Raw genomic sequence first — 288,358 nt, forward strand, 5'->3', positions numbered from 1 at the left:
AAACCCAGCAGAGGATTAACCCATGCCCATGGTATTTGAAACTATAAAGAATAAAGTTTTCTCCTGTATTTGTTAGGAATTGCTCTTGGCTGCAAGTAACAGAGAACTGAAATAACAGTCATTTAACACAAGACACAAATTTCTTTCTGTCTCATGTAAAAGAAACCCAAGCAGCAGTCCTGGGCCCCCAAGTATCATCAGTGACTGTGGCTCCTTCTTTCTTTCTGATCTGCCATCCTCCAAGTGGGGTTTCCACCCTCACAGTCACCTCAAGATGCAAGAACACTGCTGGTGCTCCAGCCATTGCGTCTGCATCCGCAGCAGAAAACTGGAGGAAGCGCCATTTGTCTCTCCCCCAAACTTCCCCTTACATTTCCCTAATTGCAAGGGAGGCTGGGATATATGGTCTTTGAGCTGTGCATGTAGATTCCCAGGATAAGTCAGGATTCTCTTAGGAAGGAAGGGGAATCTGGGTATTAGGTTGTTAGTGAGCAGTTGCTCCCACAGTTCCCACATTCAGACAGACCCGGGTTTGAATCCGAGCCTGCCACCCAGCAGCTTCCTGCACATGCAGTGTGGTGCCCCGTGAGGGTGCAACCTGGCCTGGTTTGGCTGTGCCTGTCAGGTCCACACTCGGCAAATTTGCGTCAAGGGGGTGAAGGAGAAGAATGGTTCTAGAACTCCTAGGACTTTTGCTACCTGCTGGGGAGCGGGCGTGGCTTTCCTGCACCCCTCAAGCTCCTGGGCAGTGGGGTATGAACCCCCCAGAGGGCTGTACCTCACGTGCTTGCTCCTGACCTGCAGGAGGAAGCGGGGCTGCCCTTTAGGGACATTGAATGTGGGGCAGGGGCAGTTATGTGCAGAGAAGAGCTGAGTGACGGGGGCCCGGCCTCAGGGCTGGAGTTACGGGGCAGGCCAGACACAGACTGCAAGGGCTCCCCAGGGTCAGTGAGAGGATGGGCCCTTCTCAGGGTGACAAGATAATTTATTGATCTTCCAAATCAGGATGCATTTGAGTCCATAGGGTGCGATTAGCAAGTATTACCCTAAGCCCAGGGGTAAATCAGGCCTGTCCTGGGACCCTGGGGTGTGTGGTCACCCCACCTTCACCCTACCCAGGAACATGGGGCCTGAGTCCCCAGCTAAGCTCACTGGGCACGGTTTTCAGGTTAGGAAGGCGGCAAGGGCTCAAGGCCTGGCAAGCTGTTCACAAACAAAGGGTCGAAACAAAGAAATAATACTACCTTTTAATGCAAGAGAAATCATAGCCTGGTACACACCCCTTCCCCGATCTGTCCTGCCTGGGGATGTGTTTATGGTGAGTGTGTCCCCAGGACTGGTAGTCACCTGGCTGTCCGGGTCCCCGCCCTACTGGCAGCAGCACGTCTGTCCCCAGCATTACATTCAACTGCTGCTCTGGCTCTCGAGAGGCCGGCTGGCCTCGGGCCTCCAGCTTGGCGTCCTTTGCTCCCCTGTCTCCCTGCTAAGGCCAGCAGGGCCAAACTGCTAGGCCAGGTCAGCCAGGGCTGGGGGAATGGGCTGTACCCTGCTCCTCCCCAGGCACGACTGTCCCCCCGGGGCTCCATCACCGGGTGGGGCAGAGCGTCTGCTGGGGCAGCTCTGTGGGCCACAGGATCCCCCCGCACCCACTGCATCTCTCTGCCCAGGGTGCCTGTCTCATAGGATGCCCCTTGCCACAGCGTCTCTCTGCCCGGGGTGCCCGCCTCACAGCTGGTCCTCGTCCACCCAGATGGTCTTGCGCTGCTCCTCGCCGATCTTGTCCTTGACAACGCGGAGCAGCTCCTCTACGCTGCCCCACATGTCAGGTTCCACCGTGGCGTACAGGCACGGCAGGGCCTCCAGCTCCTTCTCCTTCAGCCGGCACACGCGCAGGAACTCCTCCTCCGTCTCAGGCCGGGGCAGCAGCTTTCTGGGAGGAGACACGCAGGGGCTGTGTGGAGGCTGCAAGGCCGTGGCGCTGGTGTGGCACCAAACTGTCCGGCCACCCCTGACTGCCGTGGTCCCCACCCCTTCCCTGCCTTGCTTCTCCCTATAGCGTCCGTGCCTCTTAACGCTAGGGACCGTGCCCCTTCATGCTGTTCATCGGAAATTCCAAATACATCCTTATTGATTGATTGATTGATTGAGATGGAGTCTTGCTCTGTTGCCCAGGCTTGAGTGCAGTGGCACTTTCTCGGCTCACTGCAACCTCCACCTCCCGGGTTCAAGTGATTCTCCTGCCTCAGCCTCCTGAGTAGCTGGGACTACAGGCATATGCTATCATGCCCGGCTAATTTTTATATTTTTAGTAGAGATGGGGTTTCACCCTGTTGGCCAGGCTGGTCTTGAACTCTCGACCTCAAATGACCTGCCTGCCTTGGCCTCCCAAGGTGCTGGGATTATAGGCGTGAGCCACCGCTCCCGGCCACATCCTTTTTATTTTTAATTGTGCTAAGGTACGCATAAAATAAAATCAACCATGTTACCTATTCTTTAAGTGAGTAGTTCAGTAGCATGAGGTATATTCACACCGCTGTGCAACCAATCTCCAGAACTTTCTCAACTTCCCAAACTGCAACTCTGGGCCCATTAAATACTCACTCCCCATCTTCCCTCCTGCAGCCCCTGAGAACCACCCTTCTACTTGCTGTCTCTAGGAATCTGACTGCTCTAGAGACCTCACAGAAGCGGAATCACATACAGCATGTGTGTTTTTGTAACTGGCTTATTTAACTGAGAATGACACCCTCAAGGTTCATCCATGTTGGAGTGGGTGTGAGAATCTCCTTCCTTTTCAAGGCTGAATAATACTCCACTGTATGGGCCGGGTGCGGTGGCTCAGGCCTGTAATCCCCGCACTCTGGGAGGCCGAGGCAGGAGGATCACTTGAAGTCAGGAGTTCGAGACCAGCTGGCCAACATGGTGAAACCCAATCTCTAGTAAAAATACACAAATTAGCCAGGCATGGTGGTGGGTAATCCCAGCTACTCGGGAGGCTGAGGAAGGAGAATCTCTTGAACCTGGGAGGTGGAGGCTGCAGTGAGCCGAGATCGTGCCACTGCACTTCAGCCTGGGTGACAGAGTGAGACTCCATCTCAAAAAAAAAAAAAAAAAAAAAATACTCCATACAGTATTTTTGTTGTGATACACACTGCACCATAAACACATTCCCAGGCAGGACAGATCAGGGAAGGGGGTGTGTACCATGCTAGTATTTCTCATGCATTAAATGTATTATTGTTTCTTTGTTTCAACTCTTTTTTTGTTAACAGTTTGCAAGGTTTTCAGCTCTTGCCACCTTCCTAGCCTGTATGGATGGGCCCTATTGTGTGTATTCACTCCCCACAGACTGACCCTTAGGTGACGTCTACGTTTTGGCTATTGGGAGTAACGCTGCTGTGAACACGGGCGTGTATATGTCTCTTACAGACCCTGCTCTCAATTCTCTTGGGGATATGCCCGCAGGTGGGGTTGCTGGATTATATAGTATTCTATTTTTAATTTTTGGGGGCATCGCCATGCTGTCCTCCACAGTGGCCGCTCTCTTTTGCATTTCCAGCAGCTGTGCACCAGGTTCTGACGTCTACCCTCCTCGTCAACACTTGTCAGTTTCTGTCCTTTTGGTCCTGGCCAGCCTAACGGGTGTGAGGTATCGAGGGGGATGCCCGTCTCTTTTGCTCACTGCTGGGTTCCCCAGAGCCTAACCCTTCACAATGGCTCAGTGAGTATCTGGTGAAAAGGAATGAATGGGCCTAAACTCTCAGTCTGTGATTCCCTCTGCAAAATGGCGGCAGGACATTTATTTTGCAGGTGCGTGCGAGGAGGGGCGGGGATCCGAGATGAAGCCACTTAAGGGCCAGTCTGTCCTCATCACCCAGGCCCCAAACCTCAGCGCCGTCCTTTCGTTTTTTTTTTTGTTTTTTTTTTTTTTTCTGAGACGGAGTCTCACTCTGTCGCCCAGGCTGGAGTGCAGTGGCTCGATCTCAGCTCACTGCAACCTGCCCCTCCCACGTTCAAGCGATTCTCCTGCTTCTGCCTCCCGAGTAGCTGGGACTACAGGTGCCCGCCACCACGCCCAGCTAATTTTTTTGTATTTTTAGTAGAGATGGGGTTTCACCATGTTGGCCAAGCTGGTCTCAAACTACCAACTTCAGCTGATGTGCCCACCTTGGCCTCCCAAAGTGTGGGGATTATAGGCGTGAGCCACCGCGCCCAGCCTCTGGTTCTCTGGAACCCCAGAGTGAACCCTTTCCCGAATCCTGCAGGCTCGACCCTGAACACGGATTCGGAGTCAGACTGCCTCTCATCACCTCTCAGACAGAAGCCCGGCCCACAGCGCCACCCTGCCCGTGTCCAGAGGTGAGAGGTGCGTTTATACCCTAAAGTGGACCATGCCACACCTCTGCTCAGAACCTTCAGTGGCCTCCAGATGCACCCAGAACAAGATGCCGCAGCCTCCCGTGGCCCTGCATGGCCTGTACCCGCTGCCCCTCACCCCTCCGCCCCCCGCTCCTCCGCCCCTCGCCCCTCCGCCCCCCGCCCCTCCGCCCCCTGCCCCTCCGCCCCTCGCCCCTCCGCCCCTCGCCCCTCCGCCCCCACGCCTCCGCTCCTCACCCCTGCGCCCCTCACCCTCCGCCTCTCACCCCTGCGCCCCTCACCCCTCAGCCTCTCACCCTCCGTCCCTCACCCTCCGCCCCTCACTCCTCAGCCTCTCACCCCTCTGTCCCTCACCCCTCTGTCCCTCACCCTCTGCCCCTCACTCCCCAGCCTCTCATCCCTCTGTCCCTCACCACTCCGCCCCTCACCCCTCCGTCCCTCACCATTCCGCCCAAACACCTGTCTCAGGGTCTGAGCACCAGCTGTTCCCCTGCTGCCCAGATTGCGTCTTCTTTCTCATCTCCTAGGCCCCCCTCACTGCCATGGGTCTCGCTGACGGATCCCCCAGGCCTTCCCGGACCACCCTGGGTGATGGGCACTCCGCCCCGTCCCTCCCAGCTCTTGTGCCCTGTGATGCGCCCCATATGTGAGTCACTATCTCGGCCGCTGTCCTTGGCATCAGCTCTGCAAGGTCAGTCCTGTACTTGGTGAGGGTTTACAAAAGGGGTGCATGAGGTGGGGGCACAAAAGCCTCCTGCGATCCATGGAGGCTTGGTGGGGTGCTAGGGACAGGAGGGGGCAGCCCTTAGGGGTCTGGGAGCCCTACCTGAACCTCTTGATGTTCTTCTCACACACCCGGATGAAGAGCACGATGGGGTAGATGTTGGACTTGATCAAGTCTCTCGTGCAGCCGATCCCAGCCTCCAGCAGGCAGTGCTTGTTCTGCGGGCACAGCGGCTTTGGTCAGCAGCAGCCCACCCACCTCCCGCTCCTGTGAAGGTGCCTGCAGCGGGGCCTGGATGCAGGGTTGGGGTCTATAGCGGGGCGGGAGCCCTGAAAGCCACCTGCCGCTGATCCAGGAGATGAGACCCCCCCCCATGAGTCTGGACACTCCAGGACTCTGCTGACCACAGTGATGTTCATGGGCAGAAATGAGGCCCCGGACGGGGTGAACCAGGTGGCGTGAATGAGTTTGAATGAAACACCTGCTACCAGCCAGGCGTGGTGGCTCACGCCTGTAATCCCAGCACTTTGGTAGGCCCAGGCGGGCCAATCACTTGGGGTCAGGAGTTCGAGACCAGCCTGGCCAACACGGCAAAACCCTGTCTCTACTAAAAGTATAAAAATTAGCTGGGTGCGGTGGCCCACGCCTGTAATCCCAGCTACTCGGGAGGCTGAGGCAGGAGAATCACTTGAACCCGGGAGGTGGAGGTTGCGGTGAGCCGAGATGGTGCCACTGCATTCCAGCCTGGGTGACAGAGTGAGACACTGTCTCAAACACACACACACACACACACACACACACACACACACACACACACACCCCAAAACACCTGCTACCCTAGCCAGCCTTCAAGTAAGAGGGTAGGGAACACACGAAGGGTGAGGCGGCCAGGCTGGCAGGTCCCAGGAGTATCTGCAAGGTTCTCAACCATGAGCTCATCATTTTGAGAAAGGGCAATTTCTGCTTTGCTGAAGGCATCACTTAAAAAAAAATTCCACCAAATGTTGGCTGGGCATGGTGGCTCATGCCAGCAATCCCAGCACTTTGGGAGGTGGGAGGATTGCTTGACGCTAGGAGTTCGAGACCAGCCTGGGCAATATAACAAGACCCTATCTCTAAAAAAATTAGAAAATCATTAGCTGGGCATGGTGGTGAGTAACTGTAGTCCCAGCTACTCGGGAGGCAGAGGCGGGAGAGTTGCTTGAGCCTAGAAGTCGCAGCTGCAGTAAGCCGGGATCATGCCCTGCACTCCAGGCTGGGCAACAGAGCGAGCCCCAGTCTCTAAATAAATAAAACATCAAACTTTGCATTGGAATAGAACATAAACACAGCATTCTAAGCATGCAGCTCAGTGAATTTCACAAACTGAACGCAGTCTAGCACTCGTGTCTGGAGGTGGGAATGACCCCCCTCACCCAGGGTCTCCTTGGGCCTCCTGCGGGGCCACTGCTCCCCATTCCCCACCAGTAGGACCATGGCCCACATTTCTACAGCACAGATCTGCTGGAAGGCTTCTTCTTTTCAGCTAAAAACAATCTCAGCTCCAACCCTGTCTGCTCACTTTCTATCCGCTCCAGCTGTCAGAATTTCCTAAACTGCTGTGGCCCAGACTTAAAAAAAACAAAAACACCACCATCTGCTCTTGCCATCCCCAAGGTCAGCGTCCACCACGGAGCCAGCCCGCGGCAGCTGGGGGAGCCCTCCAGTGACGCGGACAGAGAGCCTTTTCTTCATCCAGTGCTGGGACGAGGAAGAGCTCAACGCTTAGGTCACGTTGTCTGGCTCCAAAGACTCCACATTGCACACAGACAACCTTTTTGCATCGTTGCCAATAACCCTTGTGATGCCCCGTTTTTCCCTCGTTTGGTGAATGCAATACCTGTCACCTTCATGTTCATCCTGTCTCTCGCGCTGATGAGCTCGTTCTCTATCTCTGGCCCTTGTTATCACAACCAGACACACACACTCCTAAATAATGCGAACACACACCAGCTCCAGGAAGCCAACACAAATAGAAAGCTCCAAAATAAAAACTCACTTCGGAGCCCAGGGAACAAGGGCGCAGAGAGGGAGTTAACACGGGGCAGCTGCTGGGACAAGGGGAAAAGGAGAGGTCTGGCCACGGGGAGGTGAAAGCAACTCTTCATCCCACCCTTGTCCCTGGCCCAGGTGGCCTCATGAGGATCATCACGGAGGGTCCTGGCCCCATCCAACCTCCCAGTCCCCGCCTCACCTTGGCGGCCACAGCTTCGATGTTGGCAGGGGCGATGCATTCGAACGCGTTGGGGTTCTTCTCTCGGGAGTAGATGATGGTCTCCGTCTTCTGCCTTCTGAGGAACTCATCTCTTGTGACGATATCTGCAGAGAGAGGGGCCAGTCCTGAGGGCAGCACGAGGTGGCCTTGGGTTGACCATCCCACTCAGGCCCTGCCTGCCACCTTCTGGGCTCTACAGAACTCGATGTCCGATCCCCTTCCAGCCATGTTTAAATGAATCTCGTCTCCCCTCGACTAGACTGTGAAGCTCCTTGAGGGCAGGGCTAAGGTTAACCTTCTCCATACTCCCCATGGCAGCCCATAGAGCAGGTGCTTGGCAAATACTCATGGTTTGGCTTCTCAGCAATACCTTTCACTGGACAAAGCAGCTCAGGCACCGTGGTGCAAGGCTGATCACCAGTCTAAATAAATCTCCTGTTCCACCCACCCACCCACCTACCCATCCATCCACCCACCCATCTACCGACCCCTCACCCACCCACCCATCTGTCCACCTATCCACCCATCCACTTATCCATCCATCCATCCATCCATCCATCCACTCATCCATCCATCCACCCACTCACCCATCCACCCACCCATCCTTCCATCCATCCATCCACCCACCCATTTATCTATCAATCTGTCCACCCACCCGGTCACCCATCATCCATTCAGCCATCCTTCCATCCATCCATCCACCTATCCAGGGGGAGGAGGGGTGATGGGGAGGAGGAGGAGGGAAGAAGAGGGAGGAGGGAGGGGAGGATGAGGAAGAAGAAAAGGAGGGGAGGAAAGGGGAGGAGGGAAGTGAGGAGGGGGAGGGGAGGAGTGAGAAGTTGGAGGAGGGAGAAGAGAAGAGGGAGAAGGGAGGAGGAAGGAAAGGAAAGAGGGAAGAGGAGGAAAGAGGGAAGAGAAGAGGGGAGGAGGGAAGAGGAGAGGGGAGGAGGGAAGAGGAGAGGGGAGGAGGGAAGAGAAGAGGGGAGGAGGGAAGAGAGGAGGGGAGGAGGGAAGAGAAGAGGGGAGGAGGGAAGAGGAGAGGGGAGGAGGGAAGAGGAGAGGGGAGGAGGGAAGAGGAGAGGGGAGGAGGGAAGAGGAGAGGGGAGGAGGGAAGAGGAGAGGGGAGGAGGGAAGAGAAGAGGGGAGGAGGGAAGAGAAGAGGGGAAGTCGTCCTGGTTCATGGCTCCCGCGGGGCTCCCCAGGTGGCCGTGGCTCGCCGCTCACCTGACTTGCAGATGGTGAACTCCATGGCACCTCCCGAGTTGAGCAGCCTCTGCACCAGCGTCTTGGCCAGCACGGTGGGCGTGAAGAGCACGGGCCGGCGGCGCTCGCAGTAGAAGGCGCGTACCAGGCTGTAGGGGATGAGGCTGAGGTTCTTGCCCAGCTCGCTCTCAGGGTCCAGCTCTGGCAGGGGCAGGAGAGGGTGGCGGTCAGACCCCTGGGGCTCCGAAGACCTTCCACGGAGGACGGGGCCCCTGGGCTGGGTCCTGGAAGCCACCGTCAGTGTGAAGGCCTGGCTGCTGCCCCGGGCATCCAGTGTCTGAGGTCACCTCAGGCTGGCACTGCTTGGGGCTTGTGTGCCAGGGAGGGGAGGTGTGATGGGGGGCAGGCAGAGTGTGTGACAAATGCAGGAACCTTGGCTGAGCTCTGGAGGGAAAGTTTGCCTTGGCAGACGATCAAGGAGGGCTTCTTGGAGGAAGGGTATGGACTGGGTACAGCCCAGCGGAGGGGAGGGCGAGGGCAAGGAAAGCAAGTGCCGGCAGGTGCCCACGAGACACCAGGACCAGCGGCCAAGACCTTGGGTGTCTCCCAGGAGCACTGGGAGGGACGACTTGGCCTCAGTTCCACCTTCTCAGTCCCTCTGTGGCTGGGGTGGCAGAGCCACACAGAAGCCTGGGGTTCTGATGAAGCCACCCCCAGGCAGCCCGAGGAAACAGCTCCCAGAAACTGGCAGCCTGTCCCTTGTCCCTTGTGCCTTTTCTTGTACCCTGGCCTGGCCACTCCAACGTCCAAAGGGCCAGCCCGGGAAGCCACCCCAAGGCCTCCTTTGAGATCCAGCCAGGGCTGTGTGGCTTCCCTTTCCCTGAGCAGGGCCAGCCAGGGCCAGCGGGGTGGGGGACGGTGGACCGGGAGGCCCCTCGCCGGGTTGATAAATGGCAAGTGGCACTCAGTGGGTAGAGAAATCAATAAAACGAACACTTCACAGCAAACAGCCCCAATTAACACGGGCACCCGGGCGCGAAGCAACCACACGAGAGCGTCGTTATCGGGTGAGCTTGGCGGGATGTCACCCCGAGGCAGCATGGTCCTCACAGCCAAGGCCAGGCTCCCTCACCCTTTTAATTTATTTTTGTCTTTTATTTTTATTTTTAGAGCTAGGATTCTTGCTGTATGGCCCAGGCCAGAGTGACTGCAGTGATGTTATCTTGGTTCACTGCAGCCTCAACCTCCTGCTCAAGTGATCCTCCCACCTCAGCCTCCCAAGTGGCTGGGACCATAGGCACGTGACACCATGCCTAGCTATTTACATATTTTAAGATTTATTTTTAATGCTTTATGTTTTTATTTTAATGTTTTTCTATATTTTATAGTTATATATATATATATATATATATTTTTTTTTTTCTGAGACGGAGTCTCGCTCTGTCACCCAGGCTGGAGTGCAGTGGCGCTATCTCAGCTCACTGCAAGCTCCACCTCCCAGGTTCACGCCATTCTTCCGCCTCAGCCTCCAGTGTAGCTGGGACTACAGGCGCCTGCCACCACGCCCGGCTAATTTTTTGTATTTTTAGTAGAGACGGGGTTTCACCATTCACAGGATGGTCTCGATCTCCTGACCTTGTGATCTGCCCGCCTCGGCCTCCCAAAGTGCTGGGATTACAGGCGTGAGCCACTGCGCCCGGCCATAGTTATATTTTTTTGTAGAGATGGGGGTCTTACTATGTTGCCCAGGCTGGTCTTGAATTCCTGGCCTCAAGCGATCCTCCAGCCTTGGCCTCCTAAAGCATTGGGATTGCAGGCGTGAGCCACCTGTGTCCACCCTCCTCTCCCTTTTGAGGACTTCCAGGCCCCCTCACAAGGACCGATGTTCCCCCAGGTGAGGGTGAGGCATGTGTGACTGTGGCTGGGAGTGGTGGGAGGGGCCAGGCGGTCCCCATGTACCTTCCTGCTTCTCAGTCAAGAGCTTGGTGGCGTCCAGCGAGGACCGGGCCAGGCTCCCTAGCGGACTCCCCGAGATGATGCGGACCCGCTCGTTGCTGTTCATCCGCTTATACTTGTTCTCGGACCTGCTGACGAACTGGAGGAGAAGAGGGAGGGTCGGGGGAGGACTGTTTTGCTTCCACTTCTAAACAGACAGGGTGCTGCCCTCAACCCGGCAAAGCCAGACCTTGTTCAAATCCCTGCTCTGCCCCTGGGGGTTCCTGGGCCAGTCATTTCCCCTATAAAAGCAGGAGACTCCCAGCAGGTGGCTCGAGCCCTTTAGCCACTGGAGAGATGTTCTCAGTAGGTAAATGAGTGAATCGGTGCCCACGCTGTCTTCCGCAGCCGGATGAGTCTCGGGTCAAGCTCATCTGCATCCCCGTGGGAACCTCAGGTGCAGCTCTGCAGGCACTGTGGGACCTGAGCCGCCCCAGCCGTGAAGACCTCTGGGTGGAAACCCCTGTGGGCAGGGACTGTCCCCCTGCTGGGCATGTGCTGGACAATGCCACCTCCCTCTGACACTGTGCTCACCATGCCTTTCTGCTTCGGTATCCCTAAGTTTAATGGGGGTGCCCACTTTTTTCTACAATTCACAGAGTTGAGTCCTGGAGGGCAGAAACAGATGCCCTGGCAATGGGCCCAGAAGCAGGTTCACACCACATTCTATGGGCTACTTTGAGTCTCTCCACACTCTTCCTTCTGCAGGAAGGAAAACGCATGGCATCTGGGGTGTCAGCCAGCTCTCTGTTAACTGGCTACAGGGCTCTGGATGAGACTCCCAAGGTTTCACTTTTTTTTTTTTGAGATGGAGTGTCGCACTCTCACCCAGGCTGGAGTGCAGTGGTGTGATCTCGGCTCACTGCAACCTCTGCCTCCCGGGTTCAAGTGATTCTCCTGTTTCAGCCTCCTGAGTAGCTGGGATGACAGGCATCTGTCACTGCACCTAGCTACTTTTTGTATTTTTAGTAGAGACGGGGTTTCACCATGTTGGCCAGGCTGGTCTCGAACTCCTGACCTCAAGTTATCCACCCGCCTCAGCCTCCCAAAGTGTTGGGATTACAGGCGTGAGCCACTGCGCCTGGCCCCAAGGTTCCACTCTTGCATGTCATGCGGGTGTAAAAATGCGTCATCTCAAATGGTTCTGCCTTCGTGAACCCCTCAGACTTTGCCAGGGTTCCTTTCCACCTGGGTGTCTCTCCACCACTTGTTTGTGTCTACCTGGATTTTAGGGTCACACTGCTCACAATTTCCCTGGGTTTCCCTGTTCCAAGGTTGAGATGGAGCAGCGGAACATAACACTGTCTCCGTTGGGGTCTAATGAGTGAGGCAGCCACACAGGAACACGCTCATGGGGTCACATTTTCATATTATCCCCTTGGCTTTTGTCCACGGGCGATACAAGAAACGATCCCAAAGAGTGTTTCTGCATTTACGAGAAACCATTTCTGAAGATACCACACACGATGCTAGTCAATGTTCTTTGTATAATGATCCACGTCAAAAAAAAAAAAAAATCCCTTTTAGAATTAAGTAGAAGGGAAAAGTCCTTTCTGGTCTTGATTGCTAAAATGTTTCCCAAGACAGATAAGATTGAAAGACTCTGCTGGGTTCCCTTTTTTCCTTGGCTGCTGGGATGCTCAGATAAGTTGAATGCTCAATTAATGAGGACCTGATCTGGCCTAGATATTTAGGATGTTTGTTTTCATCTCCTGATACACTGCTTCTGATCTTTCTATTAGTATCTGAACAGCTAACTCCAGTTTCTTTTCACCATAAGTTTCCTCAATCTTTTATGAAAGTGGGATTTGCTTCCCACAGGCACAGAGATTGTCTACCCACCTGTCACTGAGAGGATAAAACGGGACAGGAGATGTGAGGCACTGTGAAGAGTTGCAAGTGGTGTACAAACACAAAGCATGGTTATTTTGATTCGGGTGTCTCTTCTCAGTGGGGAGAGGGCAGGGCCACAGCAGAATATGATTGAAAAGTCGGTAGGTGCTCCGGAGAGCCTTACCTGAAGGAGCTGGCCAAAAAGGAAGCTTGCTCGCGAGAGACGGGGGCTGACCCGAGGGTCGCTTGTTGAAAGCGCTTCTTCCGGCTGCAGGGTGTTCTGAAATGAATTTATCAATCAGTCAGGCCCTGCTGGGCTTGGCAGGAGGTGAGAACACAATGATGCTGGTGAGAACTGGAGACCTGTCCTCAAGCCCCCTCCGTGCTAACGCTTTCTTAGGGAAATCAAAAGGCTGCAGGCAAGGGGCAGGGGCAGGCAGGGGCAGGCGGGGTAGGGGAGAGGAGTCCTGGAGACTTGTGAGAGAGGTGATTTGCTTCAACAGAGACCAGGGATGGTAGAGCAAAGGCCTGCAGTCCAGCTGGAGCCAGAAACCTAGGCTCATCTTTTTTTTGAGACAGAGTCTCGCTCTGTCACCAGGCTGGAGTTCAGTGGCATGATCTCTGCTCACTGCAACCTCCACCTCCCAGGTTCAAGCGATTCTCCTGCCTCAGCCTCCCGAGAAGCTGGGATTACAGGCGCACCACCATACCCGGCTAATTTTTGTATTTTTAGTAGAGATGGGGTTTCACCATGTTGGCCAGGATGGTCTCGATCTCTTGACCTCATGATCCTCCTGCCTCTGCCTCCCAAGGTGCTGGGATGACAGGCATGAGCCACTGCGCCCAGCCTTGTTTTTGTTTTGAGACAGGGTCTTGCTCTGCCGCCCAGGCTGGAGTGCAGTGGCACGATCTTGGCTCACTGCAACCTCTGCCTCCCAGGTTCAAGTGATTCTTCTGTCTCAGCCTCCTGAGTAGCTGAGATTACAGGCGCCCACCACCATGCCTGGCTAATTTTTGTGTTTTTAGTAGAGACAAGGTTTCACCATGTTGGCCAGGCTGGTCTTGAACTCCTGACCTCAAGTGATCTGCCCACCTTGGTCTCCCAAAGTGCTAGGATTACAGGCGTGAGTCACTGTACCCGGCCAGACACCAACCCCTTGTCCTGGAAAGTCAGGACCTGTGGGAGGGCATGAGAGGATGGGGCTCCTTCTATAGGGAGCGTCTCATTCCTAAGGAACCAAGGAACCAAGTTCCCTAGAATTCATCATCCCAATACGGATGGATTGCATTTGTTACTGCCTCTAAAAAAGACTCGGGAGGTAGGTTTGAAGCTGGCGAGATCCCTGCCCCTGCTGCCCCCACAGGGTGCTTGGCAGACCTACCCGGAGTGCCCGCAGGGTGTGGTGGGTGCCGTCCACCTCCTCCCGGCTGCCTCGGTGCATCAGGCGTTGCAGTTTGACCAGGAGGAGCTGCTGGGCTCTGGGGAATGAAGAGAGGAGCCTCAGGGGCTGAAATTCAAGGGCCAAGCACCGGGAAGCCAGCGGGGCCGGAGCACCGCACTGGCATGGGTGGGGCGCGTGTCCGACTCTGTGTAGGGATGGCCCTGTGGCTGGTGTGCGCTCTGAGCCCAGGGGGCACCCGGGGAGAAGATGTGGCTCCTGGTATCTGTGTTTGGATCCCACCTCCAGCACTGGCTTGCTGTGGGGATGCAGCAAAGTGGCCGAACCCCTCTGAGCCACGGTCTCCTCCTCTGTAAATCTGGTGTGATGATGCTTGCCTTCGAGGACTGGCCTGAGGTGTGGTGTTATGGTCTCATAGATGCTGTGGTATGGATGTGTAGTGTTACAGTCTTACAGATGCTTCCAGATGCCTGCTGTGTGCCCGACACACTACCTGTGCTCAGTCCTTGGGGGCTAGCGCTGTTATAAGGACAACGTCGTTGTCGGGATGAGGTCTATGGAAAAGAAATGACTAGTGAACCCAGCAAGACAGCATAGAATTGAGTGGTCTGGTCACTACCAGATGGAAAAGGATTCTACAGGATTCTAGTGAAGGTTGAGAGAAACATCTCTGAGGAGGCAGGAAGGGCTTCCTGGAGGAGGAGGGCCTGGGGGGACCTCACTGTGAAACAGGGAAAGCAGTGGCCTTCTTTGGCCTGGGCTTCTCTATAAGCCCCTCTGCTGATGTTCGTGGCATCCGCAGCCCCCTGCCTGGTCCTCCATAGACTCAGGGAAACGGAGGCCCCGCCCTGATTCTGGCCTCACCGGCTGTAGCTGGGTATGGTGCCCATATCCAGGTCATGGTCTGTGAAAGGGTCGACCCGCGCGCACAGCCACTCGTGCCTGTCCTGGTACATGGTGTCACGGACGTGCACAACATCGTCACACTTCAGGGACATGGTGCAGGCGTCCAGCTGGCTGGAGATGTTCAGGTTCAGCCGGATGTAGAACGAGTCCCCCGATGTGATCAGGCCATCCTCCATGTCCTTCACCAGCTTCCGGTACCCTGCGGAGGGAAAGATGCTCCAGCTGTCTATCGGTATGGGGTCCCCCGACCATCAGAGCTGCTCCTACAGCAGCTTTCCTCACCACCGTGCCTGTGCAGTATGCTGCTCTTAGAGCTCATAGCCAGGGGAAAGTTCTACCTCCCCAGTGAAGGTAGCCATGTTGTTAACCAGTTTCCCTTTTTGTCTTGGCTGCCAGGAAGCTCAGAGCTAAAATTTTTGCCAAGTTGCAATGATCACCTTTACTAGCATTCCCGCTACACTCTTCATACTTCCCCACCATTATACAGCACTTGTTTGTTTTTTATTTTTTTCATTGTTCCACAACTCGCATACAGTAAACTGCATAAATTCTTAAGTACTCAGTTCAATGAATTTCCACAAATGTATATGTGCGGGCAGCAACAACCAGAACCCTCTCTGTCAGTACCTTTCCTAAGGAGAAGCATCTTCCTAACCGACGTTGCTATAAATAAGCTGAATCTCATTTCATGTAAGTGGAACCAAACAGTATATGTTCTCTTCACTTCCAGCTTCCACTGTTCAACATTATGCCTGTGAGATTTGTCTGTGATGCTGCAATGTAGCTGGAGGGTGCTCTTTTTCACTGGTGTATAGTACTCCATGGTACGTGGATATATCCATTCTCCCATGTGCAATTTGCATTGTTTGCAGTTTTGGGCTATTGTGAACAACTCTGCTATGAGTTATTCATACACACTGCTGTCTGTGGATATACGTGCTCATTTCTCTTGGGTATATATACAGAAGTGGGATTACTTGGTCATAGAATATCTATCTATTCATCTATCTATTATCTTTCTACCTATTATTTGTCTATCTATGGATATGTGTGCCCATTTCTCTTGGGTACATACACAGAAGTGGAATTACTTGGTCATAGAATATCTATCTATCTATCTATCTATCTATCTATCTATCTATCTATCTAACTATCTATCTCTATCTATCTATCTATCACCTATCTACTTATCCATCCATCATCCATCTATGTATCCATTATCTATCTATCCATCTAATCATCTACTTATCCATCCATCATCCATCTATGTATCCATTATCTATCATCTATCTATCTATCTTCTATCTATCATCTATCTACTTATCCATCCATCATCCATCTACGTATCCATTATCTATCATCTATCTATCTATCTTCTATCTATCTATCTCTCCATCTATCTACTTATCCATCCATCATCCATCTATGTATCCATTATCTATCATCTATCTATCTATCTATCTTCTATCATCTATCTACTTACCCATCCATCATCCATCTATGTATCCATTATCTATCATCTATCTATCTATCTATCTATCTATCTTCTACTTATTTATCTTCTATCTATCTTCTATCTATCTATCTATCTTCTACTTCTATCTATCTATCTTCTATCTATCTTCTATCTATCTATCTATCTATCTATCTATCTATCTATCTATCTTCTATCTATCTATCTTTAGAAGATACTGCCAAATGGTTTCCCAAAGAGACCATGGCACGTCATTCTAACCTTATTTAAATGTCGTCAACCTCCCAAGTAAAGTTTTGCAAATACTTTGTGAGGGAGCAGTGCATAAACCATGAACGCAACAAATGCAGCAAGCTCTGCTATGATATCAAACCGTAATATAAACCCCCACATCAGCCCCACATGCTGAGGGCTGTATAATACTGCAGAAGCTAAAATGGTTCTAATAACCAGAGTAGCTTGTCGAATGTCCACGCCCACATTCCAGGGCCGTGCCAGCCAGCTGGATTATCTGATGAATGTTCCCACCACTGTGCATGGAGAAACAGGGGTTCCCTGTCAGGTCCGTCCGGGGGATCCTGGCCTTGTCCAGCACATCTCAGAATCCTGCCCATCCACCTGGCCAGGGGCCACCATGATCGCTATCTGAGTTCTCTGCCTCCTATGAAAACGGAACCTGCACACAGGACCCTGCCGGAATGAACTTTCTTTCCCTGGAATTCCGGACTTGCAGGGCTGTGCTGCTGTGCAGCTCCGGGCTTGGGGGTTGCTGCTCACATCATATTCTGCAGGCCCACAGATTTTCTGCTGGGCTGGAAGATCAGGGTGCACCATCGGAGAGAAGCCTGTCCTGCATGTAGGGACAGAGCATCATTATTGTCTTTGCACAGGCAGGGCACTGCCGGGAAGGAGCTCAAGCAGGCGGCTCTGGAGAGTGGATAGAGAGAAACTGGCTATTTATTCTCTGCTGAAACATTCATGAGCCCTGGTGGTTAAAAATAAGATCCAGCTGCAGAGATAATCATGTAGAAAAACCCAGAGGTGAGAACAAGAACTCAGACTTGTTCAGAGCAGAAAACAAAGCTCAGAGCTCACAGCCCAGGAGTCTTGGCCGAGAAGGAGGAGAGCCCATTCAAACGATGCTGGGGGCCCCGTGAAAAGCGAGGGTGAGGCCCGCCTGCCCCGGAGCAGGGGGATCACAGAGCAAGAATCCTGGGGCCCAGGATGTGCTTCAGTGGTCTTGGTCCTGGGTAGAGAAATCTCTGGGCCCCCTGGCCAGCAGTGCCACAGAATATGATGTGAGCAGCGCCCCCCAGGGTTGTGCAGCAGCACAGCCCTGCAGTCTGGAATTCCAGGGAAAGAAAGTTCACTCCAACAGGGTCCTCTTTGTAGGTTCTGTTCTCATAGGAGGCAGAGAGCTCAGGTAGCCATTGCTATGGCCCCCGGCCTGGTGGGTGAGCAGGCTTCTGAGATACGCTGAACAAAGCCAGGAATCCCCCAGCAGGACCTGACAGGGAACCTCTGTTTCTCCATGCCCAGTCCGTGGGCAGACTGACCCTAGAGCTGCTGCCTACGGACATCAGGAATGGGAAGCCCGAGAGAGGAGGCAACTTCCACTTGCCAGGGAGAGAGGGCTGAGCTGGGCCAGCCGGGGCTCCAACAGGTGTGCCTGAGGCTGGGGATGCCGTGTCCACTGTGACCCGGCGGGCAGCCCGAGACACGTGGGCAGGTGCGTGCAGACGTGGCCAAAGAGCCAGCGTGAGACAGCAAAGCCCTGCTCACAGCTATCGCCATCACTGTGTGCTCTCCTAGACCTGCCCCTGCACCTCGTGATGCTGCCAGGAAGTGCCCATGCCTTCCACTGAACAGACGAGCAAGCAGAGGCTCTAGGTGGCGAGGTAACTTGTCCAGGTCAGAGACTTGCCTCCCTGGCCAAGGGTCGCTCCGGACGGTGGAGGGAGGTCTCACCTTCGTGGTTGACCTTGTAGTGCAGCGTGACGGGGCCGCTGCACCTCTGGATGGTCCAGTGGGCTTCCTCTTTGGTGCATGTGTCCAACGGGACACTCTGCCTCTCGCCTCGGATGCAGCCTTCTAGCTGGAGAGCAGAGACAGCATTTGTCTCCTGGCCCCACAGGCAGCAGAGCTGCAGGAGCGAGACCGCTCTCTGTACATTGGGAAAAAAACCATCTCTCCCTGAACAAAGACTAGCTCAGTGCCAACAGGGGGAGAAAGCATCTTGCTCAGGGGGGTGCACCTGCCTCCTGCCTGCACCCTGGGAGCTTGCAGGATGCAGAAGCGTGGGCGGGGAGCTGGGGAGAGAAGGGCCCCACAATGCCGATGGTCTGACCACCTTCCAGCTCCCTCCTCCTGCCCGGGGATCCGTGGCTGAATGCAAGGCTTAGGGGCTCCTAAATGTCACCACTGACACTACAGTTGCAGCCACCTCCCTTGCCGCCATCCCCTCACCAGCAGCAGCTGGTGGCCCTCACGGAGGCCGGCTTTCTCGGCCAGAGAGCCAGGCTTGACCGAGTGCACGAAGCTCCCTCGCGCGTTGCCCCCCAGCAGGGTGAGCTGGGAGGTGAGGCTGTCGCCATTCAGCGTCGTGTGCTGCACCGAGGGCCCTGGGCCCCGCACGTGCCCCACAGAGGTGACTGAAGGCCGGAAGGGTCTGCAGCAGGAAACAGAATGTCAGTTAGGCAGCTGGGCTGAAAAGAGAAAAGCCCTACTGGGACACACCGGGGGTTGGTGGTGGGCGCCAGGACCCCGGTGGCATGGCCTCCTGTGGTCATCAGGCGCCTGGGTGTCCTGGCTCCGAGAAGGCCCTTAATGGCTAAGGGAAGTGAGAGCTCACAAGTGGCTCCTGCTGCGAGAAATGCAGATGAGGAGAGGAGCTGAGGCACCCTCTGTGGCCGCAGCGGCCGTGCTGGGACTGGCAAGGGCCATGTTAGGAGGGTCCTCTTGAGCGCGGCCCACTGGGCTCCAGTGTGTCATGGATGGGGACTGCTGGGTATCTGGGTCCCACTTCTTTGCCTCTGCCATGCTGCATGGCCTTGGGCAAGCCCCTTCCTCTGTGGGCCTCGGTTTCCGCACCTGGACACTTGGGAGGTCAGAGGAAGTGATTTCTTTTTTTTGAGACAGGGTCTTGCTCCGTCGCCCAGGCTGGAGTGCAGTGGTGCAATCACAGCTCACTGCAGGCTCAACCTCCTGGGCTCAAGTGATCCTCCTGCCTCAGCCTCCTGAGTAGCTGAGACTACAGGTGTGTGCCATCATGCCTAGCTAATGTTTAAATTATTTTGTAGAGATGGGGTCTTGCTTGTTGCCCAGGCTGGTCTGGAGCTCCTGGGCTCTAGCAATCCTCCCGCCTTGGCCTCCCAAAGTCCTGGGATTATAGGTGTGAGCAATGCGCCCAGCCAGGAAGTGATTTCTGACTCGGGAATGCTACAATTCTGGTTCTGGCTCTAGGAGAACAAGGCCCACATGAATGGTCCCCTTTGTAAGAGAGCGAGGGGGCAAGGGGTCTTTATCCCATCCCCACCCTCAACCCCGGCTTCCCCTTCACTGGGGTACCTTTCCAGAGAGAACTTCCTGAACATGAGGTTGACCTGCTCCAGGTCGTAGGCATCCAGGCCCTCGGATTGGTGGGAGGAGGAGGAGGAGTGAACGGAGGAGGGTCCGAAGGAGTAGCGTTCGTGACTGTCATCTGCAGAGGGACGAGGGCCCATCAGTACCAGGGGTGGCGGGGAGCTCTGGAGACAGCCCTGGGACCTGCTGGGCTGGTCCCGGCACTGGGGGCAGGCTCGGAGCCCTCCTTCCCTACTCTTCCCAGGCAGCCTCCCAGGAGACGGGTCTCTGAGGTTCCCTGGCGCAGATGGCTGAGTCCTGCATTGAATGTCTCCAACACAGACGTTCTCCAACCTCCAGGAGCTTCCTCTTAGTGGGAAGCCTTCTCAGGTATCTGGTTTTTAAGATTTTTTTTTTTTTGAGAGAGGGTCTTGTTCTGTTGCCCAGGCTGCAGTGTGATGGTGTAATCACAGCTCACTGCAGCTTCAACCTCCTGGGCTCAAGTGATCCTCCTGCCTCAGCCTCTGGAGTAGCTGGGACTACAGGTGTGCACCACCATGTCTGGATAATTTAAAAAAAAATTTTTTTTATAGAGATGGGGTCTCACTATGCTGTCCAGGCTGGTTTTGAATTTCTGGGCTCAAGCCATCCTCCTCTCTTGGCTTTCCAAGGAGCTGGGACTACAGGCATATGCCACCATGCCTGGCTAATTATTTTTTTTGTAGAGACAGGGTCTTGCTATGTCACCCCTCCTGGCCTCCAGTGATCCACCGGCCTTGGCCTCTCAGAGTGCTGGCATTACAGGCATGAGGCACCGCGGCTGGCTTCATTCTGTTCTTGAATTGGGCCCCCAGATTTTCATTTTGGGACCCTAAGGCCTCACCATCATCCATCAGCTTCCTGGCCCGCAGGGGCCTGAAGCAGGGCGGGAAGAGGAGGGTCTGACCCTGATAGGAGCCCCTCCCTATCTTCTCACCCCAGGTGGACCCAGAACACCTGGGGGAAAGACACCCACTGCCCAGAGCTCTGGGTGGCTGGGATGGAGAGAACTACAAATCTGCTCGGGGCTGATAACAAAGGCTTCTCTGCAAATGGAATTTTTCCCGACACTGCAAAATACTTTGGACGGTTGCCCGGGATTCTCTCCCCTTTCCAAAACTCTTTCAATTCTTCTCATTACCCAGCCTCGATTAGGGGCTAACCTCTCTTTAACACTTGGTAGCGCTGATGCTTCCCCATTAAGGAGGACCACTCATCTTTTGTTTCATCGGTTGGCAGCCTTAGCTGGCAAAGGCTGGGGGAGCCCTGGAAGAGAGGGGGCTGGCAGGGCACACCTGGAGGACTCTGAGCCACAGTCTCCCCTGCTGCCAGCTCTGTCGGGGCCAGGGGATGCTGCCACCCTCCCTCGGTGCTGAGACAGGCTTGAAGGTGGTGACCCTGCAAGCCCGCCTTCACCCTCCCTACTTCTCCCCATCCTGCCTTGCCCCTCCAATGTCGACCTGTTCCCCTGGCCTTGCCCTTCCAATGTCGGCCTCTCTCCCCACAGCCTTGCACCTCCAAGGTCGGCCTCTCTCCCTGGCCTTGCCCTTCCAATGTCGGCCTCTCTCCCCACAGCCTTGCACCTCCAATGTTGGCCTCTTCCTTCAGCCTTGCACCTCCAAGGTCGGCCTCTCTCCCTGGCCTTGCCCTTCCAATGTTGGCCTCTCTCCCCACAGCCTTGTACCTCCAAAGTCGGCCTCTCTCCCTGGCCTTGCCCTTCCAATGTTGGCCTCTCCCCACAGCCTTGCACCTCCAATGTTGGCCTCTCCCCACAGCCTTGCACCTCCAATGTTGGCCTCTCCCCACAGTCTTGCACCTCCAATGTTGGCCTCTCCCCACAGCCTTGCACCTCCAATGTTGGCCTCTCCCCTCAGCCTTGCACCTCCAAGTTCGGCCTCTCCCCCTGGCCTTGCCCCTCCAATGTCGGCCTCTCCATCTGCATTCTGTATTCCTTTTGCAGAGGCTGGTTAACAGCTCAACACATGAATTTCGCATGAGAACTCCCTGCTCCCAGCCCACTCTCTGCCCTCCTGTTCTTTCCTGTCTCTGAGGCTCCTTTCTTTATCTATAAAATGAGGGTAACAATAGCATTTCTGAGAGTGGTTGTTGAGATTAAACTGGATCAGGTATGCAGGTCGAGCCCCTCCATGGTGCCTGGCTAGAGTATGCGAGAGCTACGTTTTTAAAAGCCCAGACCTAGCTCGCACCCTCTGCACAGCAGCTGGATGGGCCCCCATTACCTACAAGATAAAGAACAAGCTCACAGGGCATCTCTCAGCCATGGGCAAGCCCAATGGGGGACAGAGGCTTATCTTTTGTGTTCAAGAGCGACTCTGAGTCCATTCCACATAGTGGGTCTTAAGGACCTGTGACCCTCCACCTGTGACCCTCTGTGACCCGTCCTACCTAGGACCCTCCTGGATCTGAGAGGCACGTACCATCCAGATCTAAGGCGTCAAACCCGCCGCTGTCATTGTCTTCTTCGACTGTGCTGCAAGACACAAGGGAGGGCGGGGGAAGCATGCATGTGAGTGTGTGTGCACACGCAGGCGAGGGAGAGAGAAGCTTCTGGAAGGTTCCAGGCTTCCGAGTGGCCTTGCTTCTGAAAGGGCAGTGTGAGTGGAGGAGGTTGGGACAAGGAAGGGTGGAGTAGGCAGGAGGCTCCCTGGAAGGGTGGGTGGCCTGGAGGTCTTGGAGATTGCCTCTTCCAGCAGGGGAGGAGGAAAGCCAGGGCAGGTGAACAGAGGCCCTGCCGGCCCCACCTGCTGTTCACGTCTCTCTCACTCTTCTCCGACGTGGTACAGGACAGAGATCCATCTGCCCTGTGTGATGGGTTTGGGAGCTGAGCGCCCTTCAGCCGGAGTGGACACAGCAAGCTTGCTGTGCTCTGGAGTTCTCAATTGTCTGCATGTGGTTTTTGCAGTAGTGCTTCAAGGTGCAGGTGCTTTCATGCAGACGCCACATGTGGCTTCTGAAAGCTGCTTTCAACACCTGCCCCTGGCTGGCCAGAGGGTGCCCCCACAACACAGCTGCTGGTGGAGGGGCTGGCGTGGGTCTGATTTTTTTTTTTTTTTTAAATTTTTGAGATGGAGTTTTGCTCCTGTCACCCAGGCTGAAGTGCAATGGTGCGATCTTGGCTCACTGCAACCTCTGCCTCCCGGGTTCAAGCGATTCTCCTGCCTCAGCCTCCCCAGTAGCTAGGATTACAGGTGCATGCCACCATGCCCAGCTATTTTTATTTTTTATTTTTTTAATTTTTAGTCGAGATGGGGTTTTGCCATGTTGGCCAGTCTGGTCTTGAACTCCTGACCTCAGGTGATCCACCCGCCTCAGCCTCCCAAAGTGTTGGGATTACAGGCGTAAGCCACTGTGCCCGGCCTAGTGCAGGTCTTTGCTGCTGATCTCTGGAGCCAGCCAGGGAAGGCCATGCTAAGAGGCCCAAACCCAGGCCCCAGTGGGACCGGGGGTGTGGATCCAGCCTCCAAGGCCACTGCTTGCTCTCTGCCCTTCTGGAAACCGCCCAACAACCTCTGACTTTGTAGGTGATGTGCCAAACCCTGGCAGGCTGGAAACACCCGTTGCCCAGGCATACTTCTACTGTGGTTCTCCTTGTGAGGACACTAATGGTTTTTAGGAAGTAAGGAAGGTGGGAGAGGAGATTGGAGAAGCCATTCATGAGTTTCTTTTTTTTTTTTTTTTGAGATGGAGTCTCGCTCTGTCACCCAGGCTGGAGTGCAGGGGCATGATCTCGGCTCAGTGCAACCTCCACCTGCCGGATTCAAGCTATTCTCCTGCCTCAGCCTCCCGAGTAGCTGGGATTACAGGCACATGCCACCACACCCAGCTAATTTTTTGTAATTTTACCAGAGATGGGGTTTCACCATATTGGTCAGGCTGGTCTTGAACTCCTGACCTCAGGTGATCCACCTGCCTCGGCCTCCCAAAGTGCTGGGATTACAGGTGTGAGCCACCATGCCCAGCTGTGAGTTTCTTATTCTTTGGCAGAAAAAGCCAAGCCCTGGGGCTGTGGGGCCCGGGAACCTGATTTCTGGGCAGCATGGAGCCACGGGTCATAGGTTTTGTCCTTGGACAGGCAGCTGGGTGAACCTGGGGAGGCCGCTTCCCTCCTTTGAGCCTCAGCCTCCTCATCTGTGCAATGAGCAGTACCCTGCCTTTCAGGGTTGCTTCGAGGACAGCTGGGTCAGCAAGCGTGGACTGGCCCAGAGACGGGGTAAGGAGGCTTGGCATGGTGGCACGGGGCAAACGCCCAGTCCTCCCTCACCTGCCACCCACCTGCGATGGGGCGCGTCCTCCTTGTAGCGTCTGACGATGGAGTCGTTTCCCGGGGGCTCGGCGGTGATTGACATGATGCTGCTGCGGCTCCGTGGGGGCTGCTTCAGACACAGACACACACATGTTACGGGTGCACAAATATCACACACGCAGGGACTCAATTCAATGCAAAATCATGCCCGCCTCCTACTCAGGAGGCATGGAGGCAGCGAGCCGGCTCTCGGCGGCGACCTTGGCTGGAGGAGGCTTGTGCTCAGCCCGGAGCGGCCGCAGCCGCCGAGCTTGAAGCACATCTGCTCGCACATCTGCTCACAGGGAGGACGCAGGCGGGAGCCGGCCGGCTGGGGGACTGGGGCGCTGCCTCGCCATGGTGCACAGGCTGAGCTCAAGGCCCCCGGGCTGCACCTGCTGTGGGCACCTGCTCTAAACATGGTGAACAGTGTGGGCCTGGGGCGTGGGGAGGGCAATGGTGCCCCGGACGGCACAGCTGCTGGAGGGCAACCTTTGAAACCAGGCCTGCTGGCTCCTGGCCAGAGCCGCTCTTAATAAGAGCCTGGGATTCTGCCACCCAGGGCAGCCATCAGACAGGAATCATTCATTATAAAATCTCTGCCTCCCCCAGGGCCTGATTTTGGAAGCTGAGCTGACAAGCTTCCCAGGGCTTCCCCTTGGGGTTAGAATCTCTAATCTTGGGCCTTCTGCTGCCTGTCAGGGGGTGGGCAGTGCTGGATGCAGTGGCTGGGACCCTGCCCGGCTCTGCCCGGGTAGGGGTTCTGGGCTGGGGATGGGGCCCCGAGCCTCAGCTCTGCGGCGGCTCCAGCTGCTCACAGCTCCCTGCCCTGCCTGCCGCCCGCTCCCCAGGCTGCGGGAGTTGCCAGGGGCTGAGAAGTTGCGGCAGAATTTTCACGGCCTGTGCCATGCGCGACAGCCCCTGGGAGGCCCAGCTCCTCCTCCCACCAAGTGTTAAATTGGGAAAGGAGGCGGCAAGAAGGTGTAAATACATTGCGAGGCTGTGGAAACCTCTCTAAATAAACATAAGGGAGGCTGGGGCTGCAGCCCAGAGCAGGCAGCAGCGCTGCTCAGAGGCTGGGTCTTGGGGAGGAAGGCGAGGTGGGTCAGGGCTGGTGGGGTGGATGAGGCTGGGGCCCCGGGACGGTGCTCTGCAGCAGGAGAGGGTGTTGGGGGATGAGCTGGTGCCCCGGATGGCACTCTGGAGGGAGAGAGGGTGGTGGGGATAAGCTGGGTCCCTGGATGGCATTCTGCAGGGGGAGAGGGTGGTGGGGATGAGCTCTGGAGGGAGAGTGGGTGGTGGGCATGAACTGGGGCCCCAGACACTCTTCTGCAGGAGGAGACAATGGAGGGGACCTGCAGATCGGGCAGAGGCTGCAGCTCACCATCTTGGTGAAGGAGTTGGTGATGGGCAGAGATCCGCAGGAGCTGGGGCTGGCGTCCGTGCCTTCTTCCTCGTGCCCCTTGGCTGTCCTCACGGGAGACGAGATGGGAGAGACAGAGAAAGGAGAAGGGGGCCGGGGAGGGTTTGAGATGGAAGAGAGAGAGGGGAGGAAGAGAAAAGGTGGGGAAAGGGAAGTCACAGCCTCATGGCCCATAGGCACATGGGGCTGTCTGGCGTCATCCCCAACCTCCTTCTAACGAGGTGGGTTTGGGGCCTCTTCTCTCCCTTGAGGGCTCACTCCACTCTCTGTGGCATCTGCTGGAGAAAGAGCCCTCAAAAACCTCCTCTTGCTTTTTATTAAATTTTTTATAGAGATGGTGTCTTGCTATGCTGCCCAGGCTGGTCTTGAACTCCCGGCCTCAAGCAATTCTCCTGCCTTGGCCTCCCAAAGCGCTGGTATCACAGGCATAAAACCATCTCTTCTTTTCCTGTCTCCCCCCACCACAGTAGGCTCCTGGCGGGGAGGGGGTGGTGGGTCTCGTTTGCCAACATATCCAGCTCCCAGCGAGGGTCACCCCCTGGGCAGCCTGGGTCAAAGCTGGACAACGCCATGTGTCTCTGAGGACTGGTGTGGGGTCCCCGGCTGGCATTTTCTGTGAACAATGGACAACCGGGGCATGAGTCTTCCTGTCCAATTCTCCGCCATCAACATGGACTCTGCCTCTCCCTGACAAGCAGGGCTGGCTGATGGGGATGAGGACAAACTGGGGGCCAAGTCCGTCACCTCCTCAGTGAAGCCTCCCTTGATGTCCCTGCCCCAACCCCTGGCTCTGTGGTGGGTTGCCTGGGGACCATGTGCACATCCTCTCAGCCCTCCTAAGATGGCTTTGCTCTCTGTGTCCCCTCCTTGCTCTCACCCTTGCTGTGTGTGCCCGTGTTGTGTGCACAGAGAGATATACGTACATGCACCCCCATCAGTGGATGCCTTGTGGGGAGGAACCATATGCTGTCCTTCCCTGGGCCCCCAGCACCTGGCACTGGGCAGCCTATTAAGGTCTGATGAGGAGCCCCATGGCCACTTCATCCTGTCCCTTCCCTGTGATGCAACCCCCTTCTCTGCTTCCTGCAGGCCCCAGGCCCTTTGCACTTCCCTTCTGATACAGAAGGCCATTGAGACACCGGATGTGGCCGTGAGGGAGCTGGACGGGGCCCCCCGCCCTGGCCTCCCTCTGCTGCCCTCCGTGTCCAGAGAGAATGGCCTTAAGCACAGGTCTGCACTCTTCACTCTCCTGCCCACCCCAAAGCCACCTGGGGGAGGCTTCATCCTTGCCATGCAGGATGAAGTCCATATCTTCAGTGAGGCGCCCACAGTCTCAGCCCAGTGCTCTCCTGCTTTACGCTCTGGGGTGGCAGGGCGGCTTCTGCCCTGTGCACCTCCTGGTCTCCACACCTCTGTTTATGGGCCCCTCTCTGACCTGAGGAGTCCTTCTGGACACTGTGTCCCTCCACCAAAAGGCTCCCTTTTCCAGCCCCAGTTTAAATGTCCATCTCGCCCCCACATTTTTCTTTCTTTCTTTTTTTTGAGACAGCGTCTCACTGTGTCACCCAGGCTGGAGTGCAGTGGTGCCATCTTGGCTCACTGCAACCTCTGCCTCCTGGGCTCAAGTGATTCTCCTGCCTCAGCCTCCCGAGTAGCTGGGATTACAGGCATCTGCCACCACGCGCGGCTAATTTTTGTATTTTTAGTAGAGACAGGGTTTCACCATGTTGACCAGGCTGGTCTCAAACTCCTGACCTCAGGTGATCTGCCTGCCTTGGCCTCCCAGAGTGCTGGGATTATAGGTGTGAGCCACCCCACCCGGCCAAGTGTGCCCTTCTTGATGGATCCTTCTCTGACCTTTGTCCAGCCACTGTCAGGACCCATGCACTTTCCACCTCCTGGCTGTGGCCCTGCCTGAGTGTGTGGGGTCTATGGGCATCTACTTGGGCCTTCCAGCACCTGGCACATAGTAGGTGCTTGATTTGCTTAGGCAAACCCTTCTAGCCAATCTGTCACTCCCAGAGACATGGTGAGGACAAAAGAGAAGATTCTGAAGGCAGTGTGTCTCGGAGAACCAGGGACTGACGAATGAACCAGCCTCCTGTGAAGTCCTGTGGGGGACCAGCCGGCCAAAAGTCTTGGAAGAGGGTCAAAGAGTCCTCTCACTGAGAAGCCACGGGCAAAACGCACAGTTCAGCTAACGCACCAGGGATTCCGGACAGACCCACCGGGAGAGGCGGGGAAGCGTGGAGGGAACCACAGAGGGGAACTTTCAGCAGTTGGGGCTCCTGCCTGCTTTGAATGAGGATGAACATTAATTGCTATTTGGATGGACCCTCACCACCCCGAGACCCCCGAGAACCCGCCACGTTTACTGCGCAGGATTGTTCGTTACAGTGGGAGAAACAGATGGACCGAGAAGGACAGAGTGACAGATGAGACAGGCCAAGAGAGATCTGGGCGTCTCACTAACCTTGAAAATCTGATGTTCGCTTCAGGCTGATGGGGGATTTGGCTCTCTGCAGCTAAAAGGGAGGGGAGGGGAAGAAACAAGACACAAGACACAAATCAAACAGGGACCTAGACACATGTCACTAGGGCTTAGAAAAAAATAGAGAGAGGCCAGCCATCGTGTCCCTCGTCATACGGCCACCAGGGTCAGCCCGGAACGCACACGGACCGATGCTCATCTCTCGCGGCCGGGACGACAAGACACAGCGGCTCCCCTGGGCTTGAATCAGGCAGCTGCTGGTATAGACAAGCTCTCCTCCCAGGGCGGCCGTGTAATATGGCTCAAGGCAGAAGACAGGACAGGAGCCAAGAGCGGCAGAGGGGACCAAGTGATGTGTGGGGAGTGTGAAGCTGAGCAGAGCTGGGTACACGACACAGAGCAGGTTTCAGAAGACGGTGAGGCTGCCGGGCAGGTGCCCTGGCCACCCCCGGCCTGGAGTGCTAACCGGGTCTCAGTCAGCTCAGATGTGCTGCCTCAGGCCTTCTGGCTTGGCGTGTGCAAGGCTGGGAGAGGCAGAGGCATTGTCAGGCCCTGCTGTGGCATCTCATTCATTCACTCATTCCCTCCCCATCGAGAGCCAGCCGTGGTTGCCCGAGATTCTGAGCACAGTGACAGGATTACTGCTAACTCCAGCTCCCGGGATGGTGCCTGACACGTGACGGGCATGTGATTGGCACTCAATACATAGACTCAATACATATGTGATGAATAAACAAATGAATTGGTTTTTTTTTTGTTTGTTTGTTTTTTTGAGACAGAGTCTTGCTTTATTGCCCAGGCTGGAGTGCAGTGGTGCGATCTCGGCTGACTGCAACCTCCGCCCTGCTGGGTTCAAGTGATTCTCCTGCCTCAGCCTCCTGAGTAGCTGGGACTACAGGTGTCCACCACGCCCAGCTAATTTTTGTATTTTTAGTAGAGATGGGATTTCGCCATGTTGGCCAGGCTGGTCCCGAACTCCTGACCTCAGGTGATCCGTCCACCTCAGCTTCCCAAAGTGCTGGGATTACAGGCGTGAGCGACTGCGCCAAGACTGAATTTGGAAATGATGCTCATTTCATTCTCTTTCCCTCCTTCCATCTTTCTTTCTTTCTTTTTCTTTCTTTCTTTCTTTTTCTTTCTTTCTTTCTTTTTCTTTCTTTTCTTTCTTTCTTTCCTTCCTTCTTTCTTTCTTTCCTTTCCTTTTTTTCTTTCTCTTTCTTTCGTTTCTCTTTCTTTCCTTTCTCTCTCTCTCTCTTATTATTGAGACAGGGTCTTGCTCTGTCACCCAGGCTGGAGTATAGTAGTGCGATCATAGCTCACAGCAGCCTCCAACTCCTGGGCTCAAGTGATCCTCCTGCCTCAGCTTCCTGAGTAGCTGGGACTACAGGTACGTACCACAATGCCTGGCTGTTTTTTTTCTTTTCTTTTCTTTTCTTTTGAGACACTGGATCTTCCTATGTTGCCCAGGCTGGTCTGGAACTCCTGACCTCAAGCGATCCTCCCGCATTGGCCTCCCAAAGTGCTGGGGTTATAGGCGTGAGCTACCATGCCCAGACTGTCTTTCTTTCTCTCTCTTTTAACGTCTATTACATTTATAAGAGTGAGGAAATCAGTAAAAATGTACAAATGAGTAAGAAGCGAGTCGCAGGATTTCCAGCTTACAAGGTTGAAATAGGGTGAGTCACAGTCTGGGCACCCAAGACCCACCCAGAAGCAGGCGTGGCTGTGCTGCCCCATCGCCGCCTGCAGGGGCCCCTGGCTCACAGACCCTCTGCCCTGCACCTGCGCCCCCTCCCTCCACACCCATGCACCTGGATGCCCTTCAGGTTCATCCTGCGCTGGGGCGGATGGTAGGGCAGGAAGTACTTGCTGTCTTCAGGTGACTCCTCCGAGGTGGAAGAATCGTCAGCTTCTTGACCATTGGTCCTGGGGCTGGCGTCCCCAAAGTCCTGAGAGATGATGGTTACTGGCAGGTTCCTGGGCAGACTCTGGGGACAGAGAAAAAGCTGGCGTTAGTGGTGGGGCTTGGCGATGCGCCACCAGTGGGCAAGATGGCTGGGCTGATGGCATCATCATTCCCTCGGCCACCCGAGCATGAAGCTCACTTTGGCCATTCTTCTTTCCTGACCCCAACCGTAACCCCAGACACTGAGCCCCATCAGTCCAGCCTAATGATGCATCCTCCTCCCAGGCTTCTGGTCCAGTCTCCCAAGCAAGCCCCGGTCTTCTTGTACAATGGTAAAGGCATTGCCTCCTACCTGGCCTCAGCCCCTTCCATCTCATCTGCCACCATGAAATTTCCAATTTCTAGCCCTGTGCCTGAGCTAAACATATAAAAAATATTCAGAATGACTGAATGATGTTAAAAAAAAACACACACACACAGTGCTAGGTACTGTCTGGAGTACTTCATAGCTGTCACCTCAGTGAATCCTTCCTGACAAGTAGAGGTTGTTGTTGATAATCGCTTTTTACAAAATAGGAAGCGGAGTGCTGTGGCATGAAGGAACTACGTGGCCCACAAAGCCACATGGCACCCTCATGCTGCGCTGCCTCCAGACTCAAAGCGTCTTGTTCCACTCCCTGTGCAAAATCCTTCAGGGGCTCAAAATAGCAGTAGAGCTCCTGGGTGTGCACAGCCCACCTTGGCGTGCCCCGTTAACCCCCTGCTGCTCCTTGACTCCCACTCTGCAGACGGATGGAAGCGCTGGTCATGCCCTGCTGACAGCACAGTGGGCTACATGCCAGGCCTGTGTTCATGCTGTAACTGCAGCCGGGAACGTGGGTCCTTCCAAAGTGCTGGGATTACAGGCCTGAGCCACCGCGCCCGGTCAGGGTCCCTTCCTTTGTAAATGAGGACACTGAGCATGCTTTCCATGCAGGACAGTTCCGCGGGGTAAATGAGGTAATGCACAGAGGGCACATTGCGTGGCACCTGCACGTGACAGCACTCGGTAAACCGAGAGCTATAATAGTGATAACATCTACCCTGGAGGAGCCATTCCTTCATTTCTCAGTGCCTGGAGCCCTGCTGGGAAATGCACTCTGCAATTCACATAGTCCATACATGAGGGTTTACTCACAGGCACTAGGAACCGTAACGACCGCAGGGTGTCTTAAACCCAGTGACGGTTCAGGTGTGCGGGGGAACCCCAGTGGGAGGCCAGCAGCTGGCTGTGGTCACTTAGAGGGCACTGAGGCTCCTAAGGCGGAGGCTGCCCAGCAAGGAAGTGGCCAGGTCAAGCTTGCCTTTTTTTTTTTTGAGATGGAGTCTTGCTCTGTCACCAGGCTGGAGTGCAGTGGCGTGATCTCGGCTCACTGCAACCTCCGCCTCCTGGGCTCAAGCGATTCTCCTGCCTCAGCCTCCCGAGTAGCTGGGACTATGGGCACGCACCACCACGCCTGGCTAATTTTTTTGTATTTTTAGTAGAGACAGGGTTTCACCATGTTGGTCAGGCTGGTCTTGAACTCCTGACCTCGTGATCCACCTGCCTCGACCTCCCAAAGTGCTGAGATTACAGGCGTGAACCCCCGCACCTGGCGCCCTGCATCTTCTTATTTATGTTTTTAATTTTAATTTTTTAAATTTTTAAAAATTTTCGCTCTGTTGCCCAGACTGGTCTTGAACTCCTGCCCTAAAGCGATCCTCCCACCTCAGCCTCCCAAAATGCTGAGATTACAGGCATGAGCCACTGTGCCCAGCCCTACCCTGCATCTTCTAACTTCAAAATGAGTGGCTTCCACTCATCACTAAACAGACACAAACACAAGAGTAAAAGATGTGGATTATGCTGGGCGTGGGAGGGAACTTCCGGCTTCAAATATATGAAGAGCCAACCGGGCACAGTGGCAAACGGCTGTAATTCCAGCTCTTTGGGAGGCTGAGGCGGGAGGATCGCTTGAGGATAGGAGTTTAAGACCAGCCTGGGAAACAGTGAGACCTCGTCTGTACAAAAAAATTACAAAATTAGTCAGGAATTGTGGTGTGTGCCTTTAGTTCCGCTACCCAGGAGGCTGAAGTGGGAGGACTGCTTGAGCCCAGGAGTTTGAGGCTGCAGTGAGCTGTGATAGTGCCACTGCATTTCAGCCTGGGTGACAGAGTGAGACCCTGTCTCAAAAGCAAAACAAAACTAAACAAAGGACAAGCAGCCATTCATTGCACAGGGAAGCGGCGACTGGTCACAGCCCTCAGTGGGTGCCAGGGGGCACCTGGCTTCTGGTTTGGGGCCCCACAGGGAGGTGGCGACTGGTCACAGCCCTCAGTGGGTGCCAGGGGGCACCTGGCTTCAGGCGTGGGTCTCCACGGGGAGGTGGGGACTGGCCACAGCCCTCAGTGGGCACCAGGGGGCACCTGGCTTCACGTGTGGGGCCCCACGGAGAGGCGGTGACTGGCCACAGCCCTCAGTCCTCAGTGGGCGCCAGGGCCCACCTGGCTTCAGGCGTGGGGTCCTGCCCGTCCCGCCCCACCTGGTCCAGGTTGTTGCTGTCCTTGGAGAGGCGCCGCAGCTTGCTCTCCAGGTTGACGATGCAGGCCTCCCGCCGCACCATCTCAATCCTCATCTCGTCGTTCTTCTCCTCCAGCTCGCGGATCTGCTTCCTGTACTTGTCCTTTTCGATTAAGCACTGCGAGTACTGCGTCTGAGCTTCATCTCGGGAGTGGAAGGCCTGCCAGGGAGAAGCAGGACAAAGGCTGCTTTGGGGGTTGCACCCCAGCCAAATCCAGCTGGGCCCAGGGACAGGCATCATCCCAACCCAGGGGCCAGCCACATCGTCTGTGGCTCTCGTCTGCAGTCTGACCCCTGGGCGTGTCAGTCACTACCTTCTTCATTAATGCGATCACAGAGCCGATGGTCTGACCCTTGCTGGTGGCAGGCTCTGTGTTGAGAGCTTTGATGCAGTGTCCCTGGAAGGCCACAGCCTGTCCCTATGAGGCGGTGCTACCGTAATTATCCCCATTTTACAGATGAGGGCACTGAGGTCAGGGGTGGCAGCTTGCCTATGGGCATACACCTTATGAATGACAGGGCTGGATCTGAACCCATCCTCTCACCCAAGAGAACAGACAACATTTAAGAACCATGCTTGGTCGTGGGAGCTGCTGGAGCCCAGCTCGGAGCCCCCTGATACCCAAACGCCTGTGACTTCCAAAAAAGCCTTTTGGAATTCATCTTTTAGAATTCATCTTTGGAACAGAAATGGGAAAGATGGATTCAGGAGTGATCCCTGCATTGTCAGTGACGTTGCACTGGACAAAACACTCTGAAGGAGCCGGTGGTCTGGGGTGCGGGCCCCGCCGTGCAGCCTCGCCGCCCTGCACGCTGCAGGTGGTGCCCATACCTGGTCCCGCTCCCGCTCCACCTCCTCCAGCTGCAGCATGACCGTGTTCATGCGGTGCTTGTACATTTCACAGTCCTTCCCCAGGGTCGAGCACTTGAGTTCCAGGTCCTCCTTCTCCTCCAGGTACTGTGAACCACACAGAGAAATCAATATGCGCATCGAGCAATCAATAGGTCAGGACTGAAAGCTGTTCTCTGCTCGTGCCTTCCCGCCGGCTGGCTGGAGCTGGCCTGTCCCTCCGTAAACTGGCATGGTCAGGACATGGCCTGCCCTTCTGGGAACCGGCTATCTGACTGTTGGGGCTCAAGGTAGGAGACCAATCAACCCAGCATTGTCGTGAACCCACTACGGACCAGGTAACATAGGGGAGGACAATGTGATCTCAGTCAGGAGGGGGACACAGGTGCTAAGCTGGTGCAATAGCTTGTACATGCCCGAGGGTGGCCGGCACATCTGGGATCCTGCAATCCGCAAGGTGTGGGTGTGGCTCTGAGACTCCCACCTTGGCAGGTATGTGGGTTCCCCCAATCCCAAGCCCTCACCCTCCCCTCTGTCCACGTTGCTCCCACCCCCAGGCCCTCATCTGGTTGATAAACTGCAGCTTCTGCCAGGGGCTGAATACTGGGAGGTACAGGGGATTTACGCCAGGGGTCTGACCTAGTCCCTGGAAAGGAGTGTGGGGTCAGGGAGGTCCTGCTGACACACACCACTGCCCCCTGGTGTGAAGGGGGCCGGCCGAGGGCACCGCTGGGCGGGCGATCCCCACTCCCACCTTGTCTCGCAGCTCCTCTGCCTGGCGGGCCTCCTCCTGCAGGTTGTAGATCCTGTTGACCAGCTCCTGCCTGTCCTCCAGGGCCTCCTTGCGGTCGTGTTCCAAGATGTCCAGGATGGCCTTGTCTGAGTCTGGCAGGCTGCGCTTCCCGGCCTGGGTGGGAGGGAGGAGGTTTCAGAGGGTCAGGGTCGGGGTGGGGAGCCAGGTGGTCCTGGAAGGCAGGGGACAGAAGAACCAGCAACAGATACGGACAGAGCAGAAGGTTTTGTGCCTGGAAGGTAGAGGCAAGAAGAGATGTATGTCCCCTGGGGTCTCTAAGAAGCTTAGCATTTAAGAAGTTTATTGCCTGGAAAGAAGCAGAAAACTGGCTTTTGCTTGGGCGTATCCTGGGCCTTTTGTTCTCCCTGGCACTTATCGGAGCACAGAGAAGCAGTTGCTGCACCCGAAACACTTTTTAGATGCTGCCCCTCAAATACCAAGGAATCTGTTCTGGAGAAGCTGGGTTCATCCTTGGCTCTGAAACAGAGCCTCAAATACCAGGCAGCCACTCCTGGGGGGACTGTTCTGGAGGGAGCAGGAGGATGCATGTTTTTTTTCTTGCCCTGCAGATATGTTTTGGGATGTCACTCCTCAGCAACTTCCTCCTCTGTGCCCACAAGTGACTCGGCGATGACAAGTGTGGGGAGGCATTTGAGGTTGGAACAAGAGGCACGGAGCTTAGAGTTGAGTTTCTTGGAATCTTTAAGGGCACGTAGGTTTCCTAGATGTCCTTGTCTCTTCCCACAGTGCCCAGGGCATTGATTTCCACGTGGTTGGTGATTTTCCTGGAGTTCTTCAAATAAGCACATGTTTTCCCAAGTGTGATATCCTATCTCTGACAAATGGGTGGTGGGGGTCACCGCTTTACAGAGGAGGAGACAAAGGTGCCCAAAGATGGCACGCATGCCTGTGATCCTGCAGTCAGCATGGGTGAGGCTTGGGGACTCACACCCTGGCAGGTTCATCGTTTCCCCCAACCCCAAGCCCTCACCCTCCCACTGCCCGTGCTGGCCCCGCCCCCAGGCCCTCACCTGGATGATGGACTGCAGCTCCTGGTTTTTGGTCTTCAGCATTTCATTCTCCCGCTCCAGTTCCAGAACCTGCTCCTTCTTGGGCCGATTTTCAATGTCATTCTTCAGTTTCAGAGACTGATTTCTCTCCAGCTTACATTCCTCCTCCATCTTATTCAACCGGTGCTTTAGCTGATCGATCTGAAATACCCCAAGGGTGCCCAGGGGAGAAGGCAGGTGGCAAGAAACACTCAGAAAAGGCAACGCTTCCCCCGATCCCACTGGGCTGGCAGCATAACCTGAGTTATGCCCCTCTCTCCTTCTTCCACGGGCAGAGAAGGGCTCCAAGAAACCTTCTCCAGTAAAACAAACTGTCATCACCCTGTTGATGGAGAGTTCCTGATTAGTCTATTTAGAATAGCTCCAAAGGGGCTACAGTCCTCAGAGAAAATTCCCTCAACCTTTGTCGGGTGGAACAGGTTATGGATTTTGGGATAAAAGAGATCCAAGTTGGTGTTTCCCACTTCAACGCCCTTCTCTGATGGGTTTCAAATTCTGATCCTCGGAACTCAAGGATTCCCCTGAGGAATCCAGGGGTTACCCAGGGGGAAGGAGGAGATGGTTGACAAGTCGGGGTTCTGGGCATCCACACTGACTTCACATCCCAGAACTGCTCTGCTTGTGTGGTTTGTTCTTCTGGGTTTCACACAAGATTTTATTTGGATAAATAGCACTGTTGCTAAAAAGGAAGAGGAAGAGGAGGAGGAAGAGGAAAAAGAAAGAAGAAAAAGCAGGAGAAGGAGGAGAAGAAGAAAAGTAGAGGAAGAAGAAGAGGAAGGGGAAGAAGAGAAAAGAGAAGAAGAGGAAGAGAAAGAAGAAGAGGAAGAGGAGGAATGAGAAGGAGAAGGAGAGGAGGAGGAGGAAGAGGAAAAAGAGGAAGAAGAGGAGGGAGAAGAAGGAAGAGGAGGAGGAGAGGAGGAGGAGGAGGAGAGGAAGAGGAAGAGAAAGGGGAAGAAGGAGAAGGAGAAGAAGAAGAAGGAAGAGGAGGAGGAGAAGAAAGAAGAATAATAGGAAGAAGGAGGAGAAGAAGGAGAAGGAGGAGGAGGAGGAGGAGAGGAGGAGGAGGAGGAGGAGGAGAAGGAAAAGGAGAAGGAGAAGAAGACAGCCTGAAATTCACTGAATTGTAATTTCACAGGATCTCCAGCCTAAAGAACCTCCCTAGACTTAGTGGCAGAAAGAGTAGCTTCCTGGAGGAGGCAGCTATTGCATCTGGAAATGAGACAAGTGGAGATGTGCTGATTTTCACACTCAAGAGTTTAGTGTCAGGAACTGGGACCAGCAGAAGACGTCTTCAACCTGTGAGACTAATCTGTGTTCCTCCCCAAACACATCGGCTTTGCTAAAGTATCCCAAACAAGAAGGTTGCATTTGAGGGCTATAAAGAAAGGAGGCACCAAAGGGGAGAGTGTCATTTTTCAAATCTAGTCTTGGAGGGAGAATCATCTCAAGGAATCTGGCAGGTAGAGAGCAGTGGCTTTAGCAAGAAAAGACCAGCTCCTGCACCCCAGTGATTAACCCGAGACGATGAAGAAAGGGGCGTGCAGGAAGCAGCCCGAGGCCAAGAAAACCAGCCAGGGACTCTGCTGGCCAGATGTTCTTCCAAATTCTACTTACACTTTCTCACTATTAATGTATCTCCAGGGAAACATAACACAGGAGGAAGTTCCGGGAGAGAAACTTGTAAGTCTCTGCCACAGGGTAACTTCCCCAAATCCTAGGTAAAAACAGCATAGAAATCTCTCCTGCTCATGCAAAAAAAAAAAAAAAAAAAAAAAAAAAAAAGCTCCTCAGCATCTTCAAAGCTTAACCCAAGTGTCCTGTGCTAAGTCCCAGGTCCCACATGAGCAGGCATGGGGCGCTAGCATTGTGGGGTGCTTACAGGGTCAGCCGCTCCGCCAAAGACCTACGGTTCAGTATCCCAGCAATCCTAGGGCACACGTATTACTTTCATTATTGCCATCTGCAAATGAGGAAACTGAGGCCAATAGCTAAGTAAGTCGTAAAGCATAAAGCCAGAATTTGAACTCAAAGCTACAGGACTTACAAAACTCATGCTCCTAACCAAAACACTATTGCCTGCTGTGCCACTGACTCAATTCACCTGAATTCCCGGTGGATTGTTTACGGATCTGTCTGCTTCACTAAATTGTAAGTGACCTGAGCACAGCTCACGTTATTTATCCCCATGTCTCCCACAGTGCTTAGCACAGTGCCTCACACGTGGCAGGTGCTTAATAAATATTCTGTGAGTCTATTTTCCACCCAGCAGCCAGAGTGATCCTTCTCAGACATAAATCAATTGTCACTCCTCAGCTCTCAATCCTGCAGAGGCTTCTCATCACAACTAGAATAAATCCCAAAGTTCTTACCATGCCCCCATGATCTGGACCCCGCCATCCCTTCCACTCCCTTCTGCACCGTTTGTTTATTTGGCTCTGGCCCCACTGACTCTCCTGCCATTTCTTTTCTCTTTCATTTGTTTCTCTTCCTTCCTTCCTTACTCCCTCCCTCCCTCTTCCTTCCTTCCTCCCTCCCCTTCCTTACTCCCTCCCTCTTCCTTCCTCCCTCCCTCCCTCTTCCTTCCTCCCTCCCTCCCTCTTCCTTCCTCCCTCTTCCTTCCTTCCTCCCTCTCCTTCCTTCCTCCCTCTCCTTCCTTCCTCCCTTCCTTTCTTCCTTCCTTCCCTCCCTCCCTCCCCCCTCCTTCCCTCCCTCCCTTCCTTTCTTTTTCCTTCCTTCTTTTTCTTTCTCTTTCTCTCTCTCTCCCTTCCTTCCTTCCTTCCTTCCTTCCTTCCTTCCTTCCTTCCTTCCTTCCCTCCTTCCTTCCTTCCTTCCTTCTAGTTCTTTCTTTTGACAGGCATGGCTCACTGCAGCCTCGACCTCCCAGGCTCAGGTAATCGTCCTGCCTTATCCCCCCTAGTAGCTGGGACTACAGGTGCATACCACCATGCCTGGCTTATTTTTGTAGAGATGGGGTTTTTGCCATGTTGCCCATGCTGGTCTCAAACTCCTGGACTAAAGCAGTCCTCCCGCCTTGGCCTCCCCAAATGCTGGGATTACAGGTGTGGGCCCCCAAGCTCAGCCTTCCTGCTGTTTCTTCAAAAACAAAAACAAAAACAAAAACAAAATGCCCCCTACTTGTGGCCTTTGCAAGTGATTTCCCCCTGAGACTTGCATGGTTGGCTCCTTTCATCCCTTCAGATCTCTCTTCATGTGTCTCCTTCTCAGAGACCTTTCCTGGACACCCTAGTTAAAGTAGCAATCCTCATGTTCTGTCCTCACGCCCTGTCTTCTCTTCTTGATAGCACTCATTTCTACCAAGTATCTATGCATTTGTTTTCTGATTACAATGTTAGTTCCACGACAGAAGGGTTTTAGTCTTCAGCTATGTATCCCTGGAAAAGAGCCTGGAGGCCAGGTGTGGTGGCTTATACCTGTAATCCCAGCACTTTGGGAGGCCAAGTGTGCAGATTGCCTGAGCCCGGGAGTTCAAGACCAGCCTGGGCAACATGGCGAAACCCTGTCTCTACTAAAAATAGAAAAAGGGGGGTGGGTAGGATAAAAATAGAAAAAAATTAGCTGGCATAGCATGTACCTGTAGTCCCAGCTACTTGGGAGGCTAAGGTGGGAGGATCACCTGAGCCTGCAAGGCCAAAGCTACAGTGAGCTGTGATCACACCACTGCACTCCAGCCTGGGTGACAGAGTGACACTCTGTCCAAAAAACCCCTCCAAAAAACCCAAAAACAAAAAGCCTGGTACCCGATGGAACTCAATAAACAGAAAGAATGAACGAGGCCGGGTGCAGTGGCTCATACCTGTAATCCCACCACTTTGTAAGGCCAAGGCAGGCAGATCACTTGAGCCCAGGAGTTGCAGATCAGCCTGGGCAAAATAGCGAGACCCCTTTTCTACAAAAAAATTGAAAGAATAGCCTGGCGTGATGGCGGGCACCTGTAGTCCCAGCTACTTTGGAGGCTGAGACAGGAGGATCACTTGAGTCTAGGAGGTCAAGGCTTCAGTGAGCCATGATCACACCACTGCAGCCTGGGCAGTGGAAGACCCTGTCTCAAAAAAAAAAAAAAGAAAAGAAAAGAAAAAAAAAAAAAGAAAGAAAAGAAAGGAAAGGAAAAGAAAAGAAAAGAAAAGAAAAGAAAAGAAAAGAAAAGAAAAGAAAAGAAAAGAAAAAAGAAGATGTAAATCTCCTTAATTCATTTGCGGAGTGAGCCATTCTGGGTCTGCGTGCGCATGTGCAAGGTGGATCTGGGACTGAGCTGGGGGTGGAAAGCTGCGCACTGGGTCCGTCCTTGTGCGCATGTCTGCCCATGCGCACAGGGGATGTAGGCTGCTTACCCGGTAGCGCTAAGCACTATGGGTACACGTGCAGGTGCATAGTGGACCTAGAACTCCCAGAGGCCCTGTGTCCTCCATTCCCCCTCACCTGGCTGGCAGGAAGCTCCGGCAGACCATGTGCATGTGCCTGCACCTGCTTTATGGGAGAATTGAGCCCTGGTGACATTTGTTTCCCCTGGGTCACCCTGGCGGAGTAGCCCTTGGGCACCCCTCACCTCGAGTTGGAGGTCTCGGCTCCTCATGACCGCCATGTTCTTCTCCTCACTGAGCTGTGCGTAGCGCATGGCTAAGTTGTAGTTGTCGTCCTTCACCTTGACCAGCTCGTCATTGTAGCTGTCCCGCTCTTCCTTCATCTTGTAGTACCGCTCCTGGAAGGTTAGCAGCTCCACGCGCGTCAGCGTCATCTGCTTCTTCTCATCCTCCAGCTGCCGCAACCTGGCCAGCAGCTCGCAGCGTTGCAGGTCCTTGGCCTTCATCTGCTGCTGCAGCTTGATGACCTCGTTCATCAGGAAGTGCGTGAGGCCCTCGTGGCCTTCCTCCACTGTGGAGAGGGGGCACCCAGTCAGGCCTGAGGACTGGGAAGTGGAAAAAGGAGGTTCCAGACGCAGGGCAGGTGCCATTCATTCACTCACTCACCAACGTTGTGCCAAGCTCTTTACTCACTCTGCCCATGAGGCACTGGGGATTCAGAGTGAGCGAGACTCACAGCCTTGGCCCCGGGAGAGCTTAGGGTGTAATAAGAGAAACACATTTAAAAAAATCAAATGATACCACAAATAGAATTACAGACCGTGAGGATTTCACAAAGTAAAGGTAGATGGGGCTATGAGAGTGTGTAGCAGGGGCCCAGATCCAGCCTCGTGGGCAGAGGGGGTTGGAGAAGGCTCCTGATGGTTGAGGTAAAATGTTAAGTTCGGGTGGGAAAAGGCATTCTAGGAAAGGGGAACAACATTGCCAAGGCCATATGGGGAGGAGGGAGGAACTTGGCGTATTTCAGGAACTGAACGAAGACCAAAGTGGCTGAAGGAGAGAGAGAGAAGAGAAAGGCGAGGCTGGTGGTGTCAGCAGGGACTGGATCATGAAGGGTCCTTGTGGGCTGCATTAAAGACCTGGGACTTTTTTTATATTTTAAAACAGGGTCTCGCTCTATTACCCAGGCTGGAGTGCAGGGGCATGATCATAGCTTATTGCAGCCTGGAACTCCTGGGCTCAAGCAATTCTATGGCTGCAGCCTCCAAAAGTGTTGGAATTTCAGGCATGAGCCACTGTGCCTGGCCAAGACCTGGGTCTTTACAAAGAAGCAATGAAAAACCACCAAAGCGTTTTAAATAGGGGAGGAAGAATGGAGAAAGCACTGGAACAGATCGGGAATGGATATGGAGAGTTAATGGGGTTGTGGGAGTCTGGACTGTGGGAAGTGTTGGGGCGGGCGAGAAGACTGATTCAAGAATGTTTAGAAAGGAAGATTAAGAAGGCAAGATGCTCAAGGGCTCTGGCCCATGAGACACTAGAAAGAATGCAGGCAAGGCAAGGACAAGATCTACGGGGTAGAATGAACTTGTGTTCCACCTGGCGCCATTCATGGGGGATGGTCCGTGAACACCCACTTCTCTTGGTTCCTGCTTCCCTTTGCCCCTGTTAACCTTTCATCATCAAGCAAAATAAGTGGTTGACAGACCCCAGTTCTATATGTCATAGATTCACAGCTTAAGAACCATGCCACTACTGAGGACACACACACACACACACACACACACACACTCACACACACGCCCCTCCTCTTAGAGTCCAGATGTTCCCAATGGCAAAAGCACTTACCCACAATGGTGGAGAATCTCCGAGTGGGCTCTTTCCCAGTCACCAGTTTGTACAGCTCTGGGTAATAAAATTCTAGGCTCTCCAAGAAGACCACATAGCCCCTTTGCCCCTTGGTATGTAGAATGTCCAACAGCCGGCCTAGGGGAAAGACCAGATCACTCTGTGAGAATACATATCTGATGGAACGCAAGTCTCTGTGGCTGGTCTCATCCTGGACTTGTGTCCTTCAATCAACTCTAAGAAGACAGTCTCCCCACATTCTATCACTTCTGAGTTGTATCTTGGAGCCCAGATGACGTAAATCAAAGTGCCAGGCCCTCCACAGGGATTTGGTGAGCGTTAGTTTTCTGTTTCTAATAAACTGGTAGAACCAGGATAAATGGAATTGCCGCCCCAGTTTTGAAGAGTTTCCCAACTGACCAGGGCCAAAATGAACCACGTAGGCACCAGGTCTTCTATGACTGAAGGAGGTTGGAAGCACGATAAAAATTATGGAATAATATATGGTTCTCTGGGATTGAGAGCAGGAAGATAAATCTTTGGGTGAGAGGCTAGGAAAAATCATAGGAAGTAGGGATAGTTCTAGGTTTTTCTTTGGGATTATTACACAACCTGGAAACACCTTAAATGTAATTTCCCCAGCAGGTCCCAGTTTCTATACTATTGATTCCACTTATTGCTTACATTTCTGGGCCCTTCCTTAAACATTTTATTTTCAGATATTCTTCTGAGATATAGAAGAAGAAAGGTAGGTCTTAAAACTCGACCTTTTCCCTAGGACGGACAGAAGAAATAAATTTGATGGTATGTCAACCCCGATTGTTTGGTGAAGCCGCCTGCAGTACTGTTTCGAGAAACATTCCAAAGTTACATCCAAGCTCAGTGGGAAAGCATGCTGATTAGTGATGTCTGCCATGGATGCCAGAGAGTCGCAGCTGATGAGCCACTTACCACCAGCCACGCTGGGGGACAGTGATTATCAAACCTTCTAAACTGATCCATAGAAAGAAAAACATTTAACATTGTGGTCTAGTGACCATAAACAAAGATAACTCTACAAGTACATGTGTATACACATGTACATAATGTAAAATTAAAACAAGCTTCACAAACCATATTTATTACCTTTACTGAATATGATAAACCCCCCCTCCAGAAGTCAGGCTAGAAAAGCTTGTGGAACCCTTCTCGGAATATTTTTAAACAGAGAAAGTACATCAGATTACAAAAGAAACCAATTATAATAAAATCCAGTTATCAAATATTAAATAAATTTGTGTTTCAGTAACGTACTTCTTTATTAATGCATTAAATAACAAGACCTCTCGGCAGGTCTAATAAGTACTGTAATTTTGAAAGAGAGATGAGTGTAAGTGGCATTTTGAGAGATTTGCAGTAACTGTAGTGATAGGAAGAGATCTGTAATTTTCATTGTTGCCTAAGTCACAAGAATTACTAATCACTCCTGTAATTTGTGGCTTCCTGACATTTGCAATTGAGGGCAATGCTGAATTGCAGTTGAGGTTGGTAAAATAAAGATGGCATTTCTTCCCCCCTCCCAGTTTATGGATCCTTTGAGTTACATACACAGACAGCTTGAGTTCTATACACAAATGAGTAGGTGATGGACTGCGGACCCCAGTTGAAAAATCCCTGACCTAGAGCAACTTCATTTTGGTACAGCTACCAAAGGGTATGTCTGGAAGTTGCCGTGTGCGGTAGCCCTCCCTCTCCCGCAAAGAGGTCCTAAGGTTACCTGCTCGGTTGATCTTGGATGGCAGCATAGGGGCATTAAGCACTTCATCTTCATCCTGCTCATCAATGACCTTACACTGACGCAGGTAGGGCGTGAGCTTGGCAGGGTTGATATAGCGGCTGAGCATGTGCCGGTTACACTCCACATTCTCCCACAAGGCGTCCTCTTCATCCTTCAGCGTCTCCATGTAGTCATCCATCTCTGGCCCTCCTCCTTTTAGACATAAACCCCAACAAGCTTAATAAAGCAGACTCACTGGAACAGCTCTATCAACTCCTCTGGAGTGATCTCTAGAATATATTAAAAGTCCTGTACAGTAAAGTATATATGGCATTTTACCTTTTGTCTAAGAAAGGGGGTATGAATATAAAAATATATATTTCCTTATATACTAAACATAAACAATGGAAGTTTAAGCCATAAATTTTTAAAAAGATTATTTATAGGGCAGAGAGGGAAAATCCTGCGGTTGAGTCTACCCTTTCCATCCAAGTTTTTATGTCTTACTAAAAATGTATAGTTCCCTAAACAATATATACTATTGGCTTTTGTTTTAAAATTTCACATAAATGGTGTCATACTGTATGTTTCCTTTTTCAGCATGTTTTTCTCCCTCTACATTTTTTTTTGAGATTTATCTAGATGGATACATATAGATCTAAGTCATTCGTTTTTAAAAATAGCTTTATTGTGATGTAATTCACATAGCATACAAGTTACCTTTTTAATATGTTCAATTCAATGATTTTAGTATATTCACAGAGCTGTGCAACCACCACCACAATCAATTTAAAATCATTTCCGTCATTTCAAAAAGAAGCTCCTCACCCTTTATTAGCCACTCTCAATTTCCCTCTAATCCCTGCTCCTCCAGCCCTGTGTCAGCACTCGTTCACCTTCTGTCTGTATAGATTTGCCTTTTCTGTACATTTTATACAAGTGAAATCCTACAATTTATGGTCTTTCATGTCTGGCTTCTTTCACTCAGCAACTTTTCAAGGTTTGTTCCTGTTGTAACATGTATCAGGACTTCACTTATTTTAAATTGCTCAGTGATTTTTTCATTGCATGGACATGCCACATTTTGCTTGTCTGTTCATCCACTAATGGACATTTGAGTTATTTCTACCTTTTGTCTATTATGAACAATGCTGCTATGAACATTCATGTAAAAGTTTTTGTGTGACTGTATGTTTTTATTTCCCTTGGGTAGATACATAGGAGTGGATTGTTAGGCCATATGGCAACTCTATAACATTTTGAGGAACTGCCAAACTGTTTTCCAAAGCAGCTGCATCATTTTACATTGCCACCAGCAAGCCATGAGGGTTTTAATTCCTCCATATTCTTGCTAACACTTGTTATTGTCTGTCTTTTTTATTACAGCTCTCCTACTGAGTGTGAAGTAGCATCTCATTGTGGTTTTGATTTGCATTTCCCTAATGACTAACGATGTTGAGCATCTTTTCATGTGCATATTGGCCATTTGTGTGCATTGAGAAATGTCTATTCAAATCCTTTGCCCATTTAAAAATTGTGTTGTTTGTCTTTTTATTATTGAGTTGTAGGATTTTGTTATGTATTCTGGATGCAAGCCACTTATCAGATATATGACTTGCAAATATTTTCTCCCATTCTGTCAGTTGTCTTTTTGCTTTCTTAAAAGCATTGTTTGTAGCACAAAAGTTTTAAATTTTGAGGTAGTCCAATTTATTTATTTTTTCTTTTTTTCACTTGTGCTCTTGGCATGTATCCGAAACACCACTGTCTAACTCAAGATGATGAAGACTTACTCCTGTTTTTTTCCTTTGAATATTATACCTTAGTTCTTACATTGAGGATGATCCATTTTGAGTTAATTTTTGTGTATGGTGTGAGGTAGGGGTCCAACTGCATTCTTTTATGTGTGGATGTCCAGCTTTCTAAGCACAGTTTGTTTGAAAAGGCTATTCTTTCCCCATGGAATGATCTTGCTACCCTTGTTGACAATCAACTGACCATAAAAGTAAACATTTGTTTTTGCAGTATTGATTCTATTCCATTGATCTATATGTGTATCCTTATGCCAGTACTACATTGTCTTGATTACGGAAGATTTGTAGATTTGTAGTAGGCCTTGAAATTGGGAAGTATGAGTCTCCCAACCTTGTTCTTTTTCAAGATTGTTTTGGCTATTAGGTGCCTTTTACCTAATTTTAGGATTAGGATGTCAATTTCTGCAAAAAAGGCAGTTGGCATTTTGGTAGTGAATCTGCTGAATATGTAGATCAATTTGGAGAGTACTGCTACCTAACAATATCAAATCTTCTGATCTATGAACATGGGGATGTCTTTCTTTAAATCTTCTTTAATTTCTTTCAGCAATGTTTCATAGTTCTCAGTGTACAAGTCTTGCACTTCTTTTGTTAAATATATTCCTAAGTATTTCATTATTTTTGATGACATTATAAATGGGAGTTTTTTTCTTAATTTCATTTGTGGGATATTCATTGCTGGTCTATAGATATATAATTTATTTTTGTATATTGACCTTGTATTCTGCAACCTTGTGAAATCATTTATTAGTTCTGTTAGTTTGTTAGAGACATGATATCCTATATATAAGATCATGTCATTTGCAGATAAAGGTAGTTTTACTTCTGTTTTTCCCATCTGGGTGCCTTTTATTTCTCTTCTTTGCCTAATTGCTCTGGCTAAAATACCTCCAGTACAATGTTAGATAGAAATGTTGACAGCAGGAATCCTTGCTTTGTTACTGATGTTAGCGGACAGCATCCAATCTTTCACTGTCAAGTATGACATTAGCTGTAGGCTTTTGCTTTTGTTTTTAAGATAGATGTCCTTTATCAGGTTGAGGAAGTTTTCTTACCTTCTTGGTTTATTGAATGTTTTTATCCTGAAAGGGTTCTTGATTTTGTCAGATGCTTTTTCTGCATTTATTGAGGCTGCCATGTGGTTTTTGTTTTTCATTCTATTGATAGGGTTACACTACCTGACTTTCAGATGTTAAACCAACCTTGTATTCCTGGCATAAATCCCACATAGTTATGGTATATAATTCTTTTTATATGCTGCTGGATTTAATTAACTTGTTTTTTAAAATAGGATTTTTGCATTCATATTCATAAGAGATATTGGTCTGTAGTTTTCTTTTCCTGTGATGTCATTGTCTGGTTTTGATATCAGGGTATATCAGGGTACTTCTTTTCCTGTGATGTCATTGTCTGGTTTTGATATTGGCCTCAGAATGATTTAGGAAGTGTTTCTTCCTCTTCTGCTTTTTGGAAGAGGCTTTTAAGAATTGATATTAATTTTTCTTTTGTTTGGTAGAACTTACAAGTGAAGACATCTGGGCATGGGTTTTTCTTTGTGGATTATTTTTACAAATTCAGCCTCCTTACTTATTACAGGTCTGTTCATATTTTCTGTTTGTCTTGAGCCAGTTTCAGTAGTATGTGTCTTTCTAGGAATTTGTCCATTATATCTAAGTTATCTAATTTATTGGCAGCAAGTGCTCACAGTTCCCTTCATAATTCTTTTTATCTCTGTAAGTTCAGTTATAATTTCCCCTCTTTCATTTCTGATTCTAGTAATTTGCATGTTCTCTCTTATTTTGTCGATATATCAAAGAACCAACTTTTGGTTTCATTAATTCTCTGTATTCCTTTTCTATTCTCAGGTTCATTTGCTTCTGCCCTAGTCCTGATTATTTCCTTTCTTTTCCTTGCTTTAGGTTTAGTTAGCTCTTCTTTTTCTGCTTTTGTAAGGGAGGAGGTAAAACTGCCTTTGCAAAAGTTTTAACAGAAAATTCTGACAGTGAAAGAGATCTGACCTAACCAATTCCATCTTGCTTCTAACCTCCAAGCAGTCCTCATTCATTCCTGGGCAGAGGCCAAACTAACTTTGGGAGAAACTCAGTTCATAGATTAATGTATTATTCTGCTGCTGTCAGATGGAGTGTACTACAGATGTCTGTTAGGTCTAGTTTTTTTTTTGTTTTTTTCGTTTTGATAGAGAGCCTCCCTCTGTTACCCAGGCTGGAGTGCAGTGGTGCAATCTTGGCTCACTCCAACTTCTGCTTCCTGGGTTCCAGCCAGCACATCTGGCTAATTTTTGTATTTTTAGTAGAGACAGGGTTTCGCCATGTTGGCCAGTCTGGTCTCAAATTCCTGACCTCAAGTGATCCACCTGCTTTGGCCTCCCAAAATGCTGGGATTACAGGTGTAAGCCACCACGCCCAGCCAGGTCTGGTTTGTTTAAAGTGTTGTGCAAGTTTCTTATTTGTTGATCTTCTGCCTAGTTGTTCTATTCATTATTCAAAGTAAAGTAATAACGTCTTCGACTCTTTTTTTTTTTTTTTTTTTTTTTTGAGACAGAATCTCACCCTGTCGCCCAGGCTGGAGTGTAATGGCATGATCTCAGTTCACCGCAACCTCTGCCTGCCGGGTTCAAGTGATTCTCCTGCCTCAGCCTCCTGAGTAGCTGGGATTACAGGCACCTGTCACCATGCTTGGCTAATTTTGTATTTTTAGTAGAGACGGGGTTTCTCCATGTTGGCCAGGCTGGTCTCGAACTCCTGACCTCAGGTGATCTGCCCGCCTCGGCCTCCCAAAGTGCTGGGACTACAGGCATGAGCCACTGCACCTGGCCAACGTCTTCAACTCTTATTGTTGAATTAAGTATCTCTCCCTCCAGCTCTGTCCATCTTTGCTTCATGTGTCTGGGGCTCTGATAGGTGCATACGCTTATAACTCTTATAGCTTCCCGGTGGATTGACCATTTTATCATTATGAGATGTTCTTCTTTAGCCACAGCCAAATTCCTGGACCTGGGGATTTCACAGTGGTGGGATGGGTGAGTATGCTGGGGGCAATTGAGCTAGAAGGTGGCATTGGTGTAGCCATGGAGGTTGGAGCTCAGCCAGGGTGAGGAGACATGCAGGCAGGTCAAGGCTATGAGGGCAGAGAAGAAACCAGCAAGCAGAGGAAGCTGGTCTACCGAGTGGTGCCATGGTGAGCCCATGAGGTTCCATGAGAAGCGGATGGCTGGGGTCATCTTTCTTGCTACATAACTCAGTTCCCAACCTCATGAGCCTTGGCCTTCTGTGGTGTCTGGTCCTTGTTGTAGGCCTTCAGTATCCTTCCACCTTCCCCGTTAATTTGAGCTATTAAATTTGTTTTAAAAATTATTATTTTTAGAGACATGGTTTTCTCTGCCACCCAGGCTGGAATGCAGTGGGGCAATCCTAGCTCATGGCAGCCTCAAACTCCTGGGCTCAAGCAATCCTCCCACCTCAGCCTCCTGAGTGGTTAGGACTACAGGTGTGTGCCTCCACCCCTGGCTGTTTTGAACATTTTTTGTAGAGACAGGGTCTCACTACAGGCATGCACCACAATGCTGTAGTTTGCCCAGGCTAGTCTCAAACTCCTGGCCTCAAATGACCCTCATACCTCAGCCTCCCAAAGTGCTGGGATTACAGGCATGAGCCACCACTCTTGGCCAATTTGAGATATTTCAAGTGGGATTTTGTTCCCTGCAACCAAAGTGCCTTGAGTAAAAATATCTATTTTCTGTCATGAGCAAAAGTTGGATTCAAAGTAATTAAAAATGAGGATTTGGTCTCCATTGAATCCAATGAACTTTGTATAGAGGACAACTTCCATAGTTCACTGCCTTAAGTTCTGACCTCTATGAGCCTTTTGCTAACACATGGCACTGGCTACCTGGGTCAAAGCCAGCAACACCATAGACACACCTACAACAATGGCTCATTCTGACAATATGACCACGTGATCATTTGCATTCACAAAGGAAAATGTACTTGCTTTTATTATTTTCAAGAAGTGGACAGCCTAAGAATTTTATTCAATGAATTATTTATTGACTAGGTGGCAGGCACTGCTGGTGTCTCTCCACACGACCCCCGACTTCCTGCTAACAGAATCCTTTTTTTTTTTTTTCCCAAAAGCCAGGCAGTCTGATGCTTCAGGGAGGCTGAATATCTTTTGAGCTGCAAAGAGTGGCCTTTGTTTGGTCTCTACCAGTAGTGTAGAAACAAGCAGGTGAAGTGCTTTTGGCCATGCAACCTGCAGGAACATGCACTGGGGGCGGTTCTGGAGGTTTTCCTTGATCTTTAACAGGGACACCTTGTCCTTGGGCTTTTGGCTGTGAGTATGTAAAGGTAGATGTGATGGTTTGGGTCACTGCACCTCAGCCTGTATCCCTCAGGTGACATCAAGGTCCGAGGGTCTTTCCAGCTCTCCGCTCTGCCATCCTGAGGCTCAGGATGGCAGAGCGGAGAGCTGGAAAGACCCTCGGACCTTGATGTCACCTCCTGGGCACTGAATTAACCAGCACTGGGTCCCTCCCACCTCTGGACTCCTATAAGATATAAATGCTCTTTGTCCCAAGCCTTGTGAAGTTGGGTCTACTGTGATTTGCAGCCCAAAGCCTCCTAACTAATAAAGACATCTACTTAGTACAAAGACTTGCCCAGCACCATGAATGCACAAGAGAGCTGAAAGGCAGGTGTTAAGAAGCTTATACCTTTTGCGGGGTCAGAAGGCACATGCCTAGGAATTAAACAGCAGCTCAAGGCAAGAAGACAGGCAGGTCTGGATAGACCAACCAGCATTTCTTACCAGCTTTCATGAGCAAGGAGGTTGTAGTTGGCACATGCCAACCACGTGTTACAAGAGTGCTCAGTGACATAGAAAGCCTTCCTCCCGGGACCCCGGGTGACCCGGTGCAGCCACCTCAGCGGCCTGTCAGCTAAGCAGGAAATAACTAGGGCCAAATCTTCTTTCCAGAGCAGAGATGAAAGGGACCCTCCTACCTCACTGTAGCTCTCTGCAGCCTTGAGCTCCCAGGCTCCAGCAATCCTCCCACCTCAGCCTCCTAAGTAGCTGGGAATATAGGCGCACACCACCATGCCCGGCCAAGGGACCCTTCTACCTCAGATGCAGTGAAATCACAGACCCTGGATCTCGTTGAAACCTGTCCCATCGTTAATGCCCCTGTGCAGCACAGTTGCTTAGCAACCAGGGGTGAAGTTGAACTTGGGAAAGTGGACCAGTTTGTGAGTGCCTGGACTGAAAGGGCCTCTTCAACCTCAGCCGACTTGAGTGAGAACTGGCTCTGTGCTGAGCACTGTGCTGGGAACAGAGGGTGCAAAGACGTTTTGCACACAGCCCCTGGGTTGCAAGCTGCTCAGAGGTTGGTGGTAAGTGTCAGCCGCCCACACAAGCCCCGGTGGGAGGAACAGCATCCTCTGGAACCCTGCAGAGAGGGCAGCCACACGCCCTGCTGGCAGAACAGGAAGTGCTTCCCCTCTGGGCTGCCCGCGTGCCAGGCACCGTGCCTGACCCTTTATAGAAATTATCTCATTTGGCTGGGCATGGTGATTACACCTGTAATCCCAGCACTTTGGGAGGCCGAGGTGGGCAGATCACTTGAGGTCAGGAGTTCGAGACCAGGCTGGCTAACATAGCGAAACCCCATCTCTACTAAAAATACAAAACATCAGCTGAGCATGGTGGCAGGTGCCTGTAGTCCCAGCTACTCAGGAGGCAGAGGCAAGAGAATCACTTGAACCCAGGAGGCAGAGTTTGCAGTGAACCCAGATTGTTCCACTGCACTCCAGCCCTGGCAACAGAGCAAGACTCTGTCTCCAAAAAAAAAAAAAAAGAAATCATCTCATTTAACGACCACAGCGGCTCTGAGAGATGGATGTGCTCACCCTTGTTTTGTAGACAAGGAAACCAAGAACCAGAGAGCCCTAGCAACTTGCTGAGGGTCACATAGCAAATCTAACTGGGGTTCCAGCCCAGGCCTCCTTCATGTGAAGACCTCCCTGAGGTTCCCCTCCTTAGAGAGCTGGGAGCATTTTGAGTGGGAGTTTGCTAGGCAGAGGGACAGGCAAGATAAAGCAGCCTGGTGAAGGGTGAGTTCATATCACAAAGAGCCGGAGCCATGATCTGGGGGCATCTGTTCTCACTGGAGTGACAGAGTAAGGACGCTATTGCACCTCTGTCCCCAGCAGGGGCTCACCTGCAGACATTTGTTACTGTATGAAAAAAACCTGCAAGGGCTGGAAAACAAGTTGGTTTCACCTAGTAGGGTTGAACATGCAGAACATACATGCCAGGAGTCCCTTCTAGATATCATCCCTAGAGAAATCCTACCCGTGTGCATCCAGAGACCTGTGCAAGAATGTTCAACAGCAGCACCGTGTATCCAAAACCAGAAACTGCACACAGACATCGTCCAACAGCGTGGATAAATACACTGTGTATTCAACGCTGGCGCGCTCCCCAGCAGTGAACATGGAAAGAAATATGACCATGTGCATAAACACAGGTGGACCTCAGGAACATGATGCTGAGTGAAAAAGCAAGCCACAGAAGATGCATGGTATAAAACTGTCTATAAGTACTTCAAAAACAGGCTGGGCACAGTGGCTCATGCCTATAATCTCAGCACTTTGGGAGGCCCAGGTGGGAGGATTGCTTGAGGCCAGAAGTTTGAGACCAGCCTGGAAAACACAGCGAGACACCATCTCTACAAAAAATAAAAACAAAGTAGCTGGGCATGGTGGTACATGCCTGTAGTCCCAGCTGCTTGGGAGGTGGGAGGATCACTTGAGCCTAGGAGATCAAGGCTGCAATGAACTACGATCACACCACTACATTTCAGGCTGGGAAAAAGTGAGACTCTGTCTCTAAAAAATTAAAAAAATATATACATATATATAAAACAAGGCTGAGTGAGATGGCTCATGCCTGAAATCCCAGCACTTTGGGAGGCCGAGACGGGAGACTGGGAGTTTGAGGCCAGCCTGGACGATATAGCAAGACCCCATCTCTACAAAAAAATTAAAACTTAGCTGGGCGTGGGGTTGCGTGCTTGTAGTCCCAGCTACCCAGAAGGCTGAGATGGAAGGATTGCTTAAGCCAGGAGGTCGAGGCTGCAGGGAGCCTCATACCACTGTACTCCAGCCTGGGAGACAGAGCAAAACCCTGTCTTAAAAATAATTTTTTTTTTAAACATACAAAACAAAACCCTACTGTTAAGGATATACGGCAAAACTATACCAAGAAACAAGGGGACTGATAAAAATCAGAATGGTGGCTTCCCCTGGGGAGGGGCAGCCAGACAGATGTGACCTCGGAAGGTCCCCTGGGGACATTGGTGACACAAGGAATTATGTTATGCTTCAACTGGGGACATGAGTGTCTGTTTCATTGTTCTCTGCCTCATAGATACACATTATATATACATATTTATATGTATGAAATATTTCATGGAAAAAATCTATGGAGAGTGTAGCTAGCCTCAAAAGAAAAAAAATGTCTCAGACACAATTCGAAATGTATTTTCCCTTCTAACACTTCCCTCTAACTCAGCATGACTCAGCCTCATCACCGGGGATGAACCCAGTGGCTCTGTCAAGCTCTGGGCAGTTTCTTTGAAGGCAGTTTTCTCAGAAATGTACCCAGAGGCCCCAAGGCTCTGAACTTTAACAGCATGGCAGGTTGGATGGCCCGTCCCTACCTAAGTCTTAGCTGGAGCTTGTCGCAACTCGCAACTCGAACCCAACCTTGGGCAGGGTTTGACTTCCAGTGTGAGACAGGTCCTAGGCCACACCAATCTCTTTGCAAATGGCTGAAAAGCAAGTGCCAGGCCCCCAGACTAGGCTCCACAGGAAGGGCTGTGTTGCTCACCTTCCCTGGGAAGCAAAGGACCAGGAGGTGACCCACCTGAGGACGAATTCCATGAGAGTTGCTGGCCTCATGTCCTGACTTACTCATTCAAGACCTCTACTGTGGCTTCCTCTTGCTGTTATGATAAAGTTCCAATCTTTTTTTTTTTTTTTTTTTTGAGATAGGGTCCTGCGCTGTTGCCCAGGCTGGAGTGCAGTGGCGTGATCTCAGCTCACAGCAGCCTCTGCCTCCTGAGCTCAAGTAATCCTCCTGCCTCCACCTACTGAGTAGCTGGGACCACAGGCAAACACCACCGTGGCCAGCTAATATTTTAAAAATTATTTTTGTAGAGATGGGGTCTTGCTATGTTGCCCAGGCTGGTCTCAAACTCCTGGGCTCGAGTGATCTTCCCACCTTGGACTCCCAAAGTGCTGGGATGACAGGCATGACCACCATGCCAAGCCATGTTCAACTTTTTTTTTTTTTTTTTTTTTTTGAGTCTTGCTCTTTCACCCAGGCTGGAGTGCAGTGGCACCATCTGGGCTCACTGCAGCCTCGGCCTCCTGGGTCCAAGGATTCTCCTGCCTCAGCCTCCTGAGTAGCTGGGGTTACAGATGCCCACCACCATGCCTGGCTAATTTTTGTATTTTTTGTAGAGACGGGGTTTCACCATGTTGGCCAGGCTGGTCTTGAACTCTTGACCTCAGATGATCCACTTGCCTTGGTCTCCCAAAGTACTGGGATTTACAGGTGTAAGCCATTGTGCCTGGCCCATGTTCAGCATCTTGATCTTGATCTTCAGGCCCTGCAAGGTTTGCTTTCTGCCAGCCCCTCAGTCTCATCACAACTACATCCCCGGCCTGCCAGCCTTTTCTCTGATGGTCTCCCAAGCTCCGGCTAGTGTCACAGCCTGATCTCTGCCCTTCTCTCCCTTCACTACTCCCGCCCCTCCGCCAAGTCTCAGGTCACCCTCACTTGCGTTTTTTCCAATATAAAGGAACGGCCAGGCACAGTGTCTCCTGCCTGTAATCAGTGCTTTGGGAGGCAGAGACAGGGAGATCGCTTGAGGCCAGGAGTTTGAGACCAGTCTGGGCAACAGAGCAAGGCCCTGTCTCTACAAAAAATTTAAAAAATTCACCAGATTTGGTTGTGTGTGCCTGTGGTCCCAGCTACTTGGGAGGCTAAAATGGGAGGATCACTTGAGCCAAGGAGGTGGAGGGCTGCAGTATGTTATGATCACGTCACTGCACTCCAGCCGCAGTGATAGAACAAGACCCTGTCTCTCCATAGTATATAGAGAGGTATAGAGGGGATAACAGATGCCGAGTACCTGGCATGGAGGGGTGCTCACACACAGGGGCTGCTATCCCGCCATTGGGGTGTGACTTCTACACTTTCCGGCTGGATCTTGTCGTCCCTTGAGCCAGGCTCCCGTTGCATCTGGACTTGCAGTGCTTGGGATCTGAAAAGGAAGAGATAATCAGCCTTGGAGCAGGAGGCGGAGGATGGAGAGAAAGGGAATCGTTCTGGGATTGAAGGGATGTTCTGCTTTGGAAGAAAAGGCCAGGAAGTCCTGAGGGGCGTGTCACCCTCGATGACACTGGCAGAGTGGACCACACCAGGGGCTGCAGGGGGAGAAGGGCTTCTGTTCCACCCCGGGGAGTGGACAGCCTGGGAGGCCACTGACACAGGTCCTGACACCCCTGGAGATGGGGAGGAGGGAAGATGGCAGCCTTAGGCATGCTCGTGGCCAGTGTGGAAGATCTTTGATGGAAGAGGCTTTGATGGAAACCTCTGCAGACTGGAGCCGCTCTAATCAGCTGCTAATTCATTAGGTCAAAAGCAGCAAACCCCGTTCCCAAACCCCAAAGAGTTCCCGTCACTATGAATTATGTCTTTAGCCTCCAGCCTGCCATGGGTTTGGGCAGGAACACGCGGTAGCCCATACACGCTGTAATTTCCCAAGGGCAGTGTTCCTTATGGTGACTGACGAGGCCACCGCTAATGCCCCACTCAGCCATCCAGGAGCCCAGCTGGGGGTTTGGGTTTTTTGGGGAAGGGTCAGTTCTCCTTCTGGAGAAAGGAGGCCAGGATCTCACTCTGGTGCCCAGGCTGGAGTGCAGTGGGACAATCATGGTAAGAGGGAAAGGTGGGGTTCAAACCCTTGTACGGTGGAAAGAGCCTTATGCCTGTCCCCAAAGCTGCTTGGAACCTGGTGGGGGGCAGGCTTTAGGCAGCTGCTCTAGGACAGCTCCATTCAGGAGTGACAGGGACCCTGGGCCGCTGATGTTTAATCAAGGACTTCCTTGGTTTTGGCTTTGAAGACTAACCACAGGTGACATGAGATCTCCCGGGGCTGACAGAAGCTGTTCCTGTCGGGCATCGGCTGGGCTTGGAGTGAACTGTCAGAGGCCCTCAGCCCCGGGGAGGTGGTGGCGACAGGCATCTCTGGAGGACACCATCTCCCTGGTCTCCTCACGGCCTCCCTGCTCTGTGGCTGGGACAGGGCCAGGGGTTGGGGCTGGGTGGGGAAGGGAATCAGAGAACCAAAGGCCTCTGCAAAGGCAGCAGAGCAGTCCACAGGCCAGTCAGCAAACACAAAGGGAAATGACACTGTCTGCCTTTCTTAAAAAAGAGAATGTGTTTATCATCAGAAAAAAAAAAGGCTTTAAAAAATTGTAAGGAAGGCTTTAATTGTGGCCAGGCATGGTGGCTCATGCCTGTAATCCCAGCACTTTGAAAAGCTGAAGTGGGAGGATTGCTTGAGGTCAGGAGTTCAAGACCAGCTTGGGGGAACATAGCGAGACCCTATCTCCACACACACACAAAAATTATCTGGCCTGTACACCTACAGTCTCAGCTACTCAAGAGGCTGAGGTGGGAACATTGCTTGAGCCCAGGAGGTTGAGGCTGCAGTGAGCCATGATTGCGCCACTGTACTCCAGCTGGGGTGACAGAGCAAGACCCTGTCTCAAAGAGAAAAAAAAGAAAGGTTTTAATTACAAGAAAGGAGAAACAAGGCTGGGTGCTGTGGCTCACGCCTGTAATCCCAGCAGTTTGGGAGGCCGAGGTGGGCAGATCAGCTGAGGTCGGGAGTTTGAGACCAGCCTGACCAACATGGTGAAGCTCCGTCTCTACTAAAAATACAGAAATTAGCTGGGCGTGGCGCATGCCTGTTGTCCCAGCTACTTGGGAGGTTAAGGCAGGAGAATCGCTTGAGCTGGGGGCAGAGGTTGCAGTGAGCCGAGATCGCACAGTCGCATTCCAGCCTGGGCTGCAAGAGTGAAACTCTGTCTCAAAAAAAAAAAAAAAAAAAAAAAAAGGAGAAACAGGCTTGAACAACTACCCTTGCTGTTCTACCCCTACCCCCTACCCACTATGTCAACGTAGGTTGGGAAAACTGAGGCACAAGAAAACCAGTACTGAGGCTGGGCTGTTTCTGACTTTAGAATTTTGATGACAGCATTTGGGAACTTGGTCCTCAGGTCAGGGAAGATTTCTAGGATTAAAAGTCAGTCTCTTGACCACTTGCAAGACCGGCTCATAGGTGTAACATGCAACTGACAAAACACCATCCCTCGTGCTTACAGACTATCCGGTGTGTGCCAGACACTTTGTTAGGCGTCACTGATGAACCTCCAGAACACTTTGAGATAGGTGGTATCATCATCACCACCACCACCACCACCTTACAACCAAGAACACAAAAGCTTAGAGAGGGCTGGGCATGGTGGCTCACGCCTATAATCCCAGCACTTTGGGAGGCTGACGCGGGTGGATCATGAGGTCAGGAGATCGAGACCAACCTATCCTGGCTAACATGGTGAAACCCCGTCTCTACTAAAAATGCAAAAAAATTAGCCGGGTATGGTGGTGGGCGCCTGTAATCCCAGCACTTTGGGAAGCCGAGGCGGGAGGATCACAAGGTCAGGAAATAGAGACAGTCCTGGCTAATATGGTGAAAGCCTGTCTCTACTGAAAATACGAAAAATTAGCCAGGCATGGTGGTGGGTGCCCGTAGTCCCAGCTACTCGAGTGGCTGAGGCAGGAGAATGGTGGGAACCCGGGAGGCGGAGCTTTCAGTGAGTCGAGATCGCGCCACTGCACTCCAGCCTGGGCAACAGAGCAAGACTCCGTCTCAAAACAAACAAACAAACAACTGTTGCTTCTCAAAAGAGGAATCAATTGCTTAATGCACTGTAGATTCCTCATGGTGGTGTTTTCCAAGTACAATCAATGCCCATTCACCCCACAATGAAGCCTGCTAGTTGACAAACGAAATGTTAGTTTTTCTTTTTTTTCCTTTTTTTTGAGATGGAGTGTTGCTCTCGTTGCCCAGGCTGGAGTGCAGTGGCGTGATCTCTGCTCACTGCAACCTCTGCCTCCTGGGTTGAAGTGATTCTCCTGCCTCAGCCTCCTGAGTAACTGGGATTACAGGCATGCGCCACCATGCCCGGCTAATTTTTGTATTTTTAGTAGAGATGGGGTTTTACCATGTTGGCCAGGCTGGTCTCGAACTCCTGACCTCAGGTGATCCAACAGCCTTGGCCTCCCAAAATGCTGGGATTACAGGTGTGAACCACCGTGCCTGGCTGGGAAATGCTGGGGTTTTTGTTGCCTCTCACTTAAGAATAAACAGAGGCAAGGATCACTTGATGGTTGAGGAAAGTCTCCACATGAAAGGCAGAGATCAAAAGGGTCACACAGACACAAGGAACCTGATAGGAGCAGACAATGCACAGAATAAGAGAAAATTTTAAAAAACATAACCTGGCCGGTGCAGTGGCTCACACCCCTAATCCCAGTACTTTGGGAAGCTGAGGTGGGAGGATTGCTTGAGCCCAGGGATTTGAGGCCAGTTTGAACAATATAGTGAGACACTGTCTCCACAAAAAATCAAAAAATTAGCTGGGCATGGTGATATGTACCTGTAGTCTTGGCTACACAGGAGGGTGAGTCAGGAGGATTGCTCGACCCCAGGAGATTGAGGCTGCAGTGAGCCATGTTTGCACCACTGCATTCCAGCCTGAGCAACACAGCGATACCCTGTCTCAAAAGAAACCCCCAAAACATAACCTGATAATTAAGAATCATTTAGAGATGAGATGAAGCATTGCATCCATAAAGCAATGGTAGGGTGCTAAGAAGAGGAACAATCAAAGAACAAGAAGTTCTTGGCAATTAAAGATAAGGCAGCAGAAATTTAAAATCAATAGAAGGCTTGGAAGATAAAGTTGAGGAAATTTCCTGAAAAGTTAAATAAAAAATTAAAGAGAAGGAAGATAAGAGGGGAGGGAATGAGATCAATTTAGAAGGTCTAATATCCAATAAATAGAAATCCTAAAAAGAGATGACAAAGACTGTGTCTTCTTGTTATATATCTTCTGGGGATAGACTATAAATCAAGGGATGAAATTATCAGAGAAATAACGTTAGAGAAGTCTCTGAGTGTAAAAACATGAGACTTCAGACTTAATAGGCTCTTTGAATATTAGTACAATCAGTTGAAAAGAACCTTCTCAGTGCACATTGTTGCAAAAATTCTGGCCACCAGGGAATAAGAAACGACCCTAGAAGTTTCCAGAGAGAAAACCTCAGGTCACATGAAGAAGAATGGAAGCAAATATACCATCAAACTCCTCAATACAAATACTGGAAGCTCGGAGAAAATGAGGCAATGCCTTCACATTTTTGATGGAAAATTCTTTTTTACCTGGGATCCTATATCCACCCAAACTATTATGTGTGAAAATAGAATAAAATTATTTTCAGAAAAGCAGGAACTCCAAATATTTGCTCCTAGGCACCTTTTCATTGGAAGCTACTGGAGGATATGATGCAGCAAAATGAGGAAGTAAACAATAAAGAGGAAGGTATGGAGCTCACAAAGCAAGGAATCTACTTGGGGAAGCAGCAAGGAAAGTCCCAGGGTGAAAGCAAAGCGGCCAGGAGCAATTGGCCAAGATTGCAACAGGATCATGGAGTGTCCACAAGGGAGAGGTTGCCAGGGGAAAAACAGAATGATTTTCTGATACATTTGATAATTCAGGAAATCATATTGTTAGGCGAATGACAGATCTGAGAGTCAGATGGGGAAACAATGAAGAATAAGTACATTTAAAAGAAACCCTGTGCAAAAGCAAAGGAAAAAAAAAGAGGCAATATTAACTCCAGGAAAAAACAAAAGTGCAGACAAGAAAGAAAATCAGAGCACACAACTTGCCTTAACATGAACAATATTTACCTCGTTATAATAATATAACCGCCACAGATGAATCAACACAACAGATTGTGGCCTAATATAATGAGAAAATGGAGGAAGGGGAAGTGCTTTGAATGGGTTATTAGTAAAAGAGAGCTAAATTCTCATCTATCTAACAATATGTCAGTTGATAATGTCTTAAAACTAACATATCAACAAATAGCAAGGCAAACATTATTTAGACCTAGTGAAAAAGAACAGAAGAAATAACAGAAGAAAACAAGGTGAAAAAGAGGTTTTTTTGTTTTGTTTTTTGTTTTTAGGTGGAGTCTCACTCTGTCACCCAGGATGGAGTGCAGTGGCACGATTTCGGCTCACTGCAACCTCCACCTCCCAGGTTCATGTGATTCTCCTGCCTCAGCCTCCCAAGTAGCTGGGATTATAGGTATGCTCTATGTCTGGCTAATTTTTGTATATTTAGTAGAGACGGGGTTTCACCATGTTGGCCAGGCTGGTCTCAAACTCCTGATCTTAAGTGATCCACCTGCCTGGGCCTCCCAAAGTGCTGGGACTATAGGCATGAGCCACTGTGCTTGGCCTGAAGAAGAGTTTGAGGTGATTGCCTCTGGGGATCAGGACTAGGGGATGATGATGGCTGGGTTGGGGAGTGATGTTTTTCTTACATGCCTATTTTACTTTCTTATTTTCAATTTTTTAATTAAAAATATAATAGAGATGGGGTTTTGTCATATTGCCCAGGCTGGTCTTGAATTCCTGGACTCAAGTGATCCACCCACCTTGGCCTCCCAAAGTGCTGGAATTACGGACGTAGCCACCATGCCTGGTGTATTTTGCTCCTTTGCATGACTCATGTATGACTTCGATAAAAAATAAAACTAACTAAAAAAAACACATGTCAGTCATTGGAAATATGGATAATGCATTTAAGTATGAAGAACAAAATAGTTATCTTCAGTCTTTGCACACACACCACGTTCCATCTTTTGCAATGCTTGTGAGTCAGCTCACCCCTTCCTAAACTGAAACTGCTGACTGTGTATCTGGCTCTTCATGGATATCACCTTGATTAATCTTCACAGAAGCTCAATTAGGTGGCTTTATTACTCCCATTTTATGGATGAGAAGGTAGGATCTGAGAGTTCAATAACAGAGTGAGATCTCACAGCTAATAAGTGGAAGAGCAGAGATTCCTACTGAGCCTCCCTGAACTCCACATCATCTGAGCTTAATTAAACTAGCAATCATCCCAGCTAATGTTTATTTAGCATAGCATCTAATCGAACCAATTATATTCTTTTCTTCCTGAGCTCCAAATCTTCCTCTTTATTACTGTGTGTGTGTGTGTCTGTGTGTAGAGACAGGGCCTCACTATGCTCTGGAATTATAGATGTGAGCCACCGTGCCCAGCCTCTTTATTAATTTAAGCCCTCATTTTGCCGGAATGTATACTCGAATAGCTGCCTCTGAAAAGGCATATGGAATTGCTATTTGCCAGATATCATGCTAAATGTTCTATGTCGATTATCTCATTTAATACACAAAACAACCCTATGAGGTAGATACTCCTACGCTCCTTATTTTATAGAAGAGGAAACTGAGGCACTCAAAGAGAGTTCCAGCAATTTGCCACATGTCTGTCTCATCTCTGTATCCCCAGGAGAAATTAGCATGGAGCTATATTCTTAGTAGGTGTTCAATATATACATTAGTTGAGTGGATAAATACAAATAAATATCAAATCTTGAATAAAATAAACATTAAGTTTCCCATTGCTTCAAACCCAGGGAGCCCTCTGGAAATGAGCTGTCTTTAGGGGGGGCAGACACCTCTTTTTTCCAAGAGCTGCCCCAGTGCAAAAGCTCTGGAAATAGGAGGAGATAAACAGTTAGATGAATGCATCTCTGGTTAATTGATTTGCCTGCATGATTGGAGTGAATGGCTTAATATGCAGGGTTTAATTATTCCAATGAAACCTCCACTTAATTGAAAGGGCTTCTAGCAGAAAAAAGGGAAAGAGATTATTTAAAAGGATGATCTACTGCCCATGAGAAAGGACTGAAGAGACATGGATACATGCCCGGACTCCAGCTATACTCAGTGTTTACAGCCCTGAAATGAAAGCTTGATGGAAAAGAGCCAGAATCATCCCTTCATGTACCACCTGCCCCATCCCCTGCATTCCTACAAAGAGGGCACTTGCAGAAGCAGCTAGAAAATTCCCCCTGCAAGACTATTCCCTGGTATCCCAGTTAACTTTTTAACCTCTGTCTATCTCAGCTCATTCAACCAAAATCCTGAGATGATAATATTTCCCATCAATTAACATGCGTTGAGCAATCAGCAGAGCTTCACTGATACATATTTTGAAAGTAGCAATTATCATTTTAAATTTGCAGTGGTGTGGCAGACATTGCCAGCTGCTGGCCCAATAGCCATTCTCTCTTAGTTATTAAGAGATCACCAGTTTTGTTTGGGAACATTACTGTGCCCAACCAAAAACCTGTTATTTCCAGCATCCCTTGCAGCTAGGTGGCTATTTGACACCACTCTGGCCAGGGAGATGTAGGTGGAAGTTTCTGGATGAGACATATGGGAAGGCTCTTTAAAAGGAGGCAGATTTCAGATGAGAAGAGCCCTTTACTTGTCCTTCTCTTCCTACCTGGAATGTGGGTGTGATGCCTGGAGGCATAGCAGCTATTTTGTGACAGTGAAGACTAGGCCAGGCTCTAAGGATGACTGATTAGGATGCTATGAGAACCTCAGGTCATTGATGACAACCCTGGACAGCTAACCTTTGAATTCTTGGTCCATGAGAAGAGTAAAACCCCTAGTAGGCAGAAAATCTGATTCTGTTTCTATTATTTGCAGCTGCAAACAGTCCTAACAGACACAAGTGCCACATACAACGCACACTTTCTAAGTTATATTGGTCCTGGCCACAGACCCCTGATCCCTGAAATCAGAGCAACCCGCTTATCGATCTATTCCTTCCCATTCTTTTTTCCTAGAGACAAAACCAAAGTTGGCAAGTGGTCAATAAGAACTAAGTATTTAATACTATCCGTGTCTAAAGTGCTGCGGCGGACAGAAACAAATGGTGCAGCTCTGAGGGGTGAGCAGTACCATGAGGAGATAAGGATCGCCCAGGAAATTGTAACTCACGGACGACACCCTCAGCCATTGGTTTAACCATTCCCAGCTTTCAGTGTGTAGGCAGGATGATTTATCTCACCTGCCTTCTGTGGCCCTGCTTTGTATCCCCAGCATGCCCCTCACTGTGCAGTCAATGCTGTCACTTCTCCAGCCTCTGCCTTATCCCCTGGGCTGCATCTCCCCTTGCATCAGCTCTCACTCTTCCATAGGCACCCAACCTCCTCCCCATGTCACATTACAGCCGAGCTTCCCGGCCACCATCCCCGGCAAGGCCTAGTCCCTTGGTCCAGAGCACTGCCCGCCACCCCAAGCATCCACTCAGGCACCAGGCTGCCTCTAATATTCATACCTGAAGCTCCCCAAGAGGCAACATCATTTTTAGCTGACTCAGGCAAAGGGCCAATGGCTCCTGAAGATAAAAATGTCTCATCTTGATTCCTTTTTAGGAAAGGCGAGAGCATCAGTAGGAAGTTAGGAGGGGCTGGTGTGCCCTGAACCCAGAGACCAAGGGCACCACCACATATCATCCCCCAGCCCCCCGGAATATATCCACACTTATTCTGCAGTGGCTTCAGATTTGTACCAAGACGATGAAGTGTGGAAAGGCACGCACCCCTAGTATTCCCAAAGGACACTGCTTCCTGGGTCTCCTTTTTTCTAACGCCACCGCAGAAAAGCTTTTGATAGAAGCCCAATTAGGAGTGACAGATTTAAATTGTTCTGAAATGCACATCAATTCATCATGTCCACTTTTTATGAGCATTGGCCCCACCTGGATTTCAGGTCCGTGCACAGGGCTGATTGACAGCTCTGATGGCGACCAGGAGCCATGATGGGACCACTCAGCCAGACCCAAATCCCAGACTGAGGTCACCCTTTCAGACTCCTGTCAAGTCAGACTTGCTACAGGACTGGCTAGGGGGAAACCCTGGCCTTGATAACGAAATACTCTTCTCTCCTGCTGTTGCCTCTGAAGCCTGGTAAGCAAATCCACCTTCCCCACAGGAGACTGATAAGCAGTTGCGACCACCAGCTGATTCCAATTCAAGACCTCGCTGTGCTTTCAAAGATGGGCTCTTGGCTTCACCTGTGCACTGGATGGAATTTGTTTCATTGCTGTGTTCTTCAGTGTCCTGGCTGGCATTTTATTGCCTGGGTTGGAAGCAACTTGGGGAGCCCATTGTCCCTCTTTGAGTTCTCCATGTCAGTGTCGTGATTTGCTTGGGCCACGCTATCCGGTATGGAGTGGGTTTTTAATAATTATTTGCCGAATTGAGTGCTCTGATGTTTTATGATAAAAACATTCTGTTGTCACAGAATTACATTCAGTGTCAGTCCACCAAGGAGAATGCAGTGAGCTTAAGTGCTGTGACGGGCCCGGGACGGCTACTCTGCAGTTTTGTCTGACTGCTCCAGTGGAGTGAGGACCCTTCCTTCATGCCACCTGTGCACTGGGCACAGAACAAATTTTTGTACCACTTCTTTTTTAAATTAAAAATTTTTTTTTACAGATGGGGTCTTGCTCTGTCATCCAGGCTGGAGTGCAGTGGCATGATCATAGCTCACTGCAGCCTCCAACTCCTGGGCTCAAGTGATCCTCCCATCACAGCCTCCCAGAGCACTGGTATTACAGGGGCACACCACCACCCCTGGATAACGTTGTTTTTTAAGAGATGGGGGGGGGGTCTTGCTATGTTGCCCAGGCTGGTCTTGAACTCTTGGCTTCAAGGGATCCTCTTGCCTTGGCCTCCCAAAGTGCTGGGATTTCAGGCATGAGGCAGCCTGCTGGGCCCAGTTTCTGCCTCTTACCCTCTTTTGCCATTGCTGGTTCGTACACCTGTCGTGAATTCCTTGGAGGAGCCTCACATGTACCCATCGGTGCCTTTCCAGCACAGCACCTGGACCTCCTTTGTAGAGTGACTGAATAAACAAGTCTCCTGTAGCGTGTAGCCTGGAGACTTGACACGAAAGCAACAGCAAAGTGGGATACAGAGCCTGTGTTTTTGTGCATACATTAAATTCGGGAGGAGGAGAGGTGGGAGGAAATTGTGTTACTCTTTGGTTTTGGGAAGTTGAGAGACAGTTTGGAAGGTGCAAAATCAGACATGGGACAGGCACTGCCGGAGACTTGGGCATTAGCAAGCAAAATCCTGCCCCTGGGAGCCCTCGGGGCTGGCATGTGAATGTGTGGGGTGGGCCCAGCAGCCCCGAGAATCTTCTCAGTGAGAGAGTTGGGCCCTTGAGTTTTGTAGAAAAGGTCACCAGTATCATCAAATGAGTCCCACTCGGAGAGTGGCCAAGAACCAGAGGTGGAAGAGCCTGTGGGAGCCACAATCAGACCTTAAATCTTCCTCATTATCTTCTTCTCATCTCACTCGGCTGCCACTAGAACCCCCAAGGAGCCCGCGACAGGGTTAGTCCAGGCCAGGCCAGATGCCTTTGGAGTCAACCCCGGGAAAGTCTGCAAAGCGTGGTAATGAGGATATTCCAGACAGACTGCGGGGACGGGGGTCCCACTCACTCACTTGCACATTCACTCACTTGCGCATTCACTCCCACTCACTCGTTCACTCATTCACTCATTTACTCACTCATCCACTCACTCATTCATTTACTCACTCATCCACTCGCTCACTCTCTCATGCACTAACTCATTTACTCACTCATCCACTCATTCACTCACTCATTCACTCACTCATTCACTCACTCATTTACTCACTCATCCACTCATTCACTCACTCATTCACTCACTCATTTACTCGCTCATCTACTCATTCATTCACTCACACATCCATTCACTCATTCATCCATTCACTCACTGACTCACTCATCCATTCACTCACTCACTCACTCATTCAATCATTCATCCATTCACTCATTCACTCACTCATCCATTCACTCATTCACTCACTCATCCATTCACTGACTGACTCATTCATCCATTCACTCACTCATTCACTCACTCATCCATTCACTCACTGACTCACTCATCCATTCACTCATTCACTCACTCACTCATTCACTCATTCATTTACTCACTCATCCACTCACTCATTCATTTACTCACTCATCCACTCGCTCACTCTCCCATGCACTCACTCATTCACCCACTCATTCATCCACTTACACATCCACTCGCTCGCACATTCACTCACTCATTCACTCACTCATCCACTCATTCACTCACTCACTCATTCACTCATTTACTCGCTCATCCACTCATTCATTCACTCACACATCCATTCACTCATTCATCCATTCACTCACTGACTCACTCATCCATTCACTCACTCACTCACTCAATCACTCTTCCATTCACTCACTCACTCTTCCACTCACTCACGCATCTACTCACTTATCCACTGACTCACTCATGCATTCACTCACTTATTCACTCACTCATCCATTAACTCATTCACTCACTCATCCACTCATCCATTCACTCACTCATTCATTCACTCACTCATCCACTCACTCAGCCATTCACTCATTCACTCACTCACTCATCCACTCATTCATCTATTCACTCACTCATTCATTCACTCACTCATCCACTTATTCACTCATGCATTCACTCATCCATTCACTCATTCACTCACTCATCCATTCACTCATTCACTCACTCATCCACTCATCCACTCACTCATTCACTCATCCATTCACTCACGCATCTACTCACTTATCCACTGACTCACTCATGCAATCACTCACTTATTCATTCACTCATCCATTAACTCATTCACTCACTCATCCACTCATCCATTCACTCACTCATTCATTCACTCACTCGGCCACTCACCCAGCCATTCACTCATTCACTCACTCACACATCCACTCACTCATCCACTCATTCATCCACTCACTCACTCATTCATTCACTCACTCATCCACTTACTCATGCATTCACTCATCCATTCACTCATCCATTCACTCATTCATTCACTCATTCACTCACTCTCACTCAATCACTCATTCACTCACTCATCCACTCATTCATTCACTCACTCATCCGTTCACTGATTCACTCACTCATGCGCTCACTCACTCATGCATTCACTCATCCATTCACTCACTCATTCATCCCTCACTCATTCACTCATTCACTCATGGATTCACGCATTCATTCTCTCACTCACACATTCACTCACTCATTCATTTATTCACTCAATCATTTACTCACTAATGCACACACTCATTCATTCACTCAATCGCTCATCCGCTCATTCATTCACTCACTCATCTGCTCATTAATTAATTCATTTACTCATTCATTCATGGGCTCACTCACTCACTGACTCACTCATTAGATTCAAAAAGCATTCCTAGATGCAGAAGTCAAAAAAATCGAAGAAACTTTGACTATGAGAAGACGCAGGGAACGAAAAATAAGTAAGAATATGCCACACATGACAAATATGGGAGGTTCAGAGCCAAGAAAAAGAGGCAGGGAAAGAGAAACTCGGAGGAAAGATGGTCAAAAGGGCCCCCAGACTCATTGGAAGAAGAAAGAAGTGGCAAGAAAGATCAGGGCTGAGGAGCAGTGAGAAGGAGATTGGAGGGAAGAAGGAAACCTGGATCCCAGCCCAGTCTGGCCCGTATTTTAAAGTCAAGCATTAGCTCAGAGAATGCAAATCAGAGCTACAGCAGAATGATTTACCAAGGGAATGCAGCGTGATCACTCAGGTCACTACCTGCAGCTCAAATGAAGTTATCTCCAGGGCCCAGAGCTGGCCCTGACTGCATCACAAGCTTCCTTTGAGGAGTCAGCAGGCAGCGGGACACACACCAGGCACCCGTCGCTGCCTTCTGCATTTATAAGACACGCTGGAAATACACTTAGAATAGACGCAGCGATCAATTTAAAATGCATTTCTAGTTGTGGGGCCATCTATTTTATGAAATACCCTGCAAATGGATAAATGCAGCAGTGCTTCGAAACACATTCCCAGGTGTTTGAAAGTAACTTTGCCAACTTTTTCCATTGGCTAGAAGGTCAGTATTTTTTTTGAAATGCAGATTACAGGTTTTCTTCCATGGTGACAGGGATGTGGTGGTGGAGGCTTCTGCCTCTAGCTTTCTAATCCTCCCATTCTTGTCCCAGGATCCACTAAGAGGTGCAGTCAGGGCAAGTCGCCTCAACCACAGCAGAAGAGCCCAAGGAGGGGTCTGTGTGTCTTTCCCTGGAGCTTCACAGGGCTCCCAGCTCTTACTTCTAGAAAGGCCTTCAGGTCTGGTCAACCCAAGGTTCAGGAAGCAGCTTTTTTTTTTGGCCAGGCATGGTGGCTCATGCCTGTAATCCCAGCACTCTGGAAGGCCGAGGCGAGCGGATCACTTGAGGTCAGGAGTTCACGACCAGCCTGGCTAACATGGTGAAACCCCGTTTCTACTAAAAATACGAAATATTAGCTGAGTGTGGTGGTGGGTGCCTGTAATCCCAGCTACGAGGGAGGCTGAGGCAGGAGAATTGCTTGAACCTGGGAGGTGGAGGTTGCAGTGAGCCGAGATTGCACCATTGCACTCCAGCTTGGGCAACAAGAGCAAAACTCCTTTTCAAAAAAAAAAAAAAAAAAAAGACACCTTAAATTTTGTGTGTGTGTGTGACAGGGTCTTACTCTGCCACTCAGGCTGGACTGCAGGGGTGCAATCAGAGCTCACTGCAGCCTTGACTTCCTGGGTCCCAGTGATCCTCCCACCTCAAGCCTCCCCAGGAGCTGGGACTGCAGATGTACACCACCACACCCAGCTACTTTTTAAATTTTTGTATTTTAAAGATGGGGGTCTTACTACATTGTCGAGGTTGGTGTTGAACTCCTGGTCTCAAGCCTCAGCTTTCCCAGATGCTGGGATTGCAGGCATGAGCCACCATGCCCTGCCAGATCTGGGTTTTATTTAGGTCTTGGACTTCCTTATTTTAACCCAAGGTGTTCAAGGCTTGAGGTCAACACTGCATTTTCTCATCTGTCAGGCTCAGTGGGCAGATTTCCAGGCAGCAGAAGAAAAAGAAGTAGGGTGGTTTTTGAGGGCTAGGCTTGAGTGACTTTGTTAAAATAAGAGTCTCTGAGGATGCCTTCTGTTGTAGATTTAGAGAGTTGGGTGGCCAGGGTTCCACGGGCCGGGAACCCACAAATAAGGAAGCCATAACTCCTGCACTCAGGAGGTTAAAATATTGTAAGTTGTACTTGCTGCTGTGAAGTGACATCGTTCCCTCCAAAAAGGGCAGGGGTTGTAGGGGAAAGGATTGCAGGAATTCTAATTAAACAAAAAGTCAAACCAAAAAAAAAACAAAAAACTTTTGCATAAAGAGATAAAAACGGCAGTTCCCCTCTGTGTTCTAATGGGAAGGATGTGGTCCTGCAGTCAGAGAGTCCTGGGTTTAAACTTCAGTTGTGCCATTTGTTGCTGTGTGGCCTTGGGCATGTTGCTTACCCTCTCTGAGCCCCTTTTATTGGATGAGTAGCACTAAAGTCGTTTTTTGTTGTTGTTGTTGTTGTTGTTTTTTTGAGGTGGAGTCTGCTTCTGTTGCCCAGGCTGGAGTGCAGTGGCACTATCTTGGCTCACTGTAACCTCCGCCTCCTGAGCTCAAGTGATCCTCCCACTTCAGCCCCCGGAGTAGCTGGGATGACAGGCACGTGCCACTGCGCTTGCTTATTTATTTATTTATTTGTATTTTTAGTAGAGATGGGGTTTTGCCATGATGGCCAGGCTGGTCTTAAACTCCTGGTCGCAAGTGATCCACTGGCCTCGGCCTCCTAAAGTGCTGGGATTCCAGGCGTGAGCCACCGCTCCTGGCCACGAGTAGCACTAACATCTTAAGGCTACTGTGGCACGTACAGTGGGCAATGCTACTTAGCTACTCAGCCCACCCCCGTCAGAAGCTAGCAGCAAACTCAGGACAGAAACAAGAAGTCACTACCTACTCGTCCTGTGTAATTACCTCCATTCCAAGCAGAATTTAGAGAAAAACTTTAAAAATTTACCCTCAAACCTTCTGTCTGAGCTTCCGATTGGAAACTCACCCAGCCGGTGGTGTTGGCATCTTTCTGTGTCTTCCACGTTCCTCTGGGCAGGGACACACTTCATATTTCCTTGTGTACCCTGGCTTAGCGAGTGTCTTCCATAAATCGGCATTTCATATTTATCAAGTGATTGGTGTCCAGGGGCTAAACGCTGGCCTTCTTTCACTCGTTACAGCTTCTTCCCTTCAGCTGATCAGACCTCTACCTCCCCAAGTGTGGGGAGAGCTTTCACTGTGACTGCTTTCCGGTGCCTGCTGTTCCCACCTAGATGGTTCCGCTGTGCCTGCAGTTTGGAGGTCTGCACCAATCCATCTTGCACTCTCAATCACTCACGGGTTAGAAGCCTAGAATAGATGGCCCTCTGATTTCTGACCTGCAGGGCGCAAACTGTCTTTACCTGGTGAAATGCAGACAGGCCAGCTGGCCCTATGTCCCACCAGGAGAGCTCTTCATTTGCCAATGTCCCCAAACATCAGTGTTATGGAAACAACAAACATATCTGCCACCTGCTCCCACCCTGGGCAATTTCCAGAAACTGAAGGGCCTTCTTCACTAACAAAGCCAGTCTATTCTGCTGGGCACCATGGCTCATGCTTGTAATCCCAGCACTTTGGGGAGGCTGAGGCGGGAGGATTGCTTGAGCCCAGGAATTCGAGACCAGCTTGGGCAACATAGTGAGACTCTGTCTCTATAAAACTATAAAAAAATTAGCTGGGTGTGGTGGCATGTGCCTGTAGTTCTAGCTATTTGGGAGGCTAAGGCAGGAGGATCACTTGAGACTGGGAGTTTGAGACCAGCCTGGGCAACATAGTGAGACCTTGTCTCTACAAAAAAATTTAAAAAGTAGGCAGGCATGGAGGTGTGTACCTGTGGTCTCGGCTACTCAGGAGGCTGAGGTGGGAGGATCACTTGGGCCCAGGAGGTAGAGGCTGCCGTGAGCCATGATTGCATCACTAGACTTCAGCCTGGGTGACAGAGCGAGATCCTATCTCAAAAACAAGAAAGTCCATTCTGTCCACTGGGCTGTTTCTGGAGTTCAGTTATGTTTGTGGGATACTGATAACCCCACATCAGCCATCATTTTTTGGATTATACTCGTCCCTCTCTCATTGTTTAAGGGAATGAGGGGTGTATGGGAACTTCTTTACCAGTTGACCTTCAGAGGACATATTCCCAGACAACCAGGGCACAATGTCTCTGTGCTGTGGGTGTCTGCACACAGTGGGCACTCAGTCAACCTCAGAGCAGGACGACAGAATGTCTCAGTTACCAAACCCACATGACAGATGCGCAGGTGGACGCTGACAGCCTCTAAGGGGAGACTGCTGTGGTGCAGGAGACCTGGGAAGCCCCCATCCCGTGTTCTGGACGGTCATGCTTGGGCTGTCTGTAACCTCACCAGGATTACTGTAGGCTGTGGCTGGGCTTCTGGGAAGGAAAATGAATAATTAAGACGCTGGAGATGGAAAACTTCAGGACACAATAGAGATTTTTAGTCTTAACTAGACAGGAAAATAAGTGTCTCAGGCCAGGCACAGTGGCTCACACCTATAATCCCAGCACTTTGGGAGGCCAAGGTGGGTGGATAGCTTGAGTCCAGGAGTTTGAGACCAGCCTGAGCAACATAGGGAGACCCCGTCTCTACCAAAAATACAAAAACAAGCCGGGTGTGGTGGTGCACACCTGTAGTCCCAGCTACTTGAGGAGGCTGAGGCGCGAGGATCGCCTGAGCCCAGGAGGTTAAAGCTGCAGTGAGCCGTGATTGTGCCACTGCACTCCAGCCTGGGTGACAGAGCAAGAGCTTGTCTCAATAAAATACAATAAAAATAAAAAAAAATAAAGCAGCATCTCGATATTTAAGCACATTTGACCATTCAGGAAAGGGCTCTCAAGAGACCTCCAAAGAGTAACCTCACCACCTCTTAATCCCCAGGAACTGACGACCCAGTGGGGCAGGTTCCAGATTCCTCATTTGTCTGATTTTGCTTTCTACTATGTGTTTTTGTTTTTTGTTTTTGTTTTTTTGTTGAGATGGAGTTCACCCAGGCTGGAGTGCAGTGGTGCCATCTCGGCTCACTGCAACCTCTGCCTCCTGGGTTCAAGCGATTCTCCTGCCTCAGCCTCCCAAGTAGCTGGGATTACAGACGCACACCACCACACCTGGCTAATTTTTGTATTTTTAGTAGAGACAGGGTTTCCCCATGTTGGCCAGGCTGTTCTTGAACTCCTGACCTCAAGTGACCCACCTGCCTCAGCCTCCCAAAGTGCTGGGACTACAGGCGTGAGCCACCACGCCTGGCCTCTGCTGTGTGTCTTACAGTAACATCACCATTTACAGTAGGCATTTCTAGAAGAATAAAGCATGAAACCTACATCCGGCGCTCTTATTATCACAATTATTATAACAATGAGTGTCTCCATCTGAGGTTAGGCGGGCACAGAAACGGAATTCAAACCAGTCGGATTTTCTGTCTCGGAGAATTCTGCCAACGAGATGCCAGGGGAGCCCGTGCGTTGAAATGCATTAATTGAGTACCACTATTTTGGGAGCAAAATAGGTTTGTGCATCCAATTAAATGTGGGGCATCTGAGAGGGAGAAAGACGGAGAGAGAGCGGGGATTCAGAAAGGGTCTCTTTACTTATAATTAACTACAAAATAAACAGCTCTCTCATGGAATGGGGCCCTCTCTGTTCCCGCCACCCCTGCAGCCCACGTTTCAATTAGCTCTGTGTTATTCGGGTCCCCTATTACTCCAGATAACCCAGGACTGGCTGTAATTAATTGTTATAATATACTCAGGAGCAGAGCCAAGCTGCAGCTCGGGAAGGCTGGTAGAAGCTGCTGTGTTCCTCTAACCGGCCTCCTGGAAGGGCTGGCTTGGAGCTCCACCTTCACCAATAAGTCAGAGCTCCTCCGTGGGATGACGAGGGAGAGGGGCTGAGATACTTGGAGTCTGCTTTGTTTGCTGCATTTGGTGCTGAGCAAGGTGCTGGCCCTTTTCTTTCTGCCTTGCTCCCTTCACAGTCCCTGAAGCCCTGAACCCTTCATGCCAGCGACATTTAAAATAAAGACATCAGGCCAGGCACGGTGGCTCACGCCTGTAATCCCAGAACTTTGGGAGGTGGAGGTGGGCCTATCACTTAAGGTCAGGAGTTCGAGACCAGCCTGGCCAACACGGTGAAACCCCGTCTCTATTAAAAATACAAAAATTAGCCGGTCGTGGTGGCATGTGTCTGTAATCCCAGTTACTCTGGAGGCCGAGGCAGGAGAATTGCTTGAACCCGGGAGGCAGAGGTTGCAGTGAGCCGAGATGGCGCCACTGCACTCCAGCCTGGGCGACAAGAGCAAAGCTCCGTCTCAAACAAACAAACAAACAATCAGAAAAATCAGCCGGGTGTGGTGGCAGGCCCCTGTAATTCCAGTTACTTGGGAGGCTGAGGCAGGAGAATCACTTGAACCCGGGAGGCGGAGGTTGTAGTGAGCTGAGATTGCACTATTGCACTCCAGTCTGGGTGACAGAGTAAAACTGTCAAAAAAAAAAAAAGACATCTTATCCATAGAATGGAATATTATTCATCCATACAAAGGCATGAAGAAGCATTGCTGCTTGCTGTGGTGCAGATGAGCCTTGCAGACACTACGCTCAGTGAAAGAAGCCAGACACAAAAGGCCACACATCATAAGATGCCATTTAGATGAAACGCCCAGAACAGGCAAATCCATAGAGTCAGAAGGCAGGTTGGTGGGTACCAGGGACTGGGGGGAGGCAGGGATGGAGGAGGGGGTGAGTATTAATGGGGATGAGGTTTCCTTTTGGGGTGATGAAAGTGTCCTGGGGCTGGATAGAGGTGGTTGTTACATAGCATTGTGAATGTACTAGACGCCACCAGATTATTGATTTTAAAATGGTGACTTTTATGTTATATGAATCTTACCTCAATAAATAAATAGAAACAGGCTGGGTGCAGTGGCTCACACCTGTAGTCCCAGCACTTTGGGAGGCTGAGGCAGGAGGATTACTTGAGCCCAGGAGTCTGAGACCAGTCTGGGCAATATAGCAAGACCCCATCTGGGCAAAAAATAGAAAGATTAGGCAGGCGTGGTGGGGTATGTCTGTAGTCTCAGCTACTCAGGAGACTGAGGCAGGAGGATTGCTTGACCCAGGAGTTTGAGGCTGCAGTAGGCTATGATCACACCATTGCACTCTAGCCTGGGTGACAGAGGAAGACCCTATCTCAAAAATAAACTAAACTAAAATAAAAACAGCTACAATTTTTTGAGCCGAGGTGAGCAGGGGCTAGGCCCCAAACCCTCAGTGACTCCAAGCCCCAGACAGCCTGGGCAGGAAGCTCTGATCATCTCTGGTGAAGACCTGAGACTTCCCAGTCTTGGGGAGGGGACACCAAGGGATGAGACAGGTTGTGGGGAAGCTGGGACTTGAGCCCTGTAGGGAGGCCGTGTGCTTGTCATGGGAGGCAACAGTCCACGTGGGAATTGCAGGAATGCCTTTTTTTTTTTTGAAATGGAGTCTCACTCTGTTGCCAGGCTGGAGTGCAGTGGCGCGATCTTGGCTCACTGCAACCTCTGCCTCCCGGGTTCAAGCGATTCTTTCGCCTCAGCCTCCCAAGTAGCTGGGATTACAGGCGTGCACCACCATGCCTGGCTAATTTTTTTGTATTTTTAGTAGAGACGGAGTTTCACCGTGTTAGCCAGGATGGTCTCAATCTCCTGATCTCGTGATCCACTTGCCTCGGCCTCCCAAAGTGGTGGGATTACAGGCGTAAGCCACCGTGCCTGGCCTTTTTTTTTTTTTTTTTTTTCTGAGACAGAGTCTCACTCTGTCGCCAGGCTGGAGTGCAGTGGCGCGATCTTGGCTCACTAAAACCTTTGCCTCCTGGGCTCAAGCGATTCTCCTGCCTCAGCCTCCTGAGTAGCTGGGATTACAGGCACCTGCCACCATACCCTAATTTTTGTATTTTTAGTAGAGACGGGGTTTCACCGTGTTGGCCAGGATGGTCTCCATCTCCTGACATTGTGATCTGCACTTACAGGACGCTGGGTCAAGGAAAGGACAAGATAGAAGCAGAGGCGGAGAAAGAGGGTGAGGTGAGTGGGAGAAGAGGGGACGGCGGGACAGGGGCCTTGTGACAGAAAAGGGAACAAGAACTCAGGGTTTTACGTTGTACCCACAGGTGCAGAGCTGAGAAAAGGAAAGAGAAATGAAGAACGGCAACTCGGAGGGAGGAGATGGTGGGGGTGGCGCGGGCACTGGGTGCAGGCTGAGAAAGTGAGAGGGCGGTCCGGCCAGGGGGTGGGGGTGCTGCAACCATCTCTGGTCACACCCCTTCTCCTGAGAGCTCCCAGGACTGCAGGCAACTTGCTCAAGAACTTGAGTAATTTCCCGGAGGCCAGCTCACCTGTTTCCAACCCATCAGTGATCTTGAAACTTACAAATACTCAGACTCACACTTTCCGCCTATCCGTGCAAGGTAAGAGGAGCCAAACACATCTCGAAATGCACCGATTTTTCTTCTTCTAAGGGGGCAGACTCTCGTGGTGTGCCCCCACCCTCTCTGTTAATGCCTCTATTGTGTAAAAACGTCTTTAGATAAATTTGTCGGGCTTGGAGCCTAGGGTGGCCATTTCTTTGCACTTTCTCTACTACAATCCAAGACCAGCAAACATGAGGCCACATTTTTCCAGTGGTTTCTGCCTCCCCCACCACAGTGGTGATGGAAATACGCTCCCCAGCAACAGTGAGAAGACCCTGGGATTCTGCAGGCTCAGAGATCATCTGTACCCTCCCGCCGTGTAAGTGCAAGACGACAAATGAGATGCAAACAGGGAAGTCTTTCTTACGTTTGCGCCAAATGATACAATCACCAATAATGAAATAAGGCACCTGTCAAAACTGCACCCAGAAACGGTCGATCAGTATGGACGTGAGGTTGTTAGGAATGCGTTTCCTTAGCAGCGAAGAGGGGGTAACTGGCTGCTCTCTGATCATCTGTCTCTTCTTCCCTGTGTGCAGGGAGCTATGAAGGAGCCCACTTAGGAAGCCAGGATTTAAGGTGACAGGAGCATATTGCAGGTGGGGCTCCACCTGCCAGGCAGTGACGGCTGGGGGTCACCCCGAAATCTCTGCACTCAGGGCTGTTAGACGGACGTTACGCGGTATGTGAACTAGAGACACTAAGAGCCTATTATTCTGTTTTGCATTTTAAAGGAGGCCTCTGAGGACCAGCTGATGCTTTCAAACCACTTAAGTCAGCGAAGCCCCAAAAAGGCTGTAGTCTCTTGCAAGCAAAAGTTACCAAGGGGCTGCCGAGGGTCTTCAAGCCCGCAGGACTTAAGAAATTCCCGAGTGTTTCACCAGGAACTGAGGAATCTACTCGGATCCCTTTCAGGGATCCCGGGGGGAGGGGAACTTCCCCTTTGGGGTCCCCAGTCCTACTGTCTCTTTGGGAAGCTCCTTGTCCCACAGTCGCCTGGTTTGTCCTCCGGTGTTTGTGGGCAGGGGCTGGGCCTTTGGTGCCCCGGTGGACACCAGCGAGCCACAGCCTCATTTCTTAGCATTTGCAATCTCAAGAGATCCCAGAGGAACCGTCTGGAAGGTGCTTGCGGGGTTGAGGGGTGGGGAACACGAACCCTTTCCAGACCTGGGGAGGGCCAGGCTGCAAGGCCCCACGTTTTGGAAACAGACCCTGTACATACTTCCTCTCCACCCAGCTGGGGGCCACGGGCAACTCAGGCCTTGAGACACACTCTGTGCACTGAGCCCCACTCCCCGGACCCTGGCACTGTCCCAGTCAGAAGAAAATAAGACCCAGTGCCACATGACAACGGGAGCATCCTGGCCTGTGTGGGTCACCGGGCATGTATGGAGAGTGTCTACGGGCTGGATCCATGGAGCTCTGTGCAATCCAAGCCACGGCATGAGATAGTCGCCCCAGCACCTGCTGCTGAGACTCCACATCTGGTTTAGGAAATTAGGAGATGCAAAGAGGTGTGCATGAAGCCATGAAAACACATAGGCACAGACAGGACAAGGGGGCCAGGTGCTGGGGAGAGGGGGTCCCATGGCAGCCTCCCAGGGACAGGGCTTCACCAGCACTGCACCCGTGGGCCTCAGTTATGGGACCGGCCAGTTGGGAAACGTACTCACGCGGTTGTGAGCCAGCTGGGTCCTGGGGGTCCCTCGTGTTCCTCTCAAATTCTCTCTCCTCCTGTTGATTCCCCAGAAAACACCAAGGCTGTGGGAGAGCAGCCACCTCCCCCGGAAGCCCACACCGACGCCCCACTCAGATGCTGCCTCTATTTTTAGCAGGGGCAGAAGTGGGGACTGGGGGTGGGCTGCCTTACTTCCCTCTTTTTTTTTTTGTTCTGAGCAGAATCTGTGGGTGACTTTCCACTCATGGGAGTGGGGAGGCTCGGAGAGCAGAAAGGGACTCAGGCTGTGCAGGGCAGGCAGAAACTGCAGGGAACAGGGTGCGCCTGTCATCAGGGCCAGGAGGGCGGGGGGGCGGGGGGGCCAGGGCAGGAACCCAGCGTCGTCAGTCACTGTTCGCACCTCTGCTCTGCTCTCACCACTGGGCCCCGGGCCACGCCAGACCTCACCCAGGGGACCTCTCTGGCCTCCTCTGCCTCTGAATTCCACAGAGGAGGAAGACCGGCCAGCAGAAGTGCGGGGCCTTGGACATTCCAGGGAACACTGTTCTATGAGCGTGCATCCCATGATGCATACCCTTTTCCCCTGTCTCTTTGAAGTTTGTTAGTGGGTGTGGAGCCCAAAGTACTTTGGACTGGAACATCATGGCTGGAACATCGTGTCTTTACCAGAGAATGGAGGGCAACCAGAGTTGTGGGAATGAATGGAGGCAATGCATGAACACCGCCCACCCCAGCGACCTGTGGATGCAGGTGATCAATTCCTTCCCCAAAGCTGTCAACGTCCCCTCCGCTCCTATATAAGCAAACACCAGTTTCTCGGCCATTGCTTCCTGGCCCTGGCCCTGTGTGCAACAGCACCCAAATCTACTATCTTAGCAGGCTTCCTCCCTATTTCCCAGCCTATACCAATCGCAAGAATACTCGCTGTTTCCCTTCTTTTCTTCCAAAAAATTGAGGTGTAATCAGTGAGCTTCATGGGTCTTCAGTACACAGTTCGATGAGTTAGGAAGATGCCCACGCAACCAAGATCTCAGTCGTGATACAGAGCATGGTGACCCCCACTAAGAAGTTCTCCATGGCCCTTTCCATCCCCCTGTGGCCCCCAAAGGCAACCGCTCCTGTGATTTCCATCAGCTTTGCCTTTGCTTGAACCTTAGGAGAGTAGAATAATGTGTTGTTCTACTCAGACGTCCCCTCCTTGGGTCTCCAGGAAGCTCTGGGCACCGCAGCTGTGTACTCCCTGCAATGGTTAATTTTCTGTGTCAACTTGACTGGGCTAAGGGATGCCCAGATAGCTGGTAAAACATTTCTGGGTGTGTTGTTGAGGTTGTTTCTCAGCATTGGAATCAGTGGACTGGGTCAAGAAGACCCGTCCTCCTCAATGTGGAAGGGCGCCATCCAATTTGCCGAGGACCCCTGATAGAACAGAGAGTCAGAGGAAGGAAGAATTTGCCATTTTGAGCTAGGGCATCCATCTTCTTTAGGGTCTGGCTGCTTTCACGCAGCGTGTGAGGCTGGTGTCAGTCAGGCATTCCTGTTTGTCACTGGGCAGTATCCCATCGAAAATGTCTCACATTTTCCTGACTTGTGTATCTTTCGCTGGACATGTGGGTTGTTTCCTGTTTGCCTGGGACCTTCCTGTACAGATCTTCATGTGGACGTGCTGTCATTTCTTTTGAGTAAACGCCCTGGAGTAGGACTGTCTGAGGGAGGAAGACGCGGTGCCCCCAGCCAGGGCCGCCATGGAGAATTGGGGGAGCAGCGGGGACTGACCATGATCTCCTCACACCTCCGCTCTCTGATCATTCCAGCGCTAGCACTTTCTGGGAAGGCTGGGAAGCTCACTGATTACACCTCAAGTTTTTGGAAGAAACGAAGGGGAACAGCAAGTATTCTTGTGATCGATGTAGGCTGGGAAATAGGGAGGAAGCTGGCTACGATAGTAGATTTGGGTGCTGTTGCACAGGGAAAGGAAGCAACGGCTGAGAAACTAGTGTTCACTTGCATAGGAGCGGAGTGGACGTTGACCTCATCCTTCCCGGCTTAGGCGGGAGAGACCGTGATGATGATATCGGGAGGCCTGAAACCCACCAAAAAGAGTCAGAAGGAAGCTGATTCAATATGGGACTGGCAATTTCAGGGGGAAAAGATGTCAACACCTTCAAAGGTGGGGCCAGATCCCCTGGAGGTAAAAGTTCCTTCCAACTGGATTCTTAAACACACCCCATCGGAGAGACCAAAACATGGCTGGTGGAATTCAGGCTTGATTCCCATTTCCCCGCGAGAGTGTGAAAACGTTCCTACTGGGCTGCTCCAGGGAGCACGGCGCCATGGGGCAGAAGAAGCTGAGTCCCCCCATGAGCAGCACGGAAAAGAGGGGGTCACCTGAGGCCACAGAGGAGAGGGACTCCTTGGAGGAGGCGGCAGTAACTAAGTCACACACATAAAGGAAGTGGCATCTGAGAGCCTCCGGCACGCACGCCCAGGGAGGTGGGAGCCTAAGCTTGTGGGTGAGGAGTGATTTTTCTAGTATGACAAGAAACATAAAATACAAAACAGGTGGTTCTGTCAATAAGTCAGCCCCAGAGGAGCCTGGTGACCCTGGAAATGGGGCCAACCTGATGTGGACTTAGGGGCTTTGGGGTTTGAGCCCCAGCCTGGACTCCTGAGCTTCAACAAGGGGGATGGGAGGCAGCCCTCTTTCCTTTTTTTTTTTTTGAGACGGAATCTTACTGTGTTGTCCAGGCTAGAGTGCAGTGGCACAATCTTGGCTCACTGCAACCTCTGCCTCTTGGGTTCAAGCAATTTCTCCCACCTCAGCCTCCTGAGTAGCTGAGATGACAGGCGTGCACCACCACGCTCAGCTAATTTTCGTATTTTTAGTAGAGACGGGGTTTCACTATGTTGGCCAGGCTGGTCTCGAACTCCCAACCTCAGGTGATCCACCCGTCTTGGCCTCCCAAAGTGCTGGGATAACAGGCGTGAGCCACCGCACCTGGCCAGGAGCCTTCTTTCCTGATGCTGCTCCTCCAGTGGAGCCAGGTCTCTCCTTCTGAGGCCCCCAAAGCAGTTCAGGCCTAGGCCTGTCCAAGCACTCAGGATCCCACCTCCTCCCTGGCACTATTTGTTTTCTTTATCTCCGCCTTGAAGCTGTAGTTCCAAACAGGCAGGCCCTTGACTGCTGATTCAGCTGCTGGAGCCAAAACTCATAAAATCCTATTTTAAAAAGGTCCAATGATTTTATTTTCTGATCATAAATATGAAATTTAATTAGCAGCCTGCTGCTAATGAAGTCACCATGGAAGCCAGCCTGGAGAGGCGGAGGGAACGTGAACACCTGCAGGCAACAGAACCTACTGCCTGATTAACCCTTCCTCTCCCGCTGCCCCTCACTGGGCCCTTTCTAGGGCCCCATGGGCCCCGCTGCAGAGGGGCAGCCTCTGGCCTGGAAGGACAAGGAGGGGCTGCTCGTTCAGGCAGAGTTGGAGGTGGCTCAGATGTCCCTTCCTTGGGTCTCCAGGAAGCTCTGGGCACAGCAGCGGGGTACTGGATGTGCTGGTTAATTTTATGTGTCCACCTGATTGGGCTAAGGGATGCCCAGATAGCTGGTAAAACATCTGGGTGTGTCAGTGAGGATGTCTGTGGAGGAGCTCAGCATTTGAATCAGTAGACTGAGTTAAGAAGATCCGCCCTCCCCAACGTGGTTGGGCGCCATCCCATCTGTCCAGGGCCCCTGATAGAACAAACAGTCAGAGGAAGGAAAAATTCTCGTCTTGAGCTGGGACATCTGTCTTCTCCTGTCCTCTGACATTGGAGCTCTTGGTTCTGGGCCTTCAAACTCTGGGACTGACACCATGGACTCCCTTGTTTTCAGACCTTCAAACTGGGACTGAATTATATACTAGCTTTCTTTCTTTTTCCCTCTCCGTTTTTCTTTCTCTTTCCTTCTTTCTTTCTCTCTCCCTCCCTCCCTCCCTCCCTTCCCTCCCTCCCTCCCTTCCCTCCCTCCCTTCCTTCCTTTCTTCTTTTCTGAGACAGGGTCTTGCTCTGTTGCCAAGGCTGGAGTGCAGTGTCATGATCATGGCCCACTGCAGCCTTGAACTCCTGGACTCAAGTGATTCACCTGCCTCAGCCTCCCGAGTAGCTGGGACTACAGGTGTGCATCACCATGCTTGGCTAAGTTTTTAAATTTTTTTTAGAGATGGGAACTCCCTATGTTGCTCAGGCTGGTCTTGAATTCCTAGGCTCAAGTGATCCTCCTGCCTTGGCCTCTGGAAGTGTTGGAACTATAGGTGGGAGCCACCATGCCCGGCCGTGGCTTCTGTGATTCTCCAGCTTGCATAGAGCATATCATGGGGCTTCTTGGCCTCCATAGTCATGTAATCCAATTCCCATAATTAAATCCCCTTTTATATATGTCTCTATGTATCCTACTGTTTCCATGTCTCTGACTAATACACTCTGCTGCAGATCAGAGACCCAGCTTCTGTCTTCTCTTTAAAACCCTCTGGTAGGCTGGGCCCAGTAGCTGACACCTGTAATCTCAGCAATTTGGGAGGCTGAGGTAGGAGGATCACTTGAGCCCGAGAGTTCGAGACCAGCCTGGGCAACATAGTCAGACCTCCCTACAAAAGATTTTATAACATTAGCCAGGCATGGTGGTGTGCCCCTGTGGTCCCAGCTACTCGGGAGGCTAAGGTGGGAGGATCACTTGAGCCCAGGAGTTCAAGGAGCAGTGAGCCATAATCGTGTCACTGCACTCCAGCCTGGGTGACAGAGCGAGACCCTGTCTTTAATAATAATAATAATAAAACCCTCTGATGGAACATTGTCCACAGCAAAAGGGAGGCACTGGGAATAATACACAGCTCGGCACAGGAGCTTAAGGGAAGGCCACCGGAGCTCAGAAAGTGCCCAGGGCCTCTGCTCAATGCTGTGCGTGAGCTGGGGGCACACAGCATAGTCCATTCTGCCTTACAATGGACTGGATGGTGCGGAGTCCTTCTCGCCACCAGCCAGCCTTCCTGGTAGTGACTTCCAAATACCTTCTGCCCACAACCCAAAGAGATCAGAGGAACCCTATAGTTCCTCCTTCATACTCCACAGAACACATGAAACCCAGGACCACCCTATTCCTCCCACTACTCCTGGCTTCATTTTCTCCTCCTATAATGCAGGAATAATAATGCCCATAGTTTGCAGGATTTTAGGGATGATTCAACAAATGTCTAAAGAACATGCCTGGCATACAGGAGGAGCTCCATAAACGGGAGACTTTATAATCATCATCTTGCATGAGTTTATGAGTTAAATCCCCAATCCAGAACTCACTACTATGTGAAGTCCTACGGAGGAGACACGGACTATTTCAAACATGATTCAGGAAGCTGAAGTGAGAATGTGACCGTTAATTTCCCAAACATGTTCGGAAAAACCCAATCCATCTGGTCGGTGCCGACATCACGCTAATATCTACTCAAGCGTGTCCGTGTGTGGAACACAGGGTCTGCAGTCCCAGCGTGTGTGGATCGTGTGGGGATGTGTTATTTCCCTGCACACAGGTCACGCCTGTGCAGACAGCCTGCATGTGCACTGCACACAGGAGCTGGTACACAGACCCCTCCCTGCAAAACACAAATACTCATCAGAAGTGAGAAGGAGCCGTGCTCCCCCCGATAGAGCCTGCAACGTAAAACTTTAGATTTAGTCTGTGGTCAAGGCACACAGGATTATATTCTAGTAAAAAGTTTATGACAGAAGGTAATAGAGTTTTTGAGGGATTTTTTTTCTCGCCGGATTTTTTTTTTTTTAAACAGAAGCGTATTGCAATTCTGCAGGTATTTGGGTCCCAGCTCCTGAACGAGTAGGAACAGCTGAGGTTTTGCTCCCTGCACCTCTGCAGGGAACCCTCCTAGGGTCATGGCTGAGGTTGTTGGGATGCTGGAGCCGGAACCCCTCAGGTATCACTGTCAGCACCAACAGGTGCGGCTGGCTTCCAGGATTAAATGTTACGGGTAAGCTGAGTTTGTGTAAATCAAACTCTCTTCTCCCCATTGACTGGATTTAGAGCTGACTCCCCACCTATGCAACTGCCCTCCACAGCCCCTGCTCACAGCCTCAAATTCCTCACTCAAAGTGTCGCCCATCGGCCGCAGCGTCAGCAGGTGCTTCACCTGCCGCATTTTGAGCCTCACCTCAGCCCTTCGGAACGGAGCCTGCGGTTTAACAGGTTCCCCAGGTGACGCTCACACACACTGATAAACGCCACTCCAACTCACCCCTCCCTGTGCGCAGAGACGTGGGTCCCCGACTCTTGGTTCACTCCCTGCCTGACCCCTCCCCGTGCACAGAGATGTGGGTCACCGACTGCCGGTTCACTCCCTGCCTGAGTCTTTTAGGACTTTGGTTTGAAGCACTATAGAATTTGTCCATGTAACTAAAAACCTCTAGTACCCCAAAAGTGATAGAAAATTTTAAAAAATCTGTTAAAAAAACCCCAAACAAGTTAAATATTTAAAAATCAGATAATATTTCATATAAGTTTTTTCAGTGCACTTGAAGTCTTCTTTGGGGACAGGGTGCCTAGTGAATCCGACCCTCCACAAACCCCACCTCATGGCCAACCTTGGTCCACTGCAACCTCCGCCTCCCAGGTTCACATGATTCTCGTGCCTCAGCCGCCTGAGCAGCTGGGATTACAGGCACCCACCACCATGCCTGGCTATTTTTTAAAGAACTGAACACTTCAATGAAAAGGCAGAGGTGATCGGGGTGGATTAAAGAGGATTCAATTCTATGCCGTCGATAACAGGCACACTTGAAACATAAAGATGTAGAGAAGGTAACAGTAAAAAGATGGAAACGCTATTCATAAAAACTGAAATGGCAATATTAATATCAGAAGAGTAGACTTCAGGAAGAGGTGTATTACCAGGGATAAAGAGGGACATTTCATAATGAAAACAGAGTCAATTCATCAAGAAGATACTATCTTAAATGTGTATGCACCAGTTCTAAAGCTTCAAAACATGTGAGGCCAAAAGAAATAAAACTGAAAGGAGAATTGGACAAAATCTACAATGATGGTTGTTGATTTCAACAGTCTTTTTCACTAATTGTTAGAGCCAATAGATAAAAATGAAGGCTATAGAAGATTTGAATAATAGTATCAACCAACTTGACCTAATTAATGTTTAAAACACTACAATTAACAGCTGCAGAATACATACTCTTCTTTTTTTTTTGAGACTGAGTGTCACACTGTCGCTCGGGCTGGAGTGCAGTGGCTCCATCTCGGCTCACTGCAACCTCCGCCTCCCAGGTTCAAGCGATTCTCCTGCCTCAGCCTCCTGAGTAGCTGGGATTACAGGTGCCCACCACCACACCCAGCTAATTTTTTGTATTTTTAGTAGAGACAGGGTTTCACCATCTTGGCCAGACTGGTCTCGAACTCCTGACCTTGTGATTTGCCCGCCTCGGCCTCCCAAAGTGCTGGGATTACAGGTGCGAGCTACTGCACCCAGCCATACATACTCTTTTCAAGTGTACGTGGAACATTCACCAAGATCTTTCGTTGGTCTATAAAACAAGTCTCAACTTTAAAAGGACTAAAATTATATAGAGTATGTTCTCTGACACAATGAAACTAAAGTAGAAACGTATGATAAAAAGGAACCTAGAAGTTTTCTAGATGTTTGGAAATGAAATGACACAGTCCTAAATAACTCATTGGTTAAATAAGAAAGCAAAAGAAACTTTTGAAGATGTTTTGAACTGAATGGAAATAAAAACAAAACATCAAAATGTGTGGAATGCTGCTAAAGCAATGCTTAGGGAGGACTTTATAACTTTAAATGATCGTATCAGAAAAGAAGAATAATTTAAAATTAACGATCTAAGTTTCTGCATTAAGAAGCCAGGCTGGGAGTGGTGGTTCACGCCTGTAATCTCAGCACCTTGGGAGGCTGAGGCAGGAGGATCACTTGATGCCAGGAGTTTAAGACCAGCCTGGGCAGCTTAGTGAGACCTCATTGCTATAAAAATAAAAATAAAAGGTGGTGTGCACCTGTGGTCTCAGGTACTTGAGAGAATGAGGTGGGATGATCACTTGAGCCCAGGAGCTTGAGGCTGCAGTGAGCTATGATTGCACCACTGCAATCCAGCCTGGGTGACAGTGAGACCCTGTCTCAAAACAAAATAAAACAACAACAACAACAACAACAACAAAACCCCCAGAAAAAAAACAAAAGAAAGAAAGAAGAGGAAAGAAGATAATGAAAATAAAGATAAGAGTGAAAAACAGTAAGTTAGAAAGCTTAAAAACAGTTTAGAAAACCAAAAGCTGGGTCTTTAAAAAGAGCAACAAAATGGATAAACCTCTAGCTATACACTAAGAAAAAAAGAGAAAAAACAGGCCTGGCGCGGTGGCTCACACCTGTAATCCCAGCACTTTGGGAGGCTGAGGTGGGTGGATCACGAGGTCAGGGGTTCGGGACCAGCCTGACCAACATGGTGAAACCCTGTCTCTACTAAAAATACAAAAATTAGTTGAGCGTGGTGGCACATGCCTGTAATCCCAGCTACTCAGGAGGCTGAGGCAGAAGAATTGCTTGAACCTGGGAGGCAGAGGTTGCAGTGAGCTGAGATCGCGCCACTGCACTCCAGCCTGGGTGACAGAGTGCGACTCTGTCTCAAAAAAAAAAAAAAAAAAAAAAAAGAAAAAAAACAAAATGACCAATATCAGGAATGAAAGAGGAGCTATCACTACCAGTGCAACAGACATTAAGAATATATTAGGAATATTGTTTTAAAAACATTATGCCCACAATTATATAATATGAATGATAAGAACAGAAATTACTCAAAAGATATACATTCCCAAAATTGACTTAAGAAGAAATAGACAGTCTGAATTAGCCCTATATCTATTGGAAAAGTTGAAGTCATTATCAGAAACTCTCCCACAAAGAAAATTCCAGACTCATACAGCTTCACTGGTGAATTCTGTCAAACGTTTAAGGAAGAAATAACACAAATCTTACATAAATACTTTCAGAAAACAGAGGAAAAAGCAACACTTCACACCCATTTTATGTGGCCAATATTATGCTGATTCCGGAATCAACCAAAAAACATTACAGGAATAGAAAACTAGGAACCAGCATACTTCATGAACATAGATACGAAAATCCTTAATGGGATTAGCAATAACTTCAAAAATATAGAGAGAGGATGACACATCATGAGCAAGTGAGATTTATTCCAGAAATGCTAGTCCATTCAACATTAAAAAATCTACCAATGTGGCCAGGCACAGTGGCTCATGCCTGTAATCCCAGCACTTTGGGAGGCTGAGGCAGGCAGAGGTCAGGAGTTCGAGACCAGCCTGACCAACACGGTGAAACCCCCTGCATCTACTAAAAGTACAAAAATTAGCCAGGCGTGGTGGCGGGCCCCTGTAATCCCAGCTACTCAGGAGGCTGAGGCAGGAGAATTGCTTGAATCTGGGAGGCAGTGGTTGCAGTGAGCCAAGATTGTGCCACTGCACTCCAGCCTAGGCAACAGAGCGAGACTCCATCTCAAAGAAAAAAAAATAAATCAACCAATGTGCATCACCATATTAAGAGAATAAAGAAGGGAAAAATCATCTGATTACTTCAATCTATGCAGAAAAGTCATTGGGCAAATTTCAGCATCCATTCATATTAAAAACTTCCACAAATTAGAATAGAAGGGACTGTTCCCCAAAGACTGGGACCAAGGCAAGGATATTCACACTGACCACTTCTATTCAACATTGTGTTGAAGTTTCTAGTTAATCCAATAAGACAGAAAATAAAAAGGACGAAGACTGGAAAGGAAGAGGTAAACCTGCCATTATTTGCAGAAAACATGATTGTCTAAAAGAAATCCAAAGTAATCTACAGAAAAATCTGCTAGAATTAATATTCAATTAACAATGATTAATAATTATTTGCTAAATTAGCAAAGCCACAGAAAGTCAATATACAAAAGCCAAAAACCCTAATATCCAGAAACATAACACACGTAGGATTTAAGATAAGGAAAGCTTTGTAAAGTGTCTGCACCAAGAACTACAAAGCATTGCTAAGAAAAATTAAGAAAGCCCTAAGTCAAACAGAGAGATATATCATGTTCATTGATTGGAAGATTCCTTAATATTGGTTTTTGGTGTTTTTTTTTTTGTTGTTGTTTGTTTGTTTTTTTGTTTTTATTTATTTATTTTTTTTGAGACAGGGTTGTGCTGTGTTGTCCAGGCTGGAGTGCAGTGGTGCAATCATAGTTCACTGCAGCCTCAGACTCTTGGCTCAAGCGATCTTCCTGCCTCAGCCTCCCAAGTAGCTGGGATTACAGGCACACATCACAACACCCAGCTAATTTTTGTATTTTTTGTAGAGACAGGGTTTCACCATGTTGGCCCAGGCTGAGCTCAGGCAATCCTCCTGCCTCGGCCTCTCAGAAAGTGCTGGGATTACAGGCATAAGCCACCATGCCTGGCCTGGAACTCTCATACATAGCTGGTGAGGGTGTAAAATAGGACAACCACTTTAGAAAATGGTTTGGTAAATTAAATATATACCTATTCTGATGACTTAGAAAATACCTAGGGTTCTAGGACCCAGGACCCCTATGTATTTACTCAAGGAAAATGAAAACATGTCCACACAAAGACTTGTGTGTGGTTAAACTGATAACAACTTCATTCATAATAGCCTCAAGCTGGAAACCACCCCAGTTACCCAACAGGAGGAAGGATAAACAAATTGTGGTAATAAAAATAAACAGGAAAGAGACATGCAACAACGTGGAAGAATCTGAAAACACGCAGAGTGAAAGAAACCAGACACAAAAAGGTACATACTGTGTGATTCCAGGTATGTGAAGCCCCCGGACAGACAAAGCTACCCAACGTGAAAGAAATCAGAACAGTGATTGTCCCAACAGCTTCTGGTGGGAAGGATGGAAACTGAGCAGGAGGGGCATGAGGAAACTCTTGAGAGCACTGAAGATGTTCTGTATCTTGAAGGATTATGGGTTACGTTCGTCAAAAACGGTTGAACTATCTACCGTGCACTAAAGATCTGTGCATTTCGCGGCATACAAATTATATCTCAATTTGGAAAAAAGAAATGAGAATGGATCTGAAGTGATCCCTCCAATACAATACTGTGCTTTCACACCTCTGAAATCTTTTATTTAATTTTTAATTTTCATTTTTTATGTCCATAGGTTTTTGGGGGTACGGGTGGTATTGGGTTACATGAGTAAGTTCTTTAGTGGTGATTTGTGAGATTTTGGTGAACCCATCACCCAAGCAGTATACACTGAACCCAATATGTAATCCTTTATCCCTCTCCCCATCCCACCCTTTCCCCACTAAGTTCCCCAAATCCACTGTGTCATTCTTATGCCTTTGCATCCTCTTAGCTTAACTCCCACTTATGAGCCAGAACATACCATGTTTGGTTTTCCATTCCTGAGTTACTTCACTTAGAATAATAGTCTCCAATCTCATCCAGGGCCCTGCAAATGCCACTAATTCATGCCTTTTTATGGCTGAGTAGTATTCCATCGTATAGATATACCACAGTTTCTTTATCCACATGTTGACTGATGGGCATTTGGGCTGGTTCCATATTTTTGCAATTTTGAATTGTGCTGCTATACACAAGCATACACCCTTGAAATCTGAAATGATAGCTCAGTGGGCCTGGGGAGAGGGGTAGAATTCCAGCAGATACTCCGGGAATAAACCAGGTCCCAATGGGCCCTTGGTGTTGTTTGCACCTGCGATCCCCATGCACACAGGTGATGGGGGATGGCTAAGTTAGACGACATCTGTGTCTGTTTCCTAGAGCTGCAGTAAAAAATTATCACAAATTTAGCAGCTTAAAACAATGGAAATGTATTCTCTCCCAGTTCTGGAGGCCAGAAGTCCAAAATCAGGGTGTCGGCCAGATGGGCTTCTTCTGGAAGCTCAGAGGGAGAGTTTTTTCCAAGCCTCTTTCCCAGATTCTAGTGATTTCTGAAGATCCCTGGCATTTCTTGACTTGTAGATACCTCACTCCAATCTCTGCCTCCGTCATCACATGGCTTTCCCTGTGCATCTCTGCACAGCCTCTCTTCTTTTTATTTCTTTTTTAAAAAATATTTATTTATTCAGAGACAGGGTCTCACTCTGTTGTCCAGCTGGAGTGCAATGGCACAAAGACGGGTCATTGCAGCCTTGACCTCCCAGGCTCAAGTGATCCTCTCACCTCAGCCTCCTGAGAAGCTGAGACTACAGGTGCATGCCACCATGCCCAGCTAATTAAAAACTTTTGTGTGGGGGGTAGAGATGGGGTCTTGCTGTGTTTCTCAGGCTGATCTTGAACTCCTGGGCTCAAGTGACGCTCCCATCTTGGCCTCCCAAAGTGTTTTGATTACAGGTGTGAGCCACCAGGTCTGGCCAGTGTGTCTGTCTCTCTCCTCTCGTTCTCCTTTTTATAAGGAGGCCAGTCATTAGATTCAGCCCCCACCTCCTTATCCAGTATAATCTGTTTTTAACTTAACTAACCCCATGTGCATGAGACCCCATTTCCAAGTTAGGCCACACTCTGAGGTTCCAGGTGGGCAGGAAATCTGGGAGACATTATTTCCTCCACTGCAGTCCATGCTCTGGCCAAAGTACAGGCAAGTTTCAGTGAAGGTGAAAATACGGCACAGGGCCTGGATCTTCAAAGGGGCCTTCAACAGCCCACGTGTGGGTTTGGGACATGGAGGCCCAGGCCATGGAAAGCAGCTCATGAATTAGAATTTGAAAGAGCACGATGTGTGTCTGTGCGGGGCCATGATCCCACCAGAGGAGGAATGGAGAAGGCATTTCTGGGGGTTCTTGGGAAGAAAGTGCATTTCTAGTGACCCCACCCTGGCATCTGATCCACCCAGAGGCATTGCTAAATTTGAAGGCCCCGAAAAGCTTTGAGAACACACCCGTGACACGTGCGAAGTCTACGGGAAAGAGAGGCGGGTGACTCGCCAGAGGAAAGCTCATATCCAGGGACGCAGCAGAAGGTGGGCCCTGTGATCCGGGTCGGAGCTGCTTTTAATTGCCTTCGCTTTTCCTGCACCAAGGAGTCTGGGCCATGTGGCTTTCTCTGCAGAATAATTAACCTTTAGCAGGATGGATAATTGATCCTCAGCAGGGGAAACGTCCCGTGGGTTTTCACGCAGAACCGGCTCTTGGTAAACCTGTCCCTGCCGCACCCTGCAAAGCTCCCGCCCCTGCCTCCTCTTGTCTGGAGCTGTCTCCCTTCTAGCTCGCCAAATGCTCACGGTTCCTATATTTTAAAAAATCGTGTCCCATCAAACTCTGCTTTTAGGAATGGCACGAAGAGCCGACACGCACGGTGAGCAGCTGCCTTCTCCAGATGGAACGCCTCACCTGGGACGCAGGCGTTCCTGTTCATAGTCACGCCCTGAGCCCTGGATTCCTGCCCAAGCTCACATAGCAGGGACTGGCCCAGCCCCATTCACTCATGCATGTCTGACCCCAAGGCAGGGCTGGTGGCCTCTAAATCCTCCCGCTAGGGTTTCAGTGCCTGGCTGCGTTGAAGGTGTCACCTTTTCTACGAACACCTGTTCTGAACAGTGAAAATAGCTATTCCTAACAGAGGAGTTGCAAGCTCCAGGGATCTGTGTGTGCGTTGGGGAGAGTGGAGTACATCATTTCTGGAAAAGGGGGCCTCAAAACGTAGCGCCGTTTACAGATGAGAAAAGATGCATTTAGAGGCTTGAACTGGAATGGGCTGTACACAGGACTGCCTTGCCAGACAGCGGCTCAGAAGTCTTCAAAAACGTTTGAAGATGCCCCGTTAAAAGCGTTTGGTTATCTGTTGGTAACAGTGCTGGTCTGCTCAGCCTGCCTTAACAGAATACCACAGACTGGGTGGCCTAAGCAAGAGAAATTCACTTTCTCACAGTGCTGGACACTGGAAGTCTGAGATCAAGGTGCCAGCAGGGTTGGTTTCTGGTGAGGCTCTTCTACCTTCCTTGCAGGTGGCCACCTCCTGGCTGTGTCCTCAAATGGCCTTTACTTCCATGCACGTGAACCTGGTGTCTCTTCCTCTTCTTACAAGGACACCAGTGCTGTGGGATCAGGTCCCCACCCTCATGGTCTTATTTAAAATTGCCTCCTTAAGATTCCTCAAATAAATAAAAATTGAGCTACCATTTGACCCAGCAATCCCACTACTGGGTGTCTACACAAAGGAAAACGAATCATTGTACTAAAAAGATACCCACGCCCTTATGTTCATGGCAGTGCTAGTCACAAAGCAAAGATGGAATCAATCTAGGTGCCCATCAGCGGTGGATTGGATAAAGAAAATGTGGCATATATACACCATGGAATACCACACAGCCATAAAAAGGAACAAAATCGTGTCCTTTGTAGCAACATGGATACAGCTGGAGGCCATAATCCTAAGTGAATTAACAGATGAACAGAAAACCAAATACTGCATGTTTTCACTTATAAGTGGGAGCTGAATGAGGAGAACACATGGACATAAAGATGGGAACAACACACACTGGGGTCTGCAAAATCAGGGAGGGAAGGAAGTGGGCAAGGGTTGAAAAACTACTGATTGATATGGTTTGCCTCTGTGTCCCCACCCAAATCTCACCTTGAATTGTAATAATCCCCTTGTGTCAAGGGCGGGACCAGGTGGTGGTAATTGAATTACAGGGATAGTTTCCACCATGCTGTTCTCCTGACAGTGAGTGAGTTCTCACGAGATCTGATGGTTTATAAGCATCTGGCATTTCCCCTGCTTGCACTCATTCTCTCTCCTGCCGCCATGTGAAGAGGTGCCTTCTGCCATGACTGTAAGTTTCCTGACGCCTCTCCAGCCATGTGGATCTGTGAGTCAATTAAACCTCCTTTCTTTATAAATTACCCAGTCTTGGGTATTTCTTCTTAGCAACATGAGAACAGACTAATATAACGACCTATTTGATGTTCACTATTTGGGTGATGGGTTCAGTAGAATTCCAAACCTGAGCATTATGCAATGTCCCTATGTCACACACAAACCTGCACATGTACCCCCAAAATCTAAAATTTCCAAAAAGAGAAACAATAACTAAAAAGAAAAACCAATCACTCCCTGCTTAAAGGCCCCATCTCCAAATACAATCACATTGGGAGTTAGGGCTTCAACATGTGAATTTGGGGGACACCATTCAGTCCATCACAGTAACCAAGCCTGCTGTCCCTCCCCATCCTGATGGGATGTGTGAACCAAAGTGGACTTTTTTTAAGAAAGGAAGCTTGACTTGACAACACCCAAATGAACAGTCCTTTAAGACAGCGTTTCCGGCAATTTTGCAATTGCTCCACGTGTTTTCTGGAATTTCTTCCTCTGAACTGCTGTAATTCTAAAGCTTGAGGAACAGTTGCAGAGGGTGAGAATCTGCATTCTTCCCTGTGCAGTGACACCATCGCTGGGATAGGCACAGAGACCAAACAGCGGCCACATCGAATGACCTCACATTTCCCAGCCTCTGCGCACACGCCCATGTTGTTCCATGCACCAGGAACACCCTTCCCATCATGTCCATGTACAAGGCACACCCCTTAGGGCTCAGGGCCACTGTTGCCTAAACTCCATGGCAGTTCCATGCCTGCTTCCTCCACCGCTCCCAAGCTGCAACTTTCAGACTCGCACTTGTCACATGGGATTGTGCTTTTTGGCCTCCTTCACTTGGCAATTTGCCCTGGAAACCAGCAGACCTGTCTTGTCACCAGGAGGGCCTCAGTCATCAAGGCACTCTGCAGATGTCTGTCTAATCCTGTGGACGTGACGTTCTAGCCAGCTCCCCCCAACCCCACCCACACCCAAAGCTGCCACTGCCTGGTTTTGTCACAAAGAAAAACAGGGAATAAAGTGACACCAGCAGACTTACTGCCACTATTCCCAGCTCTGTGCCTGAGGCCTTTCTTTCAACTGTTTTTTTTTTGAGGCAGAGTCTTGCTCTGTTGCCCTGTCTGGAGTGCAGTGGCACAATCTCAGCTCACTGCAACCTCCACCTCCTGGGTTCAAGCAATTCTCTTGCCTCAGCCTCCCAAGTAGCTGAGATTACAGGCGTGCACTACCACGCCTGGCTAATTTTTATATTTTTAGTAGCAACAGGGTTTCCCTGTATTGGCCAGGCTGGTCTTGAACTCCTGACCTCAAGTGATCTGCCCACCTCAGCTTCCCAAGCGCTGGGATTACAGGCATGAGCCACCGCACCTGTCCTTCCGGGACTATCTTAGACCACCAAGCCCAGAGTGTAACAATTAAGGGTGTTTGGGTTGAATAACCCCCCAGGCACCTCGGTCTCAGGAGGAATCCCTGGGTGTGAGTTCTGCCCATCTGCCCAGCCTCCCTATGGGATGGAGTCCCTGTCATTCACCGTAGTGACAGACTCCATAACATTCCCTTTATCAGCTGCCCCTCGACGCTGTCCCACTTCCCCACCCCAAGATCCTCATCCCCGGCAACTCCCAGATGAACTAGTTGCATTCAAACCCTCATCTCAGAGACTGCTTTGCGGGGGCATGCAAATGATGACGCAGTCCGGGATGGCAGATGTTGCTCTGGACAGGTGGTGTGGAGCTCAGATCCCAGCTCCGATAAAGGCTCGTTGGAGCTGGCCGGATTCAAAGCAAACAACAAGCAAAAATGCCTGCCCTCCCCTACCCACCCCAACAAATCTCAAATGAGAACCTCAGATGGTGCAGATGGACAGGGCACCATTTTTTAGGAGAGGGAAAGCCGGGGTCATCCTGAAACTCCCTTCAGCTCAGCCCACAGGGGAGGCAGGGCGAGGATGGAGGCTGGTGGTTGCGGGTGAGTGGCCCTAGGCATGGCTCAGTTCTAAGTCTTCTTGTGGGCTTGACTTAGCTGAGAGGCAGTCCTGAGATGTTCAGGCCCACAGCAGGGACAGCAGCGGCTGCTACCACCTCCGTGCTGAGAAAAAAACAACAAGCTGCCCAGAACTGAGACACCCCACCCGGCAGCTCCCAGGGGCTCCGGGGACAGGATGGTGGTCTGGGCCCTGGGCTCTCAGCTCACATTCTACAGTGAAAAGATGGACGTCTTTTTATTTTTATGCAGAATCAAGCTGACAGGGTCTAATTCTTTCCCCCAAGGAAAGATTAAGTGGGGAGGTTGAACTTGGGATGGCAGAATGAGCTCTGTGCTGGAAAATCTACGTTTAGATCCCATTTCTCTTAAAGTCTATCTGTGGCAATTTTAAAACCTGACCCCCAAATTCTCTGCCACTCTTCCCATTGTTAGGTGGGGCTTGTGTCCCCACCCCTTGGACCCGAGCTCTGTAACTGCTTGACCTACAGAAAAAGCTGGAAGTGATACTGTACCAGTGTCTGGACTGAGGCTCTAAGAAACTGCAGCTTCCTGGTCGGGCGTGGTGGCTCACATCTATAATCCCAGCACTTTGGGAGGCCAAGGTGGGCGGATCACCTGAGGTCAAGAGTTTGAGACAAGCGTGGCCAACATGGTGAAACCCCATCTCTACTAAAAATACAAAAATTAGCAGGGTGTGGTGGCTCATGCCTGTAATCCCAGCTACTCTGGAGGCTGAGGCAGGAGAATTACTTGAACCCAGGAGGCGGAGGTTGCAGTGAGCCAAGATCACACCACCACACTCCAGTCTGGGTGACAGAGTGAGACTCTGTCTCAAAAAAAAAAAAAGAAAAAAAGAAAAAAAAATATATACATAGCTTTCATTGTCTGTGTCCTGGGACACTCACTCTTAAAGCCCAGACATGCCTGGGCATGGTGGCTCGTGCCTGTAATCCCAGCACTTTGGGAGGCTGAGGTGGGAGGATCACTTGAGCTTAGGAGTTTGAGACCAGCCTGGGCAACATAGCAAGACCCAATCTGTAAAAAAAAGAAAAGAAAAGAAAAGAAAAAAATTATCTGGGTATGGTGATACACACCTCTAGTCCCAGCTACTTAGGAGGCTGAGGCAGGGGATCACTTGAGCCTGGGAGGTTGAGGCTGCAGTGAGCCGTGATTGCACCACTGCACTCCAGCCTGGGCAACAGAGCAAGACCCTGTCTCTAAAAAAAAGAAGCCCAGACACCAAGCAGCCCATGCAGAGGCCACCTGGACAAGGATCAAGGTTCCCAGCCCTCCCTGGCTGAGATCCCAGCCAATAGCCGGCAGCACTTTGCAGCCACATGAGAGCACTGTCTGGGAAGTGGATCCTGCGGCCCCAGCTGAGCTGCCCAAGTTGACCCTGCGTGGAGTAGAGACAAGCTTTCTCTGCCAGGCTCTGCCTGAACTACAGAATCCATGAGCTCAAGAAATTGTTGTTGTTTGAAGTCATTAAGTTTTGGGGTGGCTTTTACACAACACACAACCAGAACACCGTCTCTGTGGCCTGGGGCAAATGCTTAATCTCTCCGGACCTCAGTTTCCTCGTCTGTAAAGGGAATAGGATTCAAAGCCTTCCAAAGTGCATTTCAGGATGTGAGGGCAATCTGGCTGCAACAGCTGTCACCCCCATTGATCACCAGAGTTGATTTGGCTGATCTGGTTGGCTAGGCGGGTGTCTCCTTCCTCCCTCACCGCTCCACGTGTGTCCCTCCTGAGGCTGCGTACTCGATCAAAGAGGATGACCATCCCCGAGAGAGGAAGACCGGTCTTCCATCAAGGGTACACAAGTAGCCGCGCTCCCCTGCTAGAACCTCCAAACAAACTCTCAAGGTGCAAAGTGCATTTCAGCTCAAATAGTCAATGCACTCTTTCAACAATAGTGAATCAGTTTCCTGGTTTTATCGTAACACGTAACGCCCTTTCTCCAGTTTATCAAAAAATTCCCTAAAAGGACCAGAACGCTTTGTCAGTCCTTCTTAAACATCAATGTCTACATGACTCAGCTGGAGATCCTGTTCAATGCAGGAGGTCACAGGTGGCCTAGAAATCTGCATTTTAATGTGATTTTTCTTTTTTCTTTGACTCAGGACAGAGTCTCACTTTGTTGCTCAGGCTAGAGTGCTGTAGTGGTGCCATCATAGCTCACTGCAGCCTCAGCCTCCCTGGGTTCAAGTGACCCTCCCACCTCAGCCACCCGAGTAGCTGGGACTACAGGTGCACACCTACCATACCTAGCTAATTCAAAAAAAATTATTTGTAGAAATGAGGTGTCACTATGCTACTGAGGCTTTATTTGAATTCCTGGGCTCAAGCAGTCTTCTTGCCTCAGCCTCCCAAAGTTCTGCGATTACAGGTGTGTGCCACCAGCCCAGATTTTTTGCTTTTTTTTTTTTTTTAACAAGATGGGGTCTCACTTGCTTGTCCAGGCTGGAGTGCAGTGGTGCAATCATATCTCACCACAGCCTTGAACACCTGAGCTTGTGATCTTCCTGTCTCAGCCTCCTAAGTAGCTAGGACTACAGGTGTGCTCCACCACAACCAGCTAAGTTTTTTTGTATGAAGAAATGAGGTCTCACTGTTGCCCAGGCTGGTCCTGAACTGGCCTCAAGCAAGCCTTCTGCTTGGCCTCTCAAAGCGCTGGGATCCCAGACATGAGCCACTGCACCCAGCCACTGATTGCTTTTTTCTTTTTTCCTGAGACAGAGTCTCACACTGTCACCCAGGCTGGAGTGCAGTGGTATGATCTCAGCTCACTGCAACCTCTGCCTCCAGGGTTCGAGCAATTCTCCTGCCTCAGCCTCCTGAGTAGCACTGATAGCATTTTGAGTAGCAAGGGCCCCTTTGTTTGTCTGTTACCAGCAACCACCCTTACCCACAGGATTAAACATGGAAAGGCAGTATCTTTTTTTTTTTTTAAGACAGGGTCTCACTCTGTCACCCAGGCTGGAGTGCAGTGGTGTGATCATGGCTCACTGCAGCCTCAACCTCCTGGGTTCAAGCGATCCTCCCGCCTCGGCCTCCTGAGTAACTGGGACTACAGTCATGTACCACCATGCCTAGCTAATTTTTTGTATTTTTAGTCGAGATGGGATTTCACCATGTTGCCCAGGCTGATCTCGAACTCCTGGGCTTGCTCAAGTGATCTGCCCACCTTGGCCTCCCAAGGTGCTGGGACTACAAGTGTGAGCCACTGCGCCTGGCCGGCAGTATCTCATTATCCTAGAACAACTCCCAAGGAAGGCTCTAGAATCACGTGCACTTTACAGATTGGAGACACAGCATCTGGAGAGGTCTGGGGATGTGCCCACGGCCACAGCTGTTGAGTGGTAATGGCCAGGACTTGCACTGAAGTCAGCTCCTGCACGCTCAATCTCCTGCCGCCCTCTTCTGAGCACCAGGTGATGTGAGATCAACCATATTTTAAAAAATCTCACCCCTTCATGCTTGCAGCAAGGCAGCTGGGGATGAAAATCTATCACAGAAGGACAGAAATGGGGACTCAGTTACACTCAGGAATAACAAAACAGAGTTAATAAAGATAGAGGTGACTTTTTCAGGTTCCCCAGCTCCAGCCGTGATTAATTTACAGCTTTTTACATGCTAATGTTTTCCAGCCTTCTGCTCATAATAAATAACCAATATGCTTTAATACCTAGTTATTATTCATCCCTTTCAGATACTTGGATTTTGATTCTTTGCTGCAGCTCAATCACATTGAATTTCTTTAACCAGGACAGCTCCATTAAGCGTCCCTTGCAAGGACACCCTGGCGGGGCGGTGACAGTAACAGATAACGGGTGACAAGAGAGTGAGGAGCTGCCACACGAAATATTGGCAGCCATGGGGAAAGAAAGGGGAGGCCGTAATAAAAAACACCACCAAACTACATTTAAGTAACGCGGAGGTGATAACACAGACCAATAAAACCAGGGAACGCACAGTGAAGGTTGACACGCCATCCTTAACGCGCCTCCCCGGCTTGTTTCTGCAATAGAAACTCACATCCATTTAATCACCTTTCTGACATGGAGCGTTCCCTTATATTGGGATAAGAATGGCTCGTCATCCCTCCCACCCCCTCCACCTGCCGGGCTGTGTATTTCAGAAAGTTCCTTGGAACTTTCTCCATCTTCTCTCCCTCCCAGTGGCTTTCAAGCAGAGAAGGCCAGCTCATCAAGAGACATGCATGCGAGTTAATAGAATTGCTTCCTTCTAACGAAGCTGTTCCTTCTCCTGCAATCCAAGAGCTCTCTGGCAATCCTGTTCCCCATTTGACACACGGCGACTCACGTTCCTCCAGGCCCACTGAGGACTGAACGTGGCAATCCTCATCCTGCTCTGCGGCTGCCCCAAGAACAGCAGCCTCACTCCTGGGGCTTCTGGGCAGCCACTTTCCTTGGCCACCTGGACCCTCGTAGGTCAGTCCTCTGCCTCCCATGCTGGGCCACTCCTTCCACTGCAGGAACCACCCAAGGTGTTTCCAATACAGGAAGCCCTTTCTCAGGGACAGCACTTCGTATCTTTCTTGAACTCATCTGGGACTACTTCCCGTATAATGTGGTGTTTTTTTGTTTTTAAGAGATGGGGTCTTGCTATGTTGCCCAGGCTGAAGTACACTGGCCATTCACAGGCATGATCACAGCACACTACAGTCTGAAACTCCTAGGCTCAAGCAATCCGCCTGCCTCAGCCTCCTGAATAGCTGGAACAATGGGTGTGTGCCACTGTGCCCAGCTCAGAATAATGTTTTTAAATACATAAAATAACATATAGGCTGCGTACAGTGGCTCATGCCTGTAATCCCAGCACTTTGGGAGGCCGAGGCGGGTGGATCACTTGAGGTCAAGAGTTCGAGACCAGCCGGGCCAACATGGTGAAACCCTGTCTACTAAAAATACAAAAATTAGCCGGGCGTGGTGGTGCGGGCCTGTAGTACCAGCTACTCAGGAGACTGACGGAGGAGAATCGCTTGAACCCAGGAGGTGGAGGTTGCAGTGAGCTGAGATCGTGACATTGCACTCCAGACAGTAAACAACTGAAACTCCATCTCAAAAACAAACAAACAAACAAAAAGCTTCTGCGGAGGCCTCAGGAGACTTATAATCATGGTGGAAGGGCAAAGGGGAAGCCAGCACATTTATGTCAGGAGCGGGAGGAAGAGAGAGAGAAGGGAAAGGTGCCACATCCTTTTAAACAACCAGATCTGGTGAGAGCTCACTCACTGTCAGGAAAACAGCAAGGAGGATGTCCATCCCTCCCCATGATCCAGTCGCCTCCCACCAGGACCCTCCTCCAACACTCAGTCACAACTCGACATGAGATTTGGGTGGGGACACAGAGTCAAACCGTATCACTCGGCCTCCCAAAATGCGAGGATTTACAGATGTGAGCCACCACACCTGGCAAATTGGGTCATTCTTATCACACCCACCTAAAACAGAGTTGGGAGGGGTGGAGGTAAAAAGCACCCGGGACACATAACATGGCTCCAGAAATGAAATTCTCTGCAAGCCCGGGCTGCGGACACTGCCAGCCGTAACCTGAAACCAGTTTTCTCTAACAGCTACTGAAACAATCTGCTAGACTGTAAGGTTAGTTTTACCCACCGCTGTCACTCACCAATCGGGGCTTGCCAGCTCCCCAAAACTTCACTGGTGACGGTCAACTTAAAGAACAATACGTAACACTTCTGTTTTAAAAATAAAACCTCAAACCTTTGTTCTCTGGACATAACGAAGACCACCCAGGTCTGTGTGTACGTCAAAAATTGTAATTCTTTGTTTTTTTTGAGGGGTCTTGTTCTGTTGCCCAGGCTGGAGTGCAGTGGCCCCATCATAGCTCACTGCAGCCTTGACCTCCCAGGCTCAAGAGAGCCTTCCACCTCAGCCTCCTGAGTAACTAGGACGACAGGCGTGTGCCACCACTCGCGGCTAATTTTTTTTTTTTTTTTGTAGAGATAGGGTTTCACAGTGTTGCCCAGGCTGGTTTCAAATTCCTGGGCCCAAGCAATCCTCCCACCTCGGCCTCACAAAGTGCTGGGATTACAGGTGTGAGCCACCGTGCCCAGCCCAAATTGCTGTTCTTACTTCTCAAGTAAAACTTCTGAATTGCAGAGATTCGTCTCTATAGTTTATTTGATGTCAGCAACTCTTATATCCCCAGTGCCTGGCCCAGAGCTCAATAACAACCACCAACTGTGTGGAAGAGTCCGATCTGATTCTAACTCTACAGTAAAGGACGCCCCACAGTCATTTAGAGGCCACGAACACTGCAGCAGATGGCACAAGGTGGTCTGCTAGTCTCCTGCCTAACTCATCATCACAGCCTGGCCTATTAAGAACAATTCCTTGCCAGAAGGGCCTCTCTCTAGCCTTACCCCATTGCAGCATCAGCTTACTGGTGGGTTTTGGCAAGAACCCGAAGTCAAGAAGGGCACGGGAATGATGCCTCCACGTCCGATCAGCGCCAGAAGGTGCTGCTGCGACCTCTTCTTCCCCGCTCCCCCCAGTCATTTCTTCCCTGCCTGGACTCACTCTGTGGGAAGTGATGGTATCTGAGGACTGCAATATGCTCCACGCCAGGCCCCCATCCATCACCAGCTTCCTGCTGGTTACCATGGAGACGGAATGTGGGGTCCCCACTGGGATGGGACATTCAGAGTCCCTGGGCGAGGGAGTATTTGTGGGCAAAGGGACACTGTGAGATCCAGGACCACCCAGAGTGGGGCCACGCAGAGGTCCACGCAGGCAAGAGAGGCCAAGGGGGAAGGAGGCAGCTGAGAAAAACTGCTGGATGTGCACAGAACTAAGGGCAGCATCCATGAACGTCTGGAAGACCAGACCAACTGCATGCGGAACTCTGGTGAGCTGAAGAAACCAGACCCTGACTATGTATGGCACAGAGGTCTGGGCCAGCCAAGAGGTCAGCAGCTTCTTAAGTCCACAGCCCACCGTGAAGATACCACGTGCCTTCCCAGGTAGGGAAACACTGGATAATCTCAATAGTCACTTCTGCAGCTATCTAAGACACGCCTTCATATATATATATGTGTGTGTGTGTGTGTGTGTGACACACACACACACACATATATAGGAGCAAATGATAGCATCCATAGGAAAGCTTAGTTCAGAGCCTGCCACATAGAAACTCAATATATATCTCTCTATATATCTCTCTCATATATTATATATGTAACAATATATATTATTGATATATGATAGATACATAATTATATGTAATATCATATAAATATACATTATTGTATATAATATACAATTATATATTATATATTTATATGAAATGTGTTATATATGATATATAATTAAGTATATATTTACATTTTTAATTTTTTATATTTTATTATATATTATACATAATGTATATCATATATTATAGATTTATAATTTATAAATATATTTATAAATTATAAATATATAATAAAATATATTTATAAATTATAAATATATAATAAAATATATTTATAATTTTAAATTAAAATATATATTTCAATAAATATATATTTAAATATATAATATATAAAAATAAATATAAATTTAACATATATTTTACTATATATTTATAATTATAAATATTTATATATAATATATATAATTTATATATAATATAATATAAATTTATTTATAAATATAAATATATAATATATAATATAATAAAAATTTATATACAATATAAATTTATGAATATTTATAATTTATTATAATTATTGTTTTTTATGAGACAGTCTTGCTGTGTTGCCCAGGCTGGTCTTGAACCCCGGGGCTCAAGCGATCCTTCTGCCTCAGCCTCCCAAATAGCTGGAGTTACAGGAAGGCACCCCTGCCCCTGGCTTAACGCAGGCCTCTAATGAGCCTAGCAGCATGCTGGATTTCTTTTGACAACGGAGGCTGGCCATAGGAAGGTAAGGAGAGAGTCTAGGAAGAGACCAGGAACCTGGCTACACCTTAGTGGGGTCACCCTACACTCAGGATATGGGGCTCCATTTTGTAAGCTCAAGGAATTTACTATTTCCTCCTGCATTCTGGTCACTGAATGCTTAAGAGGCTGACTCATAAACCATAATGCTTATTTATTTGGGACAGAGTCTTGCTCTGTCACCCAAGCTGGAGTGCAGTGGCACAATCACAGCTCACTGCAGCCTTGACCTGGGCTCCAGCAATCCTCCCACCTCAGCCTCCTGAGTAGCTACTACTACAGGAGCTTGCCACCATGCCTGGCTAATTAAAGAAAAATTATTATTATTATTATTTTTTGTAGAGATGGGGTCTCGTTATGTTGCCTAGGCTGGCCTTGAACACCTGGGCTCAAGTGATCCTCTTGCCTTGGTCTCCCAAAGCTCTGGGATTATAGGTGGGAGCCACTGCACCTGGCCCTAATTTACCTTTTTATTATAAGTGGCCATTTTCTTCTGGGGAAGCATGATAAAGTGGACTTTGGAGGGAGGCAGGCCTGGGTTTGAACCTGGCTCTACCACTTACTGGCTGAGTGAGGAGGGAAAGTGGCTTGAACTCTCCAAGCCTCGAATGCTTTACCTGTCGAATGGGAGTGATGACAATATATAAATTTCACAGGGTTGCTTTAAGGAGCAAATGAAATCATACAAAAGAAAGCTTAGTTCAGGGCCTGCCACATAGAAACTCAATAAATATTTCCTGTTAACTACACAGAACTGTGTCCCTAGGAGACAGTGTGTTTAGCCAAAAAAAACAAAAAAAAACAAAAAAAAACCAGTGAGGAGTGGGGTGTGTGATGTGACCAAATGGACTGGTAAGCCTGGGTATCACAGGACTTCTCAGATCCTTTGCACACGAATCTTGCCAAGGGAGGTGCAGCACGCAGCATTTCCCAGCCTATCTGACCATGGCACCCTTGGTTCATGGAGCAACTCACGAACTAGTGTTCTGTGTGGCATACACTTTGAGAAACATCATCACAGGCCACGTGTCCATCAACCTGGAGAAGCTGATGAACTCACGTGCACTCTGGGGATGCATCTGTTCAGAGAATGTGGACTGGTCGGTAGCATCAGGCCATTCCCTCCCCAGGAGAGTGGAGGGGAAAAGCACATGCACAAGTCTTACTCTTGGACAAGAACACCGCCTTCAGTCATGGCACCAATATCCATGATGGATAAGCTCAATGAATGAGATCACTTTGCATTCAGTTACATTCTGGCTTGGAGTCTACTGATGAGGTGTGGGAAGGACCCAGTCACTGCAGAAACTCGGCTCAATTCATCTTTTAGGGCAAGTGATCCCTGCTGGGAATCGCTCATTCATTTCTCTTCAATTCCTATCAGGTGGAATTTCAGGGCATGGCATTTTCTGAGCCTGCTCCCAAATTCTGGAAAGAGGGAGGGAGTGGGTGAAAGTGCAGAGGGCTTGGGACAAGACAGTCAAACAAGCTCTACTGCAACCAGCAGGGTGGCCTGGCCCAGAGCACGATAAACCATCAAGATACTTCCCTGCCTATGAAATCAAAACCATAACAGCTCCTCCAACTGTGGGTGGTGAGTTAATATTTATACACTCTATAGATTTATTCTAGAAGAGGAAACTGAGGAACTCTCCTAGAATCCAGCAGAAAAAGGTGGTGGTGGGTGGAGCTGGACAGGATAAAAGAAAAGCTAAGTGGAAGACAGATTGAGAAGTTGTAACGGTTGTCTTACAGGTGATACAGATGGAGAAAATTAAAAGAATGGAGAGGAAGAGAAATTCAAAGAAACTCTAGAAAAAAAATCTCAGAATTGAAAAAATATAGGAATTCTAAGCTCAAATAATGCAACGGTTTCCATGCCAGTGAGTGCATGTGCACAGCTGTACGGTAAGTCCTCAGTCGGCATTGCCCACTCATTCTTAGAAACTGCAATTTTAAGCAAAATGACCTGTAAGGCAACGAATTTTACCATAGGCTAATGATTACAAACAGGAATTAAGTTTCTACTCACAAAAACATGGCCAAACAACAGCAACAACTACTACTACAACTTCTTCTTTTTCCTCCTCCTCTTCCTCCTCCTCCTCCTCCTCCTCTTTACTTCTTTCTTCTTTCTTCTTCTGTCTCACTCTGTTACCCAGGCTGGAATGCGGTGCTGGAATCATGGCATACTCACTGTAGCTTTGACCTCCCAGGCTCAAGTGATCCTCCTGCCTTAGCCTCAAAAAGTGCTGGGATTTCAGGCATCAGCCATTGTATCTGGCCTACCAAACTTCTCAAGACCAAAACACTTCTAGTATTAAACATGGAAATAAATGTGCACTATACATACAATAAATGTGAGCTTCAGAAAGATTCATTAAGAATAGCAAATAATTATTTACTCATTTATTGCAGTTAAGGGTCTTGGGTGGTCAGAGCCCATCCCAGCAGCTCAGGACACAAGATGGGCACCAGCCCAGGATAGGACACCATCGCGGGGCATCTCTCACAACCCCACACTCACTCAGACTGCAGCCATGTAGACGCACCAATGAACCTAATATGCACACCTTTGGGATACGAGAGGAAACCGCAATACCCAGAGAAAACCCACACAGACATAGGGAGACTCACAGACTCCACACAGGCAGTGGTCCCAGCCAGGAATCAACTTTTTTTCTCATTGACATTATAATGAAACAACATTGAATGAAATGACATCAATACCCTCCTCTGAAAAACTCATACTTCAGCTTGGAAGACAAACCAATACACCAGAGAATCAGAAAACAAGAAGACAATTGTACATCTTGATTTTAGCTTCTGACCAATTTTCTATGATAACCTTGAGAACAAGATGATAGAATTGGGACTGACTGGTTTTCCTCATAGGTGAACGCACAGGTGGTTGAACAGCATTACCTAAATAGTATTGATAATAGTGTTATCTTCATGCTGAATACATTTTAGACCTTAGAGAATGTCTAAGGGGTTAGACGAAAGAGCTCATTTCTGGACCCTGTTTTGTTCAACACCTTTGGCAATGATGTGTGTGATGACATACAGAAGAACCTTATCAGATTTGCAGGTCACATAAAGTTGGGAAAAATGGTTAATATGATAAATGCACTCATCAATATTCAAAAAGACTTGACAGGCAAGAAGATAGGGCCCAAACCACAAGATGGAATTCAACAGAAATTAACGTAAAGTGCTGAATTTTGCCTTAAAATTTTGCCCAAGGGCAGGATGGGGGAGAATTGGCATGGCAGAGGCTTGTGAAGGAAGGAAGGAAGGAAGGAGGGAGGGAGGGAAGGAAGGAAGGAAGGAAGGAAGGACCGACTTTATCAGATTTTAGCCGGTCACACAAAGTTGGGAAAGATGGTTAATATAACAAAGGAGGAAGGAAAACAGGAAGGAAAAAAAAAAAAAAAGAAAAAGGGAAGGAAAGAAGGAAAGGGAAGAAAAACACTGTGGGCTTTTAATTAACTAAATGTTCAATGTGACCCGGTAATGTAATAAGCGACACTTAAACCATAAGGGCAGATTATACGAAGAAGGCAAACTGTAGATGCTGTAAATTCTCCCTTCTCTCCCACTCCCAACGCAGTGGATACAAAATTATGAGAAATCATTTTCTCGCTAGCAGACAGGATCGAGCTGAAAGAGAAAACCCAAGTCCGGAGGCTGCAGGAAAGACCAACTCCAAGACCGCAGACACCAGATACAAAGGATAGCTCTAGGGTGACGAGTTAGAGCTCTGCCTGAGACAGGGACAGCTGCCCGGGTTGAACCTCCTGCAAACTCCCCTCACCCCATTCCATGGCCAGGCAGCACCCCATGGAGATGTCTTCCCTCCTGCAGACAGACTGCGGGCCTGGCGGTCAGAGAGGCACGACGGTGCTTGCGGGGAGGGTTGGGCTGTGCAGGTGAGACCCAGGAGGAACAGGAAGCCTCAGATTCTAGAAAAGGAGTCCCTACAGCACAGCAGGGATCATCTCGTGCTCACCAAAAGCCTGCAGGCACAGATACAGTGAGAGCTGACCATTTGGAGAGGATGTCCAAGGTGAACATGCTCCTCTCCCCAGGAAACACTAGACACTGGAGGAAAGCCAATGCCGTAAGAGAAACAACCAAGCACGGTCAAGGAAAGCGTTCACAGGGCCAGCAGAACAAGCCATTAGATTGTGCGTGCTTCATGTCCTCAGAAAGACGCAAGAGAGCATTGGCTCCACAAATAGAAATTAAAACAAAACATCACCGCTGGGCGCGGTGGCTCACGCCTGTAATCCCGTCACTTTGGGAGGCCGAGGCGGGCGGATCACGAGGTCAGGAGATCGAGATCATCCTGGCCAACATAGTGAAACCCCATCTCTACTAAAAATACAAAAAATTAGCTGGGCGTGGTGGCAGGCGCCTGTAATCCTAGCTACTCGGGAGGCTGAGGCAGGAGAAGGGCGTGAACCTGGGAGGCGGAGCTTGCAGTGAGCTGAGATCACGCCACTGCACTCCAGCCTGGGTGATAGACTGAGACTCCATCTCAAAAAAAAAGAAAACCCAGAAAAACCCCCCAAAACATCACCAAAACAACAACAACAAAACCAAACAGTAGATGGACTGAATTTACGGAATGGACACAGCTCATGACCAAATCACTGACTTAGAAGATGGAATTGAGGAATTCTCCCACAATGCAGAGAAAAAAGGCATTGGGGGTGGCCTGGATAGGATAAAAGAAAAGTTAAAGAGATGTGGGAGATAGATCCGGAAGTTCCCACGTTTGTCTTACAGGTGACCTAGCAGGAGAAAATGAAAAGAACAGAGAGGAAGAAAAACTCAACAAAACTCTAGAAGAAAAGCTCCCAGAATTGAAAAAAGATATGAATCCTGAGCTCAGAAAGATGCACAAAGTGCCCGGAAGAACGAAGGGGAAAAAAAAAACCCACAGCAATTCACGTGATGCTGAAGTCTCAGATGCCAGGCTTGCGAGAAAAAGTCTTGAAAGCTTGCAGGGATCTGTTACCTGCAAAGCTATAGAATCAGATGGATCAATTGGCAATACCTGGTCCAAGAAGACAGTATCTTTAACATTCTAAGGAAAAACAATTTTGAAACTAGAATTCTATATTTAGCTCGACAATGATTTCAAGTATAAACATAGAAAAAAAAATTTCACACACGCAAGGACTGAAAAAGTTTCCCATCCATAGACGTTCAATGAAACCATCACCAAAAGCAGTACATCGGCAAGGAGGAAGAAAGACTTCAAGGGGAGGAAATAGGATATAAGGAACAATGGTAGTTGCCTGTTGTGGACTGCACAGCATCCCCCCGAAGGCATAAGTTGAAGTCCTAACCTTCCGTAGCTCAGAATGTGACTGTATTTGGAGATAAGTTCTCTAAAGAGGTAACTAAGCTAAAATGAGAGTTAAGTGGAGCCCTAATCCAATCTGCCTGCTGTCCTTATATGAGAATACATTAGGTTCGTGCAAAAGTAATTCCAATCCTTGCCATTATATAATGGTAAGAACCACAATTACTTTTGCACCAACCTAATATAATTTGAGGAAAAAAGCATGGAAAGTAACTAGGAAGATTTTTATGCTATTTTTGAGACAGGGTCTTGCTCTGTTGCCCAGGCTGGAGTGCAGTGGGGCCAGCAGAGCTCACTGCAGCCTTGATCTCCCAGGCTCAAGTGATCCTCCTGCCTCAGCTCCTGAGTAGCTGAGACTACAAGTGTGCACCACCATGCCCAGCTAATTTTTTAATCTTTTGTAGAGACAGGGTCTTACTATGTTGCCCAGGCCGGTCTCAAACTCCTGGGCTTAAGCGATCCTCCCGCCTCAGCTTCCCAAAGTGCTGGGATTACAGATGTGAGCCACTGTGCCTGGCCACTTTTCATGCTATTAAGCATGAATGCTTGCATGCCTCACAATCTGGCTTCACAGCACGTAAAGCAAAACTGATAGAAATACAGGAAGAAATCGGTAAAGACATTGCCACAGTAAAGAGACTTCCTGCAGTCCTCTGAGATGGGGACGGCAAGTACAGGGAGAGATGATTCAAATAATTAGCATGTTTGCTCTAATAGAGCTACAGAACTCTGTACCCAACAAATAGAAGAAAAAAAACTCTTTTCAATTACACATGGAAATTCTACAAAAATTCAACACAGATTAGCCGCAAAGGAAATTTCAAGTAATAATGAAACGCAGAAATAGCATATGGCATATTTGCTGACAAAGACATAATAAAATTTTTAAAATGACAAAAGAATACCCCCTCTAATCTATAAACCAGAATATTTAAAATTATTTAAAAATGAACCATAATGAGAGCAGAAACTGCTAGAATCAATATGAGAGTGCAATAAGGTGGCTAAATCCAAAGTCAACTTGCATCTCTCCAGATATTAAAACATATTATAAGGCTACAGGCCACAGTGGCACAGAAACAGATAATTAGATGAATGAACAAAAGTCTAGCAGACAGCCAGTGTAAGTGTACAAATTTAGTGTATGATTAGGGTGACATTTCAAACCAAGGTAGAAATTCAAGTGCTGATGGATAATTGGCTAACGATTCAGAAAAAATTATGTTCCTACCTGCCCCTTTGCATAATTTGCAGATAGATGAATGACTTATAAATGAAATAATAAATTCCAAAGTATTAGAAGAAAAAAAAAACGGTTAAATACGCCGATAACCTTCATATAGGAAAGGCCTTCCTAAAGAAGGCATGGTATGCTAATGTCATTTAGGAAAAGATTGATGCCTTCGCGTACATTGTAATTTACAACTTCTATGTGGTGAAAAACAGCACGACAAAGTTAAAGCGTAAGTTATGGTCCAGGAAAACATCTGTAATATATGAAATAGAGATTAATGTGCAGACTGTCAATAAGAAAGAGACAAGGCATGTGGTGGGAAAGAAAAGGAAACTGAGCAGGAATTCACAGAACTTTACACAACCAATGAACATGGCAGTGGTAATTAGGCTCACTAACAAAGAAAAAAATTAGAACATTGAGATTCCATTCTGCGCTTGAGTTGGAGCTGCAAAACAGGAGTGAGAAAAGAGCTCACTCACCTCCACCAGGCACTGTGGCTCATGCCTGTAATCCCAGCACTTTGGGAGGCCAAGGCAGAGGATTGCTTGAGGCCAGGAGTTCAAGACCAGCCTGGGCAACATAGTGAGACCCCCTATCTCTGCAAAAAAAAGTCAAAAAATGAGATGAGAAGATGGTTTGAGACTGGGAGGTTGAGGCTGCAATGAGCAGTGATATCCATTCACTTAATCCCACAACAACCCTGTGAAGTGATTTTTTTTATTTTTAATTTTGAGATGGGTCTCACTCTGATCACCCAGGCAGGCTGGAGTGCAATGGTGCAATCACTGCTCATTGGTACTAGCAGTTTCTGCTCTCATTATGGTACAGTACCTGGGACAGGATCGGCGGCCAGTAGGCATAGGCAGTTGCTATCATTATCATCAGCATGTTTCCACCATCTGAGGGGCTAACGTTTTCAAGCTGGATAATACACAGTTTTGGCAAGGGTGCAGGGGAAAAAAAAGGACTCTCCCGCTGTCTTGAGGGGAATCTAAATGGGTCCGGCCAGTTTTTGAGGGCAATTTGGCAATATCCATGAACACACGCCACCACACATCTGACACCGGGTGCTGCTGTGTGATTGTGTCTCCCCGAAATCCTATGTTGAGATCCGAATCCCAAGGAGATGGTATTAGGAGATGAGGGAGAGTACCTCACCCTTGGGAGTCAGTTAGGTCAGGGGGTGCTGAACCCTTGGGGATGGGATTAGTACACTTACAAGAGAGTCCCCAGAGAGATATCCTAGAGATACCCCTTGCCTGTTTCACCATGGGAGGACATGGCCAGAAGGCACCGTCTATGACGAAGCAGGCCCTCACCAGACACTAAATGCCTTGTTCTTGGAATTCCCATCCTCCAGAACCATAAGAAATAAATGTTTGTTGTTTGTAAGCTGCCCAGTCTATAATATTCTGTTATAGCAGCCTGAATGGACTAAGATGCCCAGGAATTCCTATTTGGCGCCCAACCTAGAGAAACATTCAGCCCTCTGCACATCCATGGACACACGAAGGACAGCAAAAGGTTGGAAGCCATCTTAAATGCCCATTAGAGAAACCACACTTTTTTGTTTTTTTGAGACGGAGTCTTGCTCTGTCACCTAGGCTGGAATGCAGTAGTGCGATCTTGGCTTACCGCAACCTCCGCCTCCTGGGTTCCAGCGATTCTCCTGCCTCAGCCTCTTGAGTAGTTGGGACTACAGGTGCCCACCACCACACCTGGCTAATTTTTGTATTTTTAGTACAGATGGGGTTTCACCATGTTGGCCAGGCTGTTCTCGAACTCCTGACCTCAGGTGATGCACCCACCTCGGCCTCCCAAAGTGCTGGGATTACAGGTCTGAGCCTCTGTGCCCAGCCTCATATGGTAATTTTGTGTTTAACTTTTGCCAAAACCGCCCAGCTGTTTTCCACGGCAGCCGCACCATATTACATTCACACCATGATTTCTTCTTTAATCACAAAATGCAAGAGAAATTCTGGGAAGGGAGTGGGAATGCCAGAGGGAACAGCTAGGAAAGGAAAGGTTTGTTGGGCATCAGTGAGTGTGCAGGAGGGTAGAATCTGCCCAGGCCAAGAGGAAGGCAGGCAGGCCAGTGTTCAGACAGGAGCAGAGCCAGGCAGGGCCTGGGGAGGGAGTGGGCTGGGCCTATGTCTGGGCAAAGAGCTGGGCTTGAGTGCATAAAGTCATGGGGAAGTCTATTTAACAGCGGTGGCCGGGGAGGGATGTTGAAGTCTTTTATGCAGAGGCCGGCCTCAAGCACGGGCCCAGCCCACCATCTGGTCACCTGCAGAAGGACCCCTTGCCCCTTCCCTTTTAGGTGCATCCTGGAATCTATTGGAAGACGCAGGAGGGTGAGAGGGCAGTGGCAGGCCGGATAATGAGGTCGCTGGTCCTCCTGACCCTGCGGTGCAAAGGCAGGGCGCCCGGAACTGTCATCATCTGCTTCCAACTGTCATAAAACAGATGTGGCGAGTGGGGAGGACATCAAACTAAGTTTAACATGCAATTGAACCAGGGACTGAGCCGGCTCCTGCGTCTTGTCTCTCTGACTTTAAAATGAACTCCCGGAAGCTCCAGCGGTGGGTCGGGCAGAGCCAATTAAAAAAAAAATTAACTCAGCACCGTGCCCACAGAGGAGCTCAATAATAGGGGGAATGACAGCGGCGGCGTTGAGGGCACAGGATGGAATGGCAGACCCTTCAGTGCTGCCCTGGAGACCCGCGGGCTGCACGCACATCAGAAACATCTCTGTGGAGCCCCCGAGGCCTGCATTGCCGCAAGCGGGAAAATGGATTGTTGCACCAGCATTTCTGGTGGCCAGCGACAGGGTCTGCCTCCCATCCTGTGGACGGAAGCCCAGGAGTTCGAGGCTCCAGACTTGGAGGCAGGAGTCACTCCAGAGCAGGGAGGGACCAGCAAGCCTCTGTGTGAGTTTCCTGGGATTCATGTGTTAATAATAAAGTGCCATAGACAGGGCGGCTTCAACAACAGACATTTAGCATCTCAGGGTCCTGGAGGCTGCTGTCCGAGATCAAGGTGACAGCAGGGTAGGCGTCTCCTGAGGCCTCTCTCCCGGGCCTGTAGACGGCATCTTCTCCCCCTATGACCTCACAAGGTTGTCGTTCTGTGAGCATCTCTCTCTGATCTCTCTCTCTCTCTCTTTTTTTTTTTCCTTGAGATGGAGTCTCGCTCTGTTGGCCAGTCTAGAGTGCAATGGCGTGATCTTGGCTCACTGTGGCCTCTGCCTCCCTGGTTCCAGCGATTCCCCTGCCTCAGCCTCCTGAGTAGCTAGGACTATAGGCATGCACCACCACGCCTGGCTAATTTTTGTATTTTTAGTAGAGACAGGGTTTCACTATGTTGGCCAGGCTGGTTTTAAACTCCTGACCTCAGGTGATCTGCCCGCCTCCGCCTCTCAAAGTGCTGAGATAATAGGCATGAGCCACCAGGCCAGACCTCATTTCCTCTTCTTATAAGGACACCAGTCACATGGGATTAGGGCTCACCCCTATGACCTCATTTAATTTAATCACCTCTTTAAAGACCCCATCTCCAAATACAGTCACATTGTGAGGTCCTGGGGGTTAGGCCTGCAACATATGGATGTGGGGGGACACACCAGCCCATGATCCCCCAGCAACATATGGATCTGGGGAGACACAGCAGCCCATGATCCCCCACGGGGGCTTTGGCACTGGAGTGGCCCCAGGCCTGCCTTCTCCTCACCTGGCTGCATCAGGTAACTCTGGCTGGCAACACTTCCGGACTCTCATTCCAGAACCACCCCAGGGAAATAACAGAATGTGTTGAGACTCTTACTAATGATAGCAGCCGGCTGGGTATGGTGGCCCACACCTGTGAACTTCGGGAGGCTGAGGAAGGAGGATCGCTTAGGCCAGGAGTTCGAGACCAGCTTGGGCAACAAAGTGAGACCTCATCTCTACCAAACATTTTAAAATTAGCCGGGGGTGGTGGCACACATCTGTAGTCCCAGCTACTCAGGAGGCTGAGGTGGGCGGATCGCTTGAACCCAGGAGTTCAAGGCTGCAGTAGGCTGTGATCAAGCCACTGCACTCTAGCCTGGGTGACAGAGCAAGACCCTGTCTGTAATAAAAGAAAAGAGCAGTATTAGCCACTTGACCCTTCCCCTGGTGCTGTGTCCAGGAATCACAAACTCTCAGAGGCATTTGAACAAGAGCAATTCCATCCTGAATAGGAGCTGGGTAAAATAAGGCTGAAAACTACTGGGCTGCATTCCCAGATGGTCAGGCATTCTAAGTCACAGGATGAGATGGGAGGTTGGCATAAAGACCTTGCTGATAAAACAGGTTGCAGTAAAGAAGCCGGCTAAAACCCACCAAAACCAACATGGCGACGAGAGTGACCTGTGATCATCCTCATTGCTACACTCCCACCAGTGCCATGACACTTTACAAATGCTATGGCAACATCAAGAAGTATGGTCTAAAAAGGGGAGGCATGAATAATCCACCCCTTGTTTAGCATATCATCAAGAAATAATCATAAAAATGGGCAACCAGCAGCCCTCAGGGCTGCTTTGTCTATGGACTAGCCATTCTTTTATTCCTCTATTTTTTTTTTTTTGAGATGGAGTTTCACTCTTATTGCCCAGGCTGGAGTGCAATGGTGTGATCTCAGCTCACTGCAACCTCTGCCTCCTGGATTCAAGCGATTCTCCCACTTCAGCTTCCTGAGTATTACAGGAGCCCACCATCACATCCAGCTAATTTTTTGTATTTCTAGTAGAGAAAGGGTTTCACCATGTTGTCCAGGCTGGTCTCGAACTCCTGACCTGAAGCAATCCACCCACCTTGGCCTCCCAAAGTGCTGGGATTACAGGTGTGAGCCACTGCACCCGCCTGGTCTATTCCTCTATTTTCTTAATAAACTTGCTTTAACTTTATTCTATGGACTCACCCTGAATTCCTTCTTGCATGAGATTCAAGAACCCTCTCTTGGGGTCTGGATCCGGGTCCCTTTCCAGTAACAAAATCACCCTCACCGCACCCTCCACGAAATCTCACAGCATCTCAGTGGAAATTTAGGTGAGCATCCAATTGGCAGGTAAGAAACGGTCCTGGAGAACCAGACTCAGAGCATCCTCCATCTTCCACCTGTTTATTGGACACCACAACGTTCATAGAAAAAGGTAGAAATTGGATGCACAGCCAGCAGGATGGGCATGGCGGCCAGTGGGGTCCTGCTTTACCTCCAAGGGGGATGGGCTGCCCAGCTCAGGCTGCCCAGGAGGGAGAGTGTGGACAACCTGGACCCTGTAGATCAAACAGGACGCTGGAGGTGCCAAGCCATGAGTGCCTGGGAGGAACATCAGGAGGAAACAGGGCTTTTGTATTTCTTTCCACATCAGTCCTGGGTCCCGCTAAGGCTCCTGGAATGATTGATTTTTGGTTTGGCAGTACTGCTGTCTGAGGCGTTCAAACCACAGCGACTCCATCCTGAGTGAGGCTGAGGAAGATAAGGCTGGGACTTGGTGGGCTGCATTCCCAGAAAGTTAGGCACTCCTGGCCTCTAGATGTTAACGGTTAAGAGAACAGACTGATAACGTTTACCATACAGACCCAGACTTGTGAGTGTCCTGATATTCTGACATCTTTTTTTTTTTTTTTGAGACAGACTCTTGCTCTGCTGCCCAGGCTGGAATGCAGTGGAGCAATCTCAGCTCCCTGCAACCTCCACCTCCCGGATTCAAGCGATTCTCCTGCCTCAACCTCTTGAGTAGCTGGGACTACAGCATATGCCACCATGCCTGGCTAATCTTTATGTTTTTAGTAGAGATGGGGTTTCATCATGTTGGCCAGGCTGGTCTCGATCTCCTGGGCTCAGGTGATCCTCCTGCCTTGGCCTCCCAAAGTACTGGGATTACAGGCTTGAGCCACCCCACCTGGCCCCGATATCTTGAGAACAAAAGCATTCCTAATTTTGCTTTAAAGATAGTAATATCAATTCTTGCAAAATATAGTAATTAAGAAAATTAATCCTTCATCACAAATCCTTGTAGCAGAGTATATTTCCCCATGATTTTCTTTTTTTCTTTATCCTATATATAAACAAGTATTGTACCTAGGTAGACGTGTCCCTCCTCTTACTTTCAGGACCACCTACTCTGTCTAGAGAGGTAACTGTTCTTTCACCTTTTTTTTTTTGAGACGGAGTCTCGCTCTGTCACCAGGCTAGAGTGCAGTAGCGCAATCTCGGCTCACTACAACCTCCGCCTTCTGGGTTCAAATGATTTTCCTGCCTCAGCCTCCCAAGTAGCTGGAACCACAGGCACACGCCGCCATGCCCAGCTAATTTTTGCATTTTTAGTAGAGACGGGATTTCACCACGTTGGTCAGCCTGGTCTCGAACTCCTGACCTCAGGTGATCCACCCGCCTCGGCCTCCCAAAGTGCTGGGATCGCAGGCATGGGCCACCGCGCCTGACCCACTTCACTTTCTTAATAAACCGGATTGTACTTTGCACTGTGGACTCGCCCTGAATTCTTTCTTGCACGGGATCCAAGAACCATCTTTTGCAACATCGTCACCCTGCAACATCGTCACCCTGCAACATCGTCACCCTGCAACGTCGTCACCCTGGGCCTGAGCTTGCCAGCAAAGATGGCGGCGTGGGAGGAAATGGACGTTGTGACCAGTATGGGCTCCTGGCTGAGAACACAGACCGGCCTTCCTCAGACGCTGTGACTCAGGTGCACACGAAACACAGGGGGAGAACTGGTGTGGGGCACAGCGGAGACCCTTCCTCTCTGAGCACCATGAAATCATGTCAAACCTGGAAACTTCTGACAACCCATCAGATGACGCAAAACATTGAGAGCTTCAACTGAATCCAAGCTCCCAGGAAAACAAGGTTCTGGGACATTTACCAGAAGTCCAAGTATTTGAATGCAAAATAACTCTGTGCGGCCAGACATGGTGGCTCATGCCTGTAATCCCAGCACTTTGAGAGGCCAAAGCGGGTGGATCACCTGAGGTCAGGAGTTCAAGACCAGCCTGGCCAACATGGTGAAACCCTGTCTCCACTAAAAATACAAAAATTAGCCAGGTGTGGTGGTGGGCGCCTGTAATTCCAGCCAGCCTGGGCAACAAGAGCGAAACTCCATCTCAAAAAAAAAAAAAAAATCTGTGCTCTTGGAACTACATGTCATTTACGTTACATGTGCAGAAATCTACTCATTGCCCTGAAGGGCTGTTTCCTAATCTCCAGAATGTTCTCCCATGTTCAGGCTGGGAACTTTTTAAGGGCAGGGTCTGTTTTGTGCTGTCTTTGCATCTCCTTGGCATGTGTTACGATCACTTGTGGAGTTTTTAAAAATCCATTACCCCAAATAATGAAGCAATTAGTTGTGGTAGGGCCTAGGCAATGGCAATTTTAAAAGAGGATTCTGACCGGCAGCCAGGGCTGGGAACCATTGCACCAGAGCCCCTGGCTTTAACAAGGACCCACATGAAGTGTGAGAGGAGAGGCAGCAGAGGAGAAAGGGGGCCCAGGTGAAGCTTGTGGACTGAGCAGAGCTTCTTCAGGTTTACTGTGTGTAGGAACCCTCTGGGCTCTTGTTGAAGTCATTCACAAGGTCTGCGGTGGGGCCTGAGAGTCTGCATTTCCAACACAGGCCCAAGAGACGTCAGTGCTGCTGGTCTGAGGACCACACTTTGAGGAGTAAGAGAAAGGGGCACCAGGAGAAAATGCTGCCAGCTGGATTTCCAGTGAAATGCATATACATTTCTCTCTGCTCCCTCCTGAAAATGGAGCAATTCACCTGTTAAGAAATGAAATGTGTGTGTGTTTTCATATGAACATAAAGAACAGAGAAGACGACAGTAGATGAGAGATGCTGAGAAAATTTTGGAAGATGGAAAGCAGATAGAGACTACCATTTCTGGGGAGACTACTGCTATGGTCTCAATGTGCGTGTCTTCCCCCAAATTCATAGGCTTGAATTCCTCTCCCGTAAGGCAATGGTATTAGGTGGTGAGGCCTTTGAGAGGTGATTACGTCATGAGGGTGGGGCCCTTGCAATGAGATTAGTGCCTTTATAGAAGGTATTCCAGAGAGTTCTTTCACCCCTTCCACCATGTGAGGACATGGCTCTGAAACACAGACCCATTAAAAGAATTAAATGTAATCAGAGATTATAGAACATTTCCCCTCCCCCACACTTCACCACTACACTGACAGGGCTCCAGTGTAATCACAGTGGATTAGAGCTGAAAGAGCTGCAAATCACAGACTTGCTCTAAGGAGGAATATACAGGGAATCCCCAAGTCAAGAGACTAGACAAAAGCAAGGACATTTGAGGAGTCTGAAGCTCCTAGTACCTTGAAATACAACAAACATTAAACAGAATCTGAATCTTAGCAAGATTCACAGAATCTTCACACTAACGGCTCATTTTTCTCAGTTCCTATTACCTAATACAGCATGTATGGCTGTCAACAAAAAAGTACAAGGTATACCAAAAGGCAAGAGAAAACACTCTGAAAAGACAAATTGATGATCAGAACCAGACTCAGATAGGACATAGACAGGGAATTTAAAGAAGAAGACATTGATGCAGCCAACAAACAGGAAACAAAGCTCAACATCACTGATCATTAGAGAAATGCAAATCAAAACCACCATGAGATACCATGTGTTGAGGGCCCAAATGGAAAAAAAATAGACAGTATGTAAGAACAGATGGATAAAGTAAGCAGACAAATGGAAACTGTATGAAGGAATCAGAAGGACATGCTAGAAATAAAAATCACAGAATAGAAAGGAAGAATGCCTTCAATGAGTTCATCAGTAGACTGCACATGGCCAAGGAGAGAATCAGTGAGCTTGAATACAGATGAATATAATGTCCCAAACTGAAATGTAAAGAGAAAAAGGAATTTAAAAAAATCTGAATCCAGAGTCTACAGTGAACTCAAACAAATTCACAACAAGAAAAAATCAAACAACCCCATTAAAAAGTAGGCAAAGAACATGAACAGACATTTCTCCAAAGAAGACATTTATGTGGCCAACAAACATGAAACAAAGCTCAACATCACTGATCATTAGAGAAATGCAAATCAAAACCACAGTGAGATACCATCTCATACCAGTCAGAATGGCCATTATTGAAAAGTCAAGAAACAACAGATGCTGGTGAGGTTGTGGAGAAATAGGAACGCTTCTACACTGTTGGTGGGAATGTAAATTAGTTCACCCATTGTGGAGATGGTGTGACGATTCCTCAGAGACATAGAACCAGAATACCATTTGACCCAACAATCCCATTACCGGGTATATACCCAAAGTAACGTAAATCATGCTATTACAAAGATACATGCATGTGTATGTTCATTGCAGCACTGTTCACAATAGCAAAGACACGGAATCAACCTAAATGCCCATCAATGATAGACCAGATAAAGAAAATGTGGTACATATATACATCATGGAATACTATGCAGCCATAAAAAGGAACGAGATCATACCCTTTACAGGAACATCGATGAAGATGGAATGGAAGTTGAACAATGAAAACGCATGGACACAGGGAGGGGAACAACACACAGTGGGGCCTGCTGGGTGGTGGGGTTGGGGGAGGGAGAGCATTAGAACAAATAGCTAATGCATGCTAGGCTTAATACCTAGGTGATGGGTGGATAGGTGCAGCAAACCACCACGGTACATGTTTACCTATGTAACAAACCTGCACATCCTGCACATGTACCCCAGAACTAAAAATAAAAATTAAAAAAAAAATCAGGGCAGAACATCCAAGAAGTATTGAATAATATCAAAAGTGTGTGAGGCATACTTGGATAAGCAGAGGGAGACGAAAAGAGAAGGAAGCAAAAGAAATATTTCAAGTGGTAACGACCAAGAATTTTGCAAAATGAATGACACAAATCCAGGAAGTTCAGAGAACACTAAGCAGGACAAATAACAAAACACCCCAAGGCATACCCTGTCCAGCTGCAGAAAACCAAAGATAAGGAGAAAAATCTCAAAAGGAATAAAAGAGGGAAAAAAACCCTACCTTATCTGTAAGTGAACAATGATAAGAATTACTGCAGACATCTCATCAGAAACCAAGTGAGCAAGAAGAAAGTGGAGTAAAATAGTGACAGAAAGAAACCACTGACTTAGAATAGAATTCTGTGTAGTCCTCAAACGTGAAGGAGAAATAAAGACTTTTTTAGATAAGCAAAAACAGAGAGAATTCATAGCAGACTTGCTCTGCAAGAAATGTTAAAAGAAGGTCTTCAGCAGAAGAAAAATGATACAGAGGAAGAACAATGGAGAAGAAATAACTAAAAGTAAAATAAGATCTTTTTAAAAACTCTTAATTGATCTAAAAGATAACTGTTTTTAAAGTAATAACAGTAATTATGTATCAGGTAATTCTAGCAAATGGATCAGTGAAGTGATTGACAGCCATCTCACGGAGTCAGGAAGAAGGAATTGGGAATTCTGTTACAAGGTATCTTCGCTGCAGATGAAACAGTATAGTGTTATTTGAAGGTGAATTTGGATTAGCTAAAAATGCATTTTCTAAATTCTAGGACAACCACTAAAAATATTTAAAAAGAAATATGGTTGATATGCTAAGACAGAACATAAAATGCTCAATTAAAACCTGAGAAGTTGGCTGGGCACAGTAGCTCACATCTATAATCCCAATGTTTTAGTAGGCTGAGGCGGGAGGATTGCTTGAGGCCAGGAGTTTGAGACCAGCCTGGGTAATATACTGAGACTGTATCTCTACAAAAAAATACAAAAATTAGGTGGGTGTGGTGTTGTGTGCCTGTAGTCCCAGTTATTTGGGAGGTTACGGTGGTAGGATGGCTTGAGTCCAGGAGGTTGAGGCTACAGTGAGCTATGATGGCACCACTGCACTTCAGCCTGGGTGACAGAGTGAGACCCTGCCTCAAAAAAAAAAAAAAAAAAAATATATATATATATATATATAGAAGAAAAAACAACAAGAAAACACCTGAGAAGTCAGAAAACGAGGCCGGGGGAAGAGAGCTTGGTATTTATTCAGAGAAGGACAAGTAGATCTAAGAAACAAAACAGAGTTTGGGTTCAGATTTGAAGCCATGATTATTTGAAAATTTTGATATATCAGAAACTTAGCATTGCAAATCAGTGGGGAAAAGATGCTGCAAAAACAAGTGGGTATTTCTTTGGAAATAAATTTAACTGGATTTCTCCCATAAGCCATCCACATAAATAAATATCATGTACTTTAGTGTGAAATCTTATTGCTAGCATTTCTTATGATATATTGATCTGTACAGATCATCCCCGATTTACGATGGCTCGACTTACAATTTTTTGACTTTACAATGGTGCAAAAGTGATAGGCATTTAGTAAAAACTCTATCTCAGGCACCCAAACAACCATTTTGTTTTTCACTTTTAGTATGGTATTCAATAAATGCCATGAGATATTCAACACTTTTTTAGAAAATAGGCTTTGTGTGAGAGGATTTTGCCCAATTGTAGGCTAATGTAAGTGTTTTGAGCATATTTAAGGTATCCCAGCCTATGCTAGGATGTTCAGCAGGTTTGCACTAAACGTAATTTCTTTTTCTTTTTTGAGTTGGAGCTTTGCTCTTGTCACCCATGCTGGAGTGCAGTGGCGCGATCTTGGCTCACTGCAACCTCTGCCTCCCGGGTTCAAGCAATTCTCCTGTCTCAGCCTCCTGAGTAGCTGGGATTACAGGTGCCCGCCACCATGCCCGGCTAATTTTTGTATTTTTTAGTAGAGACGGGGTCTCACCATGTTGGCCAGGCTTGTCCTGAACTCCTGACCTCAGGTGATCCACCTGCCTTGGTCTCCCAAAGTGCTGTGATTACAGGTGTTAGGCACCATGCCCAGCCTACTAAATGCATTTTTGACTCACATATTTTCAACTTATGATGGGTTCATCGGGATGTAGCCTTATCATAAGTCAAGGAGTATTTGTATATCCTTTTGTCTGAAATTTTCAAGAAATCTAACTTATAATTTCAAAACGTTTACAGACTTTACATTAGAGAAGGATGAAACCCGAGTTCCTAATGGTGGAAGAGCTGGCGAGGAGAGAGACAGTTTTCTCTGCAGAGCCCAGAAGAGCTCAGAAAATGGAAGCACCTTGTACTGCAAGAGGTGGTGTGCAGGGCAGGGCTGGGGCCAGCAGATGAGTGGAGGAAATGTAAAAAGAGCAGGTGAGCCCCCAGATTCCCTCCCCAACTGATAGGAGAAGGTAGGTTTACTCACTGGAAAATTATGGGGACAACAGGTGTGGGGATAAGGTGCCATCTGGAAGGGTAGATGATTAAAATGTTGGAAGAATGGGATTCAGAAGTGGGGAGGGGCAGGCTACAGGACTGCTATTTTTTATTTTAAGTCATGTGATAGTATTTGATGTTTTATTTCTATTTCTAGTTTTAGACAAGGACTCACTCTGTTGCTTGGGCTAGAGTAAAGTGGCATGATCATGGCTCACTGCAGCCTCGACTTCCTGGGCTCAGGCTATCCTCTCACCTCAGCCTCCCAAGTAACTGGGACTACCGGTGCGTGCCACCATGCCTGGATAATTTTTTATATTTTTTTTGGTAGAAACAGGGTTTTGCCATGTTGCCCAGGCTGGTCTCAAACTCTTGGGCTCAGGCGATCCACCTGCCTTGGCCTCCCAAAGTGCTGGGATTACAGGCAGGAGCCACCACACCTGGCTGTGTTTGACTTTTGTAAACCAAGTACACATATTGTTTAGATAAAAATAGAAAGCAAGCTTAAAAACAAAGAAAACAACCGCAACCTAAAATTAAGGTCTCTTCTGGATGTGGTCATTGGAATGGCTTTCTCCACTGTGGTACGGAATGAAGACCAGGAAGCAGCTACCCAGGGAACACATAGTCTCTCCAGTGGAAAATCCTGCTCCTCAAATCTGCAGGCGTCATGCCCTGCCATAATGTCAGTGGGACCAGGCCTCAGGGAGAATAGGTGTTTGGTCCAGGAAAATAAAGGGTGTTCTTGTAATGACTTCACAATTTCTTCCCAACTTGGTTCTTCTCTCATTTTCCCCCCTAAACTCAATCATCCATCATTTACCTTGGACTTGCTTCAGGCCACACTATTTATAACAATAGAAGCAGCATTTTTGGCTTGTCACCTTTCTCCAATGGAGCCCAGATTGTCTCTAAACCTTTAATGGGCATACAGAGTACCTGGGAACCTTGTTAAAATGCAGTAGGTCTGGGGTGGGGCCTGGGAGTCTGCCTCATGGGAGCAGCCCCAAGGGGAGGCTAACGCTGGTCCCTGGAACACACTCTGAGTAGCAAAAGGACTTGACGCAACTTTTTGGGGGTGATGGAAATGCTCTAAATCTTGATTGTGGTTACATGGAGTATATACATTAATCAAAATGCACTGAGTTTATTGTGTGTAAATTATACCTCAATAAAGTTGATTTTAAAGGAAAAAACCCATTCTAGATGAATTACAGATATAAATGTGAAAGATGAAACAATAAGGCTTTTAGAAGGAAACATAAACTTTAGGATAGGTGAATGCTTCTTAAACAGGACTCAAAACAAATTAACTATAAGAAAAAAATACACACATGAATTGGACTGCATTAAAACTAAAAACTTCTGTTCATCAGCAGACTATTAAGAGAGTAAAAAGGTGAGCTGTAAACTGAAAAAAAATCCACAATACATATATCTGACAAAGAACTCATGTCTATCATATATAAAGAACTACTACAATTCAATAAGTAAAAGACAACTCAATAGAAAAATGGGCAAAACACTTAAACAGGCACTTTGCAAAGGAGGCTATCTGAAATGGACAATAAACACATGAAAATGTATGCTAATTAGTCATAAGCAAAATGCAAATTAAAGATACAAAATTATTTGTTTTGCCTAAACACCCACAAGAATGGCTAAAATGAAGACACAGACAATTCCATGTGTGAGTAAGAGTGTGGAGCAACTGGAACTCTCATACACTACTAATGGGAGTGTAGACTGAAATGACATCCTTAAAAACTATTTGGTAGTATTTATTAGAGCAGAACAAAAACATAGTCTAAGATCCAGCAAATCCACTCTTGAGTGGCCAAACACATGTTTCCAAAAGACACATAAGAATGAATGCCTGGCTGGGCATGGTGGCTCATACCTTTAATCTCAGCACTTTGGGAGTCCAAGGCAGGATGATCACCTGAGCCCAGGAGGTCGAGACCAGCCTGGGCAACAAAGTAAGACCACCCAACTCTACCAAAACAAAACAAAACAAAACAAAAGAACGCTTGTAGCAGCATTATTCAATGTAGCCAAGAATTGGAAACAACTCAAATATCCATCAGCAGTAGTATAAATAAAACGTTATACTACTCATTGGCAATAAAAAATGAATTATTGGCAATAAAAAATGAATGGGCAACTGCCGCAAGCAACAACATGGATTAAGCTAAGGTGGCCAGATAAAATAGAGGACATTCAATTACATTTAAATTTTGAGTTGAAAGCAAATGATTTTTTTTTTGAGACAGACTCTCACTCTGTTGCCCAGGCCAGGCTGGAGTGCAAGTGGCATGATCTCAGCTCACTTCAACCTCCGCCTCCCGGGTTCAAGCGATTCTCCTGCCTCAGCCTCCTGAGTAGCTGGGATTACAGGCACCCGCCACCACACCTGGCTAATTTTTGTATTTTCAGTAGAGACGGGGTTTCACCATGTTGGCCAGGCTGGTCTCAGACACCCAACCTCAGGTGATCTGCCCGCCTTGGCCTCCCAAAGCCCTGGGATTACAGGTGTGAGCCATTGCGCCCAGCCCATATGATTTTTATTTTTACTTTTTTTAGCATAAGAATGTCCTATGCAGTATTTGGGACATACTTACACTACAAAATTCTTATTCTATTGAATGTTATTATATTACAATATTATTTTTTAGCTGGTCATGTTCTGTTTCTTGATCTGGGTGTCACGGGGCGACCTGGGTGTGTTCACTTTGTGAAAATCCGCTGAGCTACACACTTAGGATGAGTGCAGGTCTCTTGTGTGCATTTGCTACTTCAATACAAAGTTTATCTGAAATCACAATCAAACGATCCCTGGCCCGTGGCCCATTAAATGAGGGCCTGCCTCTTGCCTTGAGGGACCCATCTGTTGTCGTCTCTGCTGTCTGTGATCTCTGTAACCCGTGCATCCATCCTGGCTTGTAGCCGCTGCTCAGAACGCCCCGGTGACGCACACTTGCCCACAGGACGGCATCTGCCCTCCTTGGCACAGCACCCCAGGGCTCCTGTGGCCTCCCCTACCCCATTTCCACGTCCTCACATCTTTTTTCCAGCGCTGACACTAACCACACCACCACGGCTCTGTGCCTGCCGCTTCGCCTGCTGCTCTGCCAGGCAAAAACCTATTTATTTTCCCAGTCTCATTTCAGCTACTGTCGGCTCTGGGAGGTCTTTCCTGACTCCTTCAGGCAGACCTGTCTGTTCCTCTCCCCAAGGTCTGTCTTCATTTCAAGCATCTGTTAGAGCAACTCCATTACTTCGCAACTGACTGTTTATATATCTGTCTCCGCCCCGGACAACAGGCTTGCTCGGGCAGGGACCCTGTCTTTTTGTCTTTTTATCCCTAGCAACTCACAGAATGTCTGTGCGTGTTAGGCTCTGCGTATGTGTTAAGTGGGTCATGACAGTAATGGGTGTTAATGAATAGGGACTAGCAGAGAGATCGAAGGGCTCTGTAAAGCGTTCACACTTAATTTTAGAATTAGAGATGGCAAAACCCTGTCTCTACAAAACAAAACAAAAACCAAAAATTAGCTGGGCATGGTGGTGCATGCCTGTAGTCCCAGCTACTCAGGAGGCTGTGTTGGGAGGATCACTTGAGCCTGGGAGGTGGAGGCTGTAGTGAGCCATGATCCTATCACTGCACTCCAGCCTGGAAGACAGAACGAGACCCTGTCTCAAAAAAAAAAAAAGAAAAGAAAAAAGAAAGAATTGGAAAATGATGCTGTAAGTCACTCTGCTAATGAGTGGCCAGTGTCTCATTTAACTTCCCAGGAGAAGGATGCTGGTCTTATCCCCCATGTCACAGATAGGAAGAAAAGTGCTGAGCAGTTCAATGGTTTGCCCAAGGTCACATGGCCGGCACGGAGCAGACCACACACTCATGGCACTGGCTGTTCCGTGAATCACAGCAGACGCTGAATCACTAAAACGTCCTTCTGGGGCAGGCAAGTCAACAGAGGAAGTGCCCAGTCTGCCCCGGGCCACCTTTTGACTCAAGCAAGCTTTCTGGCACCTCTCAAATCAGTCCCTGTGGGTGGCCACCCCCTCTCCCATGGAATGGCTCGCCGGGAACGAGTTAACACCTCAAACACCTAAACACAGCGTTCAGCTCTGTCCAGACACTCTTGACTCCTGCCTGAGATTTTCAGGTTTTAAACAAAACAAAAATCTGATTCACTGTTTCCAGTCCTACAGGAAACTCAGGTCCTTTATTTATCTGCCACTAAAATAAAAAAAAAAAAAAAAAAGAAGAAGGAAAAAAAAAATCAAACCAGAAAAAAAGCCCTTTATGTCTTAAAAGGGTTTTGAATGCATCTCATTTCATACAGCACCAAACATCGTTCATGACAGGGGCTCCAGGATGAAGCCCAGACTAAAAGACAGAAGGAAATGAAACGCATTACAATAAAACACACATACTAATAAATAAGGGCCTGGGCAATGAATCCAGCTCGGAATATACCACTAGCAAGAAGAAATGCCCCAAAGCTTTACTTAAACCAAATAATAGAGGAACAGATGGCTCCCCTGGGTCTCTGGGAAAAGTTAACAGATCCAGGAGGCTGCAGATAGAGGCTTTGTTTGGGATTTGGGCAGAAAACACAAGGCATTCACAAGATTCAAGGTGAAAGAAAGAGGGCTTGTAGATTTAGGGACAGGGACATTTTCATCAGATAACAAAAATAGATATGTCTGGATATCTCTGCTGGGTTTCCACAGGCTGCAGGGCACGTGCCCTCTCCAGAAATTAACCAGGGCTGCACTCGGCAGCACGCTAGGGAGACCGACTGCTCCTAGCTGCCCAACTGGAGAATTAATTTAACTCCAGAGATTTGGATAATAAGAAAGAACACTTAAAGGAGATAAAAATTTACTTTGGGAAGATTTTTGTCCCCACCCATTGTACAGCAGCATCGTTCAGTGGTGGGAACAGTGGGCGGGAACTGGAAGCTCTGGGTTCTATGATGCAAGACCCCCCTGGTCACTGATTAGCTGACTGACCCTGAAGAAAACCTTCAGGCTGCCACCTGCCCAGCGGCTGTTAAGAATGCTGAGATCCGTGGACACAGGGAGGGGAACATCACACACCGGGCCCTGTCGGGGGTTGGGGGGAAGGGGCGGGAGAGCATTAGGACAAATAGCTAACGCATGCGGGGCTTAAAACCTAGATGACAGGTTGATGGGTGCAGCAAACCACCATGGCACATGTATACCTATGTAATGAACCTGCACGTCCTGCAAATGTATCCCAGAACTTAGAGTGAAAAAAAAAAAAGAAAGAAAGAAAGAAAAAAAAGAATGCTGAGATCCGGTCGGGCGCGGTGGCTCAGGCCTGTAATCCCAGCACTTTGGGAGGCCGAGGTGGGCGGATCATGAGGTCGGAAGATCTAGACCATCCTGGCCAACACGGTGAAACTCCGTCTCTACTAAAAAAAAAAAATACAAAAAATTTGCCTGGCGTGGTGGCGGGTGCCTGTGGTCCCAGCTACTCGGGAGGCTGAGGCAGGAGAATGGAGTGAACCCAGGAGGCGGAGCTTGCAGTGAGCGAGATGGCGCCACTGCACTCCAGCCTGGGCGACACAGCGAGACTCCGTCTCAAAAAAAAAAAAAAAAAAAAAAAGAATGCTGAGATCTGTGGACACAGGGAGGGGAATATTACACAGTGGGCCATGTCGGGGGTTGGGGGCAAGGGGACGGAGAGCATTAGGACAAATACCTAATGCATGTGGGGCTTAAAACCTAGATGACAGGTTGATGGGTGCAGCAAACCACCATGGCACATGTATACCTATGTAACAAACCTGCATGCTCTGCACATGTATCCCAGAACTTAGAGTTTAAAAACAAAAAAGAGAGAGAAAAAAGAATGCTGAGATCTTCCAAGCACGGAAGGATCACACCCACATCCGACACCCATATTAATCCCCTTTCTCCTCCGCACCAGGGAAATCCAAATGACCTTGTCTTCCCAGAGTCGGGGGCAGCAAACTGAATCCATTAACAGGGAAAGAAAGGGCTTTCAACCCAACCGGTGAGATGGTTCAGAGGAGTGCGTGACCAACAGGAATCCACAACTGGAGAGGTCAATTAATAAAAAATAAAACTTCCCCTTTATACCACGGTGCATAAAAACCTCCAGCACCATTTTTCATCTACTTACATTGTCCTGAGAGCAATTTTGTGTAGTGGCAAGGCAGGAATTATTTATCTCCACCTTATTCATGAAGAAATAAAATCTTGGGACAGTGAAGCGATTTGTTCAAGGTCACGAGGTCATCACGGATTTTTTTTTTTTTAGCTTTTATTTTAGGCTCTGGGGTATACCTGCAGGTTTGCTATATAGGTAAACTAGTGTCATGGGGATTTGTTCTATAGATTATTTCATCACCCAGATACTAAGCCTAGTACCCAGTAGTTACTTTTTTTTTTTTTTTCTCCTGAGATGGAGTCTTGCTCTGTCACCCAGGCTGGAGTGCAGTGGCACAATCTCAGCTCACTGCAACCTCCAACTCCCAGGTTCAAGTGATTCTCCTGCCTCAGCCTCCCGAGTAGCTGGGATTACAGGCGCCTGCAACCACACCTGGCTAATTTTTGTAGTTTTAGTAGAGACGGGTTTTTGCCATGTTGGCCAGGCTGGTCTTAAACTCCTGACCTCAAGTGATCTGCCTGCCTTGGCCACCCAAAGTGCTGGGATTACAGCACGGGATTAAGTCACCGTGCCCAGCCCCCAATAGTTACTTTTTTTCAGATCCTCTTCCTCTTCCCACCCTCCACCCTCAAGGAGGCCCCACTGTGTGTTGTTCCTGTCTTTGTGTCCATGTGCTCTCATCATTTAGCTCCCACTTATAAGTGAGAACATGAGGTATTTGGTTTTCTATACCTGCATTAATTCACTTAGGATAATGGCCTCCAGCTGTATCCATGTTCCTGCAGAAGACACGATCTCATTCTTTTTTATAGCTGCATAGTATTCCATGGTGTATATGTACCAACTTTCTGTATCCAATCTGTCATTGATGGGCATTTAGGTTGATTTCATGTCTTTGCTACTGTGAATAGTGCTGCAGTGAACATTCACATGCATGTGTCTTTATATCGTGGATTTTCAAGGCTGGAAGGGCTCTGGGTCATGCAGAGCAAGTGCAGATGACTGATGGGGCAGCCCAGCTTCCACGTTCAGATTCACACCCATGAGCAAACGTCAGTGATTGATCACTGAGCTTGGGTCCTCAACGCGGTGCTCCAGCAAGCCATTACTAGTTGATTGGAATTGGCTTGCCAGATGCAACCCATTTACTGCCCCAAGTCCTGTACAGTCTTCTCATTTGACTTACGAGGAAACTGAGCCCCAGAGGTGAAAGGGAACTTGGCCCAGACCATCCAATGGGTCAGTGTCTGAAAACCAAATCCCTCTTTCTGAGCCAGTGGCCTCTCCAGTGCACTGTGCGGTGCCCTATCTACTGCAGAAAGAATTCCCCCATCAAGGTGGGGCAAGATGGCTCACGCCTATAATCCCAGCACTTTGGGAGGCCAAGGGGGGCAGATCACTTGAATCCAGGAGTTTGAGACCAGCCTGGGTGACATGGCAAAACCCTGTCTCTACGAAAAATACCAAAATTAGTTGGGCATGGTGGTGCATGCCTATAGTCTCAGCTACTTGGGGAGGCGGAGGCAGGAGGATCGCTTGAGCCCAGGAGGCGGAAGTTGCAGTGAGCCGAGATCATGCTACTGCATTCCAGCCTGGGTGAGAGTGAGACATGTCTCAAAAAAAAAAAAAAAAAAAAAAAGATTTCCCTATCAAAAGATGCATGAGAATGACATTCTTCATGACCTAGCCTGAGCAAATTTTCTTTTCTGTGCCCAGCAAGCGGATAAACTACCAACAGAGAAGTGAAGGACTGTTCCAAGGATCTTAAGCCCGAGTCCCAGGCAGGATGGAAGAGAGAGTTTGGAAAATCACAAGTTTGATTTTGGATTCACTCCATGTCCAGGCAGACGTGTGAAGACCGTTGGATATTAAAGTCTAAAGTTCAAGAGGAGACCCTGGGCGGAAGATATAAACTTGGGAGTCGTTGGCATTTAGATGACTTTTAAAGCAAGAGGTGGGAGGAGACCACCCAGGGGAAGAGGCCCACGGACTGAGCTCCGGGCAGTTTGACCTCAGAGGTGAGGGAGACAGAGGAGTCAGAAAAGAGAGGCCAGGAGGGAGTAGCCAGTAAAGAGGGAAAGAAACAAGATGGAGAGGCCCCAAAGCCAAAGGAACCTGTGTTTCAAAGAGGAGAGAAGAACGGGCCTCAGATGCTGCTGAGGTCAAGATCTATAAGGACAGAGAATGAGCCATCAGATAAGGGCATTGGTGACTTTGTGTTTTTGTTTTTTGAGACAGGGTCTTACTCTGTCATCCAGGCTGGAATGCAGTGGTGTGATCATAGCTCGCTACAGCCTCGACCTCCTGGGCTCGAGTGATCCTCCCACTTCAGCCTGCCGAGTAGCTGGGACCACAGGTGCACACCACAATACATGGCTTTTTTTTTTTTTTTTTCCTGTAGAGACGGGGTCTCCTTTGTTGCCCAGACTGGTCTCAAATTCATAGCCTCAAGTGATCCTCCTGCCTTGGCCTCCCAAAGTGCTGAGATTACAGGCGTGAGCCCACACCTGACCACATGGGTGGCTTTGGCTAGAGCTGTTTAAATTGAGTACTGGGGCAAAAGCCTGAAGAAAGTGGGCTCAAGATGGAAGGGGAGGAGAAGAATTAGGACAGGGAGTACAGACAACACTTTGCTATAAAGGTGTTACGGGCTGAATCCTGTCCCTCCAAATTCCTATTATGGACGTCCTAACCCCCAGGACCTCAGAATGGGACTGTATTTGAAGACGGGGTCTTTAAAGAGGTGCTGAAATTAAAGCGGAGCTATTGGAGTGGGCCCTAATCCAATCTGACCTGTGTCTTTATACCAAGAGGAAATTGGAGGCACAGAGACCCAGGGGACACACACTCAAGAGAAAAGGCCAGGCAAGGACACAGGGAGAAGACGGCACCTGGGAGCTGCAGAGAGAGGCCTCAGAAGGAACCAGCCCGCCCGGCACCTTGATCCAGGACTTCCACTCCAGAAATGCCAGGCAATAAATGTCTATTGCTGCAGCTGCCCAGTCTGTGGGATTTTGTTATGACAGCCCCAGGAAATTAATACAAAGGGGGTGCAGAGAAATGCGGCGAAGGCTGGAGGGGAATGTAAAATCAAGACAGGTTTGTCTTAAAGTGGGTGAAATTGCAGTAGATCAGTTGCACTTGGATAGGAATGGTCCCCGTAGAGAGGGAATACAGAATGGAAGATGCAGCCGAGAGAGAAGACAGTTGCTCGAGAAGCGTCTTTGACTGGAGAGAGGTGGGCTCTGGTGCCTGTGCAGAGTGGGCCTTGGCAGGTGGCAGGATCATCATCTCAGGCACAGGGCAGGGCGAAGTGCCAGGCGCAGAGGCAGGAGACCCTAGGCAGGCGGAAGGGGGAAGTAGGACCACCAGTGCAGTGGGAGGAGGGCCTCTGAGGCCCATTAGTCTGACTGCCACAAGACATAAGGTTGATCTTTAAAATATATTTTAAAATTACAGCTGGGCACGGTGGCTCATGCCTGTCATCCTAGCACTTTGGGAGGCTGAGGCGGGCGGATCCCCTGAGGTCAGGGGTTCGAGACCAGCCTGGCCAACATGGTGAAACCCTATCTCTACTAAAAATACAAAATTAGCTGGGCATGGTGGCACACACCTGTTATTCCAGCTACTCAGCAGGCTGAGGCAGGAGAATTGCCTGAACCCGCGAGGTGGAGGTTGCAGTGAGTTGAAATCACACTACTGCACTCCAGCCTGGGCAACAAGAGTGAGACTCTGTGTCAAAGAAAATAGAACTGTATATATATAATTACTAAATTATATATATAAATTATATAAATAGATATTATACAAATATAATTACACATATTATATACAATCATATGTAAATATATAATTATACATATAATTACATATATAATTTTAAAAAAATAATATGTATATATGTACAAATTAAGAAAGATACAGGGCTGGGCACGGTGGCTCACATCTGTAATGCCAGAACTTTGGGAGGCTGAGGCTGGAGGATAGTTTGAGTCTAGGAGTTCGAGACCAGCCTGGGCAACATAGCAAGACCCTCATCTCTACAAAAAATAAAAAAATTAGCCGGTCATGGTGTCACGTGCCTGTAGTCGCAGCTACTTGGGAGGCTGAGGTGAGAGGATTGCATGAACCCAGGAGGCTGAGGCTGCAGTGAGCTATGATGGCACCATTGCACTCCAGCCTGGGCAACAGAGCAAGACAAAATTACATCAAACTTCCACATAAAATGAGTGAGGAGACACGGTGACCCGTCCCCGGCGCACAGACGGCCTTCTGCTTGTACCGGAGCTGGGTCCTTTCCCCACTAGGTCATGCTCTTCCCCAGTCTAAGACCTCCCCGAGCTCAGAACACTCGGAACAGGGCCCGGTAAAAGGCCGTCCTTTAAGAAGGAGGAGAAATATTTTTCAAAGGTCGAGAACTCTCCCACGAAGAGCCAAGAACCTCTGCGTGCCTCAGGGACTCAAACAGGGATCACGGTGCCTGTTCATTGGCAAACAGGGATCCCCGTGTCAGCTCGCAGAGACCCTCCGCAGGTTATCAAGCTGGTTCTTGAAACGCGTCTGAGAATTGAAGTCAGGAGTCTTGGAAGGCGGTGTGAGGTATCGTTATTATTCTGCTGAACGTTTCCCCCGGAACCAACGATACCTGAATCCCTTTAAAAATAGGCCATTTCTTCTTAGAAGATTTCCACGAATCACATAATCCTTACGCAGAGGCAGGCAACGAAGCACTAATGTCAATAACGTTACGGTTTTATTTCACACCAGCATTTATCCACTGACATAGCAATTTACTAAACCGCAGAAAACGCCGGCACAGGGCCTCTGCTTGCCCTTGGATTTTTTTTTTTTTTTTTTTTTTTTTTTCCGAGACGGAGTCTCGCTCTGTCACCCAGGCTGGAGTGCAGCGGTGCGATCTCGGCTCACTGCAAGCTCCGCCTCCCGGGTTCACGCCATTCTCCTGCCTCAGCCTCCCGAGTAGCTGGGACTACAGGTGCCCGCCACCACGCCTGGCTAATTTTTTTGTATTTTTAGTAGAGAGAGGGTTTCACCGTGTTAGCCAGGATGGTCTCGATCTCCTGACCTCGTGATCCGCCTGCCTCGGCCTCCCGAAGTGCTGGGATTATAGGCGTGAGTCACCACGCCCAGCCCTCCTTGGATTTTTTAAATTTCAGAGACAAGGTCTCCCTCTGTCGCCCAGGTTGGAGTGCAGTGGTGCAATCACAGCTCACTGCAGCCTCTACCTCCTGAGCTCAAGTGATCCTCCCACCTCAGCCTCCCAAGGAGCTAGGCCCACAGGCATGGCCACTACACCAGCTAACTTTTACATTTTTTGTAGAGATGGGGTCTTACTATGTTGCCCAGGCTGGTCTCAAACAACTAGGCTCCAGCCATCCTCCTGCCTCAGCCTCCCAAAGTGCTGGGATGATAGACATGAGCCACTGTGCCCAGGCTGCTTCCAGATTTTTTTTTTTAAAGGGCCATCACCACCAAGACACGTATAAGAATGTTCACAGTGGTTTCATCATAACAGCCCCAAACTGCAAGCAACAGAAACATTTATCAACGGTCAGGTGGATAAGTAAATTGCGGTAATTTTTTTTTTTTTTTTTTTGAGACAGGTCTCACTCTGTCACCCAGGCTGGAGTGCAGTGGTGCGATCTTGGCTCACTGCAACCTCTGCTTTCTTGGGCTCAAGCAATTCTCCAGGCTCAGCCTCCCGAGTAGCTGGGATTATAGGCGCAAGCCACCAACGCTTGGCTAATTTTTGAATTTTTGTAGAGACGGTTACATCCTGTTGCCCAGGCTGGTCTTGAACTCCTGAGCTCAAAGCAATCTGCCTGCCTTGGCCTCCCAAAGTGCTGGGATTACAGGCATGAGACACAGCGCCTGCCCCTATTGCGGTAAATTTATACCATGAAATACTGTGTAGCAATGAAAAAGAAACATTGAATGTGACTCCGTCCATGTCAAGTTCAAGGACAGGGATGGTGATAGAGGTTGGAAGGGTCCTCCCTTAGGGGACAGGGGAGGGGTAACGACTGGGAGGGGATATGGCACTTCCCCAGAACCTAGAAAGGACCCAAATCTTGATCTGGGTGATTGGCTCCAGAAGGGCATGTAAAGGCCCGTCAAGCTGTTTGTACGCTTAAGACTGTACTGTGTGTGTGTTATACCTTAATTTTTAAAAATTATTATTATTATTATTACTGATGGGCAATCAGTTTTACCTTTCTTTTTATTTTATTTTTAGAGATGGGGTCTTGTTCTACTGCCCAGGCTGGAGTGCAGTAGTGCAATCCTAGCTCACTGCAGCCTCAAACTCCTGGGCTCAAGTGATCCTCCCATCTCAGCCTCTGGAGGAGCGGGGACTACTACAGGTGTGTGTCACCATGCCTGGATAATTTTTTAAAGTTTTTTTGTAGAGGTGGGATCTCACTATGTTGCCCAGGCTGGTCTCGAACTCCTAGGCTGAAGTGATCCTTCCACCTGGGCTTCCCAAAGTGTTGGGATCACAGGTGAGAGGTGCCACGCCCGGCCTATCAAACTTTTTGATGTTTGCCAGTCTGACAGGTGGAAAACGCTATGAACCTGTTGTATTACTTCACATGGATTTAATTATAAACGAAGCATGCTGACTGACCTGCTCATATTCCGTGTGTTTGTACCCTTCCACCATTTTTTCCATTGGTTGAATTCTCTAATTTTGGGGTCTGGACACTCCCACTGAGGGTCCAGTCCTGTGCCATCCACTGCGCCAAAGGTGGCCACACTCACTCCCAACTGCAGCCGCCTCCACCCCGCAAGGACAGAGTTGCTAGCTTCGACAGAGACCCTCTGGCTCACAAGGCCTAAAATATTTACTATTTGGAGCTTTCAAGAAAAAGTGTGCCAGTTCCCATGTCTCATTGGTTTACAAGAGTTCTTAGTAAATTAAGGAAATAGCTCTTTGCCACATATACTCTGTTTTGCATTCAACTCATCTCTCTCTGTTCTCCCTCCTGGCCTCTGAATAAGCAAGTCAGAAGTAAAACTTAAAAGCAGAAGCCTGCAGAACCCCTTGACACATTTGGTGCGTTTGGAAACACTTTGGTCTATGCTAATCTAGGGGAGGTATCATTATTATTATTAATTTGTGATAGAGTCTTGCTCTGTTGGCCAGGCTGAAGTACAGTGGCACAATCTTGGCTCACTGCAACCTCTACTTCCCGGGTTCAAGTGATTCTCCCACCTCAGCTTCCCGAGTAGCTCACCCCCATGCCTGGCTAATTTTTGTACTTTTAGTAGAGACGGGGTTTTGTCATATCTCAAACTCCTGACCTCAGGTGATCTGCCCGCCTCAGCCTCCCAAATTGCTGGGATTACAGGTGTGACCCACTGTGCCCAGCTAGGGGTGGTAATTTTATACCTATTTTACACGTGCAGCAATTGAGGCTCAAAATCATCATGTGACTTTGTTGGGGTCACTGAGATTGCAGGCAGTGGAGCCGGAATGGGCACCTTGTCTGTCAGGCTCTAAGTCTGTAGATCTCTCCAGAATGCAGGTTTGCCTTTTTTTTTTTTTTTTTTTTTTTTTTTGAGACAAGTTCTTAACTCTGCTGCCCAGGCTGGAGTGCAGTGGTGCAATCACGGCTCCCTGCAGCCTCAACTTCCTGGGCTCTAGCAATCCTCCCAGCTCAGCCTCCTGAGTAGCTGGAACCACAGGCGCATACCTCCATACCTGCCTCATTTTTAATTTTTTTGTAGAGATGGGGTCTCGCTATGTTGCCCAGGCTGGTCTCGAACTCCTGAGTTCAAGCAATCCTCCGCTTTGGCCTCCCAAAGTGCTGGAGTGCTGGGATTATAGGCGTGAGCCCTCGTGCCTGGTTTTTTTTTTTTTTTAATCTTGCCTCTTAATGAATGAGGCCAGTCCCAGGGGACGGCAGCAATCATAACCAGCATTGTCCTGGCAGGTGTTGCCTTTGATACCACCAGGACCAAGGACATGGCATGGGGCAGCCCCCATTCTGCTGCTGTGATACTTGGGTATAAAGACAGCAAATTCCTCAGTTACAGAGGGGCAGGAAGGAAGGTGACATGCTAGACACAGAAACCACACAAAGGAGGATGGAGCCCTGTTTGTGAGCATGGACACTGCACATGCCCCTCTCTGGCTCTCACACTTGCAAGAATAATGCCCACTAAGGAATGGCCCCGGCTGGGCCAGGAGGAACCCAGCACTTTGGAGGAATGAGTGTGCTTGGAGGAGCAGGAGAGGGGAAGAAATGACAGCCACACAGATGGGACTGGAAGGACTTTTATCACCCTCTGGCTCTCGGCCACCAACACCTATTACAGAAATGTGACAGTGACATTATAATCTCTGAGCTCTTGAACAAATCACAACCCAAAAGGTTACCCTCCCGAAAATAATCACCCCATTAAAACCACTGACCCAGAGAGTGGCAGTCCCTCAAGGAGAGAACGCGGACAAGGCATGGGGCGTGTTCTTTGTATGGAGCGTGCAGTGCCCTGGCCGTGCTTTTCTTATGTGGCCTGCCACAGGAAGAGGCTGGCATCTGGAATCTGTGCCTTCTAATTTTTCTTCTTTTCTTTTCTTTTTTTTTTTTTTGAGTCGGAGTCTCACTCTGTTGCCCAGGCTGGAGTGCAGTGGCACAATCTCGGCTCGCTGCAAACTCTGCCTCCCTGGTTCAAGCAATACCCCTGCCTCAGCCTCCCGAATAGCTAGGATTACAGGCGCCCGCCACCACCCTTGCATAATTTTTTTTGTATTTTAAGTAGAGACGGGGTTTCACCATGTTGGCCGGGCTGGTCTCGAACTCCTGACCACAGGCAATCTGCCCACCTCGGCCTCCCAAAGTGCTGGGATTACAGGCGTGAGCCACCACGCCCAGCTGCCTTCTAATTTTTCTTTGGCAGAAGAGCATGTTTAAGGGGCTCCCTCGAAGGTTGTCTTTTCCTTCTCTTTTTGTTTCTGTATTTCAATCAATTGATCAAAATATTTCCTTTCTTTTTTTTGTTTTTTTTTTTTTGTTTGAGACAGGGTCTCGCTCTGTCGCCCAAGTTGGAGCGCAGTGGTGTGATCTCGGCTCACTGCAACTTCTGCATCCCAGACCCAAATGATCCTCCTGCTTCAGCCTCCCAAGTAAGGAGAGACCCCTATGCCTGGCTAATTTTTTAGTATTTTTTTTGTAGAGACATGGTCTCACCACGTTGCCCAGGCTGGCTGGTCTGGAACTCCTGGACTCAAGCGATCCTCCTCCTTGGCCTCCCGAAGTGCTGGGATTACAGCCATGAGCCACCGTGCCCAGCCAATCAAGCTATTTTCTAGACCCAAGAGTGAGGGTTTTTCTACAGGGTAGATTGACGGAGCATCAGCTCGGTCTATGATTTCCTTGGGCCTCATAATTCCCCCGTAAGATTGAGATTGCAGATAAGGAATCTGAGGTTGCACCAGAAAAAAGTAACGAGGTCCATCCAGCTGGTGTTTGCGGGGAGGCCGGCACTGCAGCCCTGGGTCTGGACTCCAGGGTCCAACCTCTGATCTGCTCCAGACCTTAGTCATCACGGCAAAGGTAGTCCTAGGTCATATGCTGCATTTTCTCATTTTATGCTTGGTGTAACTGACAATACTGAAAATAACCAGTATTGATATCCTGATTTCATTAGAGAAATGACTCTCAGAGAGCTTAGGTGATGGGAAGCCTGTCTAAGGTCACACGGCTAGCACAGATCAGTAGTCATGCCTTGAACCCATGCCTTCATGGGCTCCAACCCAAAAGATGGAATGCCGCTGGGGGCACTGCCTGCAAAGCAGAGAGTGCAGGGGCTGGCCAAGAGGGAATGGAAAGTGTTTTTTTTTTCTTTTTTGGAGACAGAGTCTCACTCTGTTGCCCAGGCTAGTGTGCAACTCTGCACTCACTCACTGCAACCTCTGCCTCCTAGGTTCATGCGATTCTCCTGCCTCAGCATCCCGAGTAGCTGGAATTACAGGCGCCTGCCTAAGTTTTGTATTTTTAGTAGAGATGGGGTTTCACCATGGTGCCCAGGCTGGTCTCAGACTCCTGACCTCAAGCGATCCGCCTGCCTCCACCTCCCAAAGTGCTGGGATTACAGGTGTGAGCCACCGTGCCTAAAGGCGGTTTTTAAAATGGATTCGAAGAGGCTCCATTTTTCAGCATTTGACACGCCTTTTCATCATCATGATCCGAAAATCGGGACCCTACTTGGCCTTTCATGCACGACATGCTATGAGGAGCTACAATCACAAGTGCGTCTTCAACTCCACGGCCTCTGCCAGCCACCACCAAGCCACAGTCACACAGCCCCTCAGTCCCAGGAAGCAAGCCTTTTATCGGAAGGGTCCAGAATCACCGCATAGGATAAAGAAGTCCAGACACTGCCCCTCATTTTTTTTTTTTTTTTTTTTTGATACAGGGCCTTGCTCTGTAGCCCAAGCTGGACTGCAGTGGTGCCATCTTAGCTCACTGCAACTTCCGCATCCCAGGCTCAAATGATCCTCCTGCCTCAGCCTCCCAAGTAGCTGGGACTACAGCTGCACACCTCCATGTCTGGCGAATTCTTTGGTATTTTTTGTAGAGACAAGGTCCCGCCATGTTGCCCAGGCTGGTCTCGAACCCCTGGACTCCTAGAACCTGGGCCCCCTCCTGTGACCCTGCCAACCCCTTCCTAGTACAGTGTCCACAGGTGGCTGTCCTGTCCCATCTCCCAGCTCCGTACCCCCTTTTGGTGGGGATGCCCTTCCTCCCTGAGATTTTCAGCACCATCTCAGCCTGGAACCTTCCAGGAATCCCTGGACCTTCTGAGTCCTACCATCACCCAAGCTCACTCCCTGCTGCCCTTCCCACTCCTCCTAATTCTTTTCCACCTCATGTGCGTCTCAGCCACACTCTGACCACGGCGTACACAGACTGTGTGATGAACCTACTCAGGGTGGAGCGCTGCTTCTCACATCCCTCCTGAGTCCCCTGTGGCACCAAGTACAAAGCCACCCACACACGCCCACTGATGGATTTAAACAAGCGTGTCATCTTTAGAAGAGCTTGGTTTAGAAGTCTTTTTTTTGAGACAGAGTCATGCTCTGTCACCCAGGCTGGAGTGCAGTGGTACGATCTCAGCCCACTGCAACCTCCACCACCCCAGTTCAAAGCGATTCTCCTGCCTCAGCCTCCTAAGTAGCTGGGACTACAGGTGTGCGCCACCACGCCGGGCTAATTTTTTGTGGGTATTTTTAGTAGAGATAGTGTTTCTCCACTTTAGCTAGGCTGGTCTGGAACTCCTGTCCTCAGGTGATCTGCCCGCCTTGGCCTCCCAAAGTGCTGGGATTACAGGCATGAGCCACTGCGCCCATCCAGAAGTCATTTTTTAAAATCACATAAAGGATGAGCGGATACACAAAATATGGTCTATCTGACCGATAGAATATTATTCATCCTGAAAAAGGAAGGAGATTCAGTCACAGGCTACAACACAGATGAACCTTGAGGACATGAGGCTCAGAGAAATAAGCCAGGCACAGGAAGGACATAGGTTGTATGAGCCCCCTTATATGGGGTCCCGAAAGTCATCAGATTCCTAGAGACAGAATGGAGAAGGGTGGCTGCCAGGGGCTAAGGAGGGAGCCAGGAAGCTGTTGTTTAATGGGGGACACAGTTTCAGTTTGGGAAGAGCTGGATGGTGGTGATGGCCGCAAGATAACGTGAAAGGGCTTAACAACACTCAACTCGGCGCTTCAAAGTGGTTCAGTGAGCTAATTTTATGTCACGTGTATTTCACCACGATTTTTAAAAAATCACATCAAGGACCATTCATGCATTAACTGAAGACTGCTGGGGCCAGTGGAGCCACGGCCTGCCTATCTGATACCCAGGCAAGTAACATCCACATGGGTCCAAGCATTCCCTGGCCTTGACTATGCTGAGTCCTGGTCACTGTTGCGCTCCTCAGGGCAGCCCTGGCCTGAGGCAGGGGTGTCATCTCTTTACAGATGCCTTGCTGGGGAGAGAACCGGAGTTTCCGCGAAAGCACAGAAATAGACACTTACGGAGAAATTCCTGTCCTCATATTAATTCCCGGCTCCTGGGATTTCCGGCACGCATTATGCACAGGCTGAGCGCTCAATAAATGTGGAATGAACGATCGACTATTTTTCTCCCCTTTCTGGTAGGTTGGTAACCTTATACCTTCAAGACGAGTCATAAATGTTAGGAGAAAATGTTTTGAACTACAAATCAAAGGCTTTGAGAGCAGGCCAGGCAGGGAGAGGTCAGTTTGGTCCAAGACCAAGTTTGTGTGGGCAGCCCCGAAGCTCACAGCTGAGACCACTGTCCATGAACCTGGGTCCCCGTGACAGCCTCCAGCGGTGCTCAGAGCCCCCGAGGGACAGAAACACCCTCTCTGCCCCTATCTGCAGAGGGGGCTCAGCAGAAGGCCTGGTGGCCCCATCGGGCCTGGAGGGGCCTCCTGGGGGAGGTGGCTTTCAGGCCTGAGGCCGCTAGGACCTGTTCCGGGTTCAGTCGGGAACCTGGGCCCTCTCCTGTGCCCCCGCCACCCCCTTTCTAGTAGAGTCCCCGCGGGGGGCTGTCCTCTCCCATCTCCCAGCTCCACACCCACTTTTGGTGCGGCTGCCCTTCCTCCCTGAGCCAGGCCCCACCTTCCCAGGAGCCTCTGAGTCAGGCTGGGCTGTGGTCTGCAAACTTCCGGGCCTTTCAGGTGTCAGAAAAGTTTCTCTTCCTCCCTCTGGGGCAGGTGCACCAAGGGGCTGCAGCCTCCTGACCCCCGATTTTTTCCTGTCCAGTAGGAGGAGGTGGGGGCTTCGCTGGGCGGTGATACTCAGAGACGCTCAGAGAGACACGGAGGAGAGGCACACGAGGTGGAAAGTGAGGGAGAAAAAGGGTTGGAAGGGAAAAAGGGGAGAGGAGAGTGAGAGAGAGAAGGGGGGCATGGGGACAGAGATGGAGAGGGAAGGATACCCCCAGCATCGCGGGACCAGCAGGAGCCACTCCCATCCCCTGACGACCCCCCCCCCACCGTGTCATCTCACTGATGCCCCCCATCTCCTCCCCGTGCCCTCCTCTCTTCCCCCAACTCCCCGCCTCGTGCTCCCCCTCCGCCAGCTCCCCCATCCCCGCTGCGCCTACCTGGGGCGCTCATGCTCCGCCAGCCAGCTGCGCGGGGCGCCTCCTCCACGCAGGCCTCCGGCTTCCTCCAGGCGACCAGGCCCTCCGTCCCCCCGGGCCCGGAGCCGTCCTCCGAGGGGCGCCGCCCGCCCAGGGGCTGCAGGGCCGGGAGGGGGCTGCGGGCGGCGCGGGCAGGAGTCCGAAGGCCAGAGGAGGCAGGAGAGAAAAAAGGAGAGAAAGTATGTCATAGGCTGGGAGGGGCGGGGGAGGGAAATGCAAAACCCGACAGGAAATGAGACTAAAAAATGCGAAAGGTTAGAAAAAGATAAGGAAGAGAGGGAGGGGGCGGAGTCGGTGCTTCGGGAGGAGGGCGGCAAGGAGGTGGGGGTGGGAGTGGGGACAGGGCCGGGGGTGGGAGTGGGGACAGGGCCGGGGGTGGGAGTGGGGACAGGGCCTGGGGTGGGAGTGGGGACAGGGCCTGGGGTGGGGGTGCTTGGGGACAGATCAGGGAGCCGGAGATGGGGAGACCAAGGCGAGTCTCAGGGCCCAGCCCACCTGCATCAGTCGGGGTGAGGCTGGACCAGTCTGGGCATCAGTCCCCACCCAGCCGTGACCCCCGGCAGAGTCCAGACGGGGCCTTGGGAGGGGCTCTCTCCTTTCTAGGTTCTCCAGGGCACTGGCTCCCGAGATCTAGCTGAATTTCTGAAGAAATTCCAGAGCCTGTCACTGCAATGGGAGGGGAACGGGGTGCCCCACATCAAATCCTGCAGCCTCCTACACCCCAAGCCTCTTTCCTCCCTCAGCCCCTGTTCTGGAAGCTTCCTGGGCATGCCGGGTGGTCAGCACCCCTGCAAAGGCCTTCCTCACCCCGACAGCTTTGGGGTCCAAGACACCCACCATCAGCTTGTGCCCTCGATGTTCCGGTGAAGTATATTTGTAAGAGAAATTGTGATTTGGATGTCATCATTTTACTTTATTTTTATTTTTTGAGATGCAGTCTTGCTCTGTCGCCCAGGCTGGAGTGCAGTGGCACAATCTCAGCTCACTGCAAGCTCCACCTCCTGGGTTCAAGCGATTCTCCCACCTCAGCCTCCCGAGTAGCTGGGACCACAGGCGTGCACCACCAAACTTGGCTAATTTTTGTATTTTTAGTAGAAATGGGGTTTCAACATGATGGCCAGGCTGGCCTCGAACTCCTGACCTCAAGTGATATGCCCACCTCAGCCTCCCAAAGTGCTCAGATTACAGGCATGAGCCACTGCGCCCAGCTGGATGTCATCATTTTAATAATTTACCCCAAATGGCCATCGTCATGGGTGGGATGGTCCCAAGGGTTTACATGGATTGCGGACTCAAAAATCTGGATGAAAGAAAATGTGATACACACACACACACCATGCAATACTACTCAGCCATAAAAAAGAACGAAATAAAGTATTTTGCAGCAACTTGGATGGAACTGGAGGCCATTATCCTAAGTGAAGTAACTCAGGAGTGGAAAACCAAATACTACATGTTCTTATTTAAAAGCGAGAGCTAAGCTATGGGTAGGCAAAGGCAGGCAGAGTGGGATCATGGATGTTGGAGACTCAGAAGGGGGAAGAATGGGAGGGGGTAGGGGATGAAAAATCACCTATTGGGTACAATGTATACTGTACGCTGTGCACTATTCCAGTGACTGATGCACTAAAAGCCCAGACTTCACCACTATATGCTTCATCCGCGTAACCCAAAACCGCAAGTACCCCTAAAGCTATTGAAATAAAAATCTGGATGAACCATGCCTACCCAGAAAACCTTAGTTTCTATTCTCTTGCTGCAATTGCACTGCCTCCCGCACCGCCCGCCCCCCCCCCGTTGCCCCAGCCTCTGCACCTCTCATTCTACTCTGCCTCAGTTTACCATTCTCCTCTCATCTCTCTCCCTCTCTTTTGATCCCCTCATTATGGCTAGAGAATGTAGGCTTCTGTTTCATGTTTTAAGTGTTCTGAGAAAAGTTCCTCGAGCTGCTAGAAGGAAAGGCCTTCATAAATTAAATTTTCAGCAAGACAATAAATAAAAAATGGGATTTTGGTCCAAGCACGGAAGAATCTGAAATACCAGTGAGGAGTCCGTTTGCACTGATGCACATGTGCTAGGGATGAAGGAAGACACGAGTTTGCTTCCTGTAAAGCGTGTTCAGAAATGCAAGCAACAGCCGTAAAGAAAGTTTCTAAAATGAACACCAAGACCCACAGCCTTCTAGGCCTTGGTCCCTAAGGATACATCTCACTGCCTACCTGGGACTGGGGAAGCTGCTTGTACTCCATGAAACCTCTAAATCGGGCAGTGGCATTTTATTTATTTATTTATTTATTTATTTGGGATGGAGTCTCACTCTGTTGCCCAGGCTGGAGTGCAGTGGCACGATCTCGGCTCCCTGCAACCTCCACCTCCCGGGTTCAAGTGATCGTCCTGCCTCAGCCTCCTGAGTAGCTGGGATTACAGGCGCGCACCACCACACCTGGTTAATTTTTGTATTTTTAGTAGAGATGGGGTTTTACCATGTTGGTCAGGCTGGTCTCTAACTCCTGACCTCATGATCCGCCCACCTCGGCCTCCCAAAGTGCTGGGATTACAAGTGTGAGCCAATGCGCCCGGCAAGCATTTTATTTTATTTCATTTTATTATTTTTGAAACAGGGTCTCGCTCTGCTGCCCAGGTTGGAGTACAGTGGCTTGATCAAGGCTCACTGCGGCTTTGAACTCCTTGGCTCAAGCCATCCTCCCGCCTTGGCCTCTCGAGAAGCTGGGACTACAAGTGCACGCCACCACGCCTGGCTAATTTTTTAATTTTCTGTAGAGATGAGGTCTCACTATGTTGCCCAGGGTGGTCTTGAACTCCTGACCTCAAGTGATCCTCTCGCTCAGGCCTCCCAAAGTGTCAGGATTACAGACGTGAGCCACGGCATCTGGCCTGTCATTTTAAAGAAGAGCTCAGATTTCCCTCCTGCAAGATACGAAATGAGGGCAATGCCTTAAAACAATGAAACATGTCTGTAGAGATATGTATGCAGTAAAGTACACAAATGCTGCAAAGTACCATGAATTTTTGCAGCAACTTGGATGGAACTGGAGGCCATTATCCCAAGTGCGAGTGTAACCCACACCCACACTTCATCCTATCAAAACATGGAACTTTATCTGCACCCCAGAAACCCCCTTGTGTCTCGTTCCAGTCACTCCACCACCAAGAGTAGCCACATTCCTGCCTCTGACAGCATCAGTCAGTTTGCCTGTTTGTGAACTGTATGTAAACGGCAGCGTGCATGCGTTCTTTAGGCAGCCTGGTCCCTTTCACTCAGCGTTATGTTTCTGAGTTTTATAGGTGGGACTGCATGTGAGTCTAGTTCATTAAGACAAGCCTGTTTCTCCCCCAATATCTTATTAAAAATTTTAAATGTTCAGAAAAGTTAGAAGAATCATCTAGTGAATCCGCATATAACCCACCACTTGATTCTACAACTAGCATTTTGCTATATTGGCTTTATCACAGATCTATCCATCTATCTCTCCATCAATCCTCCCGTCCTTTTTGTTTTTGTTTTTTTTTTTTTTTGAGACAGTCTCACTCTGTCACCCAGGCTGGAGTACAGTGGTGCGATCTCGGCTCACTGCAAGTTCCGCCTCCCGGGTTCATGCCATTCTCCTGCCTCAGCCTCCCGAGTAGGTGGGACTACAGGCGCCCACCACCACGCCTGGCTAATTTTTTGTATTTTTAGTAGAGACGAGGTTTCACTATGTTAGCCAGGATGGTCTCGATCTCCTGACCTCACGATCCACCTGCCTCGGCCTCCCAACCTCCTGTCTTTTTTTTGGGTGTATTTCAAAGTAAGTTGCAGACATCATCAGTACACGTCACTGTTAAACACTCCATCATGCATGCCATTCACTAGAGAGGTTTGTTTAGGTGAAATTTACAAACAGATTTTAACCATATGATGCAGTGAAGCTGGGCATGGTGGCAGGTGCTTGTAGTCTCAGCTACTCCAGAGGCTGAGGTGGGAAGATTGCTTGAGCCCAAGAGTTCGAGGCTGCAGTGAGCTGTGATTGCACTACTGCACTCCAGCCTGGGTGACAGAGCAAGACCCCACCTCAAATACATACATACATACATAAATGATTTAAAAACTATATGATGCAATGAGTTTTGACAAATGTACATACTGTGTAAGCCAAGCCCTTATGAGGACATAGAACGGTGTGGTCCAATGTGACAGCCACTAGCCACATTTGACTGCTGAGCACTTTGACAGGAGGCTGGTGAGAATAGGAAGCGAGTTTTTAATTCTCTTCCATTATTATTATTATTATTATTATTATTATTATTATTATTATTATTATTATTATTAGAGAAGGAGTCTTACTCTGTAGCCCAGGCTGGAGTGCAGTGGTGCGATCTCGGCTCACTGCAACCTCCACCTCCCGGGTTCAAGCAATTCTCCTACCTCAGCCTCCTGAGTAGCTGGGATTATAGGCGCCTGCCACCACGCCCAGATAATTTTTGTATTTTTAGTAGAGACCGGGTTTCACCATGACGGCCAGGCTGTTCTTGAACTCCTGACCTCCAGTGATCCGCCTGCCTTGACTTCCCAAAGTGCTGGGATTACAGGCATGAGCCACTGCACCTGGCCAATTTTAATTATTTTTAATCTAAATCCAAAAACTGACACTTGATTTTGTTATTGAAAAGCTTTTAAGTACGTTTGGAGCAATTTGAGCATGTTCACCTACTTTTTCAACTGGAAAGTTAATGAAATCTAAATACAGGTCAAGTATCTCCGAGGAAAATGTGGTGTCTGCATTGACGTGCTGTACGTGTAAAAGAAACCAGATTTTGAAGACTGTGTGTGTAAAAAAGAATATGAAACGTCTCATTAATAATGTTTATATTGATTGCATGCTGAAATAATATTTTTGATAAGTTGGGTTAAATGAAATATCTTATTAACATGTATTTCCCCGGTTTCTTTTTGGTATTGCCAGTAGGAAATTTAAAATTACACATTTTATTTCTATTGGGCGGTGCTGTATTATATAGAACAGAACTATCACCCCACTGAGTTCCCTCATGCCTAGATATACCGTTTTGTATCTTGATTCCTCTGTGATCCCAGAGAGAAGTTGATTCCAAAGTCCTTGAATCATAGACACAAAGATGGGAACAACCTGCCGGGCACGGTGGCTCAGGCCTGTGATCTCAGCACTTTGGGAGGCCAAGGCGGACAGATCACTTGAGGTCAGGAGTTCGAGACCAGCTTGGGCAACATAGGGAGACCAGCTTGACCAACACAGGGAGGTCAAGGAGTTTGAGACCAGCTTGGGCAACATAGGGAGACCCCAACTCTACCAAAAATACAAGAAAATTAGGTGGACATGGTGGTGGGTGCCTGTAGTCCCAGCTGCTCAGGAGGCTGAGGTGGGAAGACTTCTTGAGCCCAGGAGTTCAGGGCTGCAGTGAACCATGATCACACCACTGCACTCCAGCCTGAGTGACACAGTGAGACCCTGTCTCTAAAAAAAAGATAGCAAACTAAACACAAAATTTACCTGCCAAGAACAGTGGGGGATAGGTTATAAAAAGGTGCCTGGAAAGAATGCAGGTAAGAGGTGAGAAGCATTTCTGGGAGGCAGACGGCAGTGGACAGGAGCCCCGGCTCAGAGCCTGGAGCAGGGAGTCAGCAGCAGAGCTGAGAGTGACTCTCCCACTGTAGAACCCCTCAGATCTGTCAGGATTGAACTGAAGGCAGTCTCAGAGGAAGGGCAGACACCGAGTGACTGATGGGAGCATCATCTGTAGGACTGCTGGGGCAGGTACGGCTGCCCCACTTCCCTCCCCCAACCCTCCACTGTGCCACTTTAGCTTCCCCGCTAGGCCGAAGCCAGAGAGATCTTTCCAGTGAAAACTCTTGGTTTGATGGGTACAGACATGCAGTTAAATAGAAGGTACAAGTTCTAATGCTGGACAGCAGAGTAGGGCGATTGTAGCTAGCAACAATGTATTGTATATTTCAAATTAGCTAGAAGAGAGGACTTGAATTATTCCCAACATGGAGAAATGATAAATACTCAAGGTGATAGATGCCCCAAATACCCTGACCTGATCATTCCACATTCTATGCATGTAACAAAAGGCTGAGCACAGTGGGTCACGCCTATAATCCCAGCACTTTGGGAGGCCAAGGTGGGAGGATCGCTTGAGCCCAGGAGTTCGAGGCCAGCCTGGACAGCATAGCAAGACCCCATCTCTACAAAAAAAAAAGAAAAATAGCTGGGTATGGTGGCACGCACCTGTGGTTCCAGCTACTTAGGAGGCTGATGGGGGTGATCGCTTGAGCCCAGGAAGTTGAGGCTGCAGTGAGTTGTGATCACGCCATTGCACTCCAGCCTAGGCAACAAGAATGAGATCCTGTCTCAAAAAAAATCACACATACACCATAAATATATAAAATATTATGTATCAGGTTTTGAAAAGCTGCTCAGAGGGGCAAATGCTCTTAGAATGGGGGCATGGGCCCCAAAAGCCCTTCCTCATGTCATAACAGGGGGGCAGGCGGCGTAGCCTCTTCCTGCCTGGGTTCCCAAAAGCAGGGCTTCTGGAACCATCTGCAGCGAAAGACACCCCCACCCCCTCCTGCCTTTAAAAAAAATTCTTATCTGTTATGGGCTGATACTTTTGTGAAATATAATAAAAATTAATTACTAGAAAATAGAATTTTAAAAAAGACACTCAAGACACAAGCTGGCCGATCATGCTTGGTTGTCGTGTCAATGTCAAAACTGCTATAAAAGTTTCTAAATGCTTAGTCTCAATTTCGGCTCTTATCTCGGTGCGGACCGGTGCACTGAAGGACACGGGTCCCCAGGCCAGATTTCTCAGAGCAGAGCCCTGGAGTCAAGGCTGCCTGTTGACACAGTATTCCTGCCCCCCGTTATCCCAGCTGGCCTCTCCTCCATACAGAGGTTGGAAAAGACAAAGGAAACTCCACACGAGTCAACACGGACCTTCCCAAACATGGACAGAGATCAGCAGCTTGAAAGGGTGGGACTTAGATGAACAAATTGGACAGTCATCTCCCAAGGGCAGGAAGGGAAAAAACAATGATGAGAAGGGAATGAAACATAATGATCCAAAAAGATCCTCTAATGAGAATCCACAGAGAGATTCAAGCAGAGATCACATCCATCAAATAAGAACAAATTACTATGAAACAGGCTGCCTGAATAAAGGAACAGGTCATGGAAATTAAAAATAGGGTTGTCCGAATAATAAAATAAAACTTAAAATACAGTAGAAGGGCTGCAAGAAGATGTCTGTGAAGTCTATCTGCTGGGCTGGAAAGCGAGAACTAAATAAAACCCAAAAAGAAAGAAAAAGTTTGAGAGAAAAGTTGAGACCTAAATGATGAATTCAGAAAGACCAATGTCTACTTAGTAAGAGTTCCAGCAGGAAGAGAGAAGGTGGAGGGAGGAATTAATCATGAGATAACGATAATATTTGTCAGAGCTGAAGAATGACATGATTCTTCATGAGGAGAGAGACCACGGAGGGCCAAGTAGGATGAATGAAAAAGATCTCTACCTAGATATAGCCTCATGACATTTCAGGAAAGAAAAAAAAAAGATGGATAATGAGAAGGCTCTAAAATCTTTTAGAGAGAAAAATCATGCACACTGATGCCACGTTCCCAGTGGCATTCAGAATTCTCATCAGCAACATTGGCTGCTAAAAGACAAGGAAGTCATGCATCAGTGTTCTCAGGGACATTTACTTTAAACTTAGAGTTCTGATTTCAACCAAATTATCAATTAAGTGTGAGAGCAAAATAAACATTTTCCTCAACATGCAGGGAACTTTGGAAATTTAATTCCTAAGCACTCCTCAAGAAAAAAGTTCCTTGAGAATGGATGACAATAAAATGAAAAAGAAATCTAGGGGCCAAGTGTGGTGGCTCACACCTATAATCCCAGCACTTTGGGAGGCTGAGGCAAGAGGACCAATTGCTTGAGGCCAGGAGTTCAAGAGGAGCCTGGGAAACATAGCAAGACCCCATCTCTAAAACCAAACAAACAAACACCTAAAAATTGGCTGTGTACACACCTATGGTCCTAGCTACTCATGAGGCTGAGGTGTGAGGATTCCTTGAGCCCTGGAGTTGGAGGCTGCTGTGAGCCATGATTGAACCACTGCACTCCAGCCTGAATAACAGAGCAAGGTCTCAAAAAAAAATCTAGGAAAAAGGATCTCAGAAAGACTGAAATAAATAAGTGAAAATAATTCTTTTAAATATAAATAAATAGGACAATTTAAAAAATAACAATTGTGCAAGAGACCTAAAAAATGTCAGTATACAAGGAGACTTCAAAAAATTCATTGAGAAATGGAATTAAAATATAAAAATAAAAAATATAAATGTTATTTCCCAACATAAGCTCCATCAAGGTCTACACTTTGGAAAATTATGATATCACCCATTGAGTTCATGCCTAAAGAACTGAGGGTCCTTGGAATTTCATCATGTCAATGCAGTCTTTTTTGCATTTTTAACTGAAGGAGAATGGGTGCCCTTTGCAGATTTTTTAAGATTAGGAAACAAAGAGAAGTCAGAAGGAGTCAAATCAGGACTGTACTGTAGATGCCTGATGATGTCCCACTGAAACTCTCACAAAATTGCCCTTCTTTGATGAAAGGAATGAGCAGGAGCATTGCCATGGAGGAGAAGGACTGTCTGATGAAGTTTTCCCTAGTGTATTTCTGCTAAAGTTCTGGCTAACTTTCTCAAAATACTCTCACAATAAGCAGATATTATTGTACTTTGGCCATCCAGAAATAGAACAAGCAACATGCCTTGAGCATCCCCTAAAATTCTTGCCATGGCCTTTGCTCTTGACTGGTTCACTCTTGCTTTGCTTTGACTGGACTCCTTCTACCTCTTGGTAGCCATTACTTTGATTGTGCCTTGTCTTCAGGATGGTACCAGTGAAGCCATGTTTCATCTCTTGTTACAATTCTTTGAAGACATGCTTCAGGATCTTGATCCCACTTGTTTAAAATTTCCACCGAAAGCTCTGCTCTATTCTGTAGCTGATGTAGGTGCAATGGTTTTGGCACTCATCAAGTGGAAAATTTGATCAATTTTAATTTTTCAGCCAGAATGGTGTGAGCTGAACCAGTTGAGATGTCTGTGGTGTTGGCCCTTGTTTCTGCTGTTAATCATCAGTCTTTTTCAACTAGGGTGTGAACAAGATGAGTTTCTTTCTCACGACTTGATGTGGGCGGGGCTTCATCTTCAACATTGTTTTGTCCCTTCTTAAAATGAGTTGTCCATTTCTAAACTGCTGGTTTCTTTGGGGACACTGTCCCCATAAACTTTGCAAAGCATCAATGATTTCACCATTCTCCCACTCAAGTTTCACCATAATTTTGATGGTTCTTCTTGCTTCAATTTTAGCAGAATTCATGTTACTCCAATAGGGACTTTTTATAAACTGATTCCTTAGCCTTCTTAGTGCTTCAAACTGGATCCTTTTCAGACATGTTATAACCAGTTCACATGCATTTATTTTGGTGCCCCAAAAAAATTTAAATCTACGCATGGTTTTTTCAAAATATGCATTTCCATGAACTTTTTGAAATCTCTTCCAATATCAGAGATTTTAGTAAAGACCTTGGCTAGCTAGTGGAAAGATCTTAGCTGCTAAAAGAAATGAAAAGAATTGTTGAAGTACCGGATGGGACTAATTTTTAAGCCAGATCCATCTGGAAGTCTTATTTGATCAAAAATTGTCATTTCTAAGGAGCTCAACTAGGAAGGGTGCGAGCAAGGGCTATATGGGTGCGCTTAATTTTCAGTGTGTGCCCCTCTATTCTGGCAAATGTCTATTTCCACAAGCGTGCAATTCTTTCATAATAAAAATAAAATCATTTACACAAGAAGCGTGTGCATGTGCATATGTGTGTGTGTCTGTGCATTTGTGTGCCTGCATATGTGTGTGCATGCGTGTGTGTACGTATGTGTGTGTACACTACTGAATAATAAATACCAGGGCAGAGCTGATCAGTTCTCTTACCTCCCTGCATTCAAGCAGTCAAGTGATCGTAGCATGGATCTGTGGTGTGGTCACAGGTGACATACTCAAACCCTTCCTGTGTTTAGAGAAAACCCCTCTGTTATCTGGAAAGCATCTTGTCTTTCTTCCAGGCCCCTCCTCCATGATAGTAGGAAAAGTAAAACTTTTAGCTCTCTCTGGCTTAAAATTTAGCCCAATCCAGTAATTGATTAGTCCTTTTAGATGGTGCTCAGTCTTTCTGGATTGACATGCTGAGTCTCTCATGCAGCCGTCCCCTCCCTCAGCTTCCCCCTCTCGGATGGTTCCTGAGTGTGCAGGAGGAGAGTGGCTCATAGGGGTCTGGAGGGTCCCAGAGGACGTCTTGGGGTCCCAAGCCTCTGTCCTCTGGTTATCGATTCTCTAAGACAATGCCCCTTCCTTGGCTGATTGTGCTGGCCCTGCTGGAATTCATGCTGATTTCCAGCTTGGGTATAACACACAGTCTGCTTTCTCCCAGCTCGGCTGAGTGTCTGTCATATTCCTATCCAGCCTGGAAGTCCACCTGCCGCCTCTGCAAAGGGGTCACGTTGCAGCATCTCAGTCACTCAGCTCACTGCACCGGGAACTTAAAAGCAGCTTGGGAAAGTCCGTGCTTCAGGCCTCTCTGCAGCACATGGAGTGGCACTCGGTTTTTGCAAGGGCAGCCCAAGACGCAGGTCTGGCCCTGCCCCACTATCCCCTCCCTGTCTGCTCTGTGCAGGAGGAGGCCAGTACACCCACCTCTCCCTCTGGGGAAGCTGAGAAAGAAAAGTGGTATCTGCCCCTAGTGCATACATCTGTGTGTGGACAGACACGTGTATGCTCTTTTTCCATCTGAACAGAGACAACTGGAGTAGCCCCTGAGATGGGGATTCTCATGTGAATGGTTAACTGAGGGGTGCTCTCAGGAGCAGGAAAGTGAGAGGAGGAGGAGGGGAAGAGCAGAGAGGGAGAGCTGGACGGGGAGGTGATACCAGCTGGTGTTTAGACTTGACACCTTCTCCCGGGAGCTCTGCAGCGTGAATGGCCTGTTGGGCTGATGGGCTCCACCATCCGTCAGTCACTGGTTGCGGGCTGCCTGGAGGTGGTGGGTGTAACATGTCTTCTCTCAAAACAGGGTCACTTTGAGCTGAGATCATCTTAGAAACAGGGAGGGCAGAGGCCAGGCGCGGTGGCTCACACCTGTAATCTCAGCACTTTGGGAGGCCGTGGCGGGTGGATCACGAGGTCAGAGCTCAAGACCATCCTGGCTAACACGGTGAAACCCCGTCTCTACTAAAAATACAAAAAATTAGCCAGGCGTGGTGGTGGGCGCCTGTAGTCCCAGCTATTTGGAAGGCTGAGGCAGGAGAATGGCGTGAACCTGGGAGGTGGAATTTGCAGCGAGCCGAGATCGCGCCACTGCACTCCAGCCTGGGTGACAGAGCAAGATTCCGTCTCAAAAAAACAAAAACAAACAAACAACAAAAACAAAAAAAAGCAGGGAGGGCAGCAGCAGGGGTCCATGCTGCAGCTGCAGGATCAGATGTGGTTCGTTAAATCAGTTCAATGTTTAAAACTGTCAGCTTGGCTTGCTTCACTGCCCCTTCCTCACTACTGTCCCCCATACGCCTCCATATGTCTCCCAGTGCTCTCCATCTTCTGTGGTTCTTCCCCCTACAAATGTTAGCCATTTATAGTAGCTTAAGAGTTGTCTGCATCCCCCCACAAGAGATCAAAAAAATGGGGAGAACAGAGAGGCTGAGGTCGTACCTTGGTCTCAATGCGGTGTTAGGAGCCATTGCTGGATTGTATGGAGAGTGAAATGGAATGAGAGAGGGAACCCAGGGGACGATGTGGTTCTGTCTCTTAAACGACCCCTCCTTTGCTAGGGCAGTCCCCCTTCGTTCCCTCGCCTCCAGAGAGCAATCTCAGCCAGTGGCAGCTGCCTGTGACTCTGGGAAAATCATTCCTTATCAGTGAAACAGTCACACGCTTGGGACAGCAAGAAAGCATTTCACAAACTATTGATCTGAGAATTAATATATTGCTTTTTTCCCAGATGCCACACCTCACTGCCGTGGTATATATTAATACCCCCCAAAATAGCATCAAGAGCAAAACAGAACACTATAGGCCTTTAATTATGTTTTACGTACTTTACACTTCTACGTGGTTATTGTTCTCTGCCTTGGCAAGCTCATGCCTCTTAATTTCAGATTGTTTCCATGCCATCTCCCTATGCAGAGATGATTCCAGAAAGGCATCAATGTGTCTACATTACCCCACACTGATAAAAAATAACCCACTGAGAGGTCCATTTACTTTCCTGACTGCTGAACACCTTCGATGACCCCTGACTTGTTGGCTGTTTTTTCTTAAAAAAAATTCTTGCAGAAAGCATGGCTCATATCCAGGAGGAAAATACTTTCCATCTGTAGGCTGGTAATACACATTCAACAGTTTTCAATTGCTTGGGCTATGAAATATGATGATAGCCATCTATATATTTCATGGGGGGAAAGGATACCTTGAAATTCACTCCACCACGGTGCTGGCGTGGAGGCATTTCTGCACGAAATGTGCAAAACGATTGTACGCTCATGAGAATACCACGACTAAAATGAACTCAGGGCTTTCTGATCTAAGCCTTGAGGACAGCTCCAGGTGGTCCTATAGAGGCTCTGTTTTCTGCGCGAGGCAGATAGATGTTGGAGAAATGTGGCAACATCCGATTCACCGCTCATGGCTGTGTACTGTCTGCTTTTCCTTTCCAAGGGGAGCGGTGACAGTTCCTGAAACTTGACCACCATTTTCTTTCCCAGTTAATCAACATTAGGGTAATTGGCACGCTACATCCATTTACAGTGTGGCGTGTGTGCTTGCGGCTCTCTATAAATAATGAAAAAATCACAGTAATGACCAGAAATGTGTGTGAGACGTCGCGGCAAGCGTGTAATGGATGCTTTGTTTGTCTTCGGGGACTGTATTACCAGCATGTAACTGATTAGGCTTTAAAACGCTCTAGGTTACCTGAGGCCCGGAAGGTGCTCCATCACCTCTGAGTCTGTTCTCCTCTGCCGGGAACTTAACAGCGGTCCAATATTTGCTTTTGGTTCCCCCTGTTTAAAGACGGAAAATATTTAGCCCTGCTCGTCCATCACCATGCCTGCCGATCGCTTTTTCTCCTCCCTTTGCTTTTAGAGGAAGACACTGGAAACACTCAGGCCGTATAAACAGCTTTGAGTTATGTCTGTTTTTTAGCACACAATGTTTCAGTACGCAAGTCAGGGCTCATTAAGAACACGAATGTTGTAGCTTATAGAATTGAATTGGCCTCTTTAAACACAGTCGTCCACACACCAGTGGTTCTCAAACTGTTTTATAGTAGTCTGGTTTTTTTTTATGAGGCATCTCTCAGTATCTACGTGTATAACACACTCCAGCGTATTTCCCTAAGGTTCTGCTGGGCACAGCGGTACTCACACAATCACTCCAGCCAAGGAAGAAGTAAACATCCCGTGATTAAAGTGAGAACCAACTGTCACTTTATCAATGTGGACACCAACGTGTGACAGTTATGTTGCAACTATTCAGAAGAATTTCATGAACCTCTGAGCTTGCACACACTTATGCTGTTTAACTTTAGCCTTAGCATGTTTTGCATCCTGTAAAATCAAATGCCTTGTTAGCTGCTTGGACCCAAACCGTGCATAGCATGTTTGAAAATCGACATGTTTCCAACCTTTGATTTTCTCTATCAAAGAATTGTGTCTATTTGGAATGTTTCTGCTAAAATGGCTGAGTTCAGAGTATAAGAACACAGAGAGAAATAGCAGGGCTGCGAGGAAAGGGTTAGCCGAGGGAGGAAAACAGGAGGAAGGGAAACTTTACAAGGTCAGACAGGGAGCGCTGGAGAAAGAAAAGAATGATTAGAAGTGAGAGGAACGGCCACGCGCGGTGGCTCACGCCTGTGATCCTAGCACTTTGGGAGGCTGAGGCAGGCAGATCACCTGAGGCCAGGAGTTCCAGACCAGCCCGGCCAACATGGTGAAACCCCGTCTCTACTAAAAATGCAAAAAAATTTAGCCAGGCATGGGGTCGCGCGTCTGTAATTCCAGCTACTCAGGAGGCTGAGACATGAGAATCACTTGAGCCCGGGAGGTGGAGGTTGCAGTGAGCCGACATGATGCCACTGTACTCCAGCCTGGGTGACAGACTCCGTCTCAAATAAATAAATAAATAAATAAATAAATAAATAAATAAATAGAAAGAAAGAAAAGAAGTGAGAGGTAGAACAAATCACTCTGATCAGAGAGAAGCCAATGCTGGGGACATCAATAAGGTTCAGTAATATTCAGCACGAAATACATGAGGCAAATACACTGAAAAAATAGGCAAACCATCATGGAGCTGGAAGGCTTTCATTTGTCAAACAGTCCAAGACCCCCATCCTGTGCACTGCCAATGGGGGGGGGACAAACAGAGCAAAATTAAAACAAGAGCAGCCAAACACACCCTCTCTCCCTCTCTCTCTCTCTTTCACACACATACACACACACACACACACACACACACACACACACACCCCGCATTGGTTTTCAGCACCAGTTTTTGTATCAGGGGATGCTGAGATGAAATTACTGCATGGAAATGGCCCATACAATTTTAAAGCACTTGACTAGATAAATGAATGATATCAATATTTTATTAATAACTCTTAAGATCACTGGGCCCGCATACATGACTGTGGATACAGCTAGTTCCTTTAAAGTGTGGTGTTCTACTCCTTCATGACCTGGCCTGTCCCGGTAACACCACTGCATATCTGAGCCACGGAACAGAGCATTCTGAACAACTTCCTTCGTATTTCAAAATTATATTTAGCAATAATTATATCAATCTGTAATAATCATTACTTTAATCTGTTCTATGGCTTTCAATGATCAGTTATAAAAAGAGTGGATTTTTCAATTTTATTTTATTTAATTAATTCATTTAGAGACAGGGTCTTGCTCCGTTGCCCAGGCTAGAGTGCAGTGGTGCAATCATGGCTCACTGCAGCCTCAACCTCCTGGGCTCAAGCAATCCTCCTGCCTTAGCCTCTGGAGTTGCGAGTACTACAGGGGAGTGGCACCATACCCAGCTAATTTTTTTGTTTTTATGGAGCCGAGGTCTCGCAATCTTGCCTAGGTTGGTCTTGAACTCCTGAGCTCAAGTGATCCTCTTGCCTCCGTCTCCCAAAGCACTGGGATTACAGGCAGGCACCACTGTACCCGGCTGGTTTTTCAGCTTTTAAGGTGTTATGCAAATTCAGGAAAAGATTCTGGGTAAATACTGAAATGTGTACCTACAACAAAAATATGGCAATTTGGGATTCACCGTCTGTTTCACTGTTTTAAACGTTAAACAAAAACTACAAGTGATCACAAAAATGGCAGCAATTAAGTAACTCAAGCTCTGTTTTGTTGTCCTTCTCACTGTTATTTTATTCTCGTTCATTTGGAATCTACCTTTTAAGCACAGGAATCTGTAGGACCATAGGGGTTCGAGACAAGAATCTGCCAGAAATGAACCCAAACAATCTTGAACCTTTAGGAATCTACACTTTTATTTTCAGTAGCTTTATTGAGATATCATTTACATACCATAATGTTCACCCATTTAAAGTGTGCAATTCAGGCCAGGCACAGTGGCACCGAGTAGTTCAAGCTACTTGGGAGGCTGAGGCGGGAAGATGGCTTGAGTCTAGGAGGTGGAGGCTGCAGTGAGCCATGATTGTGCCACTGCACTCCAGCCTGGGTGACACAGTGAGACATTGTCTTAAAAACAGAACAAAGCAAGGTTCAGTTCAATGGTTTTTAGTATATCTACAGAATTGGTATCACTCCAGCCAAGGAAGGAGTAAACATCCTATGATTAAAGTGAAACCCACCCGTCACTTTTTTTCTTTTTTTGGTTTGGGGGACACAGTCTCACTCTGTTGCCCAAGCTGGAGTGCACTGGTGTGATCTTGGCTCACTGCAACCTCTGCATCCCAGGTTCAAGGGATTTTCCTGCCTCAGCCTTCCAAGTAGCTGGGATTACAGGCACCCACCACCACACCTGGCTAATTTTTGTATTTTAGTAGAGATGGGGTTTCACCATGTTGGCCAGGCTGGTCTCGAACTCCTGACCTCAGGTGATCTGCCTGCCTTGGCCTCCCAAAGTGCTGGGATTACAGGCGTGAGCCACCGCATCCGGCCACACCTGTCACTTTATCAGTGTGGAGACTGACGTGTGACAGTTACACTGCAACTATTTAGAAGAATTACATGAATCTCTGAGAGTGCACACAATTATGCTTTTCAACTTTAGACTTAGAATATTTTGTGCCCTGTTGTCTAATTTTAGAACTTTTTCTTCCCCCCCAAACAAACCTCGTATGCATTAGCAGTCATTCTCCATTCTCCACCCCCTCTCCCCAAATCTCCTCCGTCACCCCTCTCTACCCCTAGCCAACAATCACTCTTCTCTTTATTTCTATGGAGTTACCTGTTCTGGGAATTTTCTATAAATGGAATCATACAGTAGTCAGACTTTTGTGTCTGGCTTCTTTCACTTAGCGTAATGTTTTCAGAGTTCTCCCACGTGGTAGCAGGTATCAGTATTTCTTTCCTTTTGTTGCCAAAAATTATTTGTTTCTAGAAATAGATGACAAGTTATTTATCTGTTTATCGGCTGATGAACTTATATTGTTTCTACTTGTCGGCTGTTGTGAATAACACTATGAACACCGATGTGCAGGCTTTGTGTTAAGAGATGTTTTCATTTCTCTTGGGTAGATACCTAAGAGTGGAATTGCTGGGTCATATGTATAACTGCGCATTTAACATTCTCAGGAGCTGCTAGAGTGTTTTCCAAAGCAGCTGCACCATTTTACATCCACTCCAACAGTGTTCAAGCATTCTAATTTCCCCAATACTTGTTACTCTTTTCCTTATGGTACTCATTTAAATGGTGTATGGTGGCATCTCATTGTGGTTTTGACTTGCATTTGTCTAATGACTAATGATGTTGAGAACCTTTTCTGTGTTTACTGGCCATTTGTGAATCTTCTTTAGAGAAACGTCTGTTCAAATCCTTGGCTGATTTTAAAAATGGGGTTGTCTTTTTATTATTGAGTTAGAAGTGTTCTTTATATATTCTGGCTACAAGTCCCATATCAGATTTGTGATTTGCACATGTTTTCCCCCACTCTGTGGGCTTTTTCACTTTCTAGATGGTATTGTTTGTAACACAGAAATTTTAATTTGTTTTAATTGCTTATGCATTGGGTGAAATAGCTAAGAAATTATTGGCGAACCCAAGGTCACAAATATTTATTCCCATGTTTTCTTCTGAGACTTTTACAGTTTTAACCTTTACGTTTAGGTCTATGATCAACTTGTGTGTGTGTGTGTGTGTGTGTGTGTGTGTGTGTGTGTGTGAGACATAGTCTTACTCTTTGGCTCAGGCTGGAGTACAGTGGTGTGATCTCAGCTCACTGCAACCTCTACCTCCCGAGTTCAAGCGATTCTCCCACCTTGGCCTCCTGAGTAGCTGGAATTACAGGTGTCCACCACCATGCCTGGCTAACGGGGTTTCACCATGTTGGCCAGGCTGGTCTTGAACTCCTGACCTCAAGCGATCCACCCACCTCAGCCTCCCAAAGTGCTGGGATTACAGGCATGAGCCACTTCACCTGGCTGCTATGATGCTCTTTGATGGAATATTTATGTATGGTGTGAGGTAGAGATCCAAATTCATTCTTTTGCATGTAGATATCCGTGAGTCCATCATCCATCCATTATCATCCATCACCATAATAGAAACAATTCTTTCCTCATTGAAGTGTCTTGACACGCTTGTCAAAAATCCATTATTTTTGGCCTCTCAGTTTTATTCAATTTTTCTCTATGTCTATCCTTATGCTAGTACCACACTATCTTGATTACTGTCATCTTGTAGTAAGTTTTGAAATTAGGAGCTGTGAGTCCTTCAATTTTGTTCTTCATTTTCAAGACTGTCTTGAATATTCTGGGGCCCTTGAATTTCCATATGAATTTTAGGATAAGCTTGTTCAACTTCTGCAAAAAAAAAAAAAAGAGCTGGGATTTTGATAGGAAATTGTGTTGAACCTGTAGATCAACTTGAGGAGTATGAACGTGGGTTGTCTTCCTATTTATTTAGATTATCTTTAATTGCTTTTGACAATGTGTTGTAGTTTTCAGTATACAAGTCTTATACTTCTTAGTTATCCCTAAGTATCCTATTCTTTTTGATGCTATTGTACATGAATTGTTTTCTTAATTTTATTTTTGAATGGTTTATTGTTATCATCTAGAAACACAATTGATTTTTGCATATTGATTTTGTATCCTTCAACTTTGCAGAACTCATATTTAGTTTCAATAGTTTTAGTGGGTTCCTTGAGATTTTCTACAAAATCATGTTATCTGAGAATAAGGATTGTTTTACTTCTTCTTTTCCAATCTGGAAGTCTTTCATTTCTTTTTCTTTCCTAACTGCCCTGGCTAGAGGCTCCAGCAGTGGCCAGAGTGGATGACCTTGTCTTGTTGCCATGGGAACTCATTCTTGGGGAGCAGCTGAGTTGGGGGGATGTTGGGAGCCGACTGTAGGAACGGGAGTTCTTGGAATTCACTCCCAGGTAGTATACAATATGTATTAAAGCTTGAGTAATAAAAACTGTGCTAATCCAGAGTGCACATAGCTATTATTAAAACCCAACAGTCACCACAGCAATTGTTTAGAACTTAGCCCGAACAAAGATTTTTTTCTTTTTCGATGAGGAATAGCTGATCATGGGCATTGTGTAGAATTGCTGGTGCATGGTGATAATAGAAACAGTCTAACTCTTCATTGGTTTTATTGTTAATTTTAAATTCTCTACAGACAACGGACCCTTTCCTGCAGGAGCCTGGAGTAGGTGGCTCCCAGTGTGCTCCACCCTTGGGGTGCCAATGCCCACCCCACTTTTCTGACACCCTCTGAAGCCTACTCAGACACAAATCTTTCTCTGATGTGCACACCAGTTCAGCCATGAGCATGGCCTGGGTCTTATCCATTCCTGCCTCCCTTCCGACACTGTGCACACGTGCTTCAGAGTGGAATTGAGATGGCCTGGGCCCCATTGATTGGCACTCTCTGCTCTACCCCAGCACTGGTCTTTGGGGCCCATGTGCAGACAGCCCAGGATGGCAATCACAGGGCTGCAGTGTCTCAGTCCAAAAACCTTTCACAAGCTAGAAGGACCCAGTCTGAGTCACTTAGTTCCACTGTGAGTGCATCGTGGGATCCGGGGCCCATGGTGCAGCTCTTTCAGTTTCTCTTCTGTGAAATGAGGACAGTGGTGCAGTCTCAACCTGTTGCCACCACCCAGCCTCCTCCCCTTTCTCCTCCACCTCCTTCCCTGCCCACCTCAGAGTGGAAAGTTTTGTTAAGGTGGCTGTATTATTGAGTCTTCGGGAGGAGTGAGGTGTCAGGAATGAAAAGGGGGAGAAACAGCCTGTTTACATCATTCCTACCCCCTAGCCCCCTAGGGGCTCACATTCTTCTTCTTCTCTTCTTCTTCTTCTCCTCCTCCTCCTCTTCCTTCTTCCTTCTTTCTTCTGCTTCTCCTCCTCTTCTTCCTCTTCCTCCTCTTCTTCCTCTTCTTTTTTTATTCCTCCTACTCCTCCTCGTTCTTCTTCTCCTCCTCCTCTTCCTTGTTCTTCTTCTTCTCCTCCTCCTCCTCCTTCTCCTTCTTCTTCTCCTTCTCCCCCTTCTCCTTCTTCTTTCTTCTTCTTTCTTTGTTTTTTAGAGGCAGGGTCTTGCTCTGCCGCCTAGACTGGAGTGCAGGGGTGTGATCCTAGCTTACTGCAGCCTTGAACTCCTGGGCTCAAGCAATCCTCCTGCCTCAGCCTCCCCAGCAGCGGGAATACCCGTGCACACTACCACGCCCAGATAATTTTTAAATTTTCATTTTTGTGGAGATGAAGTCTTGCTACATTGCCCAAGCTGGTTTCAAATTCCTGGGCTCAGGCGATCCTCCTGCCACGGGCTTCCAAAGTGCTGGGATTACAGGCATGAGCCACTCCTCCTGGCCGGGGCTCACATTCTTGAGCCTGTGACATACATATTTTAAAATGTGTTTTATTTTTTACATGGATTAGGGGAAAGTGGAGAAGATATGGCTTTCTTACATAAGCCCACTAACTGAGATCAGTGATTTCTAGAAAAAGAGACAGCGAATTGTTTTGAATGACGAAGTGCATGCCCCTGAGGGAGCTTTAAAGGAGATGAAGCTGCCAGGCTCTACCCAAGTGCCCCCGTGCTTATCACTTCTGGGTGCAAAGGCCCCACTTGCACCAGCTGTAACCACCTGGGACTTTCTGCCTGAAGGTGTTCTCTGTTTTATACGAGTGGCCCTAGGAGCAGCTCTCAGCCCATAACTGGTGGAGTTGGAGGATAAATAACCCAGTTATCGCAACTCTCTGGTAGGGTAACTCCAAGGTATATTCTGTCCTGTCTCCTGGAGGCTCCTAGCAGGACTGCATTCCGGTTGCCTATCATGGGGACTGGATCCAGGATGAACATGTTATCTGTTGCAGGCAAAGGGAATAGGTCTGAGAGAGGATCTCTTGGGAATCCCAGGAGGCAGGGACACCTTTTTTTTTTTTTTTAATAATTTTTTTTTTCAGAGATGAGGTGTTGGTATTTTGTCCAGGCTGGTCTCAAACTCCTGGACTCAAGCACTCCTCTAGTCTCAGCCTCTCCAGTAGCTAGGACTATAGGCTCACACCACCATGCCTGACTAATTTTATTTAATGTTATTTTATTTTTTGTAGAGATGGGGGTCTCACTATGTTGCCCAGGCTGGTCTCAAACTCCTGGGCTCAAGCAATCCTCCTGCCTCAGCCTCCCAGAACGCTAGGATTACAGGCATGAGCCACTGCACTTGGCCTTCAGCTCGGTTTTTTAAAGGTCCTTGCAATTCTTAACATGGGACAACATGCCAAAAATAGTTACAATGCTGCATATATTTAAAGTATTTTCCTGAAATAATTTACTCTTTTAACATACAATGCAATATAATTGTGCTTTTCACAAGTTGATTAGAGGATATATTTTTTAAATCCTTTGATTCATTTTGCAGGATGGGTGGCATGGGCCGATATGGAGGCATCACCTATAGTTGCATGAAGAAAGTTGTCTCCTTTTAAAATTGTCAGAGTAGCTCTGTGACCATGTGTATGACCTCATTTGGAGATAATGTCATAAAGCCATGCGGGAAACCCTTTGGGAATGTAGGGTCTGGGTCAAATGGCCTTGCATTGAGAAACCAGGAAATTCACTTTTCAGCTCTTTTCCATATCTGTAAAGTGGGAATTACAGTCCCTATCTCACTGGTTTGCTGTGAGAAGTCAATGAAACAATATTGGTAAAATGCTTAACTCAGAAACTGGCAATGGGGGTGGTGAGTGTGTGTGTGTGTGTGTGTGTGTGTGTGTGTGTGCACTGTTTCCTCCCCGCCCCAACACTTGCCTTTGAGATTAGAGGAGCTTGTTGTGTGGCTTCTGTAAAGTTCCCAGACTCTGGTGAGTGTCAGATCAGTGTCTGATGAAAGGCACCTTGTAAATATAAAATGCTGCTTTGATTGCAATAAAGCTTTATGCACAAAGTAAGAGAAATAACAGGAACAAAAATAAAGAAAAGAAAAAAGTTCAGGCTAGGTCAACAAGTCCACGTTTCCTACCTGAACTGTGGGCTCTGGGATGGGTTGTTGGGGACAGACCTTGAGGCAGAGAGGACCACAGAGCCAGGACCAGGGCCACAGGGCTTGAGGAATTAAGTCTATTCCTGCTGAGGGTGGGGAGTTCAGGAGAGCAACGATTTCTGTTCCTTGTTGATGACCTTGGCCAACTCTTCGACTCCTCTGGCTGCTCTTCTTCCCGCCCCCAGGAGGCGCTCTTTCCTCCTTCCTTCCCACCCCTCCATTGGTGACTTCATCCACCATCGTGGTGCAGCCCTAGCTTCTATCTGGACAACGCCCACCTTTCCCTCCCATACCGATCTCAGTGACGTCTCCATGAAGCCCTTCTAAGTTTCACCCATGCAGAGGTGGAAATACATGATTGCACTTGTTATTTAAGGAGGTTTCCTGTGTGCCCCCGCTGTGCTGAGGCCTCGATATAGAATCTCGGTTATTCCTCAGGAAATCTTCGCATGCAAGTGGTTTATTTGGGAAAGGATCCCAGGAAACACTGGTAGGAGAGATGGGAAGTGAGACGGGAAGGGAAGGCGGCCAGCAAAGGGGGCATGGATGGATGAGCTGGTCATAGAATATTTGAAGAGACATGGCTTAGGAAGGAAATTCATTTGAATTTTTTTTAACTTTGGCCCTGTGCTTTCAAATGTCTTCTCCCTTGCCTGGCACAGTGGCTGATGCCTGTAACCCAGCACTTTGGAAGGCCATGCAGGAGGATTACTTGAGGCCAGGAGTTTGAGACTAGCCTGGGCAACATAGTGAGACCTCGTCTCTATAAAAAAATCAAAAATATTAGTGGGGCATGGTGGTGTAGACCTGTAGTCCCAGCTAGTTGGGAGGCTGAGGAGGGAGAATTGCTTGAGCACAGGAGTTTGAGGCTGCAGTGAGCTATGATTGTGCCACTGTACTGCAGCCTGGGTGACAGAGCAAGACCCTTTCTGAAAAAAGAAAGACAGAGAGAGAAGGGAGAGAGAAAAGAAGGAAGAAAGGAAGGAAGGAAGGAAGGAGAAGAAAGAAGAAAGAAAAAAGAAAGAAGAAAGAAAAAGAAAGAAAGATGGATGAAAGAAAGAAAAAGAAAGAAAGAGAAAAAAGCTCACTGTTAGAAAAAGAAGATTGATAAGGATAAAATAATGATAAATCCCAGGGGGATGAGCCTCCCAGCTCAGTCTCTGCTGGAAAAAAGTATTTAAAAGCACAGGTCCACCATGAAAAGAAATTAAAATGAATTTCATTCTTAAGCCAAACATATTCCAGAGAATCCACTTTAAGCCCTCCTGAACATTTATTGAAACCCCCTTCCATCTCCAACCCCAAAAGCTCCAAAGGACCTCACTTCTTGCTCCCCTTCCCAAGCCCCTGCTCTCAGCTTCCTCTTCCCTCTTCCCCATCTGTCCCATAAATTTGATCCCAGCAAGCAAGAACCCCTTCTTTTTATGAGCTAGAAAACTGACCAGTGACAGAAGATTTTTATTCACAGGAGGAGAGAGAGGACACTCCATTAATTTCAGTCCTACCTGTTGTACATATGTGTGTTCTGTAATAAATCATTTGTCTGACCCTTGTTTCTGGTTCCTAGGAGGAAGCTTCTAATTCTTGGAATTTCCTGAGTCATGGGATTGCCTGAGTTTATGCTAACAAGGTGACTTGGGATGGTGGCCAGCCACACCAGAAAGACCAACTGTGTGATTAGAGAGTTGGGACTTTGGGCCAGTGACATCAGCCTGATGATGTCTGGGGAGTGGAGGGGTTGCTGGAGATTGAGTTCAATCATGTGGCCAATTATCTAGTCAATCATGCCTACATAATGAAACCACAAAAAAACCTCTGAATGATGAGACTCAGTTGAGCTCCCCGGGTTGGGAGTCATACTTCTGCGTGCTCAGAGGGTGACACAGAAGCTTTGTGAATTGGGCCCTCCCATGGGTTTTTTTTTGGGGGGGGTTGTTCCTTTATAATAAACAATTATAGAAAGTACAGTGCGTTTTTAGTGCTTTGAGTTGGTCTATGAGTTACTGAACCTGAGAGAGTAATGGGAGCCCCCGAATGTGTAGCCAGTTTGTCAGAAGTGTGGGTGGCCTGGGAGCCCTGGAGCTTGCAGTGGGTGCCTGAAGGGAGGACAGTCTTGTGGAAGACTGTGCCCTTAACCTGTGAAATGTGACCCAAGTCCAGGTGGCTGGTGTCAAAACTGCATTGCCTTATACTGTGGCTCAGACCATATGACAGAGATGAGAATCTGTCATTTCTGCTTGGAGAAATCAGTTTTTGGGGTGTGACTAATTTTTGCTCTGGGACCCAGATTTCACCCCCCCTAGAGTTGAGAGTTCTGCCCTTGTGTTTTATTTTCTGCTTTTGGCTAGAGATGTGAATGAGGGTGAGAAGATTATTGCCTGGGGATTGAAAACCAGGCCACAATGAAGGGGGACCCCCAAGGCCAAAAGTCCTGTCTGTGTTTTCCTCCTACAGGGAGATTGGCAGGTGGGGTCAGAGGCTACATTCATAAAGCATCTCAATTTTCCTCCACAGTTTGTGCTACTTAATGGCCCTGCATAAATACTTCTACAAGAGCCAACAAATTAATGACTCATAAGACCCTTTAGAGCATTGGAAGCAGGAAAGAAACTAAAAAGGAGATCTAATTTGTTTGGTTCAGGATTATTGGTATCAAGCTGGGTTTGGTGTCTTTTGTTTACTCACTGGTTTCCAAAAATAAATTTTGGGAAAACAGACCATTAAGGATAAAAGATGCTCCAGTGTACTTGAAACTGTTTGAGAAACAGGTAAAAAGGCAATAAAATATAAAATTTATTGTGGCTGATGGTTTTTCTAATGCCAAGCACAACAGCAGTAGACAGAAGCACAAACTGTGGACAACTGACCATGGCTGGATCATGCCTTCCTCCCAATTTCCCAGGGCAGAGTGTCCCATTACGTAGAAATAAAAAAGAAATGCATTGTGTCTAGAGCCTGGAATGTGGGGTCCTCTGGGAATATTCATTTCAGTTACACAACAAATATTTATTAAGCCTAGATTGTGCCTGGCCTATCTTGAGCTACTTTTATTAGAAGCCTTCTCTCAGAGGCTTTAAATATCTCTACCACCCACATATAGCAGCTCCAACGCTTTGATGTCATACAAAATTAGGCCAGAGTCATACTTCCATCACCCACAAGCTCTGTGACCATGGGCAACCTCAGCTTCCTCATTTGTAAAAATGAGTTGTAGTGGGTGAAACAGTATCCTCCAAAAATTCATGTCTACTGGAAACTCAGAATGTGAGCGTATTTGGAAATAGGGTCTTTGCAGATAAAATTAGTTAAGGATCTCGAGGTGAAATCATTCTGGATTTAGGGTTGGCTGTAAATCTAACGATGAGTTTCTATATCAGAAGGGGAGAGGATACAGAGAGACAGAGAGAGAGAGAGACCATGTGAAGATGGAGGCAGAGATTGCAGTCATGCATCTACAAGTCCGTGAACACCAAAGACTGGCAATGACCATCAGGAGCTAGAAGAGAGTCATGGAACAGATTCTCCTCCAGAACCAGAAGGAAGCAACCCTCCCAACACCTAGATCTGAGACTTCTGGCCTCCAGAACTCTGCAAGAATACATTTCTGTTGTTTTGAGACACACAGGTTGTGGTCTTTTTTTTTTTTTTACAGCAGCCCTAGGAAAGTAATGCACTACTCCAAATAGAATTATGGCCTCGTAAATGAAAAGATGGATGCAAACATTTGACTGATACAGATATTCAACCAGTGCTAATTCTTCTTTCCTTTCTAGGCTGATTGAATAGGTAATGTTGGAGCTATGGGTTAGTTTTCAGCTTCATCTATCATCTTCCTGGTTTATTCATTGAGAAAGGTTTTCATGTAGTAGGCTTAACCTTTTTGCCCCAGTTTGTGTATCCGCTTTTGAGCTTTTCCGTTTATTTTTGGGTGTGTAGCAGACATCATTGGTGCCCTGCCCACATGCCCTCAGCACTCCTCATTTTGATGCACATGGACTCATGCAGAGGTGTAACTGCAGCGGCTGCAACTCTTCCTGAGAGCTCTCTCTGGCTGCTGGCACCTGCTTGGCTCACACACGAGACAGAAAGTTGAATACCACCTCCTCCCGCAGGAACATCCTTCAACCAGCGACTGATGGGCGTCAGTGCATACATTTCCCAGCTCCCTTGCTCGCAGCTGGGATGAGTCTCAGCCACGTTTCACACTGTTTTCCAGAGTCCCCAGCAGGACTGAGCTTCACCTTCCCACAGCAGTGAGCTGCTTGGTAACACACACATTACTAGTTTTCTTCCTGTGTTAGCTTCCTGTGGCTGCCATAATGTATGACCACAAACTTGGTGGCTTGAAACAGTAGATATTATTCCCTCCTCGTTCTGGAGGCCAGAAGTCCAAAAATCAATATCACTGAGCTGAAATAAGTGTCTACAGAGCCATGCTCCCTCAATAGTCTCTAGGGGAGAAGCCATTCCTGGCCTTTTCCAGTTTCTGGTGGCTGTTGGCTAATCCTTGGAGTTTCTTGGTTTGTGGCTGCATCACTCCAGTCTGTGCCTCCTTCTTCACCTTGCCTTCTCTTCTGTTATGCAACAAATATTTATTAAGCCTAGATCGTGCCTGGCCTACCTTGAGCTACTTTTACTAGCTCAAGTGATCTTCCTCTCTCAGCCTCCCAAAGTGCTGGGGTTACAGGTGTGAGCCAACCACACCCGGCGCCCTGGTAAGTCCTTCATCAAGGTGGAGAAGGGTGAAGATTTCTGTAGTCAAATCTCTATTTCCCTTTTATAAGGATACATGTGATCGTATTAAGGACTCATTCAGATAATCCAGGATAATCTCCCTACCCCAAGGACTTCAATTTAACTACATCGGCAAAGTCCCCTTTTTTTTCCACCTAAGGTGTATTAGGTCATTCTTGTATTGCTATAAAGAAATACCTGACACTGAGAAATTTATAAGAAAAGAGGTTTAATTGGCTCAAGGTTCTGCAGACTGTACAGGAAGCACAGCAACATCTGCTTTTGGGGAGGTCTCAGGAAGCTTCCAATCATGGTAGAAGGTGAAGCTGGAGCAGGCATCTCACATGGTGAAAGCAAAAGAGAGTTGGGGGAGATGCCATCCACTTTTAAATGACAAGATCTCACGAGAACCCACTCACTATGGGTATTAGTCTGTTCTCATGCTGCTAATAAAGACATACCCAAGACTAGGTAATTTATAAAGAAAAAGAAGTTTAATGGACTTACAGTTCTACATGGCTGAGGAGGCCTCACAATCATGGCAGAGGGTGAAGGGGAAGCAAAACACATCTTATATTGTGGCAGACAAGAGAGTGTGTGCAAGGGAACTCCCCTTTATAAAACCATCAGGTCAAAAAAACTGTGTGTTGTAAAATAATTGTGCAGTATCCATACAATGGAATATTACTCAGCCATGAAAAGGAGAGATGCACTGACACACGCTACAATGTGGATCGCGAGACTTACTCACTATCACAAGAACAGCATGGGAAAGATCCACCCCCATGATTCAATCACCTCCACCAGGTCCCTCCCATGACACATGGGAATTATGAGAGCTAAAATTGAAGATGAGATTTGGGTGGGGACACAGCCAAACCATATCACTATGGCAAAGACAGCACCAAGAGGATGGTGCAAAACCATTCATGAGACATCCACCCCTGTGATCCAGTCACCTCCCACCAGGCCTCACCTCCAATACGGGGGATTACATTTCAACCTGAGATTTGGGCAGGGACAAATATCCAAACTATATCATATGGTAACATTCATAGGTTTCAGAAATTAAGATGTGAACATCCGACCCACCACACTTCCCTTTCTCTCCTTACTTCCCATTCACCTATCAATGCTTCCTGGGGATCAATTTACCAATAAACTCCTTACTCTCAACTCTTTGCCCTCAGCATGTGCATCTGGAGGGACCTCACCTCTGACTGTATCATTTCATAGGGAATGAGAACGAACCTTTCAAGGAATCATTTATTAATTTGTTGCACTCACATTCCACTAGCAATTGTACTTACATGAGTCTGAACAAGGTTGTCAAATTCTATGAAGGTTGTTGATTAGCTCACAACCATAATGCCAAGTTGGAGGGGGTGATTGGCTTGAACAGGCTTTTGAGTGATAATAACCCAAGAAAAAGAAATGAGGGAGAAGCCTACTGGGGACTCTCACTGCTGCTTGAAACATCTCTCAGCCTCACTCTGTGATTTATGATTTGATAGATCTAGTGAGAGAGAAGTTGGGGTGGGAGAGTCACTGGCCAGAGAGTCCCAACCCTCATAGCTGTGGACGGTCACTTGCAGTGGGTTGGGAGGGTAGGTGGTGAAATCTTAGGAACAGGTGACACAGGTGAGCTCTTTCTGGTAAGTACTTTTTTTTTTTGTTTGCATTTTTTCTTTAAGAGACAGGGTCTTCCTGTTTTCCAGGCTGGAGTACAGTGGTGCAATCATAGCTCCCTGCAGCCTCTACCTCCTGGCCTCAAGTAATCCTCCTGCCTCAGCCTCCTGAGCAGCAGGGACTACGGGTGAACACCACCATGCCTGGCTAATTTTTTATTTTTGTAGAGATGGGGTCTCACTACATTACCCTGGCTGGTCTTGAACTTCTGGGCTCAAGCGATCTTCCCACCTCGGCCCCCAGAGTGCTGGGATTATAGGTGTGAGCCACTGTGCCCAGCCCCCTGGTAGGTCCTTCATCAGGGTAGAGAAGAATGAGAGCACCTCTAGTTTCCTGGAGCTCTGTAACCTCTGCACCAACGTCAAGGTCAAGACTCCCTGGTTAAGGCTTTCAACTTTCACTAGAGGGGCTGAAAGGCCATGCACTGTGCTTGGAGATATTTACTTGTTTATTCACTTGATTGTTCATTCATTGATTCATTCATTCATTCCTTTTCCCTTCTGTAGAACAAGTACCTATTGAATGTCTGCCATGTGCCCGGCAGTGGGGGTTCCTGTAGATCAGAGGAGAGAGAACCAGGGAAGGCTGTCCTGAGGAAGTGACATTCAAGTAGAGACTCCAAGGAGTGAGTTAGCCAGACCAGGAGCATAGGGAGCCAGAGAGCATCTCCCAGCAGAAGACCTCCATGAAATGCCCTGAGTCAGAAGAGGAAAGACCTGGGAGGGCTGGGAGGGGCGGGGAAAACAAAGAGTCCAGTTGTCTTGAGCACCACGATGACTGGAGGTCAGAGCTGGAGATCCAGGCAAGGGCCAGCTCTGGAGCTCTGTTGGGGGGTTTGCATCATTCAAAACTCAGTGGAAAGTCACAGTAGGTCTGGGAGAGAGAGGTAAGAGCTGATGGATGCTTTAAGAACATCACTCGACTGGGCACGGTGGCTCATGCCTGTAATCCCAGCACTTTGGGAGGCCGAGGTGGGCAGATCATGAGGTCAAGAGATTGAGACCATCCTGGCCAACATGGTGAAACCCCGTCTCTACTAAAAATACAAAAATTAGCAGGGTGTGGTGGCTCATGCCTGTAATCCCAACTACTCGGGAAGCTGAGGCAGGAGAATCACTTGAACCTGGGAGACAGAGGTTGCAGTCAGCTGAGATCGCACCACTGTAGTCCAGCCTGGTGACAGAGTGAGAATCCATCTCAAAAAAAAAAAAAAAAAAATCACTCACCCTGGTCACTACCTCCTGAGTGCTCCAGGAAGGGTGAGGGCAGGAACCAATGAGGCTGCTGTGGGCATCTGGGTGTGATTTGGTGGGAGCTGGATGGATGGTACTTTGGCTTCATTATCTGTGATAGGTTGAATGCTGTTCCCTGCAAATTCCTCTGCTGAAGCCCTAACTCTCAGAACCACACAATGTGACTGTATTTGGAGACAGGGTCTTTAAAGAGGGGATTAAGGTAAAATGAGGTCATCGGGGTGGGCTTTAATCCAATCTGCCTGGTGTCCTCATGAGAAGAGGAGATTAATACCCATTTATGCCTAGTGTTCCATTACTGGAACGCTAAGCATGTGAGAATTATTTATATCCTACTGCTCAAGGTCATCGCAGGGTTCTGATTGCAAAAATTCAAAAAATTGCAACCTCAGGCATAAATGTTAAGACACAGACACACACAGAGGGATGCCCATAGGAGGATGTGGGGAGAAAGTGGCTGTCTGCAAGCCAAGGAAGGAGGCCTCAGGAGAAACCAACCCCACCAATCGATACCTTGATCTTGGATTTCCAGCCTCCAGAACTGTGAGAAAATAAAAGTCTGTTGTTGAAACCGCCCTGTTCATGGTGCTTGTTAGGGCAGCCTGAGCTGACTCATGCACCCTGTGTGAGCTAAAATTGGGCCAGCCCAGGTGATCCAGCCTCTCTCCTTCTCCTCCTGCTTCGTCCAAATGCCCCAGCACCTCTCTGTTGTTCACAGCAGCTTCTTAGCCATAAAGGCCATATCTCCCATGGACTTGTCTGCTGGAGCATCCTCCCACCAGCAGACAAGTCCTGGTCTCTGGAAAGCCTGTTGGCTCTCTGTCCTCTGCCACCTGCCTCCCAGAATTATGTGCTGACTCTTTCCAGATGAACTCACTGAAAAATTGTGAACCACCCCTCTGCTGCCCCAAGTCGCCTACACACTTATGGCAATTCCCCAACTAAACAAATGTCACTTTTACATTATGCAGACAGACCAAATTAGCATTTAGCAGAGAAAGGGGATTCTTCTTCTTCTTTTTTTTTTTTTTTGCAAATCATATAACTCTAAATTACCTTCAATTTCCCAAATGGAATTTGGCTCGAGATTCACTCTGGTATGGAGTAGTCTGTAATGAGATTATATTATGTTTGGGGGAAAACATTCAAATGACCAGGATAATTAATTTTGCATAACAACCAACATAGAGCAAGCTCCAGAGCTGGAACTCAAAGCCTGCAACCTGCAGGGGCCCCTGGGGGTGATCAGAGTTCTTTCAAAATACAGCAACAAAGGCCATTCTGGGGACCCGTGCAATGCCCGGGTTTGAAAGCTGGAAATGTTGGGTTCTTTCTCCTCTGGCTACTGTCTTCATATTTTCTCAGCAGCTGTCATTTGCTGTAGGAGCTGTCCTGGGTTTGGAAAGACAAAAAGAGCCCGATGGCTCAATAGAGCATTCTGGAAGAGCTTTACTGGGAGGAATTTTTTGAGAAACGTCCCTAAGATTTCAAGACGTTTGGTGCTGTTTCAGGGCCCAGCTTAGGGTAGGGTGGTGTGTGTGTATGTGTGTGTGTGTGTATGTGTGTGTGTATCTTGAAAAGGAAAGAATAAGATCAAACCCTCCTCTTGTCTTTGAATCTTCATTGTCAGGTGGCTTTATTTGCATGATATCAGACTTGTCTGAATATCTGGGAAGAACCTGACACAGCGGCAATTTTCTGGTTCCGATTCATTGTGAAAATCACCTTGGAAATAGCCAGGACCTGGCATCTCCCCACTCCACCCCTTGCACCTCTTGGCTCTGTCTCATTCTAACACAGTTTAGAATATGCATCAGCCTGGGAGCCAGAGAACCTACATTTTCACTTAGGCTCTGCCTCTAGCTGCCTGCATGGTCTCAAAAATAAATTCCCGCACCCAAACAAATCCTTGTCTGTGAATGTTCACAGCAGCACTATTTGCAATAACCAAAAGGTGGGCGCAACCCCAATGTCCACCAATGAATGAGTGGATAAATAATTGTGCGGTAGCCATACAATGGAATATTACTCAGCCATCAAAAGGAAAGATGCACTGACACACACTACAATGTGGATGAAACTCGTGGACATCTTGCAGAGTGAAAGAAGCCAGACACAAAAGATCACATATTGTATAATTCCATTTACATGAAATACTCAGAATAGGTAAATCCATAGAGATAGAAAACAGATTAGTGTGTGCCCGGGGCTGCAGAGCGGGAGTGCAGAATGACAGCTTAATGAACATGGGGCTTCATTTTGTGCTGATGAAATAAATGCTTTGGAACTAGATAGTGATGTCGGTTGCACAACATTGTGAATGTACTACATGCCACTGAGTTGTAAACTTTAAAGTGAATTGTGCAATTAAAATGCTTACTTTTATATTATCTGAATTTCACCTCAATTAAAAAAAAAGTTCCTCCCATCCTCGATCTCACACTGGATCTTGGGGTCTTCATCTGGGAAAATTAAGGTGTTGGACTAGAAACGGGGATTGCAAACTCTTAGTCTATAGACCACATTTGGCCAGCAGATATTTAATTGGGCCTTAACAGTGTTTTTTTTAACACATTCTAAATCTGAATTCCTTTTTTTGATGGTCAGTTTCCAAAGATGAGCCTCCCAGCCCAATGAGCTATCCCTCCTGGTATCCATGCAATGGGGTGGCCACCTCCAACACTGAATCCAGGCTGGCCTTTTGACCAACAGAATGCAGCAGGAGTGACACTACATAATTCCAAAGCTGGACCTTAAGGTATCTGCAGCTTCTGCCTTTATCTCATGGGATGCTCCCTCTCTGAACCCAGAAACCATGCTGTGAGCAAGCCCTCGCTGCATGGGGAACCACAACATGGAGAAGCCCCCACAGAGCAGTCCATGCCAACTGCCAGCCATGTCAGCGAGCAATCTTGGACGTTACAGCCCAGCTGAGCCTCTGAATGATACAGCCCTAGCTGATATGTATTCATAGAGAGAGCAGAAGAACCACCCAGCTAAGCCCAGGCAACACACAGAATCATAAGAAATAATACAATGATTATTGTTTAAGCCACGAAGTTTTGGGGTGGTTTCTCACACAGCAACAGATGACAGGAACAGCTTTGACTGCTTCTTTGGCTTGTCACAGTCCTCATCTTATCTCCTACACCTGCCCACTTCATACATCTGAGCTACCTGCCTGGCCCCTGCAGGCAGCTGGCTCTGCAGCCCCAGATGTGATGATGATCTCTAGGTTCCCATCCAGGTTTGCCACGTGCATATTCTCCATGTTCCAATCTGAGCACATTGAGCATTCATGGCCAAGATCTTTTAGTGGGTGGATAAGACTGAATTCTCCAAAGACATAGGACCAACATGATATACATATGTATGTGTGTGTGTATATATATATCTATACGTATATGTAGGTATATGCACGTGTGTGATGTATTATGTGAGAGAGACAGAGTGAAAGAGAGTGAGATTTATTTTAGGAAATGGCTTATGCAATTGTGGAGCCCAGTAAGTCCAAAGTCTGCAGGGAAGACCAGCAAGCTTGAGGCCCAGGGAAGAGGTAATGTTGCATCAGTAGCCTGGACAGTTTGAAGAGAGTCTGCAGGCAGAATTCCCTTTTCCTTGGGGAATGTCAGTCTTTTGTTTCCCTCTCTCCTTTTTTTTTTTTTTTTTAGTCAGAATCTCGCTCTGTCACCCAGGCTGGAATTCAGTGGCATGATCTCGGCTCACTGCAACCTCCACCTCTCAGGTTCTAGCGATTCTTGTGCCTCAGCCTCCCCAGTAGCTGCGACCACAGGCATGTGCCACCAAGCCTGGCTAATTTTTAGTAGAGATGGGGTTTCACCATGTTGGCCAGGCTGGACTCAAAGTCCTGGCCTCAAGTGATCTGCCTGCCTCGGCCTCCCAATATGCTGGGATTACAGGCATGAGCCACCACGTTCGACCTCTTTTTTCTGTTAAAACCTTCAGGTGGTAGGATGAGCCTCCACCCACATTATGGAGTGGGGTGGTAATCTGCTTGACTCAAAGTCTACTGACTTAAATATTCATCTCATCTAAAAATTCTCTTTACAGCCACAGCTAGGCTGCTGTTTACCATATATCTGGGTACCATGGCCTGGCCCAGCTGACACATAAAATTAACCACGCTGGGGGGTAATGAACCAACTCACTGACTCCCATTTGGCTTGCAGATTCCCAAATTAAACTTCTCCCCGGGGTCCTGTGGATCCCTTCTGCATTTCCGGGTGTACCTGACCCCGCTTTAGCATGCTTTGGCCCCCAGTGGGCCTGCACCTCACCTCTCCCTCGGGCTCCTGGAGATGATGGCCTGGAAGGCACAGGTGGCTGGAGTACTTGAGGGCTGATGTTCCCCAGAGGGACACTTGGCCAATGAGTGAAGAGGTTGGGGGCGGGAGGGCAACTTGGAGCCCTAATTCTCCCTCCAGTGCTCCCTCTCCATGGGCCCAGGCTGAAGCCACAGTCCACACAGGTCCTTCCCGGACCTCACAGCCTTGCCGGGCTCCACCCCTTCCCTGCCAGCTCCCCGCTCTCCCTCACTCCCTCCCCAGTTTCTCCTGGGGCGCCCCAATCCTCATCTCAGATCCGTGTCTGCAGAACACAACACAGGACAGACCCTCACGTGAAGAGAGGAAAAACATTCATTAAGGAAAAAATCATTGAACAATGTCTTCTGTGCCAAGCATGATCTCTAGACATGGGAGACAGGGCAGTGAACCAAGCCGACAAAATTCCCTGAACTCCTGAAGCTGACATCCTTCCATTCGGATGGGACTCCAAGGTTTTTCCAAGCGAGGAGTAGAGTATATACGTCTATGCTGAGAGCGCTGGCCTTACTCTGTTATTGTCAGTCCGGCCTTATCCCTACAAGGCCTTGGTGAGAAGGCAACCCTCTGCTTCAACTTGTGCGTTTTGTGTCTCCCCGTCACCATTTCAGTTTCTTGCTCTTACAGATAAAGGAATAAAGTGCACATTACACGCAGCCACCAGTGCCATGCGGGTCTCACCAAGCCCTGAAGGCTGTCTGTGCTCCCTGTGCTGCTAGTGAGGGTGGATTCGAGGCTGCCAGCACGTCCAGACCGCCGGCATGTCCAGACCCCCCTTATCTCCTCATGCATTCTTCCTGCAGCCTCACCCCAATCCTACTGAAGCAAGATCAAAGCCCAAATAACTCCCAATGTGGGCCTTACTGCTCCTTCCCATGATCAGAGGTCATGCGTGACCCAGAGCGACACGCAGTGTGATCACTGACATTATAGACACACGTAGAGATGCGTTGGTGTTTGGTGATGAATATGGAAATTAAATAACAGGCAAGTTAATTAAAACAGAACAAGCTGTGGCCTGGGGCAGGGAAATGTAACTGCTGATTGTGTGACAGAGAGTTCAGCTACAAGGGGAGTGGGACATTTTCTCTCTTTCTTCCTTTGTTTCTTTGGAGTCTGTTTGGAAAAGGCAGATTCTGAGTCTGAGGGGTAGGGAGTGAAGGTTCCAGGCTGGGATGCACGTGCGTGGTGCACATGTGTGTGGCTGCTCCCTGTGTGAGTTCCAGATGAAGAAGCACTCACAGCCCATGAGCTCCTTGACAACCAGGAGGACAAACCTGTTTGTCCTTGCTTAGAATCCCAGTGCAGACGCGGTGCCTGGCACTGACTAAGAGTATTTCTTACTCATGCCAATAGTGATGTTTTGAAACAAAACACCCTGGTATGGGTTGAATTGCGTCTCGCCCCTTCCCAGTTCGTATGTTGACATCTTAACCCCCAGGACCTCAGAATATGACTACATTTCGATATAGGGTCTTTTCCGAGGTAATTAAGGTGAAGTGAGATCATTAGGTTGGGTTCTAACCCAATAGGACTGGTGCCCTTATAAGAAGAGAAGATCAGGCCGGGCATGGTGGCTCACACCTGTAATCCCCACACTTTGGGAGGCTGAAGTGGGCAGATCACTTGAGGTCAGGAGTTTGAGACCAGCCTGGGCAATATGGTGAAAACTCATCTCTACTAAAAATAAAAAAATTGGCGAGCCTGTAATCCCAGTCACTTGGGAGGCTGAGGCAGGAGAAGCCCTCAAATCCAGGAGGCAGAGGTTGCAGTGAGCCGAGATTGCACCACTGCACTCCAGCCTGGGTGACAGTGTGACTCCGTCTCAAACAAAAAAACAAGAAGAAGAAGAAGAGAAGGGAAGATCAGGCCAGTCACAGTGGCTTATGCCTGTAATTCCAGCAGTTTGGGAGGCTGAGGAGAAAGGATTGCTTGAGGCCAGGAGTTCGAGACCAGCCTAGGTAACATAGTGAGACTTCTCTAATAAAAATAAAATAAATTAGCCAGGCATGCTACCATGTGCCTGTAGTCCCAGCTACTCAGGAGGCTGAGGCTGGAGGATAGCTTGAGCTCGAGAGGTTGAGGCTGCAGTGAGCCACGATCATGCCACTACACTCCAGTCTGGGCAATAGTACATGACTCAAAAAATTAAAAAAAAAAAAAAAAAGGAGATCAGGACACAGACACACACAGGGGTACAGCCATGTGAGGACACAGGGAGAAGATGGCCTCTACAAGCCAAGGAGAGAGGGCTCAGGAGAAAGCAACCCTGCAGACACCTTGATCTTGCACTTCCAGCCTCCAGAATTGTGAGAAAATGAATTTCTATCGTTTAAGCTGCCCAGTCTGTGGTATGTTGTTTTGGTGGCTCTAGCAAATTAATATATACCCCAACCATTTATCATTGCTCAGGGGTCTATGGGTGGGCGGGGTGGCTCTGCTGAACTGGGCTGAGTTCACCTATGCCAGAGCTTGGGTGGCCGTTGGCAGGTCCTTGATGGGCTATGATCCACATGGCCTCCCATGCTCCAGCAGAGAGCCTGGGCTTGTTGTCATGGCAACGGCACGGTTGCAAGACAGAGGGCATTAGTGCACAGACTTCTTGAGACTTAGACTCCCAATGGGGATGTCATAACTTCTGCTGCCTCCTATTGACCAAAGCAAATCACATCATCAGCTTAGATTCAAGAGGATGGAAACAGACCCCATCCCTTGGTGGGAGATGCTACATAGTCAGAAAGCAAAGGGTTTAGAAGGCCTGGATTTAGAAAGGGGGCTAGAGAAACAGGGTTAAGTTTGCCATCAATCTAGAGGATTACTGAGCATTTCCTTTTGAATGTAAGAATCTGAACTTAAAATGTTTGAGTAATCTGGCTAAAATGTTTGAGTAATCTGGGCCGGGAGTGGTGGCTCACGCCTGTAATTCCAGCACTTTGGGAGGCCGAGGCAGGCAGGTCACGAGGTCAAGAGATCGAGACCATCCTGGCCAACATGGTGAAACGCCATCTCTACTAAAAATACAAAATTAGCTGGGCGTGGTGGTGCACACCTCTAGTCCCAGCTGTTCGGGAGGCAGAGGCAGGAGAATCACTTGAACCTGGGAGACAGAGGTTGCAGTGAGCCAAGATCATGCCACTGCACTCCAGCCTGGTGACAGAGTGAGACTCCACCTCAAAAAAAAAAAATTTTTTTTTTGAGTAATCTGGAAGCCAATTATCCACACTAAAAAATTATCCACATTAATCAGGAAGCCAATTATCCACATTAAAAACATTACAAATTCTCGCTGGAGCCCAAAAGTTTGAGGCTGCAGTGAGCTGTGATTGCACTCTAGCCTGGGTGCCAGAGCAAGACCCTGTCCCCAAAACAGTAAATAAATAAGTAAATAAATAAATAAATAAAATGATTCTTGGCTTTACAGAAGGATTCACCATAGGATCACCCAGTTCCAGAAGCATCCCAGTGTGTCTAAGGGATCACTGGCAGGGTATTCACTCCTGGCTGGGATCGAGGAGATTGGAACTACTTACGAAGGACAGAAATGCTTAGAAACAGAGTTAGGAGGCCCTGCCAAGCAGCCATCAATCAGAGAGGAAGATATGCCTCCCTGAAATTAAGTCCAAAGGAAAACCCAGAACTGACCCACATTCCCAGTGACAGGGTTTTTAAGGTTTATGGTGTATCCCAGGAAATCTATACATGTTAAATAACAGAGGTGGGATAAGCCCTGGTTTGAGGCCAATAAGAAAAGCTCTATCTCGGCTGCAAGAGTCAAGATTTCAGGCCAGTCACTGTGGCTCACACCCGTAATCCCAGCACTTTGGGAGGCAGAGGTGGGGGGATCACTTAAGCCCAGGAGTTCAAGACCAGCCTGGACAACATAGTGAGATCCTATCTCTACAAAAATATTTTAAAAATGAGCCCGGTGTGGTGGCACATTTGACCTGTAGTCAAAGCTACCTGGGAAGCTTAAGCAAGAGGATCGCTTGAGCCTAGGAGTTCAGGGCTGCAGTGAGCTACGACTGCACCACTGCACTCCAGCCTGAGCAACCAAGCGAGGCTCTGTCTCTAAAAAATAAAAAGATTTCAGGCTGCAGCTGAAATGCCACTTCCTCCCAAAGCCCCTGTCTGGGTCTTCAGCCAAACGCAAGTGGCCATGCTCCGGTTTCTCAGACTCCTGAACTCCTCTCCAAAGTAGTGCTTCTCACACAGGGCCAGTGCACGTGCCCCTGTGTGCTTTGCCGTTTGCGGATTGCAAACCGCATGAGGGCAGGAAGTTACTGGGATCATTTTCCCAGCAAGTGGGAAGCCCACCATAGACATCTGTCCATTGACCTCCCCGCGCCCCCTTCCTTCTGACCCCCTTTGCTTTCTGACTTGGTAGCATCTCCTACCACGAGGTGGGGTCTGTTTCCCATCTCTTGAATCTAAGCTGATCATGTGATTTGCTTCAGCCAATAGGAGGCAGCGGAAGTTATGACATCCCCATTGGGAGTCTAAGTCTCAAGAAGTCTGTGCACTAGCGCCCTCTGTCTTGCAACCCTGCCATTGCCATGACAACAAGGGGGAAGCGCTCCATTTGCTTTTGGGGAAGAAACTGAGAATAACCGCATTGAGCAAAGTACAACATCCCTCCTCGGCAGCCCCATTCCTTTAGGAAAGGCTTGGAAAGAAGCAGAGATTTATTTACAAGGAAATAAAAAGGTTTGCATTTATAATGGGCTAGGTATCATTAAGTGGGTGCTGTCCTCAGCCTGCCTGCCAGGGATGTGGGAGAGGCAGATGGTGAAACTGTGATTGGCTCTGGAAGCTAAAACTAATACAACACTCCCTGCCCACCCCGCCAGCCGAGGTGCGGCACCAAGGAACTCACTCTGGGGGGATGTCCTAAACCAAACTCTGGTTTGGTTTATAACTTGTTTGAACTCGACTTTGTCCAGCCAAATGTTTCTCAACAGCTCTGAAATATGTGAGCACATTCCTTGAATGCTGGTAATTTAGTCCCAATTGCTACTTGCTGGTGGAACACAGCAACCGAAAATAAACAAGATTCGTACTTATTTTCAAGCACGTTGCAATATGAGCAAAATTAACTTTGGTAAACAAGACCCTCCTGAAAAAAGATCGAGTTGGTAGAAACTGCTCTGTACCCTGAAAACTAATTCTGAGGCTGAAAAGACCCAGTAATCAAAGGCAAGAATAGCAATTTTCAGGATGGTAATATAGCGGGCAGATCGGAGCCGGGCCAGGGAGCGTGCCACTCTCTCAGGAGTACGATACAATACGATGCAATTAATTTTCCTCCACCATCTTTCATGTAGAAGTTTAACAAAATGCTCTGCAGCTAATTACCAACTTCCTATGCAAATATAAGCAGAGTGTGTAGTTTGCAATTCATCAAATGGATACTGTGAGAAGACACCCTAGAAGACACAGAGATGGGGAGATGGCCCAAGGAGAGTGTTGATGGCACCATTAACCAGGAGCTGTTGGTCTCCTGGAGGGGGCAATGTAGGAACCAGTGGGGGTCTGGGTATCACCAGGAAGCTGAGCACAGACAGGCCAGGATGCCCTGGTGAGAATGAAGAATCAGGCATCTCATGGACACAAAGAAGGAGTCAGAAGCAAGAAAGAGATGCCAGTCCTGATAGGGGGTGTGTGAGATGCTGAGCTGGTTCTGGAGGGGGTCGATTGAAATTCTGATGTGGACAAGATGCCACCAAGGTCTGTGGTGACAGAAGATGGAATAGGCATGCATGTCTGGATGAACATGGAGGTGAATGGGTGTGGGTGTCCCGGTATAGGGGGCCTGCAGTGCGACAGTGCAGAGATGGGGGACAATGATGGGCCCTAGAGAGTCCCTGGAGGTGGTAGTATGGAAGGGGGGGCAGGGAAGTGCTGGGTAGAGAAGGACAGTGTCCCTGGCAAAAGCTCCACCCTTGGACCTGGGCCTACGGACCTGAATGAGGACAGGTATTTCTGTTTTCACACTCGAAAAGTTGTCTTTTGGCCCACCACGCTCCCCATGCTGTGCCCATAAAAACACCAGACCCTAGCGAGCGCAGACACAAGTAGCTGGACATTAAGAGGAGCAGAATAGCACACCAACAGACACCAGCAGACACTGGCAGCCAGTGACAGCAGAACTACGCTGACACCAAGGGGAATTTGGCCGGGGGTGGTTGCAGGAGAGTCCGGCTGCTGGGTGGCCCGACTCCAGGAAAAGACCACCTTCCCACTCCATTCCCCTTCTTTTTCCCTATCCATCTTGCTAGGAGCCACCTCCACCACTGAAAAAAACCTTGCATCCACCTGGGTGCGGTGGCTCACGCCTGTAATCCCAGCACTTTGGGAGGCTGAGGTGGGTGGATCATGAGGTCAGGAGTTCAAGATCAGCCTAGCCAAGATGGTGAAATCCCCGTCTCTACTAAAAATACAAAAATTAGCCGGGCATGGTGGTGGGCGCCTGTAATCCCAGCTACTTGGGAGGTTGAGGCAGAGAACTGCTTGAACCCAGGAGGCAGAGGTTGCAGTGAGCCGAGATCATGCCACTGTACTCCAGCCTGGGCAACAGAGCGAGACTCCATCTCAAAACAAAAACAACAACAACAACAAAAAACCTTGCACCCATTCTCCAAGCCCATGTGTGATCTGATTTTTCTGGTACTCTAGGGCAAGAACCTGGGATACAGAAAGTAGCGCTCTGTCCTTGCGATAAGGCAGAGGGTCTAATTGAGCTGATGACCACAAGCTGCCTGCAGACAGCAAAGCTGAAAGAGTATACTGTAACACACGCCCACTGGGGCTTCGGGAGCTGTAAGCCCTCAATGCTAGATGCTGCTGTGGGGTCAGAGCCCCAAAACGCTCCCCACGAACTGCCTGTCTGTATGCTTCCCCAGGGGTTTGAGCAGCGGGGCACCAAAGAATCGAGCCATACTCCTGTCGCAATGCCCTGAGAAGGGGATAAGGGAGGTTCTCCTGTTTCAGTGTCATCAGTGACCCTGTCCCATCCAACACCCCTTCATGTTCCTGACATCAGAGGAAGACACAATCCCGGAGTTGGAGAAGAGGACCAAGACTGAACTGGGAGTTTTAGGCGACAACATTCTAATGACATGTCAGGGGTGACACTGGTGGGATCCTGAAGTCACCAAGTGATAGATGGGAGCGGTGACCAGAGCTTTACCCCCTACAAAGGACTCTTAGTGGTCAGGAGGCAGGCAGGTATGAAGGGCCCTTGTCCCTTGTCTCACCTCCAGGCCGACAAAATCAGGGCTCAGAATAGAAGACTCATTGGGAAAAACATGTAGAAGCCTGATTCAGGAATTCAGGTCCCTGATTTTAAATCCAGGGTTCTTAGGATGAAAACAACTTCCAGCTTAAACCTGATAAGTTGCTCTGAAATGAACCCAATGAAAGCAAAAATAGAAATTAATATACGAAAACCCCAGTGTGTTCAGAATGCTAAGCACTCTGGAAATAATACAGGAAATCAGTCAAATCAGTTGTTGGCATGTTATAGATTAAAAAGGAAAAAAAAAAAAAACAAGAAGGAAACAAACCCAAACAGAAACCCAATGAATGAAGTGATATTTTCCCTCTGCATCGGCTGTTTTGGTGTTTTTGTTTGTTTGTTTTTTTCAGAGCCCATTGTCAGGAGAGCATAGTTCTGACTAACGTAGGTTTAGCCCATTTTTGTTTCAGAAATTGTAAAGAGGATCTCAGAGATTCACGGACAGAAGCCTAGGGGTACTGCCTACTTACCTGCAAACCAGCAAAGAGATGATACAGGCTCCTACCTCAACACTTCAAAGTCCTTCTTCTTTGAAATAGCTGAAAGATGGAGCCAAAAGCACGTGAGAGTCAAGGTCAGACTTAGCTAATCTCCCGCAGGTAATGCCTTTCACCTTCATAAAGAGAAGAATTACAACACTGTCTTCCCGCATGTCCTCAGCTGATGGCCAGAGAAGAGGAAGATAATATTTACTATTTTGTCCTTACAAAGTGCACACAGAGATGCCGACCGTATATTTGAAAAGCAGGGGCTTAATATTTTGAGATGAGGTGTGGGACCGGGAAAATGTGGACGATCTCACCTTATTCATTTATCTAAGTTTGACAGTGGAACCTTCTTCCACAGAACTCAATGTCACACCCGCAGAATGCCGGGGCGTGAAACAAGGCCACTGTTAACACGAGGAAGAATTACTCACGATGTATTAACAAGACAAAAAAGTCAGGAGAAGTGGAAGAAAATGATGAGACTATCAGCATTAGTTCCTCGCCGGCTGAGTTTAGCCTGAAATGACAGCTTTGCCCGCAGGCTACAAAGCAAGCATTCAGAGAGATTCAGGAGTGGTCTTGCTTTGAAATTTTGCTGAGCTGAAGAGTGTCATTTTTCATTTTTGTGTCTTAGAAGCCCATGTCCACACCTTCTCATTAGCCTTGCCTGCCTCTCTCCCCGAGAAATGTCTAGGCTTCTTAGATTGCAGCAGCAAATCAAGGTGGGCTTCTCTTACCTGGGGGAGACTCCAACCCCAGTGGAAGCAACCACCGTGCCATCAGGGTGCCACTGAACAGGGCTGCTGGCTGCAGGAGACGTGGGTTCTCTCTTTTCACCTTGAGGAAGAGCTGCCCAGCCCCACACCTTCCCCTGTGGAATTCTCTCAGCCGATGCTGTCATCGTCCTACCCTGGCAGAGCCTCCTTGGAACAGGTGTGTGCTTTCAGCCACCGAGTTTTGCCAGAAGCTCAGGAAATCTGTATCTTCACTTGCTGGCATTGACGGATGATCCTATCGGTAGGGGGAAAATGCTATGGTCATGCACTGATGATGTCGTAGGAAAGAATTTACTGCATAAACATCTACTTTCTGCGAAGGACTGGGAACAGAAGGCCACAGGGGGTGAGAGGGGTTTCTTCTCCCTGTCAGCCGGCTCTTAGTTTGACCTGCCATTCAGGGCTTGGACACAAAAGACAAAACAAGACAAAACAAAACAAAAACACTCAGAGGCTCCGGAGGTCTTTGTCTCATGTCCATGGCCATGCCCGGAGCCAGGAATAGGAGCAAGCTGGTCATTCTGACCCCAGACCCTGACATGGGGTAAGCTTCCTTCAAAGGGCTGGTGAAAAGAAGGAGAGTGAGGCCAGATGTGGTGGCTCACGTGGGTAATCCCAGCACTTTGGGAAGCTGAGGCAGGTGGATCATGAGGTCATGAGTTCAAGACCAGCATGACCAAGATGGTGAAACCCCCATCTCTACTAAAAAAAAAAAAAAAAAAAATACAAAATTAGCCAAGCGTGGTGGCAGGTGCCTGTAATCCCAGCTACTCAGGAGGCTGAAGCAGGAGAATCCCTTGAACCTGGGAGGAAGAGGTTGCAGTGAGCCGAGATCGAGCCATTGCACTTCAGCCTGGGTGACAGAGTGAGACTCTGTCTCAAAAAAAAAAAAAAACGAGAGTGAGTGATTGCCGTTGGTGCAATGGAACCACCAGAGGTTTCTGGCAGAGACAGCCGAAGACCTGGTGTGTCCTCCCCTGGGGCTCCTCAGGCCCTGGCTCTACAGAAAGACCAGCATCGAGCATGCCTTTGCCCTAGGTGGAGGCTTTAGAAAGCAGGGTGGTTGCTAAGGGCAGATGCCAAGCACTAACACCTGCTGTCCCGCCTTCTGAATAGACCTTCACCCTCAAACCCTTCCATTTTTACAAGACTCCTGCCTGCCGCAGTTCCCATGTTGGGGAGCCAGTACTCATGGGAGACATTGTTTTAATCTTCTTTTTAATTTTTGTGGGTACATAGTTGTTGTATATATTTATGAGGTACATGAGATGTTGTGATCCAGGCATGCAATTCATAATAATCACATTAGGGTAAATGGGGTCTCCATCCCCTCAAACACTTCTCCTTTGTGTTACAAACAACCAATTTTAGTGTTCTGATTACTTTTTTTTTCTTTTTTTGGAGACAGAGTCTCCCTCTGTTGCTCAGGCTGGAGTGCAGTGGCATGATCTCGGCTCACTGCAACCTCCGCCTCCCAGGTTCAAGTGATTCTCCTGCCTCAGCCTCCTGAGTAGCTGGGATTATGGGCACCTGTCACCATGCCCGGCTAACTTTTCTATTTTTAGTAGAGATGGGTTTTTGCTATGTTGGCTAGGCTGGTCTTGAACTCCTGACCTCAGGTGATCCACCTACCTCTGCCTCCCAAAGTACAGGGATTACAGGCATGAGCCACCGTGCCTGGCCTCTTTTGGTTACTTTTAAATGTACGAATTATTTTTGACTACAGTCACCCTGTTGTGCCAGCAAATACCAGGTCTTATTCATTCTTTCTAATTATTTTTTTGTGCCCATTAGCCCTCCCCACTCCCCCTCACGCCCCCTCCCACTCCCTTTCCCAGCCTTTGGTAACCATCCTTCTACTTCTCTATCTCCACAAGTTCCATTGTTTTAAATTTCAGCTCCCCAGTGGGCGGCTTTCAAGAAGACCACTAACTGAGTAGAGTTCAAGCTGGGGCAAGTCACTTGACCTCAGTTTACCCATCTGTACAATGGGAGTGACAGAGCCTACCTCGCAGAGTGGCTGCAAATGTCAGAAGACACTGCACGCTGGAGCTCAGCGCCCAAGCACAGGGACAGGTGAGGGGTGCCGACAGTGTCAGCGAAGGGTCTGGGGACCAGCAGGAAGCAGGAATGATGGGATGTGGTGGGAAGGGAATGATTCTGCTGAAAGTGGGGAGGCACCAGAGGGTACCTCGTTAGCAGCTTGACCGGGATCATGGCCAGCTCCAATTGGTTTACAGGAATGGTACTCTGAGGGTCATTTGTCATGCAAGTAACCCCTGCCCTCCCACCTTCTGGCTTTTAATATATTAGCCCGGGAAATGCCCGGCAGGAATGCAAACCGCTGGAAAAGATCTCTGGGTTGCATTCCAGGCAGACGGCAGTGGTACCCACTCCCCGTCTCCACCAGGAGACCCCTCTGGAGGGAGGTGGCCGGGTCAGGCCCAGCTTGGGGCAGCGCATTCTTTCTCGGTCCACTAGGGGGACATTTACTAAATCCCCACAACCTGCAAATTCCATCCTTGCTGGGACAAATGGCTCCCTCGTGTCTCTCAAGACCCACTGCTGTTTGTTAATCTGCTGGACAGTCAATCTCTTATAGCTTTCAGGGGACAGGAACATATCAAGTTCTTTCTTTTTTATTTTTTTAAACAGTGAATGTGAATGTACTGCAGATTTCCCATGAAATGCTCCATCGTGGGAGTTACTTACTGATAAGTGCATTCATTCGTTCCTTCATTCATGCGTAGGGTACCTACTATGGGCCAGGCCTGTGCAAGGCTCTTGAAGGACAATTGGGAAGAAAAATCAGACATGGCCCTATTCTTATGGCACTTACGATTCAGTGGGAAGCTAGACAATAACCAAATAATTGCATAAACAAATGTAAAAAATCATAAATTTAGGCCGGGTGCTGTGGCTCACGCCTATGATCCCAGTGCTTTGGGAGGCTGAGGTGGGTGGATCACTTGAGCTCAGGAGTTTGAGACCAGCCTGGGCAACATGGCAAAACCCTGTCTCTTAAAAAAAAAAAAAAATTATCCAGGCGTAGTGGTGTGGACCTGTAGTCCCAGAGTCTCAGGAGTCTGGGGTGGGAGGATCCCTTGAGCCCAAGAGGTTGAGGCTGCAGTGAACTATGATGGTGCCATTGCACTTCAGCCTCGGAAACAGAGCAGGAACTTGTTTAAAAAACAAAACAAAACAAAACAAAACCTCACAAATGTATTTATCTTTTGAGACAGGGTCTCACTCAGTTGCCCAGGCTGCAGTACAGTGACTTGATCAGAGCTCATTGCAGCTTCTAACTCCCGGACCAAGTGATGCTCCCATTTCAGCCTTTTGAATAGCTGGGACCACAGGTGTGTGCCACCAAAAGATTGTTTTTTATAGAGAAGGGGTCTCCCTGTGTCCAGGCTGGTCTTGGACTCAAGCGATCCTCCCACCTCAGCCTCCTAAAGTACTGGGATTACAGATGGGAGCCACCACACCCAGCCACAAATTTCTACAAAGAAAAGTTACACAGTGTTCTCACAGTCTACAGTAGGAGGGTTTGACTCGGTCAAAAGGAGGGGAGCTTCTCTGAGGAAGTGGCCCAAAAGATGAGAGAGAGTCAATTAGGTTAAAAAAAAAAAAAAAAACAAACCCATCCAGGCTGGGGAATGAGCATTTGCAAAGGCCCTATGGCAGGGGGCTCATGGCAAGCAGGAGGTCAGAGTGGAAAGGGAGGGGCGCAGGACAAGAAGAGATGTGGAGGGGGCAAGGGCCAGGCTTGGAGGGTCAAGTTAAGACACTTTAGTCTTTATCCTAAGAGTAATGGGAACCCCTGAAGGATGTAAAGGGAGTAACTTGGTCAAATTTGTCTTTTAGAAAGACCAGCTGGGGCATGCCTGGTGGGTCATGCCTGTAATCCCAGCACTTTGGGAAGCTGAGTCAGGAGAATCACTTGAGGTCATGAGTTCGAGACCAGTCTGGGCAAAACAGTGAGACCCCAGCTCTACAAAAAATAATTAGCCAGGCGTGAAGGTACACAGCTGTAGTCCCAGCTACTCAGGAGGCTGAGGTGGAAGGATTGCTTGAACCCGGGAGTTCAAGGCTTCAGTGAGCTACGATCATGCCCCTGCACTCCAGCCTGGGCAACAGAGAGAAACCCTATCTTAAAAAAATAAAAATAAAAATAAAGGCCACCCTGGCTGCTCGCAGGGGGCTGGACTGCCCCCACCACATGGCCCTGCAGAAATGAAGGCCTAGTCCCTGGGTGGTGGGAGGGCTGCTGGCAGAAAGTCCCGGCTCCCCATCCTTCAGGGATAGTGGCTGTGGGGAACATGCTGGCTCTGAGGCATACTCCATTCCAGGACAGCCAGCAGCTGATGCATGATCAACGCGGGGTAAAAAAGCCCAGACTCAGCTCTGAGGGTCTCCCCACCCCATTTCCAGATTCCCTTCAGGGTTGTCTGAAGCCTTCACGGAGGCTGCCTCAAAGCTCAATATCCTTCCTGCCTAATTCTGTACTTTTCCCTTCCCCGGATGCCAGTCCTAAGAGAACCCCTTGACAGATCTCCTGCACAGTCTCCTCCCTCTCTGAGTCTGCTTCCTGGGGCACCCAACCCCTCCACCCTCCGGCAGGAGAAGGGATCAGAGACAGTACAGAGTGGAGGAGGGGATGGTCTCTCTAAGTCAGATGGAGCGAGCTCACGGCCTGCACTGGGGTGGTGACGGAAGAGACCCAGGCAAGGAGGGTGCCTGTCAGGGCTAAATCATGTCCCCACAAACGATGTTAAACCCCCAAAAGATGATGTCCTAACCCCCAATGCCTGCAAATGCCATCTTATTTGGAAACAGGGTCTTTGCAGATAATCAAGTCAAGATGAAGTTCTTAGGGTGGGACCTGGACCAAGATGACTAGTGTCTTCATGAAAAGGGAAATTTGGACACAGAGACAGACACACAGGAGAGCACACGTGAGGATGAAGGTGGAGATCAGAGGGATGCGTCTACAAGTCGAGGATCACTGCAGATCGTGGAGAACCACCGGGAGCTGGGGAGAGGCCTGGGGCAGGTTCTCTGCCCCCAGAAGGAACCAAGCCTGCCGACACCTTGATCTTGGACCTCTGGCCTCCAGCCCCGTGAGGCCAAACATTTCTGTTGTTTAAGTTGCCCAGTTTGTGGTACTTTGTCGTGGCAGGCCCAGCATGCTAATATAGGACCCAAGAGGTAGCTGGGGAAAGATTGGGCAAACTGTGTGCATGGCATCATTACTCAGGTCAAAAATTTGAAATGAAGCTCAAACTTAAAAATATTGGTAAGTATGAAAAAAAAAAAAGCATGATAAAAAAAAAAAAAGAAAAGCTATTGCTGCTAAAGGAAGAAGCGTAGGGTTTCCCCACCTCCATCAGCTTGCAAAAATGAGGCTGGTGACGTGGCTGTGGGTCTCATTTCCTGCACGGCCTGTTGGGGTTTGTGTAGTTTCTGGGCACTCAGCTTGAGAGGCTGACCTCCCAAAGGCTTTGGGAGCCTGCGGGAGCCAGCCAGGAGGAGCACAGCTGTGCAGCCATGCCTGTTTGTCCTGACCCTACAGCAGGAGGCAGGCGCCCCACCACCCAGAACCCCAGAACCGGATGTAGGAGGTGGTGAGAGCTGCATTGGTTGATTTCCTATTTTCTTCCTTCCTATTTTTTTTTTTTTAATTTTTTAGAGCAAGGTCTTGCTCTGTTGCCCAGGCTGGAGTGCAGTGGTTCAAACATAGCTCACTGCAGCCTCTACCTCCTGGGCTCAAGCAATCCTCCTGCCTTAGCCTCCTGAGTAGCTGAGACCACAGATGCATGCCACCATGCTCGGCTGATTTTTAATTTTTTTTTTTTTTGTAGAAAAGGGGGGTCTTGCTATGTGGCTCAGGCTGGTCTCAAACTCTGAAGCTCAAGTGATCCTCCCACGTTGGCTGCCCAAAGTGTTGGGATTATAGGCGTGAGGCACCGCACCCGGCCTGATCTCCTATTTCAGTAATGTATCACCTCCTGTGCAAAGAAGGAAGATTGTTGCAAATTAAACATAAAAACATGAAAGCTTTTCAAGCTGGGTATCTAAGTAGCCTTTTCATTCCCACCAACTCCATGACAGATTCCTATATGTGTTGTGTATAACCATTATTAAAATAACAATATCGCCCTGTTGGAAGAATTCAGAATGTCACTAGAACATTCTAAAGATAAAGGCCAAAAAAAACCCAAAAACCCCCCCCACACAAAAAAAACACAACCAAGCTTTATCTTTGGAACAGAATAAGGTTAAAAAAAAATTAAAATAATCACAAAGGTATGATTTAATCTTTACAATGTTATAAATATTAATATGAAAAAGACTTTATATTGGGAAACATTATTATACAGTATAATGCTAATTTTATGAAAATCAATTCATTTAGTGCTCATACATTTTTTACCTCTCTCTTTGGCTTTTGCTGACGTTTTAAGTCTTATCATTTTCTACTTCAACACCTACCACCTTGCACTGGGGTACAGTGCAGGATTTGGACATCACAATTTTTTCTTCAGTAATGCCCCAAGGTTTCCCACAGATAAGAGGAGAAGGTTGGCCAGGTGTGGTGGCTCATACCTGTAATCGCAGCACTTTGGAAGGCTGAGGTGGGAGGATCACTTGAGCCTAGGTGTTTGAAATCAGTCTGGGTAACATAGTGAGACCTCATCTCTATTAAAATTAAAAAACTAGCCAGGCATGGTGGTGCACACCTATAGTCCCAGCTACTCGGGAGGCTGAGGCAGGAGGATCACTTGAGCCCAGGAGGTTGAGGCTGCAGTGAGCCATGATTGTACCACTGCACTCCAGTCTGGGCCCCAGAGCAAGAGCCTGTCTCAAAAACAGCAACAACAAAAGAATAGGATGTTGCCAAAATAGGACAAACAACTGAGCTGAACGTTGGATGTTTTTAATCATAAGCATGGCTTGATTTACATCACTCCCTTCAGAAATGCAAAGGCTTCAGACATCGAGCCAAAGGCAAAACCATTGCAGGTATGTGGGGCCGGGAGAGCCCCAGCGTAGTCAGCTTGGTGCCCACTCCAGGCAGGCACAGGGCCAGCCCCGCTATGCTCCTTATCTCCTTTAACCCCCTAGCAACCCCAGAAGGTAGGTTTGTGATGATCCACACTCTGCAGATGAGGAAACTGAGGTTCAAGAGAGTTACTAACTTGCCCCTGGACATGCCCCTGGGAAGTGGCCGGGATGAGCTGGAAACCCATATCTACTTAGCTCCCTGGTCCGGCTCTGTGTGCACTAAGACATCAATTACCCTCCGGGACTGGAAACCAGAAGGAGGCGGGCAATACGTTGTGTTTGCCGACGGATCCCACCCAGAACTGATCCTACTGGATCTCCCTTAGGGAGACTCAGGAATCCTCACTACAGTGAATTACATGCACAATTTTGGTGGCCAGAGGGGCATTTAGATGATGGCTACAGGAGTGCTTTTTTGAAAGCTTCATTAACTATACAAGTCAATACCCTATTGCAATTTCCATGAAATGGGTAATTCGGTGAAGTTCTTTTTTAACAAAATGTTGCATCAATGAGGGAATTCAGGGGGGGAGATCAACAGGAAGTTACATTTGGAACCAATTTCAACCCACATAGAAAGATCCGGAAGCCTTGCAAAGAGACCATCACAGTAATCCGGCGTGAGAGTGCCGAGGCGTAGCTGCTGGAATCATCGCCCATTTTTCTAATTTGCAGCCTAGGAGCTGATCGTGCCACCTTGTTAGGGAGCTAATATACGATGAAGATGGGACAAGTTGGTGTCGAGAGTAACACGCCGGCTCCTTAGCGGAGGTCTGAAGAACAATCGAGTTGAATTAATTTCTAAGAGACCCCAGGACAGATTCTTGATGATGATCCCCAATTAGGGAAACCTCGGTTTCATTTTTGTTTAATGTCAGGAAGTTAAGAGGCTGTGGGCAGATGGCTGTGAAAGACACGGAGGGTGAAAGCCTTGCCTCTCTTGAAACGTATGGGGCCGTGGCTGCAGGTCCTTTCATGCCTTCTCCAAAGAGGAAGTCGTGAAATCTGTGTGTCTCAGCCCATGTCCAAAGAGGGAAACGCTGTGATGAGAAGATACAGCGGTTCAACTCATTCTGGAGCCCACAGAGGCTTAAAAGAGGGGGAGAATCTGTTTCATGAAAAAGGGAAAGATTCAGTCTTGAACCAGATGAATGTGCCTGGGTGAAAACGGGTCAGTGGTACCAGAAAATCCAGACAGAATCCTTCCTCTGGGTTTTTCCCAAATCAACAAGTGTCTTTGGTTGCTGGGACGCAGGGAGAGAGCTGTTCATGGAGGAGTGTGGGAGGTCACATTCTTGAGGCCTGTTTAGTTTATCCTTTTAAAAGGAGGGGATGTGAGGCCAGGCACAGCGGCTCACACCTGTAATTCCAGCACTTTGGGAGGCCAAGGCAGGTGGATCACTTGAGGTCAGAGGATTGAGACAAGCCTGGCCAACATGGTGAAATCCCATCTCTACTAAAAATAAAACAAACAAACAAACAAAAACGCCTGGCGTGGTGGCTCACGCCTATAATCCCAGCACTTTGGGAGGCTGAGGCAGGCGGATCACCTGAGGTCAGGAGTTCAAGTCCAGCCTGACCAACATCGAGAAACCCCGTCTCTACTAAAAATACAAAATTAGCCAGGGGTGGTGGCACATGCCTGTAATCCCAGGTACTCAGGAGGCTGAAGCAGGAGAATCGCTTGAACCCAGGAGGCTGAGGTTGCAGTGAGCCGAGATAGTGCCATTGCACTCCAGCCTCGGCAACAGAGTGAGACTCCATCTCAAAATAATAATAATAATAATAATAATAATACACCATATATTAGGGAAGAGATTTTTGTTTTTTTTTTTTAAACCACTTTCAGTCTCTTGATATCTCATTGCAAATAAATAACCAAAGTACAGCCTGGTCTAGACAGGAGATCATCTCAATTTGGGGCAGCTCACACAATACAGTCCAAAATGTGGATGTTGCTGGGGGCGACCTCATTAGTCAGGCAGTCACCCCTGTGAGAGGGCGATGCGTCCCACTGCTAAGACGCTCAAGTACCAATATGGAATGCCAGTCCCTTAAAAGATTTTCCCTCCCTACGTCCCTGCGAAAGAGAGGCCGTCTGGATAATAGTCTTTCAATGTGTTGTGAAAAAAAAAATAGTGTTTCTAGCAAAAGTGTTAAAGTTTTATGGGAAAGTAAATTACTGTCTACCTGGTATAGATGCTTTTCGCGATGTAGCAGGCATTAATTACACATCTGAATGTGACAAGATCAGTCTTCGGTTTACTGAATTGAAGATGGTCTGCTCACCAGGAGGGGGTTTTCCTGAATATCATCAGGGTTCCTCCTCCTACTCCATGTCCGGTTTTACTGTGTACTCCTGGGATGGGATCTGAGGCTGGAAAGAGCTAGAAAACCCCTCTGAGTCCCCCCAAAGAGATGGTAGCCTGTAGACCCAGGTAGATTTTGGTCACTGAAAGAATCAGTCTTCTTTTTTTCTCATCTTAAAATATCTGGACAAGGAAGTGGCTAGGATTATTGTGGGAGAAACTAGCTCATTGGTGGTTCTGGGATTTGAACCCAGGATTCTCGGCCAGCATTCCAGCAACAGGGACTGATATGCTTTGGCTGTGTCCCCACCCAAATCTCATCTTGAATTGTAGCTCCCATCATTCTCACGTGTTGTGGGAGGACCCAGCGGGAGATAATTGAATCGTGGGGGCGGTTCCCCCCATACTGTTCTCATGGTAGTGAATCAGTGTCATGAGATCTGATGATTTTATAAGGGGAAACCTCTTTTGCTTGGTTCTCATTCTCTCTTGCTTGCTGCCATGTAAGACGTGCCTTTTGCCTTCTGCCTTCTGCCATGATTGTGAGGCCTCCCCAGCCATGTGGAACTGAGTCCGTTAAACCTCTTTTTCTTTATGAATCACTCAGTCTTGGGTATGTCTTTATCAGCAGTGTGAAAATGAACTAACACAAGGACCTTCCCACCCTGCACTCCACAAACACCTTTCAGCAGGCTTTTGTGACTACCAATTTGAAAGTGCTGTATTTGTTCCTGATGTGAAATGATTTGCTTATAAAGGTAATACAAATCTGAACATTGCTTTTTTGTGTCTCACAGAAGCAGAAACATTCTTCTAGAAGAACATGCAACGGCAGAGGATAAAAATGGCCTTTTGAGTCTTTCAGTCATGAAAAGATCTCCCCCCAAAAAATACATGAGACCTCTTACCCTAGAACAGTGTTTCCCAAAGTAAGTTCAGTGTTGGTCACCTGTAGACAGGTTGGCTTCCAATACCCTGGCTCTTGACCCTGGAATTCTCCTGGATCACATGATCATGGAATGCTTCAGTTGTAAGTATGCCTTGGTGCCTGTCTTCCCTGATACATGCAAGATGTCTAAGAATAGAGGCTGTATCTATTTCGTTCATTATCATCATTCCCAGGATCCATCATGGTGCCTGCCACAAAGTAGATATATGATATTTTGGGATTGAAGGAAGGAGATTCTACATGGAAAAAAGGTTCCATGGTCAAGTACATTAGGAACTAGATAAAAAGCCTTCCTTTTGGGGTCTCACAAAACACCACTAGATAAGACACATATGGAAAAAAAAGAAAAGCAGGTGTTTGCTCTGGCTTTTTGTCATTCTTGCTGCAGGACTTATCAGAACCTTGAATATACTGATATGTATGGTATCATCTCCAAGATAAGGCTGCAATGTGCAGTGGCCCCTGAAGTCACTTGATTGTGTAGCCTCCTCTCCTGGGATACTAACATTCAAATGGAGCAGCTGGTAGGAAGGCCTGCAGAAACCCACCTAACGGACCCCTGAATTACAGGGATAGCCAAGGCAGCCCTAGAGAGGCCAGGCTGCTGGGAAGGGCACCAGATAGAAGCAATCTACAGACAGCCCAGAAAGCTGTCATTCCCTCACTCAATCAGCAGATGTTTCTATTTCTGTTAAAACAGGATCAATTCATTTTCCAATCATAAAAATAACAAGTGTGTACAGAAGCCCCATGCCTGTCTTGTTAAGCATTGAACCCTCAGTTTGACAAATATTTGCTGAATGAATAAACATAAAATAAATGGTAAAGTAGTATTACAAAGAGAATACATTCTGCTATCAAACCATCCTGAGCACTTTCTTCTGTGACTACTTACCATAAATAAAAATTCAGTGGCGAAGCTTATTAAAAATATACCGGGGCCGGGCGCAGTGGCTCACACCTGTAATCCCAGCACTTCGGGAGGCCAAGGCAGGTGGATCACCTGGGGTCAGGAGTTCAAGATCAGCCTGGCCAACATGGTGAAACCCCATCTCTACTAAAAATCTAAAAAATTAGCCAGGCATGGTGGTGTGAGCCTGTAATCCCAGCTACTCAGGAGGCTGAGGCAGGAGAATCATTTGAACCCGGGAGGCGGAGGTTGCAGTGAGCCGAGATCGCACCATTGCACTCCAGCCTGGGCGACAACAGCAAAACTCCGTCTCAAAATATATATATATATACATACACATACAGATGTATGTTATGGCAGGGATCCCCAGTGCCTGGGCCATGGACTGGAACTGGTCCATGGCCTGTTGGGAACCGGGCCGTACGGCAGGAGGTGACCAGCGGGTGAGTGAGCAAAACGTCATCTGTAGTTATAGCCGTTCCCCATCCCTCGCATTACCACCTGAGCTCTGCCTCCTGTCAGATCAGCAGCCGCATTAGATTCTCATAGGAGCTCAAACCCTACTGTGAACTGCGCACGCGAGTTCTAGGTTGTGCACTCCTTATGAGAATCTAATGTCTGATGATTTGTCACTGTCTCTCATCACCCCCAGATTGGACTGTCTAGTTGCAGGAAAATAAGCTCAGGTCTCCTACTGTTTCTATACGGTGTTGAGTATAACTATTTCATTGTATATTACAGTGTAATAATAATAGAAAGAAAGTGCACGATAAATGTAATGCATTTGAATCATCCCCAAAGCATCCCCCCTAAAACCACCCCCAGTCCGTGGAAAAACTTGTTTTCCATGAAACCAGTCCATGGTGCCAAAAAGGTTGGGGACCATTGGATTTTGGATTCATGGGCCTCACTGCAGAACTACTGAAGAAGAATCGACTTTTAAAGGCCTCCAGTGATAGTGCTTCCAGAGTCCTTGGTCTGAGAGCCAGAGAGATCTGAGTTCAAAACCAGGCTCTGGCATTTACAGGTACTGGAGTTTGGGTGGGGAACAATGAGGTGGTTGGCTATCAGGATAAGCTTCTTCCAGCAGAGGGTTAAGCTCAGATATGAAGGAGAAGAAGGAACCAGGCAAGGGAAGGTTGGGGTATATTGGTTTAGGTTCCCCTAGAAGCAGACTTCGAGCCGGAAGTAGAAGTGTAAATAAGTTTATTTGGGAGAGGATCCCAAGAAACACCATCGGAGGAGTGGGAAATGAGGGGGAAGAGGAGCAGCCATTGAAGGGTGCCGGGTAAAACACGCATCTTGGATTTTGGTTGCTGAGAGAATCAGTCTTCTTTTTTTCTCATCTTAAAATATCTGGACAAGGAAGTGGCTAGGATTATTGTGGGAGAAACTAGCTCATTGGTGGTTCTGGGATTTGAACCCAGGATTCTCGGCCAGCGTTCCAGCAACAGGGACTGATATGTTTTGGCTGTGTCCCCACCCAAATCTCATCTTGAATTGTAGCTCCCATCATTCTCTGGGGCTTTTCTCCACAAGTCCCTGTAAGCCTTTGCTAAGGAATTATGGGTGTGGTTGGGGCTGGAGGGCACCTCCATTCTCTGTCACTCTGGTAGCAAATGGTGGCCTGAGAACGTTCTCTGGTATAAATGTGGTCCCAGCAGTTGGACTTTGGAAGCCTGTGTTCACTGAAGGTCATGGAGAGGGGGCAGCATCTATTACAGGGGGCAGGAGTACTCCATGCTAAAGGACTCGAAGACACAAAAGTCCTAATTGGCCAGGCATGGTGGCTCACGCCTGTAATCCCAGCACTTTGGGAGTCTGAGGCAGATGGATCACCTAAGGTCAGGAGTTTGAGACCAGCCTGACCAATATGGTGAAACCCCATCTCTACTAAAAAATACAAAAATTAGCCAGGCACGGTGGCATAAGCCTGTAGTCCCAGCTACTCGGGTGGCTGAGATAGAATTGCTTGAACTTGGTAGGTGGAAGTTGCAGTGAGCTGAGATCATGCCACTGCACTCCAGCCTGGGCAACAGAGCAAGAATCTGTCTCCAAAAAAAGAAAAAAAAAAAAAAAAAAAAAAAGTCCTAATTAAGAGTTTGATGTGTTCAAGGAATAAAAAGAAGGTCAGTGTGACTAGACTGTGGAGAGTGATGGGGAGAATGGTAGGAGTTAAGGCAGTGGTGTGCTGGGAAATAGTTACAACCAGCTCTAAAAAAAGAAGGAGCACTGATTTGTCATGTTTGTCAATTTCCATGGTGTAAATACTCCCGTCATGGCCGACTTCAAGCTGCCAATGTCAACCCTGAACACAGAGCTGGGAAGAGATGTGCACGTTCACGTTCAGCTCTTACAAGCCAGGGCAAGCTGACTCCAGCAAACACTGCAGGGCCGGGGCAAGCCGACTCCAGCACACGCTGAAGGGCCGGGGCAAGCCGACTCCAGCACATGCTGAAGGAGGAGGTCAGAAAGGAAAATGGAAAGGTCAGCCTGGGCAACACAGCAAGACCCTGACTCTACAAAAAATCTTAAAAATTAGCTAGGCGTGGCGGTGCTCACCTGTAGTCCCAGCTCCTTGGAAGGGGACTGCTGTGTCTTCCCCCTCTCCAGGATTTACTGCATTGATTGGACGTTCCGAAGCCTTGCAGAGTGGCTACCCCAGGACTTGGCGGTACAGCAGTGAGCAGGAGACACAAAGCTGGCCTCTGGGAACTCACAGGTCCAAGTGAAGATAAAAGCCCCATAGGAAGTGGTGAGATGGGACAGACACGCTGGCACTGGAGGAAGTGACCTTTCTACTGAGTCCTGAAAAGTGGCAAGGAGAAGACCAGGGGAGTGGCCCAGAGAAAGAGGCTCACTTGAGCCCAGGAGTTCAGGGCTGCAGGGAGCTATGATTGCACCACAGCACTCCAGCCTGGGTGACAGAGCAAGACCCTGTCTCAAAAAAAAAAAAAAAAAAAAAAAAAAAAAGGAAAAGAAAATGGAAAGCCATTAGAAGTGTTTTAAGCAGAGAATAGAATGAATGATCTAATTTATGTGTGTCAATGAGCTCTGAGGCTGGAAAATAATGGGCTGACCTGGAGCATTTCGGCATAGACCTAAACTCTATCCACTTTAGAACTTTGGTGGTGGGCACCCTAGACACACCCGGCTTCTGAAGAGCCCAGTTTCCGAGCAAAGAGAGAGAAAATCCCTCGTCAGACCTTCTCATGCTGGGCCGAGATCCATGCTTCCATTTAGATAGCATTAAAGGTCTTCTATAAATTAACAAAACAGGAAGAGCTGCAAATAAAAATGGACATGCCACACCGCCACGGGCATGTGAATTTCCCAGTGGTTCCCATTCGCCGGAGTAAGTTAAAGACCGTGTCAACCTTAACGCAAGCTTTGGTGACTTTTGTCAGTTTAAGTAAGACCTTTAATACTCCTTAAACATATTTTTCTGTAAGTAATAGAATCGTGGCAGAGAAACGAAGCTATCTGTCATGGAAACGCCAGCAAAGGAGGAACAGGCGTGTAATAACGGGGGTGCCTGACTACCAGAATACCTGTGCAAATGAAAATTGATTTTCTCGAGAATTCTTCGCCTGATGAAATAAATTAAATCTACATTTACTTCTATTTGTTTAAAAACCTCTTTGTTAAAATAAGTACAGCAGTATATAGACATAATCTAATAAATTAGAGGAGGATAAATTATACCCAAGAACATTCTGCACAGAGAATACACACACAGAGGGGACCCACAGAAGGAAGGCCTGTGAAAAACCACTTAAATGTTTGGCTTAATTCCATTTGTAATGGTAAAACTGACAAACAGATACGTTTGGGTTTCCTCGAGCTTATTTTTTTCCAAATCAGTTTTATTATGATTTTAATTTGTAAAAAATAATCTACCGAGTTTCCACTTAGCCTGAAGAAACACAAGTTTAACTAGGTCTTAAAATTTAACACAGCTTGGAAAGTGCGCCAGTAGGAACAAAAACAATCCCTAATGAGAGGAAACAACATTACAAGCCTTACATGAAAAGACATTATCTGAGGCCTCATCTTCCTGCCTGAGCCTGCCATCTTGCCTCTGAGACTCCCACTTTCCCCCAACAAAAGGGAAATGTTAAAAGCACAGAGGGGGCCGGGCGCGGAGGCTCACGCCTGTAATCCCAGCACTTTGGGAGGCTGAGGCAGGCGGATCACAAGGTCAGGAGATCGAGACCATCCTGGCTAACACGGTGAAACCCCCGTCTTTACTAAAAATACAAAAAATTAGCCGGGCATGGTGGCGGGCGCCTGTAGTCCCAGCTACTCAGGAGGCTGAGGCAGGAGAATGGTGTGAACCCGGGAGGCGGAGCTTGCAGTGAGCCGAGATGGTGCCACTGCACTCTAGCCTGGGCGACAGAGTGAGACTCCGGCTCAAAACAAAACTAACAAAAAAAAGCACAGAGGGTTTATTGAGCATCATGTAAGGGCCTGGCACTTGTTTGAGATGGAATTTCGCTGTTGTTGCCCAGGCTGGAGTGCAATGGCATGATCTCAGCTCACTGCAACCTCCACCTCCCAGGTTCAAGCAATTCTCCTGCCTCAGCCTCCCAAGTAGTTGGGATTACCGGCACCTGCCACTATGTCTGGCTAATTTTTGTATTTTTAGTAGAGACAGGGTTTTACCATGTTGGCCAGGCTGGTCTCGAACTCGTGACCTCAGGTGACCCACCCACCTTGGCCTCCCAAAGTGCTAGGATTACAGGTGTGAAACACTGCGTCCGGTGCGAACCACTGCGTCCGGTGCTGGCACTTGTTATATTAGGTGTGCCTCCCAGGGCGGTGCTGGGAGAGGTGAGGTGGAAGCTTTTTGGTGATTGGCTACATTTATGTAATTATTTTTGCGAATTTAGTTTTTTTTTTTTTTTTTTTGAGATGAGGTTTTGCTCTCTTGCCCAGGATGGAGTGCAGTGGCATGAACTCATCTCACTGTAGCCTCCATCTCCTGGGCTCAAGTGATTCTCCTGCCTCAGCCTCCTGAGTAGCTGGGACCACAGGCAGGCATTATCACATGCAGAGATTTTTTTTTTTTTTTTTTTTTGTAGAGACAGGGGTCTCACTCTGTTGCTCTGGCAGGTCTTGAACTCCTGGGTTGAAATGATCCTCCCACCTCGGCCTCCCAAAGTGCTGGGATTACAGGCATGAGCCAGCATGCCTGTAAATTGGCTGCATTTACTCACGCACTATTGTCCCATGGCAGGGTACTGGTGAGTGCACAGAAAAATGAAACTGTTGTCACTGTGGTTGCTCTGATGTCACTGGAGACTGTGAGAACCACACAATAAGGGCAGCTCATATTGCAGTCAAACGCGTCAAGGCAGGTGCGTCACCCCAGGCTCTGAGCACACACCTCATTTCATCCCGAGCCAACACTGCTCCCATTTGACAGATGAGGACGTTGAGGCCTAAAGTGGAAAATTATAGCCAGCAAGTCTGACTCCAAAGCCCGTGTGCCCACATGGCCTTTCTGTCCCATTGCTGGAAGAAGCCGCTGAAGGCACCATGTGTATCTTTTTCCCTAAGGATTTTCTTGTTGCTTTTAAAGGGATGATAAAAGTGAACAGCTTGAGTTCTGTTTCTACCAAGTATGGGTGCTTACTTCCCAATCCCTGTTTTTGACTTCTGCTTTTTGGATTCCTTCTGAGCTGTTCATAGAAATGGGAACATTATGTACTCTTAACTTCCAAGTCGAGCCACAGTCAGATTGGTGCATCCAGAAACTTACCATCACCCAGCATCATCTGAAGAACCTGCAACTTTTGAGTTTTTGGAACTGAAAGCAGACTAGGAGCTGTGCAGAGCTAATGGCCTCCTGCAGAAGCCGAACGACTTTGTTACATTAGGTGTCTCCACACCCTGACCCCAATCCCTCACCCTTCTCCTCTAGTACCCCTGTGTCTTCCCCATCTCCAGGATTTACTGTGTTGATTGGATGTTTCAAAGCCTTGTGGAGTGGCTACCCCATCCCAGGACTTAGCTGTACAGCAGTGAGCAGGAGACACAAAGCTGGCCTCTGGGAACTCACAGGTCCAAGCGAAGATAAAAGCCCCATAGGAAGTGGTGAGATGGAACAGAGACCCTGGCACTAGAGGAAGTGACCTTTCTACTGAGTCCTGAAAAGTGGCAAAGAGAAGACCAGGGTAGCGGCCCGGCAAAGATGTAGATTTGAGAGAGAGAGGAATTGCTGGGTGCTCTGGAGTCATTCCATAGGGTTGGAGGAGTGGGAAAGAGGAATCCCAGGGAATCAGGAGGATGCTTTGACAGGTCAGGCTAGGGAAACTGAGCAGCCTTTCTCAGCAGGGCAAAGGGGACTCACGGAGGCTTCAAAGCAGGGGAGGACTTGGTTGGATTTGCGTTTTACAAAGACTTTAGGAAGATGCCTCTTCCATTATTAACAAGCCACTCCATGCCAGCCTCTTGTGAAGGGCCTGTCCAATGCATCAGCCCCCAGGTGCTCAGGCTCAAACTCAGGGTTCATCTTTCCTTCCTGTCTCCTCTCCCTCTGCAAGTGCAATTCAGGGAATTAGCAAGTCCTGAGACCTCACCTTAAAATTTCATCCCCATCCTGGTCTGCTTCTCCCCACCCCACACCAATGCCTTTTCAATTTCTGGGGCAGCCTCCTCCCTATCTACCTGCCTTCATGTGTCTGCCCTCCGCTCCTCCCACTGCAGCCCACGGGCCTCCTAACATGAACATCCACCCCTTTGCTCCTCTGCAGGAAGCCCCGCCCTGATCTCCTGCTGCTCCCGGGATGAAGCCCAAGCCCCTTCTCTGGCCCCAGGGGTCTGTGTGGCCTGGCTTCTGCCCACCCCCTAAGCCACATTTTCCTGCCCACTCCACCCGACCTTCCCACTCTGGCCACAGGAGCCTCCATTTCTCCAGTGGCCATGCCCTTCCCTGCCCTCCTGACCTGGCACATCTGTTTGTTTTGTTTTTTGAGACAGAGTCTCACCCTGTTGCCCAGGCTGGAGCGCAGTGGCATGATCTCAGCTCACTGCAACGTCTGCATCCCAGGTTCAAGCGATTCTCGTGTCTCAGCCTCCTGAGCAGCTGGGATTACAGATGTGTGCCACCACGTCCAGGTTTTTTTTTTTTTTTTAGTAGAGACAGGGTTTTGTCATGTTGCCCAGACTGGTCTCAAACTCCTGAGCTCAAGCAATCTGCCCAACTCAGCCTCCCAAAGTACTAGGATTACAAGTGTGAGCCACCACACCCAGCCACTTTTTTTCTTTTGAAATGGAGTCTTACTCTGTCACCCAGGCTGGAGTGCAGTGGCAGGATCTTGGCTCACTGCAAACTATGATTCCTAGGCTCAAGTGATTCTCATGCTCAGCCTCCCGAAAATAACACCCACTTGACCACTCCCCCATCAAGATGTAGAGTCTAATAATTCTTTTCCCTTTTAACTTGGCTGGGTCTTAAGGACTTGTAAGCAATAGAATATGATGGAAGTGATGCCATGTGACTCCAAGGCTAGATCAACAGAGGCCATGCAGTGCCCACCTGGTTTCTTGGAATGCACACTCTCAGGACACCCATCTCAGTAGCCCCTGCTGGGCTCTCAGCCACCATATTGTGAGGAAGCCCAAGCCACATGGAGGGGTCAGTCTTCAAGACTTTCCAGCCCAGGGGCCAGACATGAGGAGAGAAACCTCTCAATGATTCCAACCCTAGGCATTTAAGCCACCTCAAATCATCTCCCCAACTGAACCCCCATACTTCAGGGAGAGAGACAAGCCATCCCTGCTGTGCTCTGTCCAAATTTCTGGCCCACACAGTCTCTGACCATATACAATTATTTTATATCCTTATGTTTGGGGGTGGTTTCTTACATACCAGTAGATAACTGTAACAGCTGGCTATGAAATACCCATTCCCCACATTCCCTCTCCCTTGCTAAAAGGTTTTGTTTGAGGTGGCCATGTGCCTAGCTAAATACTGGCTCTCCCAACCTGTCTTGCAGCTGGGGTGGCCCTGGGACACAGTGGAAGTCTCTGAGAAAATGCTTTCTTTCCTGTGAAGAGGGAACAGTGCAGCTTGTACCCTCTGTACCTCCCTTTTCTGCTTAGAATGAGAACACAGTGGCACAGTGGCTGGAGCTGCAGCCATCACTCTGTGATCTTGAGGGAAATGTGGGTTTCAAAGTTACCAAGTGGCTGATTCAACACAGGGAGCTATGACTCGACCTTTCTGGTTAGGTGAGAAAAATAACCCCCTTTTGGTTTGAGCCTCTGTAGCCAGGATTCTTGTTGATCAGTTCCACCTTTCTCATGTATGCTACACTTGTATTCTCAGAAGCCATCTCCCCACCAGACCACAAGCTCTGTGAGATTAGGGACAGGGTCTGTTGTGTTCACCATCACATGCCCTTACCCTGAGGCTGGTACATTGGAGGTTTTCACGTATTTGTTGAATGCTATCAAATTCTATCAAATGCTATCAAAGGACACTGAAGGTTTTCTAGGTGGTTAGACACAGAGTCTCAGAGACATTTCCAGCCTGACAATTTCATGGATGAGGAATCTCCAGGAGGAAGGGTTGGGTCAGGGTTTCTCAGTCTCATTCTGGCACCTGTTCCGAAGGTCGCCAAGGTCCCTGGAATCCTTACTTCTCTGTGCACTTGGACTGGGTTGAGGTGGAGAAATCGCCTGCCGTTGGAAGCTTCCTCTGCGGCATTTCTTCCTCTGGTATTAACAAATGTTAATTGGAGGCAATGATCACTGGCCTTTCGTGTGCCCTTTAGGCTACCGTAATTTTGTGACTTCACTGCAAAAAAAAACCAACCTTGTAATTTTACTTGGCCTTACAGAAAAATCCTTAGAGGATGCATTCTAAGACAAGAGGAAGTCCAGACAATTTTTTTTTTCTCTTTTGCTTGTGGGGTTGATTCTGCTTTGCATACAGATTTAGGTTGCACGTGTGAAATCGTGTACTTATTTTAAAATGGAATAAACATGCAGCCGGCTTTTATGGCCATCTTCCCCCACTGCATTTCATTCTGACGTCCTTTGGTTACAAATGACCAGTCACATAGCTGGTCTAACACTCACACTCTTTCCTGTGAAGAGGGAACAGTGTGGCTTGCACCCTCTGTCCCTCCCTTTTCTGCTTAGAATGAGAACCCAGTGGCTGGGGCTGCAGCCATCACTCTGTGATCTTGAGGGCTTTTAGGGCTTGGTGTACTTGTGACTTTGTCATAGTCAGTAAAAAGCTACTCATTTACTTTCCTTTGCCTGGTGGCCTCCAAGTTGTCTGTGTGCATTCTTGGGCATAGGTCGAACTACCTTTGGGAGGAACTTATAGTTTGAAACAAAGATAATAACAGCCCTTTCCCAAAACAAACCCCCTTCCTGCCTGGGGATGAGAGGGCCTTTGTAGGATGAACAAATTAGCCACAAGATTAGAAATAAGGGTTTAGGAGTCACACAGGTGGAGGCTCCAAGATTCTAAGCCTCCCCAAATTGTTTTTGGGGATAACGTCACTATTGTAAAACCCAAGATCAGCGCTTGAGATCTTTTGCAGACCCTGCACTTGATGGATCAGCTGGCACCACCCAGATCAATACACTGGCTCATCTGGTCTTGTGGGCCCCACTCAGGAACTGACTCAGTGCAGGAAGACAGCTTCAACTCCCTATGATTTAATCTCCTTCCTGACCAGTCAGAACTCCTTATTCACCAGCCCCCTACCCACCAAATTATCCTTAGAAACTCCGATCCCTGAATTCTTGGGGAGACTGATTTAATAATACAACTCTGGTCTCCCACACAGCTGGCTCTGTGTGAATTACTCTTTCTCTATTGCAATTCCCCTGTCTGGATAAATTGGCTCTGTCTAGGCAGCAGGCAAGGAGAATCTGTTGGGCACTTATAGCTTTGTGTCCTTGGGCTATGTTCTTAGCCTTCCTGTGACTCATTTTATCCACTGTACACAGGGATGTAACTGAATTGAGGATGAATTTTTTTTTTTTTCTTTGAGGCAGAGTCTTGCTCTGTCACCAGGGCTGGAGGGCAGTGGTGTGATCTCCGCTCACTGCAACCTCTGTCTCCCAGGTTCAAGCGATTCTCCTGCCTCAACCTCCTGAATAGCTGGGATTACAAGCATGTGCCAAAATGCCCGGCTTATTTTTGTATTTTTAGTAGAGTCCAGGTTTCACCATGTTGGCCAGACTGGTCTTGAACTCCTGATCTCAGGTGATCCGCCCATCTTGGCCTCCCAAAGTGCTGGGATTACAGGCTTAAGCCACTGCGCCTGGCCAAGGATGAACTTTGTTAACGCGTGAAAGGTGCTGAGAGCCACACCTGACATGCGTTACGTGAAAACAACAAATGCTGGGTGTCGTTGCATCCATCTGAGCAGAGACGGCTGTGTCCGGAGCCAGCCCAGGGAGGCAGGAGGCGTTCCCTGACATGACATCTCAACAGTGTCTTCCAGCCTTGATTTCTCCACTTGTAAAATGAAAGAGATCATATACTAGTTTGTGAAACCTTTGGCAATCTCAGATGAAATGTGTGATGAGGATGCAGAGTGTTATTGTAATTACACGATTACAATCTCTGCAGAGCCGGGAGGCAGGAGGCTGGCGGGATACCACTGCCTACACACATACCTGAGGAGTTTTCTGTGTGTCTGTGAGGTTTCTATGGAAAACAAGATTCACAAAGGGAAAATCACCACCAGTCCTGGCCCCGCATAAAAGATAACAAGGAGAAGATAGAGCTTGAAATAGCAGGGAGGTGAGACACAAAGAGTCAGTTAATAAATCCATCGAAAGCCCGTCCCCAAACACTGAAGCCAAATTTCATCTTGGAACACTTTGCATAACAAGCAATTTAAGGTAAGGCGGACCCCCGAGAGCTACAGAACGTTTAAATGATGGGCAAATATTTCTGTTTGGTTGTTAGGAGAAATGACTTTTTGAACTCCAGTCTTTGAGTAAAACATGTTTGACCAGCTATAAACAGATTCAAACTATTTGCTTTTGCGGGGCTCCCATTTCATTTTCATGAGGTTAGAGAGTGGCAGGAGATCACTTTGTGAGACAACAGGTTGTAAAAGTTGAAGCTGGTAGCTACGGTACTGAATTGACTGAAAAATACACCACAACCCACACTGCTGTTGAGCCCATTCCGTTGGATGAGAGGACTTGCAATAGGAGTGCTGGCTTCCATCCCTGTCTGCAGGGGAATGTTGGCACCGGAGATGAACAGTGGGCCGTTGTGAATAGAGAATTGCAATTTTTTAAAGAGATAAGATCTTGCTCTGTTACTCAGGCATTTGAAAATGCTTCTCAAAAGACATCATGAAGATAAGCCACAGAGGCTGTCATCCCAGAACTTTGGGAGGCCAAGGCCGGAGGATGGCTTGTGCTCAGGAGTTCGAGATCCGCCCGGGCAACATAGTGAAACCCCATCTCTACAAAAAATAAAAAAATTATCTGGGCATGGTGGCACATGCCTATAGTCCCAGCTACTCTGAAGACTGAGGTAGAACGATCGCTTGAGCTCAGGAGTTCGAGACCAGCCTGTGCAACAGAGTGAGACCCCATCTCTACAAAAAATACAAAAATTAGCTGCGTGTGGTGGCACATGCCTGTTGTCCCAGCTACTCCAAAGGTTGCGGTGGGAGGATCGCTTGAGCTCAGGTGGTTGCAGCTACAGTGAGCTGTGATCACACCACTGCACTCCAGCCTAGGGGACAGAGTGAGAACCTGTTTCAAAAAAATTAAAATAAGCCACAGAAGGGAAAGAATATTGGGAGCACATGTATCTGATAAAGGACTTGTGCAGAATATGTAGAGAACGCCTACAAATTAACCCTGAAGAGAACAACTCCTAAAAAATGAACAGAAGATTTGATCAGGCCCCCTCACAGAAGATCTAAGAATGGCCAATGAATACATAAAAGATTCCCAGCCGGGCATGGTGGCTCACACCTGTAGTCCCAGCACTTTGGGAGGCCAAGGTGGGTGGATCACGAGGTCAGGAGAATGAGACCATCCTAACACGGTGAAACCTCATCTCTACTAAAAATACAAAAATTAGCCAGGCGTGGTGGTGGGCGCCTGTAATCCCAGCTACTTGGGAGGCTGAGGCAGGAGAATCGCTTGAACCTGGGAGGCAGAGGTTAAAATGAGCCAAGATCATGCCATTTCACTCCAGCCTGGTGAAAGAGTGAGACTCTGTCTCAAAAAAAAAAAAAAGATTCCCAATGTCTTGAGTCATCAAGGAAATGAATGTGATCACCATGGTAGACACAGTGGCTAAATTTTAAAAGATCGACAGTCCCAAATGCTGACAAAGATGTGGGGAACATGGACGGCTCCATGCTGCTGTTTGGAACATGGAATGGCACCGTCTCTCTGGAGTGCTGCTGATTACAAAGTGAAACATGTACCTACCCTATGACTCGGCAATTCCCCTTTGGTGTTTACACAAGAGAAATGAAAACGTACGTTCATAAAATGACATGCACTAGGATGTGGATAGCAGCCTTGTTCAGAAGAACCCCAGAGTGAAAAGAGCCCAAATGGATATCATGCATCTGGGTCCATCATGGTATGTTTATGCAGTGGAATACTATGCAGCAATAAAACTACTGATACGAGTAATGATGTGGATGGTTCTTAAAAACTATACTGAGACTGGGCACGATGGCTCATGCCTGTAATCCCAGCACTTCGGGAGGCTGAGGGAGCAGATCACATGAACCTAGGAGTTCAAGACCAGCCTGGGCAACATAGTAAAACCTCGTCTCTACAAAAAAATACAAAAATTAACCAGGCATTGTGGTGCATACCTGTAATCCCAGCTACTTGGGAGGCTGAGGCAGGAGGATCTCTTGAGCCCAGGAAGTTGAGGCTGCAGTGAGCTGTGATTGCACCACTGCACTCCAGCCTGGGTGACAAAGCAAGACCTTGTCTCAAAGCAACCAAATAAACTATACTGAACAAACAAAGCAGGAGACAAGAGTATAGGCTGCATAAACCCATTTATATGAAGCCCAGAACAAACAATCTGTAATGATAGAAAGTGGTCACCTGGGGAGAGGAAGGAAATTGACTAAAAAAGGGGAGAGAGAACTTTCTGGGCTGATGGTGGCATCTAATCTTTGCTTTCTGATATGGTGGCCACTAACCTCATAAAATGTGACTTGAATTGTGGCTAGTATGACTGAGAGACTAAATTTTTAATTTTATTTAATTTTTCCTTAGAGGCAGGGTCTTGCTCTGTCATACAGGCTGGAGTGCAGTGGCACGATCACAGCTCACTGCAGCCTCGAACTCCTGGGCTCAAGCAATCCTCCTGCCTCAGCCTCTGGAGAAGCTGGGACTATAGGTGTGCATCACCATGCCCAGCTCATTTTAAATTTTTTCATAGAGAAGAGGTCTCACTGTCGTGTTCAGGCTGGTCTTGAACTCCCGGCCTCAATCAGCCCTCCTACCTCAGCCTCCCAAAGTGCTAGGATTACAGGCACTAGCCACAGCACTAACTGTTAAAAATTAGCCTCCAAATTGAGGATGTGCTGTAAGTATAAAACATGCACAAAGTTTCAAAGACTTGTTACTGAAAAAAGAGAACAATTTCTTATTATCATTTTGTATTAAAATCATGTTTTAAATACACTGGGTTAAAAATATAGTATTAAAGTAATTTTCACTTGTTTCGTTTTACTTTTCCAAATGTGGCTCGTAGAAACTTTAAAATTACATGTATGGCGCTTGCTCCATTGCTATCAGACAGAGTTGGTCTGTGTTTTGTTTGGGTGGTGGCTACCTGGGAGTAGGTAATTATCAAAACTCGCTGAACGGAATGCCTAAAATCCGCGCATTTTGTAGTGTGTTAATTATAGTTCAATTAGAAAATGACACACACATGACCCCTGCTTGACTCAGGCACGGTAATAGAAATTGGGAGGCAGAAGGGCAATGACTGGGAGGGAGAATGAGAGGCGCTGGAATGTTCTATTCCTTTCCAGGAGTTTAACTCTAAAATTGAACCTGGCTTTATGATACGTTCAAGGAGTGGGAGTCTCTTGAATTTAAGAGGCAAATTTAGGCCAAACAACTGGCTAATTAGTGTGCTGCCCTGGGAGCCATTGTGTTTTACAAGTGAGAAGGTTCCACAGCCCCAGGACTGGTTTCTCTAAGCCCTAATCTCCCCCTGAGGGCCTGGACTTGCCCTACTGGAGAGGGCTCGGCTGACTCCTCCCCTGAAGCAGCTCACACACTACACTGTCTCCCCTTCCCTCAGACCTTGTCCTCAAAGAAAAACCCCAGTGCCAACCTGCTTAGGCTCAAGTGCATTTTCAGGGGAGCAAAATCTTTTGACCAAGAAGAGACCTTTCCATCTCCTACAGGCAGGCCAGGAGCCTGGTGGCATGAGGGATGTTGACTTCCTGAACCCAGGTGGCAATGTGGCAAAGGGTGGGGTTAACCACTCCATCTATCTGCCCTGACCAGGGTGACCACAGCTTTGGGCTGGTTCAGGCAGGAAGCACAGATGCATGCTAAGAGTTTCCACTGTGGGTATGGAGGGGCAGGAAGTCAGGAGTAGTGGGCGAGGAGTGGGAGAGGACCCTGAAAACAGGGTTGGATGGCTGGTCGTGCGAGGAATTGTGGTCAACATCAGCTCCATCCCCAACTGATTCTATCCTTTGTTGGGGGGGGTGGGGGGTCAGACATGCAGACACAGCTTGGCAGCAGGTGCAGAGAATGACCAAAAAGCCAACACAATGGAAGTGAAGGTCATGAGCTTTGGACCTTCCAGATGTGGGTTCAACTCATGGCTCTGGTGCTAGCAATGCGAATTTGTATATGTTACTTAATTTGCCTAAATATCAGTTTCCTCTCCTGTAGAATAAAGACAATAGTAGCTGCTATAAAGGATGAGTTGGAAGTTATGTTAAATGGGGTGATGTCAGCTGAGTGTTTGGTAAAGGGTATCATTGGTTCTGGGTGGTGGCTCTATTCTAATAGGGCCCTAGCCAATGACTTTTGAGACAAAGGAGAGAATGAAGCGCCCATGGAGTGGGTCAGGGCCACAGCCAAGGACGGTAAGGCTCACAGCAGTGCTCCCATTCCAGCAGAAAGCCAGAGGGCTAATCAGAAAATGGATGGGCTGCTCATCTATGTTTTATGTCTTAGGCTGTGTTCTCTAGAAGCAGATCTTTGGGGAAGAATTTATGTGAAAGTGAAAATCCCCTGGTAGAAATTGCTCTTAGGAAAAACTAATTGGAAAGTAGGGAAGCAGGACCAGGAAGAGAAGGTGGCCAAGGGAGGGCACAATATCAAGCAAAGTCTCACAGAGAACCACAGTAGCCACCCCAAGATGGCACCCAAGGATGCTCCCCTCATGGTATTTCTGCCTTTGCATATCCCTGCTCCCACTTCAAATACGATGGACCTGTTTAACAACAGGGATTGTGAAACAGATGGAGTGTGGCTTCCAAGGCTAGATCACAAAAGATTGCAGTGTCTCCCTTGCTCTCTTGGTTCACTCACTCTGGACGAAGCCAGCCACCACGTTGTGAGGATGCTCAAGTAGTCTGTGGAGAGGCTGATGTGGTGAGGAACTGAGGCCTCTTGCCAACAACCACTCCAACTTGCTGGCCTTGTGAGGGAGCCTTCTTGGAAGCAGATCCCCCTGTCTCAGTTGAGTCTTCAGGTGATGCAGCCCAGCTGGCATCTTGCCTGCAACCTCATGAGAGACATAAGCCAGAATCACCCAGCTAAGCCACCCATGAATTCCTGACCCACAAAAACTGTGCTTTGGATTGAATATGTCCCCCAAAGTCCATGTGTTGGAAACTTATTCCTCAATGCAACAATGTTGAGAGGTAGGACCTCTAAGAGGTGATTATGTCATGAGGGCTCTGCCTTCACAAATTAATGTTATTATCATGGAGTGGGGTTTTTATGAAAGCAATTTCACCTCCCTCCCCCCCTCTCTCATCCTTTTTTGCCATGTGATGCCTTCTGCCATGTTATGGTGCAGCAAGAAAGTCCTCATCAGATGCAGACCTTTGATCTTGGACTTCCCAGCCTCTAGAACCATGAGCCAATAGATTTCTGCTCTTTATAAATTTTCAAGTCTCAGGTATTCTGCAGAAGCAGCACAAAATTCATTAAGGCACCCTCTTAGTGGCATTAATGCCCAAAGCATATGCATACATTTCCAGAGGTCAGAGCCCCCTAGAACTTTGGTGCTTAGAAACAGGAATGGATTTCTGAATTCAGAGGTAACACACTGCCTCATATCACACACTTGCAGCTTCCTTTATGTAACGTACCTTATTGATTTCTATTTAATAATGACTGATGCAGCTCTTGGGCCTTTCTCTGATGAATCCAAGCTGTCTGTCAAATAGGAGAGATAGGGCAGGAGTGAAGCATTATTATTCCAAAGCACAGTCATTAGATTAATAGTAAGCTCCAGCAACACCATTAACGTGGGGAGAATCGATGAAATAACAGAGGCAAGGCTGCCTCCAGATAAGATCACTGCTTCTCTAGCATGTGTCCTATTTATAGATCATATGTGTTCATTCTACCTTTGGCTCTTTCTTCCACCAAGGGCTCCCAAGTGAGCTGATTATAATCTTTAAGACTATGTGTCAGCAGCATAAACCACCATCACCATCACTCCTTATCCTTGACCGATCGTATTCCACCTGCCCACCAGGAAAATTAGACAACACTCTGTTGCTTTGTTTTGGAACAAAGACATTTTTCACAACTTTCCCAAAAGAAATTTTTGTCTCACCATGATCAATCTTTTCCTAGAATTTGGGAAAATAAAAACTTTAAGGCCATAAATAGTAAACTTTGAAAATCATTTCCCCAAATGGATTTCCCTGTGCCCTTCTGTTCACAAACAGCTCTCCCAAATAATAGCTTGTCAGCAAAGTGACTTTATTTTAATGTCTTTAGTTTTTATCTTCTCGATTTATTATTCAGAATAGGTGGAGGGAAGGGGGGAGAAGACCCTTTCTCTGGAAGGTACTCCTTTCTGAATCTAAGGAAATGATTCTCTAGTTCTGTACTAGAGAGTTGAGTGAGACTAAAGCTGGTGGTGTTAGGAAGGTGGGTAAGGTCGTCACTGACAGCTCTCTTAAGAATCTTAAGCATGTATGAAGGGATGGACAAAGAAAGAAGACCAGTGGATAAAACATAGAGTCTCAGTGCCATGTGAAAAGTGGCCAGCCTTGAGAGATCCCTTTTAACCATCACATCCATCCCTGCAACCTGGACAGCACCTCCTCCACTCAGATCCACCCCCTGTCCACGGCTCATTCTGAACCACAGGCTTCTTCCATGCCTCACTCTGCCTGCCATCTTGGCTTGAACCCTCCCAGCCTCTGAGCTCATTGATCATACATTGATTATTTTTCTGTGTCTAGCCTCATCTTGCCCTTCGGACTTGATGCTTTGATAGGATTCCAGTTTTTATCTTGAGCTATTATTGACTTAGTTCAATTTCCCTCTTGGTTCAACTAAGCCACAGCACATTTCCTCTGCCCTCAGTGTCTGCCCCTACCCCAAGAAGAGTCATCTTGCCTTTCCCTTGCACCACAAATAGGACCTTAATAGAGAGATATGGGACCTGGAGAGAGACATCTAGAGTCAAGTCAGAACAGATTAGAGCAACCTGTGGCCCAAGCTGACATCTCTTTCTCTTGGATGTTCTCTGTGTACCGCTGTCCCTCGATAACTTTACACGTGTGAAGGTAACATTTAAGAGAATAATTTTCCCCCACATCCCGCTCTGTGCATTGCCAATGGTTTCTAATCAGATGGCTTGAGGTCTCCCCTCCACCCCCAATTTTCCTTTATGTTTCAGATTAGAACTATGGACTTTCTACTGATGGCCTATTAAAATGTATCTTTTGATTAAAATCATACAGCTCATCACCAAACATGCCAAGCCATGATAATACAAGAAGGGTAAAACATGGGCACGTAACTCATAAATTCTAAATGATGATGACACCATTCTTCTCTCCCTTTGAAAATTTAAGATCAAAATCCTGTAAAAGTGGAAATAATCTGAATGCTCAACAACAGGGATGGGTAAAGAAATGGACTCGCCCTAGTAAACAATTAATGATCGAGTTCGCAAAGACCACTTGGTGACTGCTGCGTGAGAAAGATGGGATACGAAGACCTGTCTTCCATGTAAGCCCCATTCTGCAGTGGCCTGCAGCCTCGCCTGGGGCACTGGCCTGCAGGTCTGGGACCATCTCTATCTTCCTTCCAAGTCTTGCTGGGGAGGGCAGGCCAAGTCAGTTGTGAGAGTGCAGTCTCGATGATGTTAGAAGCGTAGGGTCCTTAGCAGGACGTCAACTAAGGTTGCAGTGAAGGGCTGCAATTTTCAGCCAGGCACAAGGTGGAAAAAACCTGTGGTGCTGGTGGGTGGGAGAGAGTTGGTGGTAAGGAGGGGAGTGGGGCAGGGGAGGATAAGAGTAGAGTGGGGAACCCCAGGGATGGAGTTGGGGAGGACTGGTCGTCCACAATCACCGTAATGAGAACCTGAACTAGCAATGGCAAGTCTCCTCAGGAGATGGTGTTCAAGCCTTATCTTTACTCTTTGGAGCCTATCTTGATGTTTTTTAAATGTGATTTTTACAGAGGCACAGAATGAATAGAATCTGTGTCATGCTGACAGTTCACGCGGCTGAGTTCCTGTCTGTTCCATTTTGTGTCCTGCTGTGTCCTAAGCAGGAACACACATCCACCCCACAGAGACTGGGGAGTGACCACGGAATGGGAGGTGGGGTGTTTGTGGCAGGCCGTAGCTCCCTGGGCTGAGGTTCACTGGATTAAATCAAATAAACAACAAATACCTTTTCTTAGTATAAATATTTGTATTGACTGTTTCTGGCAACCATACCTGGACACTTCATTTATCAGAAGAAAAGATTAGGTTAGAATTTACCACTTTCATGGAAGGAGGGGGAGAGGGGAGAGGAGAGATGAGAAAGGGGAGGGGAGAGAGGAAAGAGAAAGGAGAGAGAGGAGGGAGGGAGAGAAAGAGGGGAGGGAGGGAGGGAGAGAGGGGGATGTTGAGAGATAAAGGGGGGGGTTGTTGAGAGATAAAGAGAGGGAGGGAGAGAGAGAGAGGGAGAGGGAAGAAGGGGGGAGAAGAGAGGGAAGAAGGAGGGGGAGAAGAGAGGGAAAAAGGGGGCGGAGAAGAGAGAGAAAGATGGAGGGGGAGAGGAGAGAGAAAGAGGGAGGGAGAGAGAGGAAAGCAGGGAGGGAGGGAAAGGGAGAGGTTAAGAGAGAGATTGAGAGAGGAGAGGCTTCCTAGCACTTCTCTCCTCCGAGCGCAGAGCCCTGTTAGAACAGCCTGTCTCCTTTCATGAAGCTTCTCTGCCACCTTCTCTCCCACCCTCCTGCATTTGTCCCTTTTGGAGACAGCACTGGAATTTACCTGGAATGAGCCTTCTCTCTGCTCCCCTTGCACATGGGCTGGCTGCCAGCAGCTTTCTTCACCAGCCTCCGACAGAAACCCTGCAGAGCTTCCATTCTGCGTTCAGCCACCATCGCCTCCCACCCAGTGGTTTCTAAACAAACTCTGAGCAAGATTTTGGTTTCATCAGCCTATTAACTTCTCCCTTTTTCATTTTGGGGAAGGGGTCCACCAACATTCAACTTGTGCTGAACAGGAGCTGTTTTCTGCTCAGCTCTTGTTCTTGGGTGACCTGGCATGGAGGGATAACTCCAGACCTTGGGGAGTCGTCAAATAAACGTGGATCTGAGAACTGAGGGATGCTAGGGGTGACATCCACACTCAGGAGGGGTGAGGCAAATGCCCCCTTCGTTGTGTTCTCATGAATCTGGTTCTTCCAAAGATTTTGTTTACTAAGTTGCATTTATTAAGAAATAATGCTTGTTTTGAAGAATATTATTATTATTTTTGAGACAGGGTATTGCTCCATTGCCCAGGCTGGAGTACAGTGGTGCAATCATGGTTCACTGTAGCCTTGACCTCCTGGGCTCAAGCAATCCTCCTGTCTCAGCCTCCTGAGTAGGTGAGACCACAGGTATATACCACCATGCCTAGCTAATTTTTTTTTTTTTTTTTTGGTAGAGATAGGGTCTTGCTATGTTGCCAAGACTGCTCTCAAATTCCTGGGCTCAAGTGATCCACCTGCCTCAGCACCCCCAAAGTGCTGGTATTACAGGCATGGGCTACTGCACCCAACCAAAATTATTCTTATTAATCAAATAGGTACATCAGGCAATCGGCTCTTCCACTAGCCAGAGCTAAGCAGTTTTCCATGGAGCGGATCTGATTCCAGTTGAAGGAATCTAATTAGGCTCAGTATTCTAATTAGGCTGAGTGGCATCAAGCTCTGTAAAAACACAGGGGCTTCCATTAGACTTTTGGAAATACAGAGGCAAGACTAAAAGTCCCATTGCTGTCTGTATGGATGCTGGGGTGGAGCCCAGCTTGGGACAGAAGATGTTAGTGACTGTGGAAGACAGAACTCCAGAAGAAAGGCTTAAAAGCCGGAGTTATTCTGCGGTTGAGGACTTGAAACCTCCACCAGTAAGCACACCATTTTGGTACAACTGAGTGATTAAGTTCTAAGGTTTAACATCCAACTTACTGAGTGCAAATCTCAGGCTTGCCCCTTATTAGTTATGTACCCGTGACCTCCCTGAACCTGTTTTCCCCTCTGTAAAATGAGGCTGATAATAGTGCAACCTGAACCAGCTGGGGTGCATGCGGATGCAAAGAACATAAACACTGACGCAAACGGAGACAGCACCTTGTACATTTCCATTTCTAGGCAGTATTGGCTTCTTCATCACATCAAATTATTATTGTTATTTGAGACAGAGTCTTGCTCTGTCACCCAGGCTGGAGTGCAGTGGCGTGATCTCAGCTCACTGCAACCTCCGCCTCCTGGGTTCAAGCAATTCTCCTGCCTCAACCTCCCGAGTAGCTTGGATTACAGGCACCTGCCACCACGCCCAGCTAATTTTTGTTTTTTTAGTACAGACAGGGTTTTACTGTGTTGGCCAGGCTGGTCTGAGACTCCTGACCTCATGATCTGCCCGCCTTGGCCTCCCCAAGTGCTGGGATTACAACCGTGAGCCACCGTGCCTGGTTGACATCAAATTATAATGTGGTTGTCAACCAGTACTGAAGTGAGAAGGCAAGCATGTGTCACTTCTGGAAACCCACACAGAAGATTAAAAAAAACCTCCTTTCCTAGAAGCTTCCATTAAAACCCTCCTCAGGGCTCATTGGTCTGTTTTGCAAAGCTCATGTGGTCATCTCTGAATCCATCACAGTCTAGGGGATGAGACTACATTGGTCAGATTAGGCCTGAGCTATCTACCCCTTCTCTAGAGCCAGAGGTGGAGTTAGCTCCAAAGAATGTGCCTGAATGAAGGTTGGGAGACTCACAAAGATTTAGGAAGATAATACTGCAAAGCACTAGACACACAGGGAGCACTCCATAAGCGTGAGCTAATTACTGGCCATTATTGTCATCCTGGTAAAATCTGGTTAATCAAGAGTCTTATTCTACTGAAAATATTTATGTCCATATGCCTCCATCATCCTCACCATCATGATCACCATCATTATCATCCTCACCATCGTCTTCACCACCATCATCACCGTCATGATCACCACCATCATCACCGTCATGATCACCATCATCACCATCATCTTCATCACCATCATCTTCATCACCATCACCTCTTCATCATCATGTTCATCATCATCCTCACCATCATCTTCACTATCATCACCTTCATCACCATCCCCTTCACCATCATCTTCATCATCACCATCAAGATCACCATCACCATCACCACTATCTTCATCATCCTCACCATCATCTTTATCATTACCATCACCTTCATCATCACCACCCTCTTAACCATCATCCTCACCATCATGATCACCATCATCATCATCAACCTCAGCATCATCTTCACCATTCTCTTCATCATCATCCTCATTATCATAATCACCATCCTCATATCACTATCATCTTCATCATCATAACCATCCTCTTCACCATCATGGTCATCATTATCATCGTCATCTTCACTGGCACCATCGTTGGCCAAGTGCCTACTGTGTGCTGCTGGCACCATTTCAGACACATTGCAAACCTATATCTAATCCTTGGGACAACTTGTGAAACAGGATATCACTAGTTGCCTACCCCCAATGCATTCTCCCCCTTGTTCCTTACGATATAAAATCCTGAGATTTCGTTTAATGTGGCATGATACCAAAGATTTAAAACCTACACTAATAAAAACAAACAAAACCCACTCCTCCAGTTGGGCATGATGATGCAAAATTGTGAAACAGTTAGAAATACATGTAAAATGTCCTATGCAATGAATAGACAAAGAAAAAAAAAACCCATACAGTACCAGCTTCCTTTGCAGTTAGGTGTGGTCATGTGACATAAACTAGCCAATGAGATAAGACAAGTCTGCCAGAGACTTCTGAGAAAATCTCACCTCTCTGCTGCAGGCACCATCCATTCCTCATTGCTACTTTCCTTTTCTTCCTGCTCGCAACACGGGCCCTCAAAGCTGTGGAAGAGAAACTCTCTCATGATCATGAAGGAGAAAGTCACCCACTAAGAAGGACAAAAAGGGGAAGTTTGGGACATTGAGGCTATCGTGGACCAATTCACCAGCCCTGGGATGCATCCTCCAGCACCTCATTATGTGTTGAGGGGAAGAAAGGCACCCTCTTTGCTGAAGTCACTGAAGTTGGGTTTCTGCTGCAGACAAGTGAATACAGCTTCTAAAAGGAGATTGCTGGACAAAATGAGCCCTGTCATAGATGAAGAAACCAAGGCACAGAGAGGGAAAGCATTTACTCCAAGTATGAAATTCAGGTTCCCAAACCAACGCTCCCACCTTAAAAAGGAGGGAAATTCTGACACGGGCTGCCAAATGGATGGATCTTGAGAACATCCATCTTGAGATGGTGCAAAGTGAAACAAGCCAGTCAGAAAAGGACATATAACATATGATTCCACTTATGTGAGGGACTTGGAGTTGTCATATTCATAGAGACAGAAAGTGGAATGGTGGTTACCAGGAGCGGGTGGAGGGAGACCAGGAGTGAGTGGCTAATAGGTGCAGAATTTCAGTTTGAGAATATGAGAAAGTTCTGGAGATGGATGGTAGTGATGGTTGCACAACACTGTGAATGTGCTTAGTGCCTCTGAACTGTGCCCTTAGAAATGGCTAAGATTGTAAGGTTTTTGTTATATGTATTATACTGCAATAAAAACATATGATGTGGGAAAACTTTACTAAAAACAAAATAAGGGACGGAGCCAAGATGGCCCAATAGGAACAGCTCTGGTCTACAGCTCCCAGCATGAGCGAAGCAGAAGACGGGTGATTTCTGCATTTCCATCTGAGGTACTGGATTCATCTCACTAGGGAGTGCCAGACAGTGGGCACAGGACAGTGGGTGCAGCGTACCGTGCTCAAGTCGAAGCAGGGCGAGGCATTGCCTCACTTGGGAAGTGCGGGGGGTCACGGAGTTCCCTTTCCTAGTCAAAGAAAGGGGTGACAGACGGCACCTGGAAAATCGGGTCACTCCCACCCTAATACTGCGCTTTTCTGACGGGCTTAAAAAACGGCGCACCAGGAGATTATATCCCGCACATGGCTCGGAGGGTCCTACACCCATGGAGTCTGGCTGATTGCTAGCAAAGCAGTCTGAGATCAAACTGCAAGGTGGCAGAAAGGCTGGGGGAGGGGCGCCCGCCATTGCCCAGGCTTGCTTAGGTAAACAAAGCAGGCGGGAAGCTCAAACTGGGTGGAGCCCACCACAGCTCAAGGAGGCCTGCCTGCCTCTGTAGGCTCCACCTCTGGGGGCAGGGCACAGACAAAAAAAAAGACAGCAGTAACCTCTGCAGACTTAAATGTCCCTGTCTGACAGCTTTGAAGAGAGCAGTGGTTCTCCCAGCACACAGCTGGAGATCTGAGAACGGGCAGACTGCCTCCTCAAGTGGGTCCCTGACACCTGACCCCCGAGCAGCCTAACTGGGAGGCACCCCCCAGAAGGGGCAGACTGACACCTCACATGGCCGGGTACTCCTCTGAGACAAAATTTCCAGAGGAATGATCAGGCAGCAGCATTTGCGGTTCACCAATATCTGCTGTTCTGCAGCCACCACTGCTGGTACCCAGGCAAACAGGGTCTGGAGTGGACCTCTAGCAAACTCCAACAGACCTGCAGGTGAGGGTCCTGTCTGTTAGAAGGAAAACTAACAAACAGAAAGGACATCCACACCAAAAACCCATCTGTACATCACCATCATCGAAGACCAAAAGACCACAAAGATGGGGAAGAAACAGAGCAGAAAAACTGGAAACTCTAAAAAGCAGAGCACCTCTCCTCCTCCAAAGGAACGCAGCTCCTCACCAGCAATGGAACAAAGCTGGACGGAGAATGACTTTGACGAGTTGAGAGAAGAAGGCTTCAGACGATCAAACTACTCTGAGCTAAAGGAGGAAATTCAAACGAAAGGCAAAGAAGTTGAAAACTTTGAAAAAAATTTAGATGAATGTTTAACTAGAATAACCAATACAGAGAAGTGCTTAAAGGAGCTGATGGAGCTGAAAGCCAAGGCTCGAGAACTACGTGAAGAATGCATAAGCCTCAGGAGCTGATGCGATCAACTGGAAGAAAGGGTATCAGTGATGGAAGATGAAATGAATGAAATGAAGCGAGAAGGGAAGTTTAGAGAAAAAAGAATAAAAAGAAATGAACAAAGCCTCCAAGAAATATGGGACTATGTGAAAAGACCAAATCTACGTCTGACTGGTGTACCTGAAAGTGACAGGGAGAATGGAACCAAGTTGGAAAACACTCTGCAGAATATTATCAAGGAGAACTTCCCCAATCTAGCAAAGCAGGCCAACATTCAGATTCAGGAAATACAGAGAACGCCACAAAGATACTCCTTGAGAAGAGCAACTCCAAGACACATAATTGTCAGATTCACCAAACTTGAAATGAAGGAAAAAATATTAAGGGCAGCCAGAGAGAAACGCTGGGTTAACCACAAAGGGAAGCCCATCAGACTAACAGCTGATCTCTCGGCAGAAACTCTACAAGCCAGAAGAGAGTGGGGGCCAATACTCAACATTCTTAAAGAAAAGAATTTTCAACCCAGAATTTCATATCCAGCCAAACTAAGCTTCATAAGTGAAGGAGAAATAAAATACTTTACAGACAAGCAAATGCTGAGAGATTTTGTCACCACCAGGCCTGCCCTAAAAGAGCTCCTGAAGCAAGCACTAAACATGGAAAGGAACAACCGGTACCAGCCAATGCAAAATCATGCCAAATCGTAAAGACCATCGAGACTACGAAGAAACTGCATCAACTAACGAGCAAAATAACCAGCTAACATCATAATGACAGGATCAAATTCACACATAACAATATTAACTTTAAATGTAAATGGACTAAATGCTCCAATTAAAAGACACAGACTGGCAAATTGCATAAAGAGTCAAGACCCATCAGTGTGCTGTATTCAGGAAACCCATCTCACATGTACAGACACACATAGTCTCAAAATAAAAGGATGGAGGAAGATCTACCAAGCAAATGGAAAACAAAAAAAGTCAGGGGTTGCAATCCTAGTCTCTGATGAAACAGACTTTAAACCAACAAAGATCAAAAGAGACAAAGAAGGCCATTACATAATGGTAAAGGGATCAATTCAACAAGGAGAGCTAACTATCCTAAATATATACGTACCCAATACAGGAGCACCCAGATTCATAAAGCAAGTCCTCAGTGACCTACAAAGAGACTTAGACTCCCACACAATAATAATGGGAGACTTTAACACCCCACTGTCAACATTAGACAGATCAATGAGACAGAAAGTTAACAAGGATACCCAGGAATTGAACTCAGCTCTGCACCAAGCAGACCTAATAGACATCTACAGAACTCTCCATCCCAAATCAATAGAATATACATTCTTTTCAGCACCACACCACACCTATTCCAAAATTGACCACATAGTTGGAAGTAAAGCTCTCCTCAGCAAATGTAAAAGATCAGACATTATAACAAACTGTCTCTCAGACCACAGTGCAATCAAACTAGAACTCAGGATTAAGAAACTAACTGAAAACCGCCCAACTACATGGAAACTGAACAACCTGCTCCTGAATGACTACTGGGTACATAACGAAATGAAGGGAGAAATAAAGATGTTCTTTGAAACCAACAAGAACAAAGACACAACATACCAGAATCTCTGGGACACATTCAAAGCAGTGTGTAGAGGGAAATTTATAGCACTAAATGCCCACAAGAGAAAGCAGGAAAGATCCAAAATTGACACCCTAATATCACATTTAAAAGAACTAGAAAAGCAAGAGCAAACACATTCAGAAGCTAGCAGAAGGCAAGAAATAACTAAAATCAGAGCACAACTGAAGGAAATAGAGACACAAAAAACCCTTCAAAAAACTTAATGAATCCAGGAGCTGGTTTTTTGAAAGGATCAACAAAATTGATAGACCACTGGCAAGACTAATAAAGAAGAAAAGAGAGAAGAATCAAATAGACACAATAAAAAATGATGAAGGGGATATCACCACCAATCCCACAGAAATACAAACTACCATCAGAGAATACTACAAACATCTCTATGCAAATAAACTACAAAATCTAGAAGAAATGGATAAATTCCTTGACACATACACTCTCCCAAGACTAAACCAGGAAGAAGTTGAATCTCTGAATAGACCAATAACAGGCTCTGAAATTGTGGCAATAATCAATAGCTTACCAACCAAAAAGAGTCCAGGACCAGATGGATTCACAGCCAAATTCTACCAGAGGTACAAGGAGGAACTGGTACCAGTCCTTCTGAAACTATTCCAATCAATAGAAAAAGAGGGAATCCTCCCTAACTCATTTTATGAGGCCAGCATCATCCTGATACCAAAGCTGAGCAGAGACACAACCAAAAAAGAGAATTTTAGACCAATATCCTTGATGAACATTGATGCAAAAATCCTCAATAAAATATTGGAAAACCGAATCCAGCAGCACATCAAAAAGCTTATCCACCATGATCAAGTGGGCTTCATCCCTGGGATGCAAGGCTGGTTCAATATATGCAAATCAATAAATGTAATCCAGCATATAAACAGAACCAAAGACAAAAACCACATGATTATCTCAATAGATGCAGAAAAGGCCTTTGACAAAATTCAACAACCCTTCATGCTAAAAACTCTCAATAAATTAGGTATTGATGGGACATATCTCAAAATAATAAGAGCTATCTATGACAAACCCACAGCCAATATCATACTGAATGGGCAAAAACTGGAAGCATTCCCTTTGAAAACGGGCACAAGACAGGGATGCCCTCTCTCACCACTCCTATTCAACTTAGTGTTGGAAGTTCTGGCCAGGGCAATTAGGCAGGAGAAGGAAATAAAGGGTATTCAATTAGGAAAAGAGGAAGTCAAATTGTCTCTGTTTGCAGATGACATGATTGTATATCTAGAAAACCTCATTGTCTCAGCCCAAAATCTCCTTAAGCTGATAAGCAACTTCAGCAAAGTCTCAGGATACAAAATCAATGTACAAAAATCACAAGCATCTTATACACCAATAACAGACAAACAGAGAGCCAAATCATGAGTGAACTCCCATTCACAATTGCTTCAAAGACAATAAAATACCTAGGAATCCAACTTACAAGGGACATGAAGAACCTCTTCAAGGAGAACTACAAAGCACTTCTCAAAGAAATAAAAGAGGATACAAACAAATGGAAGAACATTCCATGCTCATGGGTAGGAAGAATTGATATCGTGAAAATGGCCATACTGCCCAAAGTAATTTATAGATTCAATGCCATCCCCATCAAGCTACCAATGACTTTCTTCACAGAATTGGAAAAAACTACTTTAAAGTTCATATGGCACCAAAAAAGAGCCCTCATCGCCAAGTCAATCCTAAGCCAAAAGAACAAAGCTGGAGGCATCACACTACCTGACTTCAAACTATACTACAATGCTACAGTAACCAAAACAGCATGGTACTGGTAACAAAACAGAGATATAGATCAATGGAACAGAACAGAGCCCTCAGAAATAATGCTGCATATCTACAACTATCTGATCTTTAACAAACCTGAGAAAAACAAGCAATGGGGAAAGGATTCCCTATTTAATAAATGGTGCTGGGAAAACTGGCTAGCCATATGTAGAAAACTGAAACTGGATCCTTTCCTTACACCTTATACAAAAATTAATTCAAGATGGATTAAAGACTTAAACGTTAGACCTAAAACCATAAAAATACTAGAAGAAAACCTAGGCATTACCATTCAGGACACAGGCATGGGCAAGGACTTCCTGTCTAAAACACCAAAAGCAATGGCAACAAAAGTCAAAATTGACAAATGGGATCTAACTAAACTAAACAGCTTCTGCACAGCAAAAGAAACTACCATCGGAGTGAACAGGCAACCTACAACATGGGAGAAAATTTTTGCAACCTACTCATCTGACAAAGGGCTAATATCCAGAATCTACAATGAACTCAAACAAATTTACAAGAAAAAAAAAACAACCCCATCAAAAAGTGGGCGAAGGACATGAACAGACACTTCTCAAAAGAAGACATTTATGCAGCCAAAAAACACATGAAAAAATGCTCACCATCACTGGCTATCAGAGAAATGCAAATCAAAACCACAATGAGATACCATCTCATACCAGTTCGAATGGCAATCATTAAAAAGTCAGGAAACAACAGGTGCTGGAGAGGATGTGGAGAAACAGGAACACTTTTACACTGTTGGTGGGACTGTAAACTAGTTCAACCATTGTGGAAGTCGGTGTGGCAATTCCTCAGGGATCTAGAACTAGAAATACCATTCCATCTAGTCATCCCATTACTGGGTATATACCCAAAGGATTATAAATCATGCTGCTATAAAGACACATGCACACGTACGTTTATTGTGGCACTATTCACAATAGCAAAGACTTGGAACCAACCCAAATGTCCAACAACGATAGACTGGATTAAGAAAATGTGGCACATATACACCATGGAATACTATGCAGCCATAAAAAATGATGAGTTCATGTCCTTTGTAGGGACATGGATGAAATTGGAAATCATCATTCTCAGTAAACTATCACAAGAACAAAAAACCAAACACCGCATATTCTCACTCATAGATGGGAATTGAAGAATGAGAACACATGGACACAGGAAGGGGAACATCACACTCTGGGGACTGCTGTGGGGTAGGGAGAGAGGGGAAGGATAGCTTTAGGAGATATACCTAATGCTAAATGATGAGTTAATGGGTGCAGTACACCAGCATGGCACATGTATACATATGTAACTAACCTGCACATAGTTCACATGTACCCTAAAACTTAAAGTATAATAATAAAATTAAAAAAAAATCTGTTTGTATGGAAATAAAACACGTGATTTGTGAAATTTAAAAAAAATCAATTCTTCCTTCAGTAATGCCTCAGAAAAAGTGTGTTTTACTCTGTCTTGCCAAGGGTTTGAAACTGTTGTTTCTATCCCTGTCCTCTCATCCTAGGCTCTCTTGGATCCAGTCAACACTCAGGGTGGCTGAATGAGTGCAGTTGAAGTGGCTTTTGCTATTGGGGCATGAACCTCTCTGCCCATGGCAAGGACTTGGGACACGTATGGCTTCTACTTATGGCAGTTGAGATAAAGGCTGAATTTCTAGAGTCTCAGGAGTTAACTGTTACAGGGTCCGAGTCATAAACTCAAAAATGAAGATAAGTAGCAGCCCCAGACTGGGAGGACTAGGTCTAACATTTCTCCGGGAATGAACTATTTCCAGAGTACATGTATTAACATTCAAGACTCCCTGAAAATACTCACAGTGCTACCGAGGTCCTGACTGGGGAGATTCTCTTCCTTCCCCTATGTGAAAATGTCACTGCTCAGCTTCCTGAGCGAAGTTTGCAGCTCACATCTCCTCTGCCCCAGTATCACTGAACATCTTAATTAGGTGAAAGGGTCTACACATCTTTCCTTCTGGACTTGAGGTTGTTCTCTGTGTTGCTGTGTGTGAGGGTTCAAGCTGTGAGTCACTTATTTCCTTCTTAGCAGGCAAGGGAATTTTGTATAGAAGGCTAAACAAAGACAGTTTCTCTCCCTGGTGTTTAAAGCAAATCTCTCCAGTATGGGGACAGGTAGAGAAAGAGACCCAGGCTTATTTAGGACAGTGGTTCTCGACCCTCGCTACCTGTCCCTTAGAGTCCCTGAAGAACTTTGACAAATGCTGATGTCCAAGCCAAACCCACAACCAAATAAAGGACAACCTCTGGGGATGGAACCTAGGCATGCGTATTTTTTTTAAGTGCCTCAGGGGATTCCAACAAGCAGTCCAATGTGAGCACCAGTGTTTTGCAATCTGTGTCATTCCAGTTGTGTTCTGTGGAGCAGCAGTGCAAGTATTACCTGGGAGCTGGCCAGGAAAACAGAATCTTAGGTCCTGCTCCAGGGCTCCTGGGTCATCCAGATCACCTGGATCAGAATCTGCATGTCAGCAAGGTTCTCAGTAGAGCTGTGTGCACCTTAGAGCTTGGAAGCACTGGGTTAAATCCCCGTTGGAAGGAATCTTCATGACTGCTGACAGTTCCAAGTCTTCTCACCCTCCACTCTTGCGAGTTGCTTTCCGACTCCTCCCATATTTAGGGAGATATAGACCAGTGATATTGTCCATCCCAGGGGTGGCGTGGTGCCTAAAAGTCAACTCTGACTTCTTCACCATTATGTGACACAAAAGGGTTGATTGCAGAGCTTTACAACCATTCTAGTACCAAACGCTGCCCATCAGGCTAGCTAATGACAAGATAATAATGATTAGTAACAATCGTTGCATTTATTGATGACCTACTGTATTAGACAGGGTTCTCGAGAGGGACAGAACTAATAGGATAGATGTATATATAAAGGGGAGTTGATGAAGGGGTGACTCATAAGATCACAAGGTGAGGTCCCATAATAGGCCATCTGCGAGCCGAAGAGCAAGGAAGCCACTCTGAATACCCAAACCTCAAAAATAGGGAAGCCAACAGTACAGCCTTCAATCTGTGGTCGAAGATCCAAGAGTCCTAAAGCTGAAGACCTTGGGGTCTGATGGTCAAGGGCAGGAAGCATCCAGCACAGGAGAAAGATAGAGGCCAGAAGACTCAGGCAGTCTAGTCTTTTCCCATTCTTCTGCCTGCTTTTATTCTGGCCATGCTGGCAGCTGATTAGACGGTGCCCACACAGATTGAGGGTGGGTCTGCCTTTCCCAGTTCACTGACTCAAATGTTAATCTTTTTTGGCAATACCCTCACAGACACACCCAGGAACAATACTTTGACTCCTTCCATCCAATCAAGTTACTAACCATCACACCTACTATGTGCCAGGCACTTAGCATACAGTGCTTCATTTAATTCTTCTGGTAAACGTGTCAATAATATTGTCCTCAACTTACAGATGAGGTAGCAGAGACTCAGAGAATGAAGTCACTTGTCCAACAAGTTCACGCAGCTGGAAAGTAGCGGGTGGTAAGTGGCTGGTTTCCTTTTCTTCACCTCATCGTTCTTAGAAGGCTAATGGTAGGGTGGTAAGGAAGGAGAGAAGGGAAAATAGCAGAGGAAGTGAGGGGAACGAGGAGGGAGGAAAAGGGCGCTCAGATTAATTAGAAACAGTGAGAGAGGGCCAGGTGCAGTGGCTAATGTCTGTAATCCCGGCACTTTGGGAGGCCAAGGCGAGTGAATCACATAAGGCCAGGAGTTTGAGACCAGCCTGGCCCATGTGGTGAAAACCCATCCCTACAAAAAAAAAAAAACAAAAAAAAACAAAAAAAAAACAAAAATTAGCCGGGCATGGTGGTGCATTCCTGTAATCCCAGCCACTTGGGAGGCTAAGGCACGAGAATCACTTGAGCCTGGGAAGCGGAGGTTGCAGTGAGCTGAGATCATGCCACTGAGTTAGGACTTGTGGTTGCAAGTGATGGAAACCTAACATTCCCTAATGCAATCACAAAGAGGTATTGGCTCATTGAACATGTCCATGGGCAGGTGGACTTCAGTTTCTTCCTGTCTTTTCTTCATCTTTCAGTTCTCCTTTTCTCTGTGATGACTATCTCCCGACAGGCTTTCTCTCGTAGTGGCAAAGATATTCCCTATCAGTATCAGTCCTATGCTGTATTAGTCCATTCTCATGCAGCTATGAAGAAATACCTGAGACTGGGTAATTTATAAAGAAAGAAGGTTTAATAGACTCACAGTTCCACGTGGCTGGGGAGGCCTCAGGCAACTTATGATTAAGGTGGAAGGCACCTCTTCACAGGATGGCAGGAGAGAGAATGAGTGGAAGAAGGGGAAATGCCAGACACTTATAAAGCCATCAGATCTCGTGAGACTCACTCATTATCACGAGAACAGCATGAGGGAAACTGCCCCCATGATTCCTTTACCTCCACTTGGTCCTGTCCTTGACATGTGGGGATTATGGAACTACAACTGAAGATGAGATTTGGGTGGGGACACAGAGCCAAACCATATCATAAGCGTTGTCAGCTTAGAAACCTAGAGCAGTAACTCCCTAAACTCTCCTAAAATCCTTCAGATTGACAGTGGTTGGTCAGGCCCTGGTCATCCATTTCTGAAGGCAGGAGGTGATGAATCATATGCCGTGAGAGAGTTGGAGGGGCAGTTCCCCCAAGGACAATTGCGGTACTCTTACCAAAAAGGGGGAAAGAATGCAGGCCAGACAGGAATCCTTAAACTGGACATTCTTTGCTTTCCCCTCCAGATCTACTCTCCACCTGTCTCCTCCCTCCTCTCTACCCCAAGAGTGATTTCTATGGCTAACATACAGCTGTTTGATATGGTTTGGCTGTGTCCCCACCCAAATCTCACCTTGAATTGCAATAATTCCTTCGTATGAAGGGCACAGCTAGGTGGAAATAATTGAATCATGGGGGTTGTTTCCCCTGTACTGTTCTCATGGTAGTGAACAAGTCTCACAAGATCTGATAGTTTTATAAATGGGAGTTCCCCTGCACAAGCTCTCTTGCCTGCCGCCATGTAAGACATCCCTTTGCTCTTCCTTTATCCTCTGCCATGATTGTGAGGCCTCCCCAGCCATGTGGAATTGGGAGTCCATTCTTTTTTTTTTAAATAAATTACCCAGTCTCAGGTATGTCTTTATTAGCCGCATGAGAACAGACTAATACACTATTATTTTCTTAGCTTTAAGGTATAATTTGCATACCTTAAAGTCCATCCGTTACAAGTTTACAATTCAACAATTTTAAGTAATTTTATAACGTGCTGCAACCATCACCACAGTCCAGTTTCAGAACAGTTCTATCAACCCCCAAAATTCACTTCAGCCGGCTTGCAGTAGCTCCTGGCAATGTGCAGAATTTGCCTTTTCTGGACATTTCATAAACATGGAATCACATACCATACAGTACTCTATATAGTGTGTGGCTTCTTTCACTCAACGTAGTATTTTTGAGGTTTGTCCCTACTGGAACATGTGTCAGTATTTCATTCCTTTTCATTGCTGCATTATATTCCATTGTATGGATGGACCACACTTTGTTTATCCATTCACCAGCTGATGGACATTTGGGTTGTTTGCAGTTTGGGGCTATTACGAGTAAAACTGTTATGAACATTTGTTTACAAGTCTTTGTGTGGACATGTGTTTTGAATTCTCTCAGCTTCCTAGGAGTGGAATTGCTCGATCGTATGGTAAGTTTATGTTTCAACTCGCCCATTGCTGGTGAAAATGCAAAATGGTACAATAGGTTTGGAAAATAGTTTTAAGAAACTGCCAAACTGTTTTCCAAACCTATGGTACCATTTTACATTTTCACCAGCAATGGACAAGAGTTCTGATTCCTGCACATCCTCACCTATATTTAGTTATCATCTGATTTTCAAAAATTATAGCCACTTACTAGGTACATAATAATATCTCACTGTGGCTTTAATTTGCATTTCCCTAATGACTAATAACAGTGAGTTTTTTTTTTTTTTTTTTTTTCTGGGACAGAACTTTGCTCTATCCCCAGGCTGGAGTACAATGGTGTGATCTTGGCACACTGCAACTTCCGCCTCCCAGGTTCAAGTGATTCTCCTGCCTCAGCCTCCTGAGTAGCTGGGATTACAGGTGCCCATCCCCCTGCCTGGCTAATTTTTGTATTTTTTTGTAGAGATGGGGTTTTGCCATGTTGGGCAGGCTGGTGCTTTTTAGTCATTTGTATAGATTGGATATCATATACACACACGAAAAAGTTAGGCCCTTAACTCACACCAAAAATAAAAATTATCTCAAAGTGAATCACAGACCTAAATGTAAGAGCTACAGTTATAAAACTTCTAGGAGAAACTTTAGTGAAATGTTTGTTCAAGTCTTTTACTTATTTTTTATTTGGGTTGTTTGTCTTATTATCAGTTGCAAGAGTTCTTTATATATTCTGGGTACAAGTTCATCATCAGATACATGACTGGTACATATTTTCTCCCAGTCTGTAGCTTGTTCTTTCATTTTCTTCAAGGTGTCTTTTAAAGTTTTTAATTTGAAATTAAAATGACATCCAATTTATAATTGGCTCATACTTTTGGTGTAATGTCTAAGAACTCTTTGCTTAACCCAAAGCCATGAAGATTTTCTCTTGTTGGTTTCTCCTAGAAATTTTTAATTGTAGCTCTTACATTTAGGTCTGTGATACATTTTGAGATAATTTTTATTTTTGGTGTGAGTTAAGGGCCTTTCTTTTGTGTGTGTGTGTGTGTGTTTGCTATATGATATCCAACTGTTACAATGCCATGTTTGAAAAGACTATCCCACCCCATTCAATTGTCTTGACATCATTATCAATTGTTTTGACATCATTGTCAAAAATCCGTTGGCCATATACATAAGCCCTTATTTCTTGGCTTTCACTTCTGTACCATTATCAATATATGCCTATCCTTACTCCAATGCCACACGGTCTTGATTACTGTAGCTTTAGAGTAAGCTTTGAAATTGGGTAGGATAAGTCCTCCAGCTTTGTTTTTCTTTCCCCAAATTGTTTCAGCAATTGTATGTCTTTTGCATTTCTGCATTCATTGTAGAACCAGCTTGTCACTTTCTTCAAAAAATCCTGCTGGGACTTTAACAGGGATTACATTGCATCTATAGATTAATTTGATCTATGGATTGACATCTTAATAATATTTAATCTTCCAATCCATTAACATGGAATATCTCTCCATTTATATTTTCTCTCATTTCTCTAAGCAATCCTTTATAATGCTCAGTGTACCAATTTTTCATTTTTCTTGTTAAATTCATTCCAAACTATTTTTGATGCTATTGTGAATGAACTTTAAAAAATTCATTCTCAAATTGTTCATGACTAGTATAGAAAATTCCATTAATTTCTATATATTGATCTTGTATCCTGCGAAGTTGCTAAATTTACTAGTTGTAGGAGGATTTTTTTTTTTTTTTTGGTGGATTCCTTAAGATTTTCTACATATAGGATGATGCCATCTGTGAATAAAAAAGTTTTACTTCTTTCTTTCCAATCTGGATGTCTTTATTTTATATATATATATTTAGCTTTATTTTACTGGCTCGAATCTTCAGTAAATTCCCGAATGGAAGTGGTGAGAATGAATGTCTTTGCTTCATTTCCAAGCTTTGGGAAAAGCATTCAGTCTTTCACCATTAAGTATAACGTTAGCTGTGGGTTTTCTGTGGTGCACTTCATCAAGTTGAGGAAGTTCCCTCTTATTCCTAGTTTGTGGATGGTTTTTGTCATGAATGGGTGTTGGATTTTGTCAATTGCTTTTTTTGTGTCTACTAATTCACTATCTGAACATGCCATCTGTTTCCTGCCAGGACCCTAAAAAATAAAAAATGCTCGCTGCAAAGTGAAAATTTATGTGATGAAGGTGGATTCCCTAGTCCCTACTCAATGAATTATTGCACTGACTTGATGCCCATTCTCTCAGCTTTTTGGCTTCAAGAGATTTGGTTTTAAAATATATCCACTAGGCCGGGCGCTGTGGCTAACGCCTGTAATCCTAGCACTTTGGGAGGCCGAGGTGGGTGGACTGCCTGAGCTCAGGAGTTCGAGACCAGCCTGGACAACACAGTGAAACCCTGTCTCTACTAAAATACAAAAACTTATCTGGGCGTGGCAGCGCATGCCTGTAATCCCAGCTACTCGGGTGGCTGAGGCAGGAGAATCCCTTGAATCCGGGAGGCGGAAGTTGTATTGAGCCGATATTGTGCCACTGCACTCCAGCCTGGGCGTCTCCAAAAAAAACCATATCTATATATCTATATATATCTCCACTAGTAATTTGATACTGCTTCCTTCCAAAATGGAGCCTAATTCTCCTCCTTCTGAGTGTGAACTAGACTCAGTGAATTGCTTCTAGGGAACAGAATATGGCAGAAATGATGGCGTATGGTTTCTGAGACTAGGTGATAGGAGGCGTTGTGGTTTCTACCTCATCATTCACTCTGAGAGAAACCAGCCGCCATGCTGTGACATCACTCAAGGAGCTCCATGGGAAGTTCCACCAAGTGAAGCCTCAGTGACTGAGTCACTTTGGAAGAGAATCCTCAAGTCTTCTGACCGTAGCCCCAGCCAACATCTGACTGCAAACCCATGAGACAAATTGAGCCAGAACCACCCAGTTAAACTGCTCCTGAATTCCTGACCCCCGGGAACCACAAGGTAATAAACGACTGTTGTTCTAAGCCACTGTGTGTTGGAGTGATTTGTTACGCAGCGTTTCACAATACAAGAGACATTGCCACCTTCTCTCAGAATTTGTTAAGCTCTAAAAATGACAAAGATGGGTCTGAAGGAACAAGGATTTCTGGACCTGGAGGCTCTTTCAGAAGTTAGATCCCATGAGGATGGGGCATTGCTCTAAGAAGAGGCTGGTGAGCATTGTATGTGAAAACACTTCGTAGGGAATAAATACGGCATAAACACATTATTGTTACTGGGAAGTTTGTTATAGCCTTCAAGGTTACACTCGATGTCATCTTAGCCGGCATCCTTCTTTCTATCCCAACACATCAGGTCTCTGATAATTTGTGTTCTTCTAAGAAAGGACCTCCAGGGTCCTGCCCTCCCAGGACCGACATGCTGACCAGGCACTTGATGTGGACATGTCAGACCGCCCACATTCTACTTCCTTCAGTTGCTTTTTCTAGAATGCCAGCCAGGAGGGATGGGTACACTCTGAATTTTGATCTCATGTGGGTGGGTGATCTGCTTTCTAATTAGAGTTCCCTGCCCGGCCCCTTCTGCAGAACGTTTCACCCAGGAGAAAAGACCTGAAGCAATTGTGTCAAAGGGTAGGAAAGCATTTACACAGCAAGGGAGGTCTTGCTTAGCAATTGGGGGGAGAGAGAGAGAGAAAGATTTGCCTCCAGCTGCCATTCTGAACTATACCGTTTGTACAAAGTGGAATGTAAGTTTCTGCTTTCTGAAAAGGGGACAAGTTGCTGTTGATAAGCAGGAGGTCACATCCATCTCCATTTGCATACAAATTACTTTCTCATCTACTTTCCAAGGGGGAGAAAGAGCTGCTTTATCGTTCTCAGAGGGAGCAAACTCTCCACGGGTTGCCTTGTATATTTGTCAGAACTTTTTGGATGCAAGTGACAGACACTCAACCCAACCCTGAGTAGCTTATGCAAAACTGGTACCTTTTTTTTTTTTTTTTGAGAGTTTCGCTCTTGTTGCCCAGGCTGGAGTGCAGTGGAGCCATCTGAATTCGCTGCAACCTCTGCCTCCTGGGTTCAAGCCATTCTCCTGTCTCAGTTTCCAGAGTAGCTGGTACTACAGGCGTGTACCACCACGCCCAGCTAATTTTTGTTTTTTTAGTACAGACGGGGTTTCACCATGTTGGCCAAGATGTTCTCGATCTCCTGACCTTGTGATCCACCCACCTCAGCCTCCCAAAGTGCTGGGATTACAGGCGTGAGCCACCGCACCCCGACACTAAACTGGTCATTTTTGATCTATCTCATCAAATCACAAAAGTAGAAAAGTCTTTCACTTAATAGGGGATGCAAATGCCATCTCCCATCTTATCTCCTCTTTTATCTAATCAACTGCCTTTATTCTCTCCCCAGAAGCTAAACCCATGGCCACATGGATATCTCCAAACTTGAACTCGAGCCTGCTGTATCCGGCTCTGTACGTGCTATGGCTATTTAGATATCTGGTAGGGCTGTCAAGCTGAGTGTGTTGAAGCTGTTTAGGATCTTGCTCTTGTGACCTGCTCCCCCTCCTCCAGTGTTTTCCTGTCAGAGTAGATGGCTCTACTTGCCACCTCCTTGGGCAGCTGCATAAGCCAGAAACCTGAGCATCACCTCTGACCCCTCCCTCCCTCATCCCCACACAGCCAATCAGTAAATACGACTGGGGTCTAGGTGCCTCTTTCTTACCAAAATTTTTATATTTTATCTTAATTTTTATTTTTTTGAGACAGGGTCTCACTCTGTTGCCCAGGCTGGAGTGCAGTGGTGTGATCCCGGCTCACTGCAACCTCCGCCTCTCAGGCTCAAGCAATTCTCATGCCTCAGCCTCCCAAGTAGCTGAGATTACTGGAGCACACCACCACACCCTGCTAATTTCTGTATTTTTAGTGGAGACAGGGTCTCACCATGTTGGCCAGGCTGGTCTTGAACTCCTGACCTCAAGTGATCCACCCGTCTGAGCCTCCCAAAGTGCTGGGATTATATGAGCCAACGCGCCCAGCCCAGGTGGCTATTTCTAGTCCCCCTGCCACTCCCTAGTCCAGGCCATCATCCCTGCAGTGTGGACTAGGGTAACCATGTTCCAACGAGTTCCTTTCCCATCTATTCCTGCCTCCCTCTGATTTGTTCTCCACAGGATTGCCATAAATGTCCAGAAAAATGCAAATTAGATCCTGGCAAGCCCCTACCGCATGCTCTCCTCTCACCATTAGGATAAAACTCCAACTCCTCACCATGACGTGATCCCAGCCCTGCCTGTCTTACGCCAGTGGCCACTTTCCTCTCTGCCGTCCGCACAGCAGCAGCTCTGCTCATGTCCACTCCATGACCTCGAAGCATACGGTTTCCCCTGCCCAAATGTTCTTTCCTCCTGCTTTACCTGCCTAGCTCCCCTTCACACTTCAGAGCTAGAATCCCCTAGGAAACTTAGGTGAGAGGATTGCTTGAAACCAGGAGTTCATCAGCCTGGGCAACACAGTGAGCCCTGTCCCTATAAAAACAAATAAACAAACAAAACAACAAATTCACTGGGTGTGGTGACACAGGCCTGTGGTCCCAACTACTCTGGAGGCTGAGGCAGGAGGATCCCTTGAGCCTGAGAGTTGGAGGCTGCTTTGAGTTGTGATTGCACCACTGCATTCCAGCCTAGGTGACACAGCAAGACCCCATCTCTTTAAAAAAAAAAAAAAAAAATTTCAGTGTTGGCTAGGCTTGGTGGCTCATGCCTGTAATCTCAGCACTTTGGGAGGCTGAGGTGGGCAGATCATTTGAGCCCAGGAGTCTGAGACCAGCCTAGACAACATGGCAAAACCTCATCTGTACAAAATATACAGAAACTAGCCAGGTGTGGTGGAACATGCCTGTAGTCCCAGCTACTTGGGAGGCTGATGTGGGATAATGACTTGAGTCCAGGAGGTGGAGGTTACAGTGAGCCAATATTGCACCATACACTCCAGCCTGGGTGACAGAGCCAGACCTTCTCTCAAATCTACAGATAGGCAATAAATTTAAAATTATTACATGAACTTGTTGACATTCCTCTCTCCAAAATGGAGCCCAATTCGCCTCCCATTAAATGGGGGTGGACTTAGTAACTTCTAATAAATAGAAGTGACAAGGTGTGACTTCTGAAGCTAAATTATAAAAGGTATTGTGTGAATTCCTCTTTGTGTTCTCTCTTGGATCACCGGCTCTGGGAAGAGCCGGCCGCCATGTTGTGAGAACACTCAAGCAGCCCTCTGAGGAAGCCCCCATGGTGAGGAGCTGTGGCCTCCTACCAACAGCCATGCGAGTGAGTTTGGAAGTGGATCCTCTAGTCTCAGTTGAGCCTTTGGATGATGCAGCCCTGGCCAGCATCTTGATTGTATCCTCGTGAGAGTCCACGAGCCAGAACCACTCAGCTAAATCACTTGCAAATTCCTGGCCCAAAGAAACTGACATAATAAACCTGTATTTTTTTAAGCCATTAAATTTTCTAGCAATTTGTTATACAGAATTAGACAATATAGCAACTTCTTAGATCATTCTTACAGCATTTATGACATTTATATTCAAATAATTAACTGTGGAATGCATGGTTTGGAAATGTTGCAGTCCCTGCTGTGCCCTCAGGATCCTGACCTGGTAAATGCTTATAGAACTGAACTTCATGCTGGGAGACAGTGGTATGCCAGGCAAAACAGACACCTGAAGCCCATCGTTTCTAATATGCCTCTCCTCTATAGACAAAATCATTTTCTATCACCATGATGCAACAGATACTGTTTGAATGCAGTAAAATCTCTCTCGTATACACTAACATTTACACATATGGAACAAAACATGACACTTCTCAGTTCTTTTGTTTTGCTGTTTTAATTGTAAAATAAAAACTCCAAGTGGTCACAAGGAAAGGCAGAATTAAAGTAATTCAAATTCTCTTTGTCTTCATAATGACTGTGCTATTGTTTATTTTGAATCTACTAAACACAGTTGATATGTAATATGCAATGCCACAGGGGATGGGGACCTGAACTCCACACCAACTGAGCCCTAGTGATTCAGAATCTTGGCAGACTTCCTCTTCACATGAACACGTGCTGCTGGGTCCCTGAGTGTTGGGGTCGATTACACAACAGGGACGTCTCCAAATTAACCTCCGCATCGAAGAATATTTTGGAGGACAAGTCATTCAATGTGCTAATCCATAGCGATATTATTAAAACTCAACAGTAACTGTGGCAATTGTCCAGAAATTAGACCAACAAAGAGATTGAGGGGGAGGCATATGTTATCCGTGGCACTGTGTAGAATCACATGTGGTGAGAATGAAAAGCAGATTGATTTTGAGTTGGTGTTGTTTTAAAATTCTCTACAGGCCACGCACTCCCGATCACACCCTCTCCGACCCCCAAGGTGGACGGGCTCCTACTCTTTGTATGCCACTTCCGGAAGAGCAAGCAAAGATGGATCCATTTGTGAGCTATGAGCAAGACACCGTGCTGGGCACCTGCTTTTTTTTTGAGATGGAGTCTCGCTCTGTCACCCAGGCCGGAGTGCAGTGGCGCGATCTTGGCTTACTGCAAGCTCCGCCTCCCGGGTTCACGCCATTCTCCTGCCTCAGCCTCCTGAATAGCTGGGACCACAGGCATCCAACACCATGCCTGGCTAATTTTTTATTTTTAGTAGAGACGGGGTGGGCACTTGCTTTTAATGGAACAGGGCTAGCATCCGCCATCTAGTGATTTCTGTGGCATGCTTGCAGACATACTCAAGGACAGTGGTCCAGGTAGCAGTTCCTCTGGGATAACACTGTACCCCCCAGTGACAGCCCAGGGTGGGGTAGGTCCATCCCCCCATCCAGCTGTAGTTGTGCAGCTCCTGCTGCTCTGATGGAGCCTGGGTCCCGAACGGCAGAGCCCTCCCGGAGCAGAGCACGGGCTTGTGAAAGATACTTTGGATCTTGTGAGGTTATAGCTCCATTTCCCACGCACAGGCTTTAAAATGCATTTAAATATTTCAAATAGTCTCTAAATTTTTTAGAATTCATAAATCTGGAATAGTAACAAGATCATTAAAAAGCCCACTCCCAACCAATAGGAAACAGAATCGATGTATTCGTATGTTTATCATTTATTTCCATTTCCCACCTGGATAGTCCCCGGAGATTTGATTTCTTGTTTCCTAGAGAATCTAAAGACAGAAAACAGAACTTGGTGTTAAATAATCTTTAACCTACACCTGTTCAAACTACCGGCAAGACACTAGTCATTTGTCCTGATGCACAAACATCAATCCAGGGCATATGAAATTTTAACTATCAATAAATATTCCGACATCTGCACACATACAGCATCTAATTCCAGCATCAAAATGCAGATAAGTATGAATAGATATTTGGATTTATGGCAAAACGAGTCTCATCTGGAAACCCCTCCCAGGAAGGTCTGGCAGGCTGGGTGTAAGGAATTTGGGACGATGCCTGCATTTCCTCTGCCCGTTTCTACCAAGTCGGTCCTGTAATCCTGTTTAATTAATAATAAACATTGCAGGATTTTCCCCCCATTTGAATTATGTTTGAAATGTGATAGCTGGATGCTTCTTATGAAAATGCTTTGAAAAATAAACCGTGTCAGAAATGAGTGATTTATCATCACTCAGAATGCTGGCAGGGAAATCTCAGAAGAGGAGAGAACTGATGTTGCTTCCTGCCGGCATTTCTACTACAGAGCCGGTCCAATTTGCTTTCTTCCTGTGCCCATGCATGGGGCAGCTTTTGCGTGAGGCACTCCCCTCACTCGTTTCGTGTTTTTTTTTTCTTTTTTTTCCCTCTCTCCCAGGATCTGCCCAGGCCTTTGGAGGCCAGACCTCCTTGATGGCACAGTGGCAGGCATCTGGGTCCTTGGGGAACTCCCCACGATGCACACCAGGCACCAGCCAACGTCAAAGGTCAGGAGAAAGGAGCTCTTGAGGTCTGGATGACTTCAAATGAGCTGCATCACACTGAAGCGTTCAGTCTGCCGAGCTTTCAGGCCAAGGTTCCTGATCAGATTCTGTTCAATCACAAGCTACAGCTCTGCCGTCCATAATCTGCTCTCTTAGGAATACAGCCATTATTGAGCACTTACTATGGATCACGCCTTTTTTTTTTTTTTTTTTTTTTTTTTAGAGGGAGTCTCGCTCTGTCACCCAGGCTGGAGTATAGTGGCACGATCTCCGCTCACTGCAACCTCTGCCTCCTGGACTCAGGAAATTCTCCTGCCTCAGTCTCCTGAGTAGCTGGGATTATAGGCGCCCACCACCACACCTGAACAATTTTTGCATTTTTAGTAGAGACAGAGTTTCACCACGTCGCCCAGGCTGGTCTTGAACTCCTCACTTCAAGTGATCCACCTGCCTCGGTCTCCCGAAGTGCTGGGATTTACAGGCCTGAGCCACTGCACCCAGCCCTGGATAATACCCTGTTCTAAGACCTTTATATGCACAATTGCACTTGATCTTCACAAAAGTTGGTATTCATTGCATCCCCATTTGGCAGATGACACAACCAAGATACACAACAAGCAAGAGGCCAAAGCCAGGAAAGTAACCCAAACAGTCCGTTCCAGAAGTCAGACTCTTAATCATTTCACTGTGTTATTTATTATTATTAATAATAGAACTAGGTGTGGTGGCTCCTGCCTGTAATTGCGGCACTTTGAGAGGCCGACACAGGAGGATCACTTGAGTTCAGGAGCTCGAGTCCAGCCTGGGCAATGTAGTGAAATCCCATCGCTACAAAAAATAAAAAACTTAACCAAGGATCGCATGCCTGTGGTCCCAGCCTCAGGAGGCTGAGGTGGGAGGATCAGCCTTAACCTGAGCCCAGGAGGTTGAGGCTGCAGTAAGTCATGATTGTGCCACTGCACTATAGCCTGGGCAACAGAGGAAGGGCCCGTCTCAAAAATAATAGTCTTTCTCAGCACTCTATACCAAGTGATATGCCGGGCCCTGCATAGATACTATGTCTTTACTCTTATATGATTGAGATCATTGTCCTTGTTTGACTATTGAGGAAACTGAGGTTACCAGAGTGAAGTGAATTGTCTAAAGAAAGTCTTGAACCAACACGAGGACCCAGGTCCTCCCAGATCCATAGCTCATTTTCAAAGTAGTTACTTGGTGTCAGTCTGCTTGACTGACATGACAGATGGGTGGTGGGGGCTGCAGTCTTGGTTGGGAGCTCTCTGGAGATCCACCCTTTGGAACAACATAGATGCTCCAGTTTCAGATTTCTCACGTCCAGTGTCTGTTCTGTTTTTTTGTTTTTTTTCTTTGCTGAATTTAAGCAGCCCCAGCAGAGAAAGCCAACAAATGGTGATGTGAAAAAAAGCCGTGTGGACCCATTCCTCTCCATCACCCATCAGATGGTTTCCAATCAGGAAGCAAAGCCGGGCCAGAGTAAATGTTGGAGAGTTCGTGGAGCAGAGGGAGTGCTCAGGCCCTGCTGATGCGAATGCAGATTGATCCGGCCTTGGAGCAACTGGGCAGTACCCAGTGAAGTTGAACCTGTGCGCCCCCATGACCCAGAAATTCCAAGGGTACGTGTAGACCAGGAGACATGCATGGCAGACTCATGGTTTGTACATGAGAAACAGTGGGAGACAACACCATATCCACCAGTGGGGGAAGGTGGACCAGACGTGGTGCATCCATAAGATAGACTTCTACAGGCAATTGAAATGGAGAGACTAGATGTGCATCGATAACACAGATAATTATAAAAAAATTCAATGTCGAGTGACACAAAACAAGTTCTAGGAACCTCAAAGCAGCCCAAACTTTATTATAATATTATAGATTGTTCATGGGTACACCTATAAGAGGGTAGAGGCACATCCCGATTTGAGAGAGAGGGGAGAGGGGCTGACCTTGCAGGTGGGGCTGAAAGGGACTTCACTTGATCTGTGATGTTTTGTTCAATACACATTTTTTATTTTCTATTTATTTTATTTTGAGATGGAGTCTTGCTCTGTTGCCAGGCTACAGTGCAGTGATACAATCTCGGCTCACAGCAACCTCCACCTCCTGGGTTCAAGCGATTCTCCTGCCTCAGCCTCCCCAGTAGCTGGAACTACAGGCACATGCCACCACTCCCAGCTAATTTTTTATTTTTAGTAGAGATGGGGTTTCACCATGTTGGCCAGGATAGTCTTGATCTCTTGCCCTCATGATCCACCTGCCTCGGCCTCCCAAAGTGTTGGGATTACAGATGTGAACCACCGTATCTGGCCCACTTTATATTTTTATAAATATAAAAACATGAAATACTGGGTGTGGTGGCTCCTGCCTGTAATCCCAGAACTTTGGGAGGCTGAGGCAGGAGGATCACTTGAGCCCTGGAGTTTAAGACCAGCCTAAGCAACAAAGAAGACCCTATCTCTACAAAAACACAAACAAAAAAACAACAACAAAAAACAAACAAAAAAAACAACCACCACCACCACCACCACCACAAACAAAACTTAGCCAGGCATGGTGGCATGCACTTGTGGTCCCAGCTACTTGGGAGGATTGCTTGAGCCCAGGAGACTCATGTTGCAGTGAGCTGTGATCTCATCACTGCACTCCAGCCTGAGTGACAGAGCAAGACCCTATCTCAAAAACAAAAACAAAAACCCAAAGACAGAAAACGTTGGCATTTGTCAATTTTGGGTGGTGAGAACCTGGGAACGTGTTCTGTTATTCTCTGCACTTTTCTGTGTTTTGAACATTTCTAAAAATAATAATAAAGTAACCCATGTGAAACTACATACTGAATTTCTATGGTCCTCTTCTTCCGTGAATAGTGAATGTGTTTTGGAGTGGGTCGGGTGGCAGAAGGAGGCTGAAGCCAGCTCCTTAAACAAGTGAATTTCCTGCCAACACGCTTTCCTCAGCTGTGGCACAGAGGGAAAGCAGAGAGCTGGCTGTGTTTGCAGCTTCATCTAGGAGACCTTTTTAAAAAAATCTGGACATTGTAGGCAATAATGATTAACATATACATAGAGGCATGGGGTGGGGGGAGCAAATCAATCAATAAACGCATTTCTTCTGTTCCTGACCTTAGATAATGTGTGCTGATTAAGGGGCATGTCACTTGTTTTTAAAACCGGTGTTAAATATTAATTACAAATCATATGGCTTGACCCCAGGAGGGGCCACTGTCCCCCCTCCCTCGGGGCTCTCCCAGAGCTCTGAAAGCAGCCCACCCTCCTCTGCCACCGAGAAACCAGGCAGATTTACATTAGGAATCACCATGATTCTTGTTCTTTCTATGGTGGCTACTGTGGACAAGACAATTAAGGAAACAGAATTCATTGTTCGAACAGGCTGAGCTCATAATATTACTGTGGATTTAAAAAAATCATTTCTTGGCCAGGAATTAAAAATAGCTCATTCTCTCCCCCCCACCCCTCTCTTTCTCTTGCCAGATTTAGAATCTGAGGGAACCTTGATGGTTTCCCTCCTAGTTAATATTCCTGAGGCAACTTGCATTTGCAACACGGTTGAGAATCATTTTATTTTAAACACCAGTTCCTCCCACTATTCCTGTGAGGGAGTTCCAAGTTATTAGCTCGGTTTTAAATACAAGGAGATGGGAATGGAGAGGCTTGGGGCCTCTCCCGGGCACCAGGTCAGAGAAGTCTGCATGCTCAAGGAGAGCGGAATCTCAGTCCCTTCTCATCAGCTGTCCTCAATGTGTTCTCTGCCACTTTAGCATGTAAGATTTCAATGACCAGCCAGGCACGGTGGCTCACGCCTGTAATCCCAGCACGTTGGGAGGCAGAGGCAGGCAGATCACAAGGTCAGGAGTTCGAGACCAGCCTGACCAACATGGTGAAACACCGTCTCCACTAAATATATAAAAATTAGCCAGACATGGAATTTACCTGTAATTTCAGCTACTCTAGAGGCTGAGGCACAAGAATCATTTGAACCTGGGAAGCAGAGATTGCAGTAAGCCGAGATCATGCCACCGCACTCCAGCCGGGGTGACAGAGCGAGACTCCATCTCAAAAAAAAAAAAAAAAAGATTTCAATGACAATTTTTTTTTTTTAAATGCACATGGAAACAGAAGCCCCTGGAGTAGCCCCAGCCAGGAGCAGAACTCAGGAGTCCTGATGCCCTGTCTACGGTTCTTGCAGATCTTCTCCTCTGCACTGGGTTAAATGCTGTCTTCTCCCAAATTCACATCTACTTGGAACCTCAGAGTAAGATCTTGTTTGGACAAAAAGTTTAATTGCAGGTGCAATGAGGTAAGACAAGGTCATGCTGCTCACAGCCTCACATTCCAGGGCCACCTCTTGCCTGACAATTCCTACACCTCTCTTGGTTTGATTTCTTCAAAAGCTGTTTCCTAAACCTCTGCTTCTCAAACATTAACGAGCACACGGGTCACCTGTGCATCTTGTTCCTCAGCATTTTTTTTTTTGAGATGGAATCTTACTCTGGCACCAAGGCTGGAGTGCAGCGGTGCCATCTTGGCTCACTGCAAATTCTGCCTCCCAGGTTCAAGTGATTCTCCTGTTTCAGCCTCCTAAGTAGCTAGAACTACAAGTGTGTGCCACCACACCTGGCTACTTTTTGTATTTTTTTAGTAGAGATGGGGTTTCACCATGTTGGCCAGGCTGGTTCAAGTGATCTGCCCACCCTGGCCTCCCGAAGTGCTGGGATTACAAATGTGAGCCACCGCACCCGGCACCCTTAGCAGTTGCTGATACTACAGGTCTGGGTGACCTTATTCTGCACCTCTCACAAGCTCCCAGTGACGCCAGGCAGCTGGTCTGGGGACACTTTGAGTAGCCTGGGTCTCACCATCACCTGTGACTCTAGCCCTGGCCCATTAGTGACTTTCTGGCCTCTGGGCTCACCTCCATCTAATCGACAGGTTGCTAACACCACCTGATGTCCTCAGAGCAAAGTACCTATTGACGGCCGGTGATGCAGTAGGCAAGCACTTCAGGCTTGGGGAGTTTAAGCTCTTTTATTGCCATGGCTTTTATGTGCTCTCTGCATTTGAGAGCTTTGCAACTTCATTAGTGTACAGAGTACTGCTGAAAGAATTCCTTGGTCGCCCCTCAGACCTTTTGATAAACAAACATTGTAAATGTAATAATCAGGTTACCACCATTAAAAATTATTATAATTAAAGATGATACAAGCTGCCCGAACCCTTGATGAACCCACTGCCTTTGTTTGGAGCTGTTGTTAAATGAATACGTAGGTATTTTTCTTGCAAAGCAATGTTCTTCCTGCTTAGCTGGTTTGAGACGGAGTCTTGCTCTGTCCCCAGACTGGAGCGCAGTGGCGCTGTCTCAGCTCACCTCAACCTCCACCTCCTGGGTTCCAGCGATTCTCCTGCCTCACCTCCTGAGTAGCTGGGACTACAGGTGTGTGACCACACCCAGCTGATTTTTGTATTTGAGAGAGATGGGGTTTTGCCATGTTGGCCAAGATGGTCCCCATCTCCTGACCTCGTGATCCACCCGTCTCGGTCTGTAGCTGATCTTCCTATGTGCTTTCTTCCTAGAAGATCTTTCTACAAGTCTGTTCTATTCTGCTGATGTCATTTGTTTTGCATGTAACATTGCTAGAGGAGTCCAGGGGAAATCTTTATGCTCAAGGGCTGGGGGACGACGTTAGAAGCTATGATACAACTCCGAAATTATAAGAGGAAATAATTATTACAAGAGAAGAAATATCACACTTGTCTACACTAATGCACTTGACTATCAAACAAAGAGATCTTTAAGATGTTGAAGCACGCACCACGCAGGAGAAAAATGAGGAAAACGCGGCTACAGTTTGTTCTGAGTCATATCTCTCATAGAAGGGATTGCATTCTGCTTTGTAATCATTTACTAAGAAAGTTGTTTGCAAATGAGAGAGGAAGGATTCAGGCTATGGAAACCAGCTTCAGGCGGTGTGGAGTTGCCAGGGCTGCGGTTCTAAAAAAAGTGTCTCACCCAGTTCGCACCCATCGCGAAACAGATTCAAGGCACAATTCAGACAGAAGGTGAAAAGGAGATCCTCACTCTGGCATGAGCTGAATATTTAATACCTCCAAAGTCAAAAATAAGAACGTCTATAAGAAGAAAGACAATTATAGCCCTAGCAGAGAAATTTCACTGGGCCCTAATACACCCCGTGGGATAGTTTGCATTGTATTTTAGAGCTGGGAAAACAAGCTAAGAAAGGATATCTTCATGAGGTTGCTCAACTCGTAGGGGCAGACTTTTTTGTTTGTTTGTTTGTTTTTTTTTTTTTTGGAGACAGGGTCCTGCTCTGTCGCCCAGGCTGGAATGCAGTGGCACGATCTCGGCTCACTACAACCTCTGCCTCCTGGGCTCAAACAATTCTCCTGCCTCAGCCTCCAAAGTAGTTGAGACTACAGGTGCACGTGACCACACCTGGCTAATTTTTGCTTTTTTTTTTTTTTTGGTAGAGACTGGGTTTGGCCATCTTGCCCAGGCTGGTCTCAAACTCCTGGGCTTAAGTGATCCTTCCACCTGGCCTCCCAAAGTGCTGGGATTACAGGCGTGAGCCACTGCACCCAGTCTCGAGCTTTATCTCTCACATGTGCCTCTATTCAGGATTCCACCCTAGTTTTGAAGAAATAGATTCACATTCTGAGTAGTAAAGTTAAAACCAAGGATCTCAATACATTTTATGTCACCTACAATTATTGCCAGGTTTTCCTTAATGTCATGTGTAGGCTGCCCAGTACTTGACGCTCAAAACAGATTTTAGGGAGCAGAAAAAAGACAGGGAGACAGAAATGGAAACACAGAGGAAGGGAGTTGTTTGATGAGGTTGGCCTATATTGGTGAGAATACAGCACAGGTGTTTTCAAGCTTCCCCTTCACTAAATTCAGGATGCTTTTTTTTTTTTTTTTTTTTTTGAGATGGAGTTTTGCTCTTGTCGACCAGGCTGGAGTGGCGTGATCTCGGCTCACTGCAACCTCCACCTCCCGGGTTCAAGCAATTCTTCTACCTCAGCCTCCCGAGTACCTGGGATTACAGGTGCCCGCCACCACATCCAGCTAATTGTTGTATTTTTAATAGAAACATGGTTTCACTGTGTTGGCCAGGCTGGTCTCGAACTCCTGACCTCAGGTAATCTGCCCACCTCGGCCTCCCAAAGTGCTGAGATTACAGGTGTGAGCCACCATGCCCGGATTTTTTTTTTTTTTTAAATGGAGTCTCACTTTGTTGCCCAGGCTGGAGTGCAGTGGCACAACCTTGGCTCACTGCAACCTCTGCCACCCGGGTTCAAGTGATTCTCCTTCCTCAGCCTTCCAAGTGGCTGGGATTACAGTTCTCTGCCACCATGCCCAGCTGATTTTTGTATTAGTAGAGACAGGGTTTCACTATGTCGGCCAGGCTGGTCTTGAACTCCTGATCTCAGATGATCCACCCACCTTGGCCTCCCAAAGTGCTGGGATTCCAGGCATGAGCCACTGCACCCTGCCTTTTTGTTATTTGTTTTGAGACAGGGTCTCACTGTCACACAGGCTGGAGTGCAGTGGCTCAATCATAGCTCACTGCAGCCTTAACCTCCTGGGCTCAAGCAATCCTCCTGCCTCAAACTCCTGAGTAGCTGGAACTACAGGCATGCACCACCATGCCCAGCTAATTTTTTGTTGTTGTTATTTTGTAGAGATGTAGAGGTCTTGCTATGTTTCCTAGTGTATTAGTCTGTTTTCGCATTGCTGTAAAGAACTACCTGACACCAGGTAATTTATAAATAAAAGAGGTTTAATTGACTCACCGTTCCACAGACTATACAGGAAGCATGGCTAGGGAAGGCCTCAGGAAACTCACAATCACGGTGGAAGGCAACGGCGAAGCAGACACGTCTCACATGTCCAGAAGAGAAGGAAGAGAAAGAGTGGGGAGATGCTATATACTTTTAAACAACCAGATCTCGTGAGAACTCACTCAATATCACGAGAACAGCAAGGGAGAATTCCTCCCCCATGATCCAATCACCTCCCATCAGGCCCCACCTGCAGCACTGGGGCTAACAATTCAACACGAGATTTGGCTGGGAACACAGATGCAAACCATATCACCCAGGCTGGTATTGAACCCCTGGGCTCAAGCAATCCTCGTGCCTTGGCCTCCCGAAGTGTTGGAATTACAGGCGTGAGCAGCTGCACCGGGCCAGGATGGCTTCTTCTCACAAGGAGTATCAACTCCCAAACCCAGTGCTGACCTTGTGGCCCTGCTCCATGAAATGCTCCAACACCCACCCACCTTCCAAGCCAGCACCAGGGGAGCTGCCTGGCCCATTGCTCTCCCAACACACACACATTTCGGCCACCAAGCCCTGGCTCCAAACTTGTCCCTTCACTTTATCCCAGATGCAACACCTGCAAACGGCAGCCGTCCATTGATCCCGACAACAAAAACTGAGTGAGGCATTGACTTCTCCCAATCTGCCCCCAGCCACAGACCAGATTCAGCTGAAACTGGCATCAGCTGGGTGGGATCCTCTTGAGTGGCTCCTTTTGCCTAACGGGCAGGTTCCAGACAGCCTAGCAGGTTTCATCAGGGTTGCCACGACCAGGCCCTGTGGATATCAGAAGCCTTTCCTATTCTCACTGGCCAGTCTCTGGACCGGCCCTGGTCTCCCAGCCACAGCACTTCCTCCTGCATCACCTTTGTGGGTGCCCTTAACAGACGTCTGCACCTTTCCCACCATGTACTTGCAACCTCCCTCCTCTCAGAACCCCTCCGGTCTCTCTCTGGCTTGCAGCAGGGGGGCTGTGGCTCCTCTAGGCCCCCAGGGCTCCTGCAGCTGCCCCTCCCCTGTTGCAGTCCCCACCTCACCGCGCTCCACTTCCTCCGTTCCAAACCCGTTGTTCCCACGGCCCTGTGAGTGCCAGGAAAGATGATACACATCTCCTGTCTCTCTCCCCAGCCAAGACTCTGCCCCACAAACAGGCCTGATGTTTTCACACACCTGGGAGTTACTTTAATCTGCGATACTAAGACATGCAGACATGGGCATCCCTGCCAGGAAAAAAGGAGTTTACACTCACTGACCCCTGAAAACCGGAGGCAGCCCCCGCAGGGCTGCAGGGGGAAGCACCTGGGTGGGTCATGAGTTAGAGAGATAGGGGACTAGTGCGGCTGTCCCCTCATTCAGACAGCTCTCCAATCAGGAAACCACCGTTATTAAAAGTCCCCTTGCTTATTTCATTTTGCTAAGCCTTACTTGCATGCATCGTGTATCTTTCACATAACATTTCCCCATTTGCTTATGTCACAGCGTTCGCTAACTACAGGCGAGAAAGAAAACATTCCCAATGAGTGCAGACACACGTGCCCTCTATTGTGTTCATTCCGGGTTAAATAATTAGGTTATTGGGAGTCTCTGTTTTTGTCTTTGGTTTTTTTTTAGAGACAGGGTCTCACTCTGTCACCCAGGCTGGAGTGCAGTGGCACAATCACAGCTCACTGCAGCCTCGACCTCCCTGATCTCAAGCGATTCTCTCACCTCAGCCTCCCAAGTAGCTGGGACTACAGGTGTGCACCACCACACTCAGCTAATTATTATTATTATTATTATTATTTGTAGAGACAGAGTTTCTCCATGTTGCCCAGTCTTCTGGTCTCGAACTCCTGAGCTCAAGCAATTTGCCGGCCTCGGTATTGGTGTTTTAAATGCTCAATGTTATGCAAAAATGCTTGGTGGATTCCCACCCCCCACCCCAATACAATGAAACATGGTATCTCATTCAAAAGCGTTGCCCTACTTGTGACTCGTTTCAAGGAGTGGATTAGGTTGATTTTTCACTCAGCAATCAGCAATAGAGTTTCAATTCATTATTTTAAACTGCTATATAGTATTCTATAATAGGGATATACCTAAATGCATCCAGCTACTCTATAGATGAAAATTTACTTTGTTTCTATTTTCCCCCACTCCAAACAATACTATACCATCCTTGGGTTGCTGTTTTTTCCTCCAGTACAAACCATGCAGTAAAAGTCATTCATTTTCCGGCCAGGCTTGGTGGCTCACGCCTGTAATCCCAGCACTTTCTGAGGCTGAGGTGGGAGGATCACCTGAGGTCAGGAGTTCAAGACCAGCCTCACTAACATTAAAAATACTCTATTAAAAATACAAAAATTAGCCAGGTGTAGTGGCGCCCGCCTATAATCTCACCTACTTGGAAGGTTGAGGTAGGAGAATCTCTTGAATCTAGGAGGCAGAGGTTGCAGTGAGCTGAGATCTTGCCACTGCACTCCAGCCTGGGCGACAGAGCAAGACTCTGTCTCACACCAAAAAAAAAAAAAAAAAAAAATCATTCGTTTTCCTTGTCCCAAACAGTGCTGCAATAAACATCCTCCTCTATGTTTTTCATGTGTCGTTGGTTTTACTCGTGTAGGACAGATTCCCAAAAGTGAGGTTTCTTGCTAAAGAGCATGCATTAAAAATTTTAATAGACATTGTAAGGTTAATTTGTGTAAAGTTTAAAGCAATTCACACTCATGAACAAGGAATTTGAGTACCCAGCTTCATGTATTGTTGAGGCATTGGAAGTTACTGTTCATTTTCTAGACTAAGAGATGAAAAATAGTATCCCATAATTAATTTTATTTGCACCTCCTTGAATGTGAGGTTGAGCAACTCTTTCTAAGCCCGATAGGCAATTTTGATGCCCCCTTCTGTGAATTGTCTGTTTATATCTTCTTGAACTATTTTTCTCTAAAGTCTCGGTTTTCTCATCCATAAAATGGGGAAATGAGAGTACGTATCTCGCGGGAGTCATGAAGATTTAATGAATCAGTGGCCATAAAGAGCTTTGCGAAGCAGCTTGCAACAGAGAAAACATTATCATTTTCATTACACGCTGGGTGCCAGACACATGGTGGCTATCAAATCTTTTATCTTTTTTCTCCTTCCTTCCTTCCTTTTTATTATCATTATTATTATTATTATTATTATTATTATTATTTTGCTGTTCTCCATACAGAGGGTTGGGCTTGGGAAAGAAAAAGGCCCACTTAAGAGAAAGACCACATGTTGGGCTGGCTGGAGGCAGGAGCCAGACAGGACCACACAGTGGCAGTGGAAATTGTCAGGAGCTAAGGCTGGGGAACTCAAAGGGGGAGTCACTTTGACAGGAGTGGTTTCGGGGGTTGAGAAAAGGGGTCTGGGCTGGACATAGTGGCTCATGCCTGTAATCCCAGCACTTTGGGAGGCCGAGGCAGGCAGGTAGCTTGAGCTTACCAGTTCAAGACCAGCCTGGCCAACATGGCGAAACCCCATCTCTACTAAAAAATAAAAAATACAAAAATTAGCTGGGTGTGGTGGCATGTGCCTGTAGTCCCAGCTACTCGGGAGGCTGAGGCAGGAGAATTGCTTGAATCCGGGAGGTGGAGGCTGCAGTGAGCCAAGATCGCGCCACTGCACTCTAGCCTGGGTGATAGAGCGAGACTCCATCGAAAGAAAGAAGGATAAGAAAGAAAGAGAGAGAGAGAGAGAGAGAGGAAGGAAGGAAAGAGGGAAAGAGGGAAGGGAGGGAAGGAAGGAAAGTGGGTCTGATCTTGAGTCGTAACCATGGGAATAGTGAGGATGGACCACCTCCCATGTTCCCAGCACTTTGCCTGGACAACATGCCAGTGATATGGGACTGATCATTTCTCTCCATCTTATGGCTCAGAGAGGCTAAGCGATTTGCCCAAGGTTGCACAGCACGTGAACGGCAGGTCAGAAATGCGAACCCAGGATTGTCTGACCCCCAGCCCCTGCATGCTCCACTACCCCATCTTAAGAGATTGCCTGGCTTCTAAGCAGCCCTGCCCTTTGGTGGAGGAACCTCTGAACACCTGGGTCAGGCCGTGAAGCCCAACCATTGGCATTTCTAGATTCCTCTGCTAGAATTTTAGGAGGAAAGTTGGAAGCCCCCAGAGTCATTGTGCAGCCTTCTGCATTTCTATATCAAGTAGGAGATGCATTTGTTACCACGCTAATTAGGGCAGAAATTAACTGAAATGCTGAGTTTTAGCAAAGAGTGAATCGGCTGCAGGTGTCAGTAATTAGCGAAAAATGAGTCATTTGATGTTTGTAGACACACAGCCTTCTCAACTTTGATTCAAAAATAAACTTCGTGGGCACATTGTTCTGAATCACTCCTGCTAATGCATGTGTCTATCTTAATGCTGTAATTCAGTATAAATATTTTAAATAAATCAGTAACGTTGCTTTTCAGTGGCAGTACACACATGAAATTTTCTGTACAAAAATGGAGTAAGAACAAAATATTTTTAGTAAGATCGGTAGAAACCTGAAAAACAGCCATACAGAAATTACTGTTTCCTTGCTCTTGCTTTTTTTCCTCTCTCTTTCTTTTGGTTTCTTGGAATATAAATAATTCACCTCCAATATCCTGTCCTGAGCAGGGAATAAGCAAGTAAAATAAACAGCACACTGGTGAATACCTGCAGGGTTTGGAAATGGAATTAAAAATCCCCCTTAAACTAGACATTCTCCTGTTAGTTCACTGCTTGGGAACAGCCTGAGTTCTGAGGTGGGTGGAGTAAAAAGGAAACTTACACAGAGGTAGACGTAGCTGTGTCTTCTAAAGCAAAAATCTATTTCCTTATCAAACTAGTTAAGTTGGCCAATTATGAGATACGAGAGCATCTGTGTGTGGAGCAGGTGGGAACAGAAGCCTGGAAATTATTTTTCCTCATGAACAGCAGTTGTGTGCACGTTTGTGTGTGTATGTGTGTGATGTGTATGTTTGTGTGTGTGCATTTTAAGGCTTAGGATCAGTGATTGCATTAACCATAGCCCAACAGGGGACGTCCCCACCATGAAAAATTGAATGCAAGTGTCTCATTGTCTCCTTTTTTTTTTTTTAGAGACAGGGTCTCACTCTGTTTCCCAGGCTGGAGTGCAGTGGTGCAATCAATCATAGCTCTCTGCAGCATCAACTTCCTGGGCTCAAGTGATTCTTCCACCTCAGCCTCCCAAGTAGCTGGGACTGTAGGGGCACACCACCATGCCCTGCTGATTTTTTACATTTTTTATAGAGATGAGGTCTTGCCTGTGTTGCCCAGGCTGGAGTGCAGTGGTGCGATCGTGGCTCATTGCAGCCTCAAACTCCTGGCCTCAAGTGATCCTCCTGCCTCAGCCTCCTAAAGGGCTGGGATTACAGATATGAGCCCCTGCATCCTGCCTGGTGTCTCACTCTTGAGCAAGAGAGGTGCTGGCCCCTCCCACCCCCAGGCTCGGTTCTAGAGCGTCCTGCCGCTCTGTTTCTGAAGCACGCATCTGCACACGAGCAGGTCTTGGGTTGACCAGGGTGGGGTGTAGGAGGAGACTCTCCTATGGCCTGTGACAAGGTGAGGGGACTCTGGCCCCAGCCAGCCTGACAGCTTTTGTGGTCAGAAGTTGGCTGGTCAGTGATGTAGGAAGAGTTGACTCAACAGATTCTCTTCCATACCATGGCATCCTTGAGGTTAACTAGTTGAATGGTTTGAAACAAAGTGAATGGGTTAAAGTCGGTGAATTCATGATTCGTAAAAAAAGAAGAAAAAAGCTCTCATTGGTCACCTTTGGAGGTCAGCCGGATATCCCCTCATTATTTTGAAAACTGGTCAGTAAAAGGGAAAAAATTTAAGCATTTATCGACCTTTCTTATGGCAATGATACATCAGCGTGACCAAATGGTTGATAAGGCGAAGGTCCTTGTTATAGAAGTATTCTAGCTAATTAAGGAAGAGGAATGTAGAGTTTGAATATCAGCATTTTACATCTCTTAATGAAGTAATGGATCTAAGCAATCACCATTACAAACCGTGAACAACCTCTAAAAAAGACACAAACCAAGCACTCTGTGCCCCCCAGTGGAAGGACAGGACACTACACCATGAAATATTCTTGTCAAATCCCAAAAACTGAATGTGATCAACCCTAGATCCAACTACTGATCTGTAGAAAATGAAGAGGACAGAAGAACCTGTCAAATGACACCATGGAGATGTCATCATCAAAATCCAGACTGTGGCCTGTAATCCCAGCTGTTTGGGAAGCCGAGGTGGGTGGATCGCTTGAGGCTAGGAGTTGGAGACCAGCCTGGGCAACATGGCAAAATTCCGTCTGTACAAAAAATATAAAAATTATCCAGGTGTGTTGGCATATGCCTGCAGTCCCAACTATTCTGGAGGCTGAGGTGGGAGGATAACTTGAGCCCAGGAGGTTGAGGCTGCACTGAGCCGTGATTGTGCTACTGCACTCCAGCGTGGGGCACAGGGCAAGACCCTGTCTCAATAATAATAATAATAATAATAATTCCAGATTGTGCAAGCTGTGGCTAGCTCTATAGGACAAATAATCCAATTTTTTCATTAAGTGAATTGTAAGGAAAAGAGGGAGAGGGTAATAGGTTAAAGAAGGCAGAGACCCAACAGCCCATCGCAACATACGGATCTGATTTAGATCCCCAGGCAGATGTTAGAATAATACAAGAAAAAATATCTATGAGACAAATTAGGGAACTTTGAATACTGTACATTTGATTAAGGAATTATTGTGAATATCTTTAGCTGTGATACTGGTATCGTACTTATGTTTTTGAGAGATGCCTACTGAAATATTTACATGTTAAGTGACAGAATGACTGAAATCTGCTTCAAAAGATTCCAGGGCTTATCTAAAGTGGGTAGAGGAACAGAGGAAATGAGATTGGCCCTGAACTGAAAATTATTAGGGCTGCGCGTGGTGGCTCATGCTTGTAATCCCAGCAGTTTGGGAGGTCAAGACCAGAGGATCACCTGAGCCCAGGAGTTCCAGACCAGCCTGGGCAACATAGTGAGACACTGCCTGTACTAAAAATAATAAAAAAAAAATTAATCAGGTGTGACGGCTCGTGCCTGTAGTCTCAGCTACTGGTGGGGCTGAGGCAAGAGGATCATTTGACTATGGAAGTCTAGGAGGTCGAGGCTGCAGTGAGCCCCAATCATACCACTGCACTCCAGCCAGGGGAAAGAGTGAGACCCTGTCTCAAAAATTAAAAAAATAAAGCACTACATCTCCTTTCTAGAAACACACACACAGGCAGATGTGTTCCATGAATCCCAATAACTGGGACAAGGAGAGGTGGGATCTCTGCAGTGTGGGATGATTCTGGGCTTCTGAATGACACTGAGCGGTCTGGGTGGAAATCCGGAGATTTTCCATCTTCCAGGGCAGAAGTCGGCATGCTTTCTGTAAAGGACCGGACCGTGAATATTTTAGGTCTTTTGGGCCATATCATCTCGGTCACAACTACTCATGCTGGTTGCATGACAGGGGCCAAAGACAATATATAAAGAAATGGGTGTGTCCCTGTTCCGACAAAACTTTATTTACAAAAACAGGCAGCAGACCGCATTTGCCCTGAGGCGGCAGTTTGACCAGCCCTGTCCTGTTGCTGGACAGTAGAACTTTCCGTGATGATGGAAATGTTATTTCTATGCCATCCAATATAGGAGCCATTAGTCACACGCAGTTACTGAGCACTTTGGATGGGGCTGGTCAGACTGAGGAACTAGTTTTTAATTTTTATTTAGCTTAAATTAGTTTAACTTTAAAAAGTCACATGGAGTTAGTTGCTACCACGTTAGACAGCACAGTTCTAGAGAGCCCAGCCCAGCCACTAAAAAGGAGGAGAGGCTGCGTGCGGTGGCTCACGCTTGTAATCTCAGCACTTTGAGAGGCTGAGGCAGGAGGATTGCTTGAGGACTGGAGTTTTAGAACAGCTTGGGCAACACAGCGAGACACCGACTCTATAAAAAAAATTTAAAAATTGGAGAAGTGTAGTGGTGTGAGCCTGTAGTCCCAGCTACTCAGGAAGCTGAGGTGGGAGGACTGATTCAGCCCAGGAGTTCCAGAGGAGCCTGGGCAACACAGTGAGACCCTGTCTCTACAAAAAGTCCAAAAATTAGCCATGCATGGTAGCATGCACCTGTAGTCCTAGCTACTCTGGAGGGTGAGATGGGAGGATCACTTGAGCCTGAGAGGCGGAGGTTGCAGTGAGCCAAGTCTGTGCCACTGCCCAGTGAGCCTGGGCAACACAGTGACACCCTGTCTCAAAAAAAAACAAAAAGAGGAAGAGGAGATGCAGCCCAGGGAGAAGAACTGATTTGTCTAAGACGTGGCTCCAACCTTTGGGTTCATGCTTCTCCCTGCGCCACGGTATGAAGTTGCCTGAACTCCGGAACCACTGAGCAATGAGGCAGGAGACCTGGGCTGTGATCCTCAGGCTGGGACCTGGGGAAAGCCATTCGCCTTTAGTGTTCTGCTGTGTCTCCATTTGTACAAGGACACCCCAACCTCCTCGTCCATTCACCTGCGGGGGCTGCCAGGGGGATCACAGGAGACAATGTAGGCAGAGGCCCTTTGAAAACTTCAAAGCGCCCCGGGAGTTTCCGGATGTTCTGCATTAATTTATCTAATCCAAGGTAGGAAAGTGAAACGTGGGCTATGAAAGACAGGAGGGAGGTCGGGTGATTCATCGCTCGGCTGCAACTCTCGCGGGTTAAATCTCTGTTTCAGTGAATTTCCTGGGGAGAATTCAGGGCCGTGTTCCAGCTAACAAATTCATCCCTTTGCTTTGAGTCTGAACCAAATTCTGGGATGGTATCAAAGCCAGCCTCCCAAGAGTCGCTTGGGGACTGTCTGGGCCCCGAGCTCCCTGACCCTCCTGCCTCCACTCTGCAGATGCTCCTGCTCCCATCTCCCCAGCACAGACCCCACCACAGCCTCCTGCCTGGCCCCACCTGCCATCCCTGCGGCTGAGCCCGACTGAGAGTGAAGTCCTTCATTAAATCAGTGCCTACCTCGTCCTGCGGATGGAGGTCATTCTCATCCTCATTCCCCTTGCCAGAGAAGGATGTGGGGGGAGGCGGGGAGGGCAAAGGCAGGGAGACACCCTCCGGTCCAGAACTGATTCCTCTTCTGAAAGAAAGAAAAGCAAAGATGTCCCTAAAGGGGACATTAAAACTCTCAACAAGACCCTCAGGCTGGGAGTCTTCTTCCCAAGGCCACGGTCAGGCCTGAGAGGTGTTCTCAAAGACCCGGACTGAAATCCTCTTCCTAGACAAAGATGATTCCAAGTGGGAAGGGGAGAGAGGGGCCTTGCACAAGGCAAGTAACTAGGCCTGTGGGAGCAAGTTCGTACCGTCTACCCTCTGTCAAACTCTGTACTTGAAACGGTTCATGTTTTTTAAAAGGATGGGCGCTCTAAATCCCTCCATTCCGCTCTGCCCCATGATGTAATTTAGAAATCACGAGAGCTCTCAAAAAAAAAAAAAAAAAAAAAAAACCAGCGAGATGTGCTCACAGACCTTGGTCTGCAAATGTTTTTGCCAGATGCTGAGAACCTAGGCAGAATCCAGAGCAGCTTTTATAGAGGATTTGATGTTTAACTCATCATGGAGAGGTCCCTGATCTCTCCTTGGAGAAAAAGGAAGTCGATGGGGTCGTTTGTACGGCGAAAACTACAGCATGATGTTGGAGGGATCAGGGAGCCTCCTTCAAGGGTTTAGCGGGCTCTGGGTCAGGGCCTTTCTGGACGGTTCTTCCCTTGGGAACAGGAAGCCAGGATCACAGAGGGGAAGGGTCCAGCCCAGATTTGGAGCTGGATACCCTAGTGGGTATCCCTTAAACAGGAGCAGGTGAGCCTGTGTTACAGGACCCGATCTGGACCCCAAGAGAGGGTTCTTGGATCTCATGCAAGAAAGAATTCAGGGCGAGTCCACGGAGTAAAGCGAAATCAAGTTTATTAGGAAAGGAAAGGAATAAAAGAAGGGCTAATTCACAGACACAGCAGCCCCAAGGGCTGCTGGTTGCCCATTTTTGTGGTTATTTCTTGATGATATGCTAAAGGAGGGGTGGATTATTCATGCCTCTCCCTTTTAGACCATATAGGGAACTTCCTGACGTTGCCATGGCATTTGTAAACTGTCATGATGCTGGTGGGAGCGTAGCTGTGAGGATGACCAGAGGTCACTCTGGTGGCCATCTTGGTTTTGGTGGGGTTTTACCAGATTCTTCACTGCAACCTGTTTTATCAGCAAGGTCTTTAGGACCTGTATCTAGTGCTGACCTCCTATCTCATCCTGAGACTTAGAATGCCTTAACCATCTGGGAATGCACCTAGTAGGTCTCAGCCTCATTTTACCCAGCTCCTCTTCAAGATAGAGTTGCTCTGGTTCAAATCCCTCTGACATCTGGGTGGTAGGGTTGCGCTGCCTGGCTTCTTAACTTCCTGGCTCAGAACCCAAACCTGTTGCCTCTGGCTGCCCAGCCAATGGGACTGTGACAGCTGGGACAGGTGAGACACTGAGCTTATAAACACCTGTGAGCAGGTATCCAGTAGCCAGGGGGTAGAAGCGGTGGATAGACACAGGGCTTCCCAGCTTAGGCAGGAAAGGACTGGCTTCCCCACCCACCCTGTCCCCATGCCCCCCTACCACCACCACTTTCTGGAACTTTCCTTAAACAACTGCTGGGCTGTTGCAATTTGCTGCTTCCCTTCTTTTCTTGTTAAAACATTTTATATTTTAAATTTGTTTGCAGACCATTTCCAGAAAAAAAAAATAATATGTGTGTGGGCCACATTTGTCATCTTGCAAATTTTATTTTATTTTTTATTATTAGAGATTGCAACGTGTGCCTCACCATGCCTTTTTCTTCTTAGTAAAACTAAAGTTTAACTAGTAAAAACTTAGTAAAACTAAGTTTAGTTTAATGCGGCTAATTAAAAAACACATAACTCACATATCTGAGGCATATAGAGTTACCAAATTCATAGAGTGTGAATAGGTTACCTATTACCTAAATAGAGTAGAAAATCGGTTACCAGGAGCTGGGAGGAGAGTGCGATGGTTAATACTGAGTGTCAACTTGACTGGATTGAAGGATACAAAGTATCAATCCTGGGTGTGTCTGTGAGGGTGCTGCCAAAAGAGATTAACATTTGAGTCAGTGGGCTGGGAAAGGCAGACCCACCCTTAATCTGCTTGGTCACCATCTAATCAGCTGCCAGCATGGCTAGAATAAAGGCAGGAAGAAAAATGTGAAAAGAGAGACTGGCCTAGCCTCCCAGCCTCCATCTTTCTCTTGGGCTGGATGCTTCCTGCCCGCCAAGTTCTTCAGTTTTGGAACTCTGACTGACTCTTCTTGCTCCGCAGCCTGCAGACAGCCTATTGTGGGAGCTTGTAATTGTGTGAGTTAACACTTAATAAACTCCCCTTTATATATATATATAAATATATATAAATAATATATAAATATATAAATATATAAATTATATATATAAATATATATAAATAATATATAAAAATATATAAATTATATATAAATATATATAAATAATATATATAAATATATAAATTATATATATAAATAAATATATATAAATTATATATATAAATATATAAATTATATATATATATAAATAAATATATATAAATTCCATTAGCTCTGTCCCTCTAGAGAACCCTGACTAATACAGAGGGGGAGATGAGAAGTTGTTGAATGGGGACAGAGTTTCAGTTTGGAAAGATGAAAACATTCTGGAGGTGGATGGTGGTGACGGTTGCCCAACACTGCGAATGTGCTTAATGCCACTCAAATGTGCACTTAGAAATGGTTACAATGGGCCAGGCACAGCGGCTTATGCCTGTAGTCCCAGCTACTCAGGAGGCCGAGGCAGGAGGATTGCTGGAACCCAGGAGTTGGAGGCTGCAGTGAGCATCACTGCACTCCAGCCTGGGTGACAGAGCTGGACCCTGTCTTTTAGAAAATGAAAATAATAATAATAACAAAGAAATTATTAAAATGGTAAATTTTATGTTCTGTATATTTTAGCACAATTAAGAGAATAAACATAACTAACAGGCATTTTGGTGCCTTATTAAGACGCTGTGTGTTTAAGCTTTTGTGAGGCTAGTGTGTGTGTGTGCATGTGTGTGTGCCCTTGTGTGTTTGTTGTTGCTGTGTTTTATTTTCCCTGGCTGACTTGGTGAGCTCTTCATTGAAAAATCAGTCTTTCCATGCCTATTAATATATTCTTTAAGTCTGAGGGAGAAATTATCTTTTTTAACACTGTATTTTTTTAAAGGAAATTTTTCATGGCTCATGAGCTGGACAGCCAAAATTCACACAGGGGCTCTTTGGACCACTCTCCCTTATTTTTTTGAAATGGAGTCTTGCTCTGTTGCCCAGGCTGGAGTACAGTGGCATGATCTCAGCTCACTGTAACCTCCACCTGCTGGGTTCAAGTGATTCTCCCGCCTCAGCCTCCTGAGTAGCTGGGATTACAGGCACCTGCCACCACATGCGGCTAATTTTTGTATTTTTAGTAGAGGTGGGGTTTCACCATGTGGGCTTGAACTCCTGACCTCAGGTGATCCAGCTGCCTCGGCCTCCCAAAGTGCTGGGATTACAGGTGTATGCCACCGCACCTGGCCACTGGACCACTCTCCTTGAAACAGTTTTGCTCAATCCCTTTTCTCCTCCTGGCAGCGGCCACAAAATGGAGTCAAAACGTTCTTTGCCGCCTGCCTTGTTGACTCACACTTGTAAACCCAGAGCTTTGGGAGGTGAGAGGATGGCTTGAGGCCAGGAATTTGAGACCAGCCTGGGCAACATAGTGAGATCTTGTCGCTATAAAAAAATTAAAAAATTTTTTAAAATCCAAAAAAATAAAGACTCCAGAATAGAGTGCCTGGAACATAAGTGTCCTCAGTAAATGTTGGCTATGATGGTTAACCATAGTCTTTATTATTATTGAAATTATCACTGTGACTGGGCATGGTGGCTCACACCTGTAATCCCGGCACTTTGGTGAGGCTTAGATGGGAGGATTGCTTGAGCCCATGAGTTTGAGACCAGCCTGGGCAAGATTGGGAGACCCCCATCTCTTGAAAACAAAACAAAACAAAACAAAAAAAACCAAATTAAATCTAAAAGAAAAGAAAAGACATGCTGGCCGGGAGCAGTGGCTCACACCTGTAATCCCAGCAATTTGGGAGGCCAAGGCAGACGGATCACCTGAGGTCAGGAGTTCGAGACCAGCCTGGCCAACATGGTGAAACCCTGTCTCTGCTAAAAATACAAAAATTAGCTGGGTGTGGTGGCAGGCGCCTGTAATCCCTGCTGCTTGGGAGGCTGAGGCAGGAGAATTGCTTGAACCCAGGAGCCGGAGGTTGCAGTGAGCAGAGATTGCAGCATTGTACTCCAGCCTGGGTGACACAATGAGACTCCATCTCAAAAAATAAAAAAGAAAAGAAAAAAGAAAAGAAAAGAAATTCCGTGTGGTCACATCAGACCTGGTGATAATTTCTTTTCTTCTCCACCCACCCACCCAACCAGTTGTATTTCCCATGGAGCCCAGTAGCGGTAGAGGGTAGCAGCTTGAGCACATCCTGCATGGGTGGGAGGATGATGCAGGAGTAAGGAGCTTCTCTTTTTTCTGTCTTGTGTTCTCAACACACTTGCTTTCTCTCCTGGAGGGTGTCCTCTCTTACCCACTCTGTGGAGTACATGACTCACTTTACCCTGTAAGTAGCCCAGCTCAAAAGGCAGCCATTTCTTTCCCATGAGCAAGGGGCCTCCCCTTTCGGGAATTTTCCTTTAGATTGGGCAGACCTGGAAATTCCTCCCCTTCTGCCCTCCTTAGGAGGGAGTGCTGTTTAGCTTGGGTACGTGAACCCCAGTGATATGGTTTGGCTGTGTCCCCACCCAAATCTCATCTTGAATTCTCACACGTTATGGGAGGGTCCCAGTGGGAGGTAATTGAATCATGGGGGCGGGTCCTTCCCATGCTGTTCTCATGATAGTGAATAAGTCTCACAAGATCTGATAGTTTTATAAGGGGGAGCTTGCCTGCAGAAGCCCTCTCTTTGCCTGCTGCCATCCATGTAAGATGTGACTTGCTCCTCCTTGCCTTCCACCGTGATTGTGAGGCCTCCAGCCACGTGGAACTGTGAGTCCATTAAAACTCTTTCCTGTATAAATTACCCAGTCTCATGCATGTCTTTATTAGCAGTGTGACAATGGAACAGCACACCCAGAGAAGCTCTTCTCAAGTCATGAGCAGCACGCACATCACCTGAAAGTCCCAAGGGCATATGCGGATTCTGACTCTGGAGGTGCAGGTTTTAAACTAAGTTCCAGGGAATGCTTGCTGGTGCATGGACAACCACTCCTCCAGCTGCAAGTCTAAGACCTTCAGAGTATCACTGGCCAAGACCCCACAGAACCTCGTGTGTGGGGAAGACACAAGAGTGGGTTCTGACCCCAGACGCTACCCACCGGGCCTGCTGGGGAACGTTGGCAGGCTTGTCACAGCTCCCAGTCAGCGGAGAAACCCCTCTGGCTACGAGAGCCATATGCTCTAGTTTTATGGTGAGAGAGGAGCCGGTAACCAGGGATGATGGAGTGGACTGGCTCAGAAGCATGCAGGACCAATTACGGGCACGCCTCAGATCCCATGCAACGTGAACTGCCTAGGGCATCAGTAAGGCCCCAGGGAGCACTCCGGGCAACGCAAAGTTCAGGACACCTCACAAAGGCCTGTCTGCTTTCTGTTCTTTGAAATGTTCCCTTCTAACAAGGAAACAGAAGTGACTTTTGCCTTCTCTCTGCTCAGCCCAAGTCTAACCAGAACTTTTTCTTTCTTTCTTTTTTGAGATAGGGTCTTGCTCTGTCGCCCAGGCTGGAGTACAGTGGCATAATCACAGCTCACTGCAGCCTCTACCTCCCAGGTTCGAGTGATTCTCCTGCCTCAGCCTCCCAAGTAGCTGGGACTACAGATGTGTGCTACCTCACCTGGCCAACTTTTGTATTTTATTTATTTATTTTTTTGGTAGAGATAGGGGTCTCACTATGTTGCCCAGGCTGGTCTTGAACTCCTGGGCTCAAGTGATTCTCCTGCCTCGGACTCCCAAAGTGCTGGGATTACAGGTGTGAGCCTGTAACCCTGAGTTGGGGCTGTGGCGAGCTATGATTGGCCTAACCAGGACTTCCTTGGGTTCACATACGCCTTGCTCCTGGGAGGAGTGAGGTGAATTCTTATCTGCTGTGGAATAGAGGAGGGGCACCAGAGCCTGTGTTTTTACACCAAGGACTGCATGGGGCCCTACAGACCTGCCTTTCCCTGCCCAACCTCCTTCTCTGACCAAGACAAAACTGCAGGTTCACTGTGGCAGGTGATTACAACGGACAGAGGGTTTGTTCCCATACTCCATCTACCAGTGGTGACGCTTCCTTTCCCTTCAGCTCAGCTGCTCCCCCAGCTCTTTGAAGAAATCTCAGTAATTCACTGAGATCAGAGTCTATCACACAAACATCTGAAATTGTAGCACACCGGGGAGCCTGCCAGGAAGACCTACAATCAGATAACACATTCCAGCCCGGAGACCGTTCCAGAGGAAGGGTTAAGCTCCCAAGGTAGTTAGCGGAAATCAAAGAACTGCATGCTCTCATTATCTCATAACAAACATATCAGGTTAATAGCTGTCGCTGCCGCTCTAAACCACGTGTGTTGTGTTTTGTGAGTGCTGACATGGGGCGTTCTTTCTCCCACCATATCTGCAACTTGACAGTGTCATCGTGGTTGGGTGCTGGAGTCTCCTAAAGTGTTTTGCATACTGTCTCCTGCACGTTGCCTCGAAGGATTTTTAAATAATTGCTGTATTTAATGGGAACTCCTTCCCCTCTCTAATCCCCTCCAGTAGAAAAGCTGGCCAGTGTGCCAGTGTGCCCGGGGGGCATTTATTTATAGCAGGAACGAAAGTGGAGCATCCCAAAAGACTGTCTGCTTGTCCTGAGCTGGCAAGGAGCAAGGTTGGATGCCCAGCTGTCCTGGACCACCCCTTCCCATGGCTCCTCCAGCCTCCTCTCTCCTGCTTGCACCCTGGAGCTTCCTTCCAAGCAGGATGGGGGTGGGGGTGACAGAGACAGCCCCAGAAGGCAGGGACTGACTGTGGGGGACCCACAAGGCTTGTCAGGCCCCTTCCTTCCCGTTAACCCCTGAGTGATGCCAGGGCCCCTGGGCAGGTGCTGCCAGGGCTTAGGACACAAGGACCTGTGTCCTGTGTGAGTTTTGTGAATTCTGTGTGAATTTTGTGAATTCTGTGTGAATTTTGGCTGTCCATCTCAGGACCACTTTGTTCTTCGATAGGACAACGTGGTTGTGAGGACAGGTGTGAGCAAGGCAGCCAGTAGACCTGGAGGCAGGGGCTAGGCAGCCCCCTCAACAGAACCCCATGAAATTCTTGCACGTGGAGATTTATTTGCACATGCCCTGAAATCCCACAAAACAGCAATGACAAAGATGGTAGCACCTCTGTCCATGAGAGAAGGCTGGAGCGTCAGGCTCCTGGGTGTCAACCAGGTCTGGCCAGTGCCTGTCATGCTTGGTCTGGGTGGCTCTGGGCCTGCCTGATGTCCTCCTGCTGACTGGTCTTGGCTGGCTCCAGGACTGGGACCCTCCTGGGGGTGGCAGAAGCCCCTGAGCCTGAGGCCTAGAGGGCACACCTCTGACAGCAAGGCAGCAGGAGCCTGTGCTGAGGTCGGACCTGGGTGGGAAATGCAGCTCCCATTTTTACCAGCTGTGTGACCTTGAACTACCTTCCAAATCTCTCCTTGTTCTTGTTATGGGTGGCATTGCTTTGCCCAACAAGATAAGTTGGAGTCTTAACTCTAAGACCTTACTCGGAGATAGGGTCTTTACAGAGGTAATTCAGATGAGATCATTTGGCCAGGCGCGGTGCCTCGTGCCTAGAATCCCAGCACTCAGGGAAGCCGAGGAGGGAGGATCGACTGAGCCCAGGAGTTTGAGACCAGCCTTAGCAACATAGCGAGACCTCATCTCTACACAAATTTTTTAAAAAAATACCTGGGCATGGTGGCACGCGTGGCACGCACCTACAGTTCCACTTACTTGGGAGGCTGAGGCAGGAGGTTTGCTTGAACCCAGCAGTTGGGGCTGTAGTGAGCTGTGATCATGCCACTGCACTCCAGCCTGGCTCACAGAGAGAGACCCTGTCTCAAAACAACAGCAACAACAAAAAGATGAGGTCATCAGGACGGATGGACATTAATCCAACATAACCGTACTCTTACGCAAAGGAGAAATTTGGACAGAGACGGGCAGGCTTAGGGAAGAAGAGGGCGTGGAGACACCGGAAGAGCGCCATGTGGAGATCAGAGTGATGTGGCTGCAAACTAAGGAAGGTCTGCGGCTCCCAGCGGCTGGAACAAGCAAGGGAGAGTCTTTCCCCGCAGGCTTCAGAGGGAGCATGGCACTTGACTTTGGACTTTTGGCCTGCAGAACCATGAGAAAATAAGCATCTGGGTTTTTGTTTTTTTGTTTTTTTTTTTTTGAGACAGAGTCTTTGCTCTGTCGCCCAGGCTGCAGTGCAGTGGCATGATCTCTGCTCACTGCAATCTCCGCCTCCCGGGTTTAAGCGATTCTCCTGCCTCAGCCTCCTGAGTAACAGGGATTACAGGCACCTGCCACCATGCCCAGCTAATTTTTGTATTTTTTTGTTTCTTTGTGGTTTTTTGTTGTTGTTGTTGTTGTTTCTTGAGACAGAGTCTTGCTCTGTCACCCAGGCTGGAGTGCAGTGGCGCAATCTCACTGCAACTTCCGTCTCCTGAGTTCAAGCGATTCTCCTGCCTCAGCCTCCCGAGTAGCTGGGATTACAAATGCACACCACCAAGCCTGGCTGATTTTTGTAGTTTTAGTAGAGACAGTGTTTCACCCTGTTGTCCAGGCTGGTCTCAAAATCCTGACCTCAAGTGATCCACCTGCCTTGGCCTCCCAAAGTGCTGGGATTATGGGTGTGAGCCGCCGCACCCAGCTAGTGTCTGTTGTTCTAAGCCACCAAGTTTATGGTACGTGGTGACGGGATCCCTAGGAAACGAATACAGACACAGGTGGGTAGTGCTAAGGAGATGATAATACAAACCCCAGGGTGGTTGTGGAATGATGTGAGATCACAGGACGCACGTAGCATGCTGCTGGGCACTAGAGACAGGCTCTGGAACTGACAGCGTCTATTCCCCAGGGACCAGGAGCCCTTTTTGCAACCTGCTGAATATTAGCTTGACCTTGGAGCTGCACTACTTCCATTTTATTTCATGATATTTTATTTTGCTGACTGGGAGTGAGACAAGGGCAGGGAACTCAGAGACCCTGCAAGTAAATGTATGTAAAATTTGAAACGCAATTTAGCATGTGGAGCCGAGAGCCCTGAAATGCGAAAAGCACTCCGCCCCACACCCATCCCCATCCCCACACACAGGGGTTGCCATTCTGGGTAGGAACCTGGCTGTGGCTGCCAGCCAAAGCTCATGAGAAAGGCGCGGAACAGGACCAGGTAGGTGGCTCTGATCACAGGCAGCAAAGCAGTTACAGATTCCTTTGCAAATAAGCCACCCCGTCGTCTTTTGCTGTCTCCTTTCTGGTATCTCTTCCCTCCCCGACCTCATCCACCTCCCCTTCCTAACAGATCCAACTTGCAAAGGTTCCTGGCTTCTATGCACCTCTTGCAGCAATACTAATTAAATGTTTCAAATGCTTCTTATCCATGGTTAAGTGAAGATAAAATTTTAATGATTTAATTAGCAAGCTCTAGGAAAAAAAAATCATAATGAAGAAAGGCGTTTGCAACTGTCCTAGGCTTTACACATTTCTGCGTAATGCTGCACTGGAGTTGGAGGAGGCTGGGCCTGCAGTGTGCTTTGCCACACTGCCTGGAAACAGAGACACCCCCAACTTGCTCCCCAGAGAGGGAGGGTGTCTCTAGCCAGGCTGGCTCTCATCTTTTGAGGGGGAAATGGCACCCGGGAAACGAGGGACCCATTAACTCAGAAATGAAGTGGAAATGCTTGAAAACGGATGCTGTTTTCCAAAGCAGACTCTCGAAATTGGTCCATTTTTCACACGTCCTCATGACTTTTTTTCATTTTCCTTTTAGTGTGTGGCTCTCTTCGTTTCAACATGGGTAACTGATTTACTTCCAGCCACGTGAATGTTCAGAGTTTACTAAGAGAAAACTCTCATGGCTTCAGGGAGGATGGGATTTAAATGGAAAAATTAATTGCCTTGTTTGAAGACTTTTGGTGTTTGGAGCCTCGGGAGGCTCCCACCATTCAAAGTGGTTTTTTGTTTGTTTGTTTGTTTTTGTTTTTAATGCAAAGTGGTTGACATTGAGTGACCCCATGTGGAACGATCTTCTCCGAGAGCCGTTAGCCTTCCCTGGGCACCTTGACTTCCACCATCGGGATCCTCCATGCAGCCTGTTCTGTTCACTGCCAAGTGGCCTCCTGTGCAGATCCACAAGTTCCCTAAATGGCCTTGGAAGACGCAGGGTGTGCCATGTTGGTTCAGCAGAAAATATCATGTCCTGAGAAGCCAGTGGACGGCGTCACCCTGGCCAAGCTCTGGCACAGGGAGCTGCAATGTGTGTGCCAAGCTGCTTGGAGAACTGGCTCTGGAAGCAGAGCCCCTGGTGCCCAGACTGGAATGCGGGACCAGAAACACGTACTTTTCGTCCTCCGGGGCGCGGATGACGCCTGCACGCACTGGGGCTCCTGCTCCACCTGCCCCGAGCTGAGACCCCGTGTCCATGTGCCACACACCATGCAGGCAGCAACGAGTGTTTACCCCATTTCCCCTGCATGTGGGACAGGACTTTCTAAACAGGTTGCTAATAAGTAGTTGAATAAATGTGCAGCAGATGCCATCAGTGCTCGCCCCTCGAGCTCCCTCTTTGTCCCCTCTGTCCTGACTATTTGTACTCACCACGACTTTCCTTTGCTGTGTTCTGACGCTTTGATGTCTTGGGTCTTGCTGACCCTGGAGGGACTGCGCCTCCCAGGGCTAGCGGATCCCCAGAGATAGTAAATGACTCACCTCTGAGTATAGCTTTCATCTGCAAACCAACCAACCCATCTCTGACCACTTCCTCTGTAGGGCTCTTACACTCTGGTCACCCATCCAGCCTGCCCTGACCACCCCAGGGCCAGGTACTGGATAACAAGGGGCAGCTCCTGTGCCCCAGAGCCCGCTGAAATGATCCAAACAGCCAACCTGAAGCCTGCTCGCCCTGCCTCACCTGTGCTTTCCCTCGGAAACCACCACAAAGGCTCTCACACGCTTCCTCCCGCCCCTCTGTCTCCGGACTGACCCCGGGGCTGCTTTGTGTGGCCCTGTGTGACACGTCCTGGAATCTGTGAGTATAAAAAGGCTTTTATCATGACCATCATTTCTGTGTCTGTGTGTCTTACCATACCTGAATTAAGACAAATCCTAAGAAGCCTTAAAACACTGGCCAGGCACGGTGGCTCACACCTGTAGTCCCAGTGCTTTGGGAGGCCAAGGTGGGGCGGACTGCTTGAGGCCAGGAGTTCAAGACCAGCCTAGGCAACATAGTGAGACCCTGTTTCTATAAAATGTTAAAAAATTAGCTGGGCATGGTGGCGCGCTCCTGTTCTAGGTACTCAGGAGGCTGAGGTAGGAGGATTGCCTGAGCCCAGGAGGTGGAAGCTGCAGTGAGCCGAGATTGCACACCACTGCACTCCAGCCTGGGCGACAGAGTAAGACCTTTTGTCAAAACAAAACAACAAAAAACCATCATCGTAGTGCACTGCCCTGACTTCCAGCTGCCTGGGGGCCCTCTCTGGCCCCTAGGGTCCAAAAGAGCCTGAGAATGGATGGCCTTCTGCATTCAGTAACACTGAGCCAATGACTGACATATATAAATATATGTATGTGCAATATAACTGATATATATATATATAATATAAATATAACGTGTATCAAAATACAATGTAAGGCTGGGCAAGCAATAATCCCAGCACTTTGGGAGGCCAAGATGGGTGGATTACCTGAGGTCAGGATTACCTGAGGGTGGATTATCTGAGGTGGATTACCTGAGTTTGAGATCAGCTTGGCCAACATGGTGAAACCTTGTCTCTACTAAAAATACAAAAATAAGCTAGGCATGGTGTCAGGCGCCGTAATCCCAGCTACTCTGGAAGCTGAGGCAGGAGAATCGCTTGAACATGGGAGGTGGAGGTGGCAGTGAGCTGAGATTGCGCCACTGCACTCCAGCCTGGGCGACAGAGCAAGACTCTGTCTCACAATAAAACAAAACAAAAAAATACCAATATAAATATAACTATACATATCCACATATTCCACACACCACGCCAGAGTTGGAATCACTCTGAGGACATGGTCTACACTGAGTCACTAATTCCGAACCCAGCAGGATGAAGCCCAGGTGCCATGATGGTGGTCGGCTCGGTAACACACTCTCTATTAGAGGCTCCTCCCCTCCCGCCTCACTTCTCTACTCTCCTATCTATGCTTCCCTGGGCCACCTCCCAAATAAACCACCTGCATTGGCATCAACATCTCAGGATCTGCTCCTGGGAAATTTCAAAATCAGGCAGAATGAAAGAATGAGAATACATCATTCCCAGACACGTATCCCCTCATCCCCCATGGAAGGAAGCGTGCCACCTGCCTGGCCGGAGCAGCCCAGAGGCTCTCCAGCGTCCTCTTGTATCATGTATTTTGGTTCCCAAATCTGAAATTCGGTCAATCAGATTCTCTCTTTCTTTGGAATTCAAACAAAGAAACAAGGACTTGATTTGACACTTGGTGGTGAGACCAAAGCCATGGAGAGAGGCTGAGTCATGTCCGTGGTGGTGCTGTTACCAAGACCCCTTCTCAGATCAGACTGTGTGGAGGCCGGCCCTGAGAGCTGTGTTGGGTGTGCTTAAGAGCTACAGATATCCAACCCTGTGATCCATCTGCTCCTTTCGACTCTCAGCCCATGAGGCTGATCTGCACGGCCAGTATCAATGCCCTACCCTGGTTTTGGCTTCCCATTGGGCTCACCCAATGGGGATACCCAGAAGCAATTCAGAGGGACAGAAGGAGCAAGGCCAGGGTGTTGATGTCCAGCTCTTTCCTCATGGGGTCGCCTTGGGCCTACCAACCATGGGCCCCACCAACCACAGGCTCCACCAACCATGGGCTCACCAACCATGGGGCCTGCCAACCCTAGATCAAAAATATTTAAAAGAAGAAAATACAACAATAAAAATAATACAAATTGCTAAAACAATGGAGTAAAACAACTATTTACAAAGCATTCACATTGTATCCGGTATTATAAGTAACCTAGAGATGCTTTAAAGTATACAGGAAGATGTTTGTGGGTTACAAGTAAATAATATGCCCTTTCATATCAGGAAGTTGAGCATCTGCAGATTTTGGTATCTGTGGGGGATGCTGAAACCAATCTGCCATGGGTACCGAGAAAGGACTCTAATCTCTTTCTTCAGCCCTTCTTGGACTATCTTAATCCAAATTTACCATCTTTCCTGATAGATCCTGGTGGGGACCTTTTGCTTGGGCAAGCCTGTGTGGGTCTCTGGTTTCTTGCAATCAAAGGCATGGCTTTGGGGCTCAACAGATGAGTGTCATCCCCAGAGAGCCCACATTCCAAGATAGTGTGGGAACGGGGGAGCCTCTCCAGGGGGTCTTGGCTCTTTTATGTCTGCTTTAACTCCTCAAAGAACCCCATTCCTTTTTTTCCAGAGAGGAGGACTCAAGGATAAGATATTTCTGCCAAAAACCCTTTTTCTGTCATTAATATGTTAACAAATGCTGTCAAGTAACAGTCGCGGTCGACCGAATTTGCTGTTGGCAGAGGCTGCGTGCTGCCACACAAGGCTGTGTCTATTCCACACAAGCCCGGCTCCTTCCACCAGGAGATCTTGGCATTGGAGGTCACCAGGGCCCACAGTGGGACCTACCTACCCTGTCAACAGTGACAATGTCTCATGTATGAATAATGCCTTCACAGAGCATTTCTAAATTCCTTCCTTCAAGGGTGGCAGCAGAGATTACAGGAGCAGCGCAGTGGGAGGTAGGCACCAGCCCATGCCCGGAGGCAGGGAGAAGTGGGGAGAGGAGGGAGCAAGAGTGGATATGAACACCAAGCACAGGGGAGAGGGGATGAGGGCAGGACAAGCCAGATCCAGATGCAAGAGATAACGTGGACTGAAGAAAAATTCAAAGGAGATGAAAACGTCGATACAAAGGAAATAGGTATTGAAAAATCAGTGGTGGTGCTCAAGGGTCTTAAGAATCAATATTAGAATCACATGCAGAGAAACAATGGGTGGAGGTGTTGTGGGAGGTGCAGATGAGCCAGACATGTCGACCAGGGAAGACTGAACCATCCACAGGAATAGGGTGTATTAGTTAGCTACCTCTATAAAACTGCTGCATAACAAACGACCCCAAAACTCAGTGGCTTAAAACAATAGTTATATAGGCCGGGTATGGTGGCTCACGCCTGTAATCCCAGCACTTTGGGAGGCCGAGGCAGGCGGATCACGAGGTCAGGAGATCAAGACCATCCTGGCTAACATGGTGAAACCCTGTCTCTACTAAAAATACAAAGAATTAGCCGGGTGTGGTTATTGGCACCTGTAGTCCCAGCTACTCTGGATGGAGGCTGAGGCAGGAGAATGGTGTGAACCCAGGAGACAGAGCTTGCAGTGAGCTGAGATCGCACCACTGCACTGCAGCCTGGGTGACAGAGCGAGACTCCGTCTCAAAAAAAAAAAAAAACCAGTAGTTATTTACTCTCATTGGTCAGAGGGCCAGCAGAGGCTTGGATGTGCTAAACTGGGCTTGGCCAGAGAGGCTCTGATCCACGCATCTCTTGTCTTCCTCCTGAGACAGTGGGCTGGCCAGGCATGCTCCGCTCATGATGATGGCAGAAGGATCAGAGAACAAGCACAAAGGCGTGGGTGCTCTTGAAGCCTAGGTGCACCATCACACCCACTTCATTCCACTGGGCAAAGTAAGTCCCATGGGTAAACACAAAGCCAGGGTATGGAGAAACAGATCCCATTCCTTTCGTGGAAGAACTGCAAAGTCAACAGCAAAGGGCATGGATACGGGGAGGGCAGAGATGCAGTCTGTAACAGTGGGCAAAGGGGAGAGAGGCAGGCAGGAAGATGACAGCTGGGGGCTCATTTGCAAGCATGGATTTGCCTGGTTAGCTCTGGTTCTCTGCTCCCTTCTTTCTGGCTCTTTCTTTTTCTGGTTACTGGGCTATAAATTCGCAGAGCAGGACTTGATGACATCCTCCTTATGGCCAGTCTTGGCACCCCAATGGGCAGCTGTTCAGGCAGTCCACAGATATTTACTGTGGACCTTCTTGGTGCTAGGTTCTGTGGAACAGGAGGACAATTCCTCATTCCTTTATTGGTTCAATTATTTAGTATTCCCTAAGTGTGTGGATGACCAAAGGAAGGAAAGATGGGGTCCTAAGTTTTAAATTCTTTTAAACACTCTCAGGGCCGGGATCGGTGGCTCATGCCTATAATCCCAGCCCTTTGGGAGGCCAAGGCAGGTGGATGACTTGAGTTCAGGAGTTGGTGATCAGCCTGGCCAAGATGGCGAAACCCCATCTCCACTAAAACTACAAAAATTAGCCGGGGGTGGTGGTGCGAGCCTGTAATCCCAGATACTTGGGAGGCTGGGCAGGAGAATCGCTTGAACATTGGAGACGGAGGTTGCAGTGAGTGGAGATCGCGTCACTGCACTCCAGCTTTGGTGAAAGAACGAGACTCTGTCTCAAAAACAAAACAAAACAAAACAAAACAAAACAAAAGAACCCCCAAACTCTCAGTATCTGAAAGGCCTCTAATTTATTTATTTACTTATCTCTTTCTTTTTTTTTCATACCCTGTGACATAGAAGGCAACGGCCTCTAATTTCTAAAAACAAAAACAAATACAACCCAAAAACTTAAGTGTTTGTGGAAATTGGGAGGTGGGGAAATCAATCTACTTTCAAATTTAAACCTTCAGACTTTTCCAGGGGAGGTTAATATGGCTTCCTCAATTTACCAATTGCTCTGAGACTTTCCATCTAAAATATCCTGCCCCCGCTACTGTGCATATTCCCAGAAAACATAGTTCCAGTTTTTGTGCTTTCTCTACGATATCTCTCTGACTTGCATTTGTATTCTGAGACCCAGAATAGCTCAAGTCAGATAAGGCTCAAACCCTGGACTTCACAAGCCCAGAGCCAGGAGGTCACGGTATAAAAACGCTCTCTGCCCAGGTCCACGCTGGGTACAACACATTTGCACCAGAACCCGGCTGCAGCCCCCCAACCCGGCTGCAGCCCCCCAAATGCAATCCAAGTAACTCCCCATTCCCTACAGGGGTCCATTCAGTGTAGAGTCACGTTATCAGAAACCATCCATTACATGACAGTGAAAAATAATGCCAACGTTGGATTATTTTATCTTAAAATATTAAAGGAGAAAAAATTGTAACTAATAAGAGGACTTTAAAAAAATCAATAACAAAAACCTTCATTTTTGCTTCCCTGTGTGAAAAGAAGTCTCCTATTTTCCTACCTGTCAGCTCACCTTCCTTTCCCAGACTTGCCTGGGCTCTCAGCCGTCAGCAGTTCTTCCGCCCATCAGCAATGGTGGCTGGCTTCCCCACCCGACCTCTGGCCTGCTGGGTAGCTCTAGGAAGGCTGGAGGACTCACTCGATGCTCCCTGCTCCTCTGCTTCCTCATCCCCGAGAGTCCTCCTGGGAAGGGTTGTTCTCCCATCACTCTGACCCACTCCACCCTCCCCACCCTGCCCCCTTGAAATCCTCCAGGGAAACTTCTGGCTAATAAAATTCCTCGCCTTGGCACATTGATCAAGGGCTGTTTGGGAGCCCTGAGTGTGTTTGGTGCTTTGGATTCACCGTAAACACCCCGCAGTAAATTCAGCTCCGGGATTTGTATCTGAGTGTTGCAAGGAGCAGGTAATGTATTCCAGGGATGACACCCTGTTTTCTGAGCATCATTCGGAAAGATTTTCACATGGCTTCCAATCTGTCCACCTCTCGCTTTGCAGCCCCATGTGGCTCCCTGGCGGGAAACTGACTGGGAGAAGTGAGTCAATAAATCGGGGATGGTGCACAACATTTGTGTTTACTCCACTTAAACCGATATTTACTGGGGAGTCCACCTCCCGGGGCCCCTGCCTCCTCTCACACAAGGGTGGGTCTTTAAATGTCACTCACATGGGGCGAAACACTTAGGATCCTCATCATGAGAAAGGATAATTGGACGGAGCAGATGGGGAAATTTCCCAAAGCAAACCTCCTCAGTCCATTACATATTTTATCGATCGGACCCAGGGGTTCTCTGCCTCTCTGCCAGAATCCTGGGAGGGGCTCGTTTTTCCTGCTTTTAGACTTCCCCAAGTCACGGTCATCATCTTTCTGGACTAGCAAGCAGGCTGACAGCCCTGTTCCTCATTTTCCTCCTCCCGAAGGCTGAGAACACAGGCCTCATTACAGGGGCTACTGGCCCACAGAAAAATTCTTTGCCCCCACTGATAGAAAATAAAAAGGGGGCTTTAGAGGCTGCCCAGATAATTGGAGGCATCCACTGTGTCCCTGGGGGTCACTGGTCGCCTCTGCACCATTCATCTTGCTGACAGACCCCAGCTAGGATGTCTATGTAGGCTGAGCCCACACGCCCAGGGAATTGTACAATTTCAGATCTGTTCGCTTGCAGGCTTTGCTGCAGGGAAGAGGGAAGGCTGGGGCTGCAGAAATGGGGCCAGAGAGATTGTGCTGCCTCTTGTGAGGTAGAGTTCAGGTTCTCAGGGCTTGTCTTGGACGAGAGGGTCCTTCCCCAAGTGCAGGGGAAATGTATCCCAAAGCCCGACCACACAACACAGGGGCTGACACAGAGACCCCAAGCTAGACCTTGACCTCCGCCGCCCCTGAGAAACTCGCCCAAATGCAAAGACAAACAAAAGGAATTCATCATTGGCTTTTGAACTTCTTAAGGTCCTTTCCAAGCATCATATTGACTGTACGTGATTTTTACTTTGCAGAACTTTAGTTTTTAGAATCTGAACTCCAGTGAAATGTTGGCTGGGTGTGGTGGCTCACACCTATAATCCCAGCACTTTGGAAGGCCGAAGCAGGAGGATTGCTTGAGCCCAGGAGTTGGAGAACAGCCTGAGTAACATAGCGAAATGGCTCTCTACAAAAAGGCAAAAACAAAAGCAAAACCCACACACAAATAAATTAGCCAGATGTGGAGGCACATGCTTGTAATTCCAGCTACCTGGGTGGCTGAAATGAGAGGAATGCTGAAGCCCAGGAGTTTGAGGCTGCAGTGAGCTATGATTGCACCACTGCATTCCAGCCTGGGTGACAGAGCAAGACCCTGTCTCAAAAAAAAAAAAAAAAAAATAGAGACAGAGAGAAAAGTGTGACTTTACTATACTGATTATTAGTTAGCATCAAAGTCGCCTCAAGCAGTGCCCTGGTTTGGGAAATGTGGGAGAATAGCTTATGATATCCCCAACCTATCCCCCACTCCCTAATCCCCCACCCCCACCAGCGAGTGTGCTTTGGAGGCCTCTGATCAGGGCTGACAAACTCCAGGTGTCAGCAACAGGGGATGAGGCAGGTGGGGGGTCTGGTGGGAGCTGCCAACTTACTGGGATTTCCACCATCAGCCTGACAACTCTGCTATGCAAAAGCCTTCAAAACGTTCGATAACACCTGTGTCGTGGGTTAAATGGTGTCCCCTCGAAGGGGAAGTTGAAGTCCTAACCTCCAGTACATGTGCATGTGATTTTATTTGGAAACAGGGTCTTGCAGATGTCATCAGGATAAGATGAGGTCACGCCACATTGAGGCAGGCCCTAAATCCGATGACTGGTGTTCTTATGAGAAGAAGAAAATTTGGACACAGGGAGAATTCCAGGTAGAGAAGGAGGCAGAGATTGGAGTGATGTGTGTACAAGCCAAGGAACTCACGTGACAGCAATTACTGGAAGCCAGGAGAGAGCCATGAAACAGCTCCTCCCTCAGCCTGTAACCAGTTCCCTTTGAAGTGGTTCAAAGGTTAAAACTTCCGAGGGCTGCCAGTTATCGTCCTGGTGAGTGCCCCTTCCCGGGTCCGATTCCAAGGTCTCCACTGCAGGCTCCGGTATGTTCAGATGCAGTTCCTGGAGGAGAGGCCCTGCTGGCTCTGAGCCGGGAACCCACCACGACGTGCAAAGTCGAGATTGCAAAGACAGCGCAGGTCATACATCCTGCCTGACTCCAGATTGCACGTCACCGTTTATTTTCTGTGCTCTGTGCCAGAAAACGAGATACGTGCCATATGCTCGCTTACTTGTGAAGACTCGGGGATTCTACACACATTGCTGGCATTCGCACGCATAGGGAGGTGTGATCGTCGCTGACACTGGAGCTTCCGTGTCTGTGCGCCAGGAGGCTCCGAGATCTTTCCCGGCCACACCCAGCACTCACATATGGTGTTGAAGGTGCTGTAATTCTAGACACAGAGCATATGTCCTCGGAGCAGACAGGGTGCTAAATTAATTCTAAACGTCCGTTGTAAGTTTCTTGCCGAGATGCTCCCTCCCTGTATAAATAGCCTCTGTGCTGCACTTTCCTACAGCAGGCTCCACGGAAGCCCAGATAACCTGATTTCAGCTTTATTTTATAGTATTGAACACTCTTCAAAACAGCCCATCTCCATAAAGGGAAACTGGGGGAAATGATGATATGCTAAGCCGAGGGACATTCGCTAAGTCTAACTGGGTATTCTCTCCTCTTGTTTCAATAGTGGGCATCTCGGTCCCTGAACCCTGAAGGATGCTCTTTGGAATCTTTTTTTTTTTTTTTGAGACAGGGTCTTGCTTTGTTGCCCAGGCTGGAGTGCGGTGGTGCAATCACAGCTGACTGTGGCCTCGACTGTGGCCACAACCTCCTGGGGTCAAGCAATCCTCCTGCCTCAGCCTTCCAAGTAACTGGGACCACAGGTGCATGCCACCATGCCTGGCTACATTTTTGAATTTTTGTAGAGATGGGGGTCCCACTATGTTGCCCAGGCTGGTTTCTAACTCCTGGGCTCAAGCAGTCCTCCCACCCTGGCCTCCCAAATGGCCAGATCTAAGGAGCAAAATCTCATTGTGGTTCTTTCATTCTGTTGTCTGGGAGAGGCTCTGTCCCCACTGAAACCTGGAGTCTGGGCTTCTCAGATGAGTCCTCCCTCTTCTTCTGCTGCTGTAGGTCTGCTCCATATTTATACTGGCCCCATGAATCACACTGGGGCCTCCTCTATAAACTTGGAAGACACCAGCTTTAGGACCAGAACAAACTGGAGTCCTGGCCTGAGGGTGCCAAAATGAGATGGAAAATGACTCTGTGTGTGTGTGTGTGTGTGTGTGTGTGTGTGTTTAGAGGAGTGCGGGACTGACAGAGGGGCAGGACCGTTAGGGCTCAGCCTGAGTCTCAAGGCTTAGCCCCCCTCCTCCCCTCTTCCCACCTCCTGTTCCAGCCTCTAATTCACCACTCATCTTCCCCAGGATGGGATCAGCCAGGACCACAGTTTGTCCATGTGGATATGTTGTGGGAATTAGAAAAAGGCACTCTTCTGGTTGGACGCAGCTCTGTGGATGCTTAGCCTAGCAAGTGGTCAATGCTTTCTGCAAAGGAAAAGTCTCTCCTTCCTCTTGGAAGATGCAGCTTCATGCAGGAACAAAGAGCTCAGTGAATGGAGGACAGGCTGGATTTCAGCTCCTACTTGCCTTCTTAGCTGGATGCCTTTGTGCAGTGCACAACTTGGACAACAGTCCAAGGCGTGCCAGGGAACATATTAACTTCCTCTGAGTTTAGAAGAGACATTTCCTACTTGCTACAGACCTTTGCAGCAAATTATTTTCTCCAAGAAATGACAGCAACAGCATCTCCCATTTCGTATGACTTTACAAGGACACTCCTTTCCTGTGGAGATAGGGTCTACATTCCATGCCCTTGAATCTGGAAAGGGTGTGTGACTATGGCAGAAGTGATGTGTTGTGACTCCTGAGGCTGGGTTATAAACAGTGTAAAGCTTGCCCTTGGTTCTCTGGGGGGCTCACTCTTGGAACCCAGCTGCCATGTTTCAAGGAAGCGCAACTAGCCTGTGTGGAGAGACCATAGGGAGAGGCCACCCGTGGTGTCCCAGCTGACAGATAGCACCAACTGCCAGACAGGCAGGTAAAGAGGCTTCCGGCTCCTTCCTGCCCCAGCCATGGAGTTGGACTCACCCTTCAAGTCTACCCAACTGAGGCCCTAAATATTGTAGGGCAGAGACAAGCCAGTCTGCTGTGCTTTGTGCAAATTCCTGGCTCATGGGTCCATAAACACAATAACATGGTTCTTTTATGACACTAAGTTCAGAGTTTTAAAAATGACGCAGCAACAGTGAACAGGACAGCCTTCAAAACTCACTGCTCCTTCCTTCAAGAAGTCCTTCCTGATGCCTAGACTATGTCAAAATATTCCTTTTTTCATTTTCTTAATTAACTTTTTTTTTAATTTTTATTTTTTGAGATACTATCTTGCTGTCACCCAGGCTGGAGTGCAGTGATACAATCATAGCTCACTGCAGCCGCCAACTCCTGAGCCCAAGCAATCCTCCTGCCTTAGCCTCCCGAGGAGCTGGAACTACAGACACACACCACCACACTTGGCTAATTTTTAAATTTTTTGTAGATATGAGGACTCTCTGCGTTGCCCAGGCTGGTCTTGAACTCTTGGCCTCGAGCAATCCTCTTGCCTTGGCCTCTCAAAGTGCTGGGATTATAGGTGTGAGCCACCATGCCCAGCCAAAATACCCCTTTTCTGTAGCCTCCCTAATCCCCTCAACCAGGTGACCAGCTCACAGCCCTTTTCACTGTGCACTGTCTCACTGAGTCCCCACGTCACTCTGTGAGTGGCTGTTACTATCCCACTTTACAGACGAGGGAATGGAAGCTCAGGCTGGGGGCGTTCCCAAGGTCCACAGGGGTTGAGGGGCAGGGCCGGCCTCACAGCTGCCGTGATGCAGAAAGTGAGATGCGTGAAATCCTCCAGTGCCCGAGTCCTGGCCCTTCCCACTGGTACCTGTGGAGCTCTTGGTGAAGACCCCTGACAGAAGAGCATGAAGCCTACAGCCCCTCCTGAATGTAGCACCCCTCCCGTGAGGTTAGATCTCCTCCTGCTCCAGAGCCGCCCGATGCCAGTGAGAAGGAGAAATGGATGTGCCGCGTCAAAGCCCTCCACAAACGATCAACACAGCCAGAAGGTGGGTTTCCAGCCACGCAGCAGCAAACCGGGAACGTGGCTCCCACATGTGGCTGAAGGGCTGGGACCTTCTGGTCTCTCAGGACAGCTGGCTCCAGGCAAGGCCAGGGTACCATGAGAGTATGAAATGAAACCCTTATTGTCTTGGAGGCTTTTCTTTGTTTTCACGGACAGCTACAAAGCTCATGCTCTTTCTAGCTCTATAGTTTTCCATAACATGATTGCACTGTGACTGATTTAACCAAATCCTCCTTGGAAACGGATTGGATGGTTTCTAGTGTTTTGCTATTACCATTGCTCCAAATCAACATCTTTCTACTTACTCCTTTGCATATTCATGCAAATGTTTCTTTTCTTTTTTTTTAGATTTTACTTTAAGTTCTGGGATACATGTGCAGAACATGCAGGTTTGTTACAGAGTTAGGAACAAATGGGGAAGGGGAACGTGGTGACGTTGGTCAGGTGCAAAGCCTGGGGCTGCTGGGCTGTCAAGGCCTTGCGGGTCCCTGAGAGACACTGCCCCATTTTCAGGCTCCTCTGGGTGCCAGGCTGAGAAATTAGAACCCTGGCCTTGGCTGGCAACTTCAGTCTCTGAGCTACTACAGGATCCTTCCTGGCTGGGAAATTCATGTATCTGTGGACTAGGCTTGGGAGCCGTAAGGTGGAGCCTCAGGCAGAACGGTCCCTTGGACAATGAAACCCTTTTTTTCCTTAACACATCCCTTTTGTTTTGTTTGTTTGTTCTGTTTCGTCTTGAGATGGAGTCTTGCTCTGTCACCCATACTGGAGTGCGATGGTGCTGTCTCTGCTCACTGCAACCTTCACCTCCCGGGGTCAAGCAATTCTTGTGCCTCAGCCTCCCGAGTAGCTGGGAATACAGGTGCCTGCCACCACGCCTGGCTAGTTTTTGTATTTTTAGTAGAGACGGGGTTTCACCATGTTGCCTAGGCTGGTCTTGAACTCCTGACCTCATGTGATCCACCCACCTCGGCCTCTCAAAGTGCTGGGATGACAGGCGTGAGCCACCATGCCCGGCCTAATGTATCTCTTGTGTATATTGACTTTCAGTGTCTTAAGTGGCTTGCATGTTTTATATAAAGTCACACAATACAGCAATACACTGTAAGAAAAAATTGCAAACAGAGTACAAAATAAAAAGTTAAGGCCAGGCCCATTGGCTCACACCTGTAATTTCAACACTTTGGGAGGCAGAGGTGGGAGGACTGCTTGAAGCCAGGAGTTCAAGGCCAGCCTAGGCAACCAAACAAGACCCCATCTCTACAAAAAAATAGAAAATTAACCAGGCATGGCAGCACACGCCTGTAGTCCCAGTTACTCGGGAGGCTGAGGCAGGAGGATTGCTTGAGCCCAGAAGGTGGAGGCTGCAGTGAGCTATAATTACACCACTGCAATCCAGCCTTGGTGACAGAGCAAGACCCTGTCTTGTAATAACAACAACAAAAAGAATAAAAAGCTTAAATTCCGGCCAGGCATGGTGGCTCACACCTGTAATCCCAGCACTTTGGGAGGCAGAGGCGGGCGGATCACGAAGTCAGGAGATCGAGACCATCCTGGCTAACACAGTGAAACCCCGCTACTAAAAAATACAAAAAATTAGCCGGGCGTGGTGGCGGGCGCCTGTAGTCCCAGCTACTTGGGAGGCTGAGGCAGGAGAATGGCGTGAACCCAGGAGGCGGAGCTTGCAGTGAGCTGAGATCACACCACTGCGCTCCAGCCTGGGTGACGGAGTGAGACTCTATCTCAAAAACAAAACAAAACAAACAAAACAAAACAAAAAGGCTTAAATTCCTCCCGTATTCCCACTTTCACTTTATAGAGACAATCACTGGTATTACTTTAATCTGCACCGTATAGTCTTTTTTCTACGATTTTGCATAGGTATATGCACACATATGTGTACATTCAGATAAAGGGTTTTATGTAAGTCCAATTATACTATTTGCATTCTCATAACTTTTTTTTTCACTGAACTTTTATTTGTTGTCTTGGAGGCTTTTCTTTGTTTTCACGGACAGCTACAAATCTCATTCTCGGCCGGGCACAGTGGCTCACGCCTGTAATCCCAGCACTATGGGAGGCCGAGGCGGGCGGATCACGAGGTCAGGAGATCCAGACCATCCTGGATAACACAGTGAAACCCCGTCTCTACTAAAAATACAAAAAAATAGCTGGGCGTGGTGGCAGCGCCTGTAGTCCCAGGTACTCGGGAGGCTGAGCCAGGAGAATGGCGTGAACCCGGGAGGCGGAGCTTGCAGTGAGCCGATATCCCGCCACTGCACTCCAGTCTCTGGGCGACAGAGCGAGACTCCATCTCAAAAAAAAAAAAAAAAAAAAAGCTCATTCTCTTTATAGCTGTACAGTTTTCCATAACATGATTGCATTGTGATTGATTTAACCAAATCATCCTTGGAAATGGATTGGATGGTTTCTAGTGTTTTGCTATTACCATTGCTCCAAATCGACATGTTTCTACTTACTCCTTTGCATATTCATGCAAATGTTTCTTTTCTTTTTTTTAAATTTTACTTTATGTTCTGGGATACATGTGCAGAACATGCAGGTTTGTTACATAGGTATACACATGCCATGGTGGTTTGTTGCACCTATCAACCCGTCATCTAGATTTTAAGCCCCGCATGCATTAGGTATTTGTCCTAATGCTCTCCCTCCCTTTGCGCCCCACCCACCGACAGGCCCCAGTGTGTGATGCTCCCCTCCCTGTGTCCATGTGCTCTCATCGCTCAACTGCTACTAATGAGTGAGAACATGCGGTGTTTGGTTTTCTGTTCCTGTGTTAGTTTGCTGAGAATGATGGCTTCTAGCTTCATCCATGTCCCTGCAAAGGACATGAACTCATTCTTTTTTTATGGCTACATCATGCAAATGTTTCTACAAAAGAGGCCGAATTGGCGTCGCGAGGCTAAGGGTGTGTGCATTTGCATTTTTATATAACCATAAGTTGTCCTCTCCAGACGCCGTGCTGGTGAACACCTCCTCCCGTTCCGCAGGAGAGCGCCTCGCACTCCGCACTGCCCAGCCTCACATGTTCTCAACCTTTTCACTCTTTCTGAGTCTAACGGGCCCCAGTTACGTCCCTGTTATTGCCATTTGCAGTTCCCTATTTAACTGCTTAGGCTGAGCATAATTTCTTGTGTTTATTGGCCACTCATATCTCATCGATGACAGCACCTCCTCGTGCCTGTATTAATGAAAGTGCTTTGGAGAGCAGGGAACAAAAAACCATGACTCAACTGGCTTGGACAATAAGAAATGTGTCTCCTTTTTTTTTTTGTTAGACACGAGGTCTCACTCTGTTACTCAGGCTGCAGTGCAGTGCCACGATCATAGTTCACTGCAGCCTTGACCCCCTGGGCTCAAGTGATTCTCCTGCCTCAGCCTCCCAAGTACCTGAGACTACAGGTGTGCACCACCAAGCCTGGCTAATTTTATTGGTTTTTGTAGAGATGGGGTCTCACTATGTTACCCAGGCTGGTCTGGAAGTCCAGGGTTCAAGCAATCCCTACACTTTGGCTTCCCAAAGTGCTGGGATTACAGGTGTAAGTCACCACGCACAGCCTCAGTGTCTTCATTTTTTTGGAGATGAGGTCTCGCTCTGTTGCCCAGGTTGGAGTGCAGTGGTGTGATCTCGGCTCACTGCAGCCTCTGCCTCCTGGGTTTGAGCGATTCTCCTGCCTCAGTCTCCTGAGTAGCTGGGACTACAAGCGTGCGCCACCATGCCCGGCTAATTTTTGTATTTTTAGATAGAGACAGGGTTTCATCATGTTGGCCAGGCCGGTCTTGAACTCTGGACCTCAAGTGATCCTCCTGCCTCGGCCTCCCAAAGTACTGGGATTATAGGTGTGAGCCACTGCACCCAGCATCAGTGTCTCTTTTTAAGAATGAGGACAGGCTTTCCTTGCCACCCCCTATACCCCCAGCAGATGGACAAGACAACATCACTGTCTATGACCCAACCTATCGCACTGTGGTGGCCACGGTGAACCCAGACTCCCCAGCACAGCATCTGGGCACTCCCTTGAAGCAAGCATCTGTAGCGCACTGAGGACCTGAGAAACCGGGGCTCCCCTGGGGTGGGGAGGGAGGAACGGCCACTGCCATCAGTAACAAACCTGCTCGCTACCACGGCTGGGGCATTTTTCTGTGGCATTGTTTGTCTTTTTCTTTTTGATTTGTAGGAGCTGTTTATATATATTTGAAAGGAAATATATATTCCTTTCAAAATACATATGTTGAATCACATACATTTTTCTTTGGAAAGTGCTAACAATATTTTCCTGGCCTGTTGCTTTGCTTTGAGTGAATTGTATTTATTTAAGGCCAAGCCTTAACTGGAAGGATACTTTTTTTCCTCCCCAAATCTTGACTTCATGAATAATAACAGCTGCTTCTCTCGCTGAAAAACAAAACTGGAGGTGGCAGAGGGTGGGTGAGGTCATCGTTATCGGTTTGCAGGCTTTGAGGCAGAGACCATCTGTAGGTAGAGGCAGCTGCGGAGAAGATCATCCAGGGAGGCTGCAGAGAGCGCAGTGCTGCTGGAACCTGCAGCAGGGAGACTATTAAAGGGTCCAAGCCACTGCAGCCCCATGAGGAGGGGCCCACGCAGGAAAAGAAACGGTGCTGTTAGAACTTAAAGTCCCGCTGAGATGGTTTCCACCTGGGCTCACGAAGAAGGCTCCAGAGACGGGTTCATTAGATGAGAAGGCTGACTCCCAGGTGGTGATCTCAAACACGAAGACACATCTCAAGCCACAGGGGCTTCCGGGAGCCACACAGGCTGAGATTGGTGTGATGGGCACAAGATCTGCCTTTGCAGATGACGCCCTCCCTGGCGGGGGCTGAGGAAACAACCCATCACCTTCCTGAGGCTCCTGGCCTCTGCATGGCTCTGGGAGGTAGAGGGACTTAGCTGACAGTTGCGTAGTGGAACGGAGAGGATGCTTGGATCCCTCATTGGTCTCATTCAACTGGTACAGAGCTCAGGCGAGCAGGAGGGGCATTATTATTTATTTATTTTTTTATTTATTTAGTGGAGATGAGGTCTTGCTGTGTTGCCCAGGTAGGTCGTGAACTCCTGGGCTCCAGTGATTCTCCCTCCTAAGCCTTCTGACAAGTGATCCTCCCCAAATGTTGGGATTACAGGTGTGAGCCATCATGCCCAGCTCAAGAGGGGCATTATTTGTTTAATGGGGTTTCATCTGTAACCCCAAATCCCCCTTGCCAATGCCTTGATGTCTCTGGATACAGAGGTCTCCCTTCTGGCAGCCAGGCTGGAGTCAATAACCACAGCTCCCATGTATGTGCTGGTCTCGCTGCTCCAGGTACCATGCTGTGCAGATGTAACAACTCTATGAGGCTAGAAACACCATTGCCCCCATTTTGTAGTTGGGAAAACTGAGGTAGGAGGAGGCCAAAAAATCACCAAGCAATGCTGCTGCTTTCTCTCTAATCCCTGGTCTCTCCTCCTGTTTGTGGAAGCCTTTTTAAATTTTTTTGAGATGGTGTCTCACTCTGTTGCCCAGGCTGGAGTACCATGGCGCAATCTCGGCTCACTGCAACCTCTGCCTCCTGGGTTCAAGTGATTCTCCTGCCTCAGCCTCCCCAGTAGCTGGGGTAACAGGCATGTGCCACCATGCCCGGCTAATTGTTTTTGTATTTTTAGTAGAGATGGGGTTTCATCATGTTGCCCAGGCTGGTCTCGACCTCCTGACCTCAAGTGATCCACCCACCTTGGCTTCCAAAAGTACTGGGATTACAGATGTGAGCCACTGCACCCGGCCAGCAGAGTCTTTTTGCCAAAACCCAAGGATGGTCTCCAGAGTCCCGGTTTCTCTGCAGGTGGGGGTTACTTTTCTGATTTCAGGCTGGAGTACCAGTTTTCTGAAGTGAGGACTGTATCGGCCAAATCTTAGAAGGAGAAGATCACGAAAAAGCGTCTGCAGAAAGAGAAGAAAGGGGTGGTACACTGCGGAGGAGGAGGGTCCACTCCAGAGGCTGCAGGTGACACACGGGACCCTCTCCATGGATGTTGCTATGGTTTAACTATAAATGTCCCTCCAAAATGCATACATTGGAACCTAATACCCAATGTGAAGGTATTAAGAAGTGGACCTGGCCAGGTGCCGTGGCTCACGCCTGTAATCCCAACACTTTGGGAAGCTGAGTTGGGAGGATCGCTTGAGCCCAAGAATCCAAGACCAGCCTGGGCAACATAGGGAGTCCTCATCTTAGTAAGAAATTAAAAAGTTAGCTGAGCATGGTGCTGTGCTCCTATAGTCCCAGTTACTCGGGAGGCTGAGGTGGGAGGATCGTTGGAGTCCAGGAGGTCGAGGCTGCAGTGAGCTGTGATTGCACCACTGCACTCTACAGCCTGAGTGACAGAGTGAGGCCCTGTCTTAAAATTAAAAAAAAAAAAGAGATGGTCCTTTTGGGAAGTAGTTCAGTCGTGAGGACCCCACCCTCATGAATGCATTAATGCCCTTGTAATAAAAGATGCTTCAGAGAGCAACCCAGCCTTTCCATTCCTTCCGCCGCATGAGGACACAACATTTGTCCCCTCTCAAGGACACAACAACAAGGCACTGTCTTGGAAACAGAGAGAAGACCTTTCCCAGACACCACATCTGCCAGCACCTTTATCTTGGGCTTCCCAGCCTGTAGAACCGTGACAAAGAAATTTCTCTAATTTATCAATTATGCAGTCTAGGATATTTTGCTGTAGCATCATGAATGAACTGAGATGGTACGAGGCAGGGATGCAGACAGGTTCTAACGTGGAGGTGGGGAGGCCAGACTGGAGCCGGGGTCGTGTCTTTGGCTGGAGAACGACAGGCATATTAAACAAAGATATGACCCTTTGATTTCTTGCCCAGGGGTCTCGCTACTTCCTCTCACATCTTGATATGGTTTTGCTGTGTGCCCACTCAAAATCTCATCTTGAATTACAATCCCTATAATCCCCATGTGTCAAGGGCGGGACCAGGTGAAGGTAACCAGATTATAGGGGTGGTTCCCCCATGGTCTTCTTGTGATATTGAGCGAGTCTCACTGTCATGAGATCTGATGGTTTTATAAGCATCTGGCATTTCCCCTGCTGGCACTCACTCCACGAAGAAGGTGCCTGCTTCTCCTTTGTCTTCCACCACGATTGTAAGTTACCTGAGGCCTCCCCAGCTATGCAGAACTGTGAGTCAATTAAACCTCTTTCCTTTATAAGTTATCCAGTCTTGGGTATTTCTCCATAGCAGTGTGAGAATGCACTAATACACATCTGTCTACCAGCACTTTAGCCATGGACGTGTCAACATATTACCTTAAAATTTGTTTACAAGGTACCAGGCTGGGAAGAAAGTGCTTCACCTGTCCCTGACAGCTTTTCCTCCATTTGGGGCATCTGCAAATATCTTGAAGTTGCAGGCAGAAACGAGGTGTGAGTGAACACATGCAGGTATGCGCATTTTTTCTGCAAAAATAATCCACGGCTTTCATCAGCCTTTCAAAGGCATCCTCTGAGAGGCTAAGAAGCATTGTTCTAGGTTAATGATAGTTTCCAAAATGGGCAAGAAATGAGACTCTTAATCTAGAGATCACAGGATTCCAGGCTGGGCCTGTGTTGGGTAACAACAGGAGAAAGGTCAAAACCACCCATTGACATCCTGTGTGACTTCAGGCTAATTTACTACCCTCTCTGAGCATTCTCATTTATAAAAATGTAAACAAACACAATACCTCCTTCCAGAGCAGGGGTGGGGAGTAAATGAAGTTATGTACTTAGAGGCCCCTGCCCAGGGCTCCATCTCTCCGCCTGCCTGCTTCCTCTGCTGTCTCCAGCAAAACCTCTCTCCTCTTTTCGGTCTGATCCTCCAGCCTGTGCATTGTTTCTGTATCTTTGGGATTTTTCCTTCCTTCCCAGTGCACCCACCCTCTGGTCAATACCACTGCTATTTCTATTTGCAACAGGGCAGGAGAAGGAAGTGGTGAAACTTTCTTTAACTTTACAACCTTGGAGCAGCCACAGTTGATATTTGGGGAGGAAGAAAGCTGAGATTATCAGCACATCCAGGTCTGTGCTTCCCAATATTCCCGATGCTTCTTCGTCTACTGACTCCTCCCTGGTCATGAATAATTAAAACTCTGGCCATGCTCAAATGGCCTAATGCAACCACTACAAGAAAACATTGGGGAAAATATCTTACAGGCTCCAGAAACACCACACCCAAGGAAGATATTTGCAAGAGCAGATGGTAACAGACACAGGTTGCCTCTTCAGCCTCATCCTGGCTTAGGGCAGCCATGACCACACGGTTCCCATCTGCGTCTGGCCCAGGGAGGTGAGAGGAGGTTAGCTCGCTAGGCCTGGGCCCATTCATCTCACTCAGGACCCTAATGCTGGAGCACATTTGTGAGCCAATCAGTCCTTGGGCCTTTTTTCCTTTGAATCTCTACTTTGTTAACATTCAGCTCCCATATTTCCTGGTGACACACGAGGTCATATGTATGGCAAAGCATCCTCTGAAATCATATCGTGCTGTGTTGATATTAAGCTAAAGATATACTGATCCCGGGTTGGTTATCTGTTCTTAATTCAGATGGGAAGAACAAGACCCGAAGTGGAGATAGTTCAATCCCCTACCCCCAATTTCCCAGCCACACCGCTTAGGTACCCCCAAGTGGCAACATGTGACCGATTCTGGCTATCACGTGGTGAACCCCAAAACTGGGGTTCACCCTGAGAGGCCACATGGGTTCTTGGCTTCATGCAGGAAGGAATTTAAGAGTGAGCTGACAGAGTAAAGTGAAAGCAAATTTATTAAGAAAGCAAAGGAATAAAAGGGTGGTTGCTCCATAGGCAAAGCAGTGGCATGGGCTGCTTGACTGAGTATACTGTCAGTTCTTTGTTGCTCATATGCTAAACAAGGGGTGGATTATTCATGAGTTTTTTGGGAAGGGGGTGGGAAGTTTCCCAAACTGAAGGTTCCTCCCCTTTCTAGACCGTATAACATAATTTCTGAATGTTGCCATGGTGTTCATAAGCTAACATGGTGCTGGTGGGAGTGTTTTTTCCCAAGCTAATGCATTATAATTAGTGTATAATGAGCAGTGAGGATGACCAGAGGTCGCTTTCCTCACCATCTTCGTTTTGGTGGGTTTTGGCTGGCTTCTTGACCACATTCTGTTTTATCAGGGGGGTCTTTGTGAGTTCTACCTTGCAAAACCAGTCCTGCCTATTCTTGTCTCATTTATTCAAGATGGAGTCACTCTGGTTGGAAAGCCTCTGACATGGCCACTGAGTAGGGAGCAGACGTGGTAGGTGCCACTTCTGGGTGGAAGTATTTTAGAGCTGGTGCAAGATGTCCCTGGTCTGTGTTCCCTGCCACGACAATTGTGGGGGCCACAGGTTGAGGTGTTAGCGTTGCGAGAAACTGAGAACCAGAGAGACCGATATGGAGAACGGGAGGATTGTTTATTTTAGGTAGGCACTGGCTCAGTGGATTCGCATCCAAAAAGCTGAGCATTGAACAAAGACTGAGTGGGGTTTTTATAAGCAGACTTACAAAAGTAAAACAAAAGCATTTAATCATATAGTGTATAATTTGTGGCCTTGTAACTGCATCAAAAGAAAAACAAGAACTGGCTAAATACAGACATTTGTAAAACATAATCACGTTTAAGAAGCCTGGGAAAGGAGTAACAGTAAAGTAATTTATCTTTTTCTCTTTTTTTTTTCCTTCAACATTGCTCTGGAGGGGAGGGGTGTCTGAAGCCCATTCCTTTGGCCTTGGCTGCTCATACAGCATTATCTTATAACTGTCCTTGAAGTGTGCTTGCTAGGCAGAGGAAAACTTCTTTTTTTGTTGTTAACCCTTGCCTGTTACTTTTCTTGGAGTGAATGAATGCATATTTATTTTTAAATTTCTGCCTCATTAGAGCCACCTATGAAAGCAGACTGGATCGCTGAGTCACTCAATGGAAGCCTGTTTCAAAACATAGTGTATCAGTAGAAATTTTGAGGTATAGTGAAGCCAACAGATCAGGAGATGATTGCTATTGAAAAAGTAGTTTGTTACTCACAATTCCCAGGAGGAGGGGACACCACCTGCCCCGCCACACAGAGCCACACGGGGAAGCACAAAGGTCATTTAGAAGGTGGAGGGAAAAGAAGGCTTTGTTTGGTTTGGGTGGGTTGTTTGCATCTGAAAAGTGCTGTCATGGCAAGTTGTATCTCTAGAAATTGGCTAACTCTAGGGGGTCAGCGAGGCCCCAGATGTCAGAGCATTGGAATGCAGGAAATAAAAGATGTGGTTAATACCAAGACAACTGTTCCGGAGGGCTGCACAATCTGCACTGGACTTTGTGGGAGGGGAAATTAAACTTTGTTCTGTGAAGCATTCATACTTGGGGATTCATTTACCACCGGCAGTGTGCTACTGCAGGAACACAGGAGAAGCAGGGGCACGTGAAAAAACAGCAGTCTCAGCATAGGCATAGCATCTGCCACACTTACAAAGTTCGTTCATTTATTCATTCCAATATTCAGCCAGTGGTTGTTGAGCACCAGCTGTGTGTCAGGCCCGGGGCTGGGGGCTGGATCACAGAGACCAGGCACTAACCCTGCTCCCACAGACCTCTTAGTCTCACGAGAAAGGTGACACATGTGAAAGGACAAGGATGGGCTGGATGCAGTGGCTCATGCCTATAATCCCAGCACTTTGGGAGGCTGAAGTGGGAGGTGCTTGAGGCCAGGAGTTCGAGGCCAGCCTGGGCAACATTGCAAGACCCTGTCTCTACAAAAAAGAAAAAAATTACCTGGGCATGGTGGCATGCACCTGTAGTCCCAGCTACTCTGGAGGCTGAGGAGGAAGGATCGCTTTAGCTGAGTTGGAGGCTGCAGCGAGCTGTGATCTACACTCCAGCCTGAGCGACAGAGTGAAAGCTTGACTCAAAAAAAAAAAAAGAAGGAAGGACAAAGATGACAGAGTGTGAAGACTGCCATGCAGAAGTGGGTATCCAGTGGGTGGGTAAACAGAGGAGGGAGCGAATCAGGGAGGACTTCTCACAGGAAGTGACACTTAGGGTAGGTGTTCATGGAGTTACATAAGAATTCCCTGTGCAGAGACAATGGGCACAGATGTTCTGGGATGTCTAGGAAGCACATGTATAAGGGCACGTCCAGGTCTGGCAGAGTTCAGTGGGGCTGGAGCAGAGGAGCACTGGGGTATGGTCAGACATGGCTGGAAAGCCAGCTGGGTTGACATCTGCAAAGGCTTTGGGTGCACTGACAAGGGCTGCAGGTGACTGAGAGCCATGCAGGTGACATTAGGAGATTGGCAGTCACAGCCTTTCCTTCTTAAATTCCCCCCACCTCCTTCAGTGGCTGTCCTATCAGATGATTAGTGTTCATTTAACCCCTCTTGTTATAGTTGGGGAAGAACCCCATAAGCTCCTCTAATTTAAGGCAGGGATAGTAAATGCCATCCTCCCTTCCAGCACTCAGGGCAGACATCACCAATCGATCGACATTCTTTGCATCAGAGGCCAGATTGAGCCTCAGAGGCCTTTTCAACACAGCTCTTCAGGCAACAAATATCCAAGGGTCCAGATTGGTGTGCATGTCGAATTATATGTCATTTCTGTTTTAAGAGGTTAAGGACGTCGTGTTCTCTTTCTAGAAGTATTTTTATTTTAGAAAAAAGAAACTGCAGAGTGAGGGCAAAATTTAGTCAAAGAAATTAATAGCTAATGGTAGAATTTTAGTCTGCAGAAGTTTTGGGAAGGGAAGTCTGTGCAAGTCTCTCAATCCTGTCTCCGTTGTCACAAAAAAATGTTTACGTTGTTTATTTTCCAGGCAAGGTAAACGCCATGGAGCAAGAGAGAGTTGCTTCCATGGTAAGCTCCACCCACGATGTCTCCCTTTGTATCCCCCACAATGCCCACGATCTTTCAGGCAAAGAATAGGCGCTCACTAAATGTGTATTGATTGAATCTAAATTGCAATTTTATCCAACACCCTCAGGGAAGCCAACTGGAAACTAAACTCACCCCCATATATTGCTGAAACGCATTGATTACGAAGAAGCCAATGCTGTATGACAGCCCCAACTTGAGAGATGCGTTTTTTTCCAAAGGCACGTAAATCACGATTTGTGCAGCCCGTTGCTCATTCTGTGTCTTGCACCGTTGCCAGCCATTTGCTCTTCTCGTTAGCTCCTTGAGGACAGGGGTCACCGTTTTCACTGCTCAGCCTCCTCCTGCTCGGCCCAGCCCAGGGAGAGCCCTCAGTCAATACCTGTGAATGAATGAGTGACACTTACTAAGCACAGCGAGATGAATAATTCATCATTCCTATCCTTCTTCCCAACCGCCTGATCCAGGATGGCATAGACGTGTGGGAGGCGCACATGCTGGGAGGGGTTTGAGTCCCCTGCCCGAGGTTGCAGAGTACCTGGGCACGGGGGTGGGGGCATGCTGGGGGCATTTGCAGAAAGGGCAGTAGGAGAGCAGTTTGGAGGGAGGTAAGGCAGGAAGCACTCAGTCCTGGGCTCAGGGACTGTAATGTGCTGCTGGAACCTGCCTGGGGAGCTCAGGAATGAGGGGAGATGGCAAATAAAGACCTGGCATGAGGCTGGGGGCAGGGACAGAAATCACCCCGGTGTCCGAGGAAGGAAAGGGGATCCCTAAAGAGGTGAGACTACCAGGGAAAGTGAAACAAGAGAGAAAGAAGGGATGTAGAATTGGATTATTGGGGTGGAAAGAGGAAGCCAGGTGGGGGAAGAGTCAGAGGAGGCTCAGGCAGAGGGCAGGAGGGGAACTGGGAGAGGACAGCGAGCCTTCGAAAAAATCCGGAGCTGGCACCTTCAACAGAAGCCGTGGAGCAACCCAAGAGGAAAGATAGGGACTTGGTGGCTGCTGAAAGACAGTTTCAGCTAACGGGCAGGAGTGAGAGCCAGCCAGCACTGCAGAAGGTGGGGGGAAAGGCAAGCAGCCTAGATGGTTCCTTCAAGA

General features: G+C 47.8%; 1 protein-coding gene across 6 annotated transcripts; it reads right to left on the minus strand.

The window, feature by feature from the left end:
* Positions 1-1,229: 1,229 nt before the first annotated feature.
* Positions 1,230-139,746, minus strand: CARD11 (caspase recruitment domain family member 11). Of its 6 annotated transcripts, none has more exons than XM_034963554.3 (26): positions 139,521-139,746; positions 76,385-76,445; positions 54,156-54,287; positions 43,125-43,337; positions 41,369-41,506; positions 39,766-40,091; positions 35,163-35,342; positions 34,093-34,245; positions 33,321-33,446; positions 32,451-32,648; positions 29,795-29,971; positions 27,966-28,017; positions 25,454-25,536; positions 24,060-24,160; positions 22,205-22,257; positions 19,734-19,866; positions 18,633-18,834; positions 18,135-18,261; positions 14,651-14,891; positions 13,769-13,865; positions 12,571-12,666; positions 10,518-10,653; positions 8,580-8,759; positions 7,335-7,459; positions 5,204-5,319; positions 1,230-1,930 (listed from the first exon to the last, which is right to left on the minus strand). In XM_034963554.3, the coding sequence occupies exons 3-26, from the start codon at positions 54,160-54,162 to the stop codon at positions 1,726-1,728; spliced, it is 3,465 nt and encodes a 1,154-aa protein (XP_034819445.1). In that variant the 5' UTR covers positions 54,163-54,287; positions 76,385-76,445; positions 139,521-139,746; the 3' UTR covers positions 1,230-1,725. The 6 variants fall into 6 exon arrangements, with proteins under 6 accessions (XP_034819445.1, XP_054971673.1, XP_054971671.1 ...); XM_055115698.2 differs by lacking the exon at positions 139,521-139,746 and adding an exon at positions 99,875-100,147 and having other exon boundaries at positions 24,060-24,157; XM_055115696.2 differs by lacking the exon at positions 139,521-139,746 and adding an exon at positions 99,875-100,147.
* Between the last annotated feature and the right edge of the window lie 148,612 nt (positions 139,747-288,358).

Source organism: Pan paniscus, chromosome 6, assembly GCF_029289425.2.
Source record: "Pan paniscus chromosome 6, NHGRI_mPanPan1-v2.0_pri, whole genome shotgun sequence".
NCBI lineage: Eukaryota > Metazoa > Chordata > Mammalia > Primates > Hominidae > Pan > Pan paniscus.

Excerpts from the sequence above, each read along its gene's own strand:
- CARD11 (XM_003819749.5), bottom strand. Across the intron at positions 32,649-33,320 it reads TGGAGCGGGAGCGGGACCAG|GCCTTCCACTCCCGAGATGA; the intron begins GTATGGGCACCA and ends TCTCCCTGGCAG. Across the intron at positions 29,972-32,450 it reads ACAGCAACAACCTGGACCAG|AGTCTGCCCAGGAACCTGCC; the intron begins GTGGGGCGGGAC and ends CTCTGTCCCCAG.